The 288358-nt window shown below is 47.6% G+C and overlaps 4 long non-coding RNA genes across 16 annotated transcripts; 1 reads left to right on the top strand and 3 right to left on the bottom strand.

Annotated features, from left to right (window-relative positions):
• Nucleotides 1-96001: 96001 nt before the first annotated feature.
• Nucleotides 96002-117599, bottom strand: LOC119259736 (uncharacterized). Of its 10 annotated transcripts, none has more exons than XR_008554216.1 (10): nucleotides 117441-117599; nucleotides 115110-115292; nucleotides 113204-113302; nucleotides 110380-110493; nucleotides 107724-108444; nucleotides 107309-107378; nucleotides 103049-103109; nucleotides 101569-101789; nucleotides 100300-101115; nucleotides 96002-96253 (listed from the first exon to the last, which is right to left on the bottom strand). It is a non-coding gene; the product is annotated as an uncharacterized LOC119259736 (long non-coding RNA). The 10 variants fall into 10 exon arrangements; XR_008554215.1 differs by lacking the exon at nucleotides 96002-96253 and adding an exon at nucleotides 99780-99874; XR_008554218.1 differs by lacking the exons at nucleotides 96002-96253; nucleotides 100300-101115 and adding an exon at nucleotides 112872-113012 and having other exon boundaries at nucleotides 101507-101789; nucleotides 117441-117598.
• An 11-nt stretch (nucleotides 117600-117610) lies between these two features.
• LOC129146882 (uncharacterized) lies at nucleotides 117611-127678 on the top strand. 3 transcript variants are annotated; one of them, XR_008554225.1, is made up of 4 exons: nucleotides 117611-117703; nucleotides 123201-123325; nucleotides 124620-124862; nucleotides 125461-127678. It is a non-coding gene; the product is annotated as an uncharacterized LOC129146882 (long non-coding RNA). The 3 variants fall into 3 exon arrangements; XR_008554223.1 differs by having other exon boundaries at nucleotides 125145-127678; XR_008554224.1 differs by lacking the exons at nucleotides 123201-123325; nucleotides 124620-124862; nucleotides 125461-127678 and adding exons at nucleotides 118790-118889; nucleotides 120243-120387.
• Nucleotides 118568-257431, bottom strand: LOC129146883 (uncharacterized). Its single transcript, XR_008554227.1, has 4 exons — nucleotides 257407-257431; nucleotides 121112-121362; nucleotides 119011-119064; nucleotides 118568-118817 (listed from the first exon to the last, which is right to left on the bottom strand). It is a non-coding gene; the product is annotated as an uncharacterized LOC129146883 (long non-coding RNA).
• LOC119259602 (uncharacterized) lies at nucleotides 176722-227086 on the bottom strand. 2 transcript variants are annotated; one of them, XR_005128509.2, is made up of 6 exons: nucleotides 227041-227086; nucleotides 216578-216744; nucleotides 179241-179306; nucleotides 178207-178268; nucleotides 177312-177365; nucleotides 176722-176756 (listed from the first exon to the last, which is right to left on the bottom strand). It is a non-coding gene; the product is annotated as an uncharacterized LOC119259602 (long non-coding RNA). The 2 variants fall into 2 exon arrangements; XR_008554226.1 differs by lacking the exons at nucleotides 176722-176756; nucleotides 177312-177365 and having other exon boundaries at nucleotides 178183-178268.
• Nucleotides 257432-288358: the final 30927 nt, after the last annotated feature.

The following is a 288358-nucleotide window of genomic DNA, read 5'->3' as shown; positions in this document are numbered from 1 at the left end:
CAGAAGACAAATCTGTTCCTCAAGAATCAAAAATAAGGTAACCTTTTTTATTTTTTTTTCCTGCAGTGATATCATGTTGCCTTAAAATAGACACTTGGCTGCCTCAAAGGTAGGGGATTTTTCAACAGGTTAGGATCGTTGACTGGGAATGGCCATGTCAGGTAAGACCATCCGTCTACCACCTACCTGTGATAATAATCTATCTTAAATCTACCACCCCTCTTTATGGTGACCTGTTTATTACCCCTATCTCTTGATCTATGCTGCATCTTTATCATTTCTATCATTGCTATCATCTGATCATCTGTCTATACTTACCTGTATTTAAGATCTATCATGCATCTTTATCCTCCTTATCATCACTGACTTGAAGGGGGGTATTTATTAAGAAGTTGTTACTGTTATATGAACATTATTTATGCATATAAAATGTATGATGATGGTCATGTTATAAATTATAAGACAGCTAAAATGTAGAACAAGCTAGACTGATGAAAGATGCAGTCTTTTCTCTATAATGGTTTATGATCTACACAAAACTTAAGCATATGCAGCATACATGATAAGAAAATAGTGCTAAAACAGATGCTAAAAATGCAGGATGTTATGTTTTGGAATAGAATAGCGCAAGCTAAAAACAGCCAGCGGTGAGTGCCCATAACTAGCCCTTGGAGGCGAGAGAATGTGGGTAGTTGGGTCGTTGGATCAACCTCTTCTGAGGCCGAATGCCTCCCCTGCGGTGTCTGCTGTCAGAGCTGGATTGGGAAGGCAAGGCAGGGCCTCTGCTCTACACAATCCTAAGGGAATTTCACAAAAAAAGAAGTGGACTCTCCAAGTCCTAGAATCCCAGGCTTGACTTAGCTGGAAGGGTTGGCCTAGTAGAGATACCTTCTTTTGTTCCTCTCTTGGTTGGCATTCCTGATCGAGGGGGCGATACAGTCAAAGGGGGAGACTTGCCTTTGATCAGGGAGAAGAAATTCCTGAACACTATCATGAAGATTCAGTCCCCAAGCCTCGAAAATTTAAAATTCTTGTGACCCCCTCCCTTATATCTCTATTGTTCACTCTCCCTCATGACCCCGAACCCAAACCTCCTTTATCTTAATGCTCAATTCAGTCCTGGATCCCCACATGGCCCTCTGGTGTCCTCACTGCAGCTCAGATCCTCTACCTGAGGCCAGAGTCACATAACTATCCTGATTAAGTGTGGTATATAGCACAGCGATCAAGATCCTTATGAAGAGCAACAATTTTCATTCAGACTAAGGCATAAACCCCAAATCAATGACTTCATCTTCCATTCCTCACCTGTGCGACGGCAACTGCTCATTCCCTTATTTGGAAGTATCTGAGATTGCACTATGAGGCAGCTGCTACCCCAGACGTGGGGATTACATCGATGCACTAGACAGGAAAACCCCAACCCTGTAGAAGCTTCCATTCTCACAGACTCCAAAGGGAAGGAAAATTTGCCCTGTCTCAGAGGATCTCAAAACTACCAAAAGGATGAACAGAAATTAAGCCACAATTTAGGTAAAAAGGAACATTTAAAATATATAAAAATCTCTTCCATCCTCAATATTGCTACCAGGAGTTATGCATTATGCATGGTAGAGAAAGCCTACAGAGGAATCTAAATAAGCTTAAGCCCAGCTAGTGAAAAGCAGCTCTTCTCACCAGAAGCTGAGGGAACTAGCAATAGTTCATAAAGTTGAAAGTAAGAAAAGATAGACTCGCCGAATGCCTGCACGGAGGAGAATTCATTCAGTCTTGCGATCTTCACCATGGTTAAGGGCACATCTTCCACTGGGTTCCTGCCTCACTTGCCAACCCAGACGCCTCACTCCACAGAAAACCAGCCTCCCAGCCTTGCTGGACGTGGCCTGCCTGGCGCTGCCTCCGCCACTTAGTCTGAGTGCCTTTCACAACTGCTGCTTAATATTTATTTTTCTCTCCCCTCACCAACTAGATCCTCCAAATCAGGAGGATTTTATTTGGGTGGAGGAATCCCAAGTGGATTGTAAATCACAACATTAAAAGCAATTTTCTGTTCCATGACACTGAATGGTTTAAAATGATATTACATTGCATTTTAAAGTTCTGAAAATCCATGCTGTTGATGATAGCAGAGGACAAAAATGTCATGCTGCCCACCACATCTGCCTCGCGCCTGTTTCGGTTGCCTCCGTGGAGCCTGACAACACTGGGCGAGAACACCTCAGCCCGGCAAGTGCTCACCCTTCGGCCAAGACCTCTCTGCTCTTTCATTAGATATCGAAGTTTACACACACTCAACTTGCCAACATGCCTCCTGTGGGCATATAAGATTGTCACCTTTGCTACAGTTTAATAAATGATCACCTTCTCTTTGCCAACATAGTTGGTCAAAGAGAACAGCACAATTTCTGTGTTCTAATATTTACCCGACTCTATAGAAATCCAGAGACTGGTCTGTACCTGTTTGAATTCAGATGTGCTAGAATATCAGTAAGTATGTCCAAAGAGAAGACCAGTGCTTCTTCTCCCCATGCCAAGTGAAGGGAATGTGTATGCAACTGGTCTGATTATGTAAAGGAAAAGTGGATTCTAAGGATCAAGAAAGAAGTACAACTGCAGCGTAATATCCTCCGTTCTTAATTCCATTGAAAATAATCCCATAAACCCTAAAACCACCCCCATAATATTTTGGATTGTGATGAAAAATATATCGAAGTGAAAATGAAATTTTTTTATAAACTGTCCTGTTTTACAATATACAACCTATAAAACTAATTGAACTGAGAGAATTTCTTTGGCAGTGCTATTGCTAGAGGAACAAAAATAAAAATCCATGGTGCTTTCAAATTACATTAGATATTTTATGTCACTTACCACAAAGGATGAAAATCATCACATTCCTGGAAGAAATTCTTCTGCAATGTGAATTCAATGGCATCAGGAGCTGAGATCTAAGGAGCCTCAAACTGGAATTTTAGTTTATGGTACTGAAAGGACATTGGAACCAGTTTGGAACAGCTGATGGTAGAATTGCAATGAGATCGGTGTAGAAAGTGAGAGCTAGTATTTAGAAACACTGAGAACAGGTGGACATCACTGTGACATTATACTGTATTTTACAAGGTGAGTCTTCCTTGGGCTAGAAATTTTTGAAATGAAACAAAATGGAGCTCTTCACCATCAATAGCTTGAAGATCCCTCTTTTAGAGGAGACAACTGATGAGGCTGGTGCAGTCAACTCCTGCACGCAGGGGCATCAGGACCAGACAGACCCTCTGCCACCTCTGCTCTGCCCCATGCCACATGAACTGAGGCCCATTATTCCGCCGTCTGAGACTCAGTTGACCCTGTAAACTGGGAGAGAGAACACTACCTACATTGAGTGTCCCTTTGGGAGAATAAAATGAGATAATGTTTATAAAGAAATCAGCATATTTCCTGAGTATTTTTCAAAACAACTTGCTACTGCCAGTGAAAAATGCAAGATTTATACTCAAGTTGGGTCTTATACGGAGTATGTGGAGAACTTTCCGGAAAAAAGTAACTTGATATCTTTTCAGAGGATTGATTATAATGATCTAATAGTTTTGGTTTATATATGGATATTAGAACATCTATCAAATGAATACCTTCCAGCATTAAAAGCATAACAAATTCATCCTAAAAAACATTGTTCTGTGGGTAAGATAGCATTTGTAAACAGGCTTAGTTTATGTTAAATGTTAAATATTTCTTCTCCCGGCTACAAGAAAAAGATAGGTAATATATAATATTTATAATATGTTGTGTGTGTATATTTTCATTTCCCAAATGCATTTTTCTTGCTATTCTTGACTGGATCAATACCCTGCATGTCAATTTTTAAAGCAACTATCTTATGTGGCAGTAGGTGATTTTCCATGCCCATTGGAAGTTCCATATTTCTCAGTAGACCTGTCCACATGTGCTATATAGCGCCGTTACCAGTCCCCTTAGAGAGACGGATGTCTTTCTTTGGGCCGCTGAAGCAGGGACCCCCATTTGTATCATCTGAGAGTCAGACTCCCCTCATCTCTATACCTCTGCCCAACTGTCAGAAAATAGTTTCCTCAAGCCTCTTTCTTTAGAGCCCTTCTAACTTATGGAAAATCTGCCTCCTGTGATGAGAATAATAATAATAATAATAATAATAATAATAATAATAATCATTTATATTCTACTCTAAACACCCAGTGTGGCTTTAGAGCCATTGTTTCATTGCCTCCCCACTGGGGTGAAGTGAGATGACCCCTCTTTCCGGCTCCTGCAGAGCTCCACCGCCTCAGTCGCAAGGGGCTCCCAACTGGCTGACCCACATGGCAGGTGTGGACATCGCTCTGCCAGAGGGTCCAGGTGAGAGCTGCTGGTCACTTCTGTTATAACAGATGCTTTCAGCTGAAAGGCATTATGGGCCTCTGAGGCACGGAGCCTTATGCACTTCTCTTAATTCTAGATTATATTTGATTACCGGATTTTCTTTTAATGAAACATCCATAATCACTTCCTTTGCAGCATCAGTGTGCTGGATTCCAGGAAAAATAGAGACCCATTGAATTATCAAATGCCAGTAATAGTTTTATTTAAGCCAGTAATGCCATCGACATATAAATACCCAGAAAGTGTATTTTAAATGATCGGTGAAGCTGCTAGAGTCAAGACAAGAGATAAGCAGAGAGGATCTATATACAGAACAGAAACACACGTTGCCTGGGAAAGCTTGCTGGAGAAGAAAGTGGGTAGGTTATTGGACACAGAAGATTGTTTTAAATCGGGCCATGTTGTGGCTTCTCCAAAAACCTACATTTCACATACTTTCCCCAAAGGGAGGAGACAGAACAAGTGTCAGGCAGGGTTGCCCCGGGTTTGCAGACTCCAGACTGTCTCCCTGCCCTCCGCCGGGCCGCAGAGATGAGCGTTCCCGACCTAACCCCACACCTCGCCAGCGCGGCATGTGAGTAATCCGGGCTGTCTACCTGGGATCACTGCTCTGCTCAGCTGCAGACTCCAAAAAGCCTCAGATTGTGTTTGCCATGGTGGGGATTTAAGCCTGTCTGAATATGCCACTTTCTAGCCAAACAAACCAAACCCAAACCGAGGGAAATCTGCCCAGACAAACATTCAAACCCCAAGTTTAAAAACATTGGAATTACCATCCAGCCGCGCTCCAATGTAAATGTTGTCACATGGGCCAGACCATCAGCTCAGGAGAGGCCAGACCCGGGAGGAGATGAAAATCGTTGGGTGTCACTGACTCGTTCTTGTTGACAGTGGCAGAGAGCGCTGCATGCCTGCCCCAACCCTTCTCACCTCGCCTCCTGCCACAAAACCCTGAATTTTAACTAGACACACCATTTTCTACCCCAGAGACCATATTCCCAAGTGCCCCCGCTCCATCTTAACTCCCAAGGCTTTGAATGAAACCCGGTTGCATCTAGGCCAAGCCCTGCAGCGCATGTCCAGCTCTTCCCCTCCCGCCTCACCCACCTACCGCTTGTTCCTCATATCTCTGAGGCAGCTCTTCACAAAATCCAAATGCAACCTTATTTTTCCTGTACTTAACATTCTCTAAGATGTGCCCTCTCTCATGAGCTCCTCAATGTCTTGTTCTGGCTGCCGTTCCTGCCCATCCTCTGTCATTGTCCCTGTTACATCCTACAGGATGACAAGACTACGTTACTTGAACCTTCTCAAACAGACCGACGCCTCTAAACTCATTATTTCTTCGTCTTTGTGAAAAAGACGTATTCATCCTTCCTGAGAGCTTGAAGCATCCCCTGTCCTTATCTTTTATCCTGCACAGAAGCCAACATTCCATGCTATGTTTTCAAAAAACACTTGTATAATCACTTTTTATAGCTCTTATGGCACTTTTTTTTAAATAGATGGTTGTTTTCAAAAACTACACAATTTCTTCATGAAGAGAATGCTTTTATTTCTTTTTAATCCTTACGATCTCAGGGCTTACTGTGGGATCTCAGACAATGGAACAGTCGATCTATATCTAATTACTGAATAGTACAGACAGTTGGTGATTTCGATGAACCATGGGTCATTTCCGCAGGACCGACATCACTCCTTTATCTTCCCTCCAGAGGCCTCTCATTCCAGAGGGCTCAGAGATTGACTGAGCTTCCAAGGGGTCAATAAAGCCCTCTCCACCTTCATGCGGCAAGACGCCATCTTTGACATAAATCCCTTCTCAGGCACCTGACCTTGGAACTGAGCCACAGAATGCTTTTATGATGGTGATGGACCAGGGTGGAGACTCTGTGGTCAGAGTTATTGAATTCAATTAGCTTAATTGATACTCAGAATAAGCCTGTGAATAGATGTTCTTATTATTCTAATTTCATTATTATTAAACTATCTTTTATGGAGTCATGGTCAGTCATTAGTAGAGATTTACAACATGTAGGCTCCAAAATTCTCTGCGTGGAAACCACCCATGAATTGAGGTAGCTGTTACCTTTGAAAGGCAATTCTTCATCTCTTTGAAGTGGATCTTCACATTTCATTGGAAATCTCTTGGGAATTCATCACCTGCTCTCTATGGAGCTTCTGGAGTTTCATGACAAGAAAGCATAACAGCGTCTTCCACCCCCTGAAACCTGTAGCTTCAATTTATTGTTAGAAAAGTTAAATGAAACAGAATCAAATACTAAGCACCTTTGGTCCTCTCCTCTCCCTCACGACCCCACCCCACATGATTTAATCTCCAGCTGCCTTCTTGGGGAGCCTTGCCAATGGATTGTGTTACATCCCTAACAACACCCTCTGTATTCCCTCAAGGTTGATACCCTAAGGTGAGCATTTGGTGGGCTGGCCTTCTCAAAGGAACACTCTGCTGAAGAAGATGAACTCTGTAAGCCATGAAGCAGGCACTTCCCGGGCCTCCCGGACCAGGGAATGCAATGCCTCTCATCCCTTCGCGCCCACATGTCTCCATCCCATCCCCAATCCACGACCACCACACCCGTCCATCCAGGAAAACAGCTTCTTTCAGGGTATGGACACCACTGACTCCTTGGTGGTCACCTTGTATAATAAACTCCTTTGTGCAGAGACATTTCTGTGGTTTGGAATTTGGCTTTCTGGGTGGTGAGTGAAATGCCTGGTTTGGTCACTGACAGAAGCAGATCTAGTGAATAGTCACATCCTGGTGCTGCCAGGTTCTCCCGACCAGTAACCACAATCTACCAGCTACTCCGCAAGCCATCACTAGAACTTTCAAAACTGTATTTGTTTCTTTTCCCCCCCTCTCTCGCCATTATCATTTTATTTTTTGAAATATTTTTGTTTTAATAAGGTAACATTGGTTGACAACACTGGATGTGATCCAAAGGCACAGACCACACATCCCAGATGCCTCTCCCCACACCATGCCCACCACCAAGGTGTCCTCTGTCTCCACCGTGGTCCCCTGAGCCCTGTCCCCTCCCCTACTCCTGCCCCCCTCCCCATACACCTGCTTCTTGCCTTCCCATTATCTGTGATGTGCCTGAGATTCCAGACAGGGTCAGGCTTGCCAGGACTTCTCTGCCTCCACCTTCCTCTCCACTGAGTGACCACTATCCCTCACATTCACGCTCAAGGTTTATGAGAGAAAAAATAGTGGTTTTTTCCATCCCAGAAAATCAGAGACTGTTGGTACTGGGCACAGGTAGTTACTGTAGCAAATGATGTTATGTCCCTTGAAGCCTGTGCCCCTAGTTACAATTACTGTGTTCATTGTCTTGATACTATTTCTGAAAGTTATCCAGATATTTTTCTTTTATTTAGTGAGTCTTTTAAATCACCAAGAATTCCTTTTAAAAACCAATTGATCACCCTTCAAGTATGCATCCATTGTCCATTACTCTTGCTTTAATCCACTGGGCATTAATCTGTTAGCTCCCTTTCCAGAGTTGCCTCAGACCTTATCAAAGCAGAGGAAAAGGGTTCAAAGCTAAGCAGATAGGAGCAACGATAACACAGCAAGGAATGACATCATAATGAGGTATCAGTTGTACTTCTGGAATTAAAGATTTATTGAGTGTCTATCTTATGCCAGGCACTATTCTAGACAATGTTTGTCTGTTACCAATTGCATCCAGCATTAAAAGAATAATCACTTTAGTCTGATTTTATAAATGAGATAACTTGGGTTTAAAAGTGTAAGTATCTTGCCTGGAGACACCAAGTTAGTGTAAACAATGGACCCAGAATTTCATTTGGAAACTGATGTGGTGCTTTCTGCTAAGTGTCATGGGGCCCCTACCAAAGGCTTCCTAGTCCCCACACTACGAACAGCCCCGGCTGCCCCAAACTATTTTATAAAGAAGAGAATTCCATCTGTGCCTTTTTTTTAAATAAATGCCTATTAATCACTTACTTTATGCCAGTCCCTTTTGTTGTTTCTGGACATAAAGTTACAATCAAAATTGAAAAGTCTTTGCTTTTACCAAGTTCATATAATTAGCAAAAGTGCATTTGGTTTTCTATGCTTTGCTTTCAATTCTGTCTATAAATATTGCCAATATTAACAAAAAATGTGTATTATCTCTGATGTGAATATTTGAAAAAATACATAATCCACAAATGGTAAACAACTAAAATGTATCTGTGTTTAAATAAAAAAAAAATGATTCCACTGCAGAAGTACCATAAAGAGGATGTACATAGACCAACTAAACTAAAATACCAGCTAAACTGTCACCAGCTACAGAGCTTGGCGTGTGCTGGCTATTCAGACATGCTCAGTGGCGCAGAGCCCCACAGTCACTGCAGGCATGTCTAAGCGTGTGCATTTGCAAAGACATCTTAGCTGAGCCACTAATCACGTTTAGGGTCTTTTTAAAGTGACTGAATAGAGTTTCATCTCAGTTGTGTAGGTCCCAATAAGTGCCTGCTTCTGTTATGATCGTAATAACTGAATGCATCAAAATACAATCATTTTTCAACTATGATGTAATTTTTCTTGCACAGGAGCCATGATGATGTAAGTCCCATCTCCAATTTGCATTCCCTTATTTTAGTACATTTAGGTTTTTGAAAGAATTTAGTAAATAAACTTCATGCTAAACTACTACTCTATGAAGAAGAATGCACAATTTTCCTTAACTTAGAATTTCAACTAATAGCTCCCTTATGTTCATTTTATTAGTACTTTACTAGAATAAAGGATAAGAAAATGGCATAAGTACTAGAAAACTAACTCTTAAAAACCATTTTTTTAAGTTTAGGATACTAAAGCAAGTCCAGTGCTCTCTTTCTGCTTCCTAATTTACATTGCAAATCTTCACAACTTTAAAAACACCATACAGTCTCTGAGAGTTCAAATATTTTAACAAATGTTTCCAAAAGACATTCTACACTCCTTTTTATAAAATGAAGTATTATAGCAACTACATAGAAAGCTGAAAACCATACCTGCTTTCACATAAGCATTTTAGCAAATCCACTTTTGGGCTCTGCCAATAGCAATCAATCATACTCATTGCTTTGAAGTCTTGTGTGTGTGTGTGTGTGTGTGTGTGTGTAAATATATATGTGGTGTGTGTGTGTTAGTAGAACTGGGGAGTAGGCCAGAGGCACAGGGAGTGAGAAGCTTCACCAGAGACAAAGTGGGGAGCAGAACAGGTGGATCCACTGAAATCCATTGCTGAGGGGAGCAGCGGGCGAGACAGGGGAGGTCTGCTGCGCCATATGGGTCAGCTCCCTGGTCGGGCATCGAACTCAGTCCTTAGCAGTGATAGTGCTGACGCTTTACCCTAGGTGACCAGGGAGCACCTGAAATCATATCTTTCAGTTCATTAAGGCTGCTCAGTTATAAGAAATCCATGACTGAATTATGCAGTTGTGTGTAAATTCATAGCTCTTACATTATTAAGACCCCAAACACGTCATTTTCACATGCATGAATGACAATTTTAAGTGACGCCTAAGCCTTAGCTAAAAATAAGGAAAATTAACACCGACTTTAGCCATAAAACTACAAAACTACATAGGAGTAAAGTCAGCAAAAACCTCCTACATGAAAATATCAGCACAGTTGTTTGATCTTGAAATTGTAGGTAACATGGACTGATTCAGGTTTTGGATGAGGGCATGGCACGATGAAAGCAGTGGTTTAGAAACCAAAGATTTGTCTGACTAACGAGGGAAGGTAGAAAAGCCGAAGAGAGTCATCAGGTGGCTATTAATGTGATAAAAGAGCCGAGCAGAGCCTAAGAGGAGATTTAGTGGTGAGTGGTGTCCCCACCCTTCACAGGACAAAGTTCTCAAAGCATCGTAGCATGAGCAACAAACATGCTCTTTCGTTTGTTTAGCGTGTGCACTGACTACTGCCTCCATTTTATTTGGGACTTAGAAAAGATAGTTACCATTAAGGAGTTCCACATGTGTTTTTCAAAAGCTCTTGTAGCCAAGCCAATAAACCAATTAGATCAGCCTAAACAAATTCTTAAACTTTTGAGAATTTCCTGTACCTTAGGCATGTGTAAACATTTATGGCATTAAAAAAAATGTAAAAGTAGGGAAATGAGATTCAGGCATATGTTTGTCAAATAAAGTTACTCTTAACTTTTTGTTTCTCCAGGTTTCATAAAAATTTTCATGGAGTCTTATCAGTTGATGAAAACAAACAAACAAAAAATGCAAACAGTTGCATATCTACCATGTGAAATGTAAATCGGTATAAACACTGTCATCCGTTATGGATCAGTCGTAGACATGTCTTCACATGCTATAACTCCGTTTTCTTTGGGAAAAGTCCTAGTTTTTCGAGTACACTTACCGATGTACCCTCACAGGTCTTGAAAAAGAAATATTCAATCAAAAGGTGTTTCACCAATCCAAAGTGGAAAAATAGATATTTAAATGAAGCATCCTATGCAAGAACCACATGTTCTCTGATTTGCTTTTTTATTTTAGATTTATTTTATTTATTTATGCATACAAAAGCTGGGGTGTAGGCCAGAGGAGTGGGGGAGGGTGAGAGGATTCACCAGAGACAGAGTGGGGAGCAGAGCAGGCAGATCTACTGAAATTCACTGCTGAGGGGAGCAGCAGGGAGACAGGGAAAGTCTGCTGAGCCAGGTGGGGCATCTCCCTGGCCAGGGATTGAACTTGTGCTGCAGTGGCTGCCGATAGCTTCATAGTGCTGAGACTTAACCCCTAGGCTGCCAGGGAGGCCCCTGTGATTTGCTTTTTATGATCTGTTTAGCACACATCCTTTCTGGTCATGACGAAGGTGACCAGGCTCTGTTTCTGTCATGGCCATGACACTGATTTGCACTCCCAATGGTAACAGTTTAAAGGACACAATTTAGTAGACAAAGCTGCACTATTCTCTAATATAGCACACTAATGATTAGCCTTCCCCCCCAAGATCACCCCTAAACCACCACCATCACCCACAAGCAGAGTTAGGGCTAATGCATCACAATGAACACATAACCCTTGCTGGAAGCCTTGCTTTTATCCTAAAAAAGTATGTAAATTTTACATATTCTACCATTATGTGTCCACATTTGTTTTGATGTAACTAGTTTTCCCTCCTTCCAAATCTTCCAAGAAGATGTAGCTGTCTCTAAACCTCCCTCCCTCTGCCTCTTATCTCGGTACCCACTTGTCCTCCTGGCATGGGGAGGGGTCATATTAGGAAGCAACTCTCAAAGGGAGGAGTGTCTGACCCTTTCAGCGCACTGTGTATATGGATTTCTGAGGGCCAGAGAGCAGAATGCAATACAACAAGAAGAATCAAGAGGGCAAGATCCCAAAAGAACAAGGAGTTGGAATACTATGTGATTAAAAAAGCTTTTGATTTCTTGCCCTTCCTAATTTTCAGTTCTCACTTCTTAGCTCTATCACCTCTAGTGTTCTTAGCCTTGACTCACTAAATTGGATCCTTTGTCAATTAGGAAGGACCCTAGTTTCTCCTGTAGGTGAGATTCTGACCGTTCTCATTCCCCTGCCTTTCAAATCTCTTCTGCTAATACAGGAGTTTCACAAGGAAGCATACAAGTCACTCTTGGCAATAAGGCAATTGACCCAACATGACAGAAGTCCTGCCTGGAATACTAGGAGATGAATTTCCCATTCTGGTCACTTTTTCCATGAATCAAACTAGACAATGAACTCTGTGCCTTACATCTTCTGATTCTCTCCTTTCACGAACATCTAGAAGTTACTGCATTGGATCAGATCTTTGCTTTGATCATTTTTACGATGAGCCCTATTTTACATTCTACCAAGATATCTCCCTCTGTTTATTTGTCATCTTGAGTCCTGATGTTGTACCACTAAGTACGCTAGATGGTTTAGGCAATGCACAACAGATTCTCAAAGATGTCCAATCCCAGTAAAACAAGAAATCTCATAATATCTGGGTGGGGAAGTGACACTATCTCCCTGGATGAATCAACAGTCTCAGAAGTTAATTCAACCACCAAGTCCATGCAGCTCACCAGCATGAGAGCCACATTCAAAGCCAGGGCTGATGCCCCAGGAGGCAGCACGGATGGTTCACAGCTGGGAGCCGCCCTATATGTCCCATCTCAGAGAATGTGAACTCTGACAGTTCCTTTTCTACTGTTGGTCCAATTCCTCTTTTTCCAATAATTTAAGTAAAAACAAACAAAAAAACCTAAAAATTTTTAAAAGGAATTCTCATTTAATATAAAAGTAAACATCCTGATAACCGAGTATTTGCCATTATTTTAACTTTATTTTCTGAAAAATCTTTGATGAGAAAAAAATGGCTCAAAAATTTAAATCGCTGGCACAAAAAAAGAAAGTCTCACAGAGTTGGCTGTAAAAAAGATAGTGCATTGTTGTTTAAGTATATTCCTATCTTAAAATTATGTCTAAGAAGTCTTTTCTGCAACCAGGTTTTGAATTCCAAGGTGATTTTTAATTATACTTGTACAGGCATAAGAAATTGAGGTATAGCTTAGGGAAATGGATAGAAATTTGTTTGGAAAACAAAAGACAATAATAAATAAAAGAACAAGGGTGTCTGCATGAGTTTATGGTCAGAGAGAGAGAGAAACTGAACTGAAAATCTCTCCAAAGCAGCAAAGGAGGCTGCTCGTCTGTCTGTTCCTAATACTCATCAAAAATTTGCTGCAGAATTAGAATTGTGGCTGATTGCTGAGTGTGTAAGGAAACCTAGAAGTTCCAGCAGGTCAGAGCTGAAACATGCTGAATAGACTTAGGAAAGAAAAAAAAATACTGAACACTGCTTCCATCTTTACGGAAAAAACTGCGGGTTTCCATCAGGGGAAGATAGCAATTTCCTAGACACCAAATTTTTAGGACAATACCTTATATTTATGGCTAGTTTTCTCATCATCACTGCTGAGACAGCTGTCACCTTTGCCTCCCTGCTCCTTCCCAACTGTTCTCTTGTTCTGTTGAAGTAGAACTTGCTCAGAGTGATGCATTATGACTAAGAAGGCTTGTTTTTTACCATTTGGATTGTTGCAATAACAATACTTCTACTGGCAATGATTTCTCAGAGCTAAATAGTCTAATATTAGAGAAAGTAAGACAAAGAAAAAATGTCAACTGATTTTGTGAAAAGTGCCCAAAACATTCTAGAGCTGGAAATATTAATTTTATCCATATTTTAATCATGTTCTTGTGTCCTTGCTTCAGTCTATAAAATATTTCCATCCCTGCCTGCTTAAAGATGTTTGAGTAAATCCAAATTAAGCAATTTCCATGTTAAAGATTGAATGTATGTGTTCTTTCTCCAAAAAGAAAAAAAGCAAATATCACGGTCTATTTTTTTTTTTTTTTAGAAAGAATTGCCTAAATGTGTTTGCTCTAAGGCATTAAGAATCAATTGCTTCAGGAAGGGGCGGAGCAACATGGCGGCGAGGAGACGCTGCGAGTAAGATCTCCCATTAAAAAAAGTTAATAGGGAGGAAAAGCGGCAGGTCCCAGTGAGAACTGAGACAGGGAAGATAAACGGACGACTCCAGCAAACTGCCCGAAGAAGAAAGTTGCCATAAAAGAGGACGAGAAGGGAGGGAAGCGCAGAACCCTGCTCCCCTCCCCCGCCCACAGAGGCGGCACTCTCCGACCGGCAGAGACGAGGGAAACAACAAACCAAAACGCCCAACAAGAAAAACGGATGCAGCAAGTGGGACTGTGAGTGGAAAGGAACTATTTCAGCCACCACACCCCGTGAACGGGAGCTGAGGCGAACCCTGCAGGATCCGCCGCGGAGGTGAGCTCCAGGCGCCAGTAAAGAGAGCCCCGCCCACCAGGAGGAGACCAGCACCAGCACACAGCCCCGGCCGCCCGGTAAGCTTGCGCGAAAGCGGCGCTCGGATTGCAGCTGCCCAGGGCCCTGCGCCTGCGACCTAGGCTTGCGGGGAGACGGCGGAGGCCCTCCCTGAGTGAGCAGGAACAAGGTGCCCAGGCAGGGGAGCGGGATTCAAAAGGCGCCATTCCTGCGCCACTGATCTGGGCTATAGCCCGCGTCCTGGAACTGAGGGCTTTGGAACTGAGACCCGGGCGGAGGCCCTCCCTGAGTGAGCAGGAACAAGGCGCCCAGGCAGAGGAGCGGGATTCAAAAGGCGCCATTCCCGCGCCACTGATCTGGGCTACAGCCCGCGTCCTGGAACTGAGGGCTTTGGAACTGAGACCCGGGCGGAGGCCCTCCCTGAGTGAGCAGGAACAAGGCGCCCAGGCAGGGGAGCGGGATTCAAAAGGCGCCATTCCCGCGCCACTGATCTGGGCTACAGCCCGCATCCTGGAACTGAGGGCTTTGGAACTGAGACCCGGGGCACGAAATTAGGGGCGTGGGTTCCCCACGACGGTGGGGCACAAGGCAGACACAGCACCCCAAAGCCGTTGAGGTGTACCCTACCATCCCCGCTCTGCTCCCTGTCCCACGGGGTGGAAAATCAGCTCCCCAAGGGCTCTAGGAGAGATCTCTGGTGCCACCTAGCGACTTGACCCCAGCACAGGCTACTGAAGGAGCTAGTGGCCAGCTGGGGAGTTAGCCCACACCGGGCCCCTTCTGAACAAGTAGTCTGAGCCCACAGGGAGAGCGAGCACCCACAGCCGGGGCAGACCAGGCGCGCAGAATAGTGTGCCTGAGACCAGAAGCGCAGGGAGTGTGTCCCACATCACCATTTTAGAACAGGGACATTTCTTCAGTAAAGACTACCTGCAGAAGGCTTCCTCAGGAGCCAGAGGTGAGCGGGGGAAGTTCGCCCACGCCAGACCCCCTCTGGCCTGCAGTCCAAGCCCAGAGGGGAGCAGGAACCCACCGCCGGGGCAGACCAGGCGCACAGGGGAGTGTGTCCCCACATCGGCATTTTAGAACAGGGACCTTTCTCCAGTAAAGGCTGCTTGAAACTGACAGATGACTCCTGGAAGAACCAGAGGGGAACAGAGAAGCCCACCCAAGATGCCGGCAAGTCCCAACAACACAGTGTCCCAACGCATACGGCAAATTAGAAAACAGACAGTAGGGAGGAGAAGAACCACACGCAACCTAGCAACTCTCCAGAGAAAAAGCACACCACAAAAAGAAAGCCAGCCCCCAGATTGCAACGACAATAACTTGGAAGAATTTCTGAGCCTTCCAGAAAGAGAATTTAAAATTGCCGTGATTAAAAAACTGACAGAAGTCATAAAGGAAAACAATGATAAGGGAAAAATAATCAACGATCAGAAGAATGCAATTGAGTCCCTAGAGAGGGAAAACAATGGTCAGAAGAAAGAAATTGAGTCCCTAAAGAGGGAAGTAAAAGAAATGCAGGAGATCAAAGAATTAATGGAAGAACTAAAGAATTCTGGGAAAAGCAATGAAAGCAGAATAGATGAAATGGAAGAACGAATAAGTAATCTTGAAGACACAGAAATAAAAAGAACCAAAACAGAGAAGGAAAGAGAAGTACGAAGGAAAAAGAACGAAGAAAGACTTCGGGAACTATCGGACTCCATGAGGAAAGGAAATATAAGAGTTATAGGAATACCAGAAGGAGAGGAGAGAGATGTAGGAACAGAGAAAATATTCAAAGAGATAATTGAAGAGAACTTCCCAAATGTGAAGAAGGAGCTGAAAATTGATATACAAGAAGCAAGAAGAACACCAAACTTCCACGACGAAAGGAAAAATACAGCAAGACACATAATAGTAAAGCTCCCAAGAATCCAGGACAAGGAAAAAATAATGAAGCTGGCAAGAGGGAAGAAACAGATAACATTCAAAGGAAAACCAATCAGGCTGACATCAGACTTCTCCGAAGAAACACTACGGGCAAGGAGAGAGTGGAGGGACATAGTCAACAGACTCCAAGAAAACAGATGCCAACCAAGAATACTCTATCCCGCAAAGCTCTCCTTCCTCTTTGAAGAAAGAATATGGACCTTCCCAGACAAACAGAAACTCCGGAATTTCATTGCAACTAAACCCCCACTCCAAAAAATACTACAAGGAGTTCTAAAGCCAGAACCTCAGAGCGACGAATAACAATGAAAGAAGGCCAAAAAAAAAAAAAAAGTTATTAAAAGAATAAATAAATAAAATCAAAGGAAAGACAAACACAATGGCAAATACAGATGTTAACATATCAATATTAACTCTAAATGTAAATGGACTAAACTCTTCAATAAAAAGACACAGAGTTGCAGCCTGGATTAAGAAACAAAACCCAACCTTTTGCTGTCTCCAGGAAACACATTTAGCTACAAAAGATAAAAATAGGCTCAAAGTTAAAGGATGGAAAACAATCCTACAAGCAAATGGACCAAAAAAGAAAGCAGGAACAGCTATACTTATATCAGATAAAACAGATTTCAAACTCAAAAAGATAAAAAGAGACCCCAATGGTCACTACATTATGATCAAGGGGACAATACTTCAAGAAGAAATAACACTCATTAACATATACTCACCAAACGAAGGAGCACCAAAATATATCAGACAACTGTTGTCCTCTCTGAAAACAGACATCAGAGAAAACACATACGTAGTGGGAGACTTCAACACACCACTATCAACAATGGATAGATCAACAAGACAAAAAATAAGTAAAGAAACCAAAGCTCTAAATAAAGACCTAGAGCAATTGGGCTTAACAGACATCTATAGAACACTAAACCCAAAAAAAACGGAGTACACATTTTTCTCAAGCGCACACGGATCATTCTCCAGGATCGATCACATACTGGGGCACAAGACAAACATCAACAGATACACCAAGATTGAAATCATATCAACCATCTTTTCTGACCATGAAGGCATCAAACTAGAAATAAACCATAAAAAGAAGGCAAGGAACTTTCCTACCTCATGGAGATTAAAACCACACTACTGGAAGACCATTGGACTAATGAGGAGATCAAAGAAGAAATTAAAAAATTTTTTGAATTGAACGACAAGGAGGACACCAATATCCTAAATGTATGGGATGCAGCAAAAGCAGTAATAAGAGGAAAATATATAGCAATAGAAGCTCACATCAAGAAACAAGAAAGAACGCAAAGAAACAACCTAATCTCGAAGCTCAAAGATCTAGAAAAAGAACAACAAGAAAACCCCAAAACCAGTAGAAGAAAAGAAATAATAAAAACCAAAGCAGAAATAAATGAAATTGAAACTAAAAAAACAATCCAAAAGATCAATGAAACCAAGAGCTGGTTCTTTGAAAAAATCAATAAAATAGACAAACCCCTAGCCAGGCTCACAAAGGAAAAAAGGGAGAAAGCACAAATAAACAGGATCATCAATGAAAGAGGAGAAATCACAACGGACACAGCAGAAATCAAAAGAATAATCAGTAACTACTATGAACAGTTATATGGAAACAAGTTTAACAATCTAGAGGAGATGGACAAATTCCTACAACTCTACAATCACCCAAAGCTAGATAAAGAAGAAATAGAACACCTAAACAGACCAATTACAATTAGTGAAATTGAAATGGTAATCAAAAACCTCCCCAAAAACAAAAGCCCAGGACCTGATGGATTTACAAATGAATTCTACCAAACATTCAGAGACGAATTAGTGCCTATCCTTCACAAACTCTTCCAAAAAATTGAGAAGGAAGGGACAATACCAAACACGTTCTATGAAGCCAACATTACACTAATACCAAAACCGAACAAGGACAACACAAAAAAGGAAAACTACAGGCCAATCTCCCTAATGAACACTGATGCAAAAATCCTCAATAAAATTTTAGCTATCAGAATCCAACAATGTATCCATAAGATAATTCACCACGACCAAGTTGGATTCATTCCAGGGGCACAAGGATGGTTTAACATCCGAAAATCAATCAACGTTATCCAACACATCAACAAAAAGAAATATAAAAACCATATGATAATATCAATAGATGCTGAGAAAGCTTTCGACAAAGTGCAACACCCATTCATGATAAAAGCCCTTGAAGTTCTTGGGATACAAGGAACATACCTCAACATCATAAAGGCCATCTATGACAAGCCAACAGCCAGTATCATTCTCAATGGTGAAAAGCTGAAAGCAATTCCATTAAGATCTGGAACAAGACAAGGATGTCCACTCTCACCATTGCTTTTCAATATAATACTGGAAGTCCTAGCCAGGGCAATAAGACAAGAGAAAGACATCCAAGGAATCCAAATAGGAAAAGAAGAAGTCAAACTATCACTATTTGCAGACGATATGATATTATACATAGAGAACCCCAAAAAGTCCACAGAAAAGCTAATTCAACTCATCAATCAGTTCAGTAAAGTGGCAGGATACAAAATCAACACGCAAAAGTCAGTAGCCTTCCTATACACAAACAATAAATCTGAAGAAGAAGAAATCGAAAAGACCATCCCTTTTGTTATTGAAACAAAAAAAATCAAATATTTGGGAATAAATCTAACAAAGAGGTAAAGGACCTATACAAAGAAAACTATAAAACACTGTTAAAAGAAATAGAAGAAGACACAAAGAAATGGAGAGACATCCCCTGCTCATGGATTGGAAGAATAAACATTATTAAAATGGCCATCCTTCCAAAGCAATATACAGATTCAATGCTATTCCAATCAAATTTCAATGTCATTCTTCAAAGAAATAGAAAAATTATTGATGAAATTCATATGGAATCACAAAAAACCCCGAATAGCCAAAGCTCTCCTGAAAAAAAAAGAAGGGAATGGAGGCATCAGACTCCCAGACTTCAAACTATACTACAAAGCCATAATCATCAAAACTGCATGGTATTGGAACAAGAACAGACATACAGACCAATGGAATCGAATAGAAAATCCAGAAATAAACCCACAGATTTATGGTCAACTAATCTTTGACAAAGGAGCAAAGACTATGCATTGGAGCAAAGAAAGTTTGTTCAATAAATGGTGCTGGGAAAACTGGGTCGCTACATGCAAAAGAATGAAACTTGACCACCACCTCACACCATACACAAAAATCAACTCAAAATGGATTAAAGAACTAGACATAAGACCTGAAACCATAAAATATATAGAAGGAAATATAGGCGAAACACTACGTGATTTGCACATCAAAGACATCTTTACAGACACATCACCCAAAGCAGTGATAGTGAAGGCAAAGATAAACAGCTGGGACTATATCAAATTAAAGAGCTTTTGCACAGCAAAAGAGACAATAACAAAAACAAAGAGAAACCCCACCAACTGGGAGAACATTTTTGCACCCAACACTAATGATAAAGGACTGATCACAAAAATCTGCAAAGAGCTGATGAGACTCAACAACAACAAAGAAAATAATCCAGTCAAAAAATGGGCAGAAGAGCTTAAAAGAAACTTCTCTGAAGAGGAAATGCAAATGGCCAACAGGCATATGAAAAAATGTTCAACATCACTTGTCATCAGGGAAATGCAAATCAAAACTACCATGAGATACCATCTTACACCAGTGAGAATGGCACATATTAAAAAAACTAGCAACAACAAATGTTGGCGAGGGTGTGGAGAAAAAGGAACTCTTCTGCACTGTTGGTGGGAGTGCAAACTGGTCCAACCTCTGTGGAAAGCTGTGTGGAGATTTCTGGACCTACTAAACATAGAGCTTCCATATGACCCAGCAATTCCACTCCTAGGTATTTACCCAAAGGACACAGAAACATCAATTCCAAAGAACACCTGCACCCCTATGTTTATAGCAGCACTGTTTACAATAGCTAAGCTTTGGAAACAACCCAAATGCCCAAAAATAGATGACTGGATCAAGAAGATGTGGTACATATATACCATGGAATATTACTCAGCATTCAAAAAAGATAAACACATGCAATTTGCTGCAACATGGATGGCGCTGGAAGGGATCATGCTCAGCGAAATAAGCCAAAAAGAAAAAGAAAAATACCGGATGGTCTCACTCATAGCAGGAATCTAGAAAACTTAAATAATGGACCAGGAAAATGAAAAACTATAAGAAAGTGAAAATCAAAATCAACAAAAAACTATGAACCAGAGACACTTTTAGGGGGGCGGGGGCGGGAGGGGAGGGATTGGGGTCAGAATGGGGGGCGGCAATTGTATGGGGAATATAACAATAAAATTTATTAAAAAAAAAAAAAAAAAAAAAAAAAAAAAAAAAAAAAAGATACCAATAAAAAAAAAAAAAAAAAAAAAAAAAAAAAAAGAATCAATTGCTTACATAGTAGTGTACCTAATGCTTTCCCACAGGAAAACAAAGATTCATATTATTTGTTCATGGTTTCTTAAGACTAGTCATACAAACAGATGTGAGCCACAAGATACCTTAAAGTACCTAGAGCACATTATGTGTGTGTGTGTGTGTGTGTGTGTGTGTGTGTGTGTGTAGACCTGGAAATGTAATATATATATATATATATATATATATACACATATATATATATATATAAATTTGTTATATGCATGCCTGTTGGAAGCAGTTCTATCTCAATTACTAGTTTACCGTTTGACTGACTGGGGAAGTATTCATGAGGAGACACATTACGTAAACCTTTTACACAGTGATGGCCACACCAGCCAGCCTTTGGGTGTGACTCACGTTACAAAGAACCCTTGTTCAACCACTTTAAGGATATTCTACATGAAACAATATCTTTTCCATAAACATTTTTTAGTAATATTGAAAATGCATTTAACCTATTTGCAAGATGCCCCCCATCTCATTTTATTCCATTGCCAGAACTTGAAGTTGAACAGAAGAAGGGCAACAAGGCTGACTGACAAAGCAATACGAGCGAGGGGGATGGATGCAGAACCGGGTGTGAGCATTTATGTGGAAAGATTATATGATGAACAAAATAATTCCAGGTGGTACTAACTGATCCATGCTTAGCCTTTCCAATTCAAAACTAAAACTATCAAATGTGGGTTCCCCCTTACAATTCGATAATGGCCTATGCGTAGATCTTGCTGTGCACCCCAGAACCTTGTTCATGAGTCAGCACATGTACCTAAAAGGAAGAAGAGTCTCAGCAGAGTTGGAGAAAACATCACTCTGAACATCCCAGATGGTTCATCAACAGTTAATTAGGTAGCGGAGGCTGAGGCGGCACTGAAGCTGCTGTCCCAAGGCCTCAGTCAATGCCAGGCTCCGAGACAGAGAAGACCAAAACTCTGTGGGAGCTGGTATCAGGGCTCCGTGACGACACTGGGAACCCTGGACAGCGTGCATGCACGCACGCACACACACATCCTGCAGAGCAGACTGCAAGGAGAAGGTAACACTGAGAGCCTGGGCAGCTGGAGACTCTCGTAATGAGACATAAAGTCAGCACAGAGCCTCGGTCTCCGCCAGTATCTTTAATCTTGTTTAACACAACTGGGAATCAGACTCATTAGCTTCTCCCATCTGTTCACAGAATTGCATGCAGGAGGGCTGGAGTCTAGTCCCAGGCCTGCATACCCCTGGCTACACTCACGAGCCCTGGAGTCCCCCAAAACCTTTACTGTAAATTATGGTCACAGGGATGTCATTTAAGAATAATCAAGGCAGAGGTTCCTAATAGCTAAGGCCAGCTGGTTCTATATGAAAGTTGGGGCATTCCTTAAGCTCTCTGGCCTGCATTATCCAGACATAAAGCATCTATAAAGCACCACAGTACAGAAGTGTAGTGAGTATGAAGCGAGGTGACATGTGTGACAAGAGTGGGGTGCCCACTGTAATCTCTGCTGCGGTGACGATGATGAGGGTGACGAGGATGGTGATATCATCTTCCTCGATGGCAGTTTCCGATCTAGCATACCAGCCTTTCAGGATTCAAACCAGGGCCTCCCTGGTGGCACAAGGCTTTAAACACAGCACTATGAACCTATCCACAGCCTCTGCAGCATGAGTTCGATCCCCGGCCAGGGAGCTACCCACACGGCACAGCAGACCTCTCCTGTCTCCCTGCTGCTCCCCTCAGCAGTGGATTTCAGGCTGCACCTCTGGCCTGTACCCCACTTCTTGTATGCATAAATAAATAAATATTTTTTTAAAAAAGGATTCAAACCAGTGTCAGCACCTGACAGGCCCTCAATAAAGGAGTGTGGAAGGACTCAGTGACTACAGCAGCATGACTGCGGTGGGTCTTCATGCCACCACGCCACACAAGGTAAAGCTCATTCTCACAGGGGTTAAATGAATAGCCTGACCCAGCAGGGCCCCAGTGCAGTGTCAGTCTTCTGTCACCGCCATGACTCCCACTTGATAGACACAGATTACCTGAGAGTCAGAGAGCAGGTCCTCTAGTTTCAGAGGCAGACGGGCTCGCTGCATCCACATGGTTGAGCATTTTCTGAAGATCATTGTGTGTGTCTGAAGCAAGCGGAGTGTCAGCCGATCGTAGTGGCGTGAGTGAGGGGAGCCAGAGGGGTCTCGTTTTGGCTGCAGGAGTTCCAAGAACTAAGCCACAAGTCTCATCCCCCGACACCCCTGGGCAAATGGGGGAGACTAGAGTGACAAGCTGCATTCCCAGACTCCACTCTGGCTGCCCTCGGCCCCTGCGCGCCTGCCCAGCGACCCCCGGGGAGGTCAGGAGTCCTCACCTCTGCTAACCACCGTGAAAATGCCATTTTGCACTAAAAGTATGTCAGTGTGCACTTGAAGACAGATTCTCTTCCCTTTATTTACTTTTTCCCCCCACATTCTGTGGGAAGAGCAACAGAAGGCATGACCAACATTGTGGATGCAGCCTGTCCTGTACAAGCACCAGAACCTGATTCCTCAAACCCTGGATGACTCCCAAAAGTGGGAGGCAACCGGGAGAGAAGGCCGCCTCCCTGCTTGCAACTCCTCCTTAAGAGAATACATTTCAAGACCTGAATTGCCCCTGGTGTTGAAAGCACATGTTGGCAGTGATACTAGTAAGTAAAAATAATAATGACTGAGTCATCTTCACCTCTTGCCATGCGCCACAGGCTCTCCACCATGGACTTCTCCTTCGGAGTGCTGGTTAGTCCCTGGTCCCGGGCCCCACGGTGGAGGAGGTGGGCTTGTCAGCTGGGGTCTGAAGTGGAAGCTGTGTTCTCACCGGTGGGTACAGCAGAGGCCACGTTGAAGACGCCCGTCTGTCTTCCAGGAGCCAGGAGGGCAGCAGATGAAGCCCCTTCATGCCCTGTGACGCCACATGATGTCTGCTCACAGCTTTTCATGCAGGATGACTGTAAAAGGCAGCCAGAGGTGGAAGGTCACTGCATTGTCTAACGTAAGACGGTTTGTCGAAGATACTTTCACCGAAATAGTCAATGCTCCTTAAAGAAGACGTGGGGAAACTCATTAGACGAACTTAACTTCCTTTCATCTGAAAAGGAAGCCATTGGCATTCTGGGTCTTTCTATTTATTCTGGCTACTAGGAAACTCTGAGAGAAGCTGTGAGATGCTTATAGTAATCGTCCAAAGGGAAAGCTCGCGTTCGGGCTATTTCTCTCCCTTATTCTCGGTTGCTTGACTCATTGCTATTTTCCTTTTAATGCAGTGTACAGTAATGGAATGCAACTGCTTTGATGCAAGCCTTTATAGTTTTATTATTTATGCATTTTTAGTTTGTCATCTCAAAATAGACTTGCTCTTACAGAGAAACAAACAAACTTGACTTCAGTGGAGTTTTTTCAGCTGCTCCCTGGTTGAATGTTGAGTGATTTGTCTTCGTCAAGTCTAGGAAAGACTTAGTGTTCTAGAGAATTCCAACAGGTACAGATTTAGTTGAGAAAAGAATGCAAGCTTTTATTTTGCACCATGCTCCTCTTATATTTCAAAAGGATACTGAGCATGTTATATAAAATCCCAAGAGATAATATAACTATAATAAATTAAGGAAAAGTTGCACATGTAAATCAATCATACTGGGTTATAATTATAGCCCTATTCACACCAGGCTGATGAAAGAGTTGATCTTTGACCTATAGCTCTAGGCATAATCGATCCAAAGTCCAAACTGCAATGTAAAGGCTTTTTGAATAAAAACACAATATGGGATTGGTTCTTAAAAATGGATGGAGGCTTATTTGCCAGACTTCATCAAAATAAAAAGATACTTTATGGAACTTGTAAAAACCAGAACCTCTTCACTCATTTCTGTATTAATGTAACGAGCATTTATCATCATGCTTCTAAGTATTAGTGAAAAGAGTTCAACACAAATACAAGTAACAAGAGTTACAGGGCCTTGTAGGTCCTCTTGGTATCTTTCCTAGTTTGGTTGGCTCCTACTGAAAACAGAGGAAAGAAAAGTTATTTTTTATACAATTTATAATCACATAATTTGAGAAAGATGCTTTTTTAGAAGGGAAAAGTGTATATGTCTCATGGACAACTATTATTTTTGTTTTCTTATTTTTAATATTGTTATTACAGTAGTATATTCTTATTATTCTTTCATTTCCTTATTATTATGAATCATTTTTTATTTTTCACTATGAAAAAATAAGCTTCTACTTTGTTGAGTAAAGATTGAAAATATAACTAGATCTTTTCTTTCACTACTCAAAGGTTCTTTGAAAAGGTAGGAATTACAAAATCCTAATATGTGAGTGTCATTACTATAATCAAACAGAAACATTTAGCATCTCATTTACACAGGAAACAGATCATATGAGTTGGAAAATAATGTCCCTTGAAACATTCCCCTGCTGCTCTCAACATATTTTACTACTTAGCCTACATGGCAATACTTGTAGGACACAAGCATTTTCCTTAAGGAGGGGGGAAACTTAAAATAACTAGGATACCAAAGAGAAATTAAGGTACTTTCCAGAATAATTAAATCTTAGCACCACTTATCTAGAAGAAGAGAAGGGGAATTGCACTAGTGGGAGTGGGGAGAGAGGCAGGAGGAGAGAAAAACTGTTAAATATAGTCATAGCAAATAAAGTAAAATTCTAGAACTGTTATTTACTTGCTATTTTCCTTCACAAGAGATGTTATACTTTCTATATGAATTTTACTGGTAAATGGCCTTGAGATCCTCTTTCTGTGTATAATACTGTTCAGTTTTTTATCATTTATATGAGAAATCAATCAGATTATGATTTGGTGATGGTCCCAGCTTGTGGAATTAAGCCATGATCCCCCATAAAGAATAAAAACATGAATTAGTGTAATTAAATACTGTTGATGAGAGTCTAAATAGGCATGATTTTTTTGAAGTTAGACACAGGAAAAATATATAAAAAATGCAAAAATTCTCAAAAACCCTAAGAATGTTTCTACAGCAATAGTCGGAAATGTGTGCAAATAGGCTTCAATGAATAAATACAAGGGTAAAAAAAGTGGAAGTGATATGAATGATTCAAAGTTAAAGAAGACATCTCTATGCCGTGGAATATTATGCAAACCCTGAATACTTTTCACAAAGAAGGAAAAAACAGTAATGAGAAAATTACTCATGATGGATTTTTCTATGAAAGAAGCCAGATAAAAATTAGCCATAATTATGACCTATATTAATGTTGCATTAGCTGATAAATAAGCCGTGCTGGGGCCAGACTCCTCCAAAGAGAAAGTCATCGCTTAGCTTGTGAAGTGATATTATTAGGATGCTTGACACAGTCACGTGGGGACCCGTTTTGCCAGAAATTTTGCATCTTCAAGAGGCCAATTTTCTAGGCCACTCTGGGTAATAACACCCTGCCAGCAACACGGGGTGAAAGGTTAGAATGTCCCACAGCAGACTTTACGGCCAGCTTCCCTGTGTTACCCAGAACCCAAGCCCTTGACCTTGCAAAAAAAGTAAATACTTTCTACAGTAAAGCATGCATTATATATAAACTATACAGCTTTTATATTTATTACAGAGGTGTGTACATAGAACATCATGTATGTTCACATATATAGTGGCACGTGGACATATGTGTTCCAAACACACCCCCTGAGCCCCCACTGGAGCGTTGCACAGAGACGCTCACAGCCGCCGCTCCACCTACACCAGCATTCTTCACACTACAGGGGCCAGAAGGCAGCCCAGGGGCAGGCGGCAGGGACTGTCCTGCAGGAAGGGGGCATTTCCCCGCTTTATCCAGGCGCCCTGGCACCAGCACCACAGGCCGCAGGGTGCGCTGGCTGAGGCCCAGCACCGTCTTGCCCAGAGGGGAGAGAGGCAGGAGAGGATGCCCAGGGCGTGGGTGCAGCTCTTTTTGGAAACGTTGCAAGAGCAAGAAGATATTAGAACAATGGTGACCTTTTTACTACAGCAATAATTGGTACTTTTGAAGCGATCAAAAGGCCTGCGCAGCTTTCCCTGGGTCAGCGCCGGGCAGAAGAATGCGGGCCTGTGAGCCCAGTGAGAGCGCGGGGCCTGGGAAAGCCCTGCAGGTGCTCAGAGGCCTTCTTAGTCCTCCCGGCCCACGAGGCCAGTGTGGCCGCTCCGGAAGCCGGGGTGCTGGCCGAGGCTCCCTGTCCCCGTGAGCTTAGAGCAAAGAGCCACCCCTACCCCTCTGTGCCACCCCACCCCACCACACCCCCCCCCCCCACACCCCACCCCACGCTCCCACTTCCCTGAGGCCCTCAGGTCAGCCTCAGTGTGAGCACTGAGGGCAGGACAGGGGCCGGGACGGCTGGCACCTGCCCTCTGACTGCACAGTCCGGCCCGGGAGGCCGACACCAGCAGAGTGGCAGGCCCCACTCCCGGCCCCGCTGCAGCCGAGGCTCTGCTTCCAGAAGGGGTCACTTCCCCTGTCCACGGGGCTTTGCTTCTACCCCCACGTGCACCGGGGACACAGAGGGCATGGTGCCCACGCTGAGCTCCAGATAGGACGGAGAATCAGGCCGGCCTGGACGGTGGAGGCGGCTGTTCTGTGCCCTGGCACCTGCTGTCCCTGCGCAGGGCTCAGAAGTCTCTTCTCAAAGGCGTTTGCCTGCGCTGATGGCTCGCCTCCCCCCAAGCCCGTGCTTCTCGGCGCCGGCACAGGCAGCGGCTCCAACCCGGCACCCTCAGACTGGTCTTTTTTTTTTTATTTTCTGGAGTTAAACATTTTATACATTTTTCCCATCAAGTAGCAGAGAACCCGCAAGTGCAGACACATTCCCACAGGACACATTCAGGCCAAGGAGACTCAGTGTCACTTTCTTGTCTTCTCTGAGAGGACACGGTTGGATCCCCCCACTGAGCCATCCCACTGGGAGAAGCGGGAAGCAGGTGCTTGACCCCTGGGTCTAGAATGGACTCTTTTTAGAAGCTATGAAAGGGGCAGGTATATTCTAGAACAAGTGAAACCTTTTTACTGTAGGAAAAATAAAATAAAAGCTTGACAAAGGACTAGCATTGTCGGTGGAAGGTCGTGTGTTGAATGAAATGTCAGAAATTGTTCTAAAATCATGAAGGCATAATAATTGGCTGTACTGGGTGATTTGTTTCCTCGGGAAGAAACAAGCCATGCACATAGTCAAAAGCAAGTATTCAGATTTCTCTTCCTTGGTGCGTTAGTTTTGTCACCCACAAGCTCCAGAGTGAAGCGAACAGACTGACAAAGAGGAGAAACCTGCAACTAAGAATAACAGAAACTACAGAAAAATGCATTTCACTTTTTAAACGTTTAGTCACGTTAATCCACCCAACCTGGAGCTTCTCTTTAAGGGGGTTTCTTACGCATGTGGCCAATACAAGATCACATTTTCCAAGTCAACATTTATTTTCCAGTAGAGATGCCAGGTCTTTGTTTTTAAACTTTGGCTGCGGTGTGCTCTTCCACAGAAAGGTACATGAGTTTCTCTGTCAATGTTAGGACAATTTAGTGGTCTAGGAGGCTGTCACGGGGCATTCTGTACCGTGTTCTGCTTAAACTGTGGCTGATCCACAAGATGGGCCTCCGAGCCTCACCCTTTTGGTGTCTCTCCAATCGTGGATGAAGCCAACTTCTTCAGCTGTCAGGTTCATGCATCTTAAAGCCAGGCTGAGCAGCTTGCAGGCCCGTGAGCCAGGCAGCGAGTGGGGTGCAAAGCCGGGGGTTCTGTCTTTGCTCAGGCAGTGAATCAAGGTATAAGCTCAGGCAAGTCACTTCGCCATTATTAACTTCTTAATTATTCCATCTGTAAAAGACAGCTTAGGACACATGAGCAATAAAAAACTTCAGAGAGAAAATTATGAACCCAGATCTATTCTAGGAGGCATTTGGAAATACTGTCAGAGGAGAGCAAGGAACTGTAGCTCCGACTGACTTTTAATTTCCCTGACTCAGGGGCCTCCCCAGTGGTGCAGGGGTTAAGTCTCAGCACTATCAAGCTATCGCCAGCCACGGCGGCCTGAGTTTGGTCCCCGGCCAAGGAGCTACCTACAGGGCACGGCGAACCTCTCAGATCTCCCCGCTGCTCCCCTCAGAGGTGGGTTTCAGTGGATCTGCCTGTTCTGGCCCCCACTCTGTCTCTCATGAATCCTCTCACCCCCCTACACCTCTGGCCTGCACCCCAGTTCTTGTATGCATAAATAAATAAATCTTTAAAAATAAATAAATTCCCTGAATCAGTCTCTGGGCTGGAAAGGGGTTTAGAATTCCCTGGGTTGTAACTCCCCCCAATGCTTGGTTTCCGGGCGGACGGATGATAGTATCCTGGTAAATCGGATCTTTTGCTTTCAACTGAGGAAAATTTTAATATTATTTTGAATACTTTAAGTGGGCCTGACTTCTCATTTGAGAATAGAGTTCAGATAACCCTCCCTCCATATTTTTACAGACTGTAGCAGGCATTTTCCACAGAAGCACACACTTACTTCAAAAGTAAAAATAAAAGATAGAAAGATTATTATAGATGAGGACCTCAGGATATAAGGTAGATATGAAAATCACCAGCAATCCTCTTAGTCAAATTGACTGACTTATAGCTTACCCGTAAGTGGAGTTGCTAGATAAAATGCAGGAAGCCAGTTACATTTACGTTTCAAATAAATGTTGGCTTACTTTTAGGTCAAGTATGTCTCATGCAATTTTGGGGAAAAACTTAAACTAAAACAAATGATTCTTCCTTTATAGGGATATAGATTTTTATGCCTTCTATAGGTACAGATGGGGAGAAAGAAGTAGCGGACCAGGCACAGGCACAGCACAGGCAGATCAGTAGATCTGATGCCCTGTAGTCATCAATATTGAGCATCAATATTGAGCATCTTTATTCCAATTTCCCTGGAATAAAGATGGATTTGAACATCCATTGCCGCATCCTAACTGCGAAACCTGGCTTTGCTAAGTTGTTTGCCAGTGTGCAATGTAAAAGGGAGAGTTATTGGCACTTGAGAGGTCTGCATGGTGTGATGACACAGGTCTGAAGAGGTGGGAACCTGTATTCATGAAACATATAAAGCGTTGTAAACTGGCATTCTCTCAGGTCTCTCTGGTGGTGCAAGGGGCTAAGCACTGCACTATGAAGCTGTCCGCAGCCTCTGCAGCACGAGTTCAATCCCGGCCAGGGAGCTGCCCACATGGCGTAGCAGACCCCTCCTGACTCTTGACTCACCCGCCGCTCCCCTCAGCAGTGTACTTCAGTCAATCTGCCTGTCTTGCTCCCCACTCTGTCTCTGGTGAATCCTCTTACCCCACCCCACCCCCATACCTCTGGCCTGCACCCCAGTTCTTATGTGCATAAATAAATACTTCTTTAATAAAAAAAAAACTGAAAGTATCTCAACAACAAAAAAAAATAAATAAAAGGAGAGACAGTAGTTATCTGGCAGTTTCTTGCCTGTCCCAGAGTTAGAATTCAACATGTAGCCAGATTTTTATTACAACAGAGTCAAGATTACCTTTTGAACACAGTGTCACCATTTATCCTGTTCACAAGAGCTTCCTCGAGTGGAGGAGGGGGAGGTGGGGTACAGAGTCACCTGTCACATGACATGGCCGGGAAGGGGAAAGGAGGCTAAGAACATTCCAGAATAAAGAATGGTTCGGAGAATTTTATTACTTGGATTATTAAGGAAATGCCTTAATTTCTTGAAGTCTCACTGACTTTACCTGCAAAGAAAAACATCAACTTTGTTTTGAAAAGTGAATAATTACATTTCTAGGACACCTAGTGGAATGGCTGCCACACACAAAAGGATATTTAATAAAGATGAGTTTCCTTCTTTCTCTTTCTGTCCCCTTATGGTATGAGTCCTGTGTTCTTGCCTTAGTTCTAAGTCTGCCTGAACTAACCGCGCAGTCACCCAGGCACAGGGGAGTCCTTCCAACAACACCTCCTCAGGTGTGTTCAGCCACGCTCAAACTCTGCAGTGTCCACTTTCATGCGCTTGGCTTGCTCAGAGCCACGTTCATCAGGCAAAGCTCCTCGATGAGGCCAACACAGTGGGTCTCGCTGGTCTATCCAGAAGCTGCCCAGGAACCCGGACACAGCATCTCTGTCCTGCCACCCTTGATGAGCCACCACCAGCAGGATCACAGTCGTGATCACACAACGTCTGCACAGTTCTCACCTCCAACACCCCCTGACTCTCTGATCTGTTGGGTTGCCACACTACTGGGTCATCTCAGGTCTCCTTGCTGGCCTCTGCCCTCATGCTAACCTCAGCTACCAGCCCAGTATATAAGTGTACATAAAAAACTGGGTAGTTTGAAAGCACTTTGGAACCTCAAGAGTTATGCTTAATTTATATGAATTGTTTAGGGATTCAGATATTGATAGCATATCTTAAAAAAAGGAACAGAATGAAAATAAAAAATTAAAGAGATTAAACTGAATTTCATATAATAAATTATCTTGACGATGCCTTTTCTTTGAAATAATTTGAGATATCATAAGCTACTTAAACTGCAGCTCAGATTCCCTGGTATCAATAATGTGTTTCTGGGCCTCCCTGGGGCGCAAGGGGTTAAGCACCACACTATGAAGCTGTCTGCAGCCTCTGCAGCACAAGTTCGATCCTGGCTGGCCAGGGAGCTACCCACATGGTGCAGCAGACCTCTCCTGCCTCGCCCACTGCTCCCATGAGCAGTGTATTTCAGTCAGTCTGCCTGTTCTGTTCCCCGCTCTGGCTCTGGTGAATCCTCTCACCCTCCACACCTCTGGCCTGTACCCCAGTTCTTGTATGCATAAATAAATAAGCCTTTAAAAAAGTGTGTTTCTGTAGGAATAGATATCTGAACATATATTAGAAATGAAATGATCCACGACTTTGGCATGTTTCCCCTGATAAACTCTAATGAATTCTGCCTGTAGCTTCCGTTGCCTATCTTTTAAAAGAGCTTCTGGAAATGTCTGTGAAGTAGAAGAATTGCTGGTCTGAAGATGGCATAATGCTAAATCATTGCATTGTTAGAAGTAGTGGTGAGACAATGTGGAGTAATTTTAATATACTGATTTAAGCTAATTTTAAAATACTGATCACTTGTAACAAATAAAAGGGTATTTCTGGATAAATTCTGAAATGTTGAACTGAATTTATGAGTCATTTTAACACAAATTTCAATAACTCTTGGTAAGATTTCCATTTACCTGTATATTAATTAGGAGTTGTCACAAGCTCTGGAGTTGTCACAAGCTCTGACCTTAGTCTCTATTTCTCCTTCCAAGTACGTAAAGTTAGGAATTGGATTAGAGTCTTTTTAAGCCATGAAATGCAGAGACGCTCACTACATCAGTTTTGAAATACTTGTGGATAGTCTTGCTTTATAATAACATACTTGGACAGTTAAGCATTTAGACAGAGCTTAATGAAGAGGGTGTAGAGAGTCTCAGGAGCAGACTAGACCGATTCAGGCACGAAAAATTACAGTGAGCCAGAGAGGCACACCTGCCTTCACTCTGGGAACAAAAAATGTGTGTGACTAACCAATAATCCACCCCAACATTTACAAGGGCGATTAATTAACTGGGAATGCATGATTCTTGAATGCAAACTTGTTTTTATGCAATGTGAGTCACACAATACAAATTGAGGTTGTCTCGTAGACGCATAATTCTTGCAAGTCGGTGCCAAAAGGCCCCCCGTCTCCCATCGCTCCGTATTTTCTAAAAGGAGAGAAAGGAGCGGAGGATGCGTCAGGAAGTCTCATCAGGCTTTGTCAAAACTGACTCCAGTGACAGTCCGTGGAGCCCGCGCCACATTTCACCCCTGTCCCCGCCCCTCCCTGCTCAGTCTTTATGCCCTCAGGTGTCCAAAGGTATTTAGAAAACAAGACAACTTCATTGGGATTGGCACGTCACCAGGAGTGCAGACACAGAGTCTGGGGCCCCAGTCCGCAGGGTGATGGGCGTCGTCAGGAGGATGTCCGGGACCCAGGGGTGTGATACGGCGCCGGCTGAGGAGGGGCTCATAGCACCTGGGCAAGGAGGGGGTGAGGCGGATGCTGAGATGGCGTGTGGTTGCCCCAGCCCTGCCCCGATGTGATCCTCTGTCCTCTTCATAGCAACACGCAAGGTGAGTCTTCCACCTGCTTCCATCCAATTCCATCAGTGCCCAGGTTCCTTGGTCAGCCTGGGCCAGAGCTGAGACTAGAACTAGAACCCCATCTCCTGATCAGGAACCCTAAACTCCAGCCTGCCTGAGAAAGCAATGCAGCAGGGAGCACTTACCTGACCTGCCAGGAAAAGCGTGGACACGTCCGTCCCTACGGACATAGGAGATTCGATGTGCGTGGTGCAGACTATTTCCGTCATTGTCTAGGTATTTGAATAAAAATTCAGCTATCCAGATATTATCCTAACATTTAAATCATCTGAAGATTGGAATGATACCTTAACATTCTACACATTTTAATAAAATTTATTTGGTTTGATTGTTTGGATAAAATCACCTCAGTTCACAAAATTCTGTGTAAAAGCAAGAGTCTGACATGGCTCAGAACTCACGGCCTTCGTGGCGATGAATGACGTCACTCCGAGGAGCGTTCCTGAAGCAACAATTCAAGGATTTCCATTGAGCAGCTGAGGGCTGAGCAGACCTGAGTAGCTCAAGGTGATTGCTTATGCCTCCAGCGAAGAGCACCTGCCAGTTCTTAAACTTGAACTTGACCCAGTCATTTCCCTTTGATAAGCACGAGCAGTCACTGAAGCGGAGGAGGAAAAGCAGACGTGAGGATGGTTGGAAGCGAAAAGCTCTTGGTTGTCTTGCTGCGCTGCTTGGAGCAGTGATGGAGGAGGGAGGCGGGCAGGTCCAGGTCTGGGGGCTGCCTGGAGGCCTGAGCAGCAGACAGGGCTGCCAGCCTGGGCCTCTGGGTCCCCAGTCCCCCTTCCCTTCCACCTGCAGGCTCCGGCGTGCCCAGGCCCCAAGGCAGTGTTGGCCCAGCCTGGCTCATGACAGCAACCGCAAGATCTGGGCAGAAGGCCACTGATACACGTGCCGTTTGGGGTGGGTTCTAGGTGGAAGGTCAGAGCACATGGGGTTCACTGGGATGCCCAGGAGGCAATGCAGTCACTCTCCAGTTCCAGGCTCACCTGTGGGGAGCTGTCCTGGAGGGGAACGCTCTCTGCAGACACAGGCTCGGCCTACAGGGAGTCAGGCACAGCGGGGAGAGTCGGGAGGCCGTGACCAGGCATTCTCGAGCCGCAGCATCTAGACTCTTACAAGCCAGGGATGAGGAAAGAGAAGATCCAGTGCTGAGAACCAAGGGGGTAAGAGGGAGGTACAGCATGGGCACAGCTCACACCTCGGCCTTGCTGCTTGGGGTTGCTATTTCCTGGTTAACTCCTTTCTCTCCGCTGAATTCTTCATTTTTGATACAGAGTGTATTGTACCTAAACACCTGAAAGCTTCCCCCCAAAATGCTTGACACACACAAACACACCCCGCCATCTCATCTCTGTCTCTGTCTTTGCATACATCCACATCTGACCCCTTCTCCTGAATTTACTTAGGGGATATCTGCTTCCAAAACCTGGGGTGCAAAAAATTAGCCTCCTCTGTATTTGGTCCAAAAATCTTAGCTCTGGAGCTTGAGCGGTTAAGAAGCACCCATTTCACCCAGCAGCTCAGAAAAGAAAAGTTGATTAACTTGTAGTTTCAAACATGCTGTATGGAACGAGTATTTAAAAATGAAGAATTTCCTATTATAATTAAGAATCAACATCAGAGTATAAATTTATATCTAAAATATGACCCTATCCATCAAAAGAAGCTATAAAAGCAAGCACTGGATGAGTAGATTTCTGATACAAAGACCGTGGTTGTCCAGGGAACATGGTATTCACTGCATTGAACCCGTGTAGAAATTGAGTCACAATCACCAGACTGACGGAGTTCAGATTTCTGCTGACTGTTGCATTTCTTTCTCATCCACAGTGTGAGTTTCAAACACACGCCCGTTCAGGACGATGCCTGTCTGAGCACTCAGCTGCCCGGGGGTGCCGGGGCCTGCGGCTGATCATCCGTCTATGCCTCAGAGGAGCAGGCTGCCGTCAAAGGTGTCTGGACAAGAAAGGAGAAAGCCACCAGGTTTAGAACAAAAGTGTATGTGAGCAATCTAATGAAGCTGGGGATTTGAAATATGCAATCCCATCGTTCTACTTTGCAAAGTTTTGATTCTGCTAATTAAGTGAAACAAATCACTTCACAAACAAGCTATAGATCTGATCGATGACTAGATCCTCGGCAACCAGCCGGCATGAGAGCTCCAGGGCACTGTCCAGATGATGGCGGCAGCTTTCTTAAGCACCCAGAGATCTCTTTCACCATCTGTGACTTGGAGACTTGCATCCCACCAATCTCCTAGGTTGTCTGGAAAGTATCTGAAACAATGCATGCCCAATTCCCAGCCCTGTGCATTCTGCATTGTTAACACTGCATCGTGGCATCAGTCACTTACTGTGGCTGATATGAAGTGTGCTGACAGGGGACAGGCTCCAGAATTCAAAAGCATATCACTTCTCCATTCGCATGATGTCTTGAAAAGGCACTTCACCTGCATATGTTCCTGGAAGCTTCACTTAGACTGCGGACTAGAAGCTCAGACCTAATGTGAAGGACTCTAAGTGTCCTTTTCCCAAGGATTTCGGGAAAATAGCATTGGCAATCAAGGAGCACTCTCCAGACAGCAAACTCCCACAGCGACTTGGGAATGGCAGGCTGGGGTGACGTGCCTGGGGCCTGCTGCCAGGGGATCCGGTCACTCATAGACGAGGTCACTAGGGCTAAATGAGGGAAGTCAATTGGGACTCAAGTTCTATCAATTCAGTTCCTCAGAGCTCTTCAGGCACCAAAGGTACCTGCTGCTTTGGGCACCCCTCCCTGCTGCATTGGGACAGGCAGGGAGGGGGCAGAGGAGGAGGGCCCATCTGGCCTGGGGGCGTCTCCTGCTGCTGTTTTAAGCTGAGTGACCTTGAGATGGTCGTTTTACACTCTGTCATGAGCCACGTCTTCCCTCCTCCGTGTGCTTGTGGATGGTGTTCCTTATCTGATGGGTTTGCTGCAAAGACTAAGCATCACATGTGCAGAGAACATCACACAGTGTGTAGGACATTTAAGTACACATTTTATGGCAGTGATCTTGCTATTGTTATAGTGTTAATATTTTATAGCCCAAACATGAGAGGAAGAGAGTTTAAGAGAGCGAAGGATCCCAGTCAGTCGGTGACTAAGCAAACCCACACATCAGCGCCAGGACATCCTCATTGAAGGTCACGTGGTCACATGCAATCATCATCCCCAGTTGTCATTCAGCCAGGGGAGCCCCCCGGCCCCTCCAGGCTCGAGGTTCTGACTTGTAACTTCACCCCTGTCCCCTGAGCCCCGGGCCCTCCTCACCTCCATCTCAGAGCAGCTCCCGTGTTCATCACACTCACCATGAACTTGCCATGGTCCAGCCCAACTTCTGGGCCTGGGATTCCTTTTCAACAGGACTGCTGTGCTGTTTATCGCACACGCTGCTCAGTCCTCGACTTCCTGCCTTGCTGAATTTGGACAGCAATCCCCCCAGGTCGTCACACGTGAGGACACCAGGACAGAAAGACGGAGTAGATTCTGCAAGTTCACAGGAGTCCGCGGAGCTCACAACTGACCGTTTGTGGCAGCAGCACATGTAGCCCCACCCTGTCCACTTTCCTACCTGCCAGCACCTTCCAGCCACAGACATCTCCGGACAGCGTGTGCCTTGTCCAGAGACAGAACGATGGACACTGACTTGTGCTTTCAAAACACTGTGCTCCTCTCCAACCAGGCCCGATGGCGCTGCAGCTGCCCGTGTTGCGTATCCCTCTCCTGCAGGAGGCCCTCTGCCTTCTTAGTCTCCAGGAAACTGTCTGGACCTGGGGCCTCCCTGGTGGCGCAGGGGTTAAAGTCTCAGCACTATCAAACCTTTGCCAGCCACACGGCATGAGCTCGATCCCCGGCCAGGGAGGTGACCCACACGGTGCAGCAGACCTCTGCTCCTCTCACCAGTGGATTTCAGTGGATCAGCCTGTTCTGCTCCCCACTCTGTCTCAGGAGAATTCTCTTACCCCGCACATCTCTGGCCTGTACCCCAGCTCTTGTATGCACAAATAAATAAAATGAATCTTAAAAAAAAAAAAATTGTCTGCAACTCATGGGCAGGCTAGAAAACCAGTACCAAGCAGAACGAAGGGAAGACGCCTCGGGAGTGAGCAAAGGCAGGGTGCACCACTCCCCCAGCTCCCACCGCCCAGACCTGAGTGGAGCCCCGGCTCTCAGGAGGCCGGGCGTGTTCTGCTCCCCAGTCTCTGCACAATACTCGTGTCTCGGGCTCTGCTGGCTTCTCTCTACAGATGGCGCCTTTTTATTTATCCTCTTCTCTGATTCAATGGAAGAAGATACAATCATAGATTGTGTATAATATCACCATCCACATAATATAAATATTATAAGTGCATTAAAGCATAACAGAATGCCATGTGATATTACCTTGTAGGTGTTCTGTCCAGCTATTAAATGCCTGTGCAATTAAATCCGGTCTAAGCAGTCCTGCTGCCGCTGGAATAACCCAGCATGATCTGGGTGAAGCTGCGAGGATGACCCAGAAACCCCGGGAGCCTCGCGGGAGCCCTGCCCCTCCACGCCCAGGCCCTCCCGGACGCCCGCCCTCGGGCCACACCCTGGCCCCCAGCAGCCTCCTCACCTCAGGGCTGCGAGCACACGCCCCTCGCTTCAAAGCGCCAGGGAGGCCCCTGGCCTCCGCCCTCCGCCCTCCGCCCGCCCGGGAGCGCGTTCCAGCAGGTGGGGCCGCGCCCTGCCCGCTGCCCGCAGAGGCGGACTCGCCGGGGGCGCGGGGACCCCACTCGCCGCAGGTCCCGGGAGGCCCCTCTCCGGGGGCCAGAGGCCGGGGGCGCGCGCTGGGCGGGAGGTGGGCAGTCCCCCCGCGTCTGCGCGCCCCACACCTCAGCCGTCCGTCCCCGCTGCGACCCCCGATGGGGACCCCGCGGGCAGGGCCTCTGTCCACTCACGGGGCGCAGCCGGGGCGCGACGGCGGAGCCTCTGTCCTGCGGGGCCGCCGGGTCGGGGGGCCTGTGCCGGCGGGCGCGATGGGCGATGGGCGTGGAGGCCTGGGCGGGACGTGCGCCCTGGGGGCACCCCGATGGTGCTCAGCCCTGGCCTCGCAAGAGCTCTCCACCCGCCCACTCCATTTCCAGAAGTGGGCGCTGACCGTGGGGAAGTGGCTGCTGTCCCGCTCCAGGGTAACCTCGACGCGAGTGGCGACAGGGAAGCAGGAGAGTTGGCATCGCTGAACCATTCCTCCCCAAGCACAGGGCACCTGTCTGTGTGTCACGCCAGGTAACCGGGACGGGCACACGGTCAGCGGGGCTCCCCCGTGGTCCTGTCTTCAAGGAGCAGGTGGGAGCCCAGCTGACTCCGGCCGACACCTGTCTCCAGGTGCCTGGGATGCAGTGCCTGCCTTCGCTACCCACCTGGAGGGTGTAAAGTCAATATAATCGATGATAAGCATCTTAAGGGTTGAATTCTGTGTCTTTGTCCCTGAAATGTTGATGATAGGGACAGGATTTATTCAGGTGTCTGAATCCTGGCATTCCTGAGCCGGGCAGGCATTACCTGCAGAGATGATGCCCAGCAGGGTCCAGGGTGTTCAGCCTCCAGGTCTCGCAACTCCCGGGGATTCCAGCAAGGACTGGGGCTCGCACCTGTCACACCCACCTGCCCAGGCGTAAGTTCACTGCAGCATTACTGACATTATTACTTCACGAATTCATAAAATCTGGCTTGGGTCAGGCCATTTTATGTAAAACAGTGGAGCCCAAGTATTGATGAATGTGATGTAATTTGGAGAGCGTCTGACAGCCCCCTGGCGCCAGGGACACCTCGGCAGTGACTGCCAATGGCCTCCCTCCCGCTTTCCAGACAGGACACTGTGGACACTGTGGAGAGACTATGTGAACTTCACCAGGGCTGCCGCCAAGGACACCACCCTGTGTCCACTGCTGTGCCCCTGGAGGGTGTCAGCTCCATACTCTCCTGGTGGCCCATAGAGGACAGATTGAACTTGGTGAATACGAACATGCTTTATTTTTTTAAGATTTATTTATTTATGCATGCAAGAACTGGGGTGCAGGCCAGACGTGCGGGACATGAGAGGATTCACCAGAGACAGAGTGGGGAGCAGAATAGGTGGATCCACTGAAACACACTGTTGAGGGGAGCAGCTGGGAGACAGGAGAGATCTGTTGTACCATGTAGGTCAGCTCCCTGGCCGGCCGGGGATCGAACTCATGCTGCAGAGGCTGTGGATAGCTTCATAGTGCTGGGCTTAAGCCCTTGCACCACCAGGGAGGCTCAAAACATGCTCTAAAGTTTGAATGCCACCTGATTGTTCACCTGATTTCAGAAACAGTTCATTTAACACCCACCCCTTCTTTTTTTAATTAGTATTAAATATTTATTTTATTTATTTATGCATACAAGACTGGGGTGCAAGCCAGAGGTATAAGGGATGCACGTCTGGCCTGTCTCTGGGATTCCCCAGAGACAGAGTGGGGAGAAGAACAGGGCGAATCTACAGAAATACACTGCTGAGGGGAGCAGCAGACTAGACAGGAGAGGTCTGCTGCGCCCTGTGGGTCAGCTCCCTGGCCAGGGACCGAACTCAGGCCGCAGTGGCTGGCGATAGCTTGATAGCACTGACTTTAACCCCTATGCCAGGGAGGCCCACCCACCCACTTTTAACCCGAGCCTGGCACGTGGCATCCTAGATTCTAACCCCGAGTTGAAACATCAGACACAATGCCTGCAATACTGTCATTTTCAAGCCAAGCTGCCACCCAGCGCTGATACAGTCTGTCGGCCACGCTGCAACAGTGCCAAGGATGGTCCTCACCGGCAGTGCCGAGGTGGGCATGTCTGCAAGTTCTTACTCTTGTAATCAATGGCCAGGTTCCACTCAGGCTCGGGGAGCAACAGCAGTGGGGCTTGTTGAACAAACAGGGAAAAGAAAAACATTCCCAGGCCACGGGCTGACTCTCACCCGGACAGCGTCTAGTAGCTCGAAACACGTTGGCTCCTCATTTAATACGTATTCCTAATCTGGCATGGCGGCCTGGCTTCCCATGGCAGTCTCACCGTTTGAGGGAGTGAACTAGAAGAAATCTGGGACATACAGGCTGCCTGAGTCAGAAGAGGCCAGAGGGTGAAAGCGAGTGAAGACCGTAGGTCAGCACAGAATTACAGAAGGTCTGCTTCCCCGTCTTCCTGGGACACAGCCCACTTGCTGCCATCCTGGCACCGCTGCTGAAAAAGCTCCTTTCACACCCAAAAGTAGCCTGCTTTTTATTATACATTCAGTTCACTATAATTATAATAAACGCAGATAATGTTTCCTCTGCGTTATCAGTTAAGGACCCAATGATGACCAATCCTCACTTTTAGGAAGGTAAGCACAGTCCTCCAACATTCGTGGCCAACTTCAGCAAAACTTGGGAGGCTGAGCATGGTCCAGAGCAATTGTGCAGCCTCGGTTATCTGGGAATTCACTTCCCCGGGCCCGGAGTCCCAGGAGCAGTTACGTTAAGTGTTTCATTGCAAGAAGCTTAAAGTTCCCTTCACATCACATGACTGTAGTTTCAGAGGCATGTTCTTGCTCCCTTTGCTTTAATATGTCCTTTCCTTCTCTGCGCCCTTTCCTGTCCACATTTCTGTCCGGAAGCTTCCATGTCGTCCCAGGCATGGCCTACCCTGAGCCCTGGCGGTCTCACAACGAGTAGAATCATGCCCGCCGCTGACGGAGCTCGCCTCACAGAAGGCCGGCAGAGCGTGGGCTTTCTGTGAATGTTACGTGATAATGACAAAAACATAAGTTATTTTGGAGAGAAAACAGCTAATCTAACTTCCCATCTGGTTTCCCGGAAACATTCTCCGCAAGCATTTCCTTGGAAAATGCCAAGTGTCCTCGCTGCGGACCAGAGTGGATTTCAGCTTGAACATGTTAGTTTCACTTCCCTTTCTGTCACTTTTCTCTTGCTTCAAGTACTTGAAATTTCCAATTAAGATAAGATTTATGGTTTGTTGAAATATTCTTGCTCAGCTGCCTGCCTGCCTCTCTTCTAGAAGGTTCCGTGGGGCTGTGTGCATTGCCAGGCAGGGAAGGACCTCACATGTGCCTTTCTAAACACAAGCCCTGCTCCCCTCAGAGTTATTTTTAGCCAGCTAAGAGAGGGTCTGCCTCCCGCCATCCACATGCAGAAACGCAGTTTGTTGGTAGTTCCTGGCTTGGACAACAAATACAGCAACACAAATCGTCATGCTTTGAAGCACTCGATTTTTTTTTTAATTAAAGAAATGGGAAAAATCATTTAAAAAAATTTAAAAAAAGAATCAATCATAATAAGCTAAACAGAATGGGGACAACAAAAATAAAGTTCTAGGAATCAAGGTAACTGTGATCAGGTGACGCAGAACAGGCACTATTGCCTCTTTTCTTTTTGTTGAATTGATATATTCATTTCAGTAAGGCTGGTAATAAGCAATCCCTTCTCTTTAGATATTAAGAATAGTGAGAGGTTTTTATGTAACGTGGAATTTTTTTTAATTATGGTAAAATAGGGGGAGCATCAAATATGCCATCTTAACCATTTTTAATGGATTGAGGAGTGTTAGGTATACTCACACTGCGGTGCAGCACATTTCCAGAGCATTTCCAGGTTGCCGAACTGAATTTCTGTCCCAATAAACAATACACCCCAAACCCCTTACCCCCCAGCTGACAGCCGCCATTTTACTTTCTATTTCCATGAATTTGATCTGTTTCAGATCTAGAGTATTTGTCCTTTGGTGACTGCTCATTTCATGTAAATGACACCGGGAGCTTCCTCTCTGTTGTAGCAACTGGCAGGGCTTCCTCGGCCTCGGGGCTAAATGCTATTCCATTGTCCTTATAAGCCCAGTCCCTCCACCCACCTCTCTGGACCTCAGGGTGGCTCCTGCCTTTTGGCTATCGTTGTAATTGTTATGAACACGAGTATGCACGTTCTTCAACATTATTCCCTATTCTTTCTTTCTTTCTTCAATATTATTTCTTCAATATTCTGCTTTAAATTCCTTTGGCTGTACACCCAGAAATCGAACTGCTGAATCACATGTCCTTCCATTTTTAATTTTTCACGGGACTGCCATACTGCTTTCTGCGGCAGCTGTAGGACCCCACCGCGCATGAGGATTCCATTGTCCCCACTTGCCTGCCCACACTTGCTATTTTCTGGGTATTTTTTATTAGTAGTAGTAACATTCTTCACAGGTGTGAGGTGATAGCTCTTTGTGGTTTCAATTTGCAATCTCCTGATGATCGGTAACGCTGAGTGTCTATTCATGTGCTTGGTCATTTTTCTATCTACCTTGGAGAAATATTTGTTTTCTCTTTGTCCATTTTAAAATAGTTTTTTTTTTTTTCATGTTGTTGCATTGTAGGAGTTTATATATGTGTTGGGTAAGAACCCCTCATCAAACACGTCATTTGCAAATAGTTTCTCCCATTCTGTGGGGTTCCTGAGAACATGCTTGTTAGAAGAAGGTTGACTTCACTACCCTTCCCCCTGCGTTGCTATCCAGTGTTACAAAGGGAGACGAGATGAAAGTCACTTTCATCCCATATACACAGCTTTTATGGGAACCTCCATGTAGTTAACACAGGGACCTGGGGTCTCTGCCGCTTTCTTCTGTCTCTCCAGGCTGATGAAACATCCTCTGCCCTCGGAGCAAGAGGGCAGGCCTGTGATGGCGCAGTCAGTTCACTGGAGGAGGAAGAGCTGCTGTAGTCTGGGTGGGAAGGAAGAGGTGACTTGGGAAAGAGACAAAGGTCCAGGCTGCCCCCTGGCCGGGGACCTGGCCGCAGCAGGCCGCAGGGGTACACTCACTTCCTCCGGGACGTCTGTCCGCATTCACGGCCCCTTCAGTCCATCCACTACTACGGAGTCCACCCCGGAGATCACCAGCTGGATCACCGCTTCCGGACAGAGAGAGCCCTGTGCTTCACTTCAAAGCCGTGACCTATTTGCTGGCAAATTTTGGGGTAAAATCTTGAGGAATAAAAATGCAGTTCTCTTTACAATGGATTTCAGTGGCAATCATTTTTGGTCTAGCAATTCTGTGAGGTTTTTTCAATAATCTTCCCATTTAATTAGACCACTGTTGGCAATAATGTTGGCACTAAAACAATTCCAGGTAGGGGTTTTAACATGGCCCACTGGTGATAAAGTCCTCAGCACTCAGAGCGGCAGGAAAATCCAAATTTTTCCACCTCAGCTTCCCTTCCCCAGGCCCTTTCTGTCATATTACCCAAATCCCTGTAGCTCCTGCTACTGGCCTCATACCCCACCAGTTCCCTAAGAATAACCCTTACTGGTAATTAATTAGACTACCTGTCCCAGGCATTCACCTGTGTACCCCTCTTATTTTAAGATTGCATATCATCACTTGGGTTGTCTGATGGCCGAGGTGTTCCTGTTTTAATGAAGCACAATGTTGAGTTTTCATCTTTAGCAGTTTCTAATTAAAGACAAATATTTCAAAAGACTCATCCATAGAAGAAACAGATGTATGAAGCTAAAATCACACTCGCTTTAAGAGGACCCAGGAAAATCTGTCCTGGAGGCGAACCACAACTGGAATTTTGAAAATGTGTGTTCAAAACCACTTAGTGGGTGGAAAGAAGCAGTTCTGAGGAACACGAGGGCTGGGATGACTGGCCTGGGCGCTTGGCCTCGCTGTTCCTGGAAGCCACGTTCAAAATACAGACCCAGATCTGGGTCCTCACCACTGCTGGGCAGCAGGCAGGCCTGGGGCACATCTTTGCTTTTTGTCTTTTTTTCCTAAAAGAATCCGTCACTTCCTGATGGTGTTTGGTAAAAATAAGTCCACTCATTAAGTTCTCATCAAAATCCCTGTCTTCCTTCTGGCCCTTTCTGATGGCTTTCCTGTTATGGCAAGCGGAAGAAAGTCCCTCCTCAGCTGAAGAAACCAGAGAACTCTCGAGCAAATGCAGCAGACGCCGACCGGTCTCAAGCACCCAGAGAGGGAGGTGCTTGCTCGCCATTAATCCAGGCGACAAAGTGTTCAGAGCCACCGTCGTAAAGGACATGCAAGTCACACCACAGTAGGCTGTTCCTCGCCCCTGTGAGAAATGGCTTATTTCAAAAAGACTGGAAATAATACATGTTCTTGAAGGTGTAGAGAGAAAGAAATGTCCCCCATTGTAGGGGAACAAAAATTGGTGCAGCCTCTCTGGAAAATGTTAAGGAGATTCTTTAAAGAAGGACAAATGGAAAAACCATATGATTCAGCAATACCGCCCTGAGTATTTATTCAAAGACCCTGAAAACACGAATGTGGAAGGATTTATGGGGCCCTTGTCCGCAGCAGCGCAGCCCGCCAGTCAGGCCGGGGAACCGACCTCAGTGCCCATGGGCAGCTGACGGCAGAAAGAAATTGCGGAATATACACTCAGTGCAACACAACACAGGGATGTATTTTTAAAAAGATGAAATAGGGCCTCCCCGGTGGCTCAGTGGGTTGAGCGCAGCACAGTGAAGCTGTCCGCAGCCTCTGCAGTGTGGGTTTGATCCCGGTCGGCCAGAGAGCTACCCTCATGGCACGGCAGACCTCTCCTGTCTCGCCCGCTGCTCCCCTCAGCAGTGTATTTCATCAGTCTGCCTGTTCTGTTCCCCGCACTGTCTCTGGTGAATCCTCTCACCCTCCTGCACCTCTGACTGTACCCCAGCTCTTGTATAAATAAACACATCTTTAAAAAAAAAAAAGGTGAAATAGGGCCTTGTGGGTGATGATGCTGAGTGAGATAAGTGGGAGGTGAGTGGTTACAGGACGGCCTCACTCGTTTGCAGATTATGAGGAACCAAAGAAAAGAAACCAACAAACACAATAAAAGTAAGTGAGGCTGTGGGAAGAACAGCGGAGGAGAGGAAGTTGGGAAACGCTGATCGTCAGGCAGCCGGGATCTCACTCAGAGGATCAGCCAGAGCTGTGACCTTGCAGTTGACCTCCCTGAGCTCTCCCCTCCCGGCCTTGACCACCTGGCCCTCCGTGCCCTTCACCGGCTCGCCCACCAGCACCCTTCCTCGTCTGCGGCTCTCATGTGCGGCGTACCCACTCACGCATCACATCGCTTTCTGTGCATTCTCTTCTGACACCAAAAACATACTTCGTTTTCGGCATCCAAAACCACACGTACCTGTAACTGCCCACAGCACTGCTGCCAAACACAATGAGTCAGAAAGCTACTGAGTATCTCCAGATTCCAGTAAACGTAATTATCTGAGATCCTTTGAATCACGAGATTGTTCATAGTCAAAAACATGGAGTAGTGAATAGTTAATTTGCTCATTTCTAAGATGCAACTGATTTTCCGTGGTGCTGTTACTGGTGTAAGCGGGAGCAGGGTGAATCCACGTCCTGCCGGGAAGGGCAAGCTTTCCCTCGAAGTCGAGACGGTCCTCGATCTTTGCCCCAGGATCTCTCTGCTGCAGAAAAATGGTCAAAATGTAGGGAACTTAAATGACCTCTGGCGGGGGATTGACTTCAAAGACCATTCAGAGCTGTAGTTAATGAAACCCGCAGATTAATCATTTTCCAGATGTGTTGTGCGTCTTTCCTTCGTCCCAGTTAGTAGCCACTTTGCACACTTTCTGCTGTGTTGGGTGTTTACTGGGGCGAATGCCGGCTTCCCCATCGACCTCTCATCACCAGGTACCGCGACTAGCAAACAGGCGGGATTGGGCTGTGCCGAAAACCCGTACCCTCCGGCCCCGGTACTCTGTCCGTCTTGACGGGAAGACCCAGCTCGGCCGTGTATAAGAAAACGCCCCCCCCCCGCCTGTTCTTTTTTAGGGGCTGGTGTCCTGCTCAGAACGCCGCTTCCCAGTCGTCTGGAGACAGGGGACACAGGAAGGAGCGTGGGCCACACTCGTCAAGAAGGTGACTCCTCCTCCAGGCTGCGCAAAGATCAGTCACAAAGGTGCTCCGGCCAGCAGAGGTCACCGAGGCCTGCAGGGAGCCAGGAGGGGGCAGGGGAGCCAGATCCTCTTTCAAGGCCACCAGGTTCCTGGCACCCAACTCCCGGGCCTTTGCAAACCAGTATCGCCATGTTTGGAGAAAGCGCCCTGCAGGGGCCTGTGGAATTAGGGACGGGCACCTGGGACACCCCAAGGGCCCAGGTTGGATGCGCTGGTTGCACCAGCTCTGTGAAGGGGGTGAGGGGTGGGGGGCTCGTGAGCTTTTTCGGACCTGGCTTTTCTCATCTCTGAACATAATCCTCTAACTCTCCACAGTGTCCTAAGGAGCCAACGAGGCCAGGAAAGGCAGCCCTGGGTGGTGTCGGGGGTGATGGTGTCCTCTGTCTCCTCACGTTCAGGTAGCAGCACAGTGTCAGCACCGTGGCTCCGGGCCACACACTGCGTGGACCCAGCTGAACGGCCAGCTCCCTCAGGCCGGCAGCCCCCTGGGCGCTCTGGCCCTCGGTAAGGACAGCTGCACTCCCACACCCTCTTCCAGAGGCACTAAGTGCACGCTGGCCATTGTCACACTGCAAGCCTCCCGACTCCAAGAGGATGCGGCTGAGACCGGGAGAAGTGGAGGGACTTGCCGAAGCAACGGTGCCAAGAAGCAGCAGGACTGGGGTCTCCTGTGCCCCGAGGATCATTGCTCGGTGACTGTGCTACCTCCCCAATTCGAGTGCATTTTTCCAGCAGCGAGAGGGCAGCGTGGGAGGAAAGAGAGGCCCCTGGGAGCGATCCCCACCTCTGCAGCCCCGCGGCCCCACACGTGGGCTCCGGGCGGCGTCTGGCTGCGGCTCTTCCGCAGCTGTCGGGGCGGGGCACCCACGGGCAGGGCAGTCCTGCCAGGCCTGTGATGTGGTTTTCCAAGACTTACTAGAGGACTTGGGGTCTATAAAATAATGAATGGATTGCACTGGAGCCTAAGAATAGAACACGCATGTGTAACAAATGTAACCCTGCTGGGGGAAAAAAAAAAAGGTAGGTTTCATGTCATTTAAAAGAAAATGTGTGTAGAGCAGCAACGGCTCCAGCCACCATGCTGAAGCCCTTGTGTTTCGGAGGTGCATGGAGGGGCCCCATCTGTTTTGTGTTGGGGGAAGCACACCCTGCGAGACCCTGCAGGGGACGGGGAAGGGCCTGGGGGAGGGAGAAGGTGGGCCCACACCTGGAGTCAAAAGCTCTACTTACACACTGGTCCCTTTGGGGGTGCTCCCCTGGAGCTGGGCCACCTTGTGGTCTGGCAACCCCAGAACACCAGCGGGGTCACGCGCGTGGGGAGGATGAGCTTCTGACTCGTCCTGCAGGGCGAGGAGAGAGGAGCCGTGGAAGTGGGCTCCGAAGCGGGCTGGTCATCCACCCTTGGCCGTCTCTGGCTGGAGGGACGCGAGTCCGGCGGTGGCCCCGTCGTCGTGATCCTTCTCCTCGTCTTTGACGGTCACACCGAGCACAGCCAGGCACCAGCCTTCCTCAGAGCAGCGCGCTCCTCTGCCCTGGAGTCGGGGACAAGATCATCGACCGAAAATGGCCCCTCAGCGTGGACCCGGCCCCTGGAGGGTCTGCTGCCCCCCTAGACTTGGGCCCTGCTGGAGACAGAGAACTCCCCAGACTCGTTTGCACACAAGTCCCGGCAGCTTGAGCGGCGGATCCGGGAGTTCTCCTAGCGCCGCTCCCTGGACTCCTGGCCGAGCTCTGTGCAAACCGCGTGTACCTGCTCGAGCATCTCATGGGAGCTCTTGGTCTCTGCAAGATCAACCGACTCTGTTCTTCCCAGCACTCCAGAAGAGGAGCAGTTTTAGATGTCAGGAAAAAAAAAATATCCCTGGGAACAATCACGCTAAGGATAGAAGATGATTGGTGACGGACGGTGCTCCCAGGGAAGACGGACTGACAGGAGAGCCCACGCCCGGCGGGCAGGTTGCGGGGAACAGCCTGGAAAGGAGAGAAGGGCATCCCCGCTGGGCCAGCCCAGGCTGCTTCTCCCCTCCCCTCCGTCCCTCCCTGCTCCCCTATCCCTGTCCTCCCACCCGCCCCTCCCTAAATAGAGACGGCCCTAGTCACGTAGGTTGGTTCCAACGGAAGAGCAAACGTCTGCTGCCCCAATTACATACTTATGTAAATAATTGTAAATAATTATGTAAATAATACTTATGTAAATAAGTCAATACAATTCTAGAAAAATAATGAAATCGAAATTAATATGTTAAAATGAAATGACCCTTTCACGGCCGCCTGGCGGAGCGCCTTGAACTCCAGGGTCCGCAGGTGCCGGGCCAGGCAGTGGGGCTGCAGAGGGACGCTAAGCCCAGAAGCTCAACGCCCTGTTATGGGTCCATATAAGACGCCTCTCCAAGGGATCCCCAGACAGTGAGGGAATGGCGCCCCCAACACTCTGCGACCTGGGGGAGATGCTCCACTCCCTGAGGTTCAAGGCTCCCTTGGGGGTCCCCTTTGTGCCCTCAGGGTCTCAGAGATCGCCGGAACTGCAGAGGTTTGAGGTACAGACCAAGACTCGGCCACAGGCAGGAAATCTGGGTTCCAGCCCCAAAGGGCCCAATGCGAGCACTCAGGGTGAGTGACGCGCAAGGTGCTGGGGTCCATCCATAGCACCTCTAACCCTCTCTCTACTCTAACCCTCTCTCTACTCTAACCCTCTAACCCTCTCTCTACTCTAACCCTCTAACCCTCTCTCTACTCTAACCCTCTAACCCTCTCTCTACTCTAACCCTCTAACCCTCTCCTCTAACCCTCTCTCTACTCCTGCCTCCACGTCTGTGTACACTCTCACGCAGAGAAAGCTCGGGTTAGTTTTGCTGAATATTTATAGGATTTTAGTGTTTTTTCTCACAATATTTGTAAGTACACTGCTAAATAATCCATAGCACACTTGAGTGGAAAAATAAATCCCGGCTTAAAATAAATGTTGGCTGAATGAGAAAAAATAAATAAAAACATAAATCAATAAAAGTAAAAAAAAGGAAATCCTGAATCTACCAGGTCACAGCAGAGTCATATTGGAAGCTAAGCAGAAAAACACGATTGTGCTAGGCATGTTTCCCTTTATTTATCATTTTCCAAGCGCTCAGTGTTAGTGTGTTTCTAATGCTAAAGTCTCACAACAACCCCAGCATGAGGAGGCACCCGTGACCTCGTATTTTTCCTACTGAGCTGAACTGAACTCTTGGAAAGTGGGAACCATTCAGGAATCCCACTTGTAAAAATATCCAGCCATTTTCAGTTTTCACTGAAAGGCGCGTGAGCCGTAATTAGCACAAGAGGCAGCTTTTTCTTACCTCTGCTTCTCACAAAACAAAACCAGGAAACACCTTTTCCAACAAGGCGCTGGCAATTATTCCATTCACTCCAGTCACTTATCATTCATCAAAGACAGAAACCGTGATTGACAAAACAAGGTGCTTCCTTGTTCAAGCGAATGTCAGAATGCAAATTCCTTGATTTATCATTTTTCTGCTGGGTATTGTGCTACAGCGGCTCCTTGTAGACACAACTAATTTTTTAGATGGCGTTTTCACTTTCAAAGTAATTTTTAAGGAAAGGCAAATGCTTTGATTATTCATTTCCAGTGAGTATTAAAAAAAGAAAAGAAAGACCCAGTGGCTATTGTATGTAAGACTTAAAAGAAATCCAGGAGGATTTAATTAGTATTCATTCACTCATTCATTCATCCCTCGGATAGCAATTTCTTGGATCCTTCCTCCTACCTGTCACTGGCACGCAGTTATTTCAAATTATATATGTAGTTAAGCCTCTCACGTGTGAGAGGGGTGGCGGGGGGAGGTGACAGTCAAACCCCAAAAATGCGTGGTATCGCGGCTGTTGGAAGAACAAGCCAGGCGGCAGGTCAGCCCCTCCAGAGAGTCCGGACCCATGTCACTCTCCCGAGTCAGAGGGACGAGGTGGCCTCAGGACAAAGCCAGAGCTGGGACTAAGCAGGGCAGGCGGGGGCAGCTCAAGGGCACAGGCCACTCACGGTCTGGTCACCCCCAAGTGACCGGGCCGATCCAGGGACGGCAGCCAGGACAGCTTCCTGCTGAGTGGTCAGAAAAGGCCTCTCAGGAAGCAGCACTTACATAAAGATCAGAAAGACTGGGTTCATGTTTGCGAAATGTCAGAGGGGTGTGCTGTGTGGCCTAGTGGGGAACACAAAGGGACCTGGGGGTTTGGAAAACAGAAGTGGGGATGGCTCTGCCTCTCGGGGCTGCTGGACACTGACCAGCACTCAGTGGCTGGCAACCACGAAATGCATCCTGTCTGGAGGCTGGACCTGAACTGAGGTGCTGCCAAGCGCCAGCCCCCAGGAGGCTGGGGAGTCCCTCCCTGCTCTCACCGCTCCTGGGGGACCTTGGTCCCTGGTGCTCCTGGGCCCCTGCCAGTGTCCACTCCATCCCTACATGGAAGGAGCCATCTTCCCAGAGTGCCGGGCTGGGGCCTACAAGACCAACCTCACCTATCTTGAGAGCCTCCCCATAGACGCTGTTTCAGACGGTCTCACTCCACGGGCACTGGGGTAGGACACAGCGTCACTTTGATTCTGAGGACACAGCTGAACCCCCACAGGGTACCTCCCTGGCAGAGCTGGTGACTCTTCGGACAAGGGCAGGGGTTCCAAGGGCTGGAACAGGGTGCCCTGTGTCCACGGCAGGGGAGCAGAGCGGCCCGATGCCAGCCCCTCAGAGCCCTCTGTGAGGGACACGCCTGATGCCGTTTACACTTTACTTCCACATTTTACAGAGCCTGGCAGCCTCCTTGTGTGGTAGTTTATATTTCAAAGAACGGCCATTTTACTCTTACAGCGTGACAAAGCGGACAAACCGGCCTGACTCCATCGCATCCTCAAATACAGCAGCAAGAGTGCACGTGTCCAGGCATCTGGTGGCGCTAAAACATCTAATGCACGGCAAAGTATTAGGGAAAAATAAACTTTAAAATAGGACGTGTATTACAGCTCACAGATCTAGGCAGTGTCCATGTCTATACTAGCTACAACGACATATTACAGATGAATATACATTACATGCATTTAAAAAACAAAATTCAGTGTTCCAGAGAGCGGATTTGCTTTATTAAAGGATTTTTGAGGCAGCCCCCACCCCCCCAGGTGGTGAGGGCTCACACAAAATGGAGGCATTTATTTTTTCTTTATTGCTTAAGCTTTTTTTTTTCTTACATCACTGTTCATTTTTGTACAATATTTGATTCTCCCCTCATGTGAAGTCCCCATAATTCTCCCACCACCAGGGCACCCGAGACCATCACCATGGAAACAACCTAAATGCCCCAAACAGACAAATGGATCAAGAAGACGGACGTGGCGTATATACACAATGGAGTACTACTCGGCGATCAAAAACGATAAACTTGTGCCATCTGTGGCAACATGGACGGAGCTGGAAGGGATTATACCAAGCAAAATAAGTCAGGAGAAAGAAAACTGTGGGAAGGTCTCACTTACAGGGGGAATGTGGGGGAGCCAAACAGAGGATTAGGAAAAAGACAAAACCTGCAGATCTGAGGCATCCAGCAGGGGCAGGAGGGAGAAGGGTCAAACCAGGGGCAGGAAAGCAAGCTGGGGAGTATTTACAGACCAGGGGAGAGGGTGGGGCAAGGTTATTAGCAAACAAAAATGATTGTTTTAGGTGATGTCACCTTCACTGGGGGAGCGCAGGGGGTCTCATCCCTCCAGTGCCTCGAGAGTGCTGGTTCGGAAACGCTAGATTGATGCTGAGATCACACTTCGGGGGAGGCTGGAACTGCAATAGGTTCTATTTCAGGCCTGTTTTTTTGGTGTTTTGTTTTGTTTTGTTTTTTTCCTTTCTGTTTTTAACACAAATATACATATTTTTAAATTTAAATGAAGGTAAGTTTATCTCTGCAGTAAAATGACTGCCTAGGCCTACAGTCAACCCTAGCCTACATCATAAATTTTCACAAAGTAAAATGTTTCCCTTTTTTGTTAATCCAGAGAGACGGCAAAGTGCTTTCAAATGTTACGTATTTAAAAAATAGATTATCATCTTGAAGGCTTTTTAGGGAGAGGGGATAGAACTAAATTACTTCGTAAAATATGGGGGTTATGAGCCAGGCTGATGTGGTTATTGTGGTTGTAGACTTTTGCCTGGATCAAAACCACAAGCGTCAAGAACAAGGAGAGCTCCAAACATCACATCATTATAATAAATATAATTAACTACTGTAAAGAGGCCAAGCTCAGGAGTCTGGGAGAGGCTGAAGATATTGGAGCATATTTGAAAATTATTTTCAGAGAACAGAAATTACATGCTTCTTGAAAGTAATGCTCACACTCAATCTGATTCCATCCATTAGAAAATTCCTCCTGAGCACCAGTGCCTCAAGTGAGTCCATGCGGCATCCAATCTGGAGGAATTTGTTTGTTTGTTTTGGGTCTGACTTTAACACTGGGTTATGTTTCATCATTAGAATCAGCTATTGTAACCAGTTGGCATATGACTGGCCCTGATTGGCTTTGCCTGGTGTAGTTTAATAAAGGGATTCAGTTCCAGGGTTGGCAAAGCTGATGGAATTGGATAGAGCAGGGGGGAGAGAGGCTTGATAAAATCAAACTTTGCCAAAAAGGTGAAGTATAATTTTTAATTTAAAACATCTTTTGTGATTTGTGTCACTGCTTTACATTGAATGTTACTGTAACTAAAGACTGACAGACGCAATCCCCAAAAAATGACAATCGGAAAATCTGCCTGCAACAATTTTGACTCCAAATATAAAAGTCATGATTCTAAATAATGCCTTTGAAATGCAGCGTCTTCAAGCCAAAACCATAGCTCAGAAATTAAGTGCTTTCAGTACACTATAGCAAATTTAAACTTTGGTATTTAGAAAATATTGTCGTCTTGCCACTTGGTAATTTATCCATGAGCACCTACAGCTGCATAGGAGGAGGCCCAGTTTCCATCCTGGCTGGTTAATGCAGGCATTTTCTTCAAGATAAAGTTTACAAATCTGTTCATGTTTATCAGCTAATGGACTAAGAAGATGTGCTCTAAGCATGCACGTGCACTCGCACACACACAGGCACGCAGTGGAGTACTACTCAGCTATGGAAAGTGAAATCTTGCTACTTGCAACGACACTGGTGGAGCTGATGGGTGTTACGTCCAGTGGACAAAGACAGGAGGAGAAAGACAAATAGTGGATGATTTCACTCATATGAATATTAAAATGAAGCAAAGGAAATGACAAAAACAAACCAAAACAAACCCCTGAAATCTGAGTATAGCAGTGAGGATGCCAGTTTGGAGCTCCCTCTGTGAGTGGAGAGGCGAGGGGGTCTATTTGAACTGTGGTGAGGACTGAGGGTGCTTTGGTGATGGGCTAGGTGTGGTCACAAACATCTGTAGAGGTGTGGCCCTGTACCCCAATATTATATACTGTTATACATCAACATTATCCCAATGAACATAATTAAAAAGAAGAAATTCGTTTGGAAGATGAGAGTCAATAATGGTAGTGTTTCTACTCAGGGTAATAAATGTTCTTCTCAATGTAAATTAATTAATTCATTAATATCCAGAACTGTAAAGCCTGGGATCCTATTTTGCTTGTGCCTCTTCTTATAGAAAGCAGCATGATCACCTGCCCATCGGCAGCACCATACACATTCCTTTACTTCAATCCCACACAGCTCGCCTCCCCTGTTTACAGTTTACACACATATGCTATTTGCCGCTTGTTGGCGTGACGTCAACTACGTATCTGAGCTGTGTCCTCCAGTCTGCGCGCCTTTCCTCGCTCATATTTGAACCCATAATGCTCACTCAAGCTTTCCCAAGTGTCCCTGCCGAACTAGTCTTTAATATTCCCCAGTGTCTTTCCCTTCTGTGCTTCCTGCCTGCTACCACCAAGTCATCTTCCCAAAAAACAAAAGTCAATACTTGTCTTCCATCTCAACCTCTCTCTCTCTCTCTCTCTCTCTCTCCCCCCCCTACTAAATGCTTACTTTTGTCCAGGGTCCCCACAAAATTGTCTCCTCTTTCAGAGCCGTTCACCTACCATTCATGGTCCAAAGAGTGTTGCCTCCCCACAACATTTGCAACACTTATTAAAAAATTTCCAAGAAACCAGTAACATTTTATAATAATTAATTATTATAGACTTATTGTCTATTACCTAGATTTTGAAATGTTAAAATGTTAGGACTAGGCCTTTCTTCTTTGTTCCCAATGCCCAGCACAGTGTCCAGTGCTGAGTAAACTCAGTCGGATGACAAACTTTTACAATATTCAAATGATCTAACTGATTTAACAGGAAAAATGTGCTCTGCACACCTAAAATAAGTATATAAAGCAAAATGTTGACTACAATGAATCCAGGGCCATGACTCTAACAATTGATTCTATAGTCTGAAGATAATAGCCACTACTTATTAAACATAAATAATTTGAAACAAGAAAAAATGGAAATATGAAGTCTTAAATTTCCAGGAAGTCAGTCTTGAATATTTCTTTTCAAAGTTTTAGATTTCCAAAATCAAGTTAGTTTGAGTCCTTATTTATTAGCAAAATTCTATAAAAGCTAGTTAACTTGAAGTAAGAGATAATTATACGTAAAATACCAGTGGGTATACACACTGCACAGTGAGTCACTTTCAGCACATATTTTTTATTATGCATCCACCATCTTTCCAGCCCTGGGCTGGTGCTGGGAAGAACAAGACCCAGAATCTGCTGCTGTGACTCGACTGGTGTCTGGAAAGGGGGCATTTCCTCCAATCCACTCTATCTGAAACATGACTTACAGAAAGGACTGACTCATCGCTTAACACAGGGGGTTTCCTTTGCACAAGAGTGCATAGTAGATGTTTCGGGAAGAAAATAAGGAGGGAGGCACTAACAAAAATAGGAAACCATCAGTCTCCAAAACCCACACCTAAGCTGATGACAAAAGAGTGAGCCATTTAATTACAATAGTTCTTCACTGTTCACAAGAGTTCTCATCCTGACATGTTCTTTTTATCCTCTCGGTTCCAGGAAGGCATATAGGGTGGACAGACACATAAGCAAAAGGCCGTGTCCAAGGTCACACAGCTACAGGGATCCTGCCTTGCTAGGCTGAGCCTTCCCAAGAGGCATCTGGCAGGAGCCCTTCATGGGAAGGCTCAGCAGCAACATGAAGCAGAACACCCAGTGGCAGGACTTGGCTTGGAGGGGCTGCTTCTATGAGGAACCAGCTGGTCTGTCTGCCAGCTTGAAAGTCCATTTGTTGCTGGATTTTACCTTCCAGCATGATTATATCTCATGCACATGAAGCGAGTTAGGAATGTCATATATAATAAAATGTAAATGTTTTATGCAGATATCAGAAGGGAAGATGCAAGTGGAGCAGGGATAGGGATGGGGCCAATGTGGGCACGGAGGCCTTCTGTGGTCAGGAGGAGGCGTCATCACTGCCTGCGCGGGTTTCGTCCTCACCTATAAGCACGTTCTATGTCTGAATAGGACTCCCCCGGCCCCTACACTCACCTCTAGGCAAAAGAACTGAAATAATGAAATTGCTAGAACTAAAATAAAATGTGTCCATCATTTTCTCAAGGCCTTCTCTTGGTAACCAGGCCTGTTTCTGTAGGTGGCGATTCAGAGTTGAAAACCAGTGGGTTAAATTTTTGAAAGCTATTTGGAAGCTGAACTACACATTTCTTCCAAATTGCTTTTCATCCGTATTTGGGTTTGTTTTCACATGACTGCCTCAAAGCCCTTCTCCTGAAGCACAAGAAAAACAGGTGAAATTTTAAAGATGGCAACTCTGATTCTGGCTCGTTTAATCACTTGACCATCTAAATACTATGTTTTGATTATAAAGCTGTCCCAAGAGATGTTCTATGGAAGGCAGGTAATTTTCTTGAAAGGAAACAAGTGGCATAAACAGACTCCTGACCGGGCAGAAACCAGTGCTGTCAGAGTCCACCTGCTTGTATTTTTAGAACCGGATGCGGCCAACAGAAGGAAAGAGATCGTGATAAATAAACGCGACACGGCTTGTGACAAGCAAACGCTTTTTTACCTACTGAACAAACACGAAGACTCCAATCGTCTTTGGCAGGAACTTCACAGGACAAAGCCAAGCTGGAGAGTCACGCTATTTATATAGTGATCCAACCCTCTTCCTGAATGTCTTCCTATATGAAAGGCGGACCATTAGCAATAGAATATTAACCCATTTGAGCAGAATAGCTTGCCCGTGTGGAGAGGCTGCTGCTGAAACGGGTCCCCACAATTATTTACGGCTTTCCACGGCTCTTTATCTGAAAGGGGGAGCAGGAGCAGAGGCCACAGAGGCACTTTTCCATCTGCAATGATCCAAGATGATGAGCAACACGAAGCTGCGGCTCTGGACCAGCTGAATCCACCCGCAGGAATCAACTGCAGCTGGATAACGTCCCGGTGGCGTGGGGAGCCTCGCACTTCAGACTTGGGGAGAGCATCATGTTGCAAAAGGTTTATCTCCCAGCCAGAGGATGCCAGACGGCCGGAGCTGCCAGGGGCCCTTTGCAATCCCTTCTTTCCTTTCCAGAAAGCTCGGTGTCGGCTTGGCCATCCGCCCACAGAAACCTTCCAAAGAGCTATCAAGAGCAAGATGGGTTTTCAAAGTCTGCATAATAGGATATATGAAGCTTCCACTCTTTATTTTTTAAATATGTAAATAACAGCTGCATGGATTGCATGGCTATGGTTTGAAAAGAAAAATAAAGGACAAAAGAACTCCCCTTATTGGCAACTGATAAGGTGTTTGGGAATAAACAGGTAAATTAGATCACTGATAGCTGGTGCTTTTTTTTCTGTCTTTTCAACAAAAGCCAACACCCACGTCTTGTTGTTGCTTTTAACTCTGCCTGCACTGAAAGTCTGAGCGCAGCCATGTGTGTGCAGAAGAGGTGGCGCGCGGCTGCCTGCCCCAGGCACCCAAATCCGCAGCGACCCTCCTGGGCGGGGTGAGCCAGGCTCGCTGCCTGTGCGCGCAGGTGCCAGCGCGCAAATCGGGGCTTGCCCGCGACCTGCTGTCACCAAGGGATTTGCCTGAGCCCGGCCCTGCCCCGTCCTGCCCCGTCAGCACCTCCAGGAGCCGGCGCACCGCGCGCTGCCCCTCGAGGGGGCCGGGGGGCCAGCAGCCCCGAAGTCCCCAGCTTCTGAGGGTCCTCCAGGGGGTGATGCGTGGGGACAGCAGGCCTGACGCCGCTAGGGCTGTGACTCGAGCTCCGGTGTCACCAGTCACACACAAGCAGGGTCCTTGGGTTGAGAGAATCAGCCCCAACGATGTCCAGGACCAGTCATTGTTCTGATAAATTTTGCAACCGCGGGGTGTGTGTGTGTGTGCGTGTGTGTGAGAGAGAGATAAAGCGGTGGTCTTGTTCTTCTGGGGTCCACACGGAACCCACAGACGGGGGTCGAGGCTAAATAAACCTTTAAAAAAAAAGTCTGTCCAGAGAAGGGGGTGTCATGCCTGCTGGTCACCAGTTCTTTGCAATAAACTAAAGGCCAAAAGTCAATCTGGTCTGTTCCTGTGATGTCACCATTGTCTAGATTTTCAGACTCTCAGTCTTGCCAAGTGTCCACCTGTCCTGACCTTTGGGGGCATCGGTGCGTCTCACTCTAAGAGGCGGTCCACTTCCCGGAGCTCCATCTTAGGAGAAGGTCGACCTCTAGGGTGAAGTCCTGGAAGGGCAAAAACTTACCCAAAGGACACAGTACCATTAAGTCCAAAGAGCACCTGCACCCCTATGTTTATAGCAGCACTATTTACAATAGCTCAGCTTTGGAAACAGCCCAAATGCCCAAAAACAGATGACTGGATCAAGAAGATGTGGTACATGTACACCATGGAATATTACTCAGCAATCAAAAAAGATAAAGACATGCAATTTGCAGCAACATGGATGGCGCTGGAAGGGATCATGCTCAGCAAAATAAGCCAGAAAGAAAAAGAAAAATACCCGATGGTCTCACTCATAGCAGGAATCTAGAAAACTTAAATAAGGGACCAGGAAAAAGACTAATTATAATAAAGTAAAAATCAAAATCAACAAGCAACTATAAACCAGAGACACACTACAGTGGGGTGCAGGGGGTGGGGAGAAGGGATTAGGGTCAAAGTAAGGGGGGTGGGAATTGTATGGGGGCTATAACCAATTGTATGGGGAATATAACCAAGATGAAAATGCATACATTGTGCAAAAATGAAAAATGATGTGTATATATATATATATATATATATATATATATAAAACAAAAACTCTGGCATCCAAATGCTCATCTCTGGGAATTCCTCACCCAGGATTCTCTGAAAGAGACTCAACACACACTAATCCAGGAAATGACCGGCTAGTGAGTGTGTGAAGCTGCTAGCAGGGTCTGGGTCTTTGCACAAACACCGTCTCGAGCTGTTTCGTAAACTCAACCAAAGGAAACACAGCAGCAAAGGCGATGCCAGGGGGAGGTCTAGTCCATTCTATTTATAGCCATTGAGATGTAATTTTGTAAAATTTTCACACCAGAAAATAGTCTCCTTTTGCATTTTTTCGATGCTTTAAAGGTGATAGGATGGTTCTTAGCTCTACCCCAGCCCCCTCCCCCATCACTACCCATGCTTCTCTGCCATACTCTGGATTTTCTGCTGGGAAACCCCACATCCCTTCACTTGTTCTTTGAAGTCATTTATGAGAGCCATTATCCTCCTGTCCCCTTAAGTGCACAAGGATTCAAGGATAATCAATGAGCACATAGGAGGTTGTACTCCTGTTGAGTGTGGCAGCAAGGATTGATTAAACCCTCCAACGTGGTCTTCCGGGGCTGGCCATGGTGGGAAACCCTATTTCCTTAACAGTCCAGAACTGTGTTTGCTCTATTGGCTGAAGTGTTTAGAAATAATCAACAAAAACAGTTCTAAGCTTGCAAAATTCACTTTTTCCCCTTCCTTGGGTCCATGCTGGGTAGTATGCACGGGCTGCCCAGAGGAGAGCGAGCTCCCTGTCCACTTCTTAGAAGCAGCTGCCTGCCCGGTTCCTGGAGCGCCCTGAGTTTGCCCAGGTGTTGTAAGTAACAGGACTCTTCTTCACCGCCACGCTACTGAATTGTTCACTGGAAATTAAGTTAACAAAGAGTTTAGTTAGACAAAGAGCTTATTAGATCATCGAAGTAAGGATTTGAACCCGAGAAACCGTCCAAGGCATTTTGCTTTGCTAGAAGTCTTCCAGTTTGAGTTTAGTTTGTATAGGTAGGAACAGTGAGCCATTGGCATTTAAAATGTAGTTTTTGACAGGGGGCTTCTGGTTTTAAACTGTCCTGATCTGGAGATATGTCAGCATCTCTCTGCACAGAGGATAGCAACGAGGTATTAATCTCTCCCTTTCTGATGGCTGCACACGGAAAGGTTGGGTGCCCGTGCTTAAAACTTCTTTATCGTGTCCTTGTCATCAGTGGAGTTAAAAAAGAGTGACTTTATCTATAGGCAGCAGATTTTGCATAGCTGTTTCTCAGAGTTGAAGTTTATGAGAATGCCTTGCTCTCCTGTCTGCCAGCGCAGGTAAGGTTGCTTTCCAGAACATTCTATAATAGGTTCACAGAACCCTGGCGACAAATCTGGGCGGTAAGTCTCATTACCTCCTATGTGAAGTGATCTAAGGTTGGAGCGGTGTCCAGCACCCTCCTCTTCGCACTACCCTCTCTGTTCCTCATCCTCTATCACTAGCAAATTCAAAGCCATTTCCAAAATCACTCCTGGACTGTGGATTCCTCCAATTCTCACTCACAACCCAGCAAGAGACATGAAAACCAGTGGCAACATTGTGAAGCATGGGTGCCCTCAGAGAGACATGGGGAAGGGCTGCTTGGGGACTGAAAGGGTGAGAAGCAATGAAAAATGAGGGGAATAAAAATAAGGGAAGCAGAAGGAGAATGAGAACTTATTGTGCTTCCTTGTCATTTCATGCTTTGCCCTCACTCATGTCTTGATAAAAGGATTTCGATATTTTCACACTGAGAGGCCTCTAGAATGTAGATAGCCCGGGGGTCTGATGACACTTTTAAACCCCCAAGAGTTTGAACTAGAAAATTATAACTTAAGATCATGACAACATGATTTAAGGACCAAAGTATTGCACCCACTGTACAGAGCCCAGAATGGTAAAATCTCACTGCACTAAACATTCTCATTCTAAAATACCATTTTCATTTTATTTTCTCCTATGTGATCAATACATGCAATACGGACAAAAGAGGTTACACTGACAGGCCAGGAAGCTGTGATGGGTAACACCAGCTGAGTGTCCTGGGCTATGATTGTGGAAAAGTGAACTGTGTGATGTTAGCATCCCTTGCCAAGCTGTCATTAGTCAGGGGTACAAAGAAATGTGTTTAGCCCAATTATCATTCCAGCTCTTGTCAACATCAGTTGGATTAGCACAGCTGAGGCTTAGCATTAAACCTGAGCTACAATCAAATGATCATTTAGTCTTTTCTCTTTTTCTTTTTAATAAGACCACTGCTTCTCCCACAGACAGACATATGTGAATTCTAATTATTGACTAGAAAGAAAGATGGGCCTCCCCTGGTGGCGCAGGCGGTTGAGCACAGTGCTGTGAAGCTGTCTGCAGCCTCTGCAGGGCGGGTTCGATCCCCGGATGGCCAGTGAGGGTCCCACCTGGAGCCGCAGACCTCTCCTGTCTCGCCCTCTGCTCCCCTCAGCAGCGTCTTCGGTCCGTCTGCCTGTTCTGTTCCCCGCTCTGTCTCTGGTGAATACTCTCATCCTCCTGTGCATCTGGCCTGTACCCCTGTATAAATAAATGTATAAATAAATAAATCTTAAAAAAAAGATGAAGTCCTGAACTAAGTTAATACACACGAAGGAGCACAGTTTCTCAGATTGAAATTAATCATATATATTAACATTTATACAAATTCTTTGTATTTATGGAAACAATGCTGAAGTATTCTAGGATAATCCATAATGAACTCTCCAAACGAACAAACTGAAAAGGAATACGTATGTTGTTATATAGTTTGACTGAAAAATTGCCACAGCTCTGAACTGGCATTTTAATGCATAAAAATGCCAGGCCTGAGCTGTTGCAATCATAGTAAGGGAACAAAATATCAGCGCATCTATTCACGCTTCAAATCTAAAGAAAAAAATAGTTCTATCTAGAGTGTGAACTGACTCATTCTTGCTCTATCCATTTTGCTTGTCCCAGTTTCAGAAATTATAAGACCTAGTATTAACAAATTACTCTTAGAAATTAAACGTTACCTTAAAAATAACACTCCCGAACAAAAATAAAGCCTTTGCAGCCTCCAGATTAAAAGCAGTACTCTTCATGCAAACACAGGTGAATGATAAGAAAATAGCAAAACTTATATAACACTACACTTATTTTACTTTGCCTGGAATTCACCTGTGCTCCTTAAAAGTATTAGTGACTTTCAATAGTTTGTTTTGTTTACTTTTTCATGTTTTATTTTTTTTTAATTGAACTCACGTGGTGGTAGCACATTACATAGGCTTCAGGCCCACATCATTATAAATCAACATCTGTATATGCTACATTAATTTCACCACTGAAAATCCAGTTCTATCCTTCACCATACAACCGACAAAGCTGTCACGGGACACACTTTTGAAAGCGACATGCCCGTTGTGTGTTTGGAAATGTAACCAACTCCGTGATTGTCTTGGCGAAAATAAAGTGTCACAAACTTTTCATTTCTTTGCACTTCAAAGCATTGAATAGAAATCATTTCTCTAACGAATTAAAAGAAGTCTTCCAAATGATGCGTCTCAGTGTATCTTGAATTTGTTCAAAGTGAAAATGTGCAAATCACAGTATTTTCCAAGGAGTTTGAAGAATAATGTGATGACATCAGAAAAGACAATACTTGCCATCTCATTTCAGCAAAAACCTTGATCTTAGGCAAAGCGAGGCTGCGCTGTTTCCACGTGGCCTGTCTCCGTGTGGAGTCCACCATGTCCCCCCACCTTTAAGGGTGGGGGACCCGTGTTGGGTGAGTGAGGATTCCACACCCTTCTGTCCAGCTCAGCTCCTTGACCCAAGCACTCTTGCTGTTGCTAAAATCCCCCTGTAGTCAGAGAGATTCTGTTGTGAATCTGGAAGGCTGTTTGGAATACAGAGGAGAGATTCCGTCACTGGACCACTCACCTTAAGATGAAAACACCAGCTACTTGCAACAGGGAGTGGAAGATGTGGACACATAGAAGCTTCTTGAAGAGCCCAGAAAACACTTGTGTTGGAGCAGGACCTGCCTTTGCGTCCTGAGCCAGGCAGCAATTTCACTTTCCCTTTGCCCACCTGCACCTGACCTCCCAGCCGACACCCTCCCTGGCCAGACACATCTAAAATCATTGTCACACCCACAAAGGAGTAATGACTGTTTGAAAATAAGTTTAAGGCAGAGAGAGAACAACTTAAAATCAAAATGGTAATCACAGGGGAAAAATGCTGGATTATCTGCAGTTTTTTTAGCATGCAGTTGAGAATTAACTCGGACTGGGGAAGGCTTTACTCTAAACAAGCAAATAGATAAAATCTTATGTGCCATTGTCAGAAATATTTGCTTATATTAATATTCATTAATTAATTTCAATACATTGGCAAAATGAATTTTAATTACTTTGCAATCAGAAGTGCTTGCAGTAACGTGCACGCTGGTAATACAGCAGACAGAGAGCACTCGGCGCCTTCCCCGACTCTGAGGGACCGAAAGGCACAGAAGCGATGTCTAAGACACATTAACATGGCAAAGACTGTCACGTTATCTATGCTCATAAATGAAGACTAAGCCATATACATTTGTTTACAAAGAAGACAACTTGCGTCCTAGAATACTTGATGCAATTTCTCTTTGAGTAAAATTGGTAAAAGGGCAGCATGGTCCTCGCTTTCAAAGGGCGTAGGAGGGCGTGGGTGCTGGTCACGCGTACGCTCATGGATCATTGTCCTCTCAGTAAGAGCTCAGAGCTTTGACTTAAAGTCCCTGGATGCCACAGGCCCCACTGGTGATGCAGAACTCTCGATGTTTGACCCAGAACAAGAGGAAGGGGGGGGGAGCGTGTGATTCTTTACCCAAGAAAAGCCTGCTGGCTCCTTCTTCACCCTGGTCATCGCAGGACGGTGTCTGGACCTGGCGGGCTGCCCGACTCAGGACTTGCCATCACCGTCTTTCCAAACATCCAGTTCCCTTTCCTACCCAGTGCACAGCAGGTGCCGGGCGTCTTGTGCAGGTCACTAGGTCAATGTCTGTGAAATAAATAAAGGCATGAATGAAAAAGGGTTAGAAAGCATAGAGCCCAGGTAGTTCTTCAATACCAGAGACTTCAGAATGTCCTTTACTGAGAGCGGGGTGGGGTGAAGGGTTGGCATTCCAGTGGGGAGATATCTGGGCAAGCGCCCAGAGGCAGTGTGGTCAAAAGGAGGGGTGACTGCGGCTGCATCCAGGAGACACCTCAGCTCTCTCTGCAAACAATCAGTTTACAAAACATTTTTCTTCCTCGATGAACTAATGACAAACAAAAGAGACAGACTCTTCACATGGGACAGCTGCCACAGGCCAGCTCTGTGCGGCCAGAGTGTGTTCCTGTGCGCGGGGGTGTGGGGGCACCCCAGGAACCCTACTTCCCTTTCAAGATGTCTCTGTGCTAACTTTTACTTTAACATTAATAGAAGATCAAAACAAATATAAAATTCTGAAGACAGCTGATTAAAAAAATACAGAGAAAGGGCCGGACTTTATGAAATCAGAAGATCGTAAAGCCCCATTCCTGATGACTCCCCAGGATCTATTTAAGACAAGATTTTAACACTTGAGATGGCCGACAAGCATCCTGAAACCTCACATTTCTAGGCTCTTCTGCTTGCTGGGTGGTGCTTGTAAAAGTCTATCTCTATTTCCCAGGTTTCTTTGAAAAGAAAAACTGGGTAAATTGTAATATCTATAAATTCCCACGTATTATGTCATTTTCCCTGCTTTATTTTATTCTTCCCTTGGGCTCTAGTATCTTAAGGTTTAAGAAAATAGGCAGAGACATGCAGAGGGGAGGGGATAGAAGCCGCCAAGCCTCGTTATACAGGATGTTATTCTCCACCGTAGGAAAGGGAAGGGATGAAATTTCCAAACAACTTCCAGCTCTATATTTAGCCTCCTGAGAGCCAGCCCAGGGGAAGCCACAAGGGGAGAAACTCAGGAGACCTTTTCCTTTGTACTTTTTTTATTGCATGAGAAATAAAGGAATTAATGAGGGTGAATCATGGTTGACACCAAGGAGAAGAACCTTACACTGATATCACAATCTTTTTCACATTTTGGAGGAGAGAGATCTCCTGTTGCAATAGGGAATGGCAGGAAAGCACGGGAAGGAGAGCATGCTTTCAGGACAGAGGAACAAGTATTAAATGGCTAGAGAAAAGCATAATTACCATTTCCTCTATTTTCTTTTTTTTTTTAATTTTTGCACCATTGTTCATTTTTAAACAATATTGGCATTCCCCCACGCCCTCAGGTGTAGTCCCCATAGTTTCCTTCTAGATGCAGACAGCATAGTTTCTAGTTTCCTCACTCATCTGTGTGCCATGGAATTTATTAAAGAATATTTCGACACCTCGAGAAATCCCCGTGGGGGTCAGGAAGTGGACTTGGATGTCATCACAGGAACAGCCTGGACCATCCTCGCTTGTGCCCCAGGGAGTGGAGCTGCCCGAGGCCGTTGTTGCCGGGAGAGCCGGGACACCTGGGAAGCTGGGGCGGAGTCTGCAGAGGAAACAGACACTGCCCAGAAGCTGGAAAATAAGGCGTTCTCCCCCCGTAACTTCACAACCTCACGTCCACACCCAGGGCTCATCCGGCTGCATCGTGTGCGGAAACTAGGCCAAATCCACGCTTCTCACTTCCCTTGGGCAGCACAGGAAGGCGAGCTAAGGGGGTGTTACGTTGGGGGTGGCACCACAGTGTCCCCACTTCCCTAGGGTTTGAACACATGCATGAAACAGGTGGAATGATGTCATGGCCCACTTGATTGAGATCACGCCAGGCTTTTAAGAGAGTGGCAAGCAGACACGAGGCAAAGGAGACGTGGGCTCTAAGGCCTTATTCCATCTGGGACTCCCTGTGTGACTTCAAATAAATCACAAACTTCTCTGTGTTTTAATTCTCCATTTACCAATGTCATGGCTCCTAAGATAAGGCCAGTTTTATCAGTCAAGGTATAAACAGGAAATAGAATTTACCCCACAGGGTCAAATGAAGATGGTAATAAGGAAATGACTTGCAAAGGTGTGGACAGATTTAAAGGGTAACGAGAGCACTACAGTGGGAAGCTGTTGCTAGCCCTCGGACTGAAGGGGCAGGGGACATCAGAATCATGGTGCCCAGACCCAATGTCTCCTGACCACATCATACATTGTCCTCCCCCTTCTGAAGGCCAAGCCCGGGAAGTGGACTGCTGGACAGCCTGGTAGAAGCAGAGCAGGCTGGGGAAAGCAGCAGAGGATGAGAATGGAGGGGGAGAAGACTAGTGGAGAATAACCAACACACCTACACCCCCAGAGAAGTGTTACAGGACACCACAAGAAAAATGCACATGGGCATATTTAGAAAGCACTTAAGGGGCTGTTCCCAAAGCTGGGTGATGTTGTTTTATGGAGAAGTTCCCCTTTGGACATGGCATTCTTTCCTCTGCTCTTACCAAGGACTTTTTGAGTTTTCTAATTAGCTCTGGAGGCGTAAGCTGGACTGAGTTCAAAGAACGTGAATGAAGGAATGAGTTTGAGGAGGATGAAAGTGATGGAAATAGGACAGAGGGAGAGTTTCTTGAGGGAAAAGTTGCAAAACAAAGGTTGTAGAGACCAAATGGAGAGGATATGAAAAAATATGGCATTTGGCCACATGTTGGAGAAAACCATTGCAATAAATCCTCTTGATTCTCTCTGTAAAGTAAATATTATTCTCTGGATTTAATGTATACTAGAGCAGTGACAATAATAATGACAAGCAATGCAATCAGATCATCAGCTGACATGCTTCCTCTTTCATCAATGGGCATACTTTTTAATTGTGAAAAATCTGCTTTCTAAATACATAGCATTTCTCCATGAATTCAAAAGCAAAAGTCTAGCTCCCTTAGTTTGATAGATATAAACATTTCTGACTCAAAAGTGGGTTACAGAGTCATCTCTCTAAAGCTGCACATGTTCGCAACAAAATGCTTCAGGGGAGGATGATCAGGAGGTGTGAGCAGCGAGAGAAATGACAATGGTTGAGATTCTGGCTTCAAGAAGATCCACTACTTTCCTGACTGGTTATATTCCTCCTCTAACTGTGCTCTTCTGCCGAAGGTGAGCAAAAATGAAACATTTCAAACTACCTGAACAGAAAAAGCTAAAATCCAATATGGTTAGTCTTGCTTTGGTTAAGTATCATTTTGGAATTTGCAGTTGGAACTTCTAGGGTCGAAATCGGACAGGAGCAGGCACTCCATCATGTTCTAATGGTTTCTATTGGCAGTGGGGTCTGAAACTTAAATAGGATCCTTTGTTATTGTGGTACTTCTATGAGAAATGAAAGAGTGAAACTAAGCTTTAAAAATCCTCTCTAAATCTGCCTGTTCAAGACTGTTACTTTGGGCGGGTGACAGAATTCAGGGCCATTGTCACGGTGCCCTCGTGGCTGTGCACAATGAGGGCATAAATCTCAGCGGATAATAAGCAAAAGCACAGAAGATGATTTAATGATATCAGAAGGCACTGACTGGCTCTCAGCCGCCGCACTGAACCACCGTACCAGCAGGTACTTTTACTCAGCAAGAGTGAACAAGGCACGGGAAGATCAAAACTACCAGTGAAATCAAGATTTCTACAGAATCTGAATTATTCTAGCTAAAAATATAAGGCCCGGCTGTAGGTCAAACCCTTGGTTATTTTATGAGGACTGGATTCAAATCTTGTCTCTCCCACGACATGGGTTTCCCCCAAGCCCCTGACAAGAGCAGCATCACTAGCTGAACACTCGCTGCTCGGGCCTCTGCTCCCTCTGTCTCCCGGAGAGCTGAGTCAGTTTCCCACCAGCTAAGACCTCGCTCGGGCCAGTCTTATGAATGGACACCATTTATGCCGCTCATCTGGCCGCTCACTTTCCCGGGCAGAATGAAATATGAACACTCATTGTATTATACTCTGAAGGTAAAAGCTGTGGCTCGATTGACGAAATAATTATGTAAATAATGGCAGACGTCTAAGGAAGACTAATGGCTGAAAAAGCTGAATAACATTAAAAAGTTAATATATTTAATGTTAACCTTTGTCGCTTTCAGTAATAATTCAAATATAGGAAAATTGTTGTAGAAAGCATAGTAATATTAAAGCAAAGAGAAGAACGTCATGGTAATAAATGAATCCCCAGTTTTCCGGGAAACTAGCAGGATATTATTCTACTTTTAACACTAAAAGCTAAACACAAGATTTGATGAATCGTGGGTGCCACAATTCTTTGTTGTATTGGACTTACCTCGAAAATGGAAGGCTTTATTTCTAATTATTTATTTCAATCAAAAACACCTCAACATAAAAGCTTGAAAAAACAAAAAAATTGCTGTAATATAAAGTCATAATAATTTAAAAATCAAAATACAAGACACTTCCTTGGATTTTTAACAGACATAAGTAACTTACTAAATCTTTCCAGCAGTGACTTTCATAGAATAACACACACATTATATTTCCCCCAAAATATGTTAGACACCAATAGCACATGTGCAGAATGAAATTGGAGGCTTTGAGATGAAATGATCATCTTTCTTTTAGTTTCACAGATGAACAATGCTTTGGGAAGAGAAGGAATTCTTAACTGAGTCCCACACCTCTTCCCTTCTCTTCCCAGAAAAGTTGAGTTATTTGAACAACCAATTCAGTCTTGATATGAAAACATACTTGATTTTCTTCTAAGTTTCTTCAGGTAAGATTGACCTAGAAGATTCGGTACATTCTAATGTGGACATGTGCAAAGCTGTATTTTTCTGTCCTGTCAGTAAGACAAGACAGAAGTCACTGCACAAGCTCATTCACAGCTATAATTCTCTTATGCCAGTTAATAAAACTTTTTGAATCTCCATAAATCACCCAGCATTTGATTAAAATTGAGCTGTTGTCTGTGGCTCAAGTAGACTAAAAATGTATCTCTTACTCTCTCTTACTCCCTACATTCAGTGATAAAATATTTGTGGGCATGGAGATAAAGAATTGTTTTAGGCTTTGTGATTTAAAAGTTAAAGGAATGGAAATTAATCTCTAGAGCAACAAAATCAAGAGTTGGATGGAGCCCAGGGGCTTCTGGGTTTTGAAGAATTCATTGTCTCTCTTCAGACTCTGAAATGAGCAAATGATGGGAAAAGTAGACATTCGACAACACAGTTGATTTGCTTACTGTTGGGGGTTCTGGAAAGTAAAATATAAGCGCCACACCTTTCTAATGATGTCAGAAAACAGGAAATGTATGACTTACTGGGACAATCTGCCCAGCAAGAGCTATGTGGCGATGCAGGCACTATGAGGAGCATATTCAGTTACTGTTCCCCAAACACATTACATTGCTTGGTTCACTCTGCGAGCTTGAATGCATATTGCTCCCTGGAAAGAGCTTACAATTCCCTTTACAATGCATTTACAGTTGATTAAAGAATGGATTTGCAATTCAGAGTCTATAATTAGAGCAAAGGGTCTCTATAATTTTTGTTACCCTCATCCACTAATGATGATGTTATGGAGATTAGCCACTATTATAAGGACCCATGGCCACTAAAATGATTACTGGAAAACCTGTATTGAGGTTTACTAGACCATTCTTTTGCCACGGGAAGCCTATTATAAGCAGGGTGTTAGACAAGGCTACTAGACAGGAAGAATGAGATTAACAATTAACACCTTGCTCAAAGGATTAGTATATCTCTTATGCCGTGATGATTTGGGTTCTAATTAAAACTCTCAGAGGTGTGTGTGTATGTATGTTAATGCGTGTGTATGCGTGTGCTTACACGTGTATATGCTCTTATCTGGTGCCTGCTGCTTGCTTGGGGTTTTATAAAAAGTGGATAGACTCATGACTATGCTGATAGCCAATATGTATATGAGCAGGATTTCTCATGATCTCCCACCAGAACCCATGCAGCGTCACCAAAGAAAAGCATTGATCTTAATTTAAATTATTTAACTCTTTGGTGAAGTTATTTGGATATTTTTTTTCATGCATAATGCAATTCACCATCAACATATGCAGTCATTTCTATGGGATTCTGCGGCCAAGCACACTTACTAGCGTTTTACACAGACAGAAAACAGAGTCTCCATTTGTTCCCAAAACACAGTCCATCCATGCTGGATTTCGGGTTATCAAACCATCATGCGACTGTGGAAAAATGCAAAATTTCTATTTATATTCTTAAAAAGTCATGCTTTTCTAATTTGTTTGTGATGTTTAAAGTGCACCTATAATTGGTATAGTTGCACATGCTATTATATAATTTATAAATAATTTGCATATATTAAATGTGTACTGAGTTCTTTTAATGGGAAGGAGTTTGCAAACAAAGAATTATTGCGATTTTTTTCCGTCTTTGTGAGGCCTATGAACTGAAGATATTCCCAACTTCTTATGCTCTTCTTCCTTTTCCTTTGTTTGAATTCAAATGTGTAGAAAAATAGAGAAATTTAAATTCATTTCCTCCTCAAATATCTAGTTATTCTTGGTTAAACTGACTTAGAATTATTCATGGGATGGTTAAGCGATTTCATTGCTGGGGTGAAAATGGTAATGAGAAAAAAATGTTATAAATAGTGTACATTAGATGGTGACTAACTGCTATGTTTTGGGGAAGTAGAGAAAATTATAGGTGGAATGAAGCTTCCCTTTAAGCTTCATTAAAACTTCTAATAACAGGATATTTCTTATAACTTTAGTTAATGAGAAAAGGGTAAGGTGACCGGACAGAATAGACAAGAAAAATCCTTCTTCGAAATTGAGAAAAATCCAACAGATTCAAACCAAAACAAGGGTTCAGCAGTCCCTGGGGGCTGGGGCGCAGCCCAGGGCCTGGGACCATGACCGGGTCAGTATGCAGCGCTGAACAAGGAACACACAGGTTATGACATCACCGCAAACCAGCGGCTTCGTCACCACATACCAGAAAGAGCAGAGACTCCCCATGACGCAGGCTGTTCTGCAATTTGAAGCAGACAAATAAAGGGCTGAATTTAATGGGAGGACCCTCGTACAGAGCGGGAATGAAGGCTGGGCTCCCCACAATTCAGGAGGAACGTGGTAATTGGCCAGTTTCGAGTTGGATTTCAGGAGATCCACGATTATCACCTTGAGCTCACATCTCCCTACCACACTCACACTTGAAATAGCCACCTCTTTCTCTAGTTTTGAGAAGCATTTACAGATCAAATGTAGTTTTTGAATATCAACAAGATAACATGAACTCGGTCATTTCACATCTGTGGTTACCCCAGACATTCTTACATAACATTTTGTTCAGAAATTTTAGAAAATATATGTGTTCATGCTACCATGCCCCCCAAAATGGCTATCTGAACAAAGACAATTCAAATGGTTTATTAGTGCTAAGCATTGCACATTTAAGCAAACATATGGATTCAGTTAACATTTCCAGGGAGAAGAAGAGGGGAAATATCACTATAAATCCCACTTCTGATGGCTGAGAGGAGACTTGTGAAGCCATTGTGGGGAAATAGGACTGTGATAGGATCTTTAAAGGCTTTAAAGAAAAGGGAAATATGAAGATCCTGTGCAGAAGAAGAATATAAACTGTGAATGATGTGATAATAAAATGAGAAAATAAAAATGATATTCAGATGTTTCATTATAGGTTTTTGGTAAAGGAACAAACAGGGTTAAAATTGCAGTGTAAATAGCATTTCACCCTATTGAGGCGATGTTACAGGATAGAACATCCGTTGCGGTACTGAAGATGTTCTTACTCCACCCTCTCCAGCACACGGGAGAGTTTTCATTCTTACATGATGTGCAACTAAACTTGAACTAATCCAGCTGAGCTTGCAGGGAAGGTTGACCTGATCTCTAGAGTAACGAGCTCTAGAAAAGCGTTAAGAAACCGGGTAAGTTCACTCTGGGAACTGGAAGGGAGGAAGGGACTCAGAAACTGGGAAAAGTTTCTACAAAGACGGGGAGTAAGCTGGTCAGACCAGCGACCAGTGTCCAAGCTCGCCACGGACGGTGTCACCTGGGGGTGGAAAGGAAGCGGGACCAGCACCTGTCAGCCCTTCCCGTGCCTCCGACCCAAGCAAGTGAGACTTGGCCTTTGATTGCCTGAGGATGACAGTAGCTTTCTGAAAACTATAAATAAAGAGGACTCACAATTTAAACATCTGATTATTCTGGGCGTCTGAGAAATGTTATTTAGACATCGCACAACAAAAGCTGCTGTTTGATTTCTTCAGAAAAAGTGAGTCTCCCAGTTGTAAGCCGCTATGTGTGGTAGCAGCGTTTGGTCGCAGAGAAGTTTAGTGAATTTTCTTTCACCTTTTCTTAAATCCAATGGCTCTGTTGAGTGCATAATCAGTGATTATTACAGGAAGGCAAAATTTGTTTCTCAAACACTTGAAGATTGTTACGACCTCCTTCACTTTTTATTAACTTCCCAAAGTACCTGTTTTCGTAAAGTCCTGATAGTCACGACACCCTCTGCTGACTAAATTCTTAATAAATCCTGAGGCTACTTTTCTTAAATAATGAAACACTATTTGCTGACCAGATACTCTCCCAGGAAGTCGAATTACAGTCCGTTTATGAAACCTGGGTTAGTTACGATTAGTTGTTTATCACATTATGTATGAACAACCCAAACCCATGTGTCACCCAAACAAAACAAAACAAAAACAGCCCCCCAAAAGCAAATTGAAGACATGATTAAGGATTTCTTTCAGACATTCTTGCCAGCATACAAACCCACTAATTTTCTCTCATACCTACCAATTTTCTTAAATGCACAGTTTATCAGTGTTGATGCCACTGTTCCTACACGCCGTGAGCCGCTGGAACACGCCCGAGGCGGGAACCCTACCTGCTCAGGGGCCTGCGCGGACGGCTGGCTTTGGTGGAGCTCTGGGTGTTTATACCACGACGTGGCTCCCATTCGTCACACCCCAGTCCTTGAGCCTCAGATACCTTTTTCCACATCCAAAACTCTGATGAGAAAAAGTGAAAGAGAAGCAGCGCTCACTGCCCCTACTCGGGTGGCACAATTCAGTGCCATCAAAATGGAGCTGCAGCCCAGCTTCCACCAGCTCCTGGCGCGTTTGCAGAGGTCACAGCGTCGCCGCTGGACAGAAGAGCACGTGGGGAGGGAGTCCCTCGTCACTATCAGGGGTGTAGAAAAGGGGCAGAGCTCCCGGGCAGGCTCCATTGCTGGTCAACGCCCATAGCACCTTCCCGAGTTCCGAGAACTATTGGGATGGGCCTGCCCGGGAGCGCGCTTGCTGTCCATGGACTGTGCTCGCAGGAGGGAAGAGCCTCCCTGTGCACGGAAGACAGGAGGAGGCAGCATGTGTGTAGTGTCGGTGTGCTAGTGTATCCATGACTTTCTTTCCTTAGCACATGCTGATTCGACCCATCCCTGCGGGCTGCTGCTCTGCGTCTGTGAACCCCATGCTGGTTTAGTCTGGCACGCGGTGGCCCCAAACGTTTACTTCTTTTTGCAGGTGCCCTAGGACAAAGGCAGAAATCCCTTAGCCGCCCGGGAACTTTCTCCAAAACCATCTCCCACTGCATCGGTGTTGACTGTTGTCCTGAGCTGGGATTTAGAGAACATGAGCACCGAAGGCCTCCCCACCGGGCCTGGCCCCCGAGTGGGGGTTCACGACCGCGAGTCCCTCCCTGGCGTTTGCTCTGTGCGTCTCTCACTCGCTGTCTGGATTCTTCTGTGCCGGGATGCCAGACTCAGAAAAACAAAAACAAACAAAACTGGGTGCTCAGTTCAATGTGAAGTTCTGATCACCCCATGTTTTAGTGCAAGCATATCTCCAATGTGGCGAGATCTACGTACACTAAAACAATTTTCATTTTTTATCACAATATCAAATTCAAGAGGGTCTTCTGGGTCGTACCTGGAAATCCGCACATGCATTGTGTTCCTGTGACCCTAAATAATGAGCCAATCATTATAATCCTTTTGGCAGGAAGAGCAGCGTCTCCAGGGGCACACACCTGAAGCAGATTTCCCAGCAGGTGACTTCTGGGGCTGCGATATTCCCACCATCACTGTAAACTGGCCACCCAGCCGCAACTCCTTGGTTAACATCTTTTATTTTTTTGTGGCTGTTGCTATCCGTGGGTTTTGTCATGAGACGTCATATGTGAGGTTCTGGGAAGGCCACCCCAAGGCCCCCTCAGCTCTGGCCCTTGGGAGGCTTCTTGTGGCGCGAAGCCACATGTCCATCTTGCCCAGTCACGGATCACTGTCGTGGATGCTGGTGCTGCAGCCCCGGGGCAGTGCTGCCCAAACTTCACTGCACGTTGGCACCACCTGGCGAGTTTCCCAGACCCAACATCCAGGCCACAGCCCAGACCACTGAAGTCACAACGTCCGGGGGGTGGGGGAGGCATCTTCCCAGCTCCCAGGCCATCGCCCCTGCTGGCGCACGGTGCCGGGGTCCAGGCGCAGCCATGCCAGCCTTTTGCAGGAAGGAAGGATTGTGGTTCTGCTCTGTGGCTCCAACATCCTTCCGGCCATTGCTTTCGGCGCACTGACAGATATGCTTTCTGGCTAATTATGGTGGAGAGCTGAGCACCCGGCACGCTCCTGGGACCGCAGATGGAGGAGTCCCTGATTCGTAGGTGCTTCAACTGAGCAATGAGATTAGAAATGAATTCCCATGTGGTGCAGTGAAGGAGGGACCACAGCCCCAGAGAGTGCTAGGTCTCAGTCAGCCATCACGCAGGTCCCTCGGGTACCTGCGGGTGCCCTCCAGGTGGCTGGGGAGAGCCTGTCTGTATTTAAAGAACCACACACCATTCACAGCGAATCAGGAAGAAAAGCTGACTCCTGCATCCCGGCAGGTAAATAAAGTAAAGGGATCCAGCAATTAGCGCTGTTCCTCTGACCTTACATCTAACAGAGCATCTTACATATGCTAAAAACTCATCAACAGGAAACACTGGGAAATGCAGCTAACAAAACAGAGCAGGCGCTCAGGCACAGGGGCACGGGGATTTTTATGAGAAAAAAATGGTGTTGGAGGAAATGGGGTTGCTTGAAACAACTTTCAGGTGGATGAGAAAATACGAGAAAGAGAGGGAATAAAAGAAAGAGTAAAATTGCAGCCAGGTTCTCGTTTTAACACGTGACTTGGATAACTCATAAAACACATGTCTATCGCAAATGAATCTTACCGAATATGGAATTTGAAGTGCGGCGAGTCACCCTCCCAGTGCTGGGGATTATTCTTGGCACTGAAGTTATTTAGGTACCACCTTCGAGTCACGAGCCACACTCACCATCACGTGCCTTCTCGATATTGTTCCCCAAACCCCAAGAAGTCACCGAGGCTCTTCACACCTATGCTGTCTTATTTTAAAGATCTAAAAGGCTGCTTTTGAATTACACTGAAGTTTATTTTTCCATAATGTTGCATTAAAAAGCACTTCCCAAGAGCTAAGAAATAATCCTTTACTCCCGTAACTCCTGTATGTCACTTTTTCCCCAAAGAAGCTAACACAAATAAAAAATCCTCCGCCTATGACTCCACATATGTTTAAGAAAAGAAAACAGAATTAATGCAAGTTAGAAGCCTGGCCTACCCTGAAATGCCATTAGTCTACGAAGGAGTGATTTTTGACTATTTATTTTTACCTGTATGGCTAAGAAAACGTAATGTCACATGTATGTTTAAACAAAACCCTCTCTGGCGGCCCTGCACATACATACTCAAGGTCTAATGCAAGGTGTTGACATCATCCTTACGCCACGCTAGGCAGTCTGGATCTCAGTCTCCTCGAGGATTACTTAGCAATAACCAGCGAGATAACTTGGCTCAGGCACGGCCTCTAGCCTAAGTATGTGTCCTGAGAGCCAATGCTCAAGTGTTTGCCCCTCGCCCCACCAGGGACACTGACACTTGAGATAAAGGAGCAGCTTCCTGAAGGTGTTTTTGCGAAGGGATGCCCCACCCCCCGGGCCGGGCAGAGAGCTCGTATGCCGGTGCCAAGCTAGGGGAGCAGAGACTTGGCGTCTTGTGCTGAAGCTGTGCACCCCAAGACTCACTATGCAGGACCAGAGGGTCCCTGGGAGCCCATGGAGAAGCAGATAGGAGGCTCCCCAGCTCCCGCCGAGCCCACAGCACCAGCGTCAGAAATGGAGAGCTATCAGCTCCGGCCGCTCATACCCTCGCTCTTTGATCTCACAAATATTTACCGAACACCTGACATGTTCATCCCTGCACCGTGCCCTGGCGACGCCCTTCTCTGTCATTTTAAGGCTTCAGTGTAGAATCTCCCCATGTCACGTTTGCTAAACAGTGGGTCAGAGGTATGTTTTTAAAGTATCTCATTCTCAGAGACTTTCTTTCAAAGGCCAAAGATAATGTCAGTTACCCAGAACCTCCCTCACACTTTAGCAAGTAGACTTGGTAGGTTTTGGAGCCATTCGACCTGAGTGAAGGATTCCAGGTTGTTAAATGGTCCCTGAAGAAACTGGCTCTTACATAAGACAAATGAGCACCTGCCAGGGCCTGTGACGTCAGCCGTGCATTCTGCTTTGCCACTGGGGAGGCGGGAAGGGATCTCAAGGGCGTCCTCACACCAGCAAAATGAGAGCCGCGTGAGACGGGGCTGGACTCAAATGGCCATCACTGCCAGCTCTTCCCAATGGATGGATGCAACCTAAGTTGGTCAATTTGGAAGAATTGGTACAGGGAACTCTCCAGAATGTTGGGTTACCATGTATTTGTGGAGAGTGAGAAACTGATCCATTTTCTGAAACAGATCTTCAATTTAAGTGGGTTACACCCAGCTCTATGGATGATTCAAATGCATTAAGAGTTCTATGTCTGGGGATGCAGAGAAGGAATTCTGCACACGTGGCCATGTCCGTGGGCCTCACACGAACAAACAACGAACAGCCCATCAGGGGAGCGACAGTCTCAGCCCTGCGCCAGGTTATTGCAGCTCCAGCCACAAGGATTATCCTGCAGCCCCTGCCCGAAACCCAGGCCGGGAACACCTCAAGCATCTCCCGAGAACTCAGACTTGTTTGGGTGAGGCGGCGTCTCTTAACAGCAAGGACTGGCAAAGCAGGCCAGCACCTTTTCCCAGAGTAAAAGAAGTAGGTGGGCCAGAACGGGAAAGCGGAACTAGGAAGACAGAGACAAAGGACACGGCCCTGCCAGTGTGGCTGAGAAGCCGGGGGCAAGAGACCGGAGACTGTGATTCTGACGACAGATCGTGCAAATCAATCATTGTGTCTAGGGCTGGGGAGAAAAATACTCTTTATCGAGGGTCCGTTTTCATCTATCTTGGGACATTGGTCCTTGCACTGCTCACAATAGGATAGCCTTAGCTGAGCTGGTTTTTCTTTCTTGAGAATTGAACAGTCTGCCTCTGCTAGTCTCCGCACTGTCTCTGCTAGTTGTTTATTCTATGACTTTAGCCAAAGGGTCCCACTTAACTATCTTCCATCACTAGAAATCAGTGGCGTTGGTTAGTAAAACAAAAAAAGTCCAAAGGCTTAGCAGATGAGGGTGCTGGACGGAGACCTGCTGGGGGCAGAAGCTGTGTCAGCCAAGCCCAGGCCTCTGTCCTACAAGGTCCTGGCATCTGTCCTACGAGGTCCTACTTTGTCTTGAGTTTCTCCACCGTGGTTTTCTGCTACCGACAGATAATCTTACTCTCATCGTGAAATGCTTCTGCACCTTTTCATTTTTGATCTAAAATTGGATCAAGAAATCCCTCAGGACTGCAAGACAGGCTGGCATTTTCAAAACAATCTTTATTAAATAACAAGAGCAGAGCAAAGGGAAAAGGAAGTTGTGGAAGGTTTCCTGAGCACAGCTGTGACTCTCACACAAGTCCCTTTCTTTCCAAGGGCCAGCTTCTCTGGCTCTCACTTGGCCTGCTGCTTCTGCTGGACAAGAGCGAACCATCTTCCTTCCTGCAGCCTCCCGCTCTCGCCTCAAGAAATACCCAGGTTCACAGTATTTGTCTGCAAAACAGGGGCACGTTCACATGGCAAGTGCTGAGGTTCTGCAGATCCTCTTAGCCACCTCCAGAACTGACCTGAGGGCACATCCTAAAAGCTGTGTTTCAGGAAGCCAAACACGAGCACTCAGTCACTGTACTCCATGGGGTCCCTTCAGATGAGAACTGGATGCTCAATGCATTGCCCACGCTTCGCTGCTAAGGAGACCACAGCACAAACACATCTTCTCTCAGTTTGCCTATGACAGAGGAGACAATGAGCACAACCTGATGATCAGCCCTATCATAATCGCCAGAACCATAAAAAATCACCAGTTTGGCTGTGTGAAGGCTGTGTATTGAAGTGAGAATAAATCCTCCATGAATTTACAATATTAGTAATTACTCGATAATTACCTTCTGTCCAGAAAACACACCGCTGATTATAGGTGCATCCGGAGACTCTAAAGGAACTAAAATCAATATCACTGATTTAACTATAGAAAAAAAGAACCTACTCTCACCTACTCCAAAGGCAATTTATTCTGAAGAGCACTTTACAGAAACAGGCTCTTTTTTAAGGAAAATGACTGAAAACAGATTTACAGTGGCTGACGAGGGGGATCCCTATTGGCGAGTGATGTCACATCTCAACTCACAACAGCGTGTGCAGTGAAGTAATCAGACGCCATCGCTCTTCCTGCCCCCCAGCCCCCAGCCTCCGGCCAGGCCGTGGGCGCTCTCTGCGTTTCCTTTCATTATTTGCTTTATGTTGTGTGAACTTCCTCTGCTATTGTCGTGTTTGCAGGAAAACAATGGTGGACATGGAAGCAGAGCATACTCTGCTCTTTTCTCTTGCTCATGACCTTTACACAAAACAATCCTTTTTCAGATTCAATTTAAAGAGTTGGTCTCCATCCAAAGGTAAATGATCTTGGAGAAGCTGAAGAAATAGAACCAGATGTATTTGATTTACATGATTTTTTAAACACACCTTGTTGATTTAAAAATAATTGGAAGCACATAATACTCTGGGACATGGACAACTTAGAAATAAGGGTCTGCATTTTCATCAGATTGTGAGCATTATAATCAAAGTAGTATCAAGACTAGAAAAAGTGCTTCCAAATCCTGTGATGTCTATACTGGAAGCAAAACAAAAGTTGTTACCTGGCCCCGAAATAGCACTTGGCACATTCTGATTCCATGAAAGGAAATTAAAGAATAAATGAGTGTAAGAAGATATGATAGAATTTTCTTTTATAAGCAGTAAGTACACTAATACTTATGTATTTTAATAGTACTGTTTTTCATGAGCATTGGCTAGTTTTAGAAGCAATAATAAAGGAAAGTTTGGGAAAACTGATATGATACTATGGTTATACCAATAATGCTATGATGAAATAAACCAATGAAATATATGAAAGGAACACAAAAGACTGAATAACCAGACAGGGTCCAGAGTTATAGTTTCCAACAATCAGGAGTCCAAGACCCCTATAGAGAGCCACTGGGAAGTGCTGACATAATTTAAAGCAATGCATTTTCTTTTATTGAATCTAGAACAATAAAAATTGAAATTTTTCCTCACCAACTCTTTTTTCTGCACCTTCTCTATACTAAAAAAATGATAGCATATACTTAAAAATATAAATGAGAAATCCATATTCTGAATTCTTATTTTAATAGAGTAGGTATTTGGAACCAATGGTTTGTTGAAAAGATAGAAGCAAATTTATTCTTAAAGATGGGCTCTCCCTTATAAATGAAGCTATTTCTATGGCAAACAATGTTAATTTGTGTATTTTCTCTTATTGTCTTCAGGAAAATGCTGCAGGTTCAGGGAAGCACATACAGTAACTCTATACTCTTTTCACTTATTCATAAGCTTTTCCACAAAGAGATCTCTTTCAGATGAACTGCATAGACTTGGTTTCAGCCCAAAGCTAAATTATCCCAGAGAAGCAACATTCTTTCCAAACTCAGTTGCTCGATTTAGCAGGTGGCAAGGGTGAAGAGCTCCCATCCCTACTTTGCATCTGCCAACTAGCTCCTTGCATTGACTTTAAGTTTCAAATGGCTCAGGAATAAATGCCAACAACTCCGTGGAAGATTTTCAAGAGAGAGAGGAGGCCAAATAGTTCTGCTCCAAAAAATGGAATGGAGAATCAAGTGGGGAGAAGATCCATCCCCTCACGTCTGTGTAAACCCCAGAGCACATGGCATTAATAAGAGATGAGGTCACATTCTGCTGAGAACCCCAAATTAGCAGACTTTGGTTGCTGTGGCTTGTTTTGCTGCCTTGTTGGCCTGTCTTTACTCTCTTGAGCTCATTGCATGGGGTAACCCAGGGCCTCTTTTCACCCCCATCTCCACTTATGGATCCACGTTGATGGCTTAGTTTCTTCTCCCAGAGTCATTATGATGTTGGGGTGAGGAAAGAGATGTGATGATTGAGGACATTTGAAACTTCTGCCCAGTTGGTGGGTGCTGTCCATTGGTGAAGCAAGTCAATGGGCGGAGAGGTCTAGGATGATGGGGCAAAGAAAGAAAGGTTGATCCCCCAGAATGGTTGGAAGTTTCTTTAACAGAGCAGTCTCTGCCACACAGATGCTGAAGCAGACAATGGTGAGAGTCTTTCCAATGAAAGGGACAAAGAGGGTACCTGATCACCCAGACAGGAGCCCCTCGCCGGAACCCTGCAGATCCCAACCTGACCTCTTCCTGATAAGAGAGACAATTTCGAGGCAAGTGAAAATTAACAAATCTGAGTGCTGGTTCAATAAAAAAAAAATCTTTTACCATTTTAAATATCATGTTATTTAATATACATGACATACATATTAAAATTGAGATACTCTCAGCAAAACAATGGAGGAAAAAGAACATAAAACACAAGTGACAATATCAGGACTATAAGGGGGGAAGCTGACAAATCCAATGACATTCAAAGTATATTATGGGAATGTCATGACCAACATTTTGCCATTAAATGTGACAACCTAGATGAAAAGGACAGATATTTTGAGAGACAAAATGTATCACAATCCACAGAGAAGAAACAGAAAAGCCACAGGATGGGAGAGATCTACTCTGTCCACGAGTCAGACTCTGTAGTAATAAACATCAACTTTTCCTGAATAAATCCATAATTAATGCAATTCCAATCAAAATGCCAACTGACTTCTTTTAAAGAAAAGAACGTGTTTACTATAAAATATGAGGGAAGGTATTCTCAGCCCAAACAGATCTTGACAAAGAAGAGCAAATGTGGAAAACTCAAAAATAAGGTTAATTTCAAGACTTAGTGTAAAATTACAGGGTCAAGAGTGTGAACTTCTTGCATGAATAGAGAAACTGAACACTGTAACACAATAAATCCAGGAAAAAACAGAATCTATATGTACAGAGAGAGAGAGAGAGAGAGAGAGAGAGAGGAAAACATGTTAAATTGACTGTACAAAAGCTCTGAAAATATTCAACAGGGAAAAATGATTTTCCTAAAACAACTGGGTAAATGTTAACAAATGGATCTTGACTCCAATGCAAAAAATAATTTGAAATAAGTCATTGGCTTAAATCTAAAATTAAATGTACAAAACTTTAAGAAAAAATAGCAAAGTGTGTGTGTGTGTGTGTGTGTGTGTGTGTGTGTGTGTATAAGCAGTATCTTCTTAATGGAGACACAGAAAACATTACATGTAACAAACTTTTTGATATATTGATTGAAATATGTGGACTATCAAAGCGAACAACTCCATTTAGCAATAGAAGACATTAGGAAAATATATAAACTAGCCACAGAGACACAGAAAGTGCTTTGAATATACATAAATATCTGGCAGAGGATTTGAGTACAGAATATAAAAAGAAGTACAAATCAATATCAAAAAGACAATTCAGTAAAAATAAAATAAGTAAAAGTCTTGAACAGATACTTCAAAAGAGAAAATATGTGCCCAAAAAGCACCAAAAATGCCCAACATTATTAGTCATCAGGGAAATTCACATTAAATCCACAATGAGATACCATTTCTCACCTTCTAGCATGGCTGACATTAAATAGAAAAACATATGAACGCATTAAATTTGTCAGGATGTGGAGTAAGGGGGAGTCTCATACATTTCCTTGCGGGAGTATGAAGTATTACAATGACTTCAGAAGAATGTTTGGCAGCTCCTTATAAAACTGAAGATAGACTGATGCTCTGATTCACAAGTCCTATTCTTTGTATTTATGCAATAGAAATAAAACTATGTTTACACAAAAGAAATGCACAAGTAAGTTCATGTCAATTCAATGAAAAATAGCAAAGATTCACAATGAAATTGTGATGGAAATTACATAGCCTATTCCTAAATAATAGATGCAGAAGAAATCACAAATTAGAAAATACTTGGATGTGAATGAAATGGAAAGAAATATCAAAAATTCTAGGAAACAAATAGTTTTAATATAGACATTTGCAACTATAGTTTTCCTCCAAAATAAAATATCTATCTATACCAAAAAATGAAGTTATTAAATCAATCATATTACTCTTAACCTGAAAATGAAAAGTGCATTACATACAAGCCAAGCAGCAACAAAAAAATAATAAAGACTGGAGGAGAAACTAATGTGATAGAGAATAGAAAATAAAGAAAATCAAAGAAATCAAAAGTTGCTTTTATTTAAGCATCGGCATTTTGAGAAAACTTTACTGAAATAAGAAAGGAGAGCAAGGGAACTCAAATTACTAAAATCAGAAATGAATTGTGACAGAGTCGACTTTATCACAGAGTAATGCTAAAATCAATGAGCCTCACACGTGTCAATAGAATAATGGGCACATTGACGTGTGAAGCTGTGCTCCTGGAATGATGTAGTTTTGTAAACAAATAGTAAATCAATAAATTGTGATTAAAATAAAGGATAATGGACACTAAGAGGTCATCACACGAGGGGCAGAAAAAGCATTTGACAAAATGCAACGCCCTTGCATCAAAAAACAACAAACCAGGAAGACAAGGCAACTTTCTCTCCCATAGGCAGTTTCTAGGGACAATGGAGCGTGCACAGCACTTTTCCTGGTGAAAGGCTGAATACAGTCGCCTGCAGTCAGGAACGAGAGAAAGATGTCTGCCTTAGCACCGCGTTCAACTTTGTGCTGAGGTTCTAGCATGGGAAATCATGCAAGAAGTTCAAAGAACAGCATCTGGTCAGGAAAGGAAGAAGTAAAACTGCATCTGTTTGCAGAGGACATGATGTGGTATACAGTTAATGTTAAATAATCTATTTTTTAAAAGATTTATTTATGCATACAACAGCTGGAAGACAGGCCACAGGTGTGTGGGGGGGGGTGGCTGTGGGGTACGGTGAGAGGAGTCAGAAGAGACAGAGTGGGGAACAGAACAGGCAGACTGACGAAATACACTGCTGAGGGGAACAGCGGGGTGAGACAGGAGAGGTCTGCTGCACTCCATGTGGGTTGCTCCCTAGCTGGCCAGGAATCGAACTCATGCTGCAATGGCTGCAGACAGCTTCATAAATTGCACTTAATGCATGCACCACCTGGGAATCCCTAAATAATCTATTAAAAAAAAAAGCTATTAGAGCTAATAAACAGCTTCAGCAAGGCTGCAGGGTATGTGATCGATATTCAATAATAATTCTATATACTAACAATGAACATTCTGAAAATAAAATGAAGGAAAATAATTGCATGTATAATAGTACCCAGAAGAAGAAACTGTTTAGTGAAAAAATTAACAAGTGTAAACTTTATCCTTGGACACTATGAAACACCGTTGAAAAAAATTAAAAATCTTGATAAATTTTAAGCCAGAAAACTTACTTTTTTATAAATGACAGTACTCCCTAAATTGACCCACAGAGTCAATTGACCCACAGATCAACACAACCCTATTGATCTCTCAGTTCCCTATTTTACAGAAGTTGACAAACTTGTCCCACAATGAATATGAAAATGCAGGGCGAGGGTCCAAGATCAAACCCATCTCAAGAAAGACCAAGCTCGGGCCTCCCTGATGGTGCAGGCAGTTGAGCACAGTGCTGTGAAGCTGCCCGCAGCCTCTGCAGCGCCAGTTCAATCCCGGCCTGCCGGCGAGAATCCCACATGGCGCAGCAGACCTCTCCTGTCTCGCCCGCTGCTCCCCTCAGCAGTGTACTTCAGTCAGTCTGCCTGTTCTGCTCCCCAGTCTGTCTCTGGTGAATCCTCTCTGTACCCCGGTTCTTGTATAAATAAATAAATCTTTACCAAAAAAAAAAGCAAAATCCTTAAAAAAAAAATGACCAAGCTCAGAGAACTCACCCCTACCAATTTCAGACTTTACTACAAAGCCTCAGTAACCAAGACAGTTTGGAACTAGCTCAAGGGCTGGCATAGATCTCAGTGGTTAGGATCTAGTCCAGAGTAAACCAGTACTTTGATGGCCCATTGAGTCTAGACAAGGGTGTTAAGGATGTGAAACGTCTTAACACGCATGCATTGCAGGTAGCGGTGTAAAACGTTGCAGCCCCTTCAGTGAAGTCTCCAGCAGTTCTTCAAAATGACAGACAAGAACAGGAACCGGCAGTTCTGCTTCAGGGTACGCACCCAAGGGTAATGAAAATCTGGGTTTTCATATGAAATAAGCTTTCATGGGAGCATTATTCACAGTAGTAGAGGAAAATATGTCCAGCGACTGATAAGAGGATAAATTAGCAGTGGCGCGGCCGTGCGGGGAGACACTACTCCGTGGTTAAAAGGAACAAAACACCGCACGAGCCCTGACTAGGCCGAGCCCTGACAGCGAAAGCTGGGTGAAAGGAGCCGCTCGGAAAAGACACCCCCTGCCAGGATCCCATCGATACGAAATGTCCAGAGCAGACGGTTTCATAGCAGTGGAAAGTGGGTGAATTGCCACCTCGTGCTGCTGGGGAGGAGGGAGATGAGCAATCACTGCCGACGAAAACGGGGTTTCTTGGGGGGTGGGGGTTATGATAAAAACGTTCAGAGAGCAATAGTGGTGAGAGGGACACACCATCAACAAATATAGTGAATTGTGCACTTGTTGTGGGTGAACGATATGGAATGTGAATTGTACCTCGGGTGTTACACACACACACACACAGTCGCTCTAGGTAGATGTTTCTGCACTGGGAATTCATCTTTCCTCGGACTGGAGCCCTGGTGGATGTGCATAACTCATCCTGTACAGAAAAATCAGTGGCACGAAGCCAGGTAGAGCAGACACCTCCGTGGCAGGGAGCGGCTTGCAGAGACGACTTTGCTAAGTCGCATCACATGTCTGGATTTCGAGGCGTGTTTGCAGCAGACAACCTCTGGGGTTCCCTCCATCTCCAAAATCCTATGCCTTTGCCACTGAATAAATAGATTTCTGCTTTTATTACCAGAAGCCTACCCTACTCTCCGCGTGGCTCCTGGAGTTCTTTCCCATTTAATACTAAACTCCCTGAAACCTTCTCCCGGTGCTGATAGAGATGTGATCTCGCTCCTGAATCAGGACAAATAGCCAAGTGTTATTTCAATGCCCAAAACTGCTATTTGCAAGCTGCCAGTCTTCCCAGATCAAAGCGTAGCTGGAAGGAAAACAGTACGGAGCTGGGGGAGCAGAGGGCTCCCCGTCACCAGCACGGGGGGTGAATTCTGGGCTTAGCTGTTGCTGAGAAATCCAGCGCAACGCTGAGGTCTCCGAGCGCCTGGATGTCTGTGCTGGTAACACAGGTTCCTGTCACTCACTCTCTTCTTAACACATAATACATTCCCCAGAATAAAATAACCACCTGCAACCATGTGCAATGAAATGGTTTCTGCGCGTGACTAAGACATCACGTAGCGATGGACGAGACAGGGCTGGTTTTGGGAGAACAGGCGCACCCCCGGCGGGCTCCAGCACCTCAGCGTCCTGAGCAGCAGAGGAGGGGACAGCCACATGCCACGGCTCTGCAAGTGCCCAGGCCCAGCCTGCGCACCTGCAGCCAACCAACCTCCACTGCCTGCTGCGAGGAAGCACCGCCCTGCCGGTGGCGGCCAGGCCAGCCAGGGGATGGGGCCCAAGCGCGCAAGCAGGACACAGACATCACAGTGAATGCAGAACAGAGGATGCGCCCCCAGAGCCTTCAGCTCAGCCCAAGGCAGGAGAGCTCTTCACCTCTGGAAGTGTTGGAGACCAGGCCGCTGGGTGTCCAGCCAAGCAGACCCCCTGGGGCTGAGCATGCCTGTTGTCCTTCCAGTCTGGACAGACATGAGGACTGTGTTGTTTCATAGCTACTGTTCGTGCCTGTCTTCCCTGCACTCTGCACCCCCGCGCAGTTCAAACGTGCTTATGCTCATGTTCTGCAAGGATCTGTACATGGAGGCGTGAGGGCACCCTAGTCAGCACAAAGATGAGGGCAGCTGGCCAGGTGAAAAGGATGTTCTGGCTCCTGCTGCTGCTGGGCCTGAAGACCCCAGGGTGGTGTTTCTCCTGCAAACGCCGGCGCGCCCCCTCCACCATGTGCATATCTGCTGTCCCTGCCTCTGCCAGTTGCATGGGTCCAGAAGCTTCCCTGAACCTGGACACTGCAGAAACATTTAACCCTCTTTCCCAGTTAACAAAGAAAGGACACCAACGGCCCCCACAGCTCATGACACGCTCAGCAAAAATCACACAGATCACTTCATCCATTGCCCAAGCTCGAGGGGTTTGTGCATGAGAAACATCCTGTGAAGTCACTGGATAATTTATGACTAGATGAAAACATTTCATGTCACTTTATGCCAAATTTATTATGCCAGGTTGAGATCTCAGCGTTATGATAGACTTTAATTAGGACAATTTAGGGTTCACGTAGCTTACATCAAAGTGAGATAGCAGTGGCTCAACAGTTAAATTGTTTTTATCATTTTAGATAGAAAATATTTCCCTGAAATTACTTTCTAAATGTCAACAATTACCTGATTTTATAAAATCTTTGAGGATATTTTCCTCAAAAAAACCCAGTTTTCTAGTCATGAATCACCAAGGCCAATGATTTGAAAGGAGTTGAGGGCGCAGTTTGCAGTTTTATGCAGAGGAACTATTCTCTCTTTGACCCTCTGCCCTCCAGGGGTTCAGTCAGCAATTAGGGTTCCCACTCACCTTAGTTCATGCTTCTTCTGAATCTCTCTGCCAACGCCCACCACCGTGTCAGACCTCGTGAGTCTGAGGCCTAAGTGCAAACTGTGTCCCTGTGCAGGTCGCAGCCATCCACCCTCCCAGACATTCGCTGCCTGGAGTGAATTACTTCAGGCTCTGCCACAAACCCCAAATTGAGGCCCCAACAACCTGCAATCAGAATCACAGGCTAATTACACCCAGCACCCCTTTGAAAAGTCCCACTGAGGAAGAACCACTAAGACGTATCTCCCTGTTTGTTCCTGCAGAAGCAGCAGGTGCCAGAGCCGTCCCGAAGCTCATCGTTGACAAAAGCAAAACTGCCACTGAATCCAGCTTGGCTTTGCAAACTGTTTTGCAAAGAAGATTCTTGGCAATAAGCTTTTAATTTCTTGATGATGCACAACTTTCACGGAAACTGGGAGACTTTCCTCTTGATCGTTTCCTCGGGGCGAAGGGGGGCTGCCACTCAGGGACCCATCCACCTAGTTTCGATCTATCCCTACAGCTTTGGGCCTTCCCCCTCCCATTTAATTGCTTCCCTGCGCTGCCTGCAGCTTAGTGCCTGGGAAATCTTGGCAGATCCCTCAAGGAGTCTCCTAACATAAATCAGTGCTCGCTGGAAGAGACTCTCACGACAAACACAAGTTTTTCTATGTGAAGAGACAATACTGGTGTCTGACTTATTGATCACATTTTGTGAAATATTTGCTGTATCTCAACTGAATCTTGAGAAAAACCCAGAAGCTACCCCCACCCCCTGCTTATCTAGAAATGAATGACTCACAAACATCTTCCATCATCTAAAACAGAACCACAAACTCATTCGTCCTTGGAAGAGACCTGGGAAAAGAGTAAATCAGCAGAAATGAGAGTGATTCTGTGTGTCCTTCAAAGCAGAGAACGGTTGCTTGTCCGCAGGAAGGGGCCTTGAATTAGAATTGGGGAAAAACTAGCAGGACTTAAAGCTAAACTATCAAGTGGTAGATGGAAGCGCCTGCAATTCTCTAGTGATCCTGGAACTCGGATGCCACCCTGAGCCAGCTTTAGACCCAAAGGGGGTGAGGAATAGAAGGGGAGAGGGGACGGGGTAGTGAGTGGGCGAGGGGCGGAAGCAGCAGCTCTAACATCCTGGTGTCACTGGCCCTGTTGTGAAAGAGCAAAGAACTCCCACAGTTCTTGCTGGCTTGGGGCTGGTATGATAAAATATTTGATGTCTATAAAATAACCTTTGTTCATCGCAGTGTGTATCCCTGGATCAAGTCAGAGAATAACTAATTCATGTAGGAAGATGACCGTGAGTTTTCTTACACAGGGTGACGATTTTGGGGTGACACTTAGCCAGAACATCTTCGAGTTGAGGAAATTTAATTCGTGACGCTATTGCAGAGTTGGGGTCTTGTTTAATATCACGTCGTTCAGTAATTCCTGCCATTATTTTCTCCCAATCCAGGTCACGCTCAGAACTACCAGCCAGGCTGCTGTGGTAACAGAAAACATTTGAAATCTCCATATTTCAATAAAATTACACCCGCAGGAGAAACATGCATGTCACGCTGCTGTGCCCTGTTCAGCGCCCCTCACCTGTAGTAACTCGCCCAGTCCTCACGGCACCTCCCACACCTCCAGCCTCAGCGCCTGCCATTCGCCCTGTTGTAAGAGCAGGGGCTGGAGCACAGAGTGATTAAATAATTTACCCCAAACCACATCTCCTGACCATCTAATTACACTCTTTCAAATATATCTGCAAACTCCCCAGTCTTCAAAAGGAAATTTAGTAGCAGGTTGTCTGCTTTAAGCCCTATAAACATTTACAATACGGCTTAGTTTGTTATTGCCTGTGTCAAATATCTGCTTCTGTTTCCTCTGAAGAAAGAAGTTATTCTATTCAGGTATTTATTTATCCTTGACTTACTTCCAAGGGAGGCTGGGGAAAAAATGTATTGGAAGAGAACTCAAAATCAGAACTTAGAAACAAGGCTTGCAAGGCATGGTTGTGCACCTACTATGCGCTGAAAGGAAGCCTCAGGGCACACCCCCGCCTGGTGGTCACCTGGTGGCTACACGTTTCAGCCAGTCTGCAGCCCAGTAAAAGGCCACCGCCCATCTTAATTTCTAGAAGAGCCTCCATTTACCAGAACCACAGATGCAAATGTCGCTGCTGCTGGAAGCTGCTGGTCCCGTGGATGGGAAAGCAGCATCCGTGTGCATTTGGAAGCTGGGGGACAAAACGTATTTAGAAATCGTAGGTGGCAACTTGCTAAGTGTCCCTTTATTAACCTGCCATCCAGCCCTGATAAGTTCACTTGTTATTGAACAAACGAGATAATTATTTGTTCAAACGTAGGTACATTCATTCATCTGCCAAGGCTTGTGCTTGACATGTGTGATTCCAGCAAATGGTGAGGTGAGTCTCCACTCAGAAGAAAAAATGGGATGTTTCAGAGCTCAGCGTCCCTGCTTTCTTCTGATGTGAAATATACTTTGTCCCCGCTGGGCCGTGTGGAAGCAGCCTGCAAGGTCTAGTAATAGGAAAAGTACATGTGTGTGCATACACATACATAGTCACACATGTGTATACACATACACACTCACATACATGTACACTCACACATGTGCACACACATTTACTATAGTTGTGAAGTTTGCAGGGCTAGAAATTGCTTTTAAAATGCGTGGCTTTGTAAGTAGGAGGCCTATGTCCGTGGTGATATTGTATCATTTCTTCAAAACAATATCTACCCACAATTTTGAAAAACCATCACCATTCACATAAAAAAATGGAAATCTTGGGAATAATGCGATTGCTTGACAGAAGTTTACTTTGTAGCCAAGTCTGATATAAATTATTTCATTACGATATTTCATTAAGAATACCTACCAAGGGCCTCCCCGGTGGCGCAGCGGTTGAGCACTGGCTTGCAAAGTTGCCCGCGGCCTCTGCGGCGCTGGTTCCATCCCCGGCTGCTCCCCGGCCACCGGAGGAGGGTCCCGCATGGCTCGCAGACCTCTCCTGCCGCCCGCTGCTCCCCTCAGCAGTGTCCTTCGGTCCTTCTGCCTGCTCTGCTCCCCGCTCTGGCTCTGGTGAATCCTCTCACCCTCCCGCGCTTCTGACTGTACCCAGTGCATGTATAAACAAAACAAACAAATAAGTAAATAAAACATGCCTCTATTAAAAAAAAGGAATACCTACCAAATGGTATTTCTATCTCTGGAATTAGAGGACCTAATTTATGGGTTAAATTGATTTGCATGTGTATTTTTATAATAATGTCATTTATAATTTACAGATGAAATAGTTCATCCAGCCCTTGAGAGGTCTATGCACAACATTTTAAATCACTCGCATGAGCAGACTTTTCATGTCACATCTTAAAATAACCGTGGAAAGGAGCTGGGCCCGCAGACCAGGGTCATCCCGGAGGGAGGGGAGCAGCAACCGAGGCGCAGTCAGCCAATGCAGCACGAGAGCTGTCGGACCATGCAAATCCTCGACACCGGTGCACCCCTCACCCCACTGGCTGAGTGACAGAGGATTTAAGATGGGCAAAGGGAGATAGACAGCAGCTCTCAACTCCATGTGGGCCGGCATAGGTTAGAGGCTCGCCACGAGGTCCTCCTGGGTGAGTGTCAACATAAGGCAAACACTCAGCATCTCTGTGAGCAACATTTGCCTGCAGGGGAAACAGGAGTAAATATGGGTGTGGACATCAGGCTATGTCAGGAGCGCCTTGTTGAGACCAGTCTGCCTACCTGCTGAGAGGCAGGTGGCTGGTTATCGTCTAGATGCTTGATGACTCCTATGTGAATGATGCTCTGACAGAGAGCAGAGAAAAGGCTTCTCCCCTGATTCACAAGAACAGCCCTTCCAACGTGATCCGGCCTTCCTGGTCCCAGGCTGCTATTCAATCCCCTAGAAGCACTGGTGAAGAAGGCAGTGAGAACAGGCTGGGAAGGGCACAGGAGGGCCTCGGGAGAAGAGGGAAGTGGGTCTCCAGTGAAATAGGGTGCCGACCTGTACAATACCTGCCACTGTCCCCTCTTCTCAACTGTCACGGGCCATAATACATCCACTGAGCCATTCAACACACACTCCAGGGTGTCTATAGCTAGGGCATGGGGACTCAGGTGGTGTCTGCCTGCACAGTTCCCAGAATCTAGACTTGCAAGGGTTGGAAGGTGCATTCTTGCCCAATTACCCTGCAAAAACATGGGTTCCTTCTAGAAAATCCCCCCCAAATCTTTATATTACCACCTGAGAGTTAGCGTGATTAGCTAAGATGTATTTGTTCTTTGCCAAATCATGCTGCTAAGCCACGTTACTTCCTGGTGATATTTATGCTGTACATTTTATTTCCTTACATTTAGTGCACAATCTAACATTTACCCCATAATAAACCAACTCTTAAAGAATTAAGCCATTGTTCTGACATAGTAAGAGCTCGGAGCCAGAGTATTCATTTCCCCTCCCAACATGGGGCTATTGGCACATGAGACAAGCTGGTCCATCGTAACTTCTAACTCCTCATAAAAATAGTTCTTCCTTAGAGGATCATCATTGCAAAGCTGCCGGCCAAGACAGAGTCCTCTTCTGAAATGCAAACTTGCCAGCCAGGCTGGACTTCCCCTACCAGCATCCGGGGCTGGGCCTGTCAGTCTCACCACCGCCTCCTAAGGACATACTCTTCGAAATGTACTCAGCAGCAGTCGGGTTGGAAAACAAGGGACCGTCAGCCTGCCTGCAATCACATGAAGGTAAATTATGCAGAAAAGTAACTCTTTAGTTAACCCCTAGACTAGACAACAGGTACAGAGACCCTGACTGCGGGGCTAACAGGCTCAAGGAGCCTGATCCACTCAGGGCATCCTGAAGTGCATGGCAAGATACATCTCTGTGGCCAGATTTAAGTCTGAATTCTGTAACCGCCTCCCTTGGACCGCCCTCAAGCAGGTATGGGGAAGCAGTTTCCTCTCCTTGTAACCTCTCCCGTGAGTGCTTAGCTGCCTTTGCCAACACAGAGCAGGACATATTTGAGGGCCGGGATCCATTGTCATTTTAGTCCTGACAGCTAACATAGTGCCTGAACCTACAGGCCCTCATTATATATTTGAGTGAAAATTGAGCTATTGGATGCTTGGCTTATTCAACAGTCTCACCTGCAGGAGTGGTTCTATGATTGATGGGTATCTTCTCCGGCCCATGAGGACACGGGGGTGTGCGTGGTTATTTTGGTGTCCATCGGCCCATGTCTGCCTCGGGGTTCACTGAATAACAGGGCCACATCACCCAGAAAGTTCCACCTATTCCAGTCTGCACACCAGCCCTCCGGGTAACCAGCGGGATAGCCTCCGGAGAGTTCCAGCGCTGGAGCCCCTAGCAAAGGTCGTGGGCACACAGCAAGCTGGCAGGACCGTGGCTTCACACCTGTCCCTCCCTCCCCACCACCGTGTGGAGGAGGAAAGCATCCGGGGTCTGCAACAGACCCAGACACAAGGCGTCCACCAGAGGAGGAGGCTCTTTGTCTCTGGTCACTCATGTTGTCTGCTAAATTTTTCACAATCTGTAGCATCTCATTTCGCTTGTTCCTCATGATATAAGCTAATCTGCAGAAAAGCCAACAAATATTAAATGTGCTCATTTTAACATCAAAGATAAGTGCCTGTTTGTTCTCTTTGCATGGGAATGGACATTAGAGGCCGGACCCAATTGTCATCTGACGACTTTCAGACATTTCGTGTAACTTAAAAATGCATTATTGGTTTACAGCGCTGCAAGCCAATGTTACATCAATCATTTGTTTAAAGATCACAGAAAAAATAATCTTTAAAAACACACTGTTGAGTCCCTACTGCATATAACATGTATATTTTTCTATACTTCCTGAACAATAGAAAAAAAGAAATATTCAAATGGCATGGTGTTTTTCTCTAAAAGGGAGAACCTTATGAGATGAAATCTTTGTACACTGGCTAGCAGATGCCAGGAATACAACTTATTTTTAGAATAATTTGAGGCTCAGTGCAGAAAACAGTCGAGTGCATTTTCATAAAGTCCTCCGGTTTCCATAGCAAATGGGGCCATTATTTCTTCTGAAACGGAAGGCTTTTACTTACACTTTCCAAATGCTTTTCATATTGTGCCAAAAATTCAAGTCAGTCCAGAAACAAGTACACTAGTGGCTGATTGTTAAAAGCAGTTCTTAAGAAAAAATGGGCAGCAGGTCAAAGTGACCTTCATTCAGGCCTGTGAAAAGCAGAGAAATGGCACCCGTCAAACGGCCACGTGCCTGCGCCCGAGAGTGGACACTGGGCACCGGACAGTCCCGGCGACCTTCTTCATGTGAGACAGAATAAGCAGCCGCCTCAACGTTCTCCAACCAACCCATCGTTATTTCTTAAGCTACAAGATACAGGCTCTAAAACTCACTCACATTCAAATCCATTTAATAGCTAATACGCATTGTGCATATTAAAACATAAAATATAAAACTCTAATTTTGTAGGCTCTGCTTCATTTCATGATAGGTGATATTTCTTCCTTAGAGGAGGAACGTGGGATTTTTAATATTGAATATTAAATGAATTTCGGAAATGCAACTAATTAGACTAATAAATATCAAGATGATATTTATATTGTTTACCGGCTTTTTGCTTATAAAAAATTACACAATTGCACTGGGGAATCAGTGACAAATTAAATCCTCCAGATAAAACCTGAGTTGAATCACCTTTTGCTTTCAGCATGGAATTTAACCAATGATGTGAATTTTAAAATTGAGAGCTAAATCTAAAATAATTTTAACACTGATACTTTTCCACTTCATATCAATATTAGCCAGCTGGCTCCCTATTTCACTATCTCTATTGATTGTGGTGTATCTCTATGGGAGATCTACAGCCACTAACACAAGACTAATATTTAGATATAACTACCCTATAGGCACTCGGGGAGAGACTGTTCAAACGGCAGATCCGATGTGAGCTAGTTGGTCAAGTGAAGAGGGCAGAATCTTTTGTCTGCTCTGACCGCAGTCCATGGCCTTCAATAGCGTCATGAGCGCCTTCTCAACCAGACTTAGGATTTTATTCTACAGTCGGTTTCCCACTTACAATGGTCTAACCTACAGTTTTATTCAATGCTGATGTGAAAGCAATGTGTGCTCAGTAGAGGCCACACAGGGGATCCTGAATCCTGGCCACTCCCTGGGCCGGTGGTGTGTAGTAGGCTCCTCTGCCGTGATGCTGGGGAGAGGGAGCAAGTGGAAGCTTCCAGTCAACCGAGCCATCTGATATCCTAAGAGTGGTTTTCACTTTCCTTACTGCAGTCAATAAATTATGTGAGATATTCAACACTCTGCTCTAAAGTAGACTTTGATCAGTGATTATCCAACTGGAGCTGATGTCAGTGTTCCGAGCACTTGTAAGGCAGGCGAGGCTAAGCTACGGTGTTTGCTAGGTCAGTGGCATGGAGTTCATTTTCCACTTATTTTCAACTAACCCCATCACTTACCTGCATCTGTAACCACAACCACTTAAGGTCCTTTTTCTTTTATTGGCTGGTGTCTCTCAAAGCACCTCTATCCTACACTTTGGAGCCCACAAGCTTCCTCTCCTTGGAGACTCCTTTTCTATACTAGTGTAAGCAGCTCCACTCTTTCAAGATCACAAACCATGCTTGACGGTAAACTGAAACTCAGTTTTTCTCTTTTTCAGTTTTGTAGACATGGAATTATTTCGGATGTATTCTTAAACCATGACTGACCCAATATGGACATGTAGGCTACACAGGGCAAATGAATGATAAAGATCTCACGATTCATTTCAAAGTGTGATTCTCAGGCACACTGTTTACTACAGAGCCCAGAACACAAAATAACACAAAAGGTAATGCAATCTCCCTGTGTAGGAAATCTATATTCGTTGGAATAATGGTTTTATAGTTCTAATGCCCCTTCTATGCCACCCATTTTCTCCACTGTATCCCCTTAATGACATCTGATCAAAGTTTCTACTTTTAGTCATTGTGAATCTTTGAAGAGTCTCATTTTAGTATCGCACACTGGGTCCTTTTTCTCTCATTGGCTGGTTTGACTCAGAGCCCCGTGCCTCCCTTTCCCCCAAGGATGAAAGAACTGACTCCACGGGACCCTCTCCCCCAGCCCTTTTTCAGCTCCTTCATCCGTGGAAAGGGGAGGAAAAGGAAACAAAATCCTGTGTCAGCCTTCTGACACCCCTGCTGCCAGCAGTGTCCGCCTGGCTTGCCCTGAGAGCTGGCCCTCTTCTGGAGGTCAGAGTGCCCTGAGAAGTCTCAGGGCATCCTCTGTAATACACATTAAAACGTGAGCTCAGTCCCTGGCTTCTTCTTTCACCCTTGTCCTTGGTCCCTGCCACAGCTGGAGCGACCTAAAGCCGCCTGTCCTTTGGGGCATTGACAACATGAGCCAAGTCCAGTCCCGTGGTGCTCAGTGAGAAATGTGTGTTCACCAACCTCACGCCATACGAAATTCATACTAAGATGTGTGTGACTAGTAGCAGCTTAAGAACCTACTATTTACCTTCATGCCACAATGGCACCCAAAGGGAAATACATTTGAGAGTAGCATGGCTCAAAGAGACGGGTACAGGCTTCCTCATCTCCATCATGATTACAGTCTTACGTGAGGATGTCTCTCCTCCGTTACTACACATCTGTGTCTCAAGAGTCCTCTGACCCTTACCAAGTCAAAAAAAAAAAAAAAAAAAAAAAATGGCCCTTTCTAAGGCGGCTCTTCTCAGTTTAAAAACAATTCAGAACAGCTGGTCCAGGCAGTGCTTGGCTCAGGCTGCAGATTGGGTAAAGGTCCGTTAGGAGCTCTGTCACCAGGTGGTCTTGCTAGAGGAAATGGATGATGGTGATTAACAAGCAGCTCTGATAGCCCAAATCCAGGGCTGAAAAGGAGGGCGGCACGTCCGCGCGCGGAGGAAAGACAGGCCGCGAACTCCCAGGAACTGGGAGAGATGAGGAGAGGGGCAGGTGACGTCTCTTGAAACTGCATTACCTGAGTAAACTCAGTGTTGGGATTCTGATACTAGAAAAAGTGCTGATCCTCCATATCAATTCCTTTTAATACACACCCATTCCAATGATTACTTCCCCCAGTTGAAAAACCAAGACTGATTTTTCAAAACCCCAAAGCTTTTTAAAAAATAGAACATACAGGTTTGGAAAGATAAAAGACAGATTGTCATTCATCCCACAGATGAAATTTGGAGCATGGGCTGCATCTGAGTCAAGATGAAATGGGCGGCTCGGGGACGGTTTGCCTTTCATCAGCGGTGATGCTGTTCTTTGGATGAAGAAGAGTGGGGGATATTTGTTTGAAAGCCAAATTTTAATGAATCCTTGTTAGTGTTTATTGCTTTTAGTCCTCATTCACGGGGTACAGTATACTTACTTGGAAAAGCTCATTAACCTTGCCAAGTTCTCTGCATTGAGGCACAGGGAGAGTCTGGCAGAAAACACGAGGTGCTTTTAGCACTTCAGAGAGAAGGCCTCGCTGCACCACACACCTTGGCAGAAGTGACTGGTGATTTCATACTATCGAGCCCAAGAACTACCGAGTCGATCAGATGGGCGGGGGAAAGTAAAAATAAAAACTCCAAGTATTTAATGATTCTACTTCAACTGAAGGGAAACATTAAAATCAACTGAGCAATTTGCGGTAGTTTCAAGATGCCACTGAAAGATGACAAACAAATTAGAAATGAACTTGGGCTGCCCTAATCTTATCTCCGCTTGCTAATTTGGCTGCATAGAGTATAACTTCAAAATCAAAGAAGGCAATTAATTCAGCTGCCATAGAAAAAAAATAGATGCACATCTTCTCATGTGAAAAAAACCTACAATGGATGTTTTCAAGTCCATACTTGTCTTCAAGTTTTAGAAGCTTTACTCTAGGATTTTTGGAGTCCGCTGGTGGCGATCAGAGAGCCTTCCAAGGTCGAGCTTCCCACTCTTCAGTTTTCCTAACAGGGGGAGAGAATTTCCTCTAAGTCTTATCTGCATTAACAATCCTTGACAACCTACCCAATAAGGTACTGATCTGACTTGCTCACAGATCACTCCTTTACTCCCTAGCAAGGGCCCTGTGACTTAATCAGTTGTTTTAACACCCAAGGCCCTGAAAAATGATACCGCACATATGACATCTTACATGTTCGAAATATAAGGGGACTTATAAGCAGAGAGGAAATTTTGCTTGATTTTCAAGGGCCTTTGGAATCCATATACCCAATCAACTTGACGGGCATTCAGAGCTGGCTATCACATTCAATTTCACTCTTTCCAAAGAGAGGGGAAGAGAGTCTCAGCTCTTAAAAGGATTGAAACATTAAACAGTGTGTGCTCACGGATTTTAAAATGGTGAATAAAATTCCTATAAAAAAGCAATTTTCAGAGTTCCTATGTTATAATGCAAGATTGTTAGCAACTGCATATTGAAGGACATCTATATGGAAGACACCTGTTTTGGTTAACTGTCCTTGATATTTACACCATCTTCCTATTAACCTGATTTGAATGAATAATTTCAAAACAGACAACATGGAGTCGTGTTTTAGAATCTTTGCTTAGTACCAGACCAGTCCTGAGTTCCCTTACAAAGTCCGTAACTCATGACTTTCAGTTAGTTATCAATACAAATAAATAGCCATTACAAAAAGATTTTCTAAGGATTTAGTATAAAGATGTTCAAAAGTGCTGAGCAGTTCCTGGTATCAATTGAGGGCAAATATGAAATATTGAATTTTTTAATGTATACATGCATAGTCGGAAGTGATTTAAGTTCCTTACAGTGACCATGACGAAATTAAATTAGGAATATTCTAGAAGAATGCTTTGGATGTTTATGGGCAGCAGAACAAATTGAAAAACTAATGCAGGCCCCTGAGTTGATCTCCAAATAGTGAGCAGCACCGGAGCTGTGCTCAGCGCCTTGGGTAAGTGCTGTGAGTAAACAGGAATTCCTCCCGCTGGGGCTGCACTCGTCACTAAGAAAATGAAAGAAAACAATTTCAGAAAGTACTGGAATGTAGTGATTAAAAGTATAGGCTCTAATGGCGAGTGCATGTCTGTACACACACAGATATTCTGATGATTCAAACATACGACAGAATACACCTTGAAAGGAATTCACTGACGGTGTCATAAAGCCAGGTCTTCTCATCCCATTATTTTCATCATGGGGGTAACTACTTTTTATGTTGCTGGAGACATTTATTACTTCTGAAAATTATCAGAGATCTGAATACGAGATGGTTCACTCTAATTCCAAACTGCACAGGATTTTCTGGAGAAATGTTTTCTGCCATCTTCCAATTTTTTTTAATACATTATATTTTGCTGAACACCAATTCTGATAGTGAATTTCCTTGTGGAAAAATTTCTGCATGTCCTCACCATTCTACAATGAAATGGGCAGCTTGGGGACGGTTTGCCTTTCATAAGCATTATAGGACGAATACCTATTATCATTTTCCAGTTAAAATTTCACTGTCAAATTTACTTTAAAAAACACTAGTTATTACAGCTTTGATAAGCCATGAACTGACAGATGATTCCGTTACTTTCTCTGTGCTCCTCTCTGTAGCTTGTGCGCACACACACGCGCGCAGAGAGTTTTATAAACACACTCAGCTGTGACCCTCCCTGGGCAAACCCGGAAGAATGCTGTGAGTCATTACAAACCCCTTCCTGGGGCTCCTTGATGCGTCTAAAATTAGAGAAATCCAAACTGAATGCCAGCTACCTCCTGCCGAGACCCACATAAAGGTACTTGAGCAGGGGCAGTCATCTGCCTGCCGTCCAGTCCACTCAGTGACGCTGTTTGTGGAGAACTTTAAGCGAGAGGCTCTAAACGTGGAGGTCGTGGTCTGCCACATATGCAAAAAACTTGACTCTTCAGCACACGCAAAATCTACAGAGCTCCCGGGTCGTGGCCTCGGGTCCCTCCTTGGTGACAGCCACTGTGGCCCCTGGTCTTGCAGGCCAGAAGTGAAGCCCGGGCTCCTCCACAGGCTGACTGGTCATCTGCAGCCGCGTCCCTTTGTCTTCCAATGAACACGTGTGTGGCACTGACCCTGGCACCTGGCCCAGCCTCGGCGCCCTGCAGGGATGGCCAAGGGGACAGAGGGCCAAGCCCTGAGCTCCATGATCTAGGAGACCCCAGCCTGGCTGCCCCACGCTGACCACCCCCACCCAGGCCCTTGCTTCTCGTGGTCTGTTCTGACCAGAGATGAGCGTGTCTCAGGTTTTCTGCTGTGGCCCCCGCAATGGCTTTCTTAGGTTCCCCCCAGAAACCATCAGTGCGGGGAGGTCGCGTCCCCCAGGGCCCCTTCCACAGGCCCTTGCAGTTCACGCTGCAGACCAGCCCTGCTGCCACCTCACCCTCCCAGCTAGGGCCGACCATCTGCCCATCTGCCCTTCCTGCCGCTTGGGCCCAGGGACGCGCCCATCCCCACGGCACGGCTCACGCCAGCATCTACCTCAGCCCTGTCTGTCCCGAGGCCTCCTGCCCGATTTCATGCAACGGTGCATTCAAGAAAAACGAGGTGGACATACAAGGTGGACAGCATCACTATCCTGCTCCTTCAGTGGCGGCGGCAGACACAGGATGAAGTGGTTCGCACAAGCTGTCTGCCCAGGTGAGGTCCTTGATCTAGCTAGCGTGTGGGGAGCTGCCCGCAGCCTCGTGCTCAGTGCCCTCCTGGGCCTGTGATGGGCACGAGCTGACCTCTCGGCTCACACTGCCCCGCACGGATGGGGCAGGGAAATGTGGAGGTTATGTCAAAGGACAGAACCCAGGGGAGGCGATGGCCTGGCTGTGTCGAGAACACTCGCCGCCTGCGGTGACCTTAGAGCGGCTGAGGCCTGAGCAGCGGTGGGCACAGCCTCCTAGGAAAGCTGCCCTCTCCCTGCCTTTCACCACCCAGGGCGGCTGACGGCAGGGGCAGTGCAGGCGACGGCAGCGCGACCTGCCCAGGACTTGGGAGGCTTCCCAGCCCAGCCAGGTCTCGGTGATGGCGGGTGACGGAGGAGGGTCTGCCATTGTTCTCATGGCCGGGGCCCCCGTGCCGATAAGAGGCACAGAGCGGCTTTGTCACGCTGCCCTTTCACCCGCACACTCCCTGCCCTGACTCATCGCTGCAGCGGCTGCTGGAGGGCTGGGCCGGCCGGCTGGGGCGTGCAGAGGCTTCCTGGGAGGCCCGAGGCCCGGCGCACGCAGGGGGAGGCTGCATGCAGCACCTCCCCCTCCAGACCCACCCAGGGCCCCACACCCCCAGAAGCCAGCTTTCCACAACTTCCACAAGAGCTCCCTGGCCCTGGTGGCCGCATTGCCAGATCCACAGAAACACTGAGTCGAACACCCACCCGTGCCCGCAGCGCTGCCCTGGGCGCCTGGCCGCCCCACCGGCACCATCTGTCTCACCTTGGGGCCAGAGACAAGGAAGTTCTGAAGGTGGGAGATCTGTTCCCATTTTTAGAACTACAACCATGAGTGCAGAAAAACAACACCGTCATGCTCTTGAAACAGCAAATAGCCAGTTTGTAGCCCTGATCTGTTACCAGCTAACTGGTCACGGTTGTTTCTGTGGGTTGTGAAACAAGTAAATTGTCTATAAAATCAGCACACATTTCATAGTACCACATGGAAAATTGACTTTTTTCTAGCAAAGTGATGTCTGTTCCTTTGGAGTAGCTACTATAATATCTACCAATTTTGGATAAAATATAAAACTTAATCGAAACCATGTTTTAAAAACATGATTGAATATTATGGAATTCTTACAGCTTATACATTTTCTTAACAAATACCTGATGGGGACCTTCTCATTGGAACGTAGATCAATGGATCCTAAATCACTGACATTATTGTAAATTCAAGAATGCATGCAGATTAAACTTATGAATCAACTTTACACATGTATATACTGAGACTTCTCAAATTTATGCTTATCAAATGAATTTCCACTGTACCAAATGCAAGCCAATAGGTACTTGAAGTTGTACTCACGGTAGTTCTTGTTCTTGATTATCTGTTTAATTGACTCATTCTGAAAGTGCAACTTCTTGCTCAATACTCAATATGGCAGACTAAGCTTCCACTGTAGCGGGGGGCTGGGGTGGTGATGGGTGTGGGTGTAACGTGCCTCTGAAGAGGCGTGAACCTGCCCCCAAAATCACATGCAGTGTTGAAAGTCAACATGACCTCAATAAAAATACTTGAATTTTTTTTTAAAGATTCTAGAATGAAAAAAGCATGACCAAGTAGTCTTGCATTCTGAGGACCTGGCCCCCATGCGCTCAGATCATTGTCTTGGGCCTGTCACCCACTGAGTCATCCACTGTGAAGCTTTGCACAGTTGTGAAAATTTCTTCCTGGGCACAAAAGGGTTGCATCTGACTCAGCCTGGGAGCTTTTTGCTTTTCCTTCAATTTTATCACCACAAATCAGCATTGCAAAGGCGTTTCCAGTAGGTTCAAAGGCAGAACGGGACAAAGGTCACTTCCTCCTAGGAGCTGCCAATGGAGCCGCCTGTCCCCAGGCTGAGCTTCTCCATGCTCCTCACACTGGGAGTAGGGCAGTTCTCACATGTACTGGCAGCTCTCCCTCCAAGAGGGCCCTGGCAGAGGCTGCCAGGCTCGGGGAGGGCCGTGCGGGCTGAGGCCGCTGTGACTGAGGTGAAGGTGGTGATGTCCACCACAGAGGTGGCTTCTCTTGACAGCACTTCCTCACTGGGGCTTGGTGACAAGATAGGGAGATACAGTGAAGTGAGGGTGTGACCCTCAGCCTGGCACTGGGGCTCAGAGGCGGCCAGGCAGGGCTGCCCTAGGAGCAGAGAGAAGGAAGGAGACATGGCTTAAGTGCTGAGAAGACTGCAGGCAAGTCAGAGGGGCGCTGACCACAGCAGCCCAACCTCATGGGGTGCTCCCGCCAGTACCAACTTCCTCAGCCCTCTGAAAACCCAGTGAGTTGTGTGGTTGGTGGCCCTACCTCAGACGAGTACGTCCAGCACCATGAGGCCAAGCAACTTATCCCAAGGCCCAGCCACAGATGGTGAGTGCAGCTGGGGCCCGGCCAGGTGAGCCTGGCTTTCTGCATGCACCATGAGCCACGCAGTGAAGACTTGGGTTTCCTCAGCCCCCCGCATCGCCCCCCATTCCCTGCCATGTCCCAAGTCTGGGATGAAGGACAAACATCAAGAGGGGAATTATTTGGGAGGCACTTATCCTAAAACACAGTAGCCCAATCCCTATGGCAGCCCGAGTGGGAAGGTCTTACCATGATCCTTTATTTAAAAATAATGGAACAGAGTTTACTAATTTTCCAACATCATGCCGAAGAAAATGGTAGAATTTTCCTCTGAAAACAGTGGAATCTCTTCTGAGCAGAGACTTGTCTTTGTTTATTATATCCATTACGATGTGCTCAGGAAAGCATCTTGCACGTTAATTGGGTGATTAACTCCAAGGGCAGGTGTGTCCTCTAACTAAAGTCAGGGCCTGGGAAAGAAAAGAGGCCGAAGACAAGGAATGTCCCTTCCTCCCTCACTCCCTCTCATCTTTCCTTTCAAAAACATTCACTATGTGGCAAAAACCACATGGTTTCTGGCTCCTTTTGCACCAATAAACTTAGGGTAGGCCTCCCCGGAGGCGCAGCAGTTGAGCGCTGGGTGGCGAAGCTGCCCGCAGCCTCTGCAAAGCTGGTTCGATTCCCAGCTGCTCCCCGGCCACCGGAGGAGGGTCCCACATGGCGCTCAGACCTCTCCTGCCGCCCGCTGCTCCCCTCAGCAGTGTACTTGGGTCCTTCTACCTGCTCTGCTCCCTGCTCTGGTGAATTCTCTCACCCTCCCGCGCTTCTGACTATACTACCCAGTGCCTGTATAAATAAATCTTTAAAAAAACAAACTTAGGGCCTCCCCGGTGGCGCAGTGGTTGAGCGCTGGGTTGCGAAGCTGCCCGCGGCCTCTGCAGCGCCGGTTCGATCCCCGGCTGCTCCCCGGCCACCAGAGGAGGGTCCCACATGGCGCGCAGACCTCTCCTGCCGCCCGCTGCTCCCCTCAGCAGTGTACTTCGGTCCTTCTGCCTGCTCTGCTCCCCGCTCTGGCTCTGGTGAATTCTCTCACCCTCCCGCGCTTCTGACTGTACCCAGTGCATGTATAAACAAAACAAATAAATAAAACATGCCTCTATTAAAAAAAAAAAAATTAAAAAAAAAAAAAACAAACTTAGGGTAAAACAATTCCTTGAAATCAAACAAAATGCAAAGTGCCAGGGATACATAATATAGAAGCTTCCTGGGTGCTGACACTTGTGCCACCACTGAGTCAGGAGGGGAGGGGAGGACACAGAAGGGAACATTCTATACTGAAGAACAAGGCCCGACCCTGAGCGATACAGAAACACCAGCGGCCCTGAGCAGGGGCAGGGTGAGCTCGGAAGGGGAAGGGTCAGCGATGCCACCGGACTGCAGTCGCCAAGACTGATGAGACTCACACTGGAGCTGAGTGATCAGGTCTCGGAGGGTCGCTAGTGTGTCATCTGCCCGGCCCATCCTGCGCTGCAGACCTCCGTGCTGCCTCAGGCACTGTGACACACCTCCAGGACCCTCCGCTGCAGGCCCCGGCTCCTCCAGCCGCTTTCTTAATCTCCTGCCTAAGCAGCCTTGTTCTTTGCAGATCATTTTTCAACAGGAAAATGTTCCTTGTTTCCTATTTCCCATGATCTTCTCATGTAGCAAACACTCAGGTGCCTACACTTACCTCTTCTTCCTTTTAATTTAAAAAGGCATCTGAGTTTCTCTGTCGGGCATAATGTCAAAACCTTAAAAAAAAAAAAAAAAAAAGGAAATTGTCAGGCACTGCTCTTAAATTCCTCCAGGGAGTCAGTGATAACTCACTTTCTTGGATTTCATTGCCCTGAACTGGTAAAGGGAATTTCATTTTCTCATAAGAGATGATTGTATTATTTCAATGTTTTGAATGGGATATCCCTAGGCTGATATTGTCTTTCTTGCTTGGCCTGTTTTATGCTTTTTTTTTTTTCCCCCCTGAATTCACCTTTTTTTGGAACTGTTTTTGAACACTCAGCGTTCGGATTTCTCATCAGCATGGAAAGTTAACTAGACCGACTGTCTAAGACTGAGACACCAATGTTTGTTTTAGATCCACCTTCAGCTCATAACCTGGCGTGAAATCCTCACAAGCAGACAGACTTAGGGGATGCCATTTACTAGCGCATTTCTCCACTCCATGGTGATTTCACTCAAAAAACAAAGATTTAACTCAAAGACCCCGAGGCCATAAAGATGCCAACTGTCAATTATGATCATCTTGTCTACATTTTGATATTGGGTGGCTGGGAAATCCCTTCTGGGTGACGCTTTTAACAGGACTTTGACACAATAATTTATAGCAACCAGCATCCCAGGTAAAAGGGGTGTGTGTGTGAAATGCCAGTGAAACAAATAAGATTAATAACTTGCAGTCCTTAAACCAAATATCTAAATGTCACCCCAAAGTGTCAGAGGAAATGCAGGGAGCCCATCCTTGCAAAGGATTTTGATGTCAGAAAGTAGCTTTCATATTTCAACAGCTCAGGGATTAACACAATCTGGAACAACAAGTTGTGGTCTCTCCAGAGAGCTTTGTCCTGACAGTTTCTAAGGCAGAAAGTTCTGGGCTGGTAAAGGATCTGAACTAAATCATGAGGCCAATGAATGTATATATTGGGGTGCTTTGGGTCAATCACAATGGCATTTCTGCTGATGCTCCAGCTTTGAGTTCTTGATGCTTGGAGAGCATGGTGACAGGTGCTAACTATGCCAGTGCCTTTCAGAGCAGTGGTTCTCACCCCCCAGAAGTTTTACTCCTTCCCTTTCCTTCCCAGGGGACACAGGGCAAATGTCTGAGATGCTGTGGTATGTCGCAAGTGGAGGGGGGTTCCTGGCATCTAGAAGGGCAAGATGAGAGATGCTAACACCCCTCACTGCACAGCCCAGTCCCCAACACATAGAATTCTCGCAGAAAAATGTCTATAGAAACCCACCATGAGACCACAGAACACACAATTATATTTTTAGCTTCATGACAGGCAGCGATAAATGCACAAATTAATCATCAAAAATCATGCTCCATCATTTCAAGAACCGCTTCTACAGAAGTCCTGAGCCCTGGTTTCCATTTCAGTGGCTCTTCAGCTCATGCTCACTTCAATCAACGCAAGCAAGCAGGAGCCTGTGATGCAGAATGACTCCACCAGACAGCATTTGCGTTCACCCATCAGGCTGAGAGCAAAACTAACGTTTGTGTCGTTTTATTTCTCTATCGATGTTTGAGTCATTTTTATGTTCACTGAAATCAAAACAATGTGTATAATTGTTGATTTTCCTCCTAAAATATAATTACAAATTGATTATTCATTCTCAGCAGCACCAAATGACCGAAGCAATGAAAATAAGCCATCGCGGTCGTTCTAACTGACACAATAGGGGCAGGTATGTGTCCCTAATGGGAGTCCTGAAAATGAAGCCTGAGGCATTGAAACGAGTGGGTTGTAAATTACCAGGTTTTCATATTCCAGAGCATTTCCTTATCCTAGCATCAGTAATGACCATCAATCTTTGTGGAGTGATGAAAATGTGCATTCTCTCCTCAGTTCTGAAAATCTCTAAATTGGTTACTTGCTAACTATGGTTTTCATGTCTTTGGCCATTAAATGGATGGAACAATGTGGGTATTGAAATTTCTAAATTACACTGTATCCTGTTTCTGGAAGGGTACGGTTGCATGTCAGAGAAGCACATTGTCTCGCTCAAATCCACCCCAATATTAGCCCTTGATGTTATGACTTCAAGGCTAGAGGCTGTGTGGACTTGGTTTTCGCCGCAGTCCCTCCACAGTGGGTGTTTGTTGCCCAAGAAACCCCCTTCAAAGCCCAAAGCAAACCTGGGAGAAACACCCATGGTGGGCACCACACAGGGAGGCACACTGGGCCCCTAGTACACACCGCACAGGGAGCTTCGCTCCGTGATAGCTGATGGCCTTTTAATATCCAAGGGGTCTTCTAGATGTTACTAAAATCATTGAAACAATTTTATTAAATTCATTTTCTTGTGATTGGTCTGTAAGAAAATAAGGTTCTATTTTCTACCACCTGAAATCATTTTGGGGGCAACTTTTTATTGAACGAAAACCCCTACCAATGTGACAGGATCAAGCCCTTAGAATTGATCATCAGAAACACAAGTCTAGCTTTTCCTTGTGCCAAACGTATGAGGAACCTTACAAATGAAGTAGCAGCTCATATGCACCACCTTTCCTCAGAAGGCTGGCTTCTGGCAGACGCTTCATTGGGACCATGGTAGCTCCCCTCAGAATCTGCACTTCACACCACGCTGCAAATCATAATTCATTTTTTGGTTTGCACACTTGACTATATAATTCGCAAAAGCAAAGACTATTGTTTTTCACCAAGTGTGGGTGCTGGAAACATTTGCTTCATAGGTAAACAAGGTGACAGAAGTATGAAGGCCACGTCACATACACGCGGCCTGGCAGGCGGAGGATGAGACACAGGCTTAAGTAACAGACCAGCAGATCCATCACCACGATCATCATAGTCCACACCAAGCACAGGGCCTGGCGTCTCTGGGCTGGAGAAGGGACCTCCATGGACCCCAAAGTCTCCAGTCTCAGAGCCTGTTATTCTCCACTGTACTAGCCTGTGCTTGACATTCGATGAAAGTCAACATTGATTGGAATTCCTTGACGGACTGAGGGGCATATGTAGATAGAGGAAATGCCTCTACAGATGACTCCCAGTAGGAAAACTTCCTGCAAACTCTCTTCCCAAATTAAGAAGGGAATTTAGACGTCCCTCCATGCAAAAGTATGAGCAAGTTCTTTCTGGTTTCCTGGGAGGTTTCTGTAGTAGCCACCTCAATTTAGTTTCTCTAGGTTTTTTACCTACTAGCCAATGAATAGGTTAGGACACAATTATTACAAATTGGAATCAGTATATTTTATGTCTTGAGTTGTACTGATCTGAATTCAACAGATTTATGTTTATGTTATTCTTCAACTTTTAAGAGTGAGCTTATTAAACACATTTGGCAGTTAAAGAATTTCACGAAGCTGATGTAGTGACAATGTACAGTAGTAACTTAAAAGGGCCAGTGATTCTGTATTCCATTTACCATCTAACCATACCGGTAACATTTAAAGACAAAACTCATCTTTTTCCACATAACTGCAGCCCGTGCTTCCACTTACTCTTTAAAGAATCATTTAAAAAATGTGTTTTTAGCAAGTAAATACAAAATTATGTATTTGAATCATCTTTGTATCATTTTTGATTGTATCATTTTTGGTTTAGATATTGAACCCATGCACATGCATGCATCTTAAACAGACTGAAATTTAACTATAATTATAATACCAAGTGTTTTCATAAACTGATGTTTAAAACCATTTTTCTGGAAAAGAGTGTTTTTTGTAGTTTTTGTGTGCTGTTTCTAAATTAGGGGATGGGAGTTTTCAAACAGTTCTTTCCAATCTCTTCTAAAAATACATTGAGAACATGGAAAGGCTGTTCACAAAAAAAAAAAAAAAAATTGGATATAATCACATTTTCTCTTTTCAACATTTCTTTGTGAAGAGTTGGAGACACCCCGAGATGCCAGATAAGAACTTGCATTAAATAAATGCAATTCATTGACCTGCTGATCAACAACTCGTCATGAGGCAAATTTGCACAATTAGTATCATTTTTATACAGCTCAGTGCTTGTTCTAATTGACCATCAACGTTTTTAAATACACACAAAATGGAGACTGCCCGTGGTGTGTATTAACAGCAGTCGCCTGTGTGCTGACTCAGTGATACCCACCTGGTCCCCACCACCCCCCCGCCCAGCAGCCCAGGCTGTCTCATAGACCATTATTTTAATTTTATAAAGCAGACGTTGAGACTGACAATAGCACTACCCTCAACAAGAGGAAACTTTGGAAGTTGGCCACTCACATTTGGGAAGATCTTCCAGAACTTTCTTCCTCTGAGTGCAGTGTCACAGGGCGGCCCAGTCCTGCTCAAACTAAGATGACAAATGAGAGAGGGCTTTGCAGGGATCCCAGTGATTTTATTCTTGAAAGTCTAGTTCTTACTAACCAGAAGTCCAATAGTTCCTTTTACTAAGGTAGTACTAATTTATAACTGTGTAGTTGCAGGTGTAAAATTCCTCACCTCATCACCTGTCATACCACACCCACCACCAAACGTTCAATTACATCTACCCCCACTGCCCAACCAGCCTCCTGAACCTACCCCTTACCCACCACGCCCTTCTATTGTCACTCGATGGGCTTCTTCAGGTTTCTTTATTCAATTCCCATTCATTCTTTATAATCAACAAATGAAATTGCATGGTAATTTGACTTACCATTATCTCACGGTCCATTTATGTTGTTGCAAATGGCAAGATTTCATCATTTTGATAGCAGAGTATGCCACTGTGCGCGTATACCACATCTTATCAATTCACCTGCGCTCACACACGGGCTGGTTCCCTGCCTTAGCCACTGTGACTAGTGCTGCAATTAACATATAGGCACATGTGTTTTGTTTTTTTTTTTCCCAATTGGTGTTTTCATATTCTTTGGGTAAACTCCCAGAAGTGGGATTACTAGGTCATAGGGGAGACCTGCTTTTAATTTGAGGCATTCCCATGCTGTTTCCCATGGTAGTTGCACCAATTTATATCCCCAGCAGTGCACAAGGGTCCCTTTTACTCCACATCCTCATAACCACTAATTTGACTTTTTGATAAGTATTCTAACCATTGTGGGGTAAAATCTCACTGTGGTTTTCGCACTTCCCTGATGATCTCTGATGTAAGACATCTCGTGTCACTGACATCTATACAACTTCTTTGGTGAGATGCTTATTTGGATCCTCTGCCTTTTTAAAATAAGGCTACATGTTTTTTTGTTGAGTTGTAGGAGTTGTTCATATATTTTGGCTCTTATCGCCTTGTCCAATACATGGTTGGCAAATCTCTTCCCCATTCGGCAGGCTCCTTTTGCAGTCAGATGGTTTCTTCAGCTGTGCAGAAGCTTTCAAGTTTGACACAGCCCCATGTGTCTATAGGCTCTCATGTCTGTCTGGAGACAAGTCCACAAAGTCATCACTAAGACTGATGTCAAAGAGCAGCAGCTCCTTGGTATATAGCCCCGCACCCTCCACTACCTCCAGAGCCTTCCGGGCACTAGACTGAGAACCAGAAAGTCACATCACTGCTCTGACTGCTCCCCCTTGCCAGTGCGAAGGGACCCCCACAGCCCAGCCTCAGCGCCACACGTCCCAGCTTATTCAGAGTGCAGCCTCTGAGATGACAAGAACAAGGATTTACATGGAATAAAAAATGAAGTTAAGGCATAAAGACCCCTCGGTTTTTTCACGGGAATTTTGGTTTTCCCCAATGGCCCTGAAGACGGCAACATGTTCCGTTTCATGATGGAAACTGGGAGCTTTGGTTTCTCTGGAGTGAGCTGTGAAGAGTGTTTTTGCAAGTTTGTGTTTATTTGAACGGGAACCCAGGTTACTGGAGATACGTTGCACAAATGAATGTCTGTATAAATGCCTAGTTCTTCAGAGGACTATTCTGCGGGTAAATGAGGAACAGGAGCAGAGAGACATTGGGCAGCACTTCTCAGGGAACCGCGCTGGCTACTGAAAATACACAGAAGACAGCTGTCTTTCCCCACCCTCGCCGAGCCTCCAGGGAAGCAAAGCAAAAATCACTTCCAACTTCACTCTTCTTTGTTCACACCTGCACCCCAAAAATTGGCAAAGCAAAAATGACTGGCCCATAATATGGCTTCCAAACTTAACATCACCCTGAAAAAGTCAGTTCTTCCCCCAAACACATAGGTCCAAAGTCACGCTGCCAGCTGCCGTGACCCGGGGCCGAGTCTTCCTCTGTTCCTGTGAGGTCCCTTTGAGAAAATAAAATCCTCTTCCATCAGCAGGCTCTGGTGAGGGCTTACTCAGGTCTACAGTTAAGTGTTCTGCTTCTGAGGGCTCCTTCTCAGCATTGATTCTCCCCCACCTGACCTCCCCTCCCCCAGCTGGCAACAGCTGGAGCATCTGGCTGTGTGGACCAAAGTCTGGGCCCTGTTCCCCGAGGCAGGACTCCTAACTGGAAGGGAAAACCACTGGGAAATTTTCCAAAGCAGGGAAGCACATCTTGCCTTGGGAAGAGCAGCAGCTGCCATTTCATCTCACCCAGCTCCTGGGTACACCCTAGTTTTGATACACAGGGTCCTGCAGACATTACCCATGTGGTGTTCTCCCTCTTCCTAAAACCTGCAAGTCAGCACTGGTGGACTCACCTAGTCCTGTGGGTTTCATCCCAAACCTGACAGTCACAGAGGCAATGTCTGTAGCACAGCGGGAAGGGCATGAAGAGGGTTCTAGAACCACTCGCCAATTTACTGACTTATAACCACAGCTAATTGATGCTATTTTCCGATGGTTTCTCCTTGGCACATTTTCGCCTGCAGGGCATATTTGCCGATTGTCAGATTCCTTGATAATTGCTCACTACTGAAGCCTCTGCAAGCAGAGTTTAAAAACACACAGGTCTGATCTGTATTTTCAGTGTGTGGACAGTCCCTTCGAGCACTGTTGACTCAATTTCATAGACTCTGATATTCAGGTCACACCCCTCCCACCCTAGGCAGACACCTGAGGAAGCTGCCTGGCCACCCCCTGTGGTAGAGGGCATTTCAAACGCCAGAAATCGCCACTGAATAAGCTCCCCCAGCCTACTCCCAGCTCACCCTAAATACAAGTGCACGGAGGCCAGGCTGCCAGGGTCAAGACCGCCCACTGCCATGTGCTCAGGATGCAGACCTGAGCCCGGGTCAGAACCACCCCAGCCTTTGAAGCTCCACCTGCAGCGTTTATCCCCTGCCGCCCTACTTTGTGCCATCTCTACAGTCTGTACTCCCTGCACTGCTGCAAATGAGGAACTGAGCATAGAGCTGGAACAAAACTGAATCAGAAACCCATCCAGGCTTTCCTGGTCCACGCACCTGATTATCACGTGGCCTCCTCTAGGCAAGAGCATCATTTTTCACGGGGACATCCCGCTGACTCAGCGCACCATGGTCCACAGACACCACTGCTGCCTTGAAGTGGAAACGGACCTGCAGGCATGTCGTGTTGGTGGGGAAATACACGGAGGTGACGCTGTGAGGTGCATGTTATTTTGCTTTTCATTTCGCCTCAAAAGCCTCATTTTCACTGACTTACCAGGAAGCACAGTGAGTGCGCGCCTGGTTCACGCTGGGCCATGACCCCTCTGGCAGCCCCGGCGGCGGGGAATCCCCACACAGCACATCAGACAGGGCGAGCAGAGCAAGGCCAAGGAAGAAAGGGAAGGTGTCTCGGGGGGCCGGGGGGGATCCCCAACTGGAATCAGGGGTTTTATGAAAAATTGAAATGCAACCATTGCTGGCTGGGGGGAGTTAAAAGCAGAGAAACACAGGATCTTTTTTTAACACAGGCAAAGCTGAGCCAGTAAAAATTCAGTTTTGGTCTCCCGAACAGTTTATTATTTGTTGTTAGATCAAAGATGGGAAGGCAGTGAGCAGTGTTGGATAAGTGGAGACAGCGTGAGTCAGAGTCAAGAACAAAGGCTGAGGGGCTGGCACGGGCCGGCTGGGAGCTGCGAGGCCGAGCTCTCCGCCAGGCAGGGCCGAGCACGGGCCGGCAGGTGCTAAGTGTCTCGCTCGCCCGGGAGACCAGAGCTGTTGGCAGCAAAGCCTCGCCGCAAAGGTCATTCTCAGCATCCAAACCACCGGCTACAACGAAACAGGCCAAGCCCCCACCCTCTCGTGTCCCAGAAGACACGGAAGCTCCCTCTGATGTAACTCAGGCGGAGACTGCCCGCCGGCATGAGATCGAAGAAGATCCAGTAAGATTTCAAATGCCTCGAGGGTAACATGCTATAAAGTTCATGTTCCAATAAAATTATTAAAGATGTTCGTATGATGCAAAAAAACTGGAGATCCCAAAATAAGCAAAAGATGAGGAACCAGGGACGGGGTCCGGTGAGCAGGAAGCTGGGGCACACGGACGCCTGCTGGTTTGGGAAACTGACCTCACTTGACACGAGCGAGGGTTTGACGATCACGAAGGACCCATTCACAGCAAGGACCTACTACCCGCCCAACCTGCTCAAGTCTGACGCACGTAGACCCCCCCCCAACCCAATGAGGGAGCCCCCGAGCTCACACCCTGTCACTCAGTGCAGCAGGGGGCATGGATGAGGTGCCCTGAACGCCAGGGGCTGGGCCTTCCCCGGGGCGTGGGCTGTAGCTCTGCTTCCTCTTTCTGGGCAAAATGCTCCCTCCCGTTTCCAGCTCCGCCACCTCACAGCCCAGCATGTTCATAAATCGCCAGGTAAGGAAAGGGTGATAAGGACAGTCCCTCGGCACCCACTTTCTCGTTCTCAAACTCTTGGTCAAATGCTGCTCCCGTCAAGGAATCCTCCTCAGTTGTCCCTTAGGATATGACTTTGCTCAGTTTCCCCTTAAGAAGCTGGGTGTGGCGCCCCTGGGCTGGGCTTGGGGTTCTCCTGGCACAGGATGTATCTCCAGGGGAGGAAATCCGTGCAGAGCTGATGCTCAGCCGAGCACAAGCACAAAGGTTGAGGGGTGAGAGCTGAAGAGCAGGGCTGGCCCCCAGCACAGTCCCACTCACCGTTCACTGCTCGGCAACATTCTGCACGACACCCCCCAGTCACTGCCCCTTTCTTACTGTTCACTTGTTTCTGAGACTATCGACATGAGGAAAACCCCCCTGGCATCTTCCCCTTTCTGCAGGGACTGCAGCATCCAACTGGTGCGCATCCCGCCAACCGCCAATGAACTCATGCACGCCCGTCTTCAGGGCGCACACCCCGTCTCTCCTCAGAAACAGCCATCAGCACCCCTTTCTGCCAGGTTTTTCTCCTACTCCCATCTACCTGTGAAACAAGCAGACAGCACTGGAATAATGAGCATCTTATGGAATCATTTTTACACAGAAACCAGACTAATTATTCGAAATTTCATAACTCACACCACTATGGGTGCTTTATGAGCTGGGGTTTATAGGTCTTATTAGCTCAACAACTCAGGAGCACCAGCACCGTTCCCAGGCACGGGCCTTCCCTGCCCAAGCCGGGGAATGGGGTGTAATAAGGTGGATAAGAATGTCCTGGGCGTCTTGCAACTTGTTAATGTCAAAAGCGAAAAATCCAGTTTTTCCCCTTTCTACCCAGCCCTGCTTCTTCACAGGAAGCAACGCTTTGTCCTTGGCATTCCTGAGCTGAGGCTTCATGAGAAAGAGCACCCAACACAGGCCAGAACGGCACAGGGAGGAGCCATCCCAGCCCGCATCCATGCCCTTCAGGCCGAGCACAAGACTCTGAAAAGCAATAAATACACCCCGAGGCCCTGCACCCCAGGAGCTCCCGAATACCAGGACAGAGGAAATGCTCCTTCTTTGATTGAATGGGGAAGCAGAGGCGTTTCCTCACCTGCTTCCAGGGTATTGCAGTTACTACATTTCCATGGTGTCCAAAGTCCTTTGAGCTCTGAAGCGCTGTGCACCTCCTTGCATGTTAGTGTGAAGTTGCTCTTAAACCATTTTTTATTAAGGAACAATTTATTCAAATGAGCTTTTATGGGAAATTTAAAAAAAAATTAAAGTCAGTACCGTTGAGGTTTCAGAGGGGGTTTTTCAAACCCACTTGTGAACTAGTTCAGGAAGAATAAGAGAAAAACAGCAAATGTTTTAGTATGTATAGCTAGAGCTGGACGGCATGGTTGCGACTCTCGGTGCCACATGCCTCACTCATATAGTGCTTACCTCACACTGGGCAGCGCTGACCTGGAAGCTTCAAGTGATGGAGAGATGGACACAAACCAGTGCTTAGTCTTTCCTTTGATATCCTGATGTCATCTAAGACTAAAAATAAGAACAAGACATTGCAATCACTTGGATCCTAAATGGCCTGAGACCCTCGCTCCAGGCCCCAGTGTGTGTACCTGTAAGCAATCGTCACTTCTTTTTCTCCAAAGAAAAGGCACCTATGAATCTAGTGAGAAAAATCCCAGGTTCTGTGTCACAATGTGTGAGGATGTGTTTTTATTCTTAGAAATCATCTACATTTGGGGCTTGAGATGAGAGTGTTTCCTTGAAGATGGCATAGCAATAGGCAGTCCAAAAATTAATTTTTGTGGGGTTTTTTGGTGTAAAATTGTTGCAAAGCCTCATTTTGTATCTTATGATTTTTAGGACACAAACATTTCCCTTGACATACAGAGCAACTTAACAATTTCGAAAAAGCATGTATGTGTAAAGATCAATAAAAATGGGTTACAGGAGTAGTTGTGATTTTCTACTAAATTTTAATTAAGCATCAATTCAAAACTGAGATAACTTGAGGTAAGTAAAGCACTTTCTTCTCGTTCATGAAAGAAACAATCAGGGTCATACTAATGAATTAATAATCAGTCTTTCCTGACCAACCCAGAAACATTATTCCAAAGGATAACCTTTTTTTTTTTTTTCTGTTGAAAAATGGTGGTTTTTATTTTTTTTTGGGGGGGGTGGAGGGGGTGTGCCAGGCATTGTGTCAAGGGCTTTATGTATTTATATAACAGCCCTTAGAAAGAAATGACTATTAGTCTACAAGTGAGTTTTCAAAATAAAAATATGTGCATACAGCAAGATGTATGCACATAGTATACATTTTATTTTTTATTTTTTTTTATAATTAATAAATTTTATTTTTATATTCCCCATACAATTGCAATCCCCCCATTCTGACCCCAATCCCTCCCCTCCCGCCCCCCACCCCCAAAAAAGTGTCTCTGGTTCATAGTTTTTGTTGATTTTGATTTTCACTTTCTTATAGTTATTCATTTTCCTGGTCCCTTATTTAAGTTTTCTAGATCCCTGCTATGAGTGAGACCATCCGGTATTTTTCTTTTTCTTTTTGGCTTATTTCGCTGAGCATGATCCCTTCCAGCGCCATCCATGTTGCTGCAAATGGCATGTGTTTATCTTTTTTGAATGCTGAGTAATATTCCATGGTATATATGTACCACATCAAAGGATAAACTCTTAACAAGCTGGATCAGATTATCTCTTTTCCTGGATTAAAATACTTGAAAATGTGTAAAAAAAAAAAAAAAGATGTCAAATAGCATATTATAGCAAGTCAGGAATCTTCAAAAACTGCCCAATTACAAATTTGGGTAATATACATATACGGCTCAATTGAACTTTTGAATTCCTCCACCAAATGAATTCTATGCCAACAAGATTGACCATTTACTAAATTTAAAATCCTAAAGTGACTCATCTTTGACAGTTTAAGAATTTGACAGAAGACAGAGCAGTGAATGAAAAGTCACAACAGGGCCTCCCCGGTGGCGCAGTGGTTGAGCGCTGGGTTGCGAAGCTGCCCGCAGCCTCTGAGGAGCTGGTTTGATCCCCGGCTGCTCCCTGGCCACTGGAGGAGGGTCCCACATGGCGCGCAGACCTCTCCTGCCGCCCGCTGCTCCCCTCAGCAGTGTACTTCGGTCCTTCTGCCTGCTCTGCTCCCCGCTCTGGCTCTGGTGAATTCTCTCACCCTCCCGCGCTTCTGACTATACCCAGTGCTTGTATAAATAAATAAATAAATCTTTTTTTTGAAAAAAGTCACAACACGAAATTTAGGGATGAAATTAATAAACAAGGGGGCACATGCAGCGATGACCGTACTCACCTGACATCCAACTCGCAAATGCATTTGTTCCGTAGTCTGAGCTTATCACTTACATTAAATAATAAGCAGGTATTTTTCTGTGTGGTTGGTATAAAAGCCCAAGAATGCAAATGACAGAGTTTGAGTATTTACTGCGACAATTGATCACAGTCAATTCCATGCCACCTTCAAAGCAGCCTTGGCCTTAAAATTGCAAGAAGTGTAGTGAGAAATAAAGAGCATTATCTCTAAAAATGGTTAAGAGGAAGGAAATGCAGGTAAACTAAAAGCCATGATCGAATTGTTCAGGTCCAAGAGCGACAGTCTCCACTCTCTCCAGGGAACTCCCAGTGCCTGGCACAGGCAAGGCTTTCACTGAAGCATCGGAACGACTAAGTGACTCCAGGTATTAATTAGTTCACAGCCAGACATAGTGACAGTCATGCTGTGTGTTTGGGGCGGGGGGGACCTGTGGTGGGAGGGGAGGGGGAAGGTGGAGGGGGCAGACCCTTAGAACACAGTATCTGGAGAAAGAGGAAATATCAGAGGAGGTAACAAGGGTGCAGAGCGGGCTGTACCATCTGGAGGGACAGACACACACCGTGAGCTCCTGGGACACTGACGCGTGTTCTCAGGAGAGAACTATGGACGACTACGATGCTGCCGCCACAGCAGTGCTTCCCGAGGCCAGCCCTTTTTTGCGGGCAGGAAGGCCCGTGTGTCCAGGCCGAGGACTAGGCCGCGGAGATGTGCTGAGACAAGGAAGCCCCCCCCCCACCCCTAGCCTTTCCAAACCCGAGTAGCAGACAAGACAATACAAATGCGTTTAGGCCTCTTTAAAACTGTTTTTGAAAGTTGTAAAATGTTCTCCATTTGTTTTCCATAAGAAGAATCAGAATCACAAGAATAAAACCAAAAAAATGCACATAAAAGTAAAATATCCAAATACAAGCCAGGGACTTTCTCACATAGACTCAGTTTCAAAGAAAAAGCCCCTCATCCAAAGGAAGTTTCAAAAATTGAATCAGGACTCGAGGCTCTTGGACATTAAAAGGGGCCTGAGTCACAGGCTGCCGGGAAGCTCGGGGCGCCTTCTCCCCTCCCCCAGTTCTGTCCACCGGGCCGACTCCCTGCCACTGACCCCGGCAAGCGCCTTCCTCCACACCCCAGGTCTGCTCTCCTTCCCACGACTGCTTCAAGAAAGCCCAGGAATATTCTGGAAAACACTGGTCCTCTGCATACAAAGGCAGGCAAGACCAAGTAATCCGACTTTTGGCACCTTCACGCGAATATGAGTTACACTTCCACCTGGGAACCCCTGCCAACTCGAGGGTGCCCTGAGCGATCCATGCCTTCAAGGCTTATATGGACAAGAAAAATCCAGTTTACTTTCTCCTCTGCTCACATTCCTTCACTGCTCTCTGGAGGAGGAGAAAACTACGGTCCAGGAGGAAAATAAAAATGAATGGAAAGGAACATACGACTAATAATAAATCAGCTCATTCCTCTTCCTTGGCTGATGTGTGCAGATGGACGTGTGACGTGTGTGTTGTGTGTGCAGATGTTCGTGTGCACGCACACATGTGAGAGTTAATTCCAGCAAGTGTGTCTGCGGGACCAGCAAGTAAACACCGTCTCTCTACTGATATCAGGGCAACGTAAACCTCCTCTACTCCACTCCATCAGCTCGAGGATCACACACCCTCGCTCCTGAAAGTCTGATCTTAATGACAATTTCCTGTGGATGAATCTGTTATGCAATTCTAATTAACCTCTACGATGTACAATTAACCAAGAGACATTTGTAATGACCATCAAATTAATATTTGAAAGTAAACTGAAGTTCTCACATTCAAAACCGTGCAGAATGCCTACTCCATAGGACTAAAACTGGCCAGATCTCACCGTAAGTGAATTAAACAGCCAACGAAAGTGCATTCCCATCCTTCAAACAACAGTTAAACCACAAACGGAACCATCTGAGGTCACAACAAAACAGACATTTTGTTACATTTCATAATAGCTTTTCACCATGGATGAGCTCACGCGTCTAGGACACTGAACACAAGGAAAGACTGTTTGGGAATAACATGGCATGGTGGTCAGTTTTGCAGCAGTGATGTGGACAACCGTGGACAAATCTTCCCTGGCCAAGATGAACACCCAGTTCTCCATGCCCAGCACACAAAGGGCCTCAGACGCGAGGAAATGCGCCTTCCGTGGCCCCCAGTCCTTTCCTCGCCTGTGCACGCCTCTGCTCCCCGCCCCTCCACATTGGAAAAAGAACACGGCTGCCACTGACCAGCGGGACTTTCGTCTCCCGCCACGGCCGATACCCCCGCCATAACCAACCTGCCCGCAGCTTTTGGGGACACTAGGCACGGGCGCCTTGGGATGCTTTCCTTCTGTTTTGTCAAAGGAAAGGCAGAGGTTGAGGTGCTTGGATTTGCTTCACGTCAGCAGCATCATGGAGAAGCGTTGGCCACTGTGACCTCATCGGCCACTGTGACCTCATCGGCCACGACACTCCAACACCAAACTGCATTTCTGAGACCTTCCCATTCCCTGCGTCAGAGGAGCCGGTCGCACACCGCCCACGCAACAGCGGTCCCCAGGTAAGCCCCACTGCTCTGGTGGAAATGAAGTGGGGCCTCTCCTCTCGCGGGGGAGGGTGAAGAGGAAGCCAGGGAAGTGCGGGTGCATATTAATGGCCACAGGCACGGAGGTCACTAGACAGGGCGTGGGGGCCAGCGGAGGTCCTGCCCTCAAGTCCACCCTGGAAGGCGGCCACTCACAGGGCCTGACCTATCTCTGGGGCGCTCGAGTGTGGCATCCTCCCTGGGCTGCATGTGGCTGACTTTTAGAACTAGATTTCAAGAGGTGCGTGGACACAAGAAGGTTGTAAGAAAAAAATTCTGTAAAACTGAGGATTTTGGAAAACATGCAATTCGTGATTTGGTGCAGCCAGTTACATCAGCTACCTTCTGCTCAGCGGCTGGCCCAACCATAGCATCGACCAAACGATGCCTTAGAAACTTTTAATGTGATTGTCACAAAGCGGAAGCCACTTCTTGTAGGGAGTTACTGATCTATGCAGAAAAGTAAAACGTTTTGAAAGTCTTGATTACAAATACAAGTTTTTCCCAGAGCAGCAAATGGCCTGACAATAGCATCCACAGGCCTTGCGTTAGAAGTTTTCACGTCTTTTAGGAGTATGCCGTTGAGAGAGAATAAATGCAGAGACTAATGACTCTGGCAAAAGGCTCTTGTGTATCGATCCCTACACCAGGGCCGGATTTTTGGATGTGGGTCCTGGTAGACATTGAGACTGCCAAGAGTCAAACTATGCAAAACACATCGAGCAAAAAAATCCTCTGAAATTAAAAAGGCAATAAATTTAGAATCAGTAAAACCAAAGTGCTTCTTTGTATAGTACACTTTGTGTATTTTTCAGAGCCAGACAGTCTGATGAAGTTTGAGGCAGGGAAAAAAATACAGTGAGGGGTTTACCTGGAGAATGCAGAGTCACCCGCTCAAAGGGAGAGCTGCACGCCCATGCTCTCTGCACCACGATTTACGATGGCCCCACTGTGGAGACAGCCCAAGGGCCTAAGGTCGGGGGAGTGGATCAGGAAGATGTGGTCTACACACGGTGGAACACTACTCAGCTGTGAAACAAGATGAGCTCTTGCCATTTGCAGCAACACGGATGGAACTGGAAGGGTGACACTGGAATAAGTCAAATGGAGAAGACAGCTGCTAATGTCAGTCAGAGGTGGGCTTACGAGAAACAAAGCAAAGGTCAGACAAAAACATAAAACCCTAGAAATCTGTAGAATTGCGGCTACTGGAGGGGGATGGAGAGAAGAGATTGAGTGTGGGGTGGGCATCTTGGTGGTGGGCGTGGTGTGGGGATACTCACCTGCAGACACGTGACCATCTCTGAGTCATGTCCAGGGCTGTAAGCCACTATAGCCTAAACAGAAACAAACCAACAACAAAAAGCCGAGTCCTTTATCCATGGTGACTCCCACCGTGTGGAAGCCAGAACAAAAAGCCCCTGACAACCCTTTGAAAAGAAGTTTGACTGAATCCACTAGGCGAACGGGAAAGCAAGTTGCCACATCAGGTAAATTGTTCTCACAAATGTAACCTGCTCCACAACTGGAGGGAGGCGTGCCTTCCAGAGGGAAACAAAGACTCAAACTGTGAGGGACAGGCCGGCCACGCTGCCCACAGGCCCTGTCCCTCCTGAGTGAGGGGGGCAGGATGCGGGACAGCTGGGGACCGGCTGGAATCAAAGGGTGTCCTGGAGGCCAGTAGGGGGTCGACAGGGGGCCTGCTCAATCTCCAGCCACGCTGGCCTGCCCCGCCCTGGAATAGAGAAGGAAGCAGCTGGGCTCAGCCATGTCTCTGTTCCGCCTCAGGACCGGCCGTAGCTCATTTGTTCCCTAATGAGAGCCAGAGCGGACACTTTTATAGTGAGAGTCCTCGATAATCTCCTGCCCAACGCATAAAAGCCCACATCTGGCCCAGAAAGCAGCAGGCGCATCATTGCTGCAAGGGCCGTCGCAGGCAAGAGGTGCTTTCAGACCCTCCCACAGTCCAAGTGCAGCTGTGCTGAGAAGAGCCCTAGAATCTGAGAAGGGGACTTGCTTTACTCGTGAACCCCCCTTTTTTTTTTTCGTAACTCACACAGACTTAGCTCTGCAGCCTGAACAGTATTTTCTCAGGATTTGAAGGAATGCAGAGCAGGTTCCTCAACTGCCCCGTGTAGGTCTTGTGGGGCATCTGCGTGCCTGCTCTGGGCTCCAGTGAGGCTGTGCACCTTCCAGTTACTGCCGGGCCAGCGAGGGTCTCTCTGGGTGCATTTTCCGCTGCTAACAGAACCAGGCACCACAGTTCGAGGACGAAAAGCCACACACGTTTGCTCTCCCGCAGATCTGTGGGTCGGATGTGGGGAGCTTTCTCTGACAAGCCCAAAGGCAGGGTGTTGGCGGCCTTTCTGCAGGTGTGGGAGAAACCTCTCTCCTCTGGTGTGTCGGGGGGTGGCTGGAGCCCGGGCCCGAGGCTGGAGGGGTTGCATCTTGGATTCTGCAGGACCTATTTGAAGACGCAGGGCCTTTTCCAGAGCCTTCCCCCACCCCTCCACAGGACCTGTCAGCGAGGGCACCTGCATGCCATCTTCCTGGAAATGCCACGGCCCCCTCCCCCGCATCCAGCTGGAAAGTGCATTCTCCTCTAAGGACGCAGGTGATTCGATTAAATGCACCTGAGAAATCCAAGCGTCTCTCCCTATCTTAAGGGGCCTCATTTAGACACCACCTGTCGTGTGTTTTGCCTCCTAATAGGGTACTTTGCAGGGAGGAGGCAGGCATTTAACAACTACTAAACCTTTCTCCCGGCTTCTCCTTCCTCTAATTGACAGAGGAGGGGCATAGGACCTAGGACAGGGGATTTCTCGCCAACTGTTCCACATGCATCTGATTCAAATACTGGTGAGTGGACAAACCCACCTTGGCTACTGCAGGCGCCCCGAGCACAGTGTCCCCCACGACCTGGCCGGAGGCGCACCGACAGGCACTTCTGCAAAGGACATGCTGCAAATGAGGCTTTACCTTACTGCATCTTTTTAATAGTATCCCTGTCCTCATGGAAAGCAGACTAGATGCACTTTTAGGGTACACAGACCTGCACACTCCATGAGGCACTGATGCTGGGTGAGAAGTTGTTACTAACAGTGAGCTCTGCACTGAGTGTGTGTCTCACACACACAGTCAGACATCACACACAGTCCCAAATACAATAGGGTATGTGTCTTCTAAACTACTTTTAGGTTAAAAAGCAGCCCGTCCTAAGTGTTTTAATGGCTGTACGTAATTTAACAAGAACTGGAGTAAGTGAGCTCCAGTGAATGGAGAGTTAATAACTTTGCAATGAAACTGGCAGGGTTTGGCACAAGGAGATCTGAAACAGCATAGAGACCTGGCCACCTAGCTCAGCCCAAGCCCCGAGTGTCGTACCTGATGAGAGCAGGTTGAAAAACAAGGTCCAATTGTCCAACAATGTTGCTCTGGTTACAATTTTAAGCCTCAAACCACGCAGACATGACTCTGGCAAGCACAGGGCTCGCTGCTCTGAGTTCATCTGCGTGTGTCTCCGAGGAAGGGGCTGTCCACATGTCGCTCAGCTCTGCTGGCAGGATGGACCCTCAGATGGGAAGGAACTGGCTTCTCCCCGGCATTATTCCCCGGCATCGAGGCGGCCAACACACCTGACACGTGACAAGCCAGGCAATAAAAATCAAACAAGAAAATTTCAGAACCTGGAAGTGGTCTGGAAAGTTCTCTCTACTTCCTGCTCCCCTTCCTCTGTGACACCAGCTTGTCATGAACTATCAAGACAGTCACTAAGTTTCCCCGGGACAGAACCCCAGAGGCAGCCTGCAGGAGCCCACCGCGGGGGACATAGGGCATTTCCACGACTGTTGTGGTTAAAAACAGGTCATTTTACATTTTTATTTTGTAACAGCAACATTGTAGGATACCACTTTTTTAAAAGGGTTAGGTACCTAGTTTTTTTTCCTTGATTTCCAAACACCACTGTGGACCATCTGCATCACCAGCTCAGACCTCACGCAGCGTGGGCATAGCCATGTGAGGTAAGAACACAAAGTCTAAGTTTCAAATGGCCACAGAGTATTAGGTGGAGTGAATGTTTATACTAGAGCCTCTTAACCCACAGTCAAGGAACTAATGACCCTCTTAACATTCCCCTCACAAACCTGGGTTCTCCACTAGCTGCTCATGGGTGACTTGCTGATAGTTTTTTCTCTGGTGCCCCCACCTTCCCTCGCTGTCTACCAAGAATTAGACGTGTTGGGTATAAGGCAGATCATATTTGTCATCCATGAATATGGATTATGTTATGTTAATCATTACATATGTTAATCATGAATATGAAAGATCTATTTCCACAAAAACTTGACTTCATGCATTGGGAAAATTCTAGTATGATGATCACAAGCCTGCAAAGAAAATAGAAATCCAGTGTGATGGGACAGATTGGGGCAGAAACCTGCTTCTAAGGCTCTGCATGTTTTCTTTCACAACCGTTATATCTTCCTGTCAGTCTTAGTTATGCACAATCTCTAGCCAAAGATACTGGCGTGTCCCTGGCTCAAAGTACACGGTGGGTGCCCACTCCAGCCCTGTCCATTCCGGATTGACGGACTTTTCAGAGTTCTCAGTGTCCAGAGTAGCCAGAGCATCTGCCACGGGGAGTGTGGGCTCTCAGCATGGGGGAGAAACGGAAGACTGTCAGCACCTCCACTGCGTGTGTCCCCTGGGAAGTGACATGTTTCACATCCACCTCCAATACACTGAGCAAACAAATCAGGGACTAATCTGATTATAACACAGGCATACAGTGCTTCCCTCAGGCCCGAGGAGGTGGCAGCCGGTCCTGGGAAACTAAATGATGTAAGCTCACTAGCCTGTTCTGGACACTGAAGATAAAACCTTCAGGATGACCTGATGCACAGGTATGAAAGGTGGCATCTAGGCTTAGCCAAAGGAACAGGCTTGGCACAAATCCTTTCCAGTTTCTTGAAGTGTATCCTCTAGTAGATACTGATGGAAAATGTTACTCATGGGAAATATATTTCCTGTATCCCTGTCAACATTCAAAAATACCTTTTTAGGGGCCTCCCCTGGTGGCACAGTGGTTAAAGTCTTACCACAAGCTATCGCCAGCCTGCGGCACAAGTTCCATCCCCAGCCAGGGAGCTACCCACATGGCACAACAGGCCTCTCCTGTCTCCCCGCTGCTCCGCTGAGCAGTGTATTTCAGTAGATTTACTTTTTCTGCTCCCCTCTGTCACTGGTGAATCCTCTCACCCATGCACCTCCGTCTACACCCCAGTTCTTGTATGCATAAATAAATCTTTTAAAAAAAAAACTTTCCCATTGCCTTTCTACTTAAAAATTGTTTGGCTTGGTAGAAAGACCTTGGGTCTGTTTCCAGAGTGTTTTATTGGTGAAGTTCTAGTGACTTTCATTAACGATGACTGTAGTGGAGATTCTCCCAGCATCTGAATTTTCTTCTTTGTAGATGACAATCTGTCTGGATGCCCTAAGGAATTTTAATATTCATAAACTTATGCAGATACAGCTATGAGCATTATTTCAACTGTTTTCCCATACACAGGAGGATGTACCTTCAGTGTGCAGAGTCAGGTAATCTTTTACTTTGTGAAAGTATTTTAGAGTATCTATAAATTTTTTATTCACTTTTTTTGCTTTGGAAATAAGTGTATGTGGTATTTTTCTTGACTAACTCCATACTTGACATTTTGGGTCTACTTAACGATGTTCACAAGTCTGTTTTCAACACAATTTTCCTTTCTGTAGAATAGCATCAGGACCTACGATATACATGCTGAACTCAGGCTACCTATATTGAAATCTTAGTTTTTAATTTTTATTAAAGCTGCACGATTGACAACACTTTCAGGGCTACAGTCTCACACCCTTCCAATGAGCGCCATCATTCCACATCCACCACCAAAGATCCAAGCATCCAGGTTTTTAACTTTGCAAAGTTATTTAACTGCTTTTATGTCCTCATAGCTGTGTTTAACAGCAGCACCTCTGGGCTAGCCAATGAGATGTGAGTATGAAATGCTGACAAATTCCAGGTACATAAGCCTTTCATCTTTGGATCCAGAAAATAACATTATCAGCGATCTTCCTACTTATTACAGTATTTCCAGCAATACTACTCATTCTGCTTGTTGATGCTTCCAGTGTGGTCTTCGAGTTATTTTGCTATCCCAGTATTTCGTGATACTGCCACTGAGGTCTCCTGGCTCGCCATCTTGCCATGACTTTAGCCCTGCACTGAGACCTGCTTTCTAGAAGTATGTGGCTCACCTTCTGCCAGTAGCTCTGCCTGCATCCCTGGAGGGCACTTTCCTCCTTATCCTTTATTTTTGCAGGAGGTTAGCTCTTCCAGAAGAAGTTATCAGCTAGAGCTGTATGTGCCACAAGACAGGGTCATCTCTGCCCAGGGGTGTGCATGTGAATCTCAACAACTGGTAATTAATGCTGTAGTTTCTTGTGTAGAAGGAAACAGCATTTCATGTAACAGTGACCATGTGGTTTTGCAAGATTTGGGATCTCGTTTCCTGGAGGAGCAGGTAGATCTTTGAGACGATTGTTGGTGAGGAACAGGGACAAGAGAGATTTTATTAGCAAAGTTAGAAAGGCCAACACCACTGTGTTGAAAGAATATGGAAGAGAAAAGAATGAAACTTCACTGCATCTTAAATACCAGTTTCCCCACAACATGCTCAAGAAAGATGTAACTTTCAGGATTTCTCAAAAATCACAGCAATTTTTGACAGTGCTGAGACGGAAAGGCCTTTAAACTTCCTGCCAGCTGTGTCATAACCTCTGAAGCAGATATAAGTTCAGGTGATTCTCCTGGTAGCTGATGTCAGTTCTCTTAATTATGACTTCTTTTTTTAAGATTTTGTTTATTTATACAAGAGCTGGGATACAGACCAGAGGCGCAGGATGGTGAGAGGATTCACCAGAGAGAGTGGGGAGCAGAACAGGCAGACAACGAAAACACTGCTGAGGGGAGTAGCGGGGATACAGAAGAGGTCTGCTGCACCATGTGGGTATCTCCCTGGCCAGCTGGGAATCAAACCAGTGCTGTAGAGGCTGTGGACAGCTTCACAGCGCTGCACTCAACCTGTTGCGCCACCAGGTAGGCCCTTAATTATGACTTTTAAAAGACTTGATTCCCTATGAAATAATGGAATCTTTTACAGCCTTTTTCAGATTTGCTGTTACATGCTAGACATTTTATAGTTTTGAATCCTGCGATTACCTATCTTTGCTAGATCATAAAAGATTACCAAATCATTTGAGACATAACCACCCTATAAAATCAGCATTTACTTTATTGTACTTAGAGCTGTAGCAGATATATTCTGGATTAGTGTATAAAAATCAATGTCTGTCATGCAGTTGTGTTCATTTTGTTCAGCCTGAACCTGAGAATGCATGTGGCCTGAAGCATCAATGATCTCTATCTGAAAAACCAACTAACGTGTAAAATTTATATACACGAAACAAGCACTTAAATTTTGTGATGAAACTACAAGTAACAGTTACGGTCATTGCAAAGTTGTGTAAGACCGTCAAAGCAACCATCATGACCCAAAGCAGATGGACTTCACGCCAAGCTAATGTCTGGTCATACTTTTCAAGATCAGATCGAGAGTTTCATAGGGAAATGCAGACACACGCTAGGGAAGGGAAGGGTTGATTCCCCTTACTTCCTTTTCTGTTTCATTCCACAGATATTTTATTCCAAGTATATGTAGAAGAGTATAAGCTACAGCCCCTGCTGACAAGAAGTGAGTGTAGATACGCCCATAAATAATGTCAGTAAGTGATGAGGATAAAATCAAGAGTATCAAAGGTGATGGAAACAGTTGATCGGTGAAACTTCACGGATGAACCTTGAGAAAGTTTAAAGGACAGACAGGAGTCCATATGGGAGAAAAGGGCATCGGGCAAAGATTACCATGTGAAGTCAAGCCAGGAAATTGGGAGCACTGTTCCCCCTTGATCCTGGAGAGAAGGGAGGAGATGGTGGTCCCACCTGAAGAGTGTCATTTGAGAAGGCATCTAGTTGATTAATGGGGGCATAAACACTAGGGGGACTTTTCCTCCCATTCAAGCCACATGGGAGTCAGCACATGGCTGGTGCTAGTTAGCGGCATCATGGTTTAGACCTGGCATGCTGACCTCTGCCTTTCCCTGCCACTGCAATGTGGTTCCAGGACTTCAAACATGGTGTCCTCAAGCCATTGTATTCAAAAGCTGTGATGAAAGAGGCTATGGATCCAGAGAGGAAAAGCTCTGCCAGGAAGTTCCAGAGGACATTTCCAAGTATATCCCATGACAGAAGAGGGAGACATGCCAGCCCTGAAGCAGCAGGGTCAAGGGGGAACCCCAGACATCTCACATCAGGTTTTGTTGACAAGGGAGAAGGGGTAGTCAATGAACAATGCTTGACACATGGAGTTTGGGGGCCACATCCCAGAACCACTTTTCTTCACGTTGCGTGAGGTTTATTCAGGGAGTGGAGGAATAACCATTAAAACGTGGGTGGGAATCGCCCATCGAGACCTGTAATCTAGCGAGAAGGTAGCGCTGCTGGCAGAGCAGAACGCAAAGGGCAGGGAAGGACCACACCGAGGAAGAGCTCACGGCAGCTCAGGTCAGAGACGAGGAGGGCCTGAGGCAGCCAGGATCAAGGATGAGGACAACAAACCGCTCATGATGATGGGGAAGCGCCGTGCAGTGCAAGAATCCAAATCAGCTGGAGTCGTTTTATTTCTTAGCTTTGCTTGTTGTGTTCGGTTTTTTTTTGTTTTTGTTTTTTTTACATTGCCAGGTACTGCTGAGAACTTTGGAAAGCAAACGCTCCAGATGGAAGAGCTTCTCTAGCTGGTAGCGGGAGGGATTTGGACCTGGGTTGGACGTGGATGGGGAGCACCAGAAGCAAAGGCTTGCAGTCTGGATCTCGGGCAGCCACTGACCCCTGAAGCTAGATATTTAGTAGCCGTTAGTGACATCTAAGTATTTTTTGCTCTAGAGGAGTTTTAAGCGGACAGGAGGACGCAGGGCACAATCTGGGGACAACACAGACAGCGATATTTACATGTTAAGGGGAAAGAGCAGAGCAAAGGGATTTCAGATGGGAAGTGAACGGGTGGAATGTGATATCACGAAAACCAAGGAGGCTGAGCATTCAGGGCACGCGTCACTCGACAGTATCCAACAGCAGAGAGGTCAGAGGGCGAGAACCAGGAAAAGGTGGAGACACAGGCCAAGAGAGCCTCAGTGATGCTGACAGACACCGGGCACCTGGGTTGCAGCAGAGGGATGGAGAAGGGAGAAGGAAAGACGTTGCCATTTCAAAATGCTCGCAAGAGGGGGAACTGGAAAGGCATTCGGCGAGCCAGCAAGGGCAGATGACGGTGCGGAGGGAGCTGGTCGCGCGGTCACATCCACGCACAGGAGAGACCACGCAGAGAACGGTCTGAAAGGCAAAACCGCACAACTTGAGTGAAATGGGAAGTCCCTGGAAAGGGATTAAACTTGGGAAAAGCCAGCGGCACGCACATTTTTAACTAAAATATTTTCATTGAAATAACATCGTGAACTGCAGAGACCCGGCTTAAATACACAGTGCACAGAGTTTTGACAAATGTGTTTCTCATGTGACCCCAATCAAGTTATAGAAATTCTATCACCCCAGATGTTTCTCTCACACTCTCCCCTGCTGCCCCAGAGAGGAAACCGCTATTCTCAACTTGCTTTTACTGCAGTTTGGTTTAGCTTGTTCTAGAGCTTCCTACAGTCCGCTCCTGGTCTGCTTCCTTTGCGCCAACGCAACGTGCTGGAGACCCACTCTCTCCGCGTCCAGACTTCCAGGACACTGTGTTGTGAGCCGTCTGTCCATCCCTTGTTTCTAACTTTAGACAATGAATAAAGTTACTGGGAACATTTGTGTACAAATCTTATTCTCAGATATATTTTTCTGAAGTGAACTCAGAGAAATACTATTGCTGGATGATAAATAGGTGAATAGTTTATTAAGCAACAGTCAAGGGGTTCTCAAAAGCAGCTGTGCCCACACTCTGAGGCCTATTTTCAATCCTCACCCACATTTAGGGTGCTCGGTCTTTTACAAAGATCAGGCTTTCCAGTGGGTGTGGAGAGGCGCTCCCTGCTGCTGTCATTTACTTTCAAGTGAGCACACTCGTGGTGAGTATTTTTTTTTCCCCCAGCTAGAAGCAAGACTGGGAGAGAATAGTTGGGTTGATATTAACATTCATCTTTGGAAGTCTGATAATATAAAAGGGGATGAAAATATTGGATATTCTGATCAATGTGCTTTTCAAGTTATTTTCTAAGCTGTCCAGGGGAGAGAAACTGAAGGAACCGGGAAGAGAACACACAGATCAGGGCTGGGTCACCAGATTAGGAAGCTTGAAACTAAAGACTCCATTTCGAGAAGGGAGGAGACAGACAAGCAGAGATGCAAACGGTGGCCGGGAGCTCCAGGTCCCAACAATCGCAGACTACTCTGAATGTTAGTGTGGAAACGGTTTGCTCAGAAAGGCAATGTGAAGAGCAGGAAGCCAGGCTGGTGCCCGACAGCACATGTCTGCAGCACGAGTGACCAGCAGATGACCACGTGGGTGACTGCATCTCTGTGGTTCTCATTTTCACTTTGTGGTGGGTGTAGATCTATGCATAGAATTGCAGCATTACAAGCGTCAGCTTCCAGGAAAGCAAGGAGTCCACGTGGGCCTGGCCCCAGGTGTGCATGAGGGAGGGGCCAAAGGGAAGAGCAGGTGAGCTCTGGCCCGGCCAAGGGGTGCAAATCGGACAGCGGCGAGGGGCTGGCACCAGCACTGGCAGCAGAAGGCCCTTTCCTGGTGGTAACAGCCTGAGAGGCCTTTAAGACTCAGCAGACAAGCAGCGTCATCCTCCTGGGTCCCGCCTCCAGCTGATGGGAGGCACTAACGTATTCAACACACGCCCAGAACCCGCTGGAAGAGCCTCTCCCTGCTCTTATCCCCTTAAATGGAACCCTAGAAATGATTTTTCATTTTATCCATTTACTTGAAGTAGCTTATCGAATTGTCCAAAATGAATGAGGCAGAAATTAATATCTCAATTTCTTGAGGCTGGGAAGTGCTTAGGACACATTACAGGAGCTGGCTTGGTCTGTAAGCTGCAGTTTTACTGAGTCCAGCATCCAAACGCCTTCCTGTATTTTTTTTTTAAAGATTTATTTATACAAGAGCTGGGGTACAGGTCACAGGCATGGGAGGATGAGAGGCTTCACCAGAGACAGAGCAGGGAGCAGAACAGGCAGACCTACAGAAATACACTGCTGAGGGGAGCAGCAGGCAAGACAGTAGAGGTCTGCCACACCATGTGGGTATCTCCCTGGCCAGCTGGAGATGGAACCCACGCTGCAGAGGCCGCAGACAGCTCCATAGCCCTGCACTCAATCTGCTGAGCCACCAGGGAGGCCCGTGTTTGGTTTAATTCTAATGTTAAATGGTCGATGTCGCCACTCTGGATGTGACCCTCAGGGGAGGTAACCTGGACAGACGTTTAACTTGCAAATACTGAAAATCTGAACACGCCTTCATGCAGTGGGCTCTGGCAACAACAGGATCACAGCAGAAACACTTCTATAAAATACTTTTACTGCACCAGGCTATACGATTTTGACATACTTTGTAAGAAAGTTTTAGGTTTTGATCACTGTCTTGAAGTTTGTTTTTAAAAAGGCCTTCCAGAGCATTTTATTTTGAAGGTTGAGATAATTCTTCATGTGCGAATCTGTAGACAGTGGCCAGTGCCAGGCATGGCGCTCCGGGGGTGGTGGGGAGGGGGGCTGGGATGCCTGTGCTGGGGCTCCCCGCTGCAGGGCGCTGGCCGGGGACTGGAGGTAACAGGATCAAGTTGGTCAGACTTCACTTTAAATCATGATGGAAATGGAACAGGGTTCAAGTTAATCCACCACAGTAACTTCCAGGTCCTGAGGTCCCTCCCCTGCCCGGTAGGAAGTCCCCTGGAGCTTGGGGGTGCCGCCGGGGACTCGGGTGTAAAAGGCGCTCAGCCACGATGCCCCAGATGCTCGCCCAGAGCCTTGTCCAATGTAGTGCCCGCCTCTCTGGTCCCTGCCGTGCCAGGTCTGTGTCTCATCCCCACGTAATTAGGGAGCAGCGCTCCAGCCAAACAGCTGATGAATGCTGGCACACCGGGACCACCCTCCTACGCGTTAAGTCAGGATCCCCTCTTCTGCCACTGAGGTCTGATCTGCGGGAGGGATGGGTTCCCCCAAATGGGTGAACAAGGCAATTGTCCAGCAGCAGCAGAGCAGAAAACTATCGGGGTGCACTGAGAGCACTGCTCAGCACCAACACAGCTTCACCAAACGCTCACAGAACAGAGCAGCGGTTGTGATACTCCCTTCAGGTAAAACCCAGCGGACACACAGGGACAAGGCAGGTGCAGCTGCCTGGAGGCGGCATGCAAATGATGGGGGCACTGAAAGGGGCATGGGGGAGTCTTGGGGGCAATGGGAGAAACTTAGGGAGTCATCGGGAGCCCTGGGGGATGACCAGGCTGTCTTGAGCAGGACAGTGTCCATATGGGTTTCTACAGCTGCCAAAATTGACCTTTTCATGCACTTTAAATAGGTGTTTTTTTAACCTTTTTCACTTTTTTATTGTATTTTATATATTTTTTAGACCATTTTTCATTTTTGCACAATATATGCCTTTTCATCTTGGTTATAGTCCCCATACAATTGCCACCCCCCCTTATTTTGACCCTACTCCTTCCTCGCCCCCCACCCCAGTGTGTTTATAGTTGCTTGTTTTTGATTTTGATTTTTACCCAAACTCAAACTCACCACATAAAAGGTGTTTCAAAGGGCGAAGGACCCTGTGCAGGGCAGGCAAAATAGTTTCAGGCACTTTAGATGGCAACTGCTAAGGTTTGTGTATCCTGCATGTTTGAAAATTAGTTTAAAACCTGAACGAGACTGATCCGCATCTCCTCACATCGCGTCCCGAGTCCCCGCTCCCATCATTTTTATCCGCCGTCACCCCGCCCAGCCCACGGCCCTGGGCGCCCCGCGCCAACCGTGCTCACGTCCTAGACAGGCAATGCCACCTGCCCGCCCTCCCTTTACAACTCAGCTTTCTCCAACTGTTTTCTGCTGTGAATAAGGCTCAGAGCCGCTCCGCATCCTTCTGGTAGCTTCCCAGATTGTAATTTCATCTTGGCTCTGGTTGCCCTTAGTACCTGGGTGTTCGCAGTGAAGATTTTCAGCTGAGCAGAGTGTTTTCACTCATCCCGGCCACCCGGGCAAGCGGCGGGGTTCACGGTACGGACGCTCCAACAGGCCACAAACAAAACAGCAAACAAATGGGTGATCTCACTGGGGACGGACAGAAATGTCTTCTGGGGGAAAAATTTCAAACAGTGTCTAAATGTCACACTGTTTCCCACAAAATAGGGGTTGTCGTGTACCTTCTATAAAGCAATCGAGGCTGGGGCAGAGGCTGGGGCAGAGGCATGCTTTTCTGCAGCCACAGAGCAAATGTGTGGCCGAGTTAGAGGGAAGCCAGGTTTGCGCCTGATCCAGTGCCCACAGTCACCAGATGCCCTTCAGGACCCTTCCCAGCAGCGTTCCCTCGGCCACCCCATCACTGCACTTGCTGCACACATGGCTGACCTGCAAGGTTTCCTCTCGCCAGCTCCTGCCTTTCACACCTCTCAGGTTTGATCAGCCAGGTGTGTCCTGGCCCTCACCTCCACCCTGGGGCCTCAGGACACCGCTGTGCCAGCCATTTCCTCGCTAGCACCACCGTTCGTGTTCTGAGCAAAGGACGTGAAGATACTCGATAGAAAGGCGGGGCCTCGGCCAAGGCACCTGGCCCCTCCTCCTCCGGGAGTGTGGAATGGGGAGTGGAGCCCTCTCGGAGCACAGGTGCTGGGGGAGATGGTTCCTGGAGGTTTTCACAGGAGTACAGTAACATTGTGTGGAAGAGAAACGCAAAGGATCTAAAACAACGACCTCACAGGACCTGCCAGTGAGACCAGGCCTCAGCCTCTGTCCTTCCAGTTTGAGAGCAGAACCCAGGTGGGCCCTCCTCTCCCTGCAGCCCCAGCGCCTCCTGCAGGATGCCTGGCCGAGCCCGACCGCTCCCCATGCAAAGCCACGACAAGCTGCAGACTGTCACCTGGCGCCGTGGCCTAGCCGGTCTCCACACGCTGCCCCCAACTCCTTCCCTTCTACTCCCGACCTGCAGGTCACAGCCTGACTTTCAAGCTGCCCGCCAGATGGTGCTCCCACCTGTTTATACTTCCAGGGGTGCCCCCAGATGTGGGATGAAAGGCAAAATCTTCACCCCATTACACAAAGTCCTGTGTGACCTGGTCACTGGTCTCTGGCTCCTCCTCAGGGCTGGGCAGTGCCACTGGGGTGCCACCCAGTGGACCCCAAAGCAGGTGTCCATCTAGCTTGCAGCAGAGGTAGGTCAGCCCTCTCCTTACCCCTGCCCGCTGGCTCTGAACGGTCCACTTCACCTTCCAGTCACTGGGACTTTATCTTGGCCTAGTTGGTTTTAAAATTTGTGTGGACACTGCATCCATACGCTGCCTTCCACCCCTCATAGGGCTGACCCCCTCAAGATCAGGCCCAGCCCAGCGTCTGGGGGATGAGGACAGAACCAAGGGCTTCCACCTGCCAGGACCTGCCTGCCAGGAGACTTCCACCTCCACCCCGAGTTCTGATTCCTGTCCAGCCTGAGGCGCCCACATGCAGGGAGATTCCTTAACACTGACCCTGAACCTCCAAATGCTAGACCCTGCTCTCCATTGGATCCCCTCAAGAAGCCGCGGTCCTTAAACGCATCCTTTTTTTGGATAATAGTTTGCTCAAATATTCTTAGATATACTTTGCACTAAGAGTAATTTTACTAAGAGTAAATTTACTTCAACACTTAAAAGTTATTGTTGTAATTAAGTCTAGACATACTCTACTCAATTACAAAAAACATGTAATTATGTTTTGCAACAAACGTGAGAGTGAACCATCTTAAAAGCAGGCTGTTTTGTTTCCTATGGACAAAATAACTTAGTACTACATTTCTGATGTTAAGGTAGTAAGTACGAAGTAATACTGAGGTCGTATTAGCTTCCCCTTCCAAATTAAAACATTGATTCCCGTGTCTACTTTTGAAGCCAGATGTGAGTAACAAAACAACGAAACTAACCTGTGGGTTAACTTCAAAATATGTGCATTAACCGTTCATGCAACAACCCAAAGTTAATGATGCATTTAAAAACAGAAAATTCCTACCATCTTTTTTTTGGACAATGGTTTAATAGTAATACTTACAATTTTAAAACGTAACAAATCACAAAGCCAGAAAGGTGGGACTGTCTGAAGACTTTGGTGACAGTCGCCCAAGAGCTGCACTACCGAAACGGTTTGGCTTTGTTTTATCTACGCTGAGTTTAATCTTTTCTACCGGTGAAACCCGATGCCAAGTTCAGACGTGGCCAGCACTGGCCCAGCCATCTCCTGCCGGTGTGACATCTCCATTAAGATTATAAATTCCCCAAGGACAGTATCCCCTGAGGTAATTTATTCCAATATATTCTCAAGTTTGATCTCAGCTGTCACTCAGAGAGACCAAGATTTCCAAAATTAAAAATTAGAACCCAATTAATCTTCAGCATAACGTCAACACGTTTCATATTTCCTTCACTGAGCCAAGAAATTTTGGAAGGTGACATCATGTCTGCGGAAATGTCACACCCGGCAGGAAAGATTCTTTGACTAATTAGAGTGGCCCTTTGAGGTAGTGCCGTGCGGGGAAAGTGTTGAAAACGTCTCGTTGTCCAAAAAGGGATAAAACCATTCACTTTCCCTTCTGCCCGCACGGTGTTTGAGATGCGTTGCTCAAGAACGCACAATCTCATGAGATTGTAGTTAGAGGGGGGTAGACACCACACTGACCGGGATAAGGGTCATCCCGCTGCTTTCCGGTACATTCTATCCATGAGGACAGAGTGAAACGAGAAATGAACCACCACAAATCCAGGGCAGTGAAAATTAAATGTAGCACATAGTTATTATCATTGTTGGAAAGACCCATAAATCCAGATCCATCCCAGCTACAGAGCACGGAGCAAAAATCAGCTTTGCCTTTCATGTTAATTGTTCCTGAGAGAAGACTGAAGAGATAATTGTTGCTTAAATGCAGTGAACAAGGCTTGAATCCCGATAAAATACTATTGTATATTGTGGTTTATTAAAAAATTTATCCCTCTTTGGCTGCAAACTAGGATAAGTTTATCAGAACGATATTAAACAGCATAAATATTTTGTTAAAGACCTGGCTTAATGTTCATTTCATTGCTAAAATAAACATGAAATAAGACGAGGGTGTGTAGAGGAAATCATTTTTTCTTTTAGAACCAATTCATTCTTGCAGGAATATCGCCAAGAAACAATGAACTCCGATCACTGGGCCCATCTCATTCTTTTAAGGAAATATACATTTAAAAATAGCATGTGTTTGTATTTTGAAAAGTTTAAATAATTCATGAAATAGACACCGCGCCCTCCCTTGGTTATCTCATCCTTTTATAATATAAACAGACTTCTTTGTGGATCGCTCCCAAATTTATTTCTACACATGCACACATCACTCTCTAAAAGTGGGACCCAAATTTCAAACTGCCTAAATGCATTAAGTCTGGCACCACCACCCCCTTTCCTGGATCAGCCTGTCACCCCAGACCACACCACCTTCTTCCTCAGCCTGCTTCAAGATTTTTTTTGCATTCCCCATAAAATTGCACCCCCCTTATTTTGACCTCTTTCTCTGAAGTTCTGGTCATGTTAAACTGAGGTTCACGGTTCATTAACAAATTCTGACTTCAAAATCTCTTACACACTGTCCTCTCCCTGCCCGTATCTCTACACTAGAGTCCAAGCTTTCTTCTCTCCATTAGGAACATATTTTCCTAGATTGTTGCACTGATTCCATTCCTTTCCTATGTCAATCAGTCCTACCCATCCATCCCAACTCATCCTCAAAGTGTCAAATTTTTGTCCATTATCCACTCACAGCACTATGAACTGGGTACCAATCACAACCCCAGGTCACTACTATGAACTTACCAATCTACAGCCCAAGTGGTTGCTATGAACTACCAATCACAACCCAGGTCCTTACTATTAACTACCAATCACAGATCCAGTTTATTACTGTAGCTTCTCAGGCCATGCCTAAGTTTTGTTTCCCATGATTTCCCTTCATGTATCAGCATTTAAGTCACAGCCGCTCCCATCTGCTGTGCAGCCGCTTCTGCTCAGTCTCCGTGCAGTGGTTTTGCTGTCATGGCTGCTGAGATCATCTTTGTCATGTGTGGATACCCAAATTCTACACATCCTCAGGCCTTGCTCTGTTGCCCCACCCTGTTCTCTTGACCTTCCGATGGAGGGAATCTCTATTCTGAACCAAGAAAGCAAGTTCATGGAATCACTTCCTCAACTTGAATCCATCTTCTTCCTCCTTCCAGAAACTAAACTAATTGAAAGATTGTATCTCAATTTTTATGGCAATGTCTTAGACATCACCTGAAATAAATTATCAAACTAAAGACTATTTTTCTATTACACAGAATGCATCGTTTTTATTTTTAGCTGTAAGAAAAAATTACAAATTAAATGATTTTCATCAAGCAAGTCGATCCTTCAATGTTTGTCTTATTGTTAGAAATATGCAGCCAATTCAACTAAAAACACCTACAGCTCCTTTACTGATCAGTTTAGGGGAGACAAATAGAAAACTGGTCCACACTTCACCTCAACTGAGCGCATTCTGGGCTGCCGGGACTTGACTTATATTCCACACCAGCCCGTTAAGTGTGTGTACAAAGCGTGACCTTCAAATTATGAGGCTGATTCCACAAGTCAAATAGGAAAATTGGAATCATTTAATGGGCATATATCAAATGATAACAAAACATAACGGCTGTGATTAAGAGCATTATATGAAGGATGAGAATATATTGAAGCGAAACACTTAGCCATATGGGAAGGAAATGAAGTACTAATACATGTGGGTTAAAATAAATCAAGTCATAATAGAAGTGAAGTGGATGCTAACCATCATGAACAATCCTCCTCAGTTTGAGACTGCGTCCCCCAAACCCGAGGAGCACTCATCCAGCCTCTTCTGACTTATTTTTAATGGTAAGAAGCAAATAACCTTTGCAGCAAAGCTTTGCATTACTCACACAACTCAACACTTGTAAATGCCCTTCCGTATTAGCAATTCGCCAAGCTGTGTGTCTGGTCTCCTACATTCTAGACAAAAGGACATTTTAAGGTTCTTCCACTGAATACTTTCAGGACTATCAAGGCAGTGATTCTGTTTACCCTAATTCTTGTGCAAGCAAGAAACGTACCCCTTCTCCCATACATTAGGGCGGCCCCGTGCCCCACCTCCCTCCTGTCCCGCCCCCAGACCCCCACCCCTCCCCGGCCCAGGCAGCACACCCTCCAGGGCCGCTCCTTTCCTTCTTACCCCTCATTCAGTGAGGATTTGGGATTTGGCAAGCATCAGGCTCTCACCTGAGGAGGATGCAAACATGGACAGCGTGACGGACTTACTTGCAGAGGAGGCTTCTCAGCCCCCTGTCATGATTCCTTTCCATTTCCCTGGGAATCTCAGCTCATCTGTTTCTAGCCAGACAACTGCAGGTGTGACAGCCAACTTTGAATTATGAGGGTCTGAAAATGTCTCTCCCAAAACGTGCCACTGGCCTAAAGTTCCAAGAAAAACTAATATTCTATGAATAATCCCAGTAAAGGGCTTAAGCTTGTCCTACATCCTCCAACAAAGGATCTATTTCGTGCTATACGCGTGTGGCCTGCATGGGAAGCGGACACACAAAGGCTATCTTTGAATATTCGTCCTACATATGATAAGGTTAAAAAAAGCCCCATGCCATGTGTTCATTCCTGATTTTGATCTGGCCACCTGGACTGTGAGTGTGAGTCCAGCAGTTGGCAGAGAGTCCATTCGAGCTAAGAAAATATCCAAGTGTGACTGGATTTTGCAGAGGAAGGAACTTTTTCCAAGGATCACATAATATGATATGTGTACATACTCTTGGGGCTGGAGGCCAGTTATATATTCTCGCTTTTACTATTTTCTTAAGCCGAAGCAGAAATGTGATGAGTCCAACTCATAAAAATTCAGGAGAAAAAAATATCGATCTAATTTTTTTTTTTTTTTTTGACAGATGTGGTGGCCTGGTCTTTCCAACAGCTGAAGTCGAGTCCCTTGGAAGCAGAAACCCAGCTCCCTGGCTGCCTGTCTGAAGCCAGTCACAGAAACGGCCGCCATCATCCCTACCTACGTGGAAGGAGGGGTGTCGCCTACTTTTCAGCTCTCTACACACAGGTAGATGGTTGGTGAGGTCTGGACCCTGGCGTGTTCCCTGACCTGATGGCTCAGGTCTGCCCTCGGGCCAGCCTCTGGCCTGCACCCGCAGCTCTAAGTGGGCGCCGCACCCTCGACCAGCACGCGCGGAGGGGAGGCCCTCAGTCGTCAACAGTCCCCGTGATTCACTGCCCCTCCCAGCACTGCCTGCATCTCTGCAGGGGCAGACACATCACGGCCTACTCTCCAGTGGAAACGCAGGCATGATCGGCAGAGCAAATTCCATCTCAGCCCAATGTCCCCAGCACCCCAGGCAGCGCTCCAGACCGCCTTCCAGCGGGGGCGCTTCACAAGCACTTCGCCCCGCAGGAGTCACAGATGAGCGCAGTCGTCATGCGTGCTCAGGACAAATGAACGGACATAGACGACGTTGCTCCCCAGTGTCCGCATCCCCAAAAGGCCCCTCCCCCCCTCAGAAATGGGCCAGACTTCTCACTCCTGGTCGACGTACCACCCACTCCCTCTCCGGAAGGAATGGCCGGGTCATCCGTGGGGCTGTGTGTTTGGGCCAGTCAGGGATGCTGCCCGTGGCCTCTGGGATGCTGAGGCTCTGCAGATGAATCTAAGCCACAGACAGACCAGGAACCCCCAGGAGCCACGTTCCCCTCAGACACCGTTCGCGGTCAGCGTGGTTGGTTGGATCTGACCTTGACTGAAGTTCTACCTTAGAGTGGCTAAGATCCAAATGCTCCCCTGACCCTTCAGGCCACGGGCTGCCCCCAGCCACTCCTTTCCAGCCACACACAAGCACACTGCTCCCCTGATGGAAGAAACTCACTGGCATCCAAAGCTTCTGAAACAGAGGGTGCCAGTCACCACCCCGTAAGGGAGACGTCGCCACTTTAATGTGAAACAGTGACAAGAAACAGGTGAAGACACAGTTAACAGGATCGAGACTAGAACAGTGACTTCCAGGGAACCGGGGTGCGGGTGGCTGTGTTGCTCCTGCTCTGTGGCAAAGCACTTTCCTTTCCCCAGCTCCTTCTCATTCCCTCTTGAAGTCCACTCTCCAAGTGAGGCCCCCAGATCATCTTACCTTTGGTCACACCCTCATTGCCCGCACACAGCTCAGACTGGACAGCAAGTCTCCACAATGACCGCGCAGGCCTCCGTGACCTGGCTCCGGTGCCTCTGCCTGTCCGCTCCCTCTGCCCCTCAGGCCCTGGACTCCAGCACAGGGACCTCCCAACTCATTCACAGCTTTCCGGAGGCCTCCCGCCTCAGGACCTGCGCATCTCCCCTCCCTCTGTCTGGAACAGCTTCAAGGCTTCATCGGCCACTAAATTGAGGCTTTGGTTCAAAAGTCACCCATTATCAGTTTTTTTTAAAGGTTTATTTATTTATGCTTTTCTGAAAGAGCACAGGCCCTCCCTCCCTGCACTGCTCCTCCCTGGGGCCGTGGGTCCCAGAGCATGGCCTGTCTCTCCTCAGCAGAGCTCAACAGCAGTGCCCAGGCCCACGGCCCCTTTATTTTTGAAGGCCCACCAGGGTTTCTACCCCAGCAGAGGTGTCCGGGAACAGTTAATCCGAAAAGATGAATGAGAGGACCATGCCAAAGGGAGAACTCCCTTGTAATTTTGGGGTTTTTAGACCTTGTGATGATCCCGTGAGGAGCTGTCATTAGGCCCATGCTCAGAGAGGTTAGGAACATTGTCCAAGATCATAAACAAGCTCATGATGCAACAGTGACGGAGGCAGGGCCCCTGCGAGTCCTGCTCCCACCCGCCCAGATGCTGACTCATGCCCAGAAACATCCCCCGATGATCCTGCAAACTCAGATGTCTCTCAGTAAAATTAAAACAACCTTCTGTTGATGAGATTTCGGTAGAGGAAACTCCAAAGAGATGAAAATCTGAGGTTGGCGCTCTCTGTGCTGTGCAGAGAATTTTGGATCTCAGTCTCTCATCCTCGCGTAAGAGAAAGATTGCTTGAACGAAGGCGCCGTAAGAGCTCACTGTTGTGTGTTTTTGGAAAGGGAGCAAATAAAACAGAGCAAAAGAGAAAATGAAAGAAGGAAAAAACAAACGTCCCCTACCAGATACGCTGAAACAGAACTGTCAAAAGCAGGAAAATCTTGTAAAATGCTCCTCTGCTGTAGGCCATAGAATAGAACCGTAATAAACTCTGACCCATAAAAAGCCATGTAAACATTATAACCTGTTTTTACTAGCCCTTTAAGCACAGGAGCAATTGATCTGAAACAGCTTGGCTCAGTCCGGAGCCGCCACAGAACCCGGCCCATCATGGGTGTTCAGGTGCCTCGGGCACTGAAAGCCAAAAATAGGAGCGAGCTAGAAAATTGCAGCGATTTAGCTACTTGCCCTGGGCAGGTGTTTGATATTTCCAAGAGCAAAACATCCCAAAGGAAAACTCCCTAGGAAAAGCTACTTTGCAACCCCTATTGCCAGGGAATTGTTTAATCTGTGGTCTGCCGCTGAGATCAGTAGCCACGGGGTCCTCAGCCGCTGGTTTCAGCTGTCCCCCCAAACACACAAAGCAAGTTTTGGGGGTTGTAAAAGGAGCCGGCCCTTGCTTCGGTGGGATCAGTGCAGATGGCCCCCAACGGCGAGCAGCTTTACCGTGTGAAAGACCCATGTGGAAGCATTCAAGAGAGATTTTACAGGTGTCAACACGAACCCTCATTCCACCGCCCATTTGCGGAATGCTCATTAAGCCTGCCTTGGAAAAGTCTTTTCCTCCTACTTTCCTAGAGTCCAAGACAAGCCTGGGCGTGGAACGGGGGCTGGAGCAGGAAGCCCAGAGGCTCATCGGCAGACCCTCCACCGCATGGCCCTTCCCCAGGACTTCGTGTCTGCTGGCCTGTGGGCTCTGGGCGACGCGTAGCTGGGGGAGTGGGAGGTCTAGGACAGGGCTCAGGAACGGGATGGGCACTCTGACATGACCCGGGGGGACCCAGAGACCCAACACTGAAGGGAAAAACCCCATCTCGCCCCGTTCTATAAGGGCCTGGCCGTCCAGCACGCGCAAAGGCAAAGCAAGACTCTTAGTGGCTGAAAGATCTTTAACTAGTGTGGAAATTCAAAGGGTGGAGAGAGGGCCTGGGGAAGAAGGGATTCCCAAGAGACTGAGTGTAGGGTAAAGAAAATATCAGGCTTTTCTGCCCTTCCGCCATCAGGATAGATGATGGATCCTTGTCCTGAATGCATGCCTGATGGCGGGCACCTGGAATAGGGTGTGGGCATAGGTAGATGGGATTCAGCTGAGTTAAGACTGTGCTTTTAAGGGCGGCGTCACGGGGGGACGCCAACAGCCCCAGCAGCAGCAGCAGAACCTGAAGGAGAAGCTGAAGCAGAAGCAGAGAACGCCAGAGAGCCCAGATAGAGTAAAGACTTGCTGGGGGCTGGGAGGCCTGCCAGCCTCCCAGCCCCCCAGCCAGCACCCCTGCCTGCCATATGCCTGGTGAACCCCAATAAAAAACCTGCAAAACTACTGAGGACTCTGACTCCTCCTTTACCCGGTCTGCATGGGATCAGAAAACCTGCACCTGTGCCCAGTCCGGCCTTTACACTGAGTAAACTCAACGGTTACCATGCACCCCTCACGGGGTAAGGCCCCTCTACACAGGCTGGACCCGAAGCTGGTGACTGAGGCTTGAGAGCATCAGCGCGAGTCCAAGGTGCCTACTGGCAGGAACCACAGGGAAGGGGTCAGCAGAGCCTGGCAAGACTGGACAGAGGGAGCACCCCACTCTTCAAACTGCGCCATAAAGTCCACCACAGGGTCATGGTAACAGCTGCCAAAGTGCTGAGCCCCAGCCCAGAGGCCAGGTGCCCCTCCCTCCGCCGCTCGCCTGTCTCTCCCCGTGACCTTCCTCGACTCTCCCGCTAGCTGGCCTGCCTCCTCCTTCCTCGTTCCCAGCTGCCCGCTGAGACCCAGGAGTCCACGTGTAAGCGGGGGTGGGAACTGGCCACTCGCTCACTGCGGTGCTCCCGGCCTCCGCCGAGGCGCAGTCTCGGACCACCCCAGGGCAGCAGGTCCCTGCTTTCTGCGTGGTGGCCGCTTTGTCAGTCGCAAACACCCAGGGCGGGTTGAGGGATGCGGGCAGCCTCCTTCCACGCACGCGCTGCCGCTACCCACCATCCACAGCAAGGGCAGCCCAGGGCACTGGAGGAGGACAGGGGCTCACAAATCCCGGGGGTGCCCCCATTCAGACCCTCGGGGTGTGCTGGGCAAAGGCGGTGCCTCTACCCCGGGGCCGGACGTGAGGCACAGGAGCTGTGCTTGCAGGGGCTCTACATGGGGCCGAGGCAGACACGAGCACGGAGACCGGAGCCCCTGCGATGGGAAGGTTCTGAAACACTGAGATTAAATTACTTGCTTTGTGCACACAGTTGAGTTAAATTCCTGTATGAACACATTGCTGGATTGGGATGGCAGCTTTCCTGCAGGAGGATGTATGCTCTAGATTTTTCCAAAAAATTAGAAACCCGAGTGACTTTTTCTTAGCACATGGAAGTGCGGGCTTTCCTGGGTCCGAAGGGGGAACAAGCACGCACCTTCTGGACCCCCATAAGCACCCCTGGGTTCACCGAGAAAATCATGACAGGCACACTTGGCCTCCAAGATGGTGCAACAGACATCCGCCACTGACCTTCAAGGTGACCTTGGGAGGCTGGCGTTTGAGGCTTCACCTCCACTTTTTAAATACGCAAGCTGCAGGCAAGTCATTTCACCAAGAGCACAGAGCAGAGGCAGCTCCCCACTCTGCCATTCCTCAAAGCATGGGTCCTTCTTCTCTGGCCCCGGGGTGGAAGTGTCCCCAGGGCTCCCAACCCAGAGGGCAGGTGGGCTGGGGAGAGCCCGCCTTCTGGAGGAGGCGGCTGGAGCGCAGCCCCACCCAGGCCTGGCAGAGAGATCCCTTCTAGTTTCTCAGAAGAAACTAATGTGTGTGTCCTCACTTTTGGATACTGATGAGATTGAGGAGTTAGCAGGAGGTCAGATGACAACAATCACAGGGAGTTGGCTGTGTGCAGGCACAAGGCAAAGTGCTTCCCACTCCAGTTCTCGTCCCTGATGGTGCTCACAGCAGCTGCTGTCAAGGGACACCTGATGGGGACAGTACTAGAAGGCAGACCCCTGGGAGGTGCCCATGGCCTGAGGAAATTAACATCCTTCTAAGAGGCCTGGAAGGGCCTTCCTTATCCTTCCGCCAGGGAGAGGGCCCAGAAGATGCCTGTCCCTGCCTTCACCAGACCAGGAGCCCACCCCACCCTGATACGGGGGGGCCAGCCTCCAGGTTGTGGGAAGTAAATCTGTTCTTTAGACAGCAACCAAGTCTGTGATCCTTCTGGTAGAGCCGCCAAATGGACTGAAAAACCCAGGTTACAGCCAATTTCTATTAGGACACGTCAATACATTCAAGCCTATCAGGTTGAGCCACAGCCAGGAACCTTGGGGAGGACCCCAATTTATACAAATGAGTGAGTCCCGCTCTCTACCTGGGGACTATGGCCCTGGGGCATTTGGGGCCAAGCAAGTCTGTCCTTTGCCATCCACACCTCACATGAGAACAAGACAGAAGCGGTGGGACAATGAGCACCGGATGAGGTCTGAGGAGTGGGCAGGGGTGAGCCCAGGAGACCCAGAATCCCCCTTTGTGATGTTCTCTCAGGCACCATGGGGAAGGTTCTGGTAATGGCTCCAGAGCAGAATCTGGGCTCAGCACCCGCAAGGGCACTGCTACCTGCCTGGATCTAGACCTTGGTCAAGAGAACAGTCAGAGAAGGGGCCTCTCCCGTCCCAGGGAGTGGCTCCTCCTCAGCACGGAATCAGCACCGTGGCATCCACCCCCACGTACACTTGGCACCGGGATGCTGAGGGACGGAGCTTGCCCACTGGGCACCACTTAGGTTCTCAGAGAAGCCTGTCATTATCGCTGCCAAACAAAGAAGTGACTAAGAGGCTTGAGAGTAAACATCTTAAATGGCTGTGACTCCTCCCACGAGCACCGCGGATCACCCACCGCGCGTCCTTGCAGGACCCAACCATGGCACGTCTTAAAATGAAATAACAGTCCAGGCTCCAAGTTCCGAGCTTCTGCAGAGATCATTAGCCTCTCAGAGTCGTCAGAGCCAGTGAAACGGACAAACTCCTCTGTGGAAAGCAGTAGAGGGGGTCCGTGTGTGTTTCCGCCCAAACCCAGGGGGACGCAGGAGCACACCAGCAGCTCGGCTCCCCTGGGATGCTCATTCGCCGTCTGGAGGACAGGGCAGGAGAGAGACTCGGGAGCAAGTTGCCCCGGCTCCTCACACGCCACCGGCTGATTGGTACTAGAGGCAACGCCCCAATCAGTTGTCCTGAGCACCCCTAGGTGTCGGACATTTGAGAGGCTTGAAGTGAGCTGGGATTTATACAAACTCTTTCCACACACTGTGTGTCCAATACACAGGGCCACCTGCATTGTGTCCAAGGTCACTGGGCTGACCTTGGCTGACGAGGAACGCTCCATGCCTGTCCCTGCAGAGCTGGCCCCTGACTGTCCCCATTGCTGCCGTGGCTGCACGTCCCTCAGCACAAGGACAGCTGCCGGTCCCCGCTCAGCTGGACCTGGGGTCTCATGCCCCCAAGGTGGGGAGGGGGTCGCGCATGAACAAGCTCTGGAGGGCAAAAGCGGTGGCCCCGTGGGAGGTGCAGCGGCGGTCTCGCCGGCCCCTTCCAGGACACCTGCTCCTCCTCTCCCAGCGAGAAGGGGAAACTCCAGCGCCCACACCGGGCTGTGCTAACACCAGGCCCTGCCCAACCCCTCTAAAGGCATCTGGGTCTTCTCAGGCAATTCCAGGTCATGTTCAAGTTCCTGGGCCCAATGGGTGTGTGGACAGGGGAGCGATCCCGTCAGTGGTAGCAGGCTGCCTCGCCCCAGATGGTTCCAGAAAGCACTTAGGAATTCCTAATTGGAGACAAAGGCAGATGTCGATCTCAGCTTAACCTGAAATGACCACCTCCACCCTAGCAAACAACTGAGGACAGACAGACCCTGGCTGGGTGGAAGGCGTGCCGCGAGCCAGGGGCTCTGGCCGAGTCGAGACAGCCTTTCCACGGTGGATGGCCAATTTGGAAGACTCCAGAAATTTCGTGCCCCATGAATTGTGTGGGAGCCTCAAGTCCCCCCAGCCAGTCTTTCTTACATAAACAGGCAGTGGCTCTGCCATCGTGTCCAATGCCCAGCCAGCCTCAGCCTCCTGGGAGGTCTGAATTCACGGAACTCCCTCCTCCTTGCATGGCGTCCTTGATCTTCAGTCCTGGACCCGATGACCAATTCACAGGGGACTTTGCAGCCACAAGACACTGTCAACCTGGAGGTGGCCAGTGCAGTCCCTGGACAGGGGGTTTGTGAGGGTGCAGTGCCCGGTGCCTGCAAGCACCACCCCTGGGGGCATCGAGAATGGACACTGGGCGCCGCTGGCCTCTCCAGGAGGCCCAGGGCTGCCGAAGCCTGGACTCGCCGCCCACGTGTTTACTCACCCTCCGCAAGCGCAGCCCGTAATCAGGGTGGCTGGAAGCCATCTCGCTTACATAACGCCACGGGTCGCCCACACCCCCAAGCTTCCCAGCCGGCACCCAGGCCCTTTCATCTCTCAATTACCTTCCCTTAGTTTCAGCAGCTTCGCAAGCCGCGTCCGGGTGGCACGGAGCCGCTTTAGCAGAGTGAGGCCCAGTGGGGGCACAGCCCCAGCTCCCCTGAGTCCCCACACCCGGCCCCATCCCAGGAAGCCTGCGGGCCTGGCCCGGGCTTGTCCAGGGAACTCCTTCTTGGACAGGGGCTGCCGCCTCCCACCCAGACACTCAATCAGGAGAGCACAGTCCTCCCAGCAATAAATCTCTGGAACAAAAGCGAGTTGGGAAACCTCGACGGCTTTCTGTGCTTTACGTAGCAGCCCATTATTTGGGAGGACTGAATTAGGTGGGGTGAAAACCGAGGCAGTCCTGTCCCACGGGCTTTCCTGTGCCCATGCTAGAAACAAATGTCTTTGATTTTTTGCCACTGCTTTCTTTTGTTTCTCTGGGAGTGCTGGAGAGTTATTAAACTTTGGAAGCAAAAATCTGACCTATCGGGTTTTACAGTGTCAAATCTGGCAGACCCCACAGCCAGGGGCTTTGGTGTTTTAGGGAACACGAGGTGCCCACGTGTTTGGGGAGTATGTGGTCAGTTTCAGGGACAGTTCAATCTGAATTTTTTCCATTGCCAAGCATTTCCTGGCGATCCCATCCATTATCACGCCCCTCCCCAGGAACCCTGAGGACACAGGCCTTGGGATTCTCAGGGACCCTGTAAAGGTGGGGGGTGCGGGGGCCGCGTACCCTCCCACCTCCATCACAGTGGTCATCCGGGAGGGAGGACACAGGAGGTGACCGCGTAAAGCTACAGCAGGGCAGAATGAAGACAGAATTGGCTCCTCAAATGGCAGTGTCAGCCTAAAGGTGGACAGAGACGTGTCTGGACAGGGGTGTGTGGGAAGGCAGGAGTTCCCAGCCGACGCAAGGACGTGGGTGAGCCCTTTGGCCCTCCCTTCATCTGAAGTCCCTGCGTCCAACAAGCATGCCCCAGGCATCTTTGCAGAAACCAACCTCTCCATTCTGAGAGTCCGGCTTAGAAGCCTTTATTAGCCAATCTGCCTTTCTAGGAACCGATTAATACCATATAAAAAGTAAATCTTTAGAAAAAGCAGCATCTAAGCCTTCCGGTCAAATAAGAATGTTAATACCTATTCCACCTCTTTTTAAATATTTTATTCCCACTCGATTGCTTTTCAAGCCATATAATTCAGCAGTAAAATACAATTGGCTGCAGAACAGTTTCCATAGATGCCGTTGACACATACTGCACCAAAATGATCATAATAAAAGATGGTATTTTAAGCTTTTATTGTAAACTTGAATTAAGTTTAGCTTGGCTTTCGTATAAAAGGTATGTGAAATATTAACTGCATTTATCATGCATTTTTCACATTAAATATTATTTCGTGAGAAATAATATCACATTAGGTCAAACCAATGGTTTTTACTCCACTGGTGTTCTATTTGGACACGTATTGAAATATTTATAGAGCCTAATAGAAAAGGATAATATAACAGGTCTTGAAAAGCTACACCCTATCAGAGATTCCATCTCTGCTAACACCTTGGGTGGCCTGGCATGAAATACAAATTGTGCTATTAAATCCTGAAAGGTTTGAAGAAAATCCGGAATGAATTCTAGGTATTCAGACCAGCTTCAAATTACTTTTATTTTTTTTTTTTTTTTTTTTTTATAGAGGCATGCTTTATTTATTTGTTTGCTGGTTTCTTTGTTTGTTTTGTTTGTTTATACATGCACTGGGTACAGTCAGAAGCGCGGGAGGGCGAGAGAATTCACCAGAGCCAGAGCGGGGAGCAGAACAGGCAGAAGGACCGAGGTACACTGCTGAGGGGAGCAGCGGGCGGCAGGAGAGGTCTGCGCGCCATGTGGGACCCTCCTCCGGTGGCCGGGGAGCAGCCGGGGATCGAACCGGCGCCGCAGAGGCCGCGCGCAGCTCCGCAACCCAGCGCTCAACCGCTGCGCCACCGGGGAGGCCCCAGATTACTTTTAGAATCAAACATTTAAACAAGTTAAATATCATCTGGGTGATGTACTGGTGTTATGCAAATATATCAGAAAAAAATCTGAAATCATAAAGTTTATCACCATTTAAGACAAATCACGTGCGCACTGGGAAGATGCATGTGAAGATGCATGTGATACTGATGGAGAGTTTTACCAACTTTAATTAAAATTGGATGCACCTAAGCTCACTGACCAAGATATCCTATAACGATCTGTTACACCAAATGACCCAGGGATTCTTCCAGTGGTTACACAATACACTTAAAGGTCTTTAGTAGTAAGAGAGAAAACTCACGGGAAAATAGATTTTTCCCAGTCATTCTCATTTGGGGTGCTAAGATGAAAGTTTTGTTTTACGACTTCACTAAGTTCTCAGTATTAAAAAAAAAAAAAAAAAAAAAACCAGCCTACTCTTACATTTTTTAAAGAACATTTTAAACTTGTCTATAATTCCTGGACTTCACTCGGGTCTTGGAGAACTGAAGTTTTCTCTGCACTTTCTCTACCCATGACAAGTTCTGGAACTGTGATTTTAAGAGGCCACAGAGTGACAGGCTGTCCCCCCACCCAGGCCCGGCACAGACACAGGCAGACTGGGACAAATCCCAAGGCGAGACAGCTCACGGGGTTGCCTCCACTACCCTCCCTCCCTTCAATGATCTGTGCACATTGTAAGAACAAAAAAAAAAAAAATAAAAATAACTTCCCCACCCCTGAGCCCCGCCCTCACTGGGTCTCCACCCCTGCCCACCTCAGGTCAGTTCTCAACATCTGCTAGCTTTAAATTTGCTTTGTCTGTTCATCTGCTTTGTTTGCTTCTATTCTTAATATAGTCTCCACACACGTGAAGCCATCCGATGATTGTCTCCTGGCTAACTTCACAATCCCTCCAGGGCCTCCATCTTGCTGCAAATGGCAGCATCGGCCCCCTCCTTCCTACAGCTGAGCATGTGCCACCGTGCGGCTCCACCCGCTCTTCTGGGCCCGGCCTGCCATGGCACCAGGGCGGCTCTCGGGCCTCGGTCGTCACAAGCAGCTGCGGGAGACACTGTGGTGCACGCGGGCTCCTGAGTGGATGGTGCATGTCCTCCAGAGCTACCCAGAGTGCCTGGCTGGATCGGATAGTATTTCTATTTTTAGTTTTTAAAGAAAGATCCAAACCACTTTCCAAAATGACTGCTCCACTGAACCCCCAGCAGTGAAGGCTTCCTCGTTCCCCACCTCGCGCTGCTTCATACGCCCCCGAACTGCAGGCCCTAGTTATTTTTCCCGCTGAAGAATAAACTAGAGACAACACACTTATGACAAAGACTCAAGAGGAGACACTTCCCAGCAATACCGACACTTGAATGACTTGGCTTTGGGACAAAAGAATGACAGGCCCTCTGTCGCAGTCGAGGGGGGTATGCGGGTTCCCATTTCCATGAAGTTAGTGGCAACAGCTAGGACTGTGCACCACAGAGTCCCTGACACAGAAGCCACCCAGGGGAGACAAGAGCGCTCGAGACCTCGGGAACTTAAGAGTCAACCAAAAATAGGCCGACTTTGCATCTCTTACCTGTTGGACTTTGGCCTGAGATTTCCCTTGAACCACAAGTTCCACAGTGAACATCAACAGGAAACCAAACGTCCTCTGAAGGCCCCAGAGAAAGTGGGGGGGGGGGGCAGTTGAGGAGGCTGTGGGGGTCCAGGGTGGGGGTTCCCACTTCCAAGCAGTTAGTGCCACTACAAGGAGGGGGGGTAGTTTGGCTCAGATGCACCTGAGCCATGTGGCTGCGGGGCATCTGCGTCCGGTCTGCAGACTGCCGCCCTGCCTGTGCACGAGGATGGGAGGGCAAAGGCCAGAGACGGGGCCTGAGCTGTCCATCTGCTCAGCAGTTCAGCCCTCCCCAGATGGGCGCTCCGTGGGCGCTGGGCTTGAGGTGCTGCAGACAAGGAGGGGAGCCTGCGGGACCCACCCGTGCTGACGTGTCATGTCTGGGTCTCGTTAGCAGGCTGGAAATCTCTCAAGTAAATGTTTGGGGCAGTCATTTTTCCACTAGGCCAACCCACAAAGATACCCACCCAAAAATTGCATAAATGAAGGAACAGTTAAATGGGAAAGCCTGCAATGTGATCCCTCGGCCAGTTGACATGCACAGAGGAAGACGCCTGGGTTGACACAGATGCAGACGTGTCCCTCAGATGGACACAGGAAACAGCAGCACCTGTGCCCAGGCATCCCTGGCGTGGGGTCCTGCAGGACCAGCCTCATTTCAGGATAGGGACTGTTGCCTGCAGCCCCTAAAGTCACATGATTTCGAATTTGGTCTATTTCTTATTCATCAGATTGAACTTACTGCACCGGAGGAACGTCCAGACAGCAGCATCGACAGGCCAGCAGACAAGGCTGCAGAGCGAATGGTCACTAGCCCAGGAATGATTTAAATATGCAGACACCACATGCACAACAAATTGGAGGCAAAGTATCATCTACTCTGTCCAAACTCACTTTTCATGTGCTATGACATAAACACACAATGATTAAGAGAATTTCCATTGATCCATAATGAGCTTTAAGTTCATTGCTAGAGGCTTTTAAAAGATAAGCAGAGATTAGTTTTGAGTCCTTAGTTGAAAAACAAAATGTAAATAGTTCCAATATGGAAATTTAAGACAAAGAACAAGAAGAGGATTTCCAAGAGCCTAAGATGGGAGATTCAATAAAAAAAGCCAGCATCAGTTATCAATAACACCCTGGAATTAAAGCTTGGCTCTGCCTGCGTGCCTCTTGCATGTTTTATTCATATCACGTGCTGGGATATTATCTTCCTTTAGCAGCTGAGCTATATTTGCCAATTCATTCTTAAGCTGTGGATGACCACAATTCCGCAATTTGGAGAGTTTGGGTTTGCCTGCATCGCTACAACCCAGTCAGGTCGGTGGCTGTTGAAATGTCTTTATATGTGCTTCTGGCTCTTGGAAAGCTCCAAGTGTTTTAAATGCCTGTGGTAGGATGATGGAGAGCGAAGCCTTCCAGCCCTGACTATTAAGTTCGGCCCTATAGTAACCCGGTTGATCACACCCCGATCTTGACAGAGAAGAAAGTTTCTGAACGCAGTGTCTGTGCCGCCTCCTCACCGGCTCACCGGAACCGTGTTGTGTGTCTGTCACCAGGGCTCAGAAAGGTTTCGGGGTGAGTCTAAGACTCCCGTCTCGTGAAGTGGTTCCTCTCGCTGCAAATACCTTGGCTTTGACATAAGGGGACTTGGAGGCCAAAGTAAACACATTTCTGATAATGGTGTCGAGCTCCACTCCCATCTGAATGGAAATTTCAGAAAATCCAAGCCAAAGGCCCTCAACTTTTCTGGGGGGAGCTTGAACATGAGCTCATTCAGCCCCGGAACAAGCCTCAACAGAATCAATGTGGTTTTTGTCTCCCTCCATGGCTACTTGGCTTCCCGCTACTCCCCGCTCACCCGTCGCTACGTCCCCGCCTCTGTGGGCCACCTTGTAGATCCGCAGCAAAAAGCCTGCTTTAACCGAGAACCGAGCCACAGAAGCCAGCGGTCAGGCCGTAGGCCTCGCCAGACCAGACGAGCGGCTGAGGTCTGGACACTGGCTCCCGAGCCCCACGCCCGTCACTCAGCCCACCGCCTACGAAGAATCGCGGCTCCTGGTCCTGCGTGATTAAGTACCAACACCGGGTGTGAGGCAGAGCAGCTCTGCTGCCAAAAACGTTTGGAAACTTCGAGGGGCAATTGCCAATTGTGCTGCCGTCTGGCCGGCTCGCGGGGACCCGGCTCTCTGGCTCATCCAGCCGCACGCGAGGGAGCTAGTCTGTCTTCGTAAGGACATCCCTGCTGCAGAGCACCCCACCTTCCTGTTGGACCCCAGTGACCTCAGCTGAAGCAACTGGGCTCTGCCTCACAACAGTGGTCAATGGTGGCTTCCCTCGTCACCCTCTGGGTGTGCTTTTCACCAAGACAGATGTTGGGTCACCACTGGCAACACGGCGACAGTGGGCTTATGTCACAGCCCGGTCTCAGCCAGAGCATGTACGTGATCAGCACTTTCTTATTAAAAAAATGAAAAACCGCTTTGATCTGGGGAGTCCAGGGGCAAACCAGCTCGAGTTTTCCTACAGATTTCCTTGGAAGAGGATAAAGAATTGTGTTCCCATAGCCTACACATCACCAAACCCCACCTCGTGTTCCTAAATTCCTATAGCAAAATGGCGACACGCACTTGGCCCAACTGGTGAACCTCCAGTCTGTGTCTTCACTGCCTGAGCCCAGGTGCTACCTCTATTAATGGGGGAAGTGATTAAGCTGGAAAACAAATACTAGACATCAGATAACAAGTCCCTGCTGGAGTCTCCGAAGGGACCAGTCCCACTTACACCTTGACATCTTGTGAAACCGATTCTGGCCTGAGAATCACAATAAAAATGTGCTGTTTTAGGCGAGGGGTAATTTGTTTCAGGAGGAAGCCAGCACACACACCACTACGCCGCTCAAGACAGTGCCTATTAATTTGTCCTCTTGCTCACATCTGATCTCCTGCCTTTTTGTTTCAGTCCTTCATAAGCAGGCGTGCCCCTTTCTGAATTTCATTCTTCATCAGGGAAATTCATTGTCACTGGCTTTTAGGTCTAACTTGCAAATTCTATGCACAAATTTTTCCTGGAGATGTGTGCATGTAGATTGGGATGTGGATCTTGACGCAGACACAGCGTTGCCTCTAAATACACAGCTAAGCTCTTTCTTCATGTCTGTTTTGATGAAGAGGGATTGTCCTGTCTTTTAATCAATCTGTTCTTAATGATTTTTAATCATCTTGAGACTGACGATACTTCTATATTCTGGAAGCCTTATGGTTTAATGGATGCTGAGCAGACAACTGTACCTGATCTTGGTTATGTTGTGAATTGATTTCATTTTACTTTATCACCATTTGTTGAAAATCATGATTTCCTGTCACTGTAGCACGCTGTGTGTGAATGTGTATGTTTCCCCTTTGACCTATTTATATATTTCTGTCCGTACTCTACATTGTCTTCATTACTATAGTTTTATAATTCACAGTATTTGTTAGATTGAGTTCTATTTGAGTACCTGAGCTATTCTTAGCCTTTTGCAGATTCATGTAAATTTTAGATTGGGTTTATTAAGTTCTACCAAAACTGGAATGTTCAATTCCAACTGAGAAATTTGGTATCTTTAAAACACTGAACCTATCAACTTGTATAGCTGTGGGTTATCTTTCCATGTATTTAAGTCATCATTTATGATGGTCAGTGAGGTTGTTTTATAAGTAATAATTTTTATTTCAGTTGCTGAATTTATTCCTATGTGTGTGTATGCATATATATATATGTGCTACAATTAATTTTATCTTTGGAAAATATTAACTTTATACTTTTTTTTTTTTTTTTTTTTTTTACTAAAACTCCCACCATGATCCTCTAGGTGGGTTCCAGAACTATAATCACCTCCAACGTGAAGTCACAGTACTAGAGGCTAATCAAATGACTGATGGATCCAACCAACCGTTCTGCAGGCCCAAGACCCAGAATCAGCAGCCACCTCCCTGCTGCATGATAGCCAGAGCTGCACTAGGCTTGAGACCCACTGTTCTCACCAAAACACTGCAAAGGTTTGTGCAAATCACTTAACAAATGGGCACCAGCTCATGTTAACTCAAAATAAACTGGTGATTCTGAATTCCAATTTCCATACATAAAGAAATGTAAGTTGAAAAAACAATGGGGTTCTAGTTTTCACCTGACAACGATAAATGGTGGCCAAAGTGTAGAAAAGAAAACCCTTTCTCATACTGCTACCAGTTTTTGTGAATTGGAGAGCAATTTAACAATTCCTATCACAATTTAATATGCTTGTATCTGCTGTCCCAGAAATTATGCTACTGCAAAGTTAAACCACAGGAAAGAAATCTCATAGGTAAACAAAGTCCGTGTATGAAGATGCTTAGTGCAGTTAAAGTGACCGTCAGTAGACACAGGTGATCCGCAGCCACATGACTCACATGCCACTGAAAGGCCAAAGTAGTAGCAATGATTGCGGTAGACGCCTGGGAACGTTTTTGTAAAGATTAGACAGTAGCTGACAGTGTGTTAGTCACGGTTCTTCAGAGAAACAGCAACAATAGTCTGATGGTGATGGACGGACAGATGGATAGGTAGGTGGGTAGGTGGGTGGGTGGAATAAAATGCCAGTACATTCATGGGACATTTCTATAATGAAACACAAACTTTAACGACTGACTGACAAGTAGGGAAAACTAGGGCAAATGGTTGATTTTATTTTCTCATTAACTCTTGTGATATTTTAAATTTCTAACCACTTATCACCAGATTAAAATGTTAAACCCCCTTAAATAAGTGATTAAAAAAATAAGTGAAATTGCTCTCATGAGCCCCGTCTTCCTCTGCTCCATCCCTGCCACATTTCAGTACTTGAGCATCTCCGTGCATGTCTCTTCCAAACTCAGAGAACTTCCATTCTATTCTCCAACTCATTTCTTCATATTCTCCCTCTACCTGGCTGAGACTGCACCTCCCCAGGACACTCTACACCTCTGCACACAATTTCTTCTGAGTGTGTTCTGTTCCCTCTTCTACAGGTGAATTATTTCATTCTTCAAAATTTACCCGCTCAGAGTTTCCAACTGTTCACTTATTTAAACTTCCCTATTCCTTTGCATCTAGATTTTCACAGAAGGAGTTATTTGGGCTGGCAACTTTTTCACAATTTTTAAATATTGCACTATAAAGTTCACTGCATATTATTATCAATCAACATCTGTCTATGCTACATCACGTTCACCCCTAAAATCCAATCCTATAAACTTCACAATTGTCCCCTTGTCTGCACCTCTCCTGTGCAACCTGGACACTGACCTTCTTTTGTTCTTTGAGTATCTGCCCCAGCATCTACCAAGAGGCTCTAGATGACTCTAGTTGAACATAAACAGATCTGTAAGTGCCTAAAAGTACAAAATTCTGGCCATGTGTGGCCCAGAAATTCATACTTTCAAAAACATCATTGCTCATTAGTCCCCCGTCTTAGGACTCCATTCAGTTAGCACCTAAGCTGAAAGTGGACCACACTGTTCCAGCCCCACTGCTACTCTTACACCTATTGTTACAGTCTGCTCACCAGCAGCCTCCGTTTGTTCCTTCCTCAAAACTATCATTTATCGAGCACCTACTAGGTGGCCACCACCTGCAAGAAGCCTTACCTGAAAGGCTCAGTGCACAGCCTGGCAGGGACTATCGTGCTGTTGTTGAGATGGGGAAGCAGGGCCAGAAGCTCGGTCACCAGCCCAAGCCGGGCAGCTGGGGGGAAGCCACAGGGGAAGTGTCTGCCCCACTCCTGGATCCCACGTATTCTTCCCAGTCGCCCCCCGCTGCCTCCAGGAGCTGCCCCACCTCCCGCAGCTCTACAGCAGCCACCGCCTGGTCCCCTTGATGTGTCCGGCTATCTTCTATGTCAGTTTTTCTTGTCTCCCACCCCTAACGTGGAGCACCCAAGGGTGGAGTCCCTCGCAAGTCACCCCTTCTGTCCTGCTGCAGTGACTGCTCCTGGTAGGCAGCACTAGGGGCTGCTTGCAGAACATGCATCCTGTCGTGAATAAGAGACTCCCGAAACCCTCACTTTCCCGAGTGCATTTCCATCTTTGAGCTGAACTATGTAGCTCAGCCTTGCTCAGCTTCAGTTCTCACGACATTTGGATGAGATGCTCTTTTATCAGAGGATCCTTTCCCACTAGATGCCAGCAGCACTCTCTGCCATCAGCTATGACAAATTATCCCCAGACATTCCAGAACATCCCCGGGGGGATGTCAAAGTGCCCACTTGAAAACCACTCAGCTCTACTGGCTGTTCCGCCAGCCCTGACAACCCCATTCAACTACATCAATCCCAAGGCCTTCCTCCAAACACCCTCTCCTTGTCACATCCGAACTGCTGCCAGCGGGTCTATGTTTCCTCCGTCACCAGGTGTACTGTCCCACACCACCCCTGCTTCAGCCCCGCCCCAGCCTGCCCCACCAAGGCAAGCAGCCCGCAAATGCCCCTTCCTGAGCCTCTCCCATCCAGCTGCCGGAGGAGTTGTAAACCAAGGAAGCTCATTCTATGCCTTCTTTTACCCCTCAGCACCTCCTCTCAGACCCAGTGAAGTAGGAGTTGCTCAGCTTTGCAAGTCCGGGCCTCCTCCGGACACTCACCCCCTGCATCAGCTCTCCCCAGCTCCCCTTCTCTGCCCCATCGGACCACACATGGGAAACAACTGCCCCCACACCTGGAACAGCACCCCACAACATGGAGCTCGGAGAGCCGTCTCGCCGGCTGAAGAGATAAGCCCAGACCAGAAACTCCACCTAGTAATCGACTAGGAGGGCGAGGACGTCTGAAACGCCATGACCAATGACCAAAGCATCTGTATTTGAAGACACCGGCTCACCCGACATCGAGTGAAGAGCTGATCAGAGCCAGTGGGTTCCCCAGCTCGTCTGTTTTGTGTTCCAAACTACGTTGTAGATTTCCCTGGTTTAGGCAACAGAAAAGCTAAGAAATAATTCCACCCCTTTCTATATTGGAGTCATCAGTACGAAAATAGACAATGGAGTTTGGCAAATTTATAGCCACAGAAGCTAAAGGAGAATAACCCTCCCTGAGGCACCAGGAGCTTCCTTTTCCTGCTTCCTGCTTTGCCAACAGCTACTGCTTCCCAACTCCTAGGGCATCTACTGAAGGCCTCCTACCTCCCCTCCCTACAGGACCCCCATCTCAGGGCGTTAGTAGCACCAGAAATTAATGTGAGAAAATGCACCTATGCATGATTGTAGAGGGGGTAAGAATAGGGGTTTTATTTGCGTGACTAAAAGGGGCAGCCTCTGGCCCTCAGGACTGCAGGCCCACGTCTGTGCAGGGGGCTGTGATTCAGGATGGACTGGACCCCACAAGTCACCTGGCCAGGAGGGTGGGGCATTTTGTGGAAGGGATGGGAGGCAGCTTGAGATGGGTGTAAGGGTGGATGCAGGCATTCACAGCTCTCACGTTCCAAATGATACGTCTTGTTCCTGTTTTCCCGTGTTGAGGTATAAACTGCAAGTATTTAAAGTGTATGTGATAAACAGAGCTGGGTGTGTATATATGAAGATTTGCTTGAAGAAGGGATCCCGTACACCACCCCCAATGAAATCTGCATTGGATTTTGAGTTGGAAAAGGCTTGAAAGTTGCACAATGTAAACAGATTTCCTACCAAGAAGCACACATTGGAGCTTCTAGGACATGGTAATGAAAATGCATCTTACAAATCATACAGCCCTTTAGAAATCTGAAGATTTGTTCGCAACAGCAGAGCCCACTGTCTCTCTTGAAAGAATAAGACAAGTCAGCTAAGCCCTGAGCACCTTCTATCCCAAGGATTTACACGCCTTGGACGGAAGTAAGGTAACTTGGCAAATACAGCCACGAAGACACCCTGGCTGTGATGCTCACTGTCCGTCAGCGCAGGCAGGGCTGACTGACTCATGGCAAACAAAGTGCTCTTTCCTGTTGCTTCATCTCAGATCCTTCGTGAAGCAGCCACTGTGAGGTCACAGCTGCCCACGCTCGGATCCTCCCAGACTGACTGGTAGCGTGTCTCAGAGCCGGTGACTGTGACTGGCTTTAGGTGCATCCTGACTTCTAACTCTCAGGCTCGCCTGACAGATGAGGAGCGACATGGCTCCCCTGAATGTCCCCGTGTCCTTCAGGGGCTGGGGGTGTCACTGCCACTTGTCACTCCCACTACTGGCACCAGTGTCCGAGGCTTTGGTGTTCCCTTGCGGGTAGAGGCTACACAGGCAGGCAGAGTCTTCCTTCCCGGACGGGGCAGACCTGCTGTCCGGAGAGCACTGGGTGCACCCAGAACCAGGCTTGGGTGCTCCCGGCACCAGGCTTGGGCCCGTGGCTGGCCTGTCCCAGGCACCTGTCCCCACACACCCCTGGTCCTCAGGCGCTCACCAGCCTGCACCGGAATAGCAAGGCCTAACCCCTTTTGAATGATTTGGCATTTTACCCACATCTTATTTAACCCTCCCAACCACCCCTCTGGAAGCCATTCCCACGAGTGCAATTCCAGCAATGAACGGAGGTTTCCAGACACGGAATAACGGCCCGGTCACTCACTGTGGGGTGGAAGAGCCTGCCTTCAAGGGGGCAACACCCCCAGTTCCCTTCCTAGGGAGACAGACGGATGAGTCAAGGAGATTCTACTCCTGGGGACTCTGTTTTGTAGTCACTCTGCACTTCATAGTCGGGCAAACTCCTCCTGGAGCAGAGTCCTGAGACCCGGGGTCATGGCACTGCCAGGGGACGTCTGGGAGCCCCCAGACTAGGTAACTGTGTCCATCGCCAAGTTTCAGGGTCTTCCCTGAGATCAACGGGGCCTGCAGCCAATGAAAGCACTTTGCAAAGTGCAGAGCGAGGCCAGTGGCCACACTGACGTCCCCGTGAGGGTCTCAGAACCACAGGGTCGCCGTGCCCTGCAGGACACACGGCCAGCTTCCATCTCTTGCCCCCAGTGATTCTTCCCTCAGCCCCCACCCCCACCCATGAGAAGATACCGCTTTCCTTCCCGCCACCCGTCTAAACCCGACGCAAGTAGTCAGCGACGGGATGCGGCAGTTCTGGCCCAGCAGCGAACTGAGCCCATCCATGGCCGTGATTGGTTGCCGGCAGTTATTAGGGCTCCCGGGGTGGAGGCATTCTGCGCCATCGTCTCCCCTGAAGCTGCCTTGTTTAGGCCCTGGCTCTGCGCTCTCCAACCCGGGCACAAGCGTCCCCGCCCTCCGAGGAGCCGGCTGGCCGGCTCTCCTGCCCAGGGCGCGGCTTCTCAGCTCTGACAGCCTCAGGACACCCGTGGGCGTCGGGGCCCCTGGGAGGAGTGACTGGCTCTCTCGTGGTTCCAAGCACTGCTAAGGCTTCCCACGTGCGGCTGCGTGAAGTCTTTCTGGGAAAGTGCCAGGGCGGTAAGGCCCTCAGGGTTTCCTCGACGCTCCCGGCCCAGGGGCCACCCAGGCATCCGCGCGGGCTGTTCGCGGCCCTCCCGGAACAATGGAGCCGCGGTGCCGTCGGCCGCCACGTCCAGCAGCAGCGGCGTGTGGGAGTCATGATTGGATGACATCCAGGGGGAGAAAAAGGCTTTCAGGGAGGATGTGAGCCTGGGGCCAGAGGCCCCCAGAGGACGGAGCCCAACCCGCTGGGGCGGCCCCCTTCCCAGGCGCGGCAGGTTCCGGCAGGCCCAGGCCCACCGTGGGCTGGCCAGCCTCTGCTTTCCCCCGTGGGGGCAGCCTGGGAGCAAGTCTGCTTCCCCGGGGACCCCAAGCTAGCCAGGCCTGCCCCAACCCCAGGGGGCTTTGATGCTTTGTCTCGGGGGCACAGCCCGGCAGGTGCAGGGCCAGGTGCAGTCACCCCGCAAGGGCATTACACACGATCACATCCCTCCCCTGTACTCCTCTCGGGTTCTGCAGACAATGGGGGGACTTAGGGGAGCCCCCAAGAAAGGAGGGTTTTCCCCACTCAGCTCTGCAGAGCTGGGTCCACTTTATAACCAGCTGGGGAATAAAATCCCCAAGGTTCAAAAGTCATCCCACCAGCTTCTAAGTTTTACGTGGGGGCCCAACCCATCCTCCCCAGTTCACAGCTTACACATGTCACTGTTCAAGAGCGTGTGTGTGTGTGTGTGTGTGTGGCGTGCCGATGTTGTGTGCATGCCTGTGCTAGTGCACGCAAGGATGAGTGATGGTATGTTCTGTGTGTAGTGTGTTCTGTGTAATTGTGTTTGTGTAAGCACAGCATTGTGTGCTGCACATGTACATGTATATGCTGTGTATGCTGTGGTGTGTATTTTGCGAGGAGGCCTAGGCATGTGTCCTGTGTGTATACATTTGTGTGTGCATGTGTAGTTGTGTCTTGCAGGTGGACGGTCTCGTATATACAGGTGTGTGTGCTGGGTGATTTCAGTTGTGTTGTGTCCGCATGGTGTGTGTCTACCATATCATGCCATGTGCATTCTGTTGTGTGGACTTGTGTGCGCATGTTGAATTGTATTGGTGTGTATGTGTGTGTTGTGTACATGTGTTGGGTATATTATGCTCTGTTGCATGTGTGTTGCTGTGTGCTGTGTCTATGTGTGTAACTGTGTGCGCTGTGCGACATGTGGTCTTTACAAGCAGCAGGGAGGACTCCGGTCCAGGCTGCGCTGCAGCAGAGCTGGGCACCAGCCTCTGGACGGGCACGAGGCAGACTGGACAACGCGTCAGTGGCAGGAGGCAATCTGGAGGGTGCTTGGCCATCCTAACCAGGGAGTGGGGGCCATGACACCAAGTGCACTGGCTCCATCACGCACTCAGCAGGGCACGGCTGGACACGGAGGAACACGAAACACCGTGCCGAGGCCCTGCCCAGGGCTTCGACCAGCAGAACAGCTGCAGGCAGTGGAGAGAGCACAGTGTAGCTGGGTTCCAGCATAGAAGATTCTGGAAGTCCTGGGAGGTGTGCTCTTCTGCCGCAGGGCAAAGGCTGTCTCCTCATGGCCTGAAGATCTGTCCCTAAATCAGGCCTCAACGCGGCACCACTGGCATTTGGGGGTCATCTGGTGAAGCAGCCCCAACCAGGGCCACAGGCGAGACCCGCACACCCTGCAGTCGGGAGCTGTGAGGAAGGCGCTGGCAGGCGGGGCTGCTCTTGGTCCTGCCACTTGGCTGATGGTCCCCACATGCCCTCCTCACACCTCCTTCAGGAGGGTCTACCCACAGGGCAAATTATCTTCAACACTCAGGACCCGACCCACCAATCCATCTTGTTGGGACGGAAGCTTCAACATAGGGATTTTGGGGAAAGTCCTTCACCGGGTCCTCCCAAGAAAGTCTCCTAGGAGGTTAGAGGAAGTAACCCCGCTCCTTCCCAGCTCCGGGGCTCTGCTTTTGCTCCTAAGGCCGTCACGGATGGCCCGGGCCGCACCTGCTGTCCCCGAAGCCGACCGCAGATGTTACCCACCCTACTCACCCCGGCTGTCGGCGCTGCCGGCGCCCCAGCCGTGACAGACGACAGCACCTCCAGGAGTGCAGCATCCCAGGTCAAGAACACGGGTCTCCTGGGCGCCCCCCCAAACAGTGCCACTTGCTCCCCTTCGATAGAGCTCCCAGACAGCAGTGCTGCGCTTGCAGGTTCTCAGCCCTATTTCCGACGCACCACTAACCCGCGGGGGCAGGAGCTTCAGAGGCCCCGCGCGGCACCTGTGCCGCCGGGCAAGTGCATCCTGCCTGCAGGACGGCCTCGGACGCCGCCGCAGCCCAGCACGTTGCTCCCGAGACACGGACTCAAGCACGAGTCACGGCAAACCAGAGGCGCCTCCGCTAATCCGACAAGCTGGTCACCGGACTCCAGAGGGCCTGTGCCGAGAAATCTGGAAAAGCTTAACATCACGATTTCATTTGATATTTCATTGAACAGAATATTTTTACCGACTATGTAAAAATAGCTTCGTGCTCGATACAGATGAAGGCAATTTGACAAACATTCACTTATCCTAAATTATAGATCGTTTTCCTTTTTCGGCACGTTGCTATTAACAGATTTTTATATGTACCCTTCTAATATAAAAAAGCATGTCCTGTGCTCTTCCAGCCATCTGCTGCGGAGCGACGCACGCTTCGCAAACTGCTATTTTAAGTGCTGAACGCAGGATCTGGAGCCACGCGTGAGCATCTCCTGCACTGTTACTTTCCTGCTCTGCCCATGGCACTCCGGTGTTTTCTTGGTCACGCACAACTGTGCCCCCTTACGAGCAGTCCCCGTACATTAAGGAGGAAAGCAGGGGATTCTTGAGTGTTGTAACCACAAATTTCTAGTGTCTGGATTGGGAACTGGAGACTCCAAGGAACTAATAAGGCATGGTTTGTAACTAAAACATACATTCTATTTTAGTTGCTCCAAGCAAGGCAAGGGAAAAGATCCAACTTGGAACTTTGACCCTTCAGCCTCATGACAGGATGTACACATTTCTCCTTGGCATTCCTCACACAGTAAAATAAAAAAACATTTCAGTTCCTACGTGGGCCTCCTGGGTTCCCAGTCCCGGTGGGTTGGCTGAATGGCAAACTCGGATTTGTGCCCCTCAGTGCGCACTGGCACTTGCATCCGCCCACGTAGCCCCGGGGCTGCTAATCAACTTTTGAGAGTCCGTGTAGACCCAGGCAGAAGCTGCCTTCTCGGTTCATTTCTCAAAGAAGACGCCTGATTCTCCAGCCCCACCTAGATGCTAGTGGCCTGCGTGTCCCCTCAGGGCTGGGCACCCACGGCTCCTGGGCCCTCTGATGTTTAGAGAAGCAGGGCTCGCTGGCGGGAGAAGTCACAGCGGAGATGTTGGATTGTTTGTCATCCTTCATCTTAATCCTGTTTGGCCCTTTTCATTGGCCTGGAGACCAAACAAGAGTGAATTATGGATCTCTGCGCACAGACTCGAGGGCGTGCACACTGGCTCAGGGGTGTAAGCGCCGCGGGCAGAGGTTGATCCTGCACTCAGTGAGACCAAGCGGGTTCATTACTGGGCATCACCACTTCAGGACCAACCGCTGTGTCCTCCTGTCCATGCGGGGTCCCTGAGGCTCAGCCCGCCTCCCTAGAAGACACGCACCCTCACCGACTGGATTCCACTGCTTTCGTTAAATGAAAGTGCAGACATTTAAACAAAGGTCCACAAGAACAGGTGAAGCCAAAGTTGTGGCTCCTTCTGCAGGCAGGAGAGCTTTGTGCCCTCTGGAGCAAAGGGGCTCTTTGGAGGGCCAGCTTGCCTGCGCGTGGGCGGAAGGTGGGTCCTGCTGCAGCCCGAGGTATGCCCCTCATAGGGGCTCCAAAGGTGCGTGGAAGCCTCTCCAATGCACACAGAACAGGCTCCTCCAAGGAGGCCAAAGACCTTTGGAAACAAAGCTGCCGCCCACCCTGTCACTCACGTGTGACCTGCAGCCCATCAGGATGTGTGGACAACAGTCTTTGGGGCTGCTTTACCCTCAGAACCCTAAGAGTCTCCCAACCCTGTGTCAGATTCACAGTTGCTCTTCCTGGTCAAGCTGCAGGAGTGAACACCTACTATTAAGTGTCCTGAAATGACCAGAAAGAGCAGCTTGAGAGCCTCACACAGAACAGATTTAAAGTTGCGTGATTTAAAGTCTTTCTACATGGAGACTGAGGAACAAACCTTTGTCTAGCCCAGGCCTGGTGCATATTTCAACCAATACCCCTCTCCAGGAGGCTGCGCTGCACACAGCAGAGGGAATGTTTGCCCAGTCCGGGTTCACGAGACCAGCCGTCAGAAGAGAGCAGGTGCATAGCTCAAGCAACCTGCCTCCCTCTCCCTGCCGTTCTGCACACAGAAACCCAGCTCTTGGCCTCTCTCATGAGAGCCTCTGTAGTGGCAGAGAATCACCACGCTGAGTGCCAGAGTGTCTCCTGCTCCTTGCTGATCTCCGCCCCAAGCCAGCTCCTGGCATCTAAGCAACATTCAGTCAATATTTACCTAGTGAGAGAATTAGCAATGGATTAACATGTGAATAAATGTGTCTGTGACATGGAGGTTCCAGATACTTCCTATGACCTCTTAATATTTAAAAGAATTGATAGTCTGAAACTCTCAGACAAGGGTCCTTAAGATTTCTCTCCAGCTAGAGAGCGTGAACCACACAGGACATCAAGTCGACACTAAGTGAAAGGATAAATGGAAATCTGTGGAAAGGATTAGTCACCTAACAGGAGTTCTCCCAAGAGCATTACCCCACAGAGCTAGACCCACCTTGTAAATGAATAGTTGGCTGTGGTAGAAAGGAGAGATAAGAGAAGCCTTGTAGTCCTGCCAACTTTCCCACTGTGGTGTAGCCATCACCTTCTGCATAACGTGTAATTGGCTTAAGAGACTTGCAAGGTGGGGGGAGGTTCTAATTATGGAGAAGTTAATGATGCAAAGAGTAATTACTCCAGAGTCTTTTGCATTGTGTGGTTTCCACCTGATGGTTTTAGTAAAGAGATGTGACATTCATCACAGTCCTATCCAGATTCCTTCACGATGCTAGGGACGTAGCAGCGCAGGGAAGAATTTCCTTCAGCAAGTCCACGTTCCCATCCCTGCCACGGATTTCTTCTGAGGACATGTCGGACATCTCATCGCACTTAGGGGTCTGAAGCCTGCAGTCTGGCTGCAGTTCCTCCTCACACTTGACCTTTAGCAATTGACTGCCCAGTTCCCTTTACCCGCCCCCCTCTCGTGAGCCTCACCAGACCCTCCTAGGTGCACACCCCGAGCCCACACCCCTTTGACAAACTCCTACAGGTTACGTTCCTGTCCGACGCGTTCAATGATCACGCAGTCAGTAATTCTGAAACCGTCTTCTATTTTCTCCCATTTCCTCTTTTTTTTCTCTTAATTACTCTGCCTTTAAGCTGAAGTTTCCCAAGCGCTGCACATGAATTAACTTTCCCAAGATTGCTTCACTGTGTGGGATTCCCACTGAAAGAGCGATGAACTTTCCTTCAGTTCTGTCCTCCCACTCAAGGCCGAGCAAGAAGATGAAACAAAGGCAGGAGATGTTCAATTCATCAGGGATTTTCTCACAAACAAACAGTCGCAACCGGCCAGGTGTAGGATCTCTTTCCTGGGGGCCATGTAAGGTGGGGAGGAAACTGACGGGAAGCACCAGGGCAGCTCAGAGGTGGGACATCGGCTCTAATCTAGCCCTTTCCAGAGCAGAATCCAGCCCCTTCCAGAGCAGAATCCAGCCCCTTCCAGCACGCGCCTGTGGGGCTCTGGACACCAGCAGGCAAGCCCTGACTCCCAGCACCTGCCTTCAGCTCTTCTCGCTGCCCCTGGCCTACTGGCCTCCAGATTTCAGAGATCTCAGAACGTAAAGCACAAGGTAGTAAAGGGAAACATGTCTAACATGAGGTTCCATGTTTTTATGTATCTCCTAACATGGCGGCCTGAGCTTGGTTGCTCAGGAAGCATGTCGTGTGGTGCAACTGCTATGTTGGTAAGTCTATGGGGGAGAGGAAAGAATCAGGAAAGGTAGCTGAAAGCTGGTGCTCTAGAATCCCCAGTTCATCAAGTGTGATTATGCTCTTGTCAGAGCTGAGGGGACAGGAGGGTCCTTCCTGCCGACTCCTTGTCAGGGGAGAGGGGCCCTTTCACTAAAGGTGTCCGGTGCCTGTGTCCACCAGCCGTGCCCTGACTCAAGGTGGAGTGGAGGCAAATCTCAGCTTCCACCTGGGGGCTCTAGGAGCCATGAGATGGGGTGGCTGCACGATTCACCTGTTCAGCTCGACTCTCAAGCCCTGGATGGCAGGAGTTCCTGGGATTCACCTTCGCATCTATCCAGCCCAGGGCCTCGCAAGGGGTGGACACCAGTCGGCATCTCCTGCTATCCGTGTCAACCCACTCACCTCCCAGCAGACAGCAAGTCGGTAGAAGAGGACGGTGGGCCCTGGTGGTGGGCGTGGTGACATCCATCTGAGGTGTGAACCTGGGCCCTAGATCATGCCTGTCAACCAATGTCACCTAAGAAAAAGAGTCTTCACTCATCACCCCAAGCAAAGAGGTTAAGGAAAAGAAACACCTGGGATTACATCAAACTGAAAAGCTTCTGCACAGCACAAGAGACATTGACCAAAACAAAGACACACCCACTGATTGGGAAAAAATCTTGGCACTGCACACAACTGATAAGGGACTGATCACAAAGATATACAAAGAACTCACATGACTCAACAAAGTAAATAATCCAGTCAAGAAATGGGCAGAAGAACCTTAAAAGACAATTCTCCAAAGAGGAAATGCAAATGGCCAACAGGCATATGAAACAACATTCAACAACCCTTGTAATCAGGGAAATACAGATCAAAACCACACTAAGATAATACCACCTTACACCAGTGAGAATGGCACATATCAAAAAAAAAAAAAAACAACAACAAATGTTGGAGAGGATGTGGTGAAAAAGGAACTCCCCTACACTGCTGGTGGGAGTGCAAACTGGTCCAACCACTGTGGAAAGCTGTCTGGAGGCTCCTCAGTCTACTAAACATGGAGCGACTATATGACCTGGCAATTCCATCCCTAGGGATCTACCCAAAGGACACAAAAACATTCATTCAAAAGAGCAGCTGCACCCCTATGCTTATTGCAGCACTGTTTACAATAGCTAAGCTTTGGAAACAGCCCAAATGCCCAAAAATAGATGACTGGATCAAGAAGATGTGGTCCATAGACACCATGGAATATTACTCAGCATTCAAAAAAGATAAACTCATGCCATTCGCAGCAACATGGATGGCGCTTGATGGAATTATGCTCTGTGAAATAAGCCAGAAGGAAAAAGAATAGCGATGGTTTCACTTATAGGAGGAATATAGGGGAACCAAATAAGACATGTGGGGAAAAAATACAAAACATGACAAAACAAAAACAATTCTAAACCAGAGACGTCCTGCAGGGGAGGAGGCGGAAGAGGGATCCGAGGGAGGGAGGGAGGCGCACAGGGGACTGAGGTGATGGTGCCCAGGGGAACTGCTGAAGCAAATTCTATGGGGACTACACCTAGTTGGGGGGAGGGGGGAGCAAACATTCTTTAAAAATGAACGATGACGTAAAAAATATATAAATGGAATTTTTTTAAATGAGTTTTCAAAACCAACGAAAAGCAAATCTGCACCCAGGTTTTCAAATAGTAACTTTCATTTACTCTATTTTTACTGTAAATCTGTTTTGAAGGGTGCTTGACTCCTCTCTTTTGCTTTGTCTTTCTTGGTCATTTTCTGGCTCGTGTAACCAATTCTAGGACCTCAGAATTACCAGAGGAAAGCAATGAACAGCAAACCCAGATGAAGGCCCCCCTAGAAGACGGAAGCATCATGGTTCGTGGACGATGAAACTGCACCCCAGGCGTATGGCGCGAGACCCGGGTGATGCCCTCAGCAAGTCATCACCGGCTGCCGGCACAGGGGGATGGAGGCCTCTGTCCATGGCCATTTGCTCTGACGTGCTCCATCAAGCACTCACACCCTCCCCACTCACCTACCAACCGGCCACACGCTCCAGGCAGCCGGCACCGCGGTGGGCTGGGTCTATGCACCTCAGGAAGACACAGCTCAGGCTGGGATGGGCCCTTGGTTCAAGGCTTCCACAGCGTGAACACTCAAGGTCCACCTCACCCCACAGACGACTGGGGTCAGATGACAAACCACCGGGACGGTTCTCTCTGGAGAGTGTGAGAACCACCCGCCAAGGAACTTAGTCCTGCCTCACAGACGCCCTTAATTTCTAATGTTGTTTCAAAAGCTACGGTAAGGTCTATTGTTCCATTACAGGACAAAGAGCTTAGAAAACAGGACTCTTTTTTTGTTGGACCAGTTTCTGGAAACCAGAGGAAAATAAAGAGGACATGGATTCAGGGCTCTTCATTATAGATTCTATTCTCTTGGAACAAAAGGGTTGGTGCTGTAATTTTCCAAAATTTTATAATCTACTTTTAAGCTAAATCTCTTCTGAGAATTATTAGTCATTAGGGGCATGTGTGTCACAGCAAGAACATTCTGCTCGACAAGAATAATTCCTATTTTCAACAACCCCCAGCAGGGAGAGGTAGGAAGGCACAGTGCCCTGCTCTCCCTGGAGCTGGCGGTGCTTGTTGAAACCCTAGTGAAACTCACCCTGCTCCTGGTGCCAGTCCTGGCGAAGTGTCCATGGTGGGCCACTAGGGAGCAGGTCCCTGGATCCTTAGACAAGAGCAAGCCCTGGAAGAAATGTCTTTCCCCTGAAGACAATAGCATCTGAGGATCATCTCCCCAGAAGGGCTAACACTGCGGACACATACACAGTCCAGGAAATGTGAGTGAATAGCGAGTGTCATCGACTCCCCCCCCGCCAGTCCCCATCCGGGAAAGCAGAATGTCCGCGAGGCTGACCAGTCCGGGTGCGGGGCAAGACCAGGCACAGCTAGACACAGGGGGAGAGGCGGCGGCCTGTGGCAGAATCACCAGCCACTGAGAGGAACACGAGACAGTGACCCACTGAGCAGATCAGTTAGATCAAACATCAGACAAACCTAGAGTTTCTGAATGTGTTGCAAACTCTGATGAAGGGGATGAGGTGGAAGAGACCGGGCTATATCCTCAGAGCAATATGGAATTAATAGCAGTTCTTGTAATGCCCTGAAAGCCCACTTAGCCACTTCCACAAAGGGGGCCATCTGCCTCTCAAAAGATAGTTACAAAAATACCAAAATCATTTTATGTTAAAATAAATTTAACTTACAAGGAATGCCGATCAAAGTGTCCCTTAAAAATGAATGTCTACCCAGAACCTCAGAGAGTGACCCTATTTGGAATGGGGTCCAGGTAGATGTCATCAGGTGATATGAGGGTGCTCTGCCCCAAGGAGTCTAATGCAGTGACCTGTGTCCTTATGAGCAGCAGCTATCCTTTGACAGAGGTACTGCAAGCAGGAAGACGGCAGAGGTGGAGCCAACAGGGAGGAGGAGATGGATGGCAGGGATGTGCCCCAAGGCAAGGCAGGCCTAGACGGATGAGCTCCAGAAGTGAGGCGGCAACAAGCACCCTCAACTGCAGAGAGCACCGCTACCAACACCCAGAGTCCAGACATCCAGCCTCCAGAGCTGTAAGAAAACAGCGTTGTGTTCCACCACCCAGTCTGTGCTGCTTTGTTATGGCAGCCTTAGAAACTACAAGAATTAACCATAAAAAGCAATGAAATGGAGATGTAACGATTGTACGGTGGCTGCATTATAGAAGGAATAATTGTAATTATGTCCAGAAAAACAGGGATCGTGTATGGAAGTAGTACCCAGTCTTCTGGAGAAAAAGACATGGATGCATCTGTGTCGTGGCAGGACGAGCAGCAAACTCCCCAGGCACAGTGAGGAGCAGGATCTGGGTCGGGGAGCACTGAGGAGGACCAGCTCACAGAGGACGGAGTCTCCTTATTGCTAAATGAGGTCAAGTGAAACTCCTGTGTGGATTTCATGAAGTTCTTGTTCACAGAGATATTGTAAAGGTCAAATGAGACACTGTGGAGAAATGGTCAGTAAAAGATAAAGCTCCATACGCAGCTGCCAATCGCTGTTCACCACGCCAGGCTGGCCTTGTGCTTCTTGAATGATCAAGAGAACCAGGGGAAGCTGTCTGGACATGGCAGCCCGATGGCCCTAGAGGACATGTTGGACCAGAGACCTAGTAAATTTCAATGTTAAGTATAAATGGGTACTGGTGATCGGAGAGAAACTAATTACAATTCACTTAAGTCAACTTGCTTCCCAAGCGGCCACCTTTCACACATTCAACTCTACATGCGACGCTAGGATTAGATTCCCAACTTATGTTTCCATCAGTGTTATGATTTTAGAAAAGGTGAAGCTGTGGATGCCTGTAGGAAAGTAGTAAGATGGGGAGAGACTGGCTCCATATGACACACGTTCATTTGGAACCAGCAGGAAAAACTCAGATACCTCAACAGACCTCACCCACCAGGTGAATCTCCAAACCCTGAGCAGACAGCTCCCTATTCTCACACTGGTTTTGTTACACCATGAGCACCCGGTTCGCCCTCTGCCTCCATGTTTCCTGTCCCAAGGAGCATTTGAAAAACTAAGCAGAAAGCAGGTATTTACCTATCCTTGAGAAATGCAATTAGAATAGGAAAACAGAAAAGATACAGAAATTGTTGAAATGCTATTTTAAAGAAATTGCTGCAAAGGTTGTTGTAGTGTAAACATGTTTGATAAATTGCATTCATCTGAGAAGGTTCCTGGTGACCTTCCTAATGAGCAACTTTAAGGGCATGGAGGACCACTTAGAGGCTAAGCATTAAGGATGACATCTGCAGGTGCAGGGAAAACGATATAAATACTGTTACTACAAATTAAATGACAATGATGTCACACTCGCATGGATAACTCAATACTAAAGTGTCGGAAGGACCAATTATGTTTATTCTCTCCTGTAGGGAGAGAATAGTACTGCCTGGATTCGGTCCCCTGTCAACTGGAGATGTTGTCAGAGTCCGGCGGAACTGTTCAAGACAAACACCACCAAACGGCCACTCGTCCGCACCCACCCTTGGCTTGAACGTATCCAGTACGGTGCAGTGTCCTTGCAGTCAATTCAAGGCGTGCCCTCAATTCTACAGGGTCAATTCCATGCAAAATCTGCAATTTTAATGCACATTTTGGGACATTTTAACATGTAGAGCAAATATCAAGAGATTTCACAATTTTGATTTCCACATTAGGACCAATCTTTTTTTGGAGCCTGTGCAGGTGGATCTTAGTAGATGATGCTGCCAGTGATGAGATACTTCCAGTCACCTCCTATTAGACTCAAATAGCAATTCTCAAACCTTTGGTATATTGTCTTGAAAAATCAATGCCACATCTCCCTTGCTGTGCTGAAACAGTCTCTGCTTCTCTTTACTTCTTGGAGATGAGCATAATATAGTCATTTAACAAAATAAAAAACATAAGATGAAGTTCTTTGAAAATAAAGTCAAAACGAAAAAAGCAGGAAGGATGTAAATTACTGCAAGTTAAAAGTAAATAATAACCTGTCTTGTGAATACCAGAATTTAAAATGAACAAAATGGAGCTGATATTTCTGAAATGAACATATGGAGCCTTACCCTTTAATAATTTGGTGTTAGTATCAACAGTAAAAAATGGAGCGAACGCTTATTCAAAAGCAAAGCCAAACTACAGGCTAGACAAAACAGACTCAGAGCAAAGCAGGAAAATCAGCTCAGGATTTGCTGTTGTTCTGAGGCCAAACAAGTGTCCACTGAAGGAAGGGTCCACCCCACCCGGAGGTCCTGGGCAGATACAATTCCAGGGGTAGTCACTGAATGATCTGTGCTGGCTACCCTGTCTTTAAAGCTCATTGAATGAGTTCTAGGAAAACAGTTTTAACAGAGGTTGAGGCAGCCAGTATATAGTGTCATCAACAAGAGGCTGATGCAGCCAGAGCCCTAGAGGTTTTCATCTTGCAGAAGCGAAGTTTTGCAACCTTGGTCTACAGGTCCCTTTTCCCCTTCCCTGCAGCCTCGGCAGCCACCTGCCTCCTGGACTAGAGAGTTTCATCTAAGCCATGCAAGGTCCTGTCCGTCCTCCTGCCTCTGGTGTTTTCTACTTGACATAATGCCCACCGCGGTTGCGCTTGAGAGTTCCAAACTAAAATTTGATCAGTCTTCGAGAAACATTTCTTAACACTAACAAGGAATTTCTTCAGTACTCCATGAGCTGTCTGCTTTAAAAGGTTTTTTTCAATTTCCTTCCAGGAAAAAATGAATTTGTTTAGAACTCATTCATTTTCCATTATGTTAATCAAAGACAAATTCCACTAAAACTTCAGCAAACACAGCCCATGGCCCATGGAGACGCAAATTGCTTGTTGAATTAAGTGTTGTTTGCCTTGAAATATTGCAGGCTCCTGTGTCCATTAAGAACTGGTGTCAGAGACCGTCTGCCTTGGAATCAGGCAACTGAGCTGCAAATTTTAATTCTATTTACTGTCTAATTCCTGAAAGAAATCATTTAGCGCCATTCTCGGCCTCTGTGGCATTGAAGGTGAATGCAGTAGGTGAGGCGGTTTCACAGGGTTAGAGCAATCAATCCTCCTCAGACCAGGCCGCAGAGCGTGTGCAAATACACACTAGTGTCACACGTGCAGGGGCTGCCGTGGTTCTAGCTTCTATCGCAAATCAATTATGTGAAAGTGATGGTGGAGGGACTTGCACATTGGTTTTCATCAAGGAGTCTTGTAAACAAACCACGCCCTAGTTGAAGACCCTCATTTAAGAATCACAAGCTGACTTAACCCTTCAGGTATTGCCTTTTGAGCAATAATGTAGAACAGAGGTGCAAATGGCTTCCTAATAGAAAACACCTGTTAGTGATTAGGGCCCTAGCAGCAAAACGTGATGAGCTGAGGGGGAGGAGACACATTGCAAATGGGCCTGTTCAAGTGTCCGCAGTAAGGCCCGAATGATTTGATCTCAACGGTGATTGAAATGCATCGCTATGCGTTTTATTATGAAGACAGCAAATGTATTTGGATAAAGAAAAGTGAGGATTAAATGACTAAAGAGAAATGCAGCTTCAGAACACCACAGCAGCTTAATCAGCAAGGCGAGGCCCCAACACCAGGCATTCACTTGCTACTGGCTAGGTTTAGTCTGACCTGTTCCCTACACCGCACAAGTAGGTGAAATTATCCGGTATGTCTTTTTCCTTTAGGCTCATTTCACTTGGCAGTATCCCCGCCACTTCCACCAGGTTGTCGTAAGAATTCATTTTTTTATTGAAAAATATTAATTTTAAAATACATATAGCCTTTGATTTGGTTTCCCTTTAGAAAGCTAGCCCACAGAAATAGACATAAGCCATAGATATTTATATTTTTTTGAGTAGAAAGATAACAAGAACAGCAACAAATTCAGAAAAATGCCTGATAGACCTCATCAGGGAAATAGACTGAAAGCTTGAACTTTAGAAACAGATCGATCTATTGATGGAGACTTGAAAGACATGCATCATGTAGAGTCAAGTGGGAGAGACTCCAAGAGCTCAGGACTTGATTATTCATTTCTGCTTTGATAAACAAATTTATAAGCAATAGTTGCTCATTTCAATTTGTAATTGGATAGTGATTAATCGAATATTTTTAATTGAAAAAAGGCAAAGATAGGAGGTGACTGGCCTTTTGCATTCAGTCCCTCTGAAACAGATGAGACTTTGAAACTGTAGGACACATTTTTACAAAGCATGCAACAGAAGGCAGGCACCAGGTATTGCCCTGTCTCATTAAATATCATGAGGACATGAGGGCTGCTTAAAATGGTCCTTTGTCATTTTACCGAGATGATGCTGGTTCACTGCACGATTCAGAGGTCTAGGACCACACCACACAGCAGCCACACTGGGCCCCCACCCCGCCTCTCCCTTGGGGTTATTATCCCTTTCACCGTCATGGTTCTAGGGTTGGTTTTTGGTTTGACTTTTCTTGTTACTTTTATTCCACATGAGTGAAACCAAATTGAGCCAGAAAGGATCTGAGTCCTATGACTGGATTCTTATCACACCCTTCCAAGAACATTCCAGACCAAATGAAGCCAGAGACAGAGGCTAAGAATAGCTGAATGAGGCAAGCGAGGCTGGTTCAAGGATTCATCTCTTCAATCTGCTCTGTCCGATGGACCATCTCCAAGGCAAGGAGACGGTTCTCACTCGGCTTCAACTTAGCAGTTGAGCCTGTTGAAATGTTTGGTTATATTCAAGTTGGCTATAATTTTATACTTGCAGCCTCAGACTGTTAAAATAACCTAGAGGCTATAAAGACATTAATTAGCATGCCGAAATTTCACTGAGTTATAATATTAATCTAGCAATCTTCTAGATAGGCTAAAAAGAATTTAGTCACAAGAAAATGCTTATTAATAATCAATCTTGAAAAGACAGAACATCCTCAGAACTCAGATACAGATGGCACTGGTGGTGGGATTACAACAAAATGCTAAATAAGCCAATTTGTAGATGATCTTTGTCTCAAGTAATAGAGTATTTGTCTTTGTTGGATTCTGGTTTCCAAAATTACCCCCCATGCAGACCTGAACATCATTCAGGCAACTGCTTAGCACTTAAACAGCTTTCACTGAAACAGATGGCAATAATAAATAAATCTGCATATCAAACAGTGATAAAACCATAAGCCTGCTATGAAAATTCAAAACTAAGCAAAATAGATTTTTTTTAAAAGACCATTGGGTTTCCATTAATGTAAAACAGAGCCCTGGAAACATTTACAAAAATTTTTGTACTTTCAAGAAAGTACAAAAATGTCTTGGTGTTTAATGAGACTTCAATCAAAGCTTATTAACCATGGATGGAGTAGAAAACCAGATTCTCAAGTCCTGAAGGTGGAATCAAAGTAGATGGTGTGTGTGTGGAGGGGCTGGGCTTGGCACCAGGCTGGGCACTTGCTGGAAACTACACAATACCATTACACCATTGAACAGCCGTCACAGGACAACGTTTCTCTAATCCCACAGTGATCCTTTCTTATATATATATATATTTTATATCCAAGAAATCTTAGCAGCAACACATTAACTAGACTGTTATTTTACCCACCAAGAGGGATTAAAAACTACCCTGACTTCCCCCTTTCAGAGTATGATCCTGTCATTTACTTATTCTATCGCAACATGAGACTCATTTAAATCAAATAAATTCCAACAATTCATTACATATCCCCATTCAAGTGCCGAGAGTGGTCACTTCTGCAGAAGCCATTATGAGTTGCAAGTCACAGGGCTTAGCTTCTTCACCGCTACGGAGAAAGGAGGCCTCATTCTCTAAGTGCTCAGCATAGACGCTGCATTCTTGGGGGCAGGACAGCGCAGGAGACACCTTCACGTATCAGAAAAGAGCTGCGTGATTTCGATGACAATTGCATCTAGAACCCTGGGGCATGAAGGCTCACCTGTTGAGTTTCTCTTCACACCAAGGTATTGTGTCAAAATGCATTATGGTTGCAGTTGGTGCACGCGTCACTATCGTTTTGAACACCTAATCTTGATGAAACAGGAGAAAAGTGCATTGGGAGCACAGGCAGAGACACCACTGGACACTCGCAGGCCAGGAGATGAGCAGTTACCTGTACAACTCCCGCTAAGATCATCATCAAAGGTCTGGAAGGGGAAATCCAAAATTGCTTTCTGGTGACTTGAATTCTGAAACCACCACCCGTCATTACCAGTGACCACCTTTCACAACGGCCGGTGCACCTGCTCTGAACTGAGCTCACACCAGCCTCCCAGCCAGCAGGCAGAAGGTCAGCATCTATGCACTCACGGCCAGGCGTTCTCAGAGGCCGCCTCGCCATTCCAACCCCCATTCACCTGTCAACATCTGCTGTCAAGGAAGAGCCTAGGAGATCAGAAGTGCATTGTGGGATCACCTGTGTTTAGAGGAATGTAGAGAACGCCCCCTGTTTGGCGTGAGCCAAGAACCAAGGACAGGGCTCTGAGGAGTCATTTAGGCCAAGCAGAGGAGACCGATGCCTGAAGTGGCAAAGGGACATCCAGGAAGGTCTAGATGAGGACCCAGAAATCATTGCGGAAACACTAGCAAGTCAGTTGCTGCTGGGAATATCCACCTGAGTCCCAGGATAATTTCAATCTCAACAATTCTTAAAACCAAAATGTTCAGGGCCTCCCTGGTAGGCTAGGGATTAAGTCTCAGTGCTATCCCCACTGTGGCCTGAGTTCCATCCCAGCCAAGGAGCTGACCCACATGGCGCTGCAGACCTCTCCCATCTCCCTGCTGCTCCCCTCAGCAGTGTATTTTGGTAGATCCTCCTGCTCTGCACCCCACTCTGTCTCTGGTGGATCCTCTCACCCCCCGCACCTCTGGCTTACACCCCAGTTATTCTATGCAAAAATAAAATTTAAAAAATATATAGTTCCCAGCCCTTCCTCTGTATCTATTCACACACCTATTCTTGACCAAAAAGGCAGTTAGCAGCTGAAGAACTTGAAAGTCGTAAAAATAGGAGGGATTCTTAATTCATTTAAATCCTCAGTATGACGTAAGTAAAATGTTGATGATCAAGCAATGTTTTTGAATCAGTACCAATAACACTGAATCCTAGACAACACCCCAAAATTTAACAAAAACCAGAAATGTGAGACATAAGCACAAAAAATCAGTTTTGGAATTTTGGGGGGGTTAACTAGAAGATAAAGCCATGCATCTGGGACGGCTCACAGAGTGTCGTAGATCTGCTAGTAACAGACTCGGGGAACAGCAAGGATTTCAAAAATCAGCTCCCTCATCAAGAAGCTGTGACTGATTTACTTTCACCCAGCAATTAACTAACATGTTCAGGCCTTGATGCGAGTTTGGGTGAAGCCAACAGAAAGGGAGAAAGCGCCTGTCAGTCAGAGGACGGCAGCTCTGGGACGGAACCCGGACACAGCCCTGGTCTCCGCGGGCCCTTGGTGCTTCTCTCCCCAAGCCCCTGTTCATCTGTGCTGCGTGCAGTTACTCAGCTCCTGCACAAACAATTTCACCTGGACTTTCAGAGGGGCGCCTGGGGTCAGTCCCCCCAGATTCAGCACTGTGACCACGGAGCAAGGAGTACACTTCCAACAAAGGGGCCTTCAGACAGACCGTAGCGGAGACGCAGCTCTCTCACCAGTCTCTGGGCCTCACCCCGTGTACGCTCACCCACACCCTGCGCCTCGGCCTAGGCAAGAGCTGTCTGCCCTGCCTGGTCTGCTCTCCTGTTTAAAGTGCTTTCACGCACACGTCACCAGGTTCCTACAACCAAGCCATGAGTCTCTCTTGTCCATCCATTCATTCAAGCAGCAGAGACTGACAGGGACACCAGGCAGGGCCCCGGGGTTAGACGGGTCACAGCACATCCGTCAGCAGGGAACCCTGACTTGTGCTCTGGCCCGACTCCGTCTAGAACTACCCTGTGCCCATGACAGGAGACACATGTTGCCACTAAGCACCTGTCCCAGCGGCTCGGAACTGGTCGAGAATGGTGAGTGTAGATTTAAATCAGCCGCCTCAGCCACGACCAGAACTAGGGAAAAGCTGCTCTGTTTGGGGATGAGGCTGCTGCCACCTGTGAAGCTCTTATCAGACCCTGGCCTTGATGTGTGCAGACAGCAGAGCCCGCTGCGTTTCCCACCGCGTCCGCGTGGGACCGGCTAACCTTGGCATGATGCTATCAAGAGCAGCCAAAACAGGGGAAACAGGACGCCTGAGAAAGCGCTTCACAGGGGCAGGGCCAAGGTCTGGAGATAAACAAGGTCAGACGGGACAGCCTGACACAGAAAAACCAAAAATAGAACATTCTCCAGTACGCTCTCTCCATGTTGCTAGGACCTATCCTTACAAAATGTGACAGGATAAAAATTCAACTATATATAATCCTCGGACCCAGAATTTCACTCTCACGCCATCAAATTCCCAAACATAAGCTCCAAAATAATGGGTGAATGTATTATCTTGAAGTGTTATTTATAAATTAAAATTCAGAGCCAACTTCAACGTAATGCCTAAAGAATGTTTAGGGACAGTCTCAGCACGAACGCACATGTGCGACCTCTGAAGCCACAGACATCACGCTCTGCTTCAGAATGCGGCGTCCAGGCGTGGCCGACCTGGACATGGAGACACTGAGCAGAGCAGCCGTGTCTGCAGACAACATAGTGTACAGGGGGTTCCAAGACAACGACGAATCTACGGGCATTACCCAACTCTGCATTCTGACTTTATTCCATCGTTTTGCCCCAAACCTGGATCTATAAAGAAAAAGGAAAACAGCAGGTGTTTATTTAAAAACAAAAACAAAAACAAAAAAACAGGGTCCCTTTTTCACCACATCCTCACCGACATTTGTTGTTGCTAGTTTTTTTTGATATGTGCCACAATGTCTCTTTGTGGTTTTGATCTGCATTTCCCTGATTGTGAGTGATGCTGAACATCTTTTCATATGCCTGTTGGCCATCTGCATTTCCTCTTTGGAGACGTGTCTTAAGTTCTGCTGCCCATTTCTTGACTGGCTTGTTTACTTTGTTCTTGTTGAGTTGTGTGAGTTCTTTCTGTATCTCTGTGATCAGTCCCTTATCAGATGTATGGAGTGCCAAGATTTTTTCCCAATCAGGATGTGGAGAAAAAGAAACTCCCCTACATTGCTGGTGGGAGTGCAAACTGGTCCAACCACTGTGGAAAGCTGTCTGGAGGCTCCTCAGTCTACTAAACATGGAGCTGCCATATGACCCTGCAATTCCACTCCGAGGGATCTACCCAAAGGACACAAAAACAGTGATTCAAAAGAGCACCTGCACCCCTATGTTTATTGCAGCACTATTTATAGTAGGGAAAACCTGGAAACAACCCAAATGCCTAAAAATAGATGACTGGATCAAGATGTGGCATATATACACAATGGAATATTATTCAGCAATCAAAAAAGTTAAACTCACACCACTGGCAGCAATGTGGATGGAGCTAGAAGGAATGATACTCAGTGAAATAAGTCAGGAGGAAAAAAAAATATCGGATTGTTTCACTTATAGGAGGAATAGAGAGGAACCAAATAAGATATGAGGGAAAAAAATACAAAACACAACAATACAAAAAACTATAAACCTGAGACATCCTGCAGGGGAGGAGGCGGGAGAGGGAGCAGAAGGAGCACAGGGGACTGAGGTGATGGTGCAGGGGGGATTTGAAGAAATTCTGTGGGGACTATACCTGGGTGGGGGGGAAACAAACACTATTTAAAAATGAACAATGATGTAAAATACATATAAGAAAAATTAATAAAAAGGACAGGGTTTCTTCCGAAGACTCACATCTCTTGTAACTGACCCAGGTTGAGGACCCACGATGAACAGCTCAACAGGCTTCTACAAGAGCAAGACGGCAAAATTCAGTGATTTTTCATGAGACCAGGGCAGTGAGAACTGGGGTTACATGCTGGCCTTTGAAAAAACTCGGGAATTTCGGAAGCTAGTAGGATGGTGCACATATTACTAACAGCAGGCTCATAGAGCACTAGCCTATTTTGGGACAAAGTGGTCCTAATAATGGGGTCTTGTTCATTAGAGAACCTGCTCCTTAAACATCAAACTGCGGACTAGTGTCAGAATTTCCCTCTAAAGACACCCTTTCTCTCTCTTTGTCCCTCTTATCAACGGAGCTCACTGCTCTTTCGAGGACACCCCCTCGCTGGGGGCTGAGCTGGGAGAGCAACTTTGTGCACTGACATGATGCCAACGGGGACATGGAGACTCCGGATCCCCAAAGGTCTGCCTGGAAACTTCATCCACTAGTCAGCGGCTGAGCATGCACTAGCCTGGAGTGGGGGTGCGGGTCGCTTCCAGGTGGAGTCTGCTGAGCACCATGGGGGGTGCACAGGCTGCCTCCCAGCTGGTGGCCATCTGCCCAAGTGACAACCCACCAGATGGGGAGACAAGACTGAAATGGGGATGAAACCTTCAGTAAAATGACGCAGCACTGACGTGCATTTTCCTTATGACATTCTAATGTCTTGGAAGTTTTCACGTGAAATACTCATGTAGGAATCAAGATTCCCGAAAGACCATCTAGTGTGAGACAGGAGATACTTGGCGCTCCCCACAGAAGACACTGGACTGACTCAGAAACGTGCTTGTTCCATTCAAACTTCAAACTCAACCACAGACTCACTCCGTGGGCTCACCCCCCTCCTACACCCCTAGTTACCACCTGTGGGTGGTCACAGCTTTCTCAGAGGCACCTCTCACTGCAGGTTCAGCTTTGGGACTGAGCTGTGCAAAGGAGAGGGAAGACAATGAGTAGTAGCTTCGTTGCAAATCTAAAATGACTAAAAAATTAAGTATTTTTAAATATTTAACAGGAATTGCCTAAACTCAACTTTCAATTCACAACTTGGAAAAGCGAGTCATGGAAACTACCAGAACAAATAAAAATAGCCTCTTTGCCATGTTTTTTTAATTCTGTCAGATCTCATTTTGAGTAATATGAGGGGAAAAAATTATCCTTTCAGTTTTCTTTTGCATGTTAGGTTTTGAAGTTCTGGGCAAAATTCTAAAGTTTCTAAAAAACAGCAGAGTTGATAGTGGCTGTTATTCAGACAGGAAAATTATTAACAGAGGAAAACTAAGCCAGGAAGGTAAACAGTATTTTAAGCAATTTGGATTTTGGGTAAAAACACAAGACTTATTTTTACCGTCCCCTAATCTCCCTGATCAAGTCCCGATCCAATGTATTACATGAAGATGGACAAAGTGGATGAAGAATAGATGTCAGAGTGGAAAATGACTGCCACGCATGCACTCAGGCCATCCATGATCAAGATGGGCAGGGCCTGGCTTCTTGCCAGACCCTACCCACAGGTCCCAGCCTGAGGGGTATGTGTGGGGCTAGGCCTGGGGCGCTGGAGTCCTCGGGGCCAGCTGTGCCGGATGCCAGCGGATGAGGCGGTTTCTGGACACATCTTGTCACCCCAGGACCGAGTGCACTTGTGTCATTTTGGCAAAGGGTTGGGCCTCCAAGCCCAGACCTTGACCCACCAGTGCCCAGAGGAAGATCGATCATGAGAAGTGACAAGGGCAAACCCTCCAATATCATTCTCTGAAGTGTTCAATTTAGATTCAACGTAATTGCTAAAATAAGTTCTGTTATTTCCACTTCTCATGTGTGACTGTCATTTTTTCATTTAGTATAGTTTGTCTTTTCTAGTATTTTTATAATGGAAAGGCACTTGGATAAGAACTCACCAAGTCATACAAAGCAAGCAGTGTCCATATGGAGATTTTTTAAAAGAACATTTGTCGAAATTCTATCTAAAAATAAAAACAAAATAAGTTCAATGTAAGACTCATGTTGGACTGTCAGATTGACTTCTGAGAAAACGGATACCAGAAGATCTGGCAACCTCCTGCAATTCCTCCTGCAACAGTTATCCATCTTCTGCAGCGCGCAGTGGCTCTGGGTTGGACGCATATACAGCTGTCCGTGTGTTATTGCAAGGTTAAGAAATATGAAGAACAGAAAAGATAGGTAAGAGTAATTGATAAGCGGCTGCTTTAGTTACTGCTGAGTGGCCGTCAGACAGCATCGGACATTAAGTAAGTGCATTCTACAATCACGGACATAAATTCTTACAGGTTCCCCGGTAAGACGAGGCAGTGATGACATCACCCCCACCCTGACATTTTTATTGATGGTGAAAGTAAACAAACAGTAACTGGCTGAACGTACTCAAGCCCTCCAAGCCACCCACAGCAACTCAGTATGCTTCCAAGTAGTTAACCCAGCGCTACTCAAAGTGGAGGTCTTGCTTTCCACACCATTTTCCTTTCTGCACTGAGGAGGGAGAGACATTTTTATTTAAAAAAGAGACTCACCCCGAAAATATCACTATGGCTGCAGCGCCCTGGGTCACTGCCCAGAATTCACAGGGTACACGGACTCCCTCTGGGTAACTAGAGTGACTCATCTGCCAGTTTTCTCATGATGGGTCGCATTTCCTCAAGCGCTATGTTTTACAGAAACAGTTTCTATTTTGTAGCCAAAAAATTCTATCAGAAAAAGAAAACACTGTCAAGTTTCTGGTGAGTTTGCTGATGCCAAGATGAGCTTCTCCCCTCGCTGCAGCCACTGCAGGTGCCCCGCGGACAGACAAGGGAGCCAGCATTTCCTGCTCACGACGGTCCCTCTCAGATTCAAAGACAGTCAAGGATATTCATGGTTTCAAAGTAAACACCACAGAATTCTCTTTTTTTTTTTAACTTTTTTTTTTTTTTAAGATTTATTTATTTATACAAGCCCTGGGCACAGTCAGAAGCGCGGGAGGGTGAGAGAATTCACCAGAGCCAGAGCGGGGAGCAGAGCAGGCAGAAGGACCGAAGGACACTGCTGAGGGGAGCAGCGGGCGGCAGGAGAGGTCTGCGCGCCATGTGGGACCCTCCTCCCGGGGCCGGGGAGCAGCCGGGGATCGAACCGGCGCTGCAGAGGCTACGGGCAGCTTCGCAACCCAGCGCTCAACTGCTGCGCCACTGGGGAGGCCCGTCACAGAATAATTCTTTTAATAGCCCTGAAGAACATAGACTTGGATGTCAGAAAAATATCACTTTGAATTTTTGTCTTGCCCCTTCCTTACCCAAATAATGAGTCAAGATATTCTACTTTTTCCAGTTTCCATTTCCTCATCTGAGACATGCTAAACTCAACGAGCCAATCTGTGCAAAGTGCGCAGTACCTTCCTACTCAAAATAACATCAACTGACCATAAGCTACGTCAAGTCTTTCTCCAGCAGCTGGGATTTGCCGAGATGCCTCATAGCCACAACTAGCAGGCAAGTGGGGTGAAGCTGTATGATGCTGTTGGACTTGTTTCTCCCCAGACATCTACAGAACAATCTAGAAGTGGGGCTGAGAGCAGTGGCAATGCTAAACGTGGTTCCCAGGGCACATGTCCTATGCCCCTAAGAAATGCTAAGGTAATTTTGATATATAGCAATAGACAATTTCCTAGCCCTCTACCTCTCTCCATGTTCACCCAACTATCACCAAATAGGAAAGCTGGTTCATTTGTAAACAGGTGATTAACAAGGAAGATGCACTCTTACTCCTAACTCTGAGCCAAGCCAACTTTGCAGTGAAATCTAAAAATCTCAAAATCTAAAGTTACACCCAACTCACCTGGGGGGTCAGTGAAAAGTCTTTCAATGATGATCATGGCGGGCTGCCAACAGCTTGTATCTTTTTCTCCCAATCATTATCACACTGGGGTGCCACCATAGAGGGCACAGCGCCATTGAAAGAGCAGGGCTTAACTGTGTCAACAGCTCAGTTAGGAACCATTGACATAAGACAGATGCCAAGGCCATCCACTAAACACTGGCTGTACAAAAGTATTCACACCCACTAGGCGAACACGCCAAGCCATCAATGTAACTAGGGTAGGATAAAAAACAATTTTTAAAAATTCTATACCAAAAAGTGAGCAAGGTAAAAATGACAGATTAAAAAAAAAATTGCAACTAAGACTGCTTATAAACCATTAAGAAAAAATAAATTCTCTAGGGGGAAAAGGAGCAGAGAACATATTTAAGGAACATTCTCTTCTAACAGAAATGGCAGTGACTAGCAGATAGATCAAATACAGTTTAGCTGCAACTTTAAATGAGTCATAGTAAAATGGAGCTTTTATTTACCTAATAGAAGTCAAATTTATTGACCAGTATTAAGTTTGTATGGAAAAAACACATCTACCTCAGTGGAAATATAAGTTATAAAATCATCTTGAACATAAATCTTAACATTTGGGCAAAGTTAATATGCACCATCTTTACCCTCAAATTGGAAAGTTTCTGAGGGGTATTTGTGTAAGGTTGTTCAACAGAGTATCTGATGCCAGCAGTCCCGAAGCTATGCCTTTCTTTAGGCAATTGGTTATAAAAGTATGTATCTATTAAAACCACTACTATGATTTAAAAATCTTATTTTAAAATCATTTAATGTGCCATTGTTAATGGAGAATGTAATTACAATATAACCAGGAATGTAATATCACCTCTTATGCAAAATTATGGGTGCCAAACAGGTTTAGAATGATGACGACTGCCAAGAAATTCTTAGGGTGACAGGTATTTTTTAAATAGTCATCTGCATTATTTACATCTTGCTAGGCATTCTTTTGAGATAAAGTTTTAGCCAGTTTTACAGCGTCGGGGAATGTTCTTCCTCAGCTGAAGCGCCGTGTTCCAGAGACTTGGAGGTGTTTGCAGCTGGAAGGCAGTTATCCAGTGAGGAGTGTCCCTGTGAGTCCTGCAGCCTGGACTCCCCTCAGGTCACAGCTAGTAAGGGTGAAGGAGGACAAGACTGAGCCTCCTGGGGGTGCGGGAGGTGGGGGGGTGGCTGAAATGGTACGGAGAACAGCCCTGGACCTTACCTTACATTCCTTCATTGCTCGACAAACCTCAACTTCAGAAGGCAGGGAGGGGACAAAACCCAGACAGGACAGGCCAAAGCTATGAGCCCGATGCCCTGACAGGCTTTTCCACTACGAGAGGCCAAGACAAGTGTGCTGCTGTGTCTGAGGCACTTGACTTGGAAGGGGAGGTGTGACCTACTGAGGGGCCTGCGGCGGGTCACCTGGCTGTGCAGGCAAGGGCAGAGGAGCCAGCCAGTCTGGTCCCTCCCACAGGGAGCCTGACGTGGGTTCCTGGAGCCCCATCCACACAGATTCAGCTGCTGCAGGTTGGGACTCCACGTGTCCCACCCCATTTTGCTCTCCTTACTGTGTCCCTTTCTTGGACTCTGCCGACTTTCCTACACCCTTGGACTCTTCCCAGAAAAGCCTTTGCCTTAATTGTCCTTCACCACGCCCAGAGAACATTCTCAGATCCGGTAAAGCTCATCCTGTCCGACTGGTCTACCTGCTGATAACCCCAACTTCAGAGGACTCCTGCGCCGAGTCCACCCTCTCAGGGAGGACATTCGCACCTGGCTGCCACCTCCTCCCCACCAGCTGCTGCTCTGTCCTCAGTCCTCCCACAGAGGTGAGCACCCCAGAGCCTGCGGGGGGGTGGGGGGTGTCAGACCTCAGTCCCAGCGACCTTGCTTCCTTCCACCTCATCCCTCCTCATGCTCATACTGGGACATGACCTTCACCAAAACCCAATCTGTACCTGGAGAGATCAAGGGTGCACTCAGTACTAGTGCTGTCCATGATTACTTCAGAGAAACAAATCTTATTAGTGAGGAAATGTTACCATTCAAGCTTTTCTAAGCAACATGGGTGAGATGTCAATGGTATCAGTTGCACCAGTAAGGAATAGGGAGACTCTACTGAAGATAAAACAGAATTCCCAAGCAATTCTACATTTCTTTCCTCGGAGCACTCTGATTATCTGTGGAGCATGGAAAACTAACTTAAAAGCCATTGTAATAAAATTGTACCAGTTAGTGTTGTTTTCAGTGTCTGATGAAGACTCACTTGCTCAAATGATAGAGGAATGAGAAACATACATTATATTGGGAGCAGGGGGAACTGCTCCCATGAAGTGTCGACTAAAGCTTCATGCATGACAGTGTCGCCCGTGTTCAGGATCACTTTCCCCAAGGAAGTCAACTACAAAATGTCACCTTAAATAGCATTTCTACATATCTGGTGCTATACTAAAAGCCTTATATTTTACCTTCATAATTAACCCAAGGGAAATACAACTAATAATAATAGCATAGTAAATAGGAATAATGTCCAATATTTAGAGAGAACACAGGTGCCTGGCAAAGCTCTTCACATAGACGCCGGAGCAACACAGCAGGCCACAGCGTCTAGGTGTGGAAGGGTGAACCCCAGGCTTTATGGCCAGAAAATAACTTGGCCATCTATGCACAGCACACTAGCCTTCCTCCCGGTCACCCCCACGGCCACTCTCTAGCAGGCGCGCCTCACCTTCCCGGGTCTCTGACACTCCCTCTCCCGCTCACCTGAGTGTGCGCCCTGCCCCGCTGCCCCCAGCTCTTCGTTTGCATCTTTCACTTTTAGCTGCTGCTTCACCTCAGCTGAGTGCTGTGCTCCGGACACTTGGAGGTGTCTGCCGCTAGAACACAGTGGAGACCTCGACACTGGCCCCCTGACCTAGTGCCGTGGCTCATGCCACTGAAGGTGTCTCAGTTCTGTCCAGCTCTTTCTACCCCTTTTCTCACCCACCTCTGTCACTGGCGCCCACACCAGAGCACTGTGGTAGATGCCTGAGAATAGGGAAGAGCAGCCAACTTTTTGAAAAGATGCGTGGGACATGCCAATCTGGAATAAGTCCCAACTGCAGCATCTCTCAGAATTCCCCGGCAGAGGACTGCAGGGTCCGCCCCTCGCCTGGACCTACAAGCTCCTCGTGTCTGTCTCCCCTTCCTGTAGGCCGTGCAGTGCCCGGTGTCTGCGCTTGAGGAGGAGGTGGAGCTCTTTCCTGTCATGTCCAGACCCTTCGCCTCCACCGACTGTCCTGTCTGCAGCGCCAAGTCCCTGCCCCTCCAGCCAACGCCCACCGAGGGCGCGGGTCTCCGGGTAAGTGCCGCTTCCGCGACTGAGCCAGCCTCTGCCGGTCCTTCAACATAGGCGAGCTTAGGCACAAGCTATCCTGTTACTCGACACCCTCTCTCTCCCTGAAATTTATAATTTACATCCCCGTATGTGTCTGCAAAGCTACGTGTTAACATCTGGCTTCCCCGCATGGCCACGTGAAGGTGGACGACATCTGTTTTCTTTACCAGCGGAGACCTGAGCTTTCCAAGTACCTGCCTGGCCGCCGCGTGTGGCTGAGCACGGAGGCCTCGCAAGCAGACAGCCCAGGCGCGAGGCGCCCCACTCTGAGGACCCCACGGGCCCTGGCCCCGGCCCAGGAGAGGGGCAGGTGGTTCTGGAGACAAGTCAGCTGAAGCTGCATGTTGCAATCTTTGCCCAATGACATGATCAAACAGAACCTCCGAGAAGAAGCTCCAAGGGAAGCAGAGTGTGGGCGGGAGAGCCCTCGCACTTTGCAGCGTGGGCAGAGGCCCGGGTGAGCCCAGGCACTGGCCTCGGGGCCCCTGGAGCTTCCTCGCCTGTGGTTTCCTTCCCACCAGGAGAAGCTTGGTTTTGAGTCCAAATCAATTTGGCCTCGATTCTACGCTTGCTTCGTGTCTATTTTGTCCAAGGAAAGGACGCAGCCCCTGCTCTTTAATGTAAACTGCAGAAAGGACGGCGGCTGGCACCAGGTCATGGTGCCAACACCAGCAACGCCGGGGTGTCTGGGCTATGGCCGCGTGCTCCCCAGCGACCAGCTCAACGCGCACGGCGTGGCGGTGGAACTGCCACAGACGCGCAGTTCAGGGTGCCCTAGTGAAATTTTAAAAACCCATTTTAAAATGCACGGAAGGGCTCCAAACTACCTCCAAGGCCCGGTGAGACCCTGGGAAGCCAGCGACTCCTGAGGTTGGTGACATTCAGTTGACCCGTGAGCAGCTGTGGGGCCACCACCGTGAGTGGCCGACACCAGAGCAGACACAGGCAACTCCCCAGAGGAGTTTCCAGCCAGCTGACTGCAGCAGCGTCAGGGAACAGACGTGTGGGCAGCCCCGCGGCAGATGCACCGGCCACCCAGGGCTGCGCTGGGTTCGAGGGCGGCGCCCGACACAGTGCGACAGGAGCTATGCTGTGTGGCCGGAGCGACACCAAACGTCCCTGCAGCCACCTACCTGCTCGCCCCCCGCCCCGCCTCCCCACAACTGCTCTGCCTCCCAGAGTGCAAGACCCCTGCGGTGGTCAAGAGTCAACAGTGTTTTCACTGAAAGCACGTGGCCGTTGGCAGCAATCTGGAGCACTAAGCTCGGCCTTGTTTGCCCAGGGCGGGCTCTCGCCCTCCGAGCAGCTGGCCTTCCCCCCCAGGGCCCCAGCGCCGGCCTGGACACCCGCACGCCGGTGTCTTCAAGGCAGCCGCATCCGGATGAGCTGAAACGCTCCATTTAGCCCTTTCGTACCGAGGCCATGGGTGCCGTCTTTATGATGCAGTCCCCAAGGCACCTGAAATCATTTCAGACACTGAAAACAGAAATGGGGGTGTTACTCTGTCAGGGACCGGGAAGCTGCGCCCTTGTGACAGCAGCTTGGAAACGGGTCACAATCACGCCTCCCCCAGGTGGTCCCACATGGCTACTAACTCAGCTCTACTCAGTCCCGGGACTGTCACACAGGCGCAAACCCGGTGCGGGTAAGACGACTCGGCCGTCCCGCCTCACACACACGACCAGCCAACTTTTGTCCCAGGGACTAAAAAGCTCAAATTTGAGTCCTGTTAATTCTCAGCCGCCGTCCTCTTGGGACGCTGCGGAGAACACAAGCTGCCGAAAGGTGACTCTACCAGGCGCTGCTATTGACAGAGCCAGGCCAGTAATTTAACATTTCCCCAGGTTTGATTTTTTTCCTTTATACTTATTTTGCAAAAATCCAAAAACACTAGTTTTAACCTTATTGCATGGAAATACTGCATCCTGGACACTCATGTACACATTCTTGTAAAATCATCACTGCAACAAATACATCCATACTCGGCATGTAACACAGTGTAGTTCAACAGCCACGCAGTGCAGCAACCAGGGCAGAGCAGGCCGGGGGCCAGAAGGCTCGCAAGGCCCCAGCGAATCCGTACACTTTTCTCCTTGGGCTCTCATAGCTGTTTCACCACAGCTGTTTTCCCTTCTGAGGGAGACTGCCCTTACAGCCCAGCCTCTAGGCTCAGGTGTACACACTTAGGCAGGCCCAGGCCACACTGCAGGTGCCCACCATCAGGCCACAATCAGGCATGTGTGCCCGTGCCTTCTGCATTAACACAATCAGGGCCACAGGTGGCAGCCATAGAGGCTAGAGGCCTGACCATCTTCATCTAGCCCTCAAGCTCCTAAGGTCCAAATGCACACCGATTGATTAGGAAGGAGCACAACTAGCAAGGGAAGAGAAACTGCTCCCTAATTTCTGCTTTTCGACCATTGAAACCCGTCCCCCCGATCTTACATGCACTGACGAAGGAAGAGACCCATTGTCTGCCTTTCCCGGGCCAGCCTCTATGCTCAGAAGTGAGATCTAGTCTTTCAATTATTCCAACATGACAGCAGGGTACAAATTATTTCCACTTTATAGGCAGCGAAACTAAGGCTTAAAAACAAAGTCCACTTTACACTTAGGTGTAAACAAGTCAAGCTTAAACAAGTTACACTTAGGTGTAAACAAGTAGCAGACACAGGGACCCCTTCGAATGTGGGGTTCAGTCTCACCAGCACGACCAAGTCTCTGGGTCTCAGACGCCTGCTCAAGGAGCAAGAACAGATTCACCCTCCGGCTCCACTCTGAGGCCATCTGAAATATGAAAATTGCAAAGTGCATTCCCATAAGGAAGCAGGCAACAGCTACAATGACAAGACAGCCCAATTTATTTTTTAAAAAAGAAAAAAGCATTTTTACAACCCCAAAGAGCAAGTTCAAGGCAACACTATGGTCTGACAATCTCACTGGAGGTTAGAGGGGACAGCTGTGCCCACGTAAATCTGCTGACCTTCACGAACTTCCCATCAACAAGATTGTCTCATCCTCCCATTATCACTGCCCAACAATTAATCAGCAGCTGTTGAAACATTATAAGCATGCTTGTAATCTGGGGTAAAATTAATGATGGCCTATCTATTAAAATGCTGAGGGAGGTTTTGTTTTCCAGCCGCAGCGTGAACTTGCCGATTTATTCTTCCAATCAATTACCCTCCTGACTCCCTCGCCTGCTGCCTGTTTGGCTGAGAGCATCCCCCAGCCCGTCTCTCACACCAGCCGGTGACAGAGAAACCCCGGCGGTGGGCCTGCAGCGGAGAGAGGGGCTCACGGAGTGAAACACCAGCACTGCAGGAAGAACGAGATGCTCTTGCGTCTTCCCATTACCTGCAAGCGGCATTTTAAAAATAACCTTTATATCCAAACAGCTGCCAAGCACCATGAGTATGTCCAACAGTGGTGACTACACACTACATTTGATGTAAAAAAAAAAGACAAAACTCACTGGCCAGAATTTGAGGTGTTTTGTGATTCACTTAGTGCCTGCTGACCGAGGACTTCAGAACACGGAGCTCAGCCTTAGCAAGTGGACGTGTCAGCGGTGGCGGTTCTGTTCTGGCGAAACAAGCAGGGGTTCCGCAGCCTTGACCGAGCCAACCTCACCGGGGAGGGCGGGCAGCCCCGCACTCAGGAGCATCTTAGCACCAGCACTGGATGGTGCCAAGTCAGTCGTGAAGTTTTATGTTTGGCTTCACATGTTTGAAGTCATGATGTGTAATAGTCACCGGAAACGCAGTGAGGCCTCTGACTGGTCACTTAGAAATTCAGGAACTTTGTACTCATGGAGCAGACAGCTGTGCACACTGCTGGTTCCCACTTTTCCACACTCCCCACCATCACGTGTTAACTGAGGAACAATCACTGAGGAAGTGACGATGCTCCATCCAGCCTAACTGCTCACCCACACACTGCATCACCTGCCCAGACACCCAGCTCCAGAAGGCGCTAAGGTGGCTGCTACTGTCCTATGTGTCCCCCAGTAAGGCAGCCGTTTCCCTGCATTCCTGTTACTGTAGGAAAAGCGGGGAAGCATCACGATGTTGTTGCAAAAATAGAAACAGCCTTCGCCGTGAGTATGCAACAAGATTTGAGGATTTTAATTACACGATGTGCTAGAGGTCCTTTGTTATCTCGCTGGAAGCTTGGGTTCTCGATGTTATAAAGGAAGAGAGACTGGTCAGAGTATTGTTCCTCTTCTACGAGGAAGCAGTATTTTCCTGTAAAGAGCATCTGACATTAGTAATAATGGTGTGTCACTTCAAACAAATTACAAACTAATGCTGGCATTCTTACCAATGGCACACCAAATAATTCCCCACAGGCCAATTTGCATACAAAATGTAACATTTATAGCCAAGTTACAATTAGCACTTTATTATACAACCCCGTGATTGTAATATACTGCAAAGTACTTACACTTGCTACAAAGATTTTCATTTATGAAAAATTACACTATTAGAGTTGCCATTATAACCAACCAACCTGCATTCAATTATTATAGCTCAAAGACCGAGTCCTTTATACTTGAGAAGTCAGAAAACAGGACCCCCTTTCAGTGTGATGATAGAAATAAGACGGACGGCTGAGCATGTTTGGACTTAAATTATAAATATCACGCAATTTGGCACCACACCATGCCTTCCCTTCCATGTAAATAAAGTCTCATATCAAGAAAGTGAGGACAGAGGGGTGGCTGTGAGTAACTTCAATCCAAAAACTGAAAGTCAAGACGATCAGTTGCCTTCCAGGGTGCAGGGTTCAGGAAATAATGCCCGTGATGCACTTTTCCCCCAGAATTTCCAGCTACATTATCAACAATGACACCAACACCTGCCACCCTTCACTTAGAAATAAAGCCATTGTGTGCATGTGTGTGGAAAGAGTTTTCTCCCTGTTCCAGAATTCCAACTCTCTACTTGCTAGAATCTATTTTCCATTTTCATTGATTGAAGATTGGCTTTTAGCAACAACTGGCAAATTCTTCCTTCTACCTTCTAATCAAGAGGAATAGATTTCTCAAATGTTCTGATTGTCTGCTCCTTACTAAAGCGGACTTATGGATGTTATAAACACCCATTTGTTGCCTAAAATAATAATTATGTCCTTCAAATTAACGTTAGGTTAATTATTTAAGTTTTACTTAAATTTAAAAAAATAAACAGACCAGAGCTGAGTGTGTTCACATTTGTAGTTTGGGTTACAGAACAGTGACAGAACAGTCACATGAACCACCACGGCACACAACCACCTCGCGTGCGCAGACATACATCCACTGGCACATCTCATCTGAATGCATCTTAAAGACAGCGTTGCACGTGCAAACCAAAATCCCATTCAACAATGATCAGTCTTTAAGCATCTATTAACAATCAAAGTTGCATTCTTCTTTTCCCTCGTCTCAGCTTGCCTTTTTGTGCACGGAGAATGATCTAGTCCCTCAATCTTCTTCATTCTTCCCTGGCATAATTTCCCCCCATTTCAAATATTAGTCAGAGTACATAAGTGGGGGATGGATGAGACCCTGCAGGGGGAATTTCTATCAACACTGGGAGCTCAGTCCTGTTCTGAGATGAACGTGAAGACTCACAGCAGCAAGAAGTGGAGGGGGCGCAGAGGGAAGTGTCCCTTAGTCATATTTTCATGGGGAACATATCACTACAAAGTAATAAAAATTACATCTTCAAAGAAGGGTTAGTGCCAACTTTAAAGGAGCTCCCAGCTCTGGCCTGGTTTGGGTCATGACCTTGGGTGAGTCACTGAACTGCTTTTTGACTCCACTTCTCAGATGCTGAATTGGCAGAAACCCTGTCTGGACCCCCGTCTAGCTGCATAAGGAATACCTCACAGATAATGGGGGTAATATTTTGGATTCCAGAGTCAAAAGGATGACTGACCCGCCCAACGTGAGCTGGAGCGACACCAGGCTCTCCAAGACCTACACAAGGAGGATTTAACCTCCCTCCAGAAGCAGCCGTGGCACTTTCATTAATCCTGGTTTTGTTGCACAGTATGTGTTTTTAGTAAGGCCCTCCTATATTAAACTATTTAATCTAACAATCTCAAAACTAGTCGTCACCAGGTCCCAAGTAAACAGGTCAGTATTGTGAATGAAATACTATTCAATTTACCACTCTAAATTTTATATGGCGAGCTCATACTTGAAGACAGTGTTTACTCCCCATCCCAACTATTTTCTTTGTACTAGAAAACTGGGGGGGCGCCCCTCAAGTGTCAACGGGCATAATCACTGTGAGCCAGCAGTGCTTGGCTGCGATCTGAGTGTCGAGTCTTCAGGAAACAAAACAACTGCAGGGCAAGTGAGAGATTTCAGACACCCCGTCCCTGTGTGATCTGTCCCACACGAGTGCGGTCACCTGGCATTTGTCTTTCTCCTCCAGACTTAGCATCATCCCCTCCAGCTCCACCCATGTTGCCAAAACAGACAAAATTTAAAAAACCCACCCAGAAATCTGACAGAACTGAGGCCGCCAGTGGGGACACGGGCCCGATGGTCTGTGGGTGCCGTGTGGTGTGTGTGCTGGGGCTGCAGACATTGAAAGAGGCGTGAACCAGAAACCCTGAATCAGTGTGTAAGAGCCAACATCACCTCAATGAGAAACTGAAGATGCAAGGCACTGTCCCACCCTAAGAACGTTCAGGCAACCACGGGCATTCTGTCAGCGGAGCTGACAGCGGAGCTCTGGAACAGCAACTCTTGGCTAAAACATCTAGCTGAGCAACTCGCCCATCCACAAATAAATGCACAGTCATGAATTCCAAGGTCACCCAAGCCCAGGTGACAGCGCTCGAAAACCTGGGAGAATTTTCTGGCTGTTGAGTCCAGCATGGCTAAATTCAAATTTTATCTTACTTCATATTCATGCAGTATCAGTACATTCTGATACTTGAGAGGGAGTAGACGAGCTTTAGCCTCAGCAATGCTGGCCGGAGTGTCTCGGGAGCCTGTGCAGTGAGTGTTTGGTGGGGTCCAGACTGGGTGACCCAGCAGCCCCAGCAGTGCAACTCGCCCATCCACAGTTAATTGATCAGTTAATTCATCACTTGGCTCATGACCAAACGCCCCGTGGATCTGTCCTGGGCACACCACCCCCAGGACGGAGCTCCAGGCGTGACAGGTCTGCGGACGCCTCACGAAAGCAAGCACTCGCACACCACGAAAGAACAGGCCAAGGTTGGAAAAGTTAAAGGTGAGGTAAAGTTAAAGGTGAGGTAAAGCAACTTGGAGGCAGCCGAGTGGGAGACCTGTTTGATTGTTACTTGTTTTAGTTTCAAATTTAAAATGGATTTTAATTGGGGAGAATGAAGAGAAATTATAGGGAAATGAAACATCGTAGACAATCTCTGGAGAGACAGGAGGTCACAGAATCTCCAAGAGGTGACCTCGGGTGTCATGTAATGGGCCTGGCAGGATTTAGAACCTTCTGGAGTCTTGTTTGCAGACCTCCCGTCTAAACCGCCAGACTGGCTGGTGAGGAGGTCACTGCCCCAGGTCTGGAAAACATCTCTGCTGAATTCACCCAAGAATGCATCAGTATCGAGCGGCCATTCTCTTCTGGCGAACCAGGATCAGCACCAGGGCGGCTGCAACAGTGAACCGCGTCAGCAAGTGCCGAGTGTGTCACACGTCTTTGTAAATGATCCAACCTAACTGCAGTGTGACACGGCAGCTACGTTTTTTGTTATGGTGGCTCCTAATTTTAATTCATCAGAATTTTCTCTGAATCCCAACTCTGTCCTCCTCCAACGACTTCTCCATGCTTTGGGTGAGGACAGAACAATTACAACATCACTCTGGGAGGGCCCAAGACAGAGAAGCGGCACTGCCGGGGCTGCCGGGTCACCCAGTCTGGACCCCACCAACCACTCACTGCACAGGCTCCCGAGACACTCCGGCCAGCATTACTGAGGCTAAAGCTTGTCCACTCCCCCTCAATAAACACCTTCCTCTCAAGAGACACACGGAGCATAGCGATGCCTCTGGAAACAGCACAGTTAAGTATCTTTACACTCGGGCCTCCCTAGTGGCATAAGGGGTTAAGACACAACCCATGAAGCTGTCCCTAGCCTCTGCAGCACGAGTTCAATCCCTGGCCAGCGAGCAACCCACACGGCGCAGCAGACCTCTCCTGACTCTCCCGCCACTCCCCTCAGCAGTGGATTCCAGTCAGTCTGCCTGTTCTCCCCAGCCTGTCTCTGGTGAATCCTCAACTCTCCACACCTCTGGGCTGTACCCCAGTTCTTGTATGCATAAAATAAATCTTAAAAAAAATTATATTGACACTCTCTTGTGGCATCCTCAGTAACCTTTCAAATAACATTGGGGAGGACAGCATGTTAGTCCTTCCCAGAATCAATTTCAGAACAGCTCATGGGATGCTGTAGCTGTTTGAAGCTGTTCACCAAATCCATCTCTCTTCCACCCTACTGTCAGCTATTCCCATTGGTAACTAAACCAGATGGGGATGGGGTGGGGTGGGGTGCGGAACTCACTGGCAAAGGCCGCGAATCAGAGTCCCGAGAAAAATGGCTGTTAGACACGTGCCAGCAACAAGACACAGAAACACTCATCACTCAACACTTGGAGCTTTTGGCAAATATTGTCATCTGCAGATTAAGGCAGATTCGGGGTGAACAAAATTGGAATCCTGTTAATCCATGATACATTTGAGCATTCTCAGGATTCCTTTGAGGATGCATTCAGCTCACAAGCAGAGCCAGAGGAGAGACACACAGGGAGAAGAGAAAGCCTGGGCTGAACATCTGGGAACCTTGATCTGTTCACCTGTTCAGTTCCAGACCACTCCTCCAAGAGCGGAACGCTTGGAGCCTCTGGAGAGACCAAAATGCAAGAAGAAAAAAAACATGAAGGCAGCAACAGCTTGACGCCAGTGGAGATAGGACGAATACCATGTTAGCAATGAGGTGCCGCTGATCCATGCTACACCCAAACCCACAGCACCGTTTTCCACAATGAACTGGAATTATCGAGAAGAACAGGGGGTTAAAGTGGTTTGAGGAGGACACATTTATCTATGTAAACACAGAACCCAATGCAGTTCTCTTTCATTTGACTCTAATTTAGATTATTTCCCAGCAAGTGCTTCTCCAGGGCTGGGGATCAGAAAGCAAATCAAACATGTCTTGTTCTTCCCTCTACCCCCTCAGCATAGTTCTCACTCACTTCTCACTAATACATTTGTTTTCCTTTGAAAACAGGGATATTGGAGAGGAAAGATAATCAGCACAAGTCATTCTTCCCAATGTGCTTTGCCAGAACTATGGAAATCACTCAACAGCTACACTGCTCAAATGAGTTACCCCACCTGCTGGGATTATAGATGTTCTTCCAATCCTGGGATTGTAAATCTCAGGGAAAAATTTATAGTAGTGGTGAGTGTAAACTATGAATGATCTATAAAATGGTGACTTAAAAGTCACATACCACTTCTTTTTCTCCAGATATTTATACATCGCTTTTCACCCAAAGCTATAAATCTTGAGCTAGTGCATGAAACTATAAAAATTTACTCCAAGTAGTATCTGTAAGCGTCTTCATTCCCCTCAAACGCAACATCCCCATCCTGGATTGTTCCTGGCAGGGAAGATTCTAGACGCAGACTAGAAAAAAAAAATTGATTCTTCTTTCTGCTGTTACGTATTTCCAAATGTTCCCAGAACACAGACTTACACGTTTTAAATTCGCCTAATCCAAAAAAAATTATTTTGGCACCAACTGGAATTTTGATTCAAAACATCAATTGCTTTTAGCAAAAATACTGCTAAGTAGATGGACACACAACTACACGTGCATAAATACCTACACATGTGCGTGTATGTTTAGCACATATATATGTAGCTATACATAGCAGTGTGTATGTACATATACATTCATATAAAGGTCTATTACACTGGCATCTTTCACTGGATGAAGTAAGGAATTATCCTAAGATTAGAACTTCATAACAAATGCTGACAGCTTAGAACTTCGACAGTTAAGGGCAAAATAAAATGTCATGAATACAGACGTCTCACCAATGGGGATGACTTGAACAAGAATGGGGTAAACCTACAAGATGACCCACAGGCAGCCCCAGTTCTCAGTCTATGTTGCCATCGGTGACGCGTGAGGGTGCGTCTGCTTGCCGTGTGCACATCTGGTGTGAGCTCTTACGGTATGGAACAAGATTATTTTTCTCTTCCATGATTGATCTCTTCGTTTGCTTGGTTCAAAATACATCACTCACTTCTGCCAACCAAACTGTTCCTACAGCAACAGATGTTATGTCATAAAGAGACAACTTCGTCGTGGTATAAATAACAAAGGTGTTAGCTGGAATTAAAGGGAGACATTTCCTGTTTATATACATCTCTCTTCAGTGATTACTGAGTGAGGGTAAAAATCCGCTATAAATAAATTTTACATAAACAGCATGTTTAAGAAACCTTGAAAAGTTTGACTGAAAAGAAAATGTATCTTCAAATTAATGACTGTTTTGTTCACCCCATGCAGAGTTTACATGACTTTTATACATATACAGATTCTAAGATATTCATTAATCACGCGCTTTGAACTAAATCCCCATCTGAAGAGAGCACATATGCTTCTGGGTGCGACTTTTATAAACACCAAGATGCTGCTGTAACACTCTCCCAATGTTTGTGAATCAGTTATTGCTTCCAAAGCCTTCCCCGGGAAGAAATCCGGAACAGGGGAGCTGGCCCTGCTTCCCCCTCCCGCGCCCTGGCTGCTGCTCAGCATACACCCACGTGGCAGCTGATCCAGGTGACCGGCACATGCAGAGTCAGGGCCCGCTCCCTCTGCAGCAGCTCACTCTGTGCAACAGCCGCGTTCTGACACTTCTAGAAGGTTCTTGGAATGCTCAGTTGCCAACGGCTGTCGGACCATCAACACTAGTGATTCTCCTGTCAATCTTGAGTTTTGGAGAGATTCTAGGAACAGTGTAGGGAAACATTCTCAGGCATTCCTCACAGGCACCCTTTTCCAAATTGATTTCCCCAGCTGTTAGGCACACAGGGGACACTGATTAAAAAGAAAACAGTCACTACAGACAGATGGGTTCAAGTCCAGGAGTGTGACCTTGAGCAGGTCCCTTAGCTTGTGCAGCTTCAACTTCCCATTTAACAAGCTGGGGTGACAGTGCACCTTGGGGGTATTGAGTAGTTATGAATAGTTATGAAGAACTTTGTGTCTACAGAGCATTAAGATAAGGCATAAGGCGGCAGGCAAATTATCAACCCAAACCAACAGGTTCACAATTGTCTAGTTTTCAGTTTTTACTTTTTTTTTTTTTTAAAGATTTTATACAAGAGCTGGGGTACAGGCCAGAGGCACGGGTGGGTGAGAGGATTACACCAGACACAGAGCCAGGCAGAACAGGCAGATGGACCGAAAGCACTGCTGAGGGGAGCAGTGGGCACGACAGCAGAGGTCTGCCTCACCATGTGGGAATCTCCCTGGCCGGCCGGGAATCGAATCCGTGCTGCAGAAGCTGTGGACAGCTTCACAGCGCTGCGCTCAACCCACTGCGCCACCAGGGAGGCCCCACAGCTCTTCTTCCATGAAACTTAGGAGTCAGAAGAACTAGCCCCAAGTTTCTAATATCCACCAGGTCACTGTTTGCTCACAGCAGCTCTCCCTTCCCCCAGGGGGATTTGGGGAGGCTGACAAAAGATCCAACTGTAGTGAGGAGATTGTAACTAAAGGGACGAGCCATCTGCCAGGGCTAAGTCACTGTAGCTCCAAGGTCCTTACATCTGTGGGTCAGGGACATGTCAAGATTCTGACAATCTGGGGTCCCAGCCTCAGAAAATTTTTCAAAGTTCTCCGCTGCCCCGACACCATCCTGGGCTCCTGGCTATGAAGTTCTGAGGAGTCATTTAATGATCAAGAAAGAAATGCAAACATGTTCTAAGAAATCCCATTCATTGTGGGAATAATGTAGCTGCTTTCAAACTTTACCCCTCGGCACCGGCCTGGTGAGGAGGGCACTCACCCCAGAATAGAGAAATCGATGCCACGCCTGGAATCCAGGCCTAGAGCAAGGAACGCTCACTGTTCAGGGCGACCTGCCCACGCAGGTGTGGGATTCACAAGCTGGCGCAACTGGGGAAAGTCTCACATCTCTGTTATATGGAAACAAAGATCTAAAGAAGTTAAATTATATTCTCAGAACACCAAGGTGAGCAAAGGGCATAAAAGACTTGGTATGTGTGAATGAGAGCTTGCATATTTTTCTCCACAATGGTTTAAAAATTAAAGATTTATGCATAGAAGAACTGGGGTGGGGGCCAGCGGGGTGGGGGTGAGAGGATGCACCAGAGAGTGGGGAGCAGAGCAGGAAGATTCACTGAAACCCATTGCTGAGGGGAGCAGCGGGGAGACAGGAGAGGTCTGCTGGGCCGGGTGTGGCTGTTTAAACCAGCATGCAAAGCGGGAGGTAGAACACTCCCCGGCATGGAGGCAGGTGCCTGCGGAGAGGGGAGCAGACGCCCAGCTCTGGGGCGTGGAGAGGGACAGTGGAAGACCAAGGCGCCCTCCCGCGTGTGCTCTGCTCCCGAGGTCAGTCCGCAGCACGCCTGGCCTCCACCCCGGGCCACAGCACAGCTCCCAGCTTCTGAGCAGCCCTTCAGGAGACCCGGCTTTCGTGCCTCATCCTCTGAGACATAAAACCTAAGTAACACCGCGGTCAACACCGTCTCCCAGGAATTCAGCGCATCCGCTTTGGGCCGCTCACACCCATTTCAAGCTGTCTGTTAACTCTGCATATTTTCATCATTTAAGAGCATTGTGAACACTTTTCCATCTTTTCTCACCATCCCTGCTGCAAGAGGGCAGGGAAGCTTAGACGTCACACAGGAGCATCTGACGTTCAAACACAGAAGCATTTTACTATTCAGACACTTAGTAACTCGATGACTCAGTTTAACAAAAAATAAGACTCTCGTTAACAAGTATGCCAAATGCCAGTGTCCACGCGTGTGAATGCACGTCCCTTGCCGCCTTCCTCCAAGTCTACAGACTCAGTACAGGGAGGCACCACGTCAGCTTTATTCACCTGTTTCCATCCACAGCAGCAGTGCAGTTCTTGGAGCTCTCTGGGTGCTGTGGGCTCAGCATGCATGTCCTCCCGCAACTCTCAAGTCAAAGCTGCGCCCCCATTGTGATGGCAGGAAGAGGTAGGGGCTATGGAAAGGGATGACATTCCGTGAGCTTCTATGGGCGGGTCCTTGTGGAGTGAGTGCCCTTTTAAGAGACTCGAGAACTTGCTGTCGAGTCTCTCCTCCCAGAAGTGAGGGCCCAGCAAGAAGTCAGCTGTAAGCCAGGAAGAGGGTCCTGCCCAGACCCAACAAGGGTGGCACCGTGGTCCCAGCTCCCAGCTGCAACCACCATGCAAGAGGAACGTCCGTTGTCCTAGTCTGCAGTTTTGTTTTGTTCTTTAACAGCAACCTGAGCTAAGACACCCGGTGCCAACAAAATGAGAATGAATAAATCAACTGCTGAAAGCTTTGCAACACTTATTTATCCAAATATTAATTGAGAATATGCTATTTGCCAGGTGTAGTTCTGCGCTTCAGCTAAAGCAGCAAACAGCTCTTGAGCACAGGGAATTTATATTCTGGTGGAATAATTAATATGTTCATGATTCTAATTCCTGCAGAGATAAAATATTTTTTGTGTTTCCAAGAGATGGTAATGGAAGATTTCTCAGACTTAAAGGATGGTTAAAATTCTTATTAGTTTTTAAGGAAGTGTCTATCAATTGTCAGAACTCAAACGGCGCTTTCCACGGCATCTCGCACAGCGGGAGCTTGGACTCTGGGGCGGGCACAGGAGTCTGAGGTAAGGAGTCCTCAGGGCCTGACCCTGGCTCCAAAGCAGTGATACTCAAAGTGCATCTTAGAATCAACTGGAGAGATTTAAGTGATTTCTCAATAAAACTGGGGGAAAATATTCCCAAGCAGGGTTGCAAGCCCAGACATTGATTTACTTGTTCAAAAGTGAGGCCTGGGGAGCAGGACTTTTTAAAGCAGCCACCCACGTGGGTTCTAAGGTAGACACGTCTTACTGCCATGTGGCACAGGACTGCCGGCCTCTGCTTACTCCCTGTGCCTCCCCTGGGGAATTTTACCTGCTCCTCTCAACTGTCATTCACACGACCCAGACTCCCTTGGATCTGTGAGTCTCTCCCACATGGTTGGGTCTTTTCCAGAAGGTCCTTAACAGCACGGAGAGTAGGAACACCAGGTTAAAACTGGCTCCTTCCCCAGTGACAGGAAAGGGGAGGCTCGAGTGTGCAGAGCCTGCCCCTGAGCTCCGGTCTCCACCGTGCCCCTGGGGATGGGGCCCCTGCTGTCAGGCAGAGAACCACCTCCAACTCAGAGGCTTGTGTGCCAACCTGCCCACCCACAGCAACTTCAGCTCATTTTGCCTCAGTTTCCTCTTTAAAATGGAAATCATGTCCACCTACCCTTAAGGTTAGGCTAGTAATGAGCCACTGAGCCAACTCTCACCCAGCGTGACTGCACAGCACACACACTAATAGTCAACAGATGGGGTAGAAATAGATTGAGTGGAAGCCACTGCTTTAATCGAAGAACATTAAGGGGCAATATATTGTCAGGGCAGTATTTACCACCTCCATGGGCAAAATGCCTCCACTTTATCAGTCACTTCCCCATTCCCTCCTCACTCTAGTCATTCAACAAGTCCTGTAGTTCCATCCTTTTGGTGGAGACCTTGGACAGCAGGGGACGCGAGGTGTAACGCTTTCTGCTCAATTTTGCTGTGAACCAAAACTAATCTAAAAAAATAGAACCTAGTAGGGAAAAAAAATAAGACTGGTGCCTGGTTCCCATCCCCAGACATTGATTTAGCTATTAGTTGAAGTACAAGTGTGGTATGGGAGGTTGAGAATGCCCAAGTGAATCTATATCGTAGCAAAACTTCAGAACCCTGTGCTAGGTGATCAGTTTTAGTTACCAAACTTTAACTTCAGAGGGATACAATGAGCATTGACATAAAAGTGAACATGTACAGTGACTAGATTAGGAATACATACTTTAGAATTCTAAGCTTATTGCAGATTTTGAAGTAACCACTAATTCATCTCTAAGTCAACCAGCCCCTCTGCTCCACCTTTCTAATGAGATTAAATTGATAAAAATGGATTGTTTCCTTACAGGCTTCCTGTCGATGTGCTAAGGGATCTGGGACAGAAGATACACTCATTGATGGCAAGTTAAATGCAAGGACTTTCTGACTTGCTAGAAATGTCCAACCTCTATTACACACTTCTTCAATGTTACCTAAATCTTCAACTCAATGAATCAAATATGGAAAAGCAGAATATACACAAAAGGCTCAAACAACAAAGAGTGTGACAATGGAGGAATGGATAAAAAGATGGTATATGTACATAATGGAATATTACTCAGCCATGAAGAAGATGAAGCCTTGCCATTTTCAACCATGTGGATGGACTGTCATGGGATGATGTTAAGTGAAGTCAGAAGGAAAAGAACCACTGTATGATTGTGCTCCCTGTGGAATATAAAGGAAATAAAGCAAACAATTCCAAATACCCTGATGACAGCATGCTGGTTACCAGAGGGGAGTGCAGGGTGAGGGAGTGGTGGAGGGGCCAGCTGGTGGAGGACAGTGACTACACATTCAGTGGCAGATGTGCAGATAGTTACTGAGGTGAGAAACTGTTTACCTGAAACCTTTAGGATGTCACAAACTAATGTTACCTCAATAAAAATAAGGTATTTGCACAAGAAACAGATGAAAGGCTTCACACTGCTACATGACACTGAAATGGATGAGCAGTTTGGAAAGATTAATTCATTGAGTCAAATCAATACCGGTGGAAAAGAGCAAAATTCCTGAGAAAAATGAACATAATGGCATCCATGGTATGCTTATGAAATTATTTGCTCTATTTATACCCTATTGATGTATCACCTGAAAAACAGCATCATTCAAATACTGTAAGTGGAGATTTACTTCTCAAAAAGCTACGGAAACCTCCCAGGACCTCCTGTGATGGCAGGCTTCGCAAGTGCCCAATAAATTATTTTCTAAAGATTTAAGGATTATAACGGGGTGACTTCAGCTATCACAGTGTCCAACACTAACAGAAACAAGCACACGCACAACAGCAGTCCTGCTCCCCCAGTCCCGACCACACAGGGTGGGGAATTTCAGTTTAAAATAGTGTTTCCACACTTCAGGCGCCTGTATCTAGTGTCATTTCAGAGGTTTCATTCACAGTTTTTATTCTTAACAAAGAGCCATCCACTGACAACACTGATTTTGAAAAATATTAGAAAGAAATGAACAAGTGATCTGAACACAAAATTGCAGACCACCTGCCGTCAAAGGCATCCTCAGGAAGCGTGGTGGTGACTGCTGTGGAAGTCTGACGTGAATTGCCAGTTGAATGTGCAATTACTCATGATAGATGCGCTAATGTCCTGCCCCGGCTAATAGTCTCACTTCTGTGGATACATATGAAGCCACCTAATGTGGGGGGCCAGGATGTGGGAGGGTCTGGACACAGGACCTTGGCTGCGACTTCTAGACACGGCTGCCGTGGTCTGAGGGTCCCGCCTCCCTGCCCAGCACCCCCATCCGAGGTATATGCCGCTAACCACTTGCTCCCTGGGTCTGCCCCTCTAACATACCTACACACGGTATGCACCCTGAAAGCCCATCATTCACCACACAAGAACTGTAGCGTTTAGACATTTTCATGCATTGCCATGTGCCAGGGAGAAGCCAATGGAATAGACTAATATGTGTGATTTTGGGGACCTTATGAACCATAAAAGTGTATTAAAAAGATGCAGAATCGAACCTCCCCTGGTGGTGCAGGCGGTTGAGTGCTGCTCTGTGAAGCTGTCCGCAGCCTCTGCAGGGCCAGTTTGATCCCGGCTGGCCGGCAAGAGTCCCACATGGCGCGGCAGATCTCTCCTGTCTCCCCGCTGCTCCCCTCAGCAGGGTATTTCGTCAGTCTCCCTGTTCTGTTCCCCGCTCTGTCTCTGGTGAATCCTCTCACTCTCCCGTGCATCTGGACTATACCCCAGTTCTTGTATAAATAAATCAATCTTTAAAAAAAAATTTAAAAGATGCAGAATTATTGACAAAAGCTAAGCCCTGGAAACAACCTAAATGCCCATTGACAGAAAACAGGAAAAAGAAGTTGTGGGAGATATGCTCACTGGAGCAGTAGCCAACTATTTTTTTTAATATATTTTTACATTTTTTTGTACAATGTGTGCATTTTTATCTCCGTTATAGTCCCTGTGAAATTCCCACCACCCATTCACCTGTGAACCATCACCATGGTCCCTTATGCTCTTCCCACCCCTGTTTTGATCCTACTCCCTCCCCACCCCCTGCAGAATGTCTCTGGTTTATAGTTGCCTATTGATTTTCATTTTATTATAGTTACTTTTTCCTGATCCCTTATTTGGACCCTCTACACTTCTCCTACAAGTAAGACCATCCAGTATTTTTCTTTATTGCAGTACTATGTACAATAGCTAAGCTACGGAAACAACCCAAATGCTCAAAAATAGATGACTGAATCAAGATGATGTGGTACATATACATGATGGAATATTACTCAGCCATCAAAAAGATAAGCTCATGCCATTTGCAGCAACGTGGCTGGAGCTGGAAGGGATCATGCTCAGTGAAATAAGCTGGAAAGGAGTCAGCTATTAAAGATGAAATCATGCCTTTGCCACACCATGAGGGCATCACAGGGTGACAAGCTATGTGAAATAAGTTAGGAGGTGAAAGATTATCAAAAGGTGTCTCCCTTGCCTGGAAGAAAATAAAGAAAAATAATAAACTACCCTTAGACTCTGGGAAAAAATAGTGGCTAACTGAAGGGAAGAAAGTGAGGGGAGAGTAGAGGGTATTAATTCCATAGTGGAGGGGCACAAGAACTTTGGTGAGGCTTATACATCCAGGGGTGAAGATATACACCCAAAATTCACAGTTCAGTAAACAGTAAAAAAGATCCAGACCAATCATTGATTGCTGATTATGAAATAATTTTTTAGTTCATTATCTTGGGTTACTGCAAGGTATTCTGATCCTTGGTTTCCATGGAATCATACTCAAGAAAAGGGCATCCTTTGGGCCAACAGAATTAGAGAAACTGAATAGGCGCCCTGATCAAACCAAACCTGAACCCTCCCAATGTCACTGGAATGGGGCATGAAATAACACCTTCATTTGATTGTGTAAAGAAACGTGCTCCTCGTGAGGACGTGAAGCTATTAACCCCACCTGCCCTCATCAAATTTAATTCAGTTGCAACCAGCAGTGCCAGACCATTCTACTCCAGCCTCAATATTGTGGTCAATGTAAATTAACTTTGTTTCTCACACCTGCATCAGCAATCCAGGCTGCCTTCCTCCACCAACTCTCTGTGGGGCCCACAAATCACAACAGTTTGAGCCTCACGCAGGTGAAAGTCCCCGCTCAATGAGCTCAATGAGGCAGGCACACAAACTCCAATTTAAGAAAATGACCTCCCCAGCAGCAGGGGCTGCATGCTTCCCCCATGCACAGTGGTCCAGGGACACCTGGCCCCTCCGCCATGTTCACGCCGACAGCCCTAACCCGCACTTGGCCAGCAATGCCCTATCCAGACTGTACCAGCTCTTCCCACACAGTTTGGCCATGTCCACCTGGTGGTCCTGCTTATGTTACATCCCCAATTGTGGGCTGTGTCCCCACAAAATTTCTCATGTTTTCACCCCTAGTACCTCAGAATGGGACTATTTGGGGGCAGAGCCTTTAAAGAGGAAAGTAAGGTTAACAGGCTGGTAGGGAGGATGCTCTAGGACTGGTGGGCATGTGAGAACAGGACAGACAGACGCCTGCAGAGCGCTCAGCCCCTGGGCTCGTGATCACCTCCAGTTTCCTTAACGCTGAGACCTAGAATCAGTGGCTTGTTGTCTGGCTGTGCTAGCAAACCTGCCCATAGACACAAGCGCCTCAGGCCTGATGGGGCCAGCGCACCCTGTTCTCAGCACCTCGGACAGCGCTGAAAGGCCTGCTGACCACAGGTGCCGCAGGTAGCAGCGAAGGCGGGTTTCTCAGACTAGACTCACCACCAGAGTCGTCTGGTAGTCCCAGGTGCTACCTCGGATGTTTCAGTTTTTATCCCAGTTTGTTTTGAAAAATACCGAGTTATCCAGAGAGTCATCTTACTGCTCTACTTTACAAATGCAGTGCTCAACTACAGAAAAATAAAATGATTTGTACATATATTATCACAGGTGATACTAGACGCTGGGGATCATGACTGTCAACCTCGAGGCATTTCTCTCGCCCATTGTGGCTTTGGGAGCCGAAGGAGAGGGCTGATGGAGACTGGAGACTGCTGAAGCATAAGAACTTGACAGCTTACATTTTGTCATAAATCCACAGACAGTGATGCACAAGTCCCAGCCCCATCTCTGTGCACTTGACCTCCGCATCCCACAGGCTTTGTCCTCCATGTCACTCTTTTCCAATCTTCACTGTCCTAACACTAAGCTCTGTGCCCACCCACTCCCAGCCGTGCTCTTGCAAGTGCTAGAATGCTCTTCTCGGGTTAATCATCTGCTGTCTTCAAGTCCTGTGCTTCCTTCCCCTTGGACTCCCCGGGCCCATCCTGCTCCTGCAGGGGGAGTTCAGAGTCTCCGAACTTTCACACTTCCTAGATTAGTCTTGCTCACGCTCTGTGGTGCATGTCATCTGCATACATGTTCAGACAACAGCCTTGCTTCTTGAGCCAACAAAACAGCTATTCGAGACCAGAGTTTGTCATAGTTCTTTGTCTCTACCACTGTGCCTTGCATTGGGACTTACATCAGCTGGTGATAACTAATTGGCTGATTCATTTCTGGTTCTCCTCAAATGTCTGATAACACTTTGCCTGATATAAAATGAATGGTTGATAATCATTCCTCTCTAGGTTATGGGGCTGAACACAGAGATTATCCATCATTTCAATGTTGCTACTGATAATATTGGAGTGGCACTACCTTCTAAATTAAAATACTAAAGTCAGGTTAAAAAATGCATTTTGAGGCTAAAATAACAAGGTTGAAAAATTAGAATATATAATTCTTGAATCATTATAAGTGACATGAAAAATGTATTTGACCTTAAGATACTTTTCCAATATAGTGATTGGATAATGGGCAACTGGATCAATTATGCCTATACATACACACAAAACAGCTTTCCTACATGTTTATCCAGTTTCTCAGTTACAATTTCAAATGACTATAGTTCCTTTATCCTCGAAATAGTGTCCCGTCCATCATGCATGCTCCTATGAACTAGAGGTATCCTGCAGTCCCCTCCAAGCCATCTGTTATAATATTTCTGTTACTTGCAAGTTGTCACTCAACCTTACTCGTTACTTGAAGGATTCTAACTTTCATTGTCACAAAAAAAGCTTTGGCAATTTCCCAAGTGATTTGCCCCAAAGGTTATTTCCCTGGGTTATGTTTTGCAGAAAATTATTGTACATGCTATTTAAATTTAAATGTATACTTCAAGTTAAAATTATAACATGAAAAGGCAGTTGAATGAAAAGTTGATTTTCCCTATGAAGTTAATCATAAAGAGAAATAAGGTGACTATACCAATTGGACTTAACATTTTGTGTCTGAATATTCCATTTCAGCAGAGGCATTGGTAAGGGATAATCTTAAAACTGTTTTTTAACCAATTAACTGGCCAATAAATCAATTCATCCCACACTTTTTCTATGCATGGTGTAATTTTCAGCATGCTTTGGGGGTGGGTGTGACACCAAAGAGGTGATCACAGTCGACAGAACTACCCAGAAACTCACCACATAGTTGAAGTCTAATTGTTTTAAGAACAGCCATTAACCCATGTTGATAGCAATGAACCAGCGAGAGTGACTCGTCTCCCTTGCTCCTGTTCGAACGGCCATCTCTGACCTACCTTTGGGCAGTCCTGGCTACGAACAGCACCTGTGCTCATGGCTAGAAGTATGAGAGCAATACTTCAGCTATGGGGATAACTTGACCTGAAGTTGGGAATAGTGCATCCAGAGATAAAGGACTGCTCAGTTCACAGCACCCGTGAAGCTCTTGCGTTTTCTAATTCATGCCTGCATTACCCACAACACACTCCTGTGGAGTCCAATTAGGCAGTGTCAGAGACGGTCACACATGAAGGTAGAGCCCAGATTATGGAGGCCAGCTTGCTTAGACATGGCAACTTTGAGACCCTCCCTACATTCTTTGAGGGAGTCTAGTCTACTGGTTTTTCTGGAGTGGAAACAACCGCCAAACCAAGAAGATAGAAATTGACTCATAGAATGCTTTTTAAAGAAAAGATAGCATTCAATTGCTGCTTTAAAAAAGACAAAAATGGGAAAATACAGCATGTAGTCACCTTAATCCTTAGTCCTAGAAGAGATTTGTTCGACTCAAGACAGACTTAGCTTTGTGATACTCTGTTATGTCACAGAGCTGTCAAGAGTGTTAGGAATAAAATCTGGTGAAACACTCATTAAACATGAATGCCTTCTTCCATTTGTAATATATTCCCAGGCCTATAAAAGGCATTCATCCTCAAGCATTGCTAGAGGGAATACAAACTGATACAAAACCACTGTATTGCCACCCAGAGGGATCAGAAGCAGCCCTCTAAGTCATGGGTGCACCTACTCAACATCCACACTTCTGGATGCTGTTCAGTAATTTCTGCACAAATTCAGAACATACAGGTCTAGTGACAGGGAGTAGCTAATTAACTCTGGTAAAGCCACACAAGTTCAGATTGTCGAGGGGGACTGCCACCTCTTACAAAGGAACAAGAGTATTATTTATCTTTCCTTCTGAAACAAAAATGGACGCATGTATGAGATTAGCTGCATGGAGTCACCAAGCCACAAAAAATGGGGATTCTTGAAAGAAACAACCTGACAGGCACAAATGGGGCAAGGAGCTACGTGAGTGGGTGAAGAACAACTGAGCAGGACCATCAGACCACAGGCGTCTCTGTGGACAGAGACCAAGACAGCACCTTTCCCCTCAAGCTGGTTGCCCACAGGACCTACTGGCACTTAGTGAAATATACAGAAAGCCGCTATAGTAATGGGAGTAATTCACAGTAAATGGAACACTGCTTTGAAACTGCATAGTAATTTTTTAAAATCATTGTTTCCAGCTGAAATAAAATTCAGTGTCTAGCATCCAAACAAAAAAGCCAGAGAATCAAACAGGAAAAATCACCCATGAGCAGGTAAATCAATGAAAATGCTCCAGAATAGACACTAAGATTTATCTAAGAGCTGTATTATAAGTACATCCCTTATTTTAAAGAATGGAGATATGAAAACTATCTTTCAATGATGCAAGTTTTCTAGGATAAAATGACAATGACCAAATTTGCAACAATGAAACAAAAATGCCCCCAAAACACTGAATAGTTTTAACAGCTGATGGACATTGCAGAAGGTTTGAAGGTAAATACATGGCAATAAAAACTATGCAAAAATTGACAAGGAAATCTTATGAAGAGAGCATCAATGAACTGTGAGAATAACTCAGTAGTCTGAAATATGTGGAACCCCTGAGAGTAGGAAAAAAATATTTGGACAATGGTTACACATTTTTCTGAATTCAATGGAAACTATCAACTTGCTTATCCAAGAAATTTAACTAACTCAACCCCAAAGAAACAGAACACCCAGGTACATCATAACCAACCCCTGGCTTGCCCATATACATGAGAGCTGTCTTCAGAATATACAAAACAAAAACTTCCAGAGATGCAATGAGAAGTCCCCAATAGTGATATATTAATAACCTTCTCAATAGTAGAACAAGTAAATATAAAATCAGGATACAGAAGATTTATGTAATATTGTCCACTTAATCTGACATTTGTAAAACATTCCACTCCATGGAAGAATGTTCTTTTGATGTCCATACAGAACATTTACCAAGATAGACCACTTTCTGGGCGATAAATGTCTCAAAGCTTTTAAACTGTTTTCATAAGGATTTCTTTTCTCTGATCACAATGGAGTTAAAAAATGGACGTATGAAGAATTCTAGATATTTGGAAAAATTATCAGGACCCGAAGATGTTATCATAAGGGAAGAGGACACTGGCCTGTACACAATTTATGACATCACAATTTGTGAGATGCCCCAGATCTCTTCTTATAGACATTTCTTGCTGTATACTCTGAAATCTATAAATCTACAAGAAAAAAAGTCCAAGTAAGCAGAATAACAAAGACCAAAGCAAAAATAAATGAAAGAAAAAGTAGATTTCTTTGGGGATATGAAGGTCTAAAGTAGACTGTGGTGACTGCATGTGTGTGCATGTACTGGAAGCTGATGCATACCTTAAATGGTGAACTGCACGGTGTGTGACTGTGAGCTAATGGGGCCCAAGGGTCTATGATGCAGGGATGTGGGTGCTCTGGGCTGAGGAGGTGATGTGCATCTGAAAGGGGTGAACTTCCTGTGACTCAGACAGTGACGCCAACCAGTGTTACTGCAATAAACTGTTTCCATAAGTTCAAAGGAGATTCATGACCTCCTGTGGCAGCTTTGTAAACTCTTCTGTATCCGCATCTTTGGCAGCCACCCATTGTGCCACATGGGTACTATAGACCCTCGTTGACAGGTTGCAAAGAAATTATACATTGATATTTCCACTTCTCCCACTGCGAGTCCACCAGGGAGTCAAAAATAAAACTATTTGAAAAGCAGACAGGGTATCAGTCGCCATATGCAAGGTCACAGCTCCATTCACATCAAGTGGGTGTTTCTGCCGCTGCCTCAACACCACTCTGCCTTGAGAAACTTCATTCAACCCAACCAGCTCAGATGCAGACATTCTTCCCCCACTGACTCGTGCTGACAGGTGTAGAATGAGCAAATGAAGTTTGGGGTGCATGGAGGTCAGCACAGGGTTCATTAAGTGTATTTGACCCACCAAGGGGGCAAGCTTAGCATCACGTGACCTCCACCAGTTCAATGCTCATTCTAGTTTCCTAGTCGTGATGAAGCAGAAAATCTGAAACCCCAAATCCAGATGGGTGGTCTGGTGACCAGCTGTGCAGAGCCAATGACAGGCAAAAAAAACAGCCCACGGTAGATGCCTGTGACAGCCACGCTCCAGAAGTAGGTCACTAAGATGTCAGTGTTTTGGTGCAAAAGTACAAATTAGGAGCTTAGAAATAACTTGATTAAATTAGAATACTACAGGATAAGAAGACCACACACAGTCAGTAAAAAATAAACCCAGGCCTAATTATTGTTCTTTCAAATTATTTAGAGAATCGTCGTAATTGGAAGGAAGAATTCCACGCTCACAGAGGTGACGCACTCTTCGGAACTGCCACCTGGATGCAAAACCGCAGAGTTAGAAAGAGCTTTTATTAATCTTCACCCTCCAAGACCATAGTGGAGACAAGCCATTCGGGACTTGAGAATGAGCCAGAGAAAGGCATCAGTGCCTCAGGTCACTGGACTAAAGTGGAGGGAACACAAAGCAGACCATGTCCCCAAGCTTCGCGCACACACAGGTCACTGCTGCCTTCCCCTGGATTCTAGTCCTCATTTAGGCAGTGAATAAAAACTGACATTTTCCTGTTTAAAGTGTGCGTTTGGTGGGGGAGACATTGAGTATTTTTAAATACCTGGATTATGCCTATTTCCGAATCAATTTCCTTTTCTTTCTTTACACAAATATCAGAATCAAGAAACATTTATATATAGGAAAGAATAAAGGAGAAGTTTAGAATCTCCTCCTTGGATATAAACAAAGAAAATCCTTCCCCGCAGCTTCCAGGGCCATGGGGGACAACACAGGGCTCATCATATTTGCAAAAACTCGAGAAAACTTGCAAGAGTTTTTCCTCAAACACCAGGGCTTGCTCTGACCCTGGGCGCGCAGGTGACCACCGGCTTCAAGGAAAGTCTTGAAAGTGGACTACATGGTCCTCAAGGCCCCACGCGTCCCAGGGCCTGTGTGTTTTAAGAAGCTCCAACTCAGTCATTTCCAAACATGCCTGGTCCTGCCCCTCCACACCTAGCAGGTGTCGCTTAGGCGGGTGTCACACGTGCATGAGGTTAGGGAGCTGACGATTTCCCTCCATGCAAGCCCACGCTGTAAGGACAGCAAGGGAACCAGCCACGTGGTCACAGTGGGGAACTGGTCAGGGCAACTGGAGGAAAGGAAATTTAAAGCCAAGCTGAATGACCCCTGGGGCCAAGGGCTGATGGGAAGACAGACGCGTGGAGGGGACAAGCAGAAACCGGGCGGTCTGGAGCAATGGGCAGACCAGGCCCGTTAGGTTACTTAGGTTTCAAGTAACCTAAGAAAGCAGGAGCACTTGAGCTGGTGATGGAGGACAAGAACAGAAGACCTGGAAAGGAGGTGCCACAAGACCGGAGACCCGGCTCACGCAGAGCCCAGAGCTGGGGCAGGGGGTTAGCGCAGCTGTGGACCAGCTCTAGAAACCAAGATCCTCGGGCGCCAACGCCCAGATCCCAAAGCCTGAGACCCAAGCGGGTGTCAGATGCTATCGGGAGTGTCTGGAGCACAGGCCAAGGGCAGAGACATGGAGAGGGAGCCCGCTGCGGAGTGTGCCCCTTTCGGATTCTGCAGGGACCCAAAATCAGCCACTACGCGAAGGCTCCCAAGGAGCGACCACCCCCCCCCACCACCACCAAAGAGAAGCCCGTGTCTGCGCAGTCTCTGCCCCGGCTCGGGCCAGCGCTCCCTCTGCCCACCCGTGCCTTGCGGGGGCCTCTGTTCACCCACTCTCCCCCTCCGCCGGGCAGCAGCCTCCTGCCTGCTGTGACCTGCACCTGCCGGGGCTTCTCCTCATGGACCCCCTCAGCGGAGGCCGCACCCCTCGAGGCTGCCCACCTGCGGGCCTCTCAGCAAACCTGTCCCATTGGGGCAGCGCTTCCTGCCCGCTGGGGTCTGTGCAAGTGTCCCTTACGCTCCTGTCCCTGTCCCTAATACACCCGCCCTTTCCATGCAACCCCCGCGCCTGCCTCGTGGAGAAACCCGCCTGGGAAGCGCCGCGGGCCTTGAAAGGGGAGCTCTGGGGAGACCTTTCCCGGAGGGAGCCCAAGGACCCCGCTCTCCAAAAATGACGTCACTGGGACACGGCTGGCCGAGCGGCCCAGTACTGGCCGGGGGAACTGGGCTCAGCGCTGGCCCCGGCTCACGACCGGCGCCCGGGAGTGACGAGCTGTGTGTAGGAGCAGAGGAGAGGCAGTCACGGCCCGGGGCAGGGTCTCATGATCGCCAAGCCTCTCCCCAAAGCCCCAAGGTAGAGACGGCTCCGTGACTACAAGAAGTGGGTTCAACTCACTTAAAAGCAGCTGGTGCTGCCGGCAGGCCCGGCCCATTCATTCTGGGACTCTGTCGGCTCAGCAAAACTCCTTCTCAGAACACGCCGCACCTGTGCTCGCACCAAGCGGACAACACGCACGGCAGGACCACGCGGAGTATTTCACGGCGGAGAGCACTCTCGGGTGAGCATTTCTGTCAATAGGGCAACAGGTCCTGACTTATCTTTGTCTGATCCTAAAGAAACTTGGGTCATCAGGACTGTAGCTCTTAATGGGCCCCATAAGTCCCGATGCAGAGGAGAAAACAAGGAGAATGACCGTTCAGGTATAGATGAATCACCCCCTCCCAGAAGAGAATCCTCCTGTAATAACCAACACTTGACTCTAAACTCGTATCTGAACTCACTGGCAGGAACTGAACCTCGTCCCTCCGGGATGCCTCAGAGGCTTCTTCACGTCTCAGCTGGGGGCAGGCTGTGAAAGGGCTCCTCAGCCTCTCGTGTCCACTCCGCCTGGGCCTTAGATCTGGCAGCTCTCCCAGACAGCTGAGGCCCTGGGCACCTCTGGACAGCCCAGGGCCAGCCTCTGCTGGACCGTGAGCCTCTCCATGGAGGACCCTGCTCCCCTCTCCAGGCCACCCTGAAGACATCGACCTGGTGAACGCGGCAGCCTGAGGGGGACACGCCCCTCCGCTTGTCCTCCAGAGCCTTGCTCCCTCTCCGCCTCGCCTTACAACAGGCCTCACGAAACAAGGGGAACGTTATACTTCAGCAACGTTTGCTTGTACATCTGTGACAATCCCAGGCAAGAACCAACCGAGGGGCTCCAAGAAAGGCGGTGACCGCACGGGCTTGACGGTGGGCTGGGGCTGAGTTAGGAAAGGGGAGGAAACCGTAAGGACAGATTAGTAAATTACCCCTCACACCAGACCCCACCTGCCCTTGACCGTGACCCCCCCCCAACTGGGCCCTGAGCTTATCTGCTCCACATCTTCCTAGTGAGGAAGGAAATTTCTGCCTCTCCTGGGGAAACAAGATCTTCAGTTTGTTTTATTTACCCTGTTTCTCTTAAACACTTACTACTTGAGTCTTCGTGTGTCTTTATAGCCTTAAATGAAATCCACCAGTGAGGACGAGGTGGGACGCTGCTGCCTCCAAGGACCACTACAGTCGGTGCCCACAGCTCGTCAGCGGCCGGCTCCGGCTCACCCACCTGCCGCACCCCCAACACACGCCAGAGCAAGCCGTGGGGACCATCGCTGTGGACATGGAGAAGTGACCTGACAGCTCAGTATGAAGCAGGAGACGTGAAGTTAAAGAAGCTTTAAATACCATAAATGTGGTTCTCGTTACATCAAAAATTCTATCACTGAATGGAAGACTGCTTGTGTGCTAAAGAGGATGTGTATTGAAGTAAAAAAAAAAAAAAAAAAAAATTCAGCAAGAAAAAAATGAGAGTAAAGGCTGGAAAAATGCTGTGAAACTTCCATGTAGGAAAGAGCATGAAGTTCATCTCAAAACTTAAAGACCCGTTTATCAGCTCAGAAGCAAAATGCAGGACAGTTTCTAATAAAGGGTGTGGGAAGAGTCAAAAGTGGCTGGTAGCAACAGATGCCTGCAAGAAATTAAGGGAGGAAATGCAGAGGTCAGAGACCCAGGCGGGAAAGCGTGGTCATTGGGGGGCAGGGTGGGGGGAGGTGGAGGCTGCCTTGCCAGGGAGGCTGCAGGGGCTGGGGTCGGGAAGACAGGAAGACCAGAGTCCCACAATTAGCGCCCTGGGACTTCCCTCGAAGGACCAGCTGCAAAAGTTAACATCAGAAGACAGGCCGAAAACCAGTAAGACCATCCACGCAAGTCCATGGAGGGATGGATTGAAGAGGTAAATTCTCCCACAGGTCAGAACTCAAAGAAAACGTAGAACACAAGCTCATAAATTAAAACCTGATAAAATACATTTTTGTTAGTTCCAATAACCTGTTTTGCTCAGGTCGTAAGTTTTAAATGTTCTGCTTACAAAATAAAATCTTTAAAGAGATGAGAGGAAATTAAAGAGAAAGATGTTTACCTGTGCTGTTTAGATTTTATAATTCTATGTGAAATATTTCTAAAATCTAAAATTTTTGCTTAGAAGGGATAATACATGGAAAAAGCATATGGTTTCACACGGGAAGGAGGTACGTAAGTGATTAGGATACTATTTTATAACCTTATTGTGGCATTTTACTCCAAATTAAGTCATTTAATGACACTCCTTTTGTTATAATTCTGCATTTTAGGATATCATTTAAAAATAATCCAATAAGCATACGTAGATGTTCTGATTTTAAAATACTGATTTTTAAATATTTGATGACTACCTATCCAAGAATAAATCCCAATCACAATGTAGTTTCCAGTCTCTGTAAAATGGTAGCCTGTCGATTGCACTTTTCAGACAATAAAAGATGTGAAAGCCAGGACCTTGTCCTTTATTATGATTAGTTACATCATTTATGATGATTAGTGACCATCATTTCTTATCAAACTCTCATAAATCAAAGTAGCAACTGAACTGGTTTATGCTGCATCAAAAAGAATGTTAAGCCTCTGAAGACATCGAGTTTCCTGGAAGGAACAGAACTGGAACAGACGCATGCCGGCGTCTTCCGCACACACAGCATCAACCCCCTCAACTTTCTTTACAGCTGGTTATGAAAATTCAGCAGATCAAGAAGGAAATTCTACTTGGATATTTTTTCCAGGGAGAAAGAGGCCCATCCCTGGACAAAGTTTTCAGCACTATTTACTACTTGTCCCCTGTCATGGGGCGGGGGTGGGGGTGGAATGTAGATTCAAGGCCTCTTTTGAGGAACTTTTATGTTACCGTTTAAAATACCTCTGCAAGGCAAGGCTCAGAAGCAGCTTTGGAGAGGCCGGTGCTGACAGGCTGCATTAAGGACAGATGAAGGCAGTGGCCGCCCGGGGGGACATGAGCATCTGAAGCTCAGCTACCTTCCAGGATGCCGCTGCGCTAGGGCTCACCTCACGTGCAAAGAAAGGCCCATGCACATGGCGTCAGGCGGGCATTCCGAAGCAGCGATGTTGTGGACTGGAGACATTCAAGTAGATGCAAGTTCAAAATCATGAAGATTTTTAAACTGGATGGGAGTTAAGATTGTAGGTGTCTCCAAGAAGGTTAGACATGGTGCTAACGATTTAAAGAACAATCCGCAGCCCCTCTCAAGGAGGCCAAGTATTGACCAAACACTGATTTAATCTCATCAACTCCAGTTACACGCCAGGGCCTGGTTACGCTCTTGCATGTCTGGGTCTAAAGAGGAGAAATTTGTGGGGCCGCTGATATCCACCCCAGGCCCCTTCTATGATAAACAGCCGACTTTGTTCACTGCATCTTTTCATTCAGAGCCTTTCACGAGCTGTGAATTCCCTCTCAAAGCACCTATCAGCATGAATAAACTGATAAAAGCAAATGTGTGAAATGCCTTTCACTTAGCTAACAGGCATGACTCCAAATTCTAGAGACCCCACTGCTTTCATCTGAAACCCTAACCCCTGGGGAGAGTCGCTGGTTTGATGGAAGGCCTGCCACTCATGTTACAGGATTGCTGGCCTATTGTGAGTGAAGGTTCATGCAAGCTTTGTCAGAATCGTTCCTGCCCGTCTTTCAGCTGATCTCATGACCGTGGTATCCCCCTTTGCACAGAAACCCAGATGAATAAATCCATTCTGCCTTTCCAGAACATTCATCCATTCCTCCCTCCATTCAATGTCAACAGCTGAGGGGTGACCTGGGGGCGAGGAGGTGACATCCTTGTGCCCCAAGCAGTAACCTCTGGCTAGGTTTATAAGGCAGTATAATAAAAACCATACATGGAGAAAATGGATGGAGCTTTTGGGCAGTATCAGCCAACTCCAAAGAGTGAGAGAGCTCAATATTGATGGCCACGAGGACCAAATGTGAGTAAATACAGCTCAGAAGAAAACGCTTGATGGGCTGAGCTCGCCTGGACAGACACAGACAGAAGGTGCAGCTCAAGTACGCGTGGACAATGTTTACTTGCTGCAAACTCGTTCACAAGAGAAAGTATCCACTTCAAAGCATTTCTACCACAAAGGAAGCTGCCATAATCAGTAAGAGCGACAAAAAGTAGATTAAACCCATTTGGAAAATCAAGTGTAATTCTAATAATTATCAATTATCTTATAATTGATAAGAATGGAACACAACAAAAATGAAAAGGTATTTGTTTAAAACAATGAAAATACATTGTTTTAAAATAACTGGGCTCAGGCAAGGACTAGTTCCCAGAATACTACACCCTACCTTTTTTACAGCAGACAAGATGATGGAGTGGATATTTATGTTCGAGGCAGTGTGCCAGAATCAGCCAAACATTAGTAAAAAGAGATTATGCAGAAATTAATAGAAGAACATGCAACACAGAATTGATAAGACTAAAAACTAGTTCTAAGAAAACTAATGAAACCATCTTCTGGCGAGAAAGTAACTGTAAAGGTGGCAGCAGCACTCTAAACCATGAGAGAAACAGGAGACACAGCTGAAGACACTAAAAGGATGCTACAACAAGCAAACACTGTCAGCAGACTGGAAAATGTACTACATAGACAAGTGAAAATATATATTTTTAAAAATAGATTCAAGGAGAAACAGAAGCCTAAAGTGTTTTTCTTAAACCTTCATAAGTAGTTGAAAAATCTTTCCACAAGAAAGCTATTGATCCAAGTGGTTTTTATAGGACTTTCCCATAATATTCCACTTTCATATAAACTTTTCCAGTAAACTGAGAAAGAGACTTCACTCTCCAACTCATACCAGGAGTCCTGTGTAGCCTGGATCCCGAGGCAGACAGGATGGAGCTTGGCAGGAAAAGTCAGCATAATCTCACTCGAGAATGTAGAAGCAAAATTCCTAAATAATGTATTAAACCAACTAAGTCGAGCTGTTAGGAAGAGAAAAAAAGACAAACTTGGGTTATGACCAGGAAAGCAGAGGGAGATTTGAATGAGGAAAACTTACAATTCCCCACACTAAAGGTCAAAGAATTTTGAAAATATTCATCTCAATACAGAAAACATTTAATAATGTTCATTTATGACACAAATATGTCACCAAAGAATAAGAGAGTCCTTAAAGGCACCTACAAAAATGTCATTCCTAAAGTCACCGATTTGAAGTAATTTTTTTAATGGACCTCAATAAAATTAGGACTTCTGTACCTTCATAGTCATCAAAAAATTGCGTAAAAGACAAACATGATATTTGCAACTGACTCAAAGGTACACTGGTTTCCAGAATATTTACTGGAGTCCACGCATCACTAAGAGAAGCCTGTAGAAATTCTCCAAGCCTAGACAGGCAAAGGTTCCGCTTCATTAGTCATCTCTGAAAGGGAAATTCAGCCACCACCACATACCGCGGGACACCACACAGGCTGCAAATGTGATGCAGTTTGACAACATTAAAGTCCGAAGTATATGAACTATAAAAGCTCTGGGGCAGTATCAGTAGAGAACTTGGACCAATCACCTTGGAACATGATTCGATCAGAACTGTGGACATCAGCTTATCCCACTGCCAGCAGTATTCAGAGACAGATGGCCTCACACGTGATGGGGAGAAAGGTACACCCATCTATGTAGTTGTTCGTGATAGCAGAAAACAAGGAGCAGCGGCCAAGCGTTCATCAAGAACACCTTGGATAAAATAAATGATGGATTAGAGACAATGCAGAGAATAACTCTTACCCTCACTGTTCTCCTGGAAGTGCTATCCCTGACCAAAGTGAGGGCCACCAGCAACCTCATGGTCAGCCAGGAAATGTACATAAATGCTAAACCTTTGGCCCTCTGTCAGAACTACCGGTTCAGTGCCTGTATTTCAACAGAACTTGCCTTAAAATCAGAGCATCCTGCCTGAAACCATCACTGACTCATCACCCAGTACAGCATGAGTATAGCATATTCACGCAACTGTGCATGCATGCATTAATCAAATGAGTTTCTCCTTGGGCCAGGGACCTTCTTAAAGTGCCAGGGGTATGAGTAAAACACTCAGGCACTAGTCTCAAAGAGCCCACACGCATGCGTGCGGGCACACACACGTATGTTGCACAGCCCTGCAGGACCCAATGGAACTTTTCATGCTTCTCCTAATGTTACCTGTACATCCTGGTCGTGCTATATTGCACAGCCCACCACTGTGCATCCATCTCCTCTAATGTCTTGTCACCGCTCCCGCTAGGGAGAAATGCTTGCTTTCACTCCGTTTGTCTCCTCAGTCAAGAAATTTCAGAGTTTAGGGAGTAACCTCAACTCTGGTTACATTTTACAATTTAACTGAACAGAGCAGCCTTTTCTACTGTCTCATGGCGACTCCTGCTCTGTTGGCCATTAAGCTGGTTTTGAGACGACTCAGTCACTGGGTGGGGAGACGTGACAGGGGCCTGTAAACTCGGTATAACTCCTACTCTCTAAGGGCTTCTCCCATCAGTGATGTGGAAGGTACCAGCCCTCCTACTAATCCGCATCACAATCATTTCTAAGATGTTTGCACTCTACAAACACCAGGGCTGCGGCAGTTTCCAACTGCCTGCCAGATCACGGGTGCCACTGAGACTGGGGTCCTGAGAGTAGCCGCCGCCCCGACCGGGATTGTGTAGGGTACTTGTCAAGTTTTGAACCAACAGACCCCTTGATTCAAGCAAGAGTGGATTTTCCAGAAAATCCACTACTTCAAGTCCCATCTAAAGTCTAAGAAAGTAGCTAAGTTCTAGACTCACTTCCAGTCAAGCTGTTTCTAACCTGGCAGGTTATCTGGCAAGACCTCAGAAAGGCATGCAGTCCTCAGCTAACGCCTGTGCCATAGAACCCGGCTTCTGAAAGACATCCTCTGGGCTGGTGCACAGCCAGCCCTGCTCAGGGACCCCCAGGTCACTGCGACGGCAGGAACTGGCCTCACCAGCCTCCTCAGAAGGGAGACCTGCAGGAGGCAGTCATGTCCCGCAGACCTGCTGTCCCACAGGCACCCTGGTGCGTCACCAGCATGACCCCACATTGCCTTTGGAAATAGGCCACGTCCCAGTGACCTGAACAGGGCAGTGGACTTACACCTGCCTCGCCTGTGCTTCCTCCCTCCAGACACACAGGTGTGCACCTGCCAGCCAGGAAGGGCAGTTATAAGGTGGTTAGAAATGCCACAAGCTGATAAAGGTCCTGCTAGTGATTCAGCAGTGGGAATATTGGTGCAACGCGTTAGCAAGTGACACTAATCAGGACTTTTTTTTGAGAAGGGGTTGGTAAATATTTAATAGCACATCCCTGGCTTCATGGAGCTTAGACTTCCTCTCGTTTTGCAAACGCTGTCCCAGTTCCACCCAGTGGCACATTTAAGATCTTGACTAACGAGGCTGAGTGATGTCATCCACTAACCACCCGCGTTAGCTTTCCAAAGGAACGTCGGAAAGCGCCAAACGACGACCTTCTTGAATGAAAACTTACGCTTCATTTCCACCTGCTAATATTGCCTGTTGCTCTTTGCGGAAATTTAAACCTTCGCAATCGGAGTTGATCTTAACGCGTATTCGTCGTGACCTGAGGTCACTGATTCAATTCACAGAGACCGCGTACCCACCCCAGTCACGGGCAAAGAAAGAGTCCTTGAATCTGAGCTTGCGAAGTTTTGCTGAAGATGGAAATACAGGGAAGGAGGGACACCCTGCAGGGGCCAGAATCATTTCTTCTCCATGGGCTGCCCAAGCCAGGTGGGCAGTGAGTCAAGGGCTGGTAGGTTCAAAGGTGACAACAGAGCTGGAGACTCAGCTGGGATGGGGCTGCTGGTGTGGCTCCGAGACAGGGAGGCTCCTTGGGTGTCTGCCCAGCAACCAGTACCCTGAGAATGGGGAAGCCAGGACACGCCTGGCCTCACCTTGGACGTGGGACCTGATAGCTGGGGTGGCAGGCAGCCCCTCCCTCCGGGTGGGGAGCCATGAAACAGGGCTGGAGAGGGAGGGGACCGACCGCCGCGTCCAGGGGGCTCTTCCTCCGTCAGCCTGGGGCGCCCGCCTGCAGACACTGCTGGGGTGTCCACAGAGCCAGAGTGACAGACTCAGCCAGGCAGAGGCTGCTCCTTCAGCAGAGACTTGGGTGCCCTTCAACCCGGGACACCCTTTATTTGGCATCCAGCTCTGCATTTGTACTTTATGGTTGAAGTAGCACTTCCCCAACTTCCATGTATGCAGTTGTTTGGGGAAGACTAGTTGAAATGCATGGTCCACAGCCCTCACCCGTGGACATCACGCTCGGCGCTGGGTGGGTCTGGAAGCCACATGTGACTGCGTCTCTGGCGAGGATGATTTTCAAGCAGTGGGAAGTCCCTTGATTTTACTGCCCAGCCAAATTAAAAAGCCACTTCTATTCATGAGGAACCTCACCTTCATGAGCCCACCTGGTTTGTGCTTTATTCCTGACAAAAAGGAATTGATATGCTTCCCAATTGCTTTTTTTTTCCCCCCAAGTAGTTTTGTTTCAGTTTTATTTATTGTCACTAATTTCCCTAGCTGTTTGACTTCACCCTCCACAGGTGCTGGAGCCTCACCCACCCTTCACCGCCACCACACCCATCAAATTCCTCTCCACACCCTCCCCTCTGGTCACCAGTATATTAGTCACAGAGCCTAAGAATTGTTCTCCTTTTGCTGCATTTTCTTTTTGGTTATTTCTATTCCATGAACGACACAGCCAGCAATTGTCTTTTGCTTTCTGACTTCTCATTGAGCATCATCAACTCAAGACCCATCCATTTAGTCCCCCAAAGCACAACGAATACCCTTTAAGATCAACTCAATCTGATTGTGAAGGTTTAAATTTCTGCAAAGAGAAATATCCCGATAGCACACAATCAACACAATGTTCTAAATCATTTTCATTTGTAATCAGTGAAACAAAAAACCCAGGACAGCAAGGTTAGCTGATAACAAATATGAGCTGATAAGGAATTTTTTGAAGAGTATTAATTCAGGCAGAATAAACTGTCAATGATGTCAACACACACCCCCAACTCTGCACCTAAAACCCACAAACCTGACCTTCAAACTCTGTACATGACAGCAATATAATCTAGTCAAAGTGTCAAAAATAATTTCTTTTGAAAGTAGAGCTAAAGTTTACCTATCTGGCGCCTCACTCAGGATAAGGCCCACCATTTCAGAACAGTGTCGGAGCTGAGCCAAGCATTGTGTTTATTACTGAGCTTGCAACACAGAACCCAATACAATGCCAGAGAGTCGTTTATTGCTCTTACAACCTCCCAGAAGAACAAAGATTCAAATTTCTGAGGTCTTGATTCTAAATTCTGCTATGTTCCCAAATCCAGCTATTTCCAAGAGCCTAAGATGCTTCTTTCCCAACCTCTAAGAGGTGATTTTTTTTTTTTTTTAAACGTTCATGTATGAATGAAGCAGGTCCTTGATCAAGCAATTAGATGAAACGAACCATCCGCTGCATGGCAGGGCAGCTTCAAAGGGCAGTGACTGTCCCACAGAAATGTCAGCGTGATGATTACCAAGACCAAGAATTAAATGACATTTTGTGTCACTTGTGGCAATAATTGCAATATTCACATTAGATTCCCAAAATTATACCTCAGGGTGCCACTAGAATCACACTGACCAGAAAAAGATACACAAGGGTTCCAGCCCATTTGTGTATTTATTCTCAGAACAGTTGTAAGCCAAATCCACCATCTGGCCAACTTCATGATTATTGACCAGCTTCCTCAACAGTATTAAGCTTCCTTCAAATAGGTGCATTCACCACACACACTGAAGTCTGAAACATTTGCCCCTGAACATTAAAATTATAAGTCATGGGGCCTCCCCTGTTGGCACAGCAGTTGAGCACTGGGCTGCAAAGCTGCCCGCAGCCTCTGCAGCGCTGGTTTGATCCCCGGCCACCAGCGAGGGTCCCACATGGCACGACAGACCTCTCCTGCCGCGCCCGCTGCTCCCCTCAGCAGTGTATTTTGTCAGTCTGTCTGTTCTGCTCCCAGCTCTGGCGCTGGTCAATCCTCTCACCCTCCCGTGCTTCTAACTGTACCCAGTGTTGTATAAATTAAAAAAAAAAATCTTCAAAAAAATAAAATTATAAGTCATGAAAAAGTATGTGTTCCTGTGATTTAGACAGTTCCATACTGGACATGCAGGGAGGCTTGGAGAGGCAGGAGGGGAAAGTGCTACAGGACAAGCCTGGTATTCGCATCACAGCACCTGCCACAGCCCAGACACCTGGAAGAACGAAGCAGCCTAACTCCTCGAGACGCCTCGGCCCTGGGAACCACCGGCCTGGCCTCCTCCGTGCTGACCTGTCCCAGTCTATACTGAGCGGATTCCATATGTGCGATTCAGCACAGGCGTCTATGAAGCTACAATGCAAGCAGTAACAATACCAGCCTGGGCAAAGCCTTCCTGCACCAAAATGAGGAATTAAGCAATGCCCAGACAATACGAGCATTTTCCATAGCATGATGTGTACAGACACAAATTACGCCAACATGCAAGATTCCCTTAGAACCACCCCTTGCCAAACGCAAATGGCACTTAAGTTTTCTTTGTATTTTCCTTCTTCATTTTCTGTGGACTGAGGAAAGCTGTACAGACAGTGGGAAGGCAGAAAGAAAATTTAATTAAGAGGAAGATAGTCTGCCAGGCTTTATGAATAAAACCAGTAAAGCATTTCCTAGCAGAGGAGAGGGGAGCCACTTGGCATTTTGCTCTTTCAAGGGGAAGGAACAGCCTCTTCCCAGAGGCCAGGGAGCAATCTGCACGAAGCTTCCTGGCCCATAACACGGGAGGAAGTTCCACGGACACTGTATTATTTTGCTAAAATTCTTGTAGGTGACAGTCTTTTTTCCAAAGGAAAAAATTAAACTTCTCAAAGAAGATCTTGCAGATACTGCATTAGGCCATGAGGGTGGAGAACGGAGGTCTCTGCTCCCTACCACAGGCTGGGGGCGCGGGGCGCCGCCTCCAGGTCACAGGCAGAGGGACCCGCAGAAGCGGCCTCTCTGGCCTGCCCCCCCGGGGCGCCAGGGTCACGGAGGGACAAGACGGTGGCACCCAACGAACCACGACAGCGCTTTCTACACAAGCCGAGAAGAGGCAGCGGCCCAGAAAATAGACGGCTTTGGATAACACAGGCTGTGGCATCGTCAAGGGGAGTGACTTGAGAATCGGCCACGGCAACACGCGCGGAAACCCTCAGCCCTGAACTCGGAAGGCTGCAATGTGCGCTGTGGGCTGAGAAGGCGTGCGCGGCGGGCCCACGCTCTTAGGGAAAAACGGAGCGAAACAAGGTCTCCTGGGTGGTGCCAGGGTTGGGCTAAAAGTCAGGACAAGGCGCCAGGGAGGGCATCGCCAGGAGAGTCCCACAAGCAGCGCTTGGGTGACTCGGGGGCGTCTGCGGGACCTGAGCCTGAGAAGGGATTTTAATGTCTCAGTTGTCAACCCGCTGCCCCCACCCCCGAAGAGCACGGAATGACCCCTGCCTTGTTACCCGCATCAGGGGCGGCTTCATTCACTAAATCGGCATTTAGAGAAAAGCAGTCCGGCCCGAGGGGCGGGAGACAAACACGGCTCCAGCCAGGTGGCGAGACTGATGGCAGCTGGAGTTTATTTTGCCGATTTTGTTCGGTGACTGACGGTGAGAGAGATGAGGAGCCAACGGTGACTCGAGTGACCTAAACAGGTGACCAGGTACGTGGCACCCAAGCGGCCAGCTTTCCGGAAAGCACGTGGAGCTGCCACAGCTGCGAGCTCCCCGCACCCCTCCGGAGTGGACACGACAAGCTCGGTCCTGTCCCTTCTGGGGCTGCCCCACGCAGGGCCAGCACGTCACCCCTGTTCTCTAGACAAGGACTGGAGTCCCGGACATGGTGTCTCAGATGCCAGGAACCCGCCACACACCGCCAGCCTCAGCCTGCACCTGCCCCACCCCAGGCACCCGGACCCGCTCAGAGGCCCTCGCTAAACATGCCCCTGCCGGGCACTCACAGCATCCACCTCGAGACATGAACTCAACTCTCTCCTGGTCCCTTTCTCAGAGGATCCTCCCTGGAACCCCCGCCAGGGTCCTGGGGTGACACTTTCAGAGGAAACTGCGTTTCCTTCCTCTAAAAGCAACTTTCGCAGGGGAGGGCGGAGCTCTTCTGGTGACATTAGGAGACCGGGCTCTATTCAGCAGTTTCATGTACGCCCAGCAAGAACCAGCAGGTGCTCCAACCAAGTGCAGGAGGAGGAATCAAGCTGAGCTCTGCCTGGCCGTTGAGGCGCCGCCCTCCGCCCCCAGGCCCCCTCAGTACAGCCCCTGGAGCAATGGCTCCTTCTCGCCCCACCAGGCTGGGCGGTGAAGCCAGGGACTCCGCGGGGCTGTCTGCTCTCCAGGAGGAGCCCTGCAGCCTCGGGAAGCCAGCTCTCATTACATTCTTTTGATTCTGGGCTTCCCTCCGATCCAGAGAGGCGGGAAAGGGATTTGCTGGTTCGCCCCACCACTGTGGAAACAAAGTGAGTACAGTTTTCATTAGAGACATCTACCAAACAGCACTGAGAGCTGAGATGCTGGCTCATTAGGAGAACGCAGCTTCCAGAGAATCCACCACTCCTCCTTCATCTGGCGGCGGCTGCCATGGCCACAGCGCGTCCAACACTGATGCCCTGGTTTCCAAAATTCACTTGGAACTCTGTCCGCACCCGCCCCACCCCCAGCGGTTCCAACTCTGAGAATGAAGGCATGAAACACATGGAAATACAATGTTCCAATCCATCTAATTAATGCATTAAGTCCCTCATTTGCATAGTACAAATTTCCCTCTATGCTTTCAGTTGCCAGGCAATCGCCCGCCTCAAGAAAATATATTAACAGTTAAAGCAGAGCTTAAACAATAAGGGAAATAACAGACATCAGCCCAATTTCAAAAAGCATATTTCAGAAAGGAAAGGGAAAATCCATCATGTAAAGGGACAGAGGCACAAAGTAGCTGAATCACCCGATTTTGAAAACAATTGACAAAGTAGCTGAATCACTCAGTTTTGAAAACAATTCACCCATGGTATGTAAAACCACCTCTCCTCCCCTGGCAGGCAGGAGGACATCAGCTCCAGTCTGTGCAACAGATGCACCAGCAAGGCCTCTGTGCACCCCCAACGCAACTTGGTCAAAAAGGGCAGAGAAGCCAGCCCTGCCTCTACGGGGCAGGACACGAATCTGACCAGACACACACGATCTTCCACAGCAGCACTGGTGGTGAAAACCAAAATGCGCCCAAATAGGGGTAAGGTTTTGAGCCCAACTTATAATGAACAAAGCACTATAAACCATACTGAATCACTGCAAAGAGGCAGATGGAGAGACAACTTTGATCCTAAATTAATCCCAGCTTCTGTCAAAATGCCATGTGGACCACAGGCTGGAGGGGGTGTGGCGGGGCAGGCCCACTGTGCATGCTCTCTGAGCCAGACTCACACGTGGGCACCCAGGTTTCACCTTTTGGGGGGCTGGAGGGAGCAGTGCCCAGAAAGTGAGGCTGTGCCACCTTTCCCCCCTCAGATTTCAAATGAACACCGCACAGATGGAGCGTGAAGATGCCTGTGTTCCAGTGCCCTCGCTCAGGCTGAAAAGGACATTTCAAAATGCAGCCCTGTTAGGTTTATTCCCAAGTATTTGATTTTTTTTTTTTGTTTCAATAATAAAAGGAATGGTTAGAGGCAAAGGACCTATACAAAGAAAACTATAAAACACTATTAAAAGAAATAGACAAAAAGAAATGGAAAGACATCCCCTGCTCATGGATTAGAATTAACATTATCAAAATGGCCATCCTACCAAAAGCAATATACAGATTCAATGCTATTCCAATTAAAATTTCAATGTCATTCTTCAATAAATAGAAAAAATATTGATGAAATTCATATGAAGTCACCAAAAACCCCCGAATAGCCAAAACCCTCCTGAAAAAAAAAAAAAGGGGGGGGGAATGGAAGCATCACTCGCCCAGATTTCAAACTATACTATAAAGCCATAATAATCAAAACTGCATGGTTTTGGAACCAGAACAGACACACAGACCAATGGAACTGAATAGAAAAACCAGAAATAAACCCACCGATTTATGGTCAACTAATCTTTGACAAAGAAAGAATATGCACTGGAGCAAAGAAAGTTTGTTAAATAGTACTGGGAAAACTGGGTCCTACATGTAAAAGAATCTTGACTACTTCCTCATGTCATGCACAAAAACCAACTCAAAATGTATTAAAGAACTAGACATAAGACCTGAAACCATAAAATATATAGAAGGAAATATAGGCGAAACACTACATGACATGCACATCAAAGACATCTTTACAGACACATCACCCAAAGCAGTGATAGTGAACACAAAGATAAACAGCTGGGACTACATCAAATTAAAGAGCTTCTGCACAGCAACAGACAATAACAAAAACAAAGAGAAACCCCACCGACTGGGAGAAAATTTTTGCACACAACACTAATAAAGACTGATCACAAAAAATCTACTAAGAGCTGATGAGACTCAACAAGGAAAATAATCCAGTCAAAAAAAAAAATGGGCAGAAGAGCTAAAAAGAAACTTCTCCGAAGAGGAAATGCAAATGGCCAACAGACATATGAAAAAATGTTCAGCATCACTTGTAATCAGGGAAATGCAAATCAAAAGTACCATGAGATACCATCTCACACCAGTGAGAATGGCACATTCTAGCAACAAATGTTGGCGAGGATGTGGAGAAAAAGGAACTCTCCTGCACTGCTGGTGGGAGTGCAAACTGGTCCAACCACTATGGAGAGCTGTGTGGAGATTTCTGGACCTACTAAACATAGAGCTTCCATAGGATCCAGCAATTCCACTCCTAGGTATCTACCCAAAGGACATAGAAACATTAATTCCAAAGGGTGCCTGGCACCCCTATGTTTATAGCAGCACTGTTTACAATAGCTAAGCCTTGTAAACAGCCCAAATGCCCAAAAATAGATGACTGGATCAAGAAGATGTGGTCCATATACACCATGGAATATTACTCAGCATTCAAAAAAGATAAACACATGCAATTTGCAGCAACATGGATGGCGCTGGAAGGGATCATGCTCAGCGAAATAAGCCAGAAAGAAAAAGAAAAATACCGGATGGTCTCACTCATAGCAGGAATCTAGAAAACTTAAATAAGGGACCAGGAAAATGAATAACTATAAGAAAGTGAAAATCAAAATCAACAAACAACTATGAAGCAGAGACACTCTATGGGAGGGTGGGGGGGCGGGGAAAGGAGGAATTGGGGGTCAAAATAAGGGGGTTGTAATTGTATAGGGAAATATAAAAATAAAATTTAAATTAAAAAAAGAAAATTACTGGGAAGGAGGAATTTTCACCCTTTTCAGATGAGTACACTATTTGGACAGCTAAAACTTATTTCTCTAAGCTATGGAAGGGTGGAAACTGCAGAGTCGTTACAGAAGCCAGCTGAGTGTTTTCAGCCCGCACACCATACACATTAGAAAGGCACCTGTTCACAGGTAAGGGTTGCTGGCAGTTACTTGGATCTCAAAGTCATCTTATGATTCGTATGCCAGTCATCAAACCCCAGGCTCCCGCCCCCAGCCTGCAGCAGACCCCTGGCTACCTTCCCCACCCTCCTCTGTCCTCTGCCTCCCTGCCACCCCAGTCTGGCCACACCCGACTGCTCCTGGAGGGTCAAATGCAAGCACTACCTCTCCTCCTGCAACCTTTCTCTGGGCCTGTCCTGGCTGTCCATGTCCTGGCCCATGGTGAGGTGTCATAAAACTGCACATGGCACCTTCTGACACCTCACAGTGGGCCAGGATGTGAAGTGGGGTCCACCTTCTGACCTTCCCCCCCACCATACAGCACAGACTGGACTGTCAGGCTACCACGTTGGGATTCAGGAACAGGCATGCTGGTACCTGCTTCACTAGCCCTTGGGGCAAGCAGGGAATCCCTGGTGTGTCATGTCTGCCAGTTTTTTGGGGTGACTATGCCTATCTGGTCAACTTCAAGCAGCCAATATGACGTCACAATGTAGTGTTGGGGAGAAACAAGCAAAAGCTCCGCATCATGAAGTGTTTTCATGATGCAGATAAAAGGGCAGAGACCTTCACCGTCAGAGCCCACTGCAAAGAGCTGAATTTGGTGGCTGGTATTTCTAAGATGTCCTTTAATATTATTTAAATCTCAATCCTTAGTTTGCCAGAGAACTCAGTTTTCTGGAAATCTGAAGATTAGTCCCTCTGAGCTAGTACGAAGAGGCCGCTTTCCTACTCCAGCAGCTTTGTGTGACTTTGGAGAAATGACATCTGGGGCTTCCTCACCTGGAAACACAGTCACACACTTGAAGTCACTGACAGATTAAACATGAAGATCTTGCCTCGCCGACAGAGCAGAGGGTAGCCCTGGCTGCGGTGTTAGTTCCAGAGCATAAACCCACGGCCCTCAGCACTGCATTTTATGTTAAGGGCTTACTTTATCTTTGCAGGATAATTTCTTTAATTCTTTGTATCTCATTTTATTCCTAGTCATCTCCCTGTGTAGACATTGGGGATTGTAGTCAGAAAACACTGCCCAGGCCTGGGCATTGCCTTTTGTCTTACCGTAGATCAGCGTCCACAGTGGACACAACTACCAGATCCGCAAGATTATGTTCCATGAAGTGTTTACGGAAAGCAAGATGATGTCCCAGAAAAGGTTCCAACAGGTGGTTTGGTGGAGACTGGTCATGGTCTGCTAACGTAGCCCATACCAGAGACTGGTCACGAGTCTGGACAAATATGTTTAAACTTCACATGTGTAGGATGCTTTGAGGTGCTGTCACGAATTACAAGCGCTAAAGCAAGCACGTGAGGAGCAGATGCTGGCAGTCGTGGAGAGCCAAGCCCACACCACCTCTGCCGAGGGAAACTGGATGTGGTAACCCTTGTAAAACTTGGGCAAGCCATGGCCAAGCAACAGAGCTGCTGGTTGCCAAGTTCAGCCAGACTCACTCCCAGGCAGAGCTGTCTGCGGGACCATGATCCTCACCTGCAGAGTCCTTCCTACTCCACACAGCTGGCCATCTCTCCCTTTCAGACGAGCAGTCTGCTCATATGCACGCTCTGCAGAGTTCCTGAGCTGCTCCAGCACCTCGCTGCTTCATCATTCCATCTCCCCTCCCAGCCAGGCCTCCATTTTTTCTTGCAAGTTCACAGTATCCTATAACCTAACCCAGCACAACAGACTCACTGACCCTTTGCAACTGTTCTCCCTCTCACTGAACTTCAAAGACTTGTCCATGTTCACGACCTACTTATTCACTTCTCGTTATCCACACAGTCCATGAAACCAGTGTTTTGGCCTCACTCCTACTGGAACCTTCTGGAACAAGCCAGTGCCTCCCATCACACACACTGGTCACCCTTCGGCTGTCTCCAGGGCACACCTCTGCCATATTTGACCTGGACTCTGACCAGGTTCTCGTATTAAAATTATACTCATTAGACGACTCAACGAGCCCTAGTTTGCGAACGACCTCTGTCCATGTCCCACGTCTTTCCACACCCACATTTCCAGCTGTGGATGAGTCTTCCAAATGAATCCTAAAAAAAATGCTTAAAATAGAACACAGCTGTCTCCCAAAAAGATGTGTTTCAGCTCTATTCTACTTCAGCTAATGACATCATTAAGTGCCCAGGAGATGAAATACCTGACAATCATCTTTGATGGGTTCCTTTATTTCACACCCACATCCAAAGTCCTGGCACCTCCCGGTAGAGAACTGAACCTCTTCCTCCCCACCGGTGCATCCACCCCCACTCCAGAGTGGTCTCTGTTCCAGCCCTCCAGAGTCTGTTCCTCCTCCACTTGGCCCTACAAGCCCTTTCTGGTTCCTTACCATGATGTGTTCCTTTCAGAGGCTTATCAGGACGGGGTAAGGTGCAGAGCTCCAGCCCAACACGTAAATATTTGTTCAGCCTCCACCTCCCTTCCCAGCACTGCTCGCCATCCACTGCTTTCCCCAGAACACCTGTCTGTGCTTGCTGCATAGCTCCAGCCCCTCCCGACTCAGGGCTGCTCCCTCATCCTCCCTCTTCGGGTCGTCTGTCTGGGACACAGTGCAGCTCCCCCAGAAGCCCTTCCAAATCTCCCGCTTGGACGCTCCTTTCCTCCGTGAATGCTGGGGGCCGCCACAGAAGCTAAGACCCATCTATCTGCAGCAGGTCCTTAGGGCTGTGTATGTACAGACACCCTCTTGTCATGGCGCCCTGCTTCATTGCACCTTTTTTACAAATTAAAGGTTGAGCCTTTTCTTAATCTGTGCACTCGCACTGTTGAGATGACATATTCCCAGCACAAGTATATTCACTACTTATAGTTACTGATCAAGAACAGGCTGGCTTTGGCATAGTCTATTGTGGTTGGTTCAGAAAATACCGATGAGATGCACCTGAATCACTCTGGTGTCACAGCGCTGCACCTTAATTGTTTTAATCACTCACAGCTCCTAAGTGTTTTACACAAGAGGAGGTACTTAAGAATTTGATCAAGGATCTTGTGAAAGTCTTCTGTGCCAATCTCGATCCACCTGCCCTTATCACAGCAGAGTTATTGAGGAAGCAAACCCTGCCCTTTCTGTACTTCCCCTTCAAACCTTAGTCCCGTTTACGGCACCTGTTTCCTGGTCAAATAATTATTTAACTTGTGCTCAGATGTTTTATGATCAATTAGGCAAATTTCAGGACTCCCTCTTACTAGTGCCTCCGCCCTATCCGTGCCCTTGAAAACCTCATAAAATGTAAAGCTCCTCCCTCCCCAGCCCAGCCCCTAAACGCGGTACCCAGGAACTTATGCACAAGTTCAGGTTCAGATACCAACTCCTCCCTTCAAAGAAATCACTAGATTTCACATGAAGGATCCTTGAATTAGGGCGATGTCTACAGTTATCAGAATTATATATGCAAACTATAAATGCAAGCAATCACTTAAAATTGATAAGACAACTATAAAAAAATTAAGCAGTTAAGACTATTTAGAAATCCCCTGACTCATCACAAGTCTCACGACTCCACCAGAATTCCAGCATGTTCAGAAAGCAGCTTCCCTTCAGCATTTTTAATAGCATACACGTCAAAAATGTGTTTCTAATGTTTTCCGAACTGCTTACGGACAGCTAATATTAGTTAATGGTTCTGATGAGTCAGTTTAATGTCTACTTCCATGACCTCTAAATACAAGTAAAAAATATTTTAGATCTAAGAAATTGGAATGGTGCTTGGAGCATCTGACTTTGTATAGAATCTTTTCAACCTAAGGGAAGAAAAGGAATCATAACAGCAATGAAAACCATTTTCCTAGAATATTCTGTAATATAGTTCTCATGACAAACTAAAAAAACTATTACAACGTTAGCTATTAAACTCTTACAAAGCCTGGATCTGCTTGTTTATAAGGTTTAATGATTTATTTTTACACAAGAGCTGGGGTACAGGCCTGAGGCATGGGACTGTGAGAGGATTCACGAGAGACGGAGTGGGGAACAAGACAGACTCTGAAATACACTGCTGAGGGGGAGCAGCAGGCGAGACAGGAGAGGTCTGCTGTGCCATGTGGGTAGCTCCCTGGCAGGCCGGGAATTGAACCGCGCTGCAGAGGCTGCGGACCGCTTCACATCGCGGCGCTCAACTGGCTGTGCCACCAGGGAGGCCCTGTTTATAAGGTTTATTCCTCAGTCTGTTTATTGCAGACAAGAGTACGCTTCCCATCTCTCATTCCTCCATTTCATTCAATCATCCTTTCAACAGGATTTGTAGAACACTTGTGTCGGCGCTGAACTTGGTTCTAGAGAAACAAGATTGGGGCCTGCCTCCTCCTTTTTTCATAAAACCTAGGGAGGGCCTCCCCCGGTGGTGCAGCGGTTGAGTGCTGGCTTGCAAGGCTGCTTGCAAGGCTGCACACAGCCTCTGCAGCGCCAGTTTGATCACTGGCCACTGGCGAGGGTCCCACAAAAAAAAAAAAAAAAAAAAAAAACCCCTAGGGATCAGGTGACAGACAAGTAAAACATTTTGAAAGTACAATTGTTCCACGATTTCAAGAGGCAGGACTCCCGGCTGATGTCCACAGTGAAGTCCTTTGACGGGAGTGGGGCCGGCAGTCACCCCAGTAGGTTGGTAATATGGGGGAAGGGGTGACACCTTTCTTTTAACACTGTTATGATACAGGTAGACAAGGAGATATGTTTACTAAAATTATGCATGATGCATGTAATTATAAATATTATACAATTTATATCATTATAAAATAACTATAAAATACATAATGACACAAATGTTAATGATACCAATGCTATCTCTTATCACTCATCTTTGGCCCATGATCCCTCCATGTTGACTCAAGTCACACCTACGCATGAGTCCCTGATACTTTCCTAAGAAGAAGCAGGACATTTCCAACCAGGAAAAGCAGCTACCAGCTCCACTCTCCAAAGACAACATTCTAGAATCTGACGAGCTCTTCTTTGCAAAAACTTTAGAGTTCCACACTCACATCTGTTGGTCAAACGATTTAGTTGCTGCAGCCCACAGCAGAGAACATCTCAAAACCTAAGGTGACACAGATTGTCACTCACACTGTAATACTGAGTGTTACTCCTGCCTCTTGTTCCTGGTTAACGTGAGGACCTTTGTCTCACTGAAAGCTCAGCCACGGGTGGAGGTGAGAGACGTTTCAGTGTAGGAGTGTCCTGCAAGGAGGGAAACGAGGAGGGCTGACATGGGGAATCGGGCACGTATGTCACCAGCTGGTGCTCACGAGAGCACGAACCTGTGGGTTCTTTAACCCCAGCAAGACACGTAAGTGGATTTGTTGCTTTAGAAAAGTCACTGTCGGGCCTCCCTGGTGGCGCAAGGAGTTAAGTCTCAGCACCATGAAGCTATTGGCAGCCACTGCAGCACGAGTTCCATCCCCGGCCAGGGAGATACACGGTGCAGCAGACCTCTCCTGTCTCTCCGCTGCTCCCCTCAGCAGTGGATTTCAGTGGATCAACCTGTTCTGTTCCCCACTCTGTCTCTGGTGAATCTTTTCACCCCCCACACCTCTGGCCTGCACCCCAGTTTTTGTGTGCATAAATCAATCTTAAATATTTAAAGCCACTGGGGCCTCACTGCAGAGACTGGCTGGATGAGCAGACGAGCCCGCCTCGGCCAGAGCAAGTTCCTGAGCAGCCCCATGGCAGGAGGAGCCCTGTTGCCAGCTGGCTCTGGCCTTTGGGTCAGTCTGTCTCATCCTCATTAGGGCACACTGAGCGTCAGTGGCTCTCAGAGCTGTGGACAGATGAGGGCCTGGAGAGGTGGCCCGCATGCCCCGGCAGCATTCACAGGTGGCATCTGATGAGCTCAGACTGCAGGGGTCACCACCCCGCTTGGTCCACGCTGGCCCTTCCAACTCGAACCCAGAATCTCCTCACGCCAGGAGCATCCTACCCAGGTTCCCTTGGCAGCCTGAGGAGCCTCCTGGCCAAGCCCTGGTTCACCCATCTTTGCTGGTTGCGAACATCTTGATAGACTCATCCCAACTACCTGAGACACTTTTTTAATCATGCCAGAGTCACAAGCTGTTGTTCCTTTGTGCTACAGTAACCTTTTCTCAGTTCCCAGGTAATATACTGCTTAGTTTGACCGAGGATTAAATGATATTCAAGAAGTGTCTACACTGGTAAGTTTGGTCATCCCACAAGCAAATGATTCCGCATCCCCTCCACAAACTTTCCTTTTGTGGGGTTTAGTTTTTGTTTAGTGCTAAGAACGTTCAATGTTGAGCTCTGTACTCTTGAATTTGAAAGCACATAGTACGAATTGCTGATGAATAGATTCTCACACCCTGCTGCTGTCCAGTCTTCATTCCCTCTGCCTGCAGCAAGCACTTGCCAGGGCCTCAACAACTCCACTTAATGTGGAGGAGGGGGCAGCCTCCGAGAAAAAGCCCAGCTCCAAACTCACTTTCAGGACAGACCTCACTTTGCTGTCAGGCCCCATCAGTAAGGACCCAGGAGTCAACTCTGGCATTGTTATCTGAGCTGTGCAGTTTTCATGGAAGGTAAGTGTTTTTATTGCATGTTACATGCAGAATTCAATAAAACACCAAAAAGTGAGACTGAATCAGCCAGCCTCCACTCTGCATATAAAGACGAAAATCAGGGTCAACATTCCCAAGAGGGGAGCAGAGGTTGTACAAAATTGCTTTGTCACCTGTGGAAGAAAATAAACACTTAATTTCTGGAATTTTCCTTGGGACTCAAAAGCATCAGAGTAAAGCAGATTGTACTCCAAGGGAAAATAGAAGGAGCAAGGTAATGGGGTTCTTGCAAATAACCCACTGGAGGCAAAGAAGAAAGGGCCTCGGAGGAAGCAGAACATCGTGGCAGTTATGGGTGTAATATTTTCCACATGTCCCATATGTTTTCAAATTACCAAAGTGCAACTCTTTCCCACAGCCTGTTTGCAAGTGGACCTGACAACCAAGCCCACGGAAATCAAAGGCTGTAATCTACTATAAATTCTGCCACGCTAGATGCAACGAGTATCTGTCAGATTTTTTTACTTAAACTTCTCTTCCTTTCAGAGAGCAGCATCTGGCTCTAAACTGCACATTTAATTGAAAAATCCTTTAATAATAGCATTAATTTTCATCATTTTGCATTCCGGCAGTCTGTGACAAGGAAACAGGCTCTGATGTGGAAGGCAGCCAGGCTGCAGGGAGAAGGCAGGGTGGGTGTGGGAGTGGAGGAGGGCAGGGGAGCAGGGAGAACTAGTTGCTTCCCCGCAGCCCTGCCCCCGGGATAAAGTCCAGGGCCGTCTTGGTAGGTGATGTCTTTGAAAGAGATGACACCGCACTTGAAGCTTATCAAAAGGCAAACAGGCACTTCAGAAGGACAAGCCAGCACCGGTGGCAAAGGCCAAGGGCCCCGGTCCTTGCAGCGAAGTCAGCCATGACAAGTGCCATGTGCAATGCCCCCTCTGCGTCAGTCCCATCTCTGTGCATCTCTTTGCAAATGGCCCAGTGAACCTTCCCAGGCAGAAAGGGAAGCCTGTCCTGGGCCTGCTGGGCGGAGCAGGGCGTAGAGGAAGGGTCCTGTCAGGCCATGGGACCAGAGCTCCTGAAAGCCGACACTGGCTTTTAAAACCTGAGCGAATATCCCAGAAGCTGTGGCTCTGTGGAAGGGGCACAGAGGCGCAGGGCAGGGCGACTTCCAGGAGGCTGGGTAAGCACAGGAGAAAGCCCCCCGGGCTTGGCTCTCCCGGTCGCCTGGAACCAGCCCCAGAGAAAGGGCAGACAGCCCCACAGCGAGGCTGGCAAGCCCTTTTGTCAACCACACACACCCTGGGGTGGGGACTCCTCTGCGGTTGCCATGGCCACTGCCTGCCACACTGAGTTACACTCCACTCCCCAACCCGCCCCTCCGCCCGCCTGGCTGCAAAGGGCCAGATTCTCGCGCCTCCATTTCAGAAAACACAGCGTTTCTTCGGGGTTCTGAGAGGACGATGTCCTTTCCAAGTGTATTTCCAAGGTGGCCAAGCACATCTTCAAGAAGGGCCGGAGATTATTTCTGCAGTCAGTGCCTTTCAGCCTGTCCCTGTTTAATTGAAAAGTGGCGCATCAGAGGCGCAGAGCAAGGGCCGAACCAACCTGCCGGGGGAAACGCAAGTAGGTGGCCCTGGCGTGGGGAAGAGCAGATGACCTGCCCTTCTCCACGGAAGGTAACCAAAGAGTTGAGCTGATGTGACCCCTCCTCCCTTCAGAGCCTATTACTGTCATGGCCATCGCATTACTGAAAATCTCATTAACTGGTTGGAAGATACCAAGTGGACCATGTTGGCATCTGCTCGGCCTCAGCGCAGCTTTACAAGCCCTAAACCACCAGAGAACATTACAAGGAAGCCCCTGCCCTGCCCCATCCTCTGCTCCAGGGCCCAGACCCCAGGGACAGGGCCGTTTGCCCGATGCATGACACCCCCACCGTCCCCGGGACAGTGGCGCTCCACAAATTCTCGGGTGAAGGACACTTAGTCATCTGCACCCCAGAGGCTCTCGGACACCAGGCAAGCACGGGGCAGCTTCCTGGGGGAGTTGAGGAAACACTTGTGTTCAGGTTTTTAAAAATAAGGCAGTAACTTGTATTTTATTTTCCCCACGCATCACATGCCTCTCCTCCTGAGCATCCACGTCGGCAGCGTGCTCAGCGTTAAGGCCTGCACGGGGGCACATTCTAGCCAAAGGAAAAAGCAGCACTTTGCTTCCAGAAGGACCTAGCACTCGGTGTAGACAGACAGCCTTGCAACAATCCAAAGATTCTCGGGATTAGGAAGCAGCGAGGCTTGCAGGAGGTGGCTGTGCGTGTTGTTAGCTGGGACCCAAGTCGCAGTGAGAAAGCGGATCACACAATCAGTGAGGACTGAACCCAGAGAGCCATCGGCAGTTCCAAAGAGCTCCAGCCTGAATTCAGTGTCTCGGGGAGGGGGTGGTGGGCGGGAAGTGGGGAGACAGAGTCCTTGGCAGCAAAGATGTCATTTTTCTGGTCAAGGGGCTCTGGGTCTACACTTCCCGGCCTACAGCTACGCCAGTGCTGGAGAGGCCTCGCGAACTCCTCCTCCTAAAGAAGGTTCCGTGCAGGGCAGAGGCTGGGTCCCGTGGCCCACACTTCTGTGTCCACCCCGCCCGGGGCTGCAGTGGGGCGAGAGGCTGCGTGGCGGGCAGCACAGCTGTTTCGGGTGTCACCTCCACAGAGGACCCGGCTCTCCAGGCTGCCAGAGTGGGGAGGGGGCATTTTCCAAAACGCCTTAGAGCATGCCCTCAGCTCTGGATCCTGGATGCCATCTGGGCAGAGCTGGTGAGAGCCCAGAGCAGATGCTAGGGTGCTCCAGGCAGATGACTGCGGAGCCTGGAGATGCCACGCCCATGGGGTCTGACCGCTGGATGGACCCTGGGCGGTGAGCCTTGGGGTAGGGGTCTCAGCAGAATCAACTTAAACAAGGCCCCCACCTCTAAGACCTTGCCCCCCAGATCCCTTTGGAGTGGGGAATCAAACCCCAAGATCAAAATGTCCAGCCAGACCTGCAGAGAGAGACCCTAAATCAGCTCGCAGGAGATAAACCGTTCCTTCTTGCATATTGATTTTGTGACCTGAGTCAATTCAAGTACATATTTCAAAAACACTACGTTCCTGTGAGCTTATTAATGGAAACTCACTTTGAAAAAACACGCTCCTTTTGCACAACCTCTGCCCCCTCGTTGGACTGCGTCTGGTGAAAGCTGCAATCGCTGTGCCTGGGTGGACCCGGGGCGTGCTGCCCACCAGGCGGGCCAGGAGCTGCCCGTCAGCAGATGCCTGACCCCCTGCCGTTCGGGGCACTTCAGGGATGCTCGGGGTGGGTGGGGTCAGCAGCTCTTAGAAGCGTCTTCCTTTAGGCACAGTGGGGTCCCCTGTACACCTAACCAGGTGTCCCTTCGCCAGGGCTGCCCCCCAAGGACCACCCACTCAGCGTCCAGCCACCCCCGAGCAGAGACCCCTCTGGGTCAGCACAGTTCAGCACTAGTCCAGACAAAGCTGGCCCACCTCCCGCTGACATTTTACTTTTCTCAGAGTCGGTACACGCCAGAGCAGAGAACCATGTGCAGCTCAAGTACATCCCCGAGGGGAGCACGATACACAGATGCAGACGCCACCCTGGTGTTGCCGCCGCAGGGCGGGCAGCCCTGTCAGTGCAGGGCCGGTGACCAGGCAGGGGCCGCTGCTGGCGTGCACCATCACCAGCAGGAGGGGTCCATCGCCACCTCCCACCAGGACGCCCCGGCCCCACCCTCAGCCCACAGGAGGCTCGTGCCTGGCTTCGCATTGCTGCCTTTTAACCTGGTTCCCCGTCAGTCTGCTAGAACCTGCACTGCAGGCAGCTTCCCGCCACGCTCCCCACCGGCCCGCCCTGTCTAGGCGTGCTCTCCACAGCTGCAGCCGGGACCACCACGTCGAGGTCATTCTGCCCCGGGTTTGACTTGCAGACCTGCACCTCCACCTCTGCAACCGGACAGTCCAAGCTCTCCCTGCGTTCTGCCTCCACGGCTCCAATGGCCTGTGGCACTGGTCTAAGAAGCCTGCTGCGTCCTGCCCACTCCCCAGAGGACCAGCTACTGCTGCCCTCACACCAAGAATCCCTAGACGAGCGTTGCTACAGCACTGGATTCCACAGCAGTTTTAGGTGCTGGGGACTGAGGCAAAGGGCAGAGCTCCTGCCTGCTCGTGGCATGCTCAGCTCAGCTCACTGCCCAGATGGACCTAGACAGTCCACACTTGCATCCTTCATGCTTCTCTCCCCCACCCATTCAGTCATCTGCGGCCTGGAAGCTCCGGGACATCTGGAACTTGCCGGCAGCCCCCAAGTGTGAAACGTCCTGTCTGCCCCAGCAGCAGTGGCCTCTCCAGGGACACCCTGTCCCCAGCAATTATGTAGACTCCACGAGACTCTGGGGTGACTGGGAGTCAAGAGAGAGCTTCTGAAGTCATGAGCAGAGAGGGGCATTCGAGTGGCACACAGGCAGCCCCTTGCAAGAAGAAAAATGTCAGATACCAACATCAGGACATTGAGTCAGAGCTCAGGGCCTGTCAGAGCAGGAGGCGGGTGCCAGGGAGGTGCATGTGGCCTGTCTGTGCACCTGGACCCGTCACATCCTCAGAAGCTGACCCTGATGGGCACAAGAGGACAGAGGGGCCCTGAAGAGAGGCTTAGGTAGGAGGGATGATGGCGGCGGAGCCAAGTGCAGACGGTCAACAAATATAATCACGCGTTGGCACAAACTCCAGCGTTTTGAACATGGGTATTTCTGCCCTTGAGATTTAACCAAAACCTGCATTAGATTATCAAGTTTATTAAATTTCAAGTCAGAACAGACATCAGACCCATTATCTGAGCCTCCCGGGGGAGCTAAGTAATTTGTATTAGAAGGGCGCATATTTGTAGGAAACTGGCTGGGACTCGCGCCACGCAGTCACATCTGGCCGCCCCCTCCCAGGACCGGGGCCAGGGTCCGGCTCCAGGGCCCCCCACGAGGCACGAAGGGCTTGAAGGATTTGCCACTCGGAGGTTTGGCCCTCGGCTTTATGAGCTGCACTCAGGACAGAAGCAAGTTTTCCAAGCTCATTAGAGTATAAGGAATGCCAGTTCAGTCATTTCAGAGAACTAAGACAGCCACACGGTCTCAGCACGACGGGCACGTCCTGTCCCTAATCAGGTCCCCTTCGCTGAGATCCCAAGAGTGAGCCATCTACCCTCAGTAAATTCTGAATTTAAAACCAGAATTTACTGCTTCAGAAGCCAAGCTACATGAAACTGGCCAACTACCCAGAGGAAGCCAGACCACGATCAGAAAATTCCTTGTCAGCAGGGACTAGGAAACGGGTATTTTGGTGGCATCGGGCACAGATGCTCCCACGTGTCCGCTCAGAGGGAAAAGCAGCTGTGTCTGCACCAGGACACTGCAGGGTCCCTGACCAAGAGCCTCCCATGTCCTTGAGCTTGAGATTCCTGGCAGACCCGGGCTCGGCCAAGCCCGGAGCAGGGTCTTTCCCTCTCCCTCTCCATCACCTGCATGGAACACATCTGAGTCCGTGACTCACCCACTGGTTGGCTGGCACTTCTCTGGGTATGGAAGTGAATTTAATCTGCTCTGAAGATGCAAAAAGCCCCTTAGTTTCCTTCAATGGCCATTTTCAAGTCCACACTCGACTTCGTGAGTGTGGCTATCACAGCTGAACACTTGAAGGACAAGGTTCCTAAGGGAAGGTGGGAGTGTCCACTGGACCCTAATTCCCTGAAGCAATGTGGGTGCGAGCCCAAAGCCTCCAGGGCAGGATTCCCAGCCCTGTGCTCCCTCCTCATGAAGCTCCCTGACATGTTTCTCTGGTCTCCAGCCCAAGAGGAGTCTCTGATCAGCAGCCTGAGTGTAAGTGATTACGGGGAGGGAAATCAAGCACTTCTAGTGTTCAGATCTGTATCCTCAAGTGCTGCTTTAGATCTGCATCCAGCTCTGGCCCTCCTGAATCGTGGGTCTTATTTTAAATTACATTGAAAGTAGAAGCGGCCTCCACATAGGGCCCACGTCCCCCTACCCTTCAGCTCTCTCGCTTTAAAGACCAAAGGTCTGCTTCCACCGGGAGGCACGAGAGAAACAGAGTCCAGGCCACCCCAAAACTGAGGCAGGACACAGGGGTCCCCCAGGCACTCAAACATGAACACCAGCCCTCGAGGCTCTGCTTCTTTACTAAGTGTTGCTATTTTAAAAAGAAAACGAGCAGAGTTATAACCACGCGGCCCTTAGGAGAGGCGGCGGCCGTCTCCACGTCTCCTAGGTCGCTGCTGGTCAAACAGGAATTGAACCCAGAATTCCTGGTTCCGTAGTTTGAGCGTCCCCACCTCACATTGTCTTGGGCGCAATTAATAGTCTAGAAAAATCAGCTGACACTATTTAGAAAGGCCCCGACCATTTGATTGAACAGATCGAGGCTTCCAAGACACCCATGTCAGTCAAACAAAACCACCAGGGGCTCAAGCCCCCATTGAGCCCTGAGACCCGCAGAGGCAGCTTTGAGCCACCCTGAACCCCGGAAGGTCCGACTCCAAATGGCAAGACCGCAAGGTTCCCCTCTGCAGGGTCCTGTGCGCACCCTTCCCCGGCAGGGAGACAAAGGTCCTCCAAAAATAAAATACATGAATAAGAGGAGTAATTTAATATCATGTTAACTCATTCTCTATGATACAAGGTAAGGCCACATCATGGCAAAGACATGGTGCAAAGTATTCCCATATGACTTTCGGGCCATTAATACGAGAATTCCATATTTCATAACATCAACAAGCCAGATGAACCTCATTCACTTAAATCAGAGAACAGTGAAAAGAACAAATGTCTCGTGAAGAGCGGAAATGAGAACAATGTGCTCGAGGTCAAGCGGTGGAACTACGGCTCGGATGCTGTGCATGAAATAATTATTTCTGCAGTGCTGTTTCTGCAGTGAGGTTAAGCATGTCAGGATTTGCAATCCAGGCATATTTCAAAAAAAGAAATACCAATCTACATGAGGTGTGGAGAAAGTCACCACATGCAAAGCAAGCGCCATAAAAGACATTAAAACTGAAACTTTGAGCAGCCAGCTCCTGAGCAGAGCATGCACGCCCGAGCTGGGCCTGCAGATCATTTCCACCCTCCGAGCTCTCAGGAACCCAGTATCTCCTTCCACTATTTGATAACTTAGCGAGCTTATGACATATGGGCTTTTCAGAGTAAAATGATAGCAAGGTCATGTGACACTTAAAACCACACCCCTCGTCACAACAGTAAACGTGTTCTGACTTTATCAGCTCAGCAAAGGTATTTGGTTCTGTGTGAAAGTTAGGACTCTTCCCTCAGGAGTTTCTGAAACAATGGGTGATGGTATGAAGACCTGCCAGTGCTTCGTGAGAGAAGTCAAAATACCAGGACCGCTGGTGTGACAAGGGCAGGAACCAACTCTGCAGGTGAAGGGCCTGGCCAAGGCTGGCTGAGCCAGACCCAGAACCCGCCAGTCTCATGACTGAGGGTCATGCCTGGCTTATCTGGAAACGGCCCACTGAGGACAAGACCAATGGGGTCAAGCCATAGGCCCAACTCCCTGCGTGTGGCCAGCAGGAGCCAGGACACCCGCAGCGAAGCCACCACCGCCAGGTCCCTCCTGCAGCATCCTGGGGCTGGGGGCTGACCTCCGCTCCAGCTGCTTGCTGGGTACTGGCCTAGCCAGCAACAGGGCCCCGCAAGCTGCCCAGTGTCCAAGTGCCAGGAGTGAAGTCCCCAGCAGGCCCGTCCAGGCCGCCTGCACATCCCCCTTGGCCTCCAGATGTAACCACCGCCCACCCCCAAGCACCTCCATGTTTGGAATTCCTCCTAGATCCTTTCCAGAGCCTCTCTCTGGAATATAGTCAGTGGTGAACAAGCTTCCCACTCAGTGGGTTTTATCTCTGAAAGGGGGAAAATCAAAGATAACGCTCTTCAGAGCCACAGTTGGTGACTAAGGCAGTGAACCAGCATCTCGTGCTCCTCAGTCTAAGCGCTGCATTCAAACAGGTAGGACATGGCTCATTGACAGACGCTCACAGCGATTTCAAGGAAAGATTTGAGTAACGTCCACCATTAACTAAATTCTAAACTTTCCAAAGGTTTTGGAAGGACAATACTTATCCGCCTGGGTACATTTTAAAATTTTGTTTCTCTGCAGGGGCCCTACCCTCATAGGAAGGCCTCAGGATTAATTAACCCTTTATTTTCAGCTCATCCATGTGTCCAGCACTCTCCCCAGAAGCTCTTTATACCCGTTTAGCAAAACAAAATGTTGACACCTCGAAACTTTAAAATACAACTCAATATCGAATCACATAGTGGCTGCATGCCAAGAGGAGATACATTAGAAATATCTCTTACCAAGCCCTATAAACCCAAGATTTATGACAAGCCCGGGTAATGCTTTCTGAATCTGCACTTCAATAAATCCAAGTGCAAACATGTGACACCAGTCAATAATATTTAGAAAGACTTTTCCATCGGGTATTTGTTAGGCTGCATTTCACACTGAAGGTGGTAAAGTGAACTGGGGAGCCTGTGGGCTGCTGACTGACAGGCCAGGCTGGGGGGCTCCCGAGTCCCTCGACCAGTCCCGGAAGGCAGCCATAGTGGCTCCTGACTCACCCTTCTCCAAGTGCTCCACTGCACGTCCCGCCTGAGGTTTTCTCGGAAACAGAACCTGAGAGGCTGATGAGGGGATGCGAGGACATCGCGGCAACATGACAATGCCGCCTGGGTGGGGAGCGGTGCGGAGGCGTGACTGAGTTAGACCTTCACTCAGGACAGGGGCTATTCACGCCCCTTCCTCAGGCACGTGCTGCAGGGACTTTCAGTTTCCGTGTTGAGTCCCCAGGTTACCATTTAATATGCAACAATATCTTCCCTAATTCTATTTCTTTAATTGCTTTTTTTTTTTTTTTAAAGATTTTTATACAAGAACTAGGGTACAGGCCAGATGCACGGGAGGGTGAGAGGATTCACCAGAGACAGAGCAGGGAACAGGCAGACTGAAGAAATACACTGAGGGGAGCAGCGGGCGAGACAGGTCTGCCTTGCCGTGGGCAGCTTCCCAGTGCAGCGCTCAACTGCCTGTGCCACCAGGGAAGCCCTATTTCTTTCAATTTCATGTATCAAAACCACTTATCATTCAGCGTGTGGTATTATGCTGTCTCCACCGACAGTAATATGATTCCCCTTCCTTCTGTATTTGTTTATTAAAATTACGTATAATATAGGTAATTATAGATATTATATAATTTATATAGTTATAAAATTAACTATAAAAACACATAATGACATTTAAATCTAATGACGCTAGTGCTATTTCTTATCACGCCTCTTCAGCAAGTGATAGCCGTCTATGCAGATTCCAGAGGCAAGCTGAAGGCTAATTCCCTGACAGCTTTTCTAGAAAGAAAATTAGTACACGTCCAACTAGAAAAAAAGCAATACCATCCCTACTCACCAGAGAAAATTCTAGAACTTGACTGACAATACTTCTGTGTAAGGGTTTAAAGTTTTACACTCAAACCTACTCTTTGATCCAAAGTGTCTTCATTTAGTTACTAAAGGAATCTCACAGCAGAGATCTTTGTTACTCTTCTATGTATTAAAATATTTTTTCACAGACAATCTTACATTCACTTCAGTCACACCCCATTAGAGTATCGAATCAGGGCTGCCCTCACCCCATCTATTTCTACTTGGTCATCCTTTCAACGTAAATGTTTTCCAAAGACATGCCTTGTTCTGAACCCACAAAATTCCTTTTAAAATCCCAAGAATGAATTTACACCCTTGAGGATGTCCCCATCCTGACTCAGGCTGACCGAAATTAGTGTATTTGCAGTTAAGCTAAAACATTCCATTTTAAGACATGGACAACGCTGTTAACAGGCCAGCCGGGAAGCTGCCTGGATCCTGTAACTCTCCGAGTCAGCAGCCCCGGCCTGCTGAGCCTGGGGGACACGCTCACCATCTTTCTACTTTCCAACCTCACCTCCACTTAAGTAGTTAGCGCGGATTTAAAACTTGTGTAACTTAGTCTTACACTTTTCATGTGCTTGCTCCAGAAATAGGACTACCAGCTAGTAGGATAAAAAGTAGAGGACATTAAAGGATGGAGTAACCCCATTGCAAGAGCCAAGTGAATTAAACTTCGGCAGATGGAGTCGGCCATCTGCAGCCGAGCCGGGGGCTTGCCAGCCACAGCGCCCGCAGCCCACTTCCCACCCTACTCGACAGAGGGTGCAAAAGCCCCTGCAGGGTTCTCCCTGGGGTTAGTTACACTGCAGCCAGGACCTCGCTTTCTAGGACCAGGTCACCCAGAATTTCAGGTGTCCATGGTCACCTCGGGAGGCGGGGTTTTGAAGGGCCAGGTGCACAAGACAGACACCACACCCGTCTGGGGAGGACTGAGGACGAGAAACAAAAGGATCTGGAGTTTAGGTTCCAGAGAGGAGGGAAACCCGAGGAGAGCTGCCGAGATGGTTTCAAGTGAAAATCGTCTTTTCAGGGGCCAATCCAAGGAGAGGGTCCGGCACTGGAGATGGGGATGAACAGTGTTGGGGTGCCTACTGGGGACACTCAGGCCAGGGTGCTGGCTTTTCCCAGAGTTGCTATCCCCTCCATTTCTCTTTTTCCTTAATAAGCTGGGCAAACTCAAGCAGGGATTTACTCGGCCATCAGGTCAGCCCTCCAAGTAAAAGTCCACTCTGGGAAACAGCCGACTTCCTTCCCAGGCTCAGGGTGGCCCCAGCGCCAGGCAGGTAGGGTCACCCGCCCAGCTCCTCGAAATTCCAACCACAACTGCTGGGATCCTGCCCCTTCCTTCCCACCTGTCTGGTTTTAATCACTGGAAAGACTGGGGGAGGGAGGGTGAAGGGGAAAAAAAAATCAAAGTGGGCGAGAGGAAGGGAAACCGACAAAGGTCAAGCTGAGAGCAGGGCACTCTGTGGGAGCAGCTGGCACTTAGAATAAGGATGGACGTCGCCGAAAATCCACCTGGAGCACTTCCTGTCTCCTCTCCGCCTTGCATTCCACACGCCCAAGCCACATGGAGATCACAGATCCAGGGCATCCTCGTGTATCCCTCCCACACAGGATAAAGGGCTACGTCACCCCGATCCACCCCAGCCTACTTCATTCTATTTGACTCATGTTTCAGATGATCCCCCAGACTCCTCCCCCCAATCTGAGATCTGGGAAAAGCAGCCAGTCCTTTGGCCAGAAGGACAGTGACAAAGATGCTTCCAACTCCAGTCTTAGCTCTTCTGTATTTCTAGAAACACACCCTGTGAGGCCATGTCTGAACTAGCCAGTTCATTGCAGCTTTCCATGGTAGACGCCTACCCAGTGCAGAGTTGAACCCACCCACCGATTCGAGTATTCCAGCAGCTGATGATCAGCAATGTCCGAGAAGATTCAAAGACTACATGCAATTATTTTTATGGCCACGTTTGGATCGCTAAATCCCAGCCCACCCCCTCCCCCACGTCTTTAAACCCTATCCAAGCCACATGAAAGCATAGATTGCACCAGGCTTTACTTATTTCCTTCAACACCTTCACTAAATTACAATCAGAAAATAAAGAACCCCAGATTTCTGCATCCTAGGCGTAATTCCAGCTTGATTCATACACGTAAGACACTTGAGTATCCTGATTCTTTAGGTCATTTTCTGACAAAAGTTCCCACTTCGGGGAGGTTGAGTTCCAGCGCTTCACCCTCAGCAAGCCTCAAGAGTCAGCAGTTTGCAGAGAAGAATCCTCAATTGTGCTCTTTAAAATGCCTTCCTATAGACAAATGGCTTTGTAAATTGAATTCTTTACTCATTCATGCTCCCAATAAATATTCTCATTTGTTCGGGAGCCTTCTGAACAATGAACATCAGGGAAAAGCTCCAATCTAAGACATTCTAACGGTATAAGGGTAGACAAGCACATCTACAAGAACTTGGTAGAAATACACTAAACTTTAGATGACTTTTTCATGGCAACTAGGATACACAGATGCATTTGAAGGAAGCTTCAGAATCAGAATAAATGTACCCGTTACAGCTGGATACAGAACACGACAGTTTGTGTTACATGGAGTTGTTGTGAGACTGTGGGAACTGCAGAGGGCCACCCCCCTCATTCCTGAGTGCACTCGCCCATCTCCCCACCCCAGCAAGTCATAGACACTTCATTCGGGGCCACTCAGGAGAAAGTTTTTATAATCAGAATGAGCTTGTAATGGCCAAGCCCCTAGCTTTATTTGAAATCGCCAGCTTTTTCCTTATTTTCAGCAAAAAAAGCAAACAGCCATCAACTTTGGGAATAGGAGACTGGGGACAATGTGAGCTCTGACGGGGAGCCGGTTCCACGCCACCTCCCCCTGCAGCCTCTCCACCCAGCACAGTCAGGCCCCCTACGGCTGCATGCAGATCAGAAAGGCTGGGAGAAAATAAATGAACTGCCTGCTTTTCATTATGTTCCAGTTTCAGGACGGGGGTACATCTGGTTTTCTGATTACACTTTCCCGTAGTAAAGAAAATTCTAGCCTAGCAGGTCAAACCAGCTGATGGCTAGCCAGTTCCAATTACTGACCTGCCTCTAACCTCAAAGGGGAAAAAAGAAAACCCTTTTTACTTGTTCTTAGAAACCGAAATATGGGTGGAGAAGGTTGCTGGGTTTTCCTTGATTAATTAAAGTTGCTTATTCAAATTGTGCTTTAGTACATAGTCTTTAATTATAAACAAAATAATGCCTGACTTCCTCTATAAAACACTCAAAGGCAAAGAGAAAGAAAGCCTAGACTCTTATTTCTATAATAAAAAACAAAAGCACAGTAATTTCAATATGGCATTTGGGACTTGATTTGTTCTGTTTAATGAATAAAAGATAGTATTTCTCAAAGGCGACAGTGTCTACTGAGATAGCTTTTTTCTTTTTGAGGCTTTTTAAAATGGGCTTTATGCTAAAACTATTTCCACCTCCCAAATAATCTTCCCCATGGTTTTAATGAATTCTGCAAAACAATTTGTAAATTCTAAAATATATGCTTGTAAATTCTAAAATATGTTCATCTAATCAAACTTTAGTTTCACCTCAAAAAATCCCCACCACTTCCCGATTTATGGCGGAATTGATTGCATAATCTAACATTTCTATCAAGCATCTTAAAGCAATAGGGAAAATGTCTACTGCATTGAGAGGCGACTATTCAGGCGAAGGGCTTACGGGAGAATGCCGACAAACCACCACTTGACCACGTGTTATGATTTGAACTTTAGACAAATACTTCTGTGTCAGGTTAAACCAGGTAGAATTGCCAATACTTTGACCTCTAAGGACAATTTCAAAAGGTTCGGCCTGAGTTTTAGATTTTGACTATAACAAAGCCATTACATTCAATATATCTAAATTGTCACATTTAATCTAGTACCATAGAAAACTTTTGAAATCATTTTCCAAGCAAGGAAGAGCAAGAACTGAGTTTCTGACTCCAATTTGCAAACACACCATCTCAGAGTCTTTTCTATACTACTTTATGAAACAAGCAAATGCCAGCCTCCCTCCAGAAGCAGCACGCATGTGCATTTTGACTTACATTTTCTATCATTCCCTGTTTTGCTCATTTTCTAGATGAACCTATTATGGAGACCTAAGGAATAAGGCCAGAGCCACCCTTTGAATCCCTTTCAGGGTCTGGACTTGCCATTTTTCTTTGGAGTATTTAAATCACGCCCAATAAATGGAGACCGAGTCTCTGGAACTCTTAATGACAACCAATCTGAAACAGCCCAAAGATGCTTGTTTTATGGGCTTTTAATTAAGGCATGCCAGCAAGGACTCCAGATGTGCACACTCATTTTCAGTAGTATCTGAATAACTTCTCCCCTTTTGTATTCTGTTGGCTTGAGATTTCAGTTTATTTTCAATTCTTTTGGCTGCTTATTCTAGAGAGATCTATTATCTGTGTATGGGCATAATACAGAGAGGGAGCTCAAGCACCTCAATGGTGACTGTTAAGTATGAAAAGCTAAGGGGTGGGGAAAAGACCGCATAGCTAACCAGATCTGATCAGGGGGTGGTGGAGAGTGAGAATCATTAAGCAATGAAGCATCAGAGGTTGGGAACTGGGTGCTGCCTAAGACCACCAGGCAGAATTCTCAACACTTGCGTTACCAGACCACCACCAAACCTTTGCCAGTTTTTCTCTCTAACCCTAACCTCGTGCTACCGCCTTAACAAAACTCCACAGCCAGCTGCACAGATATCATTAAAAGCACTATGTTTATTGCAGCACTATTTATAATAGGTAATATATGGAAACAACCCAAATGCCCAAAAACAGATAACTGGATCAAAAAGATGTGGTCTATACACACAATGGAATACAATGCAGCAATCAAAAAGATAATCACGTCATTCACAGCAACATGGATGGAGCTGGAAGGGATTATGCTCAGTGAAACCTTAAGGAAAAAGAAATATCAGATGGTTTCACCTATGAGGGATATAGGGGAACCAAATAAGGGATCAGGAAAATAAAAAAATTAACAGGCAAATATTAAGTCAGGCATTCTACAGGGGAGGGGAAGTGGGCGGGAGAGGGATCAAAAGGGGAGAGAAGAGCACAAGGGACTATGGCGAAGGTGCACGGGTGAACTGGTGGTGGGAATTACACAGGGACGACACCTAAGAGAAAGCATGCAATGTATGAAAAGAATGGTATAAAATATTAATACATAAAATGAAGCCAATATGAAAAGCTAAAAAAAAAAGCTGTCAGCAGACCAAACAGCAGCTCTCTGGGCTCTGCTCTGCTTTCCTTCTGTTGCTAAAACCAGCAGAAACTTTAAAACAAAGGCCTTTCCATCTGCCACCTGCAGGGCAGCTCAGCTTGGCACAGGCCTCTTTGTCCTTCCTTGTCCCCCATGTGGGACAAACTGCCCTCAGGTCTCTCAGTGCCTGTCCCTGGCCACGAACTACTCACCCCCCACCCACCCCCGGGCTCCTCTAAAAGGACTGCCCCTTTTGTCGGCAAGCACTGAGGAGCTGGATGTCTTCAGTCGAGCCCGCACGTTGCCTGTTCTTGGTGTCTCGCAGGGGTTGGCGGGTCAGGACACTCGCTTTGCTGCTTGAGGTGGTCATTTTTGTTAACCCTTTGCACTCCGCTGTCCCCTCTCAGGGGACATCGGAATTCTAGCATATCACTCGGATGTCCCCTCTCAGGGGACATTGAAATTAGTGATTATGGGGAATTGAGGTTATTTCAACGCAACTTTTTGAGACATGCATGTTTCCCTGGAGTTTTATCTTGAAATGGCACAAGAAATTAAATCAAAATATCGTAAAATGGTTCGGAGTGCAAAGGGTTAAGCATAAAGAAACCCAAAGGCGCTAACTGAATGCTGCTGGCCTCATCTCAGCAGGCAGGTACCCTCCATCCCGGCGGCAAGCACCGCTCGTGCACCTTTCCGATTTCAGAGGCGCGTGCAAGCAGCACCCGCCTCCCCCCCCCCCCAACTGGGAGCTGGCACAGCCTACCTGCTCTCTCAACAGCCGCCAGCCAGCCACCCCACAAGGGCCCCGCGTCCACTGCTGACATTAATAAGCGGCCCTGGCAGGACCCCAGGGGGACCCACCGTGTGGGTCCAGGCAGCTGCACTGGGAAAACCAGGGACCGGGTGGTTTGTAAGCAGAGTTCGCTCCATTCTGGAGACAAGGTACCAGCAGACTCAGGGCCCAGTGCCGCTCCCTGTGGCTCAGAAAAGAGCACTGACCCTCGCACTTCCCTGAGGCCCCACCTCAGGGAAACTGGGGACTAAGTTCAACATGTGAATTTCGTGGGAACCACCACTCGGGCTAGGACAGACGGCACCTTCCCCAGCCCCTCCCCTCAGTTCTGTTTCCTGCAGGATCCCCCTCGGGCTGCTAAGCCTCTTGACTCTCAGGGTGTGAGATTCCTGCCACCAAACCCCCTTCCTTCTAAACTTACAGCTGCCCTCTCTCCCCCGCGCCCCCCACTGTCGGAACAGCCCCATTTCTTCCCGCTTCTGCACCCGAGAGGCCGCCCACAGCAGCGCCAAGGCCTCTGCATGCGATTCTCATGTTCTGGCCCCAGCATCCACTCAGTAGCTTAAGCCAAAAGCTTCGGGATGTTTGTAACGCCCCCTTCTGCATCACCAAGGGTTACCTTCCTGCCTTCTAAGTATCTTCAACTCCCCTTCCCCTCCCTGCTGCTACACAATCACATTTAACAATCATGGGCCAGCCTAGGCCAGGGGGATGCTTTGCTGAGGCAGCTCGTCCACCAGCTTCCCTCCACCACTGCCAGGTCAGAAGCTGCCCCCCTGCCCTCGGGGCACCCCACCCCTGGCCCCGACTCCCTGCCCACACCAGCTCTCAGCATGCAGTGGCGGCAGCTGAGAGTTCTTTGCTCCTCCCGTTTCTCAACCTTGGCACAAGTGGCACCGTGGGCGGGGTGGAGGGCCACCCCGGGCATCCAGGATGGGTCACAGCACCCCCCTCTCTACCCGAGCCATGACCACTGAAAATGTCTGACCTGCCAGCGCCCCTGGGGACAGTTCTCCACCATGAACACCACAACCCAGAGTGCGGGTTTCTCGAGTCCAGTCTCCTACCGGGTCACCCAGGATCAAGCCCGTGATGAGGCCCTGAGCCTCGGGAACCCTCTATTACGTAACAGAAATCTCACACTTGACACTATGAAAACATGATCCTTCCTGTACTGTGGAGCCAGGAAAGGGAGTGATTGTATCCCATTGATTTGCAAAAGATGACTCAGTTTCTGCTCTGAATAACCCAGTATACACAATAAAGACTATTCCTTTAAAAAGTTTATTTTAGTGATAATCCCTAAAGATGAAGATACTAGAATATTTCAGTATTTTCTCATGTTTATGCAAAGAACAGAACGCCTCCACTGCATGTCCGACGGGTGCTTCCCGGCATCAAGTCCCATTAAACCCGGCTGCAGTGAGCAACTCCGCAGATAATGTAACACACTTGAAACCCACTCTCCGAGCTATATTCCAAGCAATTATTGGCAGTGACCCTTATGCTTTTTAGATCCGTGCTTGATTAAAACTTGAATTTTAAACCTTAAATGAGGCCCACCAATTTTAAATCTCTTTCCTCCTCATCCAAACCACACAATCAATTACATATGCTCTTTCCTTCAAAAGCCTCCTCTCTCCAAAGGCTCCTGCTTGCCTTTATCCAGGGATTATGATGAGAGGCAAAAAACATAAGCCCGATTCTCTTCTGAGAGAACTACCGAGTAATTAAAAGTTTCACAAGAATCTATCCGTCAGTTGAGGACCAAGTTTGGCTGGAAGCAAAGAACCAAATTAAATTAAAACCTAAAAGTAATTGGTTGTAAATGTGTATTTATTGAATCTTACCCCTGGCCTTTATTCTCCATAATCAATCATTCTTTTTTGTTCTGCGAAATGAAGTAACCAAGTCAACCCAGCCTGCCTCGCTTTACACTGGTGGCTCGACCGAAAGTTTTAGGACGTCAAGTCCGAAGATCAGCCACGGCCCCCCAGAGAGGCCCAGCGTGGCCCCTGGACTCGGACGCCAGGGCGAGAGGCCTCACAGGCCATCCGGAGCTTCCAGTTTGGGGCATTTCTCCCTGCTTTTAAGATGCCGAGCTCCCTCTGGCAATTTATTTTTAGCATTTGTGACCATAATGTGACTTTAAAAACTGCTTCCTACAATATGTGGAATTCTATTCAAGGGGGAATCTTGTCAACATCTGAAAGGCCCCCCAGGGTTGTGCAGCTCCCCCACCACGCCCCTGGGTTACAAGGACCACGCTATGTGGAGACCTGGAAGCTGGACACAGCCGACTGAAGCAGCTGAACCAACCCCAGTGAGCGGCTCAGTGGAAACCTGAAACACTTGTTGGAGACAAAGTGAAAACACTGTCATCTGAGGTGGCAGCAAGGGCGCCTCAAGGTCGAGTGCTGACTGCTCGGATGCCCCCGAGACGCAGCTCAAGGACACCATCCTCCTCTGCTCCTGCCCGTCACCTCCGGGGCACCCCGCTGCCAGTCCCTGCACTGCAGCGCGGAGGGCGCCAGCTCCTTGCTCACAGCAAGCTCAGCTTTAGGAGCGGTCCCTACACACCCTTTCCACTCTCCCGAATCCCCTTGGGTCCTCCCTCTCGCCTGCATGCACCCTCCAGTACTGCTGCTCCGCAGGAATCCTCCACTCCCTGGCCTGCTTCAAACTTGCGGGCAAATGCCAACCCTGGGTCACTCCAAGGTCACTTTCCCTGCCAGGATGGACGAAGGCCCCTGCAGCGCACACAGGTGACTGGTCTAGGTTTTCATCAACGGCCACTGTGCTCAGGGTCCTCCGTGCTGCCCACCTCTCTTCCAACCCAAGAGTCTCCCTGAAGCATGCCACCTTGCCTCCTCTCCCTCACCTCCAGGGACTGATTTCTGTGAAATAATGCAACAGGGAACTTCCACTCACTCCCACACTCGCAAGTCAGCTTCAACTGCACCTGCATCTTCCCCTTGGTGCCTGTCCTGAGAGACTTCTAGCACTGCAGGAGGCCCCACCCCACCCCACGGTGTTTCTAAAGTCTTTCCTCCCCGACCCCCCAGACGTCTGCCACCAGCACATCGCATGGCAATGAGTCCAATAGTGACTCAAGCTGCGGTCTTCCCACAAGCTCCTTAGGCGACTCACTGATGTCTGCACCTGTCCCGCAGCTCCCCTCCTAGTGATCTTCCCGATCTCCCTGAGACCCGAGGGTCAGAAGCCCAGGTGCCGTCCTCAGACCTCATCTTTCCTTACATTCCCTCACGGAGGGCCCTATCTCAGCTCCCTCAGTCCATGCATCCAGGTTTTCCCAGAGCTGCAGAACTGCTGTCCAGTAAGCTGCCATACATATTTCTCTAAGAGGTCTGAGACACTAAATTTCAAATGTCAAAAACCACATTTCCAGTCTCCACCTGCTGTCCAAAAGCAGCCCCCGCTTCTCCAGGTACCTCCTCTCAAGTGGTCGGCGGGCACACCCCACCACGAAACACTCCCGGGGGAGGCAGGAAAGGGAAAAGCATGGATGACTTACGAGAATGTCTCCAGAGCACGCATGTCAGGTCTGAGTAGGCACAGGACGAGGGATGGGGGTCAAACAAAGCAAATGAGGCAGAACGTTAGGTAAATCTAGTAAACCTGTAACAATGTCCTTGAACCAATTTTGCATCTTTAGGTAAATTTACAATTTTATGTAAATAAAATTAAGGTGGAAATGTCACTGATTTTCCTGCCCTCACCCCACAGCCACTGCCAGGAAGTCACGGGGACTCCACTCTCAAGTGTTCAAGATCTGGCTGCGGTCACCTCTGGCACAGACCCCAAGCCGTGGCAGGGCAGGGTTGCTCGCCCACAACCTGCCTGCTTCCCTTCACCTGAGTAAGGTCCATGGCTCTCACCCGACTGCTTTGCTCCAGGCAACGGGATTGGCCGGGCCCACCCTGCCCCAGGACCAGGGATCCTGCAGTTCCCGCAGGCGTCTCCCTGGACTACCCCAGCATCTGCCCAGGTCAGCTCATCCATCTGGCTCCCTCTGACCCGTCAAGAGTTACCCCTCCTCACCCTTCTTCTCTTATTTGGTTGATTTTTCTAGATCAGGGTTTAGCAGACTCTTCCTTAAAGGGTCGGGGAGCGAGTGTTTTTAGCTCTATGGTTCCCGCCTGCATCACCCTTTCTGGGGCAGCCACAGACAATACATAACTGCGTTAGCTGTCCCAGCACCGCGCTCACCCCACACCTGCTGTTACCCACCTCCATCTAGGTCCTTCCTCCGGTGTCAAGCTCTCCCTCTGCCCCCTTGGCATGGCTTCCCCGCCCCGCTGTCCTTAACGGCAGACACTGGTTTATCCCACTCCTTAAGCCCAATGCATCAGAATTCTTACCAGAACATGCTCAACAGATTTGTATTAAATGAAGGAATTGATCTCGACAACAAGATTGAGCAGAAAAGGCTAAGTTGAGGTGGGAGAGAAGAGCTTATAGGGAAAAGGGTATCCAGGGGTGTAATCGCTAGCCATTTTCTCTGATTACGGCAAACAGAGATGCTCTCCATCACACAGCACCTGGCGGCTTTGCTCCAGGCCTGGATCCTGGATCGGGAGAAAGATGGAGCCACGTATGGTGCTGTAGGAGAAATACAACCTGGAAAGTGCAAGGAAGAAAACCTGACGTTTGAAGCACAGCTGAACACACTGGTGACGTGGAAAACGAGCTGGCTCAGCCTAGGAGACTTAAGAGGTTCATGCGCCCTGTCTTCAGACACTTAGCGTTGTCAGATTTAAGGAGAATGAAATGCTCCATCACTGCAGAAGTCAGACCGCCTTTTCAAAGCGGTGGGTCTATTCATTCAGCATGAAACTTTCTAGAAATTGGAGCCAAATGAACACACCATGGGCTGCAGAAGGAGCCCATCGCCAGCCTGTCTGATCGTTTATCAGGAGGCCAGACGGATTTGGGCGTGAGGTAAAGATTTTGCCGAGACAACCAAGGTTCCTTCCTCCTCTGACATCTTACAGATAAGCTATGAAGGGGAGGCATGTTCAAGCGAGGAGCTGAGGCCCCTAGGGCCAGAGCGGCCGGGACAGGGGACCCAGCTCCAGACCTGCCCCACCAGTGGGGTATTCGGGACAGACTTGAGGACAAAGCAAATACAGCAGCATTCTTGGGAAGGAGAACACGCTCAGTTAAAAGCCACAGCACATGCAACACTGTAAATCACCAAGTACACACATGAACAGTGAGGGAGAACCATGCACCTGGTCTCTCGATCTGGAAGTGGGACCCTTGGGCGGAGGAGGCAGTTTCTGATGGGCCATGGCAGCTTCAGACGGGACACTCCCCCCCCCCCAGCCCTGCATCAACAGTAAGTTGTGCCAATTAGCAACCCATTTTCCAGTCTTTCCTGCATCTTTAAATCCCTCCTTAGGAAGGCAGATGGGTCTGGGTGCAGGTAGTTTGGTGGAACAAACTTTAAACAAAAATGCCCCTTCAGAAAGCTGCCACCTGCCCTGAAGGCCCCAAAGTCACTGGGTCCCTGACACTGGGCAGAGACACCCAAAGGACTTACCTCCCGCCCTCCCTGCCACTAACCTCACTCTGGCCCACAGCACACGGGCTTCCAGGCCCCTAGAGTGTGAGCCTCTGGACACTGCACAACCACAGCTTTATTGAATCTCTGCCTCTTCGTGGCCCTGCCCCGACCTTGCACTTCAGTATTTACCTGGAGGGCCACCTGTATGCCAGGCCCAGAGCGAACCCTTTGAAAACTGAGGATGACTGGAGTGGTGTGTGGGGACAAGAGCAGGCTGACTTGCACAGAGGGTGTGGATGGTGTGCGACTATGACCTTGCTTGGAAAGCAAGTCAGTCTTCAGGGTAACATACGAGTTACTAGGAGGCCACTCTAGTGTGGTCCAAGCTGGTCTGGGCCTCAGCTGCTGCTGGACATGCCCAATGAATGCCACGTGGGGACAGAGGGCAGGCCCAGAACCCTGGGGGGTGGGAAGGGGTTGGAGTGACTGAGGCCAGAAGCGCACATGGGCTCAGGACTTCAGGCACAAGTTTCTATAGCACACACCTGGCGCGCTGGGCACTTAATCAGCCCTAGAATGCAGCCAGCCTATGGGCAATTAAGGCTCGCGCAGGACACACAAGACTGAGAGCTGCTGGGGCGGCCACAGGTGAGAGCTGTTCGGGAAGAGCCTTGTTTACCAATCAAGGATGCCAGCTCCAGCTGCGCGAGCTGAGGCCAGAAAAACAAAGACCAAGGGCTTAAATGGGCACCACTTGCTCCCTTAACAAGCTGACTTCCCCTGCCCTCAGGTGGCCATCCCCAGCAGCCCCACATTTGCCCAGTTCTCAGAAGTCCCCCTTCTTTGTGTGGGGAGAACAGGCGTGCTCTCAGCATACACAGCAATTCTTGATGAAACCCTCCGAGAAAGAGCTCAATGGACCATGGTGGTGCCCTACGGGGTGGTGACACCTGACCAGGTACCCCAACATCACCTCAGTTAAATTAAAATCTGAACTCCAAACCCCTGTCTAGCCACCCGGGGTCACATCGGTAGCCCAGAAGTGGGGCGCCTTGAGACGGGCAGGAATCAGGAGGGGTGCAGGCAGCCAAGGGTCCTGTCCGCCAGGACTCCCCCGAGACTTACTGAGCCAAGACTTGTTTTTCACTGAGGTAGGGTTAGGGTGTCCCGTCAGGTGTCCCCACCTTGCGCCACCACCATCAGCCCCTCCCCAGCATCTCACGCTGCTGTCAGTCCAGGCCTGTCCGCTCCGGGGGCCCTAAGACCTGGGTGGACTGAGAGCACCGGCCTGGGCTTGAGGCGGACATACAGACTCCCCCCGCGCCCCCCCCAAAAGCCTATGAGTCTTGAACAGTCTGAGAAAAAACTTCAACTCAGATGAGACACTTTATTTCCTCCGGGTCTCACTCGGGAACCTCAAGCCGCGCCCCCCAATCAGTTTATTATGGAAGCAACGTGGGTTCAATCCCGGGTAAATGGCAGCACTGACTCGGCCTGTCTCACACGGACCCCACAAATGGACCCCATACGCTTACCCGCCCCGCCCCCTCAGAGAGCTGCACCCCGACTCAGGACCAAGAAGCCAACAGAGAAAGCCCGCGCTCACCTGCGCTCCGTCCCGGGGCGTTCCCCGCCGTCCGCTCAGGCTGGGGTCCGGCTGGCGTCTCCACGCTTTCCCCACCCCACCCCGCCACCTGGCTGGCGTCTCCAGCCCCCCGGACCCCCAGGCTGGCGTCTCCAGCCTCCCGGACCCCCAAGCTGGCGTCTCCAGCCCCCCGGACCCCCAAGCTGGCGTCTCCAGCCCCCCGGACCCCCAGGCTGGCGTCTCCAGCCTCCCGGGACCCCAAGCTGGCGTCTCCAGCCCCCCGGACCCCCAAGCTGGCGTCTCCAGCTCCCGGACCCCCAAGCTGGCGTCTCCAGCCCCCCCGGACCCCCAAGCTGGCGTCTCCAGCCCCCCGGACCCCCAAGCTGGCGTCTCCAGCCCCCCGGACCCCCAAGCTGGCGTCTCCAGCCCCCCGGACCCCCAAGCTGGCGTCTCCAGCCTCCTGGGACCCCAAGCTGGCGTCTTCAGCCCCCCGGACCCCCAAGCTGGCGTCTCCAGCCCCCCGGACCCCCAAGCTGGCGTCTTCAGCCCCCCGGACCCCCAAGCTGGCGTCTCCAGCCCCCCGGACCCCCAAGCTGGCGTCTCCAGCCTCCCGGACCCCCAAGCTGGCGTCTCCAGCCTCCCGGACCCCCAAGCTGGCGTCTCCAGCCTCCCGAGACCCCAAGCTGGCGTCTCCAGCCCCCCGGACCCCCAAGCTGGCGTCTCCAGCCCCCCGGACCCCCAAGCTGGCGTCTCCAGCCTCCCTGACCCCCAAGCTGGCGTCTCCAGCCTCCCTGACCCCCAAGCTGGCGTCTCCAGCCTCCCTGACCCCCAAGCTGGCGTCTCCAGCCTCCCGGGACCCCAAGCTGGCGTCTCCAGCCTCCCGGGACCCCAAGCTGGCGTCTCCAGCCTCCCGGGACCCCAAGCTGGCGTCTCCAGCCTCCCGGGACCCCAAGCTGGCGTCTCCAGCCTCCCGGACCCCCAAGCTGGCGTCTCCAGCCTCCCGGACCCCCAAGCTGGCGTCTCCAGCCCCCCGGGACCCCCAAGCTGGCGTCTCCAGCCTTTACCTCCCGACCCGGGCAGACACAGCCAGTTGTGTCCATGCTGTTACGTTCCCGGGGGGGTGTCCTGTCTCCCCTTTCTGTGGGTGGCTAACCCAAGACACCCCCAGTGCCATCCCTCCCCAACCCAAACCCAGAGACGCCCCCCAGCTTCAAACCCAAAGTATGAGCAGGTCCCAGGGCATCCTGCCAGGCCGCACCCCATCTTTCTCGACCCCATGTTCTTTGCTCCCCACATTCAATGTGGTCTTTGCTTGTATGAGCTACTTTTGCCTTCCCGAGTAACTCCCCAACCTAACCTGAGGGGCTTAGGCCACCCCAGGAATGTGTTACGGTGCAAGTCGGGGGGCCAGACGCCCGGCAGGAGTCCCACGGCCCAGAGCAGGGCCTCGGCCCCCCGCCCCAGCTCCGCGAAGCGCCCCACTTACTGCGAGTCCTCGACGCCAGGCTCCAACTCCACAAATGGAAACCTGCACGGGCCCCGCACCTCCCTTTTATAGGGACGCCTGTGATTGCAGCGGGCTCACCTGCAGGCCCAGCGGAGCTCCCCATTGGGCGGCCGGGATGCGCCGCCCCCACCTGCGCCCCGCGTGCAGAGGCACCTGCAGCTCTGGGCAGCTCGGCCCCGCCTTGCTCCGCCCCCCTCTGCCCTGGGTTCCTCCGCAGGCTCGCCCCGCCGGGACCCCTTCTTGCGTGCAGACATGCCCCCTCGACGCCTGAGGTTCTTCGGGAGGCCACCTCCCTCGCCGCCTTGTCGGGGAGACCCCTGAGGTCCACTTGGGGCGCGCTGACCCCTTCCCCGCGCCCGCCTGGGGCTCGCTGAGCCCACGCAAACTAGGCCTCCCCTTGCTCAGACCTGACCTCCGGGGCCCCGCTGGAGGGTTCCAGGCACACACAGAGCCCCACATCTGCCCCTGTGCACGCGGTGGTTTGCAGGTTCCCAGACCACGTCTCATGTCCCCTCTTTCCTTTGTTTTTAATGTAAGCGTGTCTGCCCGCGGCCTCCTTCCTCGGGTATCAAGTGATTTAGAAAGAACCTTAACTGGTATCTTCTCTAGAGATTCTTAGCAATGACTTAGCCACCACGCAGCCCCTCTTGTTGTCAATATTTATTTTTATTCAAAGTTTGTTGGCTGAGTGAGGGTCTGAACCTGGCGAGCAGAGCCCCTGTGAGTCCACGCAGTTGCACAAGCAGCCCGGCCTTGCACGGATCCCATCTGCAAGAAGTTTTGTGATTTACTCACGATGGCTATCACTGAAGCCTGATTTTCTAGAAATAAGGCCAGGTTGTCAAGTTTCAGAACAGTGTGTTAGACATATGATTGCATCTCCAGTCATTTCTTTCCTCCACTACCCAAAAGTGCTCTACTTCACAGAACTCCATTTATTAATAATGTATGTACTAATAGCATTTGAGGAATATAAATAATTAACATTAGTGATCATGTTCATTTTATATTCCTTGAAATAGGACTATTCTACATTCTATTTCTCTGAAAATCAAGCATATAGTATAAAGTCAGGAGAGAGCTACATGTCAGCAAGTGTAAAATATTGTGGTACAATCCAGGACGAAATGCAATTATTAGTGTCAGCTATGCTTAAAGTGAACATATTAGTCTGTGTATACTGAGGAAATCATGAACAATCAAATTAAAATAGAATTACATCAAGAAAAATTTACTGAGGGTAAAAACTTTCTCCCTTCAATGAAGGTACGGGTTAAAAACATGGGATTTAACTGGGCTGTTAACATTAGCTAATGACCAGGGAAATAAAGAGGAAAAGAGTTAACTCTGAGAATTATGTGCCTATAAATTTAGAAAATACACAAAAAAGAGTGGGTCCAGGGAATAACAAGCATTAGGGAATGAAGGAAATTACTGGAGAGAAAAAAAAGTTAGAGAAAACTGGTGTTTAGATTTGTTATTTAAACTCGACATAAACATTTATGGAAAGAGAAATATGTACATAAAGATTTTACATAAATATGTAAATATTATAATGACCTACTCATTTCCAAACACTGCCCCCAACTCCAAGTCAGCTCTTTCTAGAGAGTCCTCTCTTACCCCCCACCCCCAGTGTGTGGCATTGATCTCCCAGGACACACTGGAAAGGGAACCTGATATTACGTGACTACATCTTAAAAGTTGGATGACAAGATATTCAGCTCAACACCATTACATTTCCCCTTTCTGTTTCTGATTTAGCCTCCAGCGAGTCTACCACCCGCTGGCACAGCCAATCACTATATTAGCTGCTCCTGGCTTTGTTCAAATTGCCAACGCAGACACAGGCTTCTGGGAGGGATTCACGTGGTAACGCCACTCGATGCAAATCCAGAATGTGAGCGAGGCCCTGACCTCCAGCATGGCCTCGCGTCAAGGACACGCACGTACCCAATAGAGTGAGCCCTGCTCACCTGACAGGTGCCGTCCATTTAGACAGATAGCTGGCTCTTCTGCTAACTTAAGTGTTTATGTGAGCCGTCTCCCTCCTGTGGGAGGCACCTTGATTCTTACTAGACTAACGTTTTAAACGTTCACCAGTACAATTTCCTTGGCTGGCCGGGCACTGCCACATACTCACACACATCGTCCCTTTCAGTACGGGTTGGAACCCTTGAGATCTGCTCTTCCATGAGCCAGAGAGCCCAGCTCTCAGCATGACCCATAACGCTTCTGCCTGTCACCCTGAACCCCTCACTTTGGTAGTGGTTGAGAAAGGACCTGGCAGCTGGGACTCGTGAGTGTCTAAACTTCGGGTGACGCCTAAATGTCCTTATTTCTCAGCTATAGGCTTGCTACCTGGTGCCTTGGGTCGAAAGTTCTGGAAGCGTCTAAAGCAGACTTGTTTTCCTTAGGGTGCCTCTGAATTAAGAGCTGTTCAGCTGTTCTGAATCAAGGAAGGGCTGACTCACCTCTAAACTGTGAGCAGTTTAATTGCCCAGCATAAGGGGCTCCAGCTCCTAAGCGAGGACGAGCCATGTCCATGTTGCCCCAAAGAGAACCTCGAGGACTTTCTCAAAGATATCATGAAATCCATAATATGCGAATCCAGCATGTTCTAACCACCTCTGCTTTCAGGTCAGCAACATCTAAGCCATCGCCAAAGACCTCCAGGGACACTTCACCACCTCCTTCCATAAATGGCTCCCAAGTTTCTAATCCTTACCATCGGCCAACTCCTAAATCTAACTTAAATCCTTCTTCGTGGTGTTGAAGATGGGGAACATCCCCTCCATGAAAGTGTCAGAAAGCTGAGGAATTACTCAGCAGCCTTGGTATTGCAGCCAGGGATTAGCTACACACAGAAATAGCTCGAGCAGAGGCTCCCAAGCCCAGGATTCTATTATTCACGCTTTCTGAGGGCAGCAGCAGCCGAGGTGACTGACCAGACTGTGTCCAGTCTGGCGGTTGGACCCAAGCTCAACCTCAGCGCTAAGCCCAGTCCACCTTCATGATTCAGAGAAGCAGACCGAGCAACTGGGTGTGGCCTGCGCGCTCTCACAGGTACTGGAACCCACTGACGCCCTCCCAGCCCCAAGCAAGCCTGAAGTCACAGCCACACTGACTTGGTCTGGGTTTGCTGGTTTATCAGAAGGCTGGCGTTCTCCGGCTCTCTGTTAGCCAAGTAATTTGTACCATTCCCAATGTAGCTATTGTTAAGGAAATGATTTAAAGATGATTCACATGTTGATGGTATTTAGCATCTACTGAAAGGATTTGTTAAATTTTCTACTTTGCAGGGTTTCATGGAAACATGTAAAGGCTCCCTTTCAAAAGGGCTTATGGGGAAAAAAATGCCTGTTATTATGACTGTAGAATCCAAAAATATGGGCATTATTTATTTGCCCTAACAATCGCCGAGTAACACTGTGTTGTTGGTCTATGGATATCAGAATTCCATAAAAGACACCAGATGAGGATGGTCTTACCATGAGATAAAATGGTGAACTCTGATGCCCAAAGCTCCCCAGAGAAATTCTTTAACACCAGGAAGCAGGCTTTAAGTTAGATTTAAAGTCCCTACGGGACTATCAACATTTTATCATAATTTTATCCTTTTCTGAGTATACCTCTGGTTACCAGGCTTGGAGGCAGAATATTGTGGTGAGTCCCCAGTTCTGTAACCCCCCACCACAGTCATCTCTAGGTCAATCTCTGCATACCCCAAACTTCAAAATTGTCATATCTAAAGTGGATCTAGAAGTACTTAGATGCTGGAACTGTTGTAAATATTAAATGAGCCAACTTGTAAAAACACGTACAAAAAGTACTATTTTACATGTTTTATTACTTGACTAATTATAGGGTGGAGATTAAATGAAGCAACAAATGCAAACATACTCTGTAAATGCTACAGGGCAACAGAAACATTCGACGTTTGTGTGCAGAATATATGGAGTAAAATCAACCATATTAATGCTACTCAAAAACTTATATGAAAAGCCATCTGATTGTCACAGTTCACAGCAGCATTTTCCACATTAGACAGAAGCTGAAAAGAAGCCAAATGTTCATCAACTAGTGAATGGAGAGTTAATTGTAGGATATTCATTCTATGGACGCAACTGGACAATACAGAGAATTAAGTGTTAATAACTCATGTAACAGCAGGGAAAAGTCTTGTGAGCACATTGCTTTAGTGAAGGAACTCAAACACAAAAGGTTGGGAGCTGATTAATTTTGTGCATTGACTTGACTATGGGGCCCTTGTATTGGGTCCAACACCCATTAGATTGAAGGTGTTTTTCTGGATGGAATTAACATTTAGATTAGTAAATCAGTATACTTTGAGTACAGTTGTAGGAGAAAATGCTGAGCCCCCATCCAAAGTGGTGGAATCCCCCCCCCCACCAAAAAAGGAAAGACACTGCCTCTAGTATGCTTTGGGCTAAAGAGTTTATTTAATTCACTCAACTTTTGTTAGAACATTCAGCCACAGACAGGATGCCTTGCCAATTTCAGACTTATCAACCCTTTAATTAATACAGTCAATTCCTTAAAACAAATCCCTCTCTCCTCTCTCTCTCATATCTTTGTCTCATATATACATATGCACACCTATAATTTACTACTGTGTATATGTGTATATGTATTTATCTGTATACTCTGTGTGTGTGTGTGTGTGTGTGTGTGTGTGTGTATACAAATCTCCTGTCCTCAGTAAGGTCTGACTGACACAGGCCGTGTATCATATAATTCCCTTTATCTGAAATTCTAGAAAGATTAAAGCAGTGTGACAGAAATCTTAGCAGTTCATGTCTAATAGTTCACTGGAGCTGGGACATGAGAACTCACCGGAATAATGGAAATGTTCTGTATCATTACAGTGGTGATACTTCATGATGGTATCAATTAACAAAATTCATCAAATTATGCATGTATATAAAATAGGTGGATTTATTCTCCTTAAAATATACCTTAACCTACAGACTCTCTGTTATAAAGAAGTCCTTGACTGGGATTTGAGGACAGCATGGTGACTATGGTTAATAATACTCCCTGGCATGTTGGAACGTTGCTTAGAGAGTAAATCTTGAAAGGTCTCGTCACAGAAAAAAAACATAACTGACAACAGATAGTAATTGGACATCTTAATATTGCTTTGCAATTATCAAATAGCTGATCAGGTCAATACATTGCCATATGTCAATTACATCTCAATAAAATTCGGTGGTGGATTCCTTTCTTTTTCATCGAGATGCTGATTTACAACATACATACTCAGAGGTACAGGCTCACACATCTTCAGACACCCAAAGCCCCCCACTACCATCTTTTGGCCCTTCTGGGAGCCTCAATTCTACCACCAGATTTCTAGAGTCTGTTTGGTTTACTTTTGTTGGGTCCTTTATTATTCTGCTTCTCTATATTCTACATATGCATGAAATAATTTGTCTTTCTCCTTCTTACTTTATTTTGCTTAGCGCCATCCCCTCCCGTTCCACGCGTGGTGTAGCAGATGGCAAGAGCTCGTTGGCTTAATGACTGTGTAGTGTCGTAGTGTGTGTGTAAATCTCTCTGATCCACTCTGGTCTTTCTGCAGCATGCTCACCTGGCGATAACTTTCAGGTTCAGGGAAAGAGAATACAACCGGAGGCGACTTTTTCCTGCTTTCCGGGAAATTGGTCTTTCTGGAAAGCAGGTAGTTGGCATGCTTGTATGCATATCCAGGTGGCTGGCGAGTTTGCTGCAACCATTTCACAGGAAGACAGTAGATATTGGAAACTTTCCCAAAAGTGCCCACAAACTTCTGACCAGGTCTGGATGTCATAGCACCAGTGTGGTGATGAGTCAGGGCATCCAGAGCCACTCCCCACTCTGCTCTCGGGGTACAGGTGTCCAGTGGGCACTTCCTTAGCACTGGGGATCAGCAGTACTCAGTTCACAAGCCTGACTAGCTGCCTCACCAGCCCCTCCAGCTCCAGGATTCCTGTCCTTACCCGGTCCATGTCACCCAGAGCCGGGCATTTCTTTCTGCAACCGAGCAACTCCCCTTGCTCAGTGCTGAGCCTAAGAACTTCTACACTCCCTGGAGGGTTATTTGTGCTGTTTAGTTGCCCGGGACAGGTCAGCCTTCCCAGCTCCTCTGCCTGGGGCATGGGGATGGGCTGCCTGAGCCACCATGGCTGAGACAGGGACCCCTGAGGAGCAGAGGAGAATCTCCCCAGACTCCCAAATGTGCCTGCCTGGAGTCTCCTGACCCCCAACCTGCTTGGAACCAGGGACCCTCCAGACACAGGCAGGTGGCCATATGCACGGAGGGGGCCCCACCTGCCCCCTAAAAGTCTTTTTTTAATAAAATAGAACTCAGTCGAGGGAGCAGGAACATGACACGAGGAAGCATGTAACAGACGATGATGATTCTTGCACATCACAAGTAAAATTAATTAAGCATTATTTGTGTATCCCTTCATTTTCTTCATGAATATAGAAGTACTGGGGTTCGCTGAGTTGGGGTGGTTGTCAGAGATATTAAAAATAGTCCAGGTGAGCAAACACTGACAATATATCTGTCAGGCAGAACCCGGAGTAATTCACGTCTTCATTATTATGAGCAAGTTAATTAAAGTCATAATACTAATAAATTACATCCACAAAAGCCATTCTTTTATTCAGTTGTGATTTATAGATAGTCCCTCTCTTGAGTAAATGGGAATTTTTATGTGACAATATAAACTTAATAACTAATATATCAGTTCACAGTAAACATCATCCAAAGGCAACTGTGATGCAACCAAGCCCTGCCCCATCGGAGACAGACAACAGGATCAAAACAAAAGTGATCAAAATAAAAGTGTGTGCCCCTCAGAGGCAACAACGGCATCGTGGCTTCCCACCCCGGTCCTTAGACCCCGGGTTTGAAAGCACGCTACAGCGGCGCTGACCGCCGCCCAGGAATCCCATGTGCAGAACGAAGCTTTTGAGAAATGTATTAGAGCAGCAAATAAACAGCTAAAAGCCTCCGCTTAGAAGCTTTACTTCTGCTCTCTTCACGGTCCCTCTGTCTCAGCAAGTCCCTGATGAACAAATGGGTCTAGTCTGCATCTGCTGCCACGCTTCCCAGATACACCGCGAGTTGCAGAATCCCTAAGTACAACAATGAATAATGATCAACCTATAAATCAAGTCTTTCTGCCACCGATACAGCTGAGCTCATCTCAGCCATTACATAGTTTATTGTCACTTAGTTTATTGTTATTGTCACAGTTGATGTTCACTCAGAACATCAGGGGCAGAAATCGAGATCTCTGTGCCCAGAAGTGCTCAGCCATGGCCTTTGTGGCAGAGAGCCCACCTCCCTGTGTCCAGCATGCAAGGACGGAGGAAACTCGGGTTTCAGAGATGCCTGCCCTGAACACCAATCCTGATACCTTTGCGCTGTGAAGTCTCAGGTAAACTGTGGACTTTCTGAAACTCAGATCTGTATTTGTCCAACAAGAATACTTCTACCATGCGGAACTGTTTAAAAATTGACATAATGTTTACAGACTACTTCTAATGCCAGCCATTATAAGAGCTCCATAAAAAATGAGAGCCATTTCTATGTTTATTCCCTAAGAAGTTACGTTTATCTGGGCTGGCATTTGACTCCTGAGACTATTGCCACCTCTTCTAACACCCCGGCCTAGACAGAATGGATTCTAATAGAGTCCAGTGGAAGTAACCAGAATATCAAGCACATCTCAAGTGAAGATGAGCCAGGTAATGGCCTCCCCTCCTGAAGACATAGGTCAACATGCGTCTTCTCAGGTGCAGGCTTTCTCCTGGGGGCTGACCCGGCCGCCTTGTGCTCCTCTAAGCTCTGGCCCCGCACACCAATCTAAACGTTCATTGTCAAAGACACTCGATCAATAGATGCTCACTGAGCTTATAACTGAACTTACTCCTAATAAAGAAAACTTGAAAGGGTTGGCAGGTGTGGATAGGGAGGTGATTGATTTTTAGGAGTCATGTTAAAAAATGAGGGTGCCCATTTATTTTTTCTGCTGATGACTGATAAAGCTTTCAGTTGCCTTAAAATTCAATCGCATCCCTTCCAGGAACTTTGATTGTTCAGGGTTTCTGCACACCTCTCCTTTCCTGCCGCTCTTTTTCTCTACTTGATACCTCGTTAGGCACCAATCGATAATAGCTACCTCTTTATCGTTCACATTGAAGCCCCCTTTTTGCGCCCACCACCACACCATGAGCACCTCTGGAATCTCCATGGCCAGCGTCCACTGTATTAGATGGATATGCAAATCATCCTATCAAAAGTCTCTCCTAAGAAGATATTAAGCTATTTCACGATAACTCTCCCCATTCCTGGCACTAGCAAAGAGCCTGGCATAGTAGACGCTCAATAAACATTTGATGAAAGAACAAACAAGCCACATCTCACACAACATGCTGAAGAATGACAGAGAGAAAAATCACTTTATTTTTCTGCCAAAGGGAAGACTTTAGAGGAAGGTGTCAGGGCAGAATTGTGACGACCTGGCACTAAACTGGGTGCCCCCACTCACACATGCGTCCCCTTTCCCTGAGGAACTCCTGAGGCTCAGGTAGAAGCGCCAGAGCTGGTCTGCATCTTGAGTCACTAAATGAAAGGGCATGAAGTGCAGAAAACCAAGGAAAAACAGCACTTGAGAGCAGAGCAGAGCACGTGAGCATGTATGAGTATGATGACTGCTGTCTGTGGAAGCATGGAGAGCCATTTCTCAGTCTTTGGAATGACTGATATTCATGACTTCTTGTCAAGAAAATTATCCAGGTGAGTCTTCTATCAATCACTTATGCAGTGAAAATCACATGCACTGAAATTACATGGAATTTAGACACAATCCTATTTCACCTGCAGCAAATCACACCTGGCTAGAAAGTCCTTATTTTGCGTTACTTTTTGGAACTTGGACATTGGGGCTGGGGTGGGTAGAACCAGAGGTGTCTGTCGGCTTGTTTGAACTCAGCACACGCTCCTTCAGTGCGGTGTCTCAGACCTGGTGTCCAGAGACAAGTCCAGTGGAGGTTGCCTCCATCCACCGGACAGAAAGAGAGGCCCCCCCACCTCGCCTCTGCCCAGCACGGAGCATGTTTGTCTCTTGTGCCTCAGCCAGTGACTCTGCTGAGCCAAATGAGAGGCTCCCACACGTTCAGGGCAGGACAGGATTTGGCTCTTTAATAATGTCATCTGAAGAGTCAGCCTAATTGCAAGTTCTAACAATGAAAATTTTCTCATTATTTTTATTTTATCTCCCAACACCCCACTTCTAATTGTGGGTTTGCACATCTGTCCAACAAAAACTTGAAGATTAATCACAGAAATATTTACAAAGCGCCGAGAGGTTTAGCATGTATGTGGGATATGAATGTGACGGTGTTTACCTATGTAAATCTTTGGGACTAGAAATCTTTTTTCTTGGCATAGGAACGAAGGCTTTTCTCTAGGCACAGGGCTACAGAAACCGATAACCTGGAAGGATTGTGTATTTGGAGAATTTTGAGTGAGAGTCGTACTGGATTCTGAGGATGTTGATCCACATCCTGTGCTAAAAGGAACGGAGAGGACTTTCACCTTAAACTTCTACCTCTTATCAAACTGGGGCTTGGGGGTGAATAACAGTAACAGCAACAGAATTTTAAAGGTGGAGTATTAACATCTGGAGTGCTGCTTTCTCCATTTCACTGATGTCAGGAAAGGCAGACTGGAATGAAATCGCATGCTCACTTGGGTCCTTAACAAAACAAGTCTGTCATCTCAGTGTTTAGGCAAATAGATTCAACAATATTCACACACCAATTTTTTAAAGTCATTTGGGTGTGTTTCTGGCTTGGTTTTGCTTTGTTTTTAGTAAAACAGAACCAAAGCCTCCATTCCTGTTGGCCACGTAGACCCGAGTTTGGTCAAAAGTGGGTAAATTAGGGGCCTCCCTGGTGGCGCAGCACTACGAAGCTGTCCGCAGCCACTGCAGCATGAGTTCGATCCCCAGCCAGGGAGCTGACCCACATGGCGCAGCAGACCTCTCCTGTCTCCCCACTGCTCCCCTCAGCAGTGTATTTTAGTAGATCCACCTGTTCTGCTCCGTACTCTGTCCCTGGTGAATCCTCTCACCACCCACCCTGCACCTCTAGCCTGCACCCTAGCTCTTGGATGCATAAATAAATAAGTCTTTTTTTAAAAGCGGGTGAATTAGACTTGTAGACTTACGGAGCTAGGGAGCTGCGGTGTGGGCACTGAGATTCACCATCCTCGGTGATCACTAAAAGCCTGGAGTATTTCTTTCATTTTCGGACACCAATTTCATGCTACCTTTGAATGTTGAAAAAAAAGCTGGCCGGTCTTCTATCTAGTGTTTACCTACCAAGGAGTGAAAGCGTGTGAAAGCAAATGCCTGAGATTCCAGCCAGCTGCCGGTGAGTGGGGTTTTGTTGCTCCGAGGAACCTGCTTGGCCGGTTTTACCCAATCCCTAGAAGAATGTTCGTTGCACAAAGGAAGCATTGTTCTGCAGGACAAGATAGGTAATTATGAGATAATGGATCAGTTTGTCTTTCATTGTGAAACTACATAAAATAGAAATAAAATGGGTGATTACTGATTACAGAGATTCTCTTCCTTACCCTGGAACTTGTAAGAAAAACAGAGGAAGTTCGCTTACCCAAAAGGGCATTCAAAAAATGCTCGGTTTGAAACCCAAGCTAATGACAACAAGGAAATGTATAGTTCCCGCTGACTTCCAATACCTGGGCACACGGGGCAGCTTCTTAACCGCCTCCCGCCGAGGCGATGAAGGGCAGGTCGGCTTCAACTGTAAATTTCCTCATTATTAGTTTCTGTCGTGACCTTAATGTACTTTGAGTGACTTTCTGGTGAGTACATTTAATTTCCTCTCTTTAACAACACGGGTATCACCCTGACAGGATAAGCTACCACAACTGAGATTCAATTATCGCCAAAGGCAGAGATGGCCAGCCAGCCTGGCGGGTTCCCTCACCACCAAATGCCACCCATCACAGGGGCAGCCTTGCCTGGAGAACACATCTTTGGGGGGAAAAAAAAAGAGTATATCCCAGTATTAAAATGCAATTAATTTTGGACCTCCCCGGTGGCGCAGCGGTTGAGCGCTGGGTTGCAAAGCTCCCCGCAGCCTCTGTAGCACTGGTTCGATCCCCGACTGCTCCCCGGCCACCGGAGGAGGGTCCCACATGGCGCGCAGACCTCTCCTGCCGCCCGCTGCTCCCCTCAGCAGTGTCCTTCGGTCCTTCTGCCTGCTCTGCTCCCCGTTCTGGCTCTGGGGAATTCTCTCACCCTCCCGCGCTTCTGACTGTACCCAGTGCATGTATAAATAAAATAAATAAATAAATAAGATTATTTTTAAAAATGCAATTAATTTTATGGTGGGTTTCTTTTGATCTTGTTCAAAAATAAGGTAAGAAAGAACCTATGTGCAGTCACACTAGCCCTGGGTTCTCCGTTGCCTGTCCTGTGTTGCCTATCCCTCATGGCTGGTCCAGGACTGCGTGAGGAGGTACAGGTGGGCCAGCGGAGAAGCTTCCAGTCAGCCACCAGTGTCCTCTGGACTCCAGGCATCTTGCTGTCCAGCTCTTTCAGTCCTCAGTGTGTTGGGGAATTCTTTGGAGACAGAGATCACCCCTTCCAGTTCAAGGTCAAATAAATACAATTCCTTATTTGATGCTAGCAATCAAAACAGAAGACTTTCTCCTTCATAGCTTGTAGAATCCTGGGCCATGATTTTAATAATACACATGACTTTTTACAAAGATGGTTGTTAATGTTTTTGAATTGTTGCTCTGTCATTAGTAAGACTGCAATTTTTGAAACAAGTCAAAATAAATGAAAGGAAAATTATTAGAAAAAACAATGCAAAGAATATTTAAAAGCTTGACCTTTCCTCCCACCCAACAGACCTCATATGTTAGAGTGACCGAATATGTCTGTTCCCACATTCTCCAGCCCTCAAAGACAAGGATCTGCATGTATGACGGTTCCTCACCGGCACGAGTGTGAACACTCTCAGCTGAGAGCACAGGAAAATGGTCTGGGAATAAATGCTGTGTAGACGTTCTTGCTCTAGAAATGGTACTGCCCAAACTGGTCATGACCACAGATTTGTATTTGACATTGGTCATTTTAAAGACAAAACTGGAGGAGACCAGCATGGCAGGGGTATCTTAAATGCTCTGCAGCTACATTCATAAATGGGACCACCATGGAAGTATGGAATTAAGAGGTAAAGGTAACACCTCAAAGAGGACCCGGGCTGGAGCTCGCTAGCCCTGTGATTTCAAAGCATGGACCTTTCCAGAGCTGTGCACATGTGGAGTGGATGCTGATACCAACCCCCTGTGTCTACCCCCTGCTGACTCCCTACAAGTCTTCTTCCTCAAAGCCAAAGGGATCTTGGAGGGCAGTTGGCAGGGGCTGGAACTTCCAGGATAATGGGTCAGGGGTGCTCTTGGCAAATTGCTCTATAAATAAATAAGTACAGAATGAATCATAACAGTGTGGTTATCCACATGCAACAGTTTCCCATGAATTTTCTAGCAGATTCTAGAAGATTCCATCAATATCCTCCCCAAGAGAGCAAGAGTTTTCATGACTGAGACCACCTTCCCTAAAGGATTTATTGAAAGGACAGAGGGGAAAAAGTAAGCACTAGGTTGATTACAGTTTTGGTGGACACGTCAAAATGCGATAATTGAATGACAATGACAGATTCATTATGGAGTGTGCTGACGTCCCCAGTCCCTACCAGGTCTCCCCACACCAACACAAAGGGCCAGGAGGTGTGTTCCCTATCAGTAAGTCTGTGCAGGTGACTCACATTTCGGCATCGCTCCCCACTGCCTGCCCATAGAGGCCAGGCCTCCGCAGGGTGGACACAGCCTGTCCAGGGGCATCCTGCCTCTCCTTCACCACGTTGCTGTCTCCCCATCCCTTCCACATGGGTGCTCTCACACACTCACATGCACCCCTTACACACACACCCCTTACACACACACAGGCAGGCTGAGACCTGAGGAAGTCGGAGCTGGTTGGGTGGAGAGCGGGAAGGGTGTGTGGGTAGAAGGAACAGCCCATACGGTGGCTCAGAGAACCACCATCCCCACTCTACGAAAACTTGCACAAGGCTTTAGGAGGGAGTCTCGGGGAACCTGCTGCCTCCTGAGCCCAGGAAGACCTCACCTCTGCACACTGAGCTGCGGGTTATACCCTCTCCCGAGTCCTACTTGACCAGGTCCAGCCTAGAGGCCCCTTCCCCTCTATCCTTCATGGCTCGTAGTCATGCAGATGAAGAAGTCCTGCAGGTCTTGTGTGAGGTCTCTCTTGGTCTCCCTTCCCCTCTCCTCACTTTGTTTCTGAGCAAGTGCGTGCAGAGAACAGACGAAGTGCCTTGAGGGAACAGACATTGTTCCTACTGCATTTTTTTAACCCCAGGCCACCTTCCTAGGCTGTTCACGCAAGAAACACTCAGGCAGCATCTGCGCTGGGTGCCTGGAGCGTCAGGTCCCGGCAGGATGAGCTCTGCACTGGGGTGTGTGGGGCGGGGACAGGGTGAGGATTCAGTGCATGATGAAAGAGGACGAGATGCATTTGACAGCCGTGAGGGGTTCTGGAGAGTGTGGGGCTTATTTATTATTTTTTTAAGATTTATTTATTTATGCATACAAGAACTGGGGCACAGGTCAGAGGTCTGAGGGGTGAGAGGATTCACCAGAGACAAAGTAGGGAGTAGAACAGGCAGATCCATTGAAATCCACTGCTGAGGGGAACAGCGGGGAGACAGGAGAGGTCTGCTGCGCCATGTGGGTCAGTTCCCTGGCCAGGGATTGAACTCAGGCCGCAGTAGCTGCTGAAAGCTTCATAACAATGTCTTTAACCCCTGTGCCCCCAGGGAGGCCCAAGTGTGGGGTTTAAAGAGGGATTTCAGGATCGCCTCACAGTGCAGGAGATGCCAAGAAGAGGGTGAGGTTAGTGTAAGGAAGACACCGGCCCAAGGCATCAGGCAGGACCCAGGACATGTGGGAAGGACCTGGTGACCAGACACCAAGGGAGACATCAGAGATGGCCCCAGAGACCAAACCAGGGCGGCGGTCGTCTCCTGTCACACAGGCCTCTGGGCCCCGAAGACCACGTGACGTTCTCGGCGTGCAGTGCAGTGCGGGCAGAGACACCACAGCCCCCTGTGTGTGAGGGGCGCCCCCTTGGCTGGGGCTGAGAGGAGATGGGGGTCGAGGTGCGGTTCAGAGCAGCAAGCACCGCGTGCTGGGACAGGAGAGGGGAACGTTCCCTCTGCGCCCGGGGCTCGTGCAGAGCCCTTCAGCGGAGACCTGGAGCCGTGCTCAGAGGTGTAAAAGCAGCATGTCCTGCTAGAACCCCAAACATTTCAAGTGGAAGTGGCATTCTTTCCACCGCCACCCCCAGCCTTTCTTTATCCTTGCTAGATGACAGCCGCATTTACGGCCCAAGACCCTTTCATCCTGACAAGGCGAGGGGCTGGAGTGTCGTTAGGGTAGGAGATGTGAGCTGGGCTCCCGGCTCTGCTCCTGGCTGGTCTGGAAGCCTATAAATCCGAGGCATGAATGTGTCAGCCTCCTCGTCCTCTCTAGGAAGCTGCCGTCTCTGCCTGAATAACATCACCCTCGTTAAGGTACAGACACCGACTGCAGTTTTTAATTACAAAAATGCAGGAGATGGCAGGAAAATCCTCTGCATGCAGACATGGGGCCCACCTGGAGCCACGAGTCAGCCTCAGCTACTCAGGCCCGTGAGCGCTCACAAGCTCCTTGACTGGACAGTGCCTCGCAGGGCAGATGACCAAGAGCCACACGGTGCCACTAAGGAAAAGAACAAGCAAAACTGGCTGCGTTTACGCCACCAGTAGCTATTATTTCGTGAATTGAAAATGACTGATGGGTGGAAAAAAAATATTCTTCACTCATTAAGTCACCTAGATGAGGTTTTAATATTCTATATGCATGCCTTTTACTTTAGATACACAAAGAGGCCCTGCCCTGCAAATTTCAGTGTATTCCTTTCATCAACGAGATGGATTTTTGTCAGTGAGATACTTCCAGTCGATTGACAGTGTGTTTTATTGAAAATCTATGTTGGGGCGTCAACTTCATACACCTCCCCACTTCATTGTTGTTGTTTTAACAAATATCATCTTCCCGTGCACCTGATGGACACAGCTTATAAAAGATGCACTGAGAGAACAAACGTATTTGGGGTTTTCCTTTGAAATCAGAAGACGCACACCCCAGAACGGGAGCGGGAGGAAACAGCCCCAGCAAGGGACAGAGATTCTCCTTGGGCGTCTCACTCACTGTCAATTGCAGGAAATTCCCCAATAGAATGTTCCAGGATGTTGAGTCCAATCTAGCATCCATGGCTGTCATGGGCCAGTTCCCCCAGAACTGTATTCCTCGTGGTTGCTATTATCACAAGCACCATTTTCTTCTTTGTTAAAGTCATTCAAAATCAGCAAAATCTTAATTAACCTAATATTTTCGTTCATGGCCTGGTCTGCAACATGCTTTTCAAACATAACCAAGACCTTTATTGAATCTCTTCCTCATCAACTAATGAACTGATGCTACTTTTAATAAGCCTCATCCCTACGTGCGGAAAACTTTGTAAAGGCTAAAAACAACAAGACCTGAGAGATATCAATGACATCAAGTCTTTCTGCTGGAAACTTTAATCCCTTCCAAGCAAAGTCCTCGTTGCTCACTCTATTCTAGACTGTGTTCAACAAATCGCTTGAAAAATAAGTTTCGATGACTCCTTTTGTGCTCGTGTATTTTTCTTTACTGTTAATATCATCTTTATTCATTTTCGAACAAAGAGAAATTGCCAGTGTCAAAGACACAGCCTTTAATTTTAAAGGAATTTTCTTTTCTTACAAATCTGCTATCATCATAATCCTAAAAGCACAAAAGACAGCTAAATTATCTATCCTCTTTTTTTCTGGCCACAACAACTTCTACACTTGAACTTTGATGAAGAGGAAACAGTACCAGCAGCACAGGGGCTTCAGGGGAGCCCGTGGAGGCCGGCAGGGGTGTCGGGAGAGCAGCTGCTTCCTGCAGGTTAGAGGGCAGGGCTGGTGAGGCGCGGGAGGTGCTGGGAAGAGCAGTAAATAATGATTATAAAATGCTTGGTAAATGCTTTTAATGTGACACATAAATGCTCTATGATAAAGAATCCTCCAACAAGGCACAAGGAGACCCTGTGCAGGAGGAGGCGTCAGCCTCTGCGTGAGTAATGACGGTGATTAGTGAAACCCTCGCGCTCCTGGGAGACAGAGGTGTTAGGACATCTTGCCAAATCTGTGAGCTCCAAATATGGGAAAGTTATTCATTTCCTCTTCCAAAGCTTGGCTTTTGATTGAGAACAGTGGTGCCGAATACTTGCTCCCTGACACCATCCCAATGAATCATGGCCGTGAAAATGACAGGAGCTGAGAGAGTCCATTGTCTCCCTCGGGGCGGCGTCTGGTGTCTCCACCAAAGCCTGCCTGGTTCTCAGCTCCGGCTCCTCGCCCTGCTCCTTGCAGCCTCTTCCTCAATGTCCTCACCTCTTGCTTACTGGATATTCACTCACATCTCCCTGGATTTCACCTGAATCTTATGGAATCACTGTCCTTAGAGGCCCACGGCCTCCCCGAAGGCAGAGGACACCGACCAGGGCTGAGGAGTGCCCACCAGCTCAGCGTTCCACCTACGAAACGTTTTCTTTGATCAATAAAATGGATCATTTCCCCCATCTGAGTGATGTCTTTTTAATTTTGTGCACCCAGCCTTTACAATGACTTTTGCTTCATGCTCTAGGTTGCCTCCCATTAGTAAGTTATTAAAAAAGGCTTCGATGCCCACCACTACAGCCATCCACGTAAACATGAGCATAGCTGGCAGCATGATCCACCAGGCAGGCAGCTCTCCACCCAGGTCCCAACCATGTCGATGCCTCGTGACCCCGGGTTCTAGTTCACAAATCTGCTTGTCCACATTAGGCTCAGAAATGAGAAAGTGAGAAGGTGTTTTGTGCGGGGAAGGTGAGGAGACCCCAGGAGAGAGCATCCCCCCGTACTTCCTTCTCAGTGTTTCTCGGTCAGTCACCCATAAAGAACCCTTCCCGTGAAATCTTGGTAAGACACGGGCGCTCTGCTGGCCTCTCTGTCTGTGTCATCAGGCCGTCCGTGCACGAGAAAGCCTTCCACCGCCAATGCAGCGAATTGTGTTTGCAGGCGCTTTGTATGCGAGACGGCTGTCCGCCTCCCCATCTCTCACACAGACAAACCTTCAACCGCCAGGACGCGCACAGGGGCGCAAGGTGAGGGAATCACGGATCTCAGGCCGGTGCCTCCAGTCTTGTTGTGACAGAAGTCGGTGCCACCGAGGGCGTCCATGCACTGACGTCTCCACAGCGCTGAAACGCTCCCAGCACTCGCCCGCTTCTGCCCTTCGGCCTGAACAGTAGCGTGACGAGGTCTGTCTCAATCCCTCTAGGAAACCCAAATGGGAAGGCCCATGGGCATTGGGGAGCTCAGGGGGCAGGAATGAGAGCAGGTTTGTAGGGGTGCAACAACTCCAACGTGGCGCCTGCCCATGGGCCGTGCCCTTGACATGTAGGCGGCCCTGAGCAGCGGGAGGCCGGTCCAGCTTGTGTGGGAATGAAAATGCACAGACATTTGGATTTTCCTTCACCAGTGAGTCCTCAGGGAGCATGCAGAGGGGGCCTCCCGCTGGCGGTGGGAGCGCTCAAGTGGGCTGTGCCCTCAGCTGACGCAGCCCAGCGTGGCCGTGGTCAACCACAGGGGCACCTGCGAGGCCACCTCGCCGTGGTCTCTGGACGGGGCAGCAAGGCCGAGGGAGCTCAGCTCAGGAAGCTGGTGCGGCTTTCTGACAGAAGACCCAGGCAGTGGAGAGGACTTCTCTCTTCTGCCGTTTTCTTAAGCCAATTACCCAAGACTGTGCTCTATCTATTTTTACCCAAATTTTTCCTCCTCCACACCCCCCAGCATGAACACAACACACCTCTCCCGCTTAGTTTGAAGAGTATATTGACAATAAAAAGACCCAGACAGCAAATATTGCAAAATGATTAAGGGCTTGAAAGGTGGGTGAGGACAGCCAAGGAGACTGTTCAATTATTCTTTGTACTTTCCTGGATTTGAAAAACTGTCTGCAAATGGGGGGAAGATCAATTCCAAAAGGAAGCTGCCAAGGTTCTAGCTCCTCCTTAGCATCCCCACATACCTGATACCACACACACAGACACTGCACACGCCCGGACTCTCACCACGGCCCCCCGCCCCCGCAGCACAGCTGTGAGATGTGGAGCAGACCATGTTACCTCACGACCCTTTGTCCCCCAAAACCTGGACTGCCCCAGGGGGTCTCCTGAGAGGGCATCCTTCTCAACACTGAGCCGTCAGCTTGCAGCTTCTCCAGGCAGAGCTCGCACACCTCCCTCGCCTTCCCCAACATCAGCTGCCAGCGACTGTGCCACCTGCCCCAGATTTGGGTACAGGGCAGCTGGGGTGGGGGTGGGGGGCTGCTGCCAGGGCTCCAAAGGAAGTTTTGGAGCCTCTTCTTCCTCAGGAGGAAGAAGAGGGAGGCCTTCTCCATCAGGCAGGCTGGGACCTTGGAAGGGGATGTGGACAGAGGCCAGTCAGAGGCGGCCGTGCAGAGGGTAAGCACTGGGATCTGGGAGAGGGAGGGGAAGCAGGGGCAAAGGCACCCCCAGAAGGAGCAGAGGAGGCTGGAGGGGAAGTTTTCTGGGCTGACGTTCCAGCAAGCAAGCTTGTCATCTGTGTGAACACGGTGGGATATTAACAATTAGGGGGAGCACAGCCACTTGCACCACTGAGCAGACCCAGCCCCTCAGCCTCCCGTCCTGCGTGCCCCAGCGGCCACCTGTGGTTCAGGGTGCCAGGGAAGAACCTGCTTTTCCAAAGCAGCCTGAGCTCCTCTTCAGTCTCAGCTGAGCGGATTTGTGCATGCACGTCCCAACAACAGCTCTGGATGTGACTCCTCCACCCTTGGCACCTCACCTCCTGTTGCACGCTGTCTATACCAAGCTTTTGTATAAATATGAAAAATGGCTGTTTCATACTCTCAGAAGCCAGCCCTCAGCCTCACCCCACTCCGCCCCAACGGGCGTGCTGGTTGCAATGGTGATTAAGTCAATATTAATTTCTATCACCTGGAAGGAACTCTTGGCCTAAGGAAGTATTCAATGAGCTATTTCTCAGCCCAAGCTGTCTTCAGCAGCAGGTAACACCTGCACGTTCATAGCAGTAAGAACCAACTGGGTTATTTTGCAAAACCCAGGACTGTTCCAAGCTGGAGCTCAAGACCTGGTGGCTGAGCTCTGCGAGTGGACTTCTCTGTACTGGTTGAAAACTCCGTTCACCAGATGTCGGTTTCAACTACACTCAGAGACACCATTTTCATATATGTAATTTTTCTTTTAGTTCTCAAATTCTATCATAAAATGGGAAGAGTGATACAGACACTGTTTCTCTAGTTGGCATTTCATAGGTAAGATAGAGGTTTATTTTCCTTCTGGAAAATGTGAATCCACATTGTTCCAACAGTTGGAAAATTATTCCCCCCACCACCCCTTGCCAAACCTGCAACAGAGCAATAAAAAGTGCAGCAGCTGGGTGGAGTTCCCCAGATTCCAGAAGTCTGTGAAATTCAGAGGTCCCTGAGTTTAAAAAATAAAATGTCTGTTTATTTTGTCCTTAACACATTCCTAATTTGTTTTTGCAGATTGTTCTTTATTAACAAGGGAAAGCTATTTTTGTATTGTTGCCAGGAGACTTCAGAAACCAACAGCCTGATCAAAATAATAACTTCCTATAATGAACAGTCTTGCTGGTTCAAAGATATTTAATTCTATAATTTTTTCTGAAAATGTAAATTAAGGGCTTTTAAGCTTTAGTGAGATGACAGTGCAGAATCTCCCACTAAATCAGCTTGCCCTACTTTCATTGCTATATTGGGCAAGGTATAGAATATAGAACAATGCTTTTCTCTTTGAAACACTAGAGCACTTTGGAAAACGCTGACAGATTTATGTATTAGTTCTCAATGCTATTTGCTTAAGATTTCTTGTAAAAATGATAGGCTCACAAAAAACATCATTCCAAAAATGCCTCTGACCATTGACAGCATAACATCATGTACAACCCACCCTAAAAAAAGATTTGAAATTTAAATTTTCTCTTTTCCTTCTGAAACTTCACCTTACACACAGTAGGAAATCAGTTTATTGCCAGTGACACCATGTAATATTATTCATTCATCTGCAAAAGAAACTTCAAAATGTATCTGTTGTTGCAAGATGGGGGGGTTTCTGTGAATAAACACCACTTATCTTGGAAGATACAGTCTTAAAGTATCCCATTATTAAAATAGTTTATTGTAGTATGACAAAGTTCTAATGATGTTTATTATAAAACCATCCCCTCACACATACTAAATTTGCATGTTCTTTTACTACATGCTCAAAGTTTCTTTGGAATTTTGCTCATCAGCTTGGTCTCAGCAGGAGGCAAAACCATAAGAGAGACGAGAAGGGCAAATTACTGGGCAGACCTTTCAATCTTAAATGATATGTCCACAGGTAAGTCGTGGAGAATGCATATTTGGGTGCAGCGGCCACAGCCGTGACGCCAACAGGGACATTTTATAACCTGAGGTCTGTTTAACCTGCAATTACCCAGGGGTCCGAAGTAAACGGCACACACCTGGTCCCACCCAATCTGATCCCAGCCCCCTGCTTTACTTGGGAGTACAGCAAAAAGCAACATTCTCTCAAATTGTTTTGAAAATTACAGAAAAGTACCATCATTTGTGCTTAAAAAAGTCATTCTATTTCTTTTTTGATGCAAAAATCCCTTTCACTCCCAGGGTCTTTCTTCTGTGAGTTCAGTGAAAAGAAACCCTTGAAAATCCACACTCTCCTTGTTCTTTGGTAACCTTATTTTATGAAAGCCCAGCTTTACAACCTGGATCAGACTGTTCCATCCAAAGGCCTGTAGACTCCTAACTTATCAATATATGGTCCCACTTCATCTCATCTAAGAAAATATTCCAATCCCCAATGAAAAGTTGTGAACAGTCTGAAAACTGTCTCTTCTTTGGGATTGAAAGGAAGGTTACCCTCTGGCTGGAAGGGGTAACTATCCTCACTGCAGCTGTGAGTCCCAGCAACAATGCTGGCCTGGCAAATGTCACAAAAAAGAAAAAAATATTAACACAGGGCAATGGCCTTCTTCTGAAATTGTTAGGGGAGGCATATATGCCACATGCAGGTGACCTAAAAGTCAACAGAATTGGAGAGACAGTTTGCAAAGAACATAAACTCTCGTTTCTCATCATACACCCTCATTAATTATAGATGGACGAGGAATTTAGTGAATATGACATAAGCAAAAACATGAAATAGCTGGAAGACATCATTTCATGTTCTTTCTGAATGCAAGTGTATAGAGGGAAACTTTTTCTAAACATGAAAGAAAAGGAAGAAACTTGTAACTGTTGATATTTTTTAAGTCCAGGAAAGAAAGTCACTAAGAAAAGCAAAAGACAAGCAAATAGACCACAGTCTTGGTAAATGTCCATAAAACAGGTCATTCCTTGAGTTTTTGAAGAGCACCTACATATCGTTAAGCTCAGTAAGCCCTCTAATGGGAAAACAGGCAAACAGTATGAACTTATAAAGGTAGAAATACAAAGGGATGACAAACCATGTGAATGCATTTTCTACTTACTAATAATCCAAGATGTGGGCCTGAACTTGCAATCCCTATCTGTGTCGCTAGCAAATAAGCAGTTTGTTTGCATAATGATACTAAGCAACACTGGTGAGCCTTTACTGAACCATGCCTGATTGGTTAGAACACGTATACTAGAGTCGAAGTTAATTAATATGGTTTGGTGTGGATCTGGCCCTAGGGAAGGGGTCAGGCCGAGGGGTGACAGACCCTGAATTTCCCAGGGAAGCCTGAAGTTCCCAGCATGGGGCAGGAAGGCCAGGGCACTGGCTGAGGAACCCTGCAGCTGTTGATTAGCCAGCCCACCAACACCTTGATTTTTTTTTAAGGATTCATTTTATTTATTTATGCATACAAAAGCTGGGGTGTAGGCCAGAGTTGCGGGGGATTCACCAGCGATAGAGTAGGGAGCAGAAGAGGCGGATCTACTGAAATACACTGCTGAGGGGAGCAGCAGGGAGACAGGCAAGGTCTGCTGTGCCATGTGGGTCACCTCCCTGGCCGGGGATAGAACTCATGCTGCAGTGGCTGCCAATAGCTTCATAGTGCTGAGACTTAACCCATTGCACCAGCAAGGAGGCCCCAGAAACTTGATATTTTAAAAGTACCACTACCAAAATGTTATAGATGAAAACAAACCACATGTTTTTTAAAGAAATAAGTTGCAAAAACAAAAAAAAAAAAGCTGATTTTACCCTTTGACCTATTAATTCCAATGCCATATATCTGATTGAGAAAAATTGACTATGATTTATAAAAAGATGTTGATCACAGAATAGGGACATAATAGGGTGTCTCTATATGCCATTGTCCTCATCCCTATGCAGTGGTCTCATTTAATACTCAGAGCAACCTGAGCAGCAGCATCACCATTCCCATTTTATAGAGGAGGAAACTGAGGCTGCCCAAGGTCACCAGGTTAATAAATGAAAGAACCAGAATTCTATTTGCCTGCAGGCCGTTGTCCATCCATTATTTCTGTGGTTAATAATGCAACCCTGTGTTGATCAGCAGGATTTATGGTTTCTAACATAAAAAAATAATTAGTCTACCTAAATATGTTTGAGCCACTTAAATTTTCATTAGTGGTCACATTTGCCAGGGTTTCCTCCTACATGCTACTTCTGCTCCGTCCGCACACCTCGTCTAACCAGCTATTACCATAGGAAAACATGCTACTTTGGCTATAAATGCTGATGTGGTGACTCAGACGACCTGTCTGTAACAACACACTTCTCTCTGCTCCCAGAAAAATAGCAAACCTGTTACTATTAGATCCCTAGTTAAAGTCATCAGAAACAACAAATTCACTAAAAAACAGGAGCACAGGGACCATCACGGGTAAGGAAACACCATGTTAGCAGCACCTTTGAGCTGAAGCAACATTAGCAAAATGGCGGCTCGCTCTGACTCAGCATTGCTCCGCGGCCCTCCCCCCGGGGGGGCACTCTGGCCTTTTCTGTGCTCTTGGTCTGCGAGAAACCCCAACCCTCAGGGGAAAAGCCCAATCAGCCTGTTTCCCTCAGCCCCACACAGCCACCTGGGGTTCCCTGAGGTCACCCGTGACCACTTCGTCACAAAGCTGGATTGGCCATCACGGGTTTACAACTTTGTCAAAGCTCAATGTTGGTGAAACATTTCCCCTCCCTTACCTTAATCTCCACTGCCAGTGGAAGCAGTGTGTAGGGGAAACTCTGGCAAATGTGAGCACTAATGAAAATTTAAGTGGCTCGATAGGAAGAAGCAGCTAATCGTCCACCAGGCTGAAGACTCTAGGGTCCAACATTTGGCCCCAACCCCAGCACAAACACATCCCGAGGCCACCTCGCCTACAGCCACCCTCTTCCTGTCCGTGTGGGCACCAGCGAGCGCAGCGGGTGCTCAGGCTCAGTCCCCAGCCTCTCCCTAGAGCCCCGCTCAGGGGACACACGTCTCAGTGACACCCCAACGGTGCGTGTCCAGCTTCAGCTCCGGCGCGGCCACACAGTGGTACCAGGCCCAACCTGCAGCTTCCCTGCGGGTCCCTTTGCCTGGCAGATACTCATACAAACAACAACAACAAAAACACGTGCCAGTGTGAAAAGGAAAGCCCCGTAAGAGCTCCACTGCCGTGCCTGCGTCTCCATCTCTGCCGCGGGGTCAGAGGTCACCCTGTTGTCCAGGCTGCTGCTCAGGCCACAGCCGGCATCAGGGCCTGCTGAGAACACCCTCACGACTTCCCCAGCTGAGCATGAGGGCCGAAGCTGACTTACAGCCCCCCAGACGTATCCTCACACGCCCTCCACCCGCCACACCCTCATCACCCTCCTGCATCGGCCACCTCATCACCTCCCTACATCTGTCCTCGTTGGTCCCTGGGTCCCGCTCACACAGCTGCCTCCCCATCCCCTTGCACTGCTGCATTCCCTCCTTCAGACCTTCAGACCCGTGGCCTCTTCCGGAAAGCGCCGTCTCCCTGTCCAGCCTCCAGCCTTCCTCGACGGTGTCCTTCAGCTCGAGAGACCCCGCCTTGAGCTGCACGATTGCCTTCAGCGCCCACGTCAGAGTGCACATTCCCAGATGGCTGGTCTTTGGCCCCAGAGCCTCCCTGTCTGCAGCGGCCTGGCCCCGGCCCCAGAGCCCAGCGCAGAGCCTGGCATGGCTGGAAGAATAACTTGATCCTTGGAAAGACAAACCCAGTGAGCTTAGGCTCCGCCACACCCGATGCTGTCTCGCCCGCACCCTTGTCCCCTGTTGGCCGGGTGGTCCCCGAGCGCCCACCCCAGCTGCTGCCCGAGTCTGCTCCAAATCCAACAACTCTGGAGCCCAGGACTCCCCATGCCCGAGGGGGCACCCCAGCATCCCGCTGTCCTTTCCTCACTGATGGCTGGACCGTCTGGGCCGTCAAAGCAAACATGTCTGCGCTGGCCCCTCACCTCTGTGGACAGCCCACACTGGACTTATCCATCTGTCCCAGGCCGTGTCCACGACCGCCTGCGCCCCCAGCAGTCCTGCAGCTCACCTGCCAGCATTAGCAAAGAAGTTGGCTGGGTTTTGAGATTTTGTGACATTCTCATTTTACTAATTAATTTCTTTTTTTTTTAAATATCTGGGTTATATCAGCAGTTCATGTGATTTTTGTCTTTATTTATTTAAGATTTATTTATTTATGCATACAAGAGCTGGGGTGTAGGCCAGAGATGTGGGGGGTGAGAGGGGTCACCAGAGACAGAGTGGAGAGCAGAACAGGCAGACTGACTGAAATCCACTGCTGAGGGGAGCAGCGGGTGAGGCAGTAGAGGTCTGCTGCGCCATGTGGGTAGCTCCCTGGCTGGCTGGGGATCGAACTCGTGCTGCAGAGGTTGTGGACAGCTCCACAGTGCAGTGCTTAACTCCTTGTGCCACCGGGGAGGCCCTCCCCTAATTAATTTCTGAAAGAAACCTTCTGGGTTGAGTCAACTTCAATCTTTTCCTTCTTGGCTTAAAAAGAATATGTAAAAGAGAAAAGGGCTGCCTCATGGTGTGATGGTGTCACGCAGCAGAGCGTGTGGTTTTATGAACCGAATGAGCTTTCTCTTCATGCAGGTGTTTTCGTCAGGATTAGAGCAATTTTTTAATCTCTAACAAAAATAATAATCTCCAGAACAACATTTTACTGGGATCAGATCTTCTATTCTAAATTTTAAGCCAAAGTTGTTTTCTCACAGTCGAAGTCATAACACCAGTTTCCCCAAACCACTGTGATTATGCAAATCTGTAGCACACAAATCTCTTGAAGTAAATCTCAGGCCTGTGTTATTCTTCGCCTCTGCGTGGCTGCAGAACTAATAACTCTCGCCTCGACAGACATCCCGTGGGGCGGGTGCTGGAAGGGCTGCTTTACGTGTAAAAAATGCGGTTCATCAAGAGAGTCTCATCTGCAGCCCCGATGGGAATTTCTCTCCTGAGAACTACTTAGTCCCATTAATACACCCTTGAGAAAATGAGCGAGGCGCGCGTCAATCCTGCTCCGGGCTTTCAAGACACATGTGTGCAGAAAAAAAGCCCAGAGCCCCAGCCTGGCGGGCTCTCCGCCTCTCAGCCCAGGGCTCTGCATCCGCTTCTGCGCACAGTAGGGCTTGTGTTTCCACAGGCGCACAGGAGACAGCTGGCCCGTCCTCGCAGCCGCCTGGGAGAGGGCACTGGCCTCAACCACCTGGCAGGGCGAGCCTGAGGGGTGGGGTAGAGGTGGCCGGGGGAGGGGGGGAGCTGCAGGGTCTTTGGGGGGTCTGTGCTAGCACAGGATGAAGACGCCCCAGCATCAGAGGAGCGTGCCTGTCCCATCAGGGTGAGGATGGATGACTTGGGCCCCTGCAGCCAGCGCCTCCAGGGCTGCTGCGCGTTGGCCCGGGGTGGCTGGTGCCCTGGGACTTGGTCTTGTTGCAGGTCCCACGAGCATTTCCCATGTTTTCTCTCCCTGGGACTCTGCGTGCGGCACCTTGGCCTTCAGAGATAGAGTAAGTGCTTGTGGCGTGCGCTGTGTCTCTCGCTCTCTCCACGCTGGTGGCGCAGGAGGGGCGCGAGGCACAGGGAAGGCACAGGGAAGACCCGCCCCTCCTGGGCCTTCTGCAATTTCGGGGCCCGAGGTTCTCCATGTGGCGCCGGAGTCAGCTACCTGAGGGTGGAGAGCCCGATGTGGCGGGGTTCGGGTATTTGGCACAGACTGCCTTGGATGATTTGGTGAAAAACAAGGAGGGTCAGTGACCAGCCCTGCAGGGGCGTCCAGCTGGGCGCCATGTGATCACGTTCCCACAGAGAGGAGAGAAACGCAGTGTCCCCATCCACACGTTTCATTCCCCGGGGAAATCTGAAGACCCGGCGTTCTTATATATGAACTAAACAACAAAAAACACCCTCTATTTGCTGCATGAGGTGGGGACTCTGACCTGGATCTTAACCTTTGGTAAATTAAAGCGTTTGGATTCCACCAGGGTTTTTACGCTACCACACATCACAATAAAGTCCTGACCCACCAAGAGTTCTGCGGGGAAAGTTACTTCTTCTTTCTTTTAGCCCTTCATTCCCCGAATTAGTGAGCACTGCCTTTTCGTTCTAGCTGGTAAACCGTCTGGGTGTGGAGGTGCACGCGTCCATAACCCACACATGTGGCAAGAAGAGGGAATAGCACGGTCAGCTGTTCAGAGCTAAGGCACCTGGATACTATAATCCACAAATCCTACCAGAAGTATAATAAATATGAAAACTAATAGTTCTAAAAACGTTCTTGCAGTGACTTCCACGAGTGCGAAGGACAGCTTTCATGGGTGTCCGAAATCCCTAGCACTCAAGGTCCACACAGACTCTCCCAGCATAGAAAGAATATCTCCTCGGAAAAGGCTGTCATTGTCTAGGTTTCTAGAACATTCTGGTGTTTCTCATCCTTTAAGAGAGAAAATTTTGCAAAGTGCTCAGCGATGACAACCTCCAGAAAGGATGGTGCTTGGCCAGGAATTTGTACTCGCTGCAATTTCAGAGATTGTGTTTTTCTGTACTTTTTGCCAGAGACAGATTTTTAATATCTTCCGACCCAAGAGGAAAAGATAGAGACCTGAAATAATAGTGGCATTCATGGGGCCTTGCTCTGTCAGCACGCCCGGCCCTTCCTACCCTCCCTATCAGCAGATGGGCGATGAATGAGTTTGTTTTCTCTCCAGCAACCTGGAAGCTTTGTGCTCACTCCTCACTCCTGTGCGGGGCCATATTTGCCTTTACGGACAGTGAGGTTTGCAGAGTAGATTTAATCTCCGCACCTCCAGAACGCTCCCAAACATTCTCACCTTCTCCCCACTTCAGAAAACTCCCATCGTACCCAGCAGTTACAGTTCACAAATGCCTAATTTACCCAAGAGGGCTGGGACCATTTATGTAATGTCGCTTTTAAGATTTTCATCTTTCTCCCACATGATCTTAATCCGGGAAACTGTAAATTGTTTAGACTAAGAACTTCGACATAAGCTGCTTCCAACATAAAAGCTGAGATGCAGCAAATAAGAATCCAGCTTTTTTTTTTTTTTTTGTCTTTCCATTCAGAGACTTAAAACAACTTTTAAAAATTTTATTAAATAAAAGCAATGTAATCACTTCAGACGACATAACATAATAGACTTCAAAGATACACAAATAAGGCACGGATTGCCGTCTTCGAAGAACATAAAAGCAAGCATGCTTGCATTTGGCTTTGGTTTTACATGCACGGGCTGTGTGCAACAGATTTGCTTATTCGAGTCAGATGTGGCTTTTGGCAAACGACTCTTACATTTTAGGTGGCCTGCCGGAAAAAAAAAAAAAAAGAAAAAAGCTTTCCTCTTACAGGACTGTGAGAGGTTTCACTGAATTTGGGGTCAACCGTGCTTTTTTCTTCTTGTAAAAATATGACTGGCCCCTTAGAACGCCCGGAGCCCCCACCTTCTACCTCCCTGGCAGCAAGGGCGGAGAGCCTGCTGATTCGGGCCGGGGGAGGAAAAGCATCCCTTGTTGCTGAGTCTGCAAAGTGCAGTCAGCGAGCGCCTGGGCGAGGGAACCAGCTCTTGCCACCCTCTTGAAGACCCTTCCCCCTCTCGAGTTATGGGACCTACTCACCTCAACTGGCACACCCCTGGGAAGAGCAACGCTCAGGAATGGCATCTGGGGGCATGTCCCCTGCCAGCCCACCCTCCCGGAACAGGCACTACCTCCTTATCAGGTTTCCAGGGGGCAGACCCTGAGACCTGCATTCCAGGGCAATGAGGCCTGACTCCAGCTGTCACAGTCCAAGGTTTCCACCAGGCCCGGAGATCAAAGCCAGGGGACCATGCTGGGCAGCAGGTGCGCCCTGCCCCACGCAAGGTGGGGGTGGCGGCCGAGGGCTACCAGCCGGAGCCACGCAGGTGTGGCCTGCAGGTGGGATCAAAGGGTCACCGGGACTCGGTCTTGACCAAACGCGTTGGCCCATTTGCGAGAACCACACCATCGTGCCTCCGAGCCATGACTTAATTACCACTTACCAGGAATGTCCATTAGGGACGTGGGAGGCAAATGCGTGAGCTCTAATAGCACCTTTCCCCGCCCCGCCAAGCCACCAGGCCTCCTCTCTGCGCTGTCTCTGGGATGGCCCAGCTGGGTCCAGCGCGTTCTCCAGAGGACGGTTCCTCGTGGCCACTCTAAACCTTCACGTGGGGAGAATGTGACAGCAGCTGGAGGAGGGCCAGTTCCTTGAATTATGCCCCAGCTCACTGCATGTATATAAAAGAGAAAGGGTCATACAAGCAAACCATTGTGGGTTGTTTTATGTTTCAGTGAAAGGAGAGAAGACCCAAGAATGCCGCAGAGGACCCTGGGGTTCAAAATATTTAGAAACTTTCTTTACTCTCCAAACAAAACCAGAATGGTAAAGGGAGATGCAGAAATTAGAAACAGCCTGTCGGGAGAAGTGGCTGTTTCGTGGCCCAGCAACTGGTGTTTGGCACGGAAAGAGACAACTGTGGTTTAGTGCCTGTGTCTCTAGGTGTCTGAGGCCCAGAATGGGAGGGGCGTGCATGTCCTGAGAGCACAAAACAAGTTCTCTACCCCCAGGCTTGAAATGCCTCCGAGAGCGAGTGGGAGAGGTCGGTGATGACTCAGGAAGAAATCATCATGTGGGGAGGGGTGCCCATGCCTCGTCCCCAACGTGGTGCCAACAGAAAGTGGACGAATAAAACCAGGTGAAAAGAACTACTGGATGGTCAGGATGCTCGGGTCCAGCAGTTACACGGCCGATCTCTTACCAAGCCCTTTAGGGGCAGCTAATGGTCTCAGTCAGTGAGGGTGTCGAAGGCTTGGGCCAAAACATCAGCGCCAGTTCTAGGTATTCTGTGGACACTGCAGGGCGAAATCTGTGCATCAGTGTCCTTGCCAGGCGAGAGGGGCACAGGATCACCCTCCAAGGCTGTGCCTGGAGCAGTTCACGGCGCAAAATGGCAGAACCTGCGGCCACATGAAAAGCCCAAAATAAGCTGAAAAGGACAGAACAGGTGTGCCCAGAGAAGGTGAGAGGGTTGGCATTTCCACGAGGGCTGATCTTGAAAGACAGATGGGAGTAAAGATCCTGTCAGGCAGGCGAGCAGGCCCTGCCATTTCTCTTCCCTCTGCTTGGAATATTCTCCCCAGATCTTTGTTGTTGCTTTAATGATGAGGGGAGGGGCTGAAGATTTTACTTGACAAATCAGAAATAATCCAACTCCTTGGAGGATCTTGGAGAGTGGCCCTGTTCAGTGGACTGTTCTATGAGCCATGTATTTCAGTTTTAAAAGTTAGTAGCACCATTCACAAAGCAAAAAATTAATAATTTTAATACTATATTTCATTTCAAACACCCTAAATATCCACATATAATTAGTGGCTTGAGGATTAACATTATACTCTTCAATTTGCCTATTATCATTTTTTTAATGAAAAAATGGTTTAAATTTGGTCACATTGGTTTAAATGCTGCAAATGATTTAGGGGCTCAGACATCTGCAGGGCTGTGGACCTGTCCCCTATATCTTTCCAGATTCTTGGTGGTGAACTCTTGTTTCAGAGAGTCAGGTGTCTGCTCAAAACGCCCTCTGCAAAGCGCTGACAGCCCCACCTCCCCACCGCCCTGGAAACTTTGCTGCTTGACTTCTTCGAGGTACTTATCGCTGTCGGGAGTTTGGATTCACAGGAATTCTATGTGTGTTTTGTTGACTGTGGCTTCCACTGCAATGTGGGTTCCAGGGGGAGTGGACTTTGCATTTCAGACACCCAGAGTGCCTGGCACATGGTCAGTGTTCAATAAATATTTGTATAATTAATCAAGAAATGAGCCATACGTTATTAGTTTTTAAATGAGCCATACGTTATTAGTTTTAACAGGCAATTTGCTTTAACCACTGAGAAAAAATAAGGCAAAATTACTTGCCAATGAGACAGCAGAATGTTTGGATGTTAGCATTTCACACATGTCTGATCCAGCTTCCAGTGTGAGTACGTTTTGAGATTTTACTTCCAGTTAAAAACCCCAAAAGAAAGGGCTCGCTAGCCCCGGTCACCTCCCTCCACATGCTTTCTACACAGAGCA

This window comes from Talpa occidentalis, unplaced genomic scaffold, assembly GCF_014898055.3.
Source record: "Talpa occidentalis isolate TD23 unplaced genomic scaffold, MPIMG_talOcc4v2.1 talOcc4.5, whole genome shotgun sequence".
Classification (NCBI taxonomy): Eukaryota; Metazoa; Chordata; class Mammalia; order Eulipotyphla; family Talpidae; genus Talpa; species Talpa occidentalis.
The sequence above is the reverse complement of the archived record's forward strand: the minus strand, read 5'-3'. Positions and strand labels throughout refer to the sequence as shown.